General features: G+C 45.5%; 2 protein-coding genes across 3 annotated transcripts; one reads left to right on the forward strand and one right to left on the reverse strand.

The window, feature by feature from the left end:
* The first annotated feature begins 20,120 nt into the window (after positions 1–20,120).
* Positions 20,121–46,434, forward strand: OTULIN (OTU deubiquitinase with linear linkage specificity). 2 transcript variants are annotated; one of them, XM_032861886.1, is made up of 7 exons: positions 20,121–20,410; positions 27,295–27,371; positions 32,876–32,970; positions 35,851–35,994; positions 40,549–40,674; positions 43,243–43,512; positions 45,903–46,434. In XM_032861886.1, exons 1-7 carry the CDS (start codon positions 20,235–20,237, stop codon positions 46,095–46,097), a joined length of 1,083 nt encoding a protein of 360 aa, XP_032717777.1. In that variant the 5' UTR covers positions 20,121–20,234; the 3' UTR covers positions 46,098–46,434. The 2 variants fall into 2 exon arrangements, with proteins under 2 accessions (XP_032717777.1, XP_032717778.1); XM_032861887.1 differs by having other exon boundaries at positions 20,222–20,297.
* A 15,128-nt stretch (positions 46,435–61,562) lies between these two features.
* Positions 61,563–190,878, reverse strand: ANKH (ANKH inorganic pyrophosphate transport regulator). The gene is made up of 12 exons (XM_032861888.1): positions 190,404–190,878; positions 115,969–116,185; positions 108,658–108,776; positions 105,950–106,033; positions 99,184–99,354; positions 97,380–97,514; positions 95,192–95,284; positions 91,191–91,286; positions 68,708–68,837; positions 65,994–66,117; positions 65,306–65,405; positions 61,563–63,618 (listed from the first exon to the last, which is right to left on the reverse strand). The coding sequence occupies exons 1-12, from the start codon at positions 190,497–190,499 to the stop codon at positions 63,505–63,507; spliced, it is 1,479 nt and encodes a 492-aa protein (XP_032717779.1). The 5' UTR covers positions 190,500–190,878; the 3' UTR covers positions 61,563–63,504.
* Between the last annotated feature and the right edge of the window lie 97,480 nt (positions 190,879–288,358).

The following is a 288,358-nucleotide window of genomic DNA, read 5'->3' on the forward strand; positions in this document are numbered from 1 at the left end:
AATATCTGAAATTCCCATTTAATTTATATAGTTTTCATCTAGTATCCCAAAGTCATAACAGTTAAGGTCATTTATATTTTTTCCTAATAATTCTTGTGTAGATTTGCTTTTTAAAAGAAATACATAGTAGAAGTCTATTTCTGTTTTTAAGATTTTATTTTTTTTAAAGTAACCTGTACACCCAGTGTGGGGCTTGAACTTACAACCCTGAGATCAAGAGTTGTAGGCTTGAGGTGCCTGGGTGGCTCAGTGGGTTAAGGCCTCTGCCTTCAGCTCGGGTCATGATCTCAAGGTTCTGGGATTGAGCCCCGCGTCGGGCTCTCTGCTCAGCGGGGAGCCTCTTCCCCCTCTCTCTCTGCCTGCCTCTCTGCCCACTTGTGATCTCTGTCAAATAAGTAAATAAAATCTTAAAAAAAAAAAAAAAGAGTTGTAGGCTCCACCTTCCAAGCCAGTGAGTTCTATTTTTGATGTTACCATGATCTCTAGAAGACAGTGAACTCCTGCTTTAATTTTATATCTTTTACATATGCTGCATGAATGATTAACTAAAACTGGCTTTAAAATTTTCTCTAGTGCTATTACCAGTGTTACAATAAATAAAGAAGAGTTTTTTGTTTTGTTTTGTTTTGTTTTGGGTTTTTTGGTTTTGGTTTGTTTGCTTTTTAACCACTGTTCCCTACTGGGTTATGGGGAATTCGTAGTCAACAACAGAAGCCCTGACTTAAGAATTATCTCAGCTGGGGCGCTTGGGTGGTGCAGTGGGCTAAATCCTCTGCCTTCGGCTCAGGTCATGATCTCAGGGTCTTGGGATTGAGCCCTGCATCGGGCTCTCTGCTCAGCAGGGAGCCTGCTTCTTCCTCTCTCTCTGCCTGCTTCTCTGCCTACTTGTGATCTCCCTCTGTCAAATAAACAAAAATAAAAATTAAAAAATTAAAAGAAAAGAATTGCCTCAGCTAAGTCACAACTTGGGTCATTATTCTATGCTACATGACATTAGAGAGATGAGAACATTCTAGAGGTGTGGGCTTTGTCAACCTCCACCCTCTCACTTGTCAAAAATTTCATAGCAGGCACAGAGCTGATGAAGTTCACAAAACCAAATTTAGGGAAGGATTCACTGGAAATTGTTATAAGACCTGGGGAACAAATTTCCTACCACTTGGTGGTCTAGAGAATGTTACTCTGCTGGGATGTCTCCAAGAACAACAATCACAAAGCATTGGATAACCAAGTAACAGTTAGATACCCTGAAATGCTGCCAGGGCTAACTTCCATTAAAGGAACAAGGAGGAAATTAACTTTCAAGAAAAATATTTTTTTAATTTCAAATGAACCAAGCAAATATTTACTTCTTTCTTACTGTGTGCCAGGAACCAGGCCAGTCTTTATCCAAGGAGATCACATTATAATGGAGAGACTAATGGAAAACAAATACTGATAAAGCTGTTTTATGCCTATCTACACTCAGAACCAATGGAAATGGAGAAAATAATGCTCACAGGCAACTGGAGAATGGTAGAAGTTATAGTTTAAAAAGTAGGATGGACCAAATTGTGAAGAACATAGAACGTCACATCAATAATAAGCAATGGGGAACAGTCATTTGAATTTTAAAAGAATGATTTGGGGGGCGCCTGGCTGACTCAGTCAGTACAGCATGTGACTCTCGATCTTGGGGTTGTGGGTTCAAGCCCCACACTGGGTATAGAGATTACTTAAATATAAATATTTATTTGACAGAGAAAGACACAGGGAGAGAGAGAACACAAGCAAGGGAATGAGATAGGGAGAAACAGGCTTCCCACTGAGCAGGGAGCCCGATGCGGGGCTCTATCCCACGACCCTGGAATCATGACCTGAGCCAAAGGCCGGCGCTTCACGACTGAGCCACCCAGGCACCCCTTAAATATAAAATCTTAAAAAAGGGAGAGAGAGAGAGAGAGAGAGAGAGAGAGAGAATATGACTTGGATGGAAGCATGGCAAATGGGATGAGATGGAGGGGAGATGCAGAGAGACAGGGAGATTGGTGAGAGGATTAATTGGAGACAGGAGGCAAAGAAGAGAGTGATTTAATATAACAAGGCCTTTTTGGATAGCCTATGTAAAATGGCATATCCTATAACTTATGACCCTCTACTCTGCTTTCCCCCCACAGAAAAAACTTGCCACTAACACACACACACACACATACACACACATGCATGTAAGTATTAGCTACTGTTCATTTCACTAGTAGAATATAAAATTCATAAGGAAAGGGACATCACTGTATTAACTGTTTTATCCCCAGTGCCTACCATGAAACATGTGATATGGGATGAATGAAATGGCTAACTTAAGAAGTGGATTTTGAGGGGCGCCTGCATGGCCCAGTCGGTTGAGCGCCTGCCTTCAGCTCAGGTCATGATCCCAGGGTCCTGAAATGGAGCCCCACATCAGGCTCCCTGCTCGGTGGGGAGCCTGTTTCTGCCTCTACTTCTGCCTGCCACTCTGCCTACTTGTGCTCTCCCTCTGTCAAATAAATAAATAAACAAAATATTTAAAAAGGAAAAGGGCAATTTACTGTTCTTCAAATACAATTAGGAGTAGAGAACAAGAGAGTTTAAAAAAAAAAAAAGAGGTGGATTTCGGTATTGACTAAGATAGAAAATATAGAAGGAAAAGAAGTTTGGCAGTGGACTCAGTGTGAAGCGTGAGGAGGTGTCACAGTGAATGTGTGGTCCGGAACTTGGTAGAGAAGATGGGGCTGCAGACTGACATTTGGAAGTCATGGGCGCCGAGGAATCAGTAAAAGAACGAGTTTCTAATTAAGGAGACATTATATACTTCGTGTGCATCTCAGAGTTTTGTGTGACTTCTGGCCACCGGAACTATTGTCTTCATCATCTGCTTCACTACATGGGATTTGAAAACAAGACTTTACAGCTGTTAAGACTGCTGGGAAGCCTGTTCCTCTGGCCTGCCTGGCTATCCCTGTCTACTCTGGATTAACTCTAGTTTATTTTGGAGGTGACAATGTATATACGTCTTCAGTCCTTTGCAGAGTTTTAATATTGTCCATTGACCATGTCTGTTTTCCCATAAGCCACTTGAAATAACTACTCCCTAAACATAACACACACACACACACACACACACACACACACACACACGTACATCCCTGACCAATCATGTGATAAACCTTGAAACTAACAACAAATACATGAATACCACAGGAATAAGTAATTTGAAAACTCAAAAAAGATTCAGTGGAAATGAAGATGTTCCACGGTTTAGCAGATAGCCATGATAGTCCTTGCTCTCCGGTGTCAACGAGAGCTAACATATTTTTGTTCTTTAGAATAACAAGGGCATAAAGGTTTGGTAGTAAGTGTAACCCATGCCTGCTCCCTTCTCAAGGTATTTCCCAATGTCACTTTCAGTTAACAATTACCTGGGGGTGATAAGATAACTCAATTTGATTGCCATTATGAATGTATCTTGAGCTCTCACACTTCTCACAGTGATTTGATAGGCTTCCCACATTTCATTAGAAGGATACTGCAGTATAATTCACTCCACTGGCTTTTAAGCAAATCTGAATCATACAGTGTGTTAAATCTCATTAGGAGGTAGATAGGGTGAACGTCAAACATTTGTTATAGGCTAAGACTGTTCTAAGTTAAGACTCATCTATCGATGAACACGTTAGATGGATTATAGTGTTCATTTATTAAATATTGTCATTTCATTTCATTTATGATGGTATTTTCCTACGGCAGCCTAGCAGACTAATACGACTCCTAAATCAAATATAATGTTCTGCTTTCTTGAAGACCTGAATGAGGACTATGACCATAGGTATGCCTGGGTGGGTCAGTTGGTTAAATGCCTCACTCCTGGTTTTGGCTTAGGTTGTGATCTCAGGGTCATGAGACGGAGCCTCTCAACCGGCTCCAAGCTCAGCATGGAATCTGCCTGAGACTCTGCCTCTCCCTCTGCCCCTCCTCCCTGCTCTATTTCTCTCTCTCTCTCTCTCAAACAAATAAATACATAAATCTTAAAAAAAAAAAAAGACTATGATCATAAAAGGGCACACCTGATCACACCTGAGCCGAAATCAAGAGTGGGATGCTTAACTGTGCCACCCAGGCGCCCCGAGAGTCTGCCTTCAATGACACTGGTTTTCTCTGTGAGCCACAGGCAAGTTCATTGCTAAACATGGAGAGAGCAGGGGATGGGGAGGGCTTAGGGGCCACCGCAGGACGTGGGAGAGGACGTAGACCAAGAACAAAGAACAAGTGATGGGACTGAGGCCCAGCTGACTTTAGACCCTAAACAGTAATAGCATGAAACCCATGGTAACTTTCTGATAGGGCTTCTTATCTCCGATATTTAATAGACTAGGGCTTGGGTGAGAGTAGAGATCTGATGTTTACTGAAAGGCTGTGTAGTTGGATGGTGAGGGCACAGCCTTTGAGGTTAGCTGACCTGCGTTAGAATCCTGCCTCTATCACTGACTTTCCTGTTCTGCGAAATGGAGCCAATAATAGTCTTGTGGTAACGTCTTCATGTGGGTAGTAATGGTTTCGTGGAGCTGAGCTCAGGACTAAAGGACTTAATATACGCTATGGTTTTCCCTTCCAGGTCTCCGGTACCACCTAGCTTTCGTGGGTTTCTGTTTGTTTGCTTGTTTGTTTGTTTTTGTTTTGCTTGGGTGTGTGTTGGGCTCTTGAAAAGCAACAAACCCAGCTCCTCTCCTGTCCTCATCCATTTCCTCTGAGGGCTTACCCTGCTCAGGCTCCTCTTCACGGATGGTGGGTGAATAAGGGCAGGTACACCTGGCTCTTTCCTATCGTCTTCTCAAGCTATATTTTGCCATAATCTCTAAGTCCTACTTTCCTTGGGTCTTCAGGTTTGCATCTCAATTGTCTATTTTATTTTTTAACTTTTTAAAAGATTTTATTTATTTATTTGAGTGACAGGGAGAGAGCATGAGTGGGGGCATGGGGAGTGGGAGAGGGAGAGGGAGAAGCAGACTCCCTGCTGAGCAGGGAGTCTGACACGAGGCTCTGTCCCAGGACCCTGGGATCGTGGCCCAATCTGACAGCAGATGCTTGACTGACTGAGCCACCCAATTAGCTATTTTAGAAGTAAATTACATCCTGTCACCAAGCCCATCCGTTCATCCACGCGCCCTCTGGGTAGGTACCTCTGGATACAGGGAAACATCACAGATGCAGAAGATGCTAAAGGTAAAAGCATGAAAATATGTTTTTTAAAAAATCTCGTTTCAACTGGTACCTCTTTTAATTCTGTGAATAGATGTTCTCAACACTTTAATATATGTGAGTCTGGCATTTAGCCCTGTGTTGGCGGCTACAGAGCTCTTAATCAGTAGTAGTTCAGTTCTTTGTTTGTGCTCTCCCCTCTAGGCACTCTGCATCCTGGAAGGGCCATGCTGGTTCAGGTGGGGGGCCTGAGGGGTGGTAGCCCTGGAGGCGTGGGGAATGGGGGGCGGTTGTAGAGTAAGTAACTGCTCACCGTGAACACAAAGGCAAGAAGAGAAGGGGGCTCTGCTGGTAGAGAAGGGGGATCCCTTAAACAGGGAGAGAAGGAGGAATGAAGGAGCTGAAAGTCCCACGGAAACTGATGAGCGAGGGGGAGGGGGAAGGAGAGGTGGCTTCTGACAGGGAGCGGAGTGTGAAGTCGACGCGTTTAAGGGGGTTTACTTCCAGATGATGACAAGGTCTAGGGTGTAGCCATTGGAAAAGATTGCTAACGTTAAACACCATTGGGAGAGAGGCTACTCTGAACTCCGTTTCAGTCGCTTGTCCGAGGGAAAGCTGAAATGATGCTATCTGGTGTCAGAGTTCTTCATAAATGTTGGAGAGTGATCTTGGCATTGATAAAGAACCTGCAGGGACCACAGGAGCAGAGACCCAGAGCTGATGTGAGGCAGGAGCCTCCCCCGAAAGAACCTTGGTCTTTAATCGTAGCACGTGGCAGTCCTTCCACACGACTTCCTACAGTCCTCCTAGCAATCCTATGGGAGGCCCTCGGGCAGGAAACAGACCCTCTCCTGGAAAACCAGATGTTAAGTGTCAGCGCCGGGACTCAGATCCTGTCCTGACTTGATCCATGTTAGCTGTAGTTTTCAATGAGAACCTTGTTTCTCCACATACTAGTCACAGTAGGAGCTCAACCCCCTAGAAAAGAGAACATATAGACTCTGCCTAGAAAAGGAAGAACACCTCTCTCTGTTTTCTTCATCTAGCTCTTTGCTACAAGTGTTCAGGCTGTAAATAAATGGTGGTGGCCATTGGGTGGTCAGGAGCAGGTCCAGGAGAGGTTCTTATAGTGCCACCTAGTGTCCCTGAATGGACTTACTCACAAAGCTTTGTCAATAAACACATACATATATATTTTTAAGTAGGTAGGTCCTGCACCTTACGTGGGGCTTGAACTCACTACCCCGAGATCAAAAGTCACACGCATACTCTACTGACTGAACTAGCCAGGTGTCCCAAGGCTATAAATATTCTGAAAAATAATTTATTTAACGAAACTGCAAGTAACTGATTAATTTTGCAAGAAAATAGCTATTAAAGCAACTAATACTTCTCTCTCCCTACCTAATAGATTTCTTAACCTGGTTTCTTTTCTTTTTTTTTTTTTTAACCTGGCTTCTTGATTACCCTGAGGACTAGACCAGTTCAGTGAGCCACCTCATTCCATACAACAGAAATTATGACCTGGTGAAGTCCAGGGTTATTGTAAATGAACACTTCTCACAAGGGCTGGGATCAGCTGTAACAGTGAAAAGATCACTAGGCTTGGTGCCAGAGGTGTCCGAGACATTTGGGTCTTGACTTGGGGGAACGCAAAGGTGCTTCACAAACCGCAAAGTGCCAAGCGAAATTATTAGATAGAGCTGTTGTTTCCTGCACTATTCCAGGCCCTTCTCATGCCTCCCTTCTAATCCTTATAATGGACCTATAAGAATGACTATCTAGATCTTATGTCTAATGAAACAGAGGCTCAGTGAGGTTAAATGACTAGCTCAAGGTCATATAGCTAGTTTTCTCTCTGCTATCTACATTACCACTATGATATTGATATAAGGAATTAATGCTAAATTCATTCAACAAGAATTTGTTAGTGAGGCTGGTACCATCCACTGGGTCAGGAACAAGATACATAAAGCTTTAGGAGTGTTATGAACTGAATGCTGTGTCCGACTAAAATTCATATGGTGGAGCCCTAACCCCTGTAAAGTAACTGTATGTGGAGATGGGGCTTTTAGGGAAGTAATTAAGATTATAAATGAGGTCATAAGAAGAGGGAGAGACCAGAGCAAACCACCAGCCCCGTCGTCCAGGCCCTGTGAGCACACACAGCGAGGAAGCAGTTGTCTACAGGCCCAAAGAGCGCTCTCCCCAGAATTCAGCCAGGCTGACACTCCGATCTGAGACTTTCAGCTTCCAGACTGAGGGAAAATAAATTCCTGTTGCTCAGGCCTCTCAGTCTACGGTTGTGTTTTTTGTTTGTTTGTTTGTTTGTTTAGTTTAGTTTAGTTTTTTTAGAGAGAAAGAGAGAGCATGAGTATGTGAGGCAGGCAGAGGGGCAGCAGGAGAGAGAGAATCTTAGGCAGGCTCCACGTCCAGCGCAGAGCCCAACACGGGGCTCAGTCTCACAACCCCGAGATCAAGACCTGAGTGGAAATCACGAGTGTGGTGTTCAACCAGCTGCACCGCCCAGGCGTCCCTGCTGGTTTTGATGGCAGCCCAGCTCGAGCTAACGAAGACAACGGAAGCTACTTCCCTCCAGGTGCTGCCTGCTTGGTTAGGGAGAGCAGTAGTTGGATAAACTGTGATCCCAGTTGCCGGATAGGTGTAGGACTGCCTCGTACTCATAGATGGTTGCTTTAGAGGGAATCCTGACGACGGGTGGGAGCAGCATTGACAGATGACCATAGATCTGTTTCTGAGACCAATACATTTCAGAGACAGGATCTCCTGCTTCGAGGCCCCTCATCACTGAGAAATAGGACTTTCTCATGGAAGCCCATGGGCCTTCTCTGAGTAGGGACGGAGCCAGGGACTGAAGGTGGCCTTCGGTTCTGGTTCAAGAGCAGAACTTCTGGTGCTCAGCTGCCATGTATATTAAATGAGGGGGTTTTGACTCGTTGCCATCTAAGGCGGTCATATGAAAATCTTTGTCCACCCACCCTTGTAAAAGTTTTGAAACACTGAGAAGCCATTTCCACGTTTGAAAGTTGACATCTAAATTTTTCCATTAGAAATTTAGTTTTAAAGGCCATGATTTCCACTGTATTATAAGTGATTACTGACATTTTAAAATGAGATCATCAATGACTCACATTTCCAATGGAATCGAAATAATGTATCTATTAGAAATTCACTATCATTCATAAAAAAAGGACTGTGATTTTATGTCATTCCTTTTTCCCATTGGAATCTCATTTCCACTCCATTCTCCTTTTCCACAACTTTACTTAATGCGGCATACTTTTATGTTTGAAAGCCTTTTATTATTTAAAATGATTTCAAAGTCTTATCTATACTTGCAATTTTTAATAGTAAAAATGTGATTAAAATATGTTGTAAAGTTTGATAATTATTACACATAGTCAAATTTTATTGATATATCCCTTTCAAAATCTATTAGTGAATGTTATTTATTGTTAGAAAGAGATAGGATTGAATCTCAATTCTTTTCCTATTTTCAGATTTTACAGCTATAAGCACTGAGAAACACTGTTTTCATAAATAGATGAGAACGGACTTCTGCCATAACAAAATTATTCAAATCTTTCAGCTTCTGATTTGCATGCCAAAAGTATCATAGCAATTTCTCATTAGGTACTTTAATTATATTTATTTTTAATTTAAATTCAATTAATTACCATATAATATATTAGTTCCAGAGGTAGAATTCAGTGATTTATCAGTCTTATATAATTATCTAATGCTCATTACATCAAGTGCCCTCCTTAATGCCCAACACCCAGTTGCCCCATCCTCCCACCCACCTCACCTCTAGCAACCCTCAGTTTGTTTCCTATAGTTAAGAGTCTCTTTTATGGTTTGTCTCCCTCTCTGATTTCAACTTATTTTATTTTTCCCTCCCTTCCCCTATGATCCTCCGTTTTGTTTCTTAAATTCCACATATGAATGAAATCATATAATTGTCTTCCTTTGACTGACTTATTTCGCTTAGCGTAATACCCTTTAGTTCCATCCACCTCATTGCAAGTGCTAAAATTTCATTCTTTTTGATGGCTGCATAATATTTACACACACACACACACACACACACACACACACACACACCATATTTTCTTTATCCATTCATCTGTTGATAGACATCTAGGTTCTTTCCATAGTTTGGCTATTGTGGACATTGCTGCTCTAAACACTGCGGTGCAGGTGCCCCTTCCCACCACTACATTTGTATCTTTAGGGTAAATACCCAGTAGTGCGATTGCTGGGTTGTAGGGTAGCTCTATTTTTAACCCTTTTTTTTAAAAGATTATATTTATTTATTTGACACAGAGAAAGAGAGACACACAGTGAGAGAGGGAACACAAGCAGGGTGAGTGAGAGAGGAAGAAGCAGACTCCCTGCTGAGCAGGGAGCCCGATGTGGGGCTTGATCCCAGGACCCTGGGATCATGACCTGAGCTGAAGGCAGATGCTTAATGACTGAGCCACCCAGGTGCCCCTATTTTTAACTTTTGGAAGAACATCCATACTGTTTTCCAGAGTGGCTATACCGACTTGCATCCCAACCAAAGGAGTAAGAGGGTTCCTCTTTCTCTGAATCCTTGCCAACATCTGTCATTTCCTGACTTGTTAATTTTAGCTATTCTGACTGGTGTGAGGTGGTATCTCACTGTGATTTTGATTTGTATTTCACTGATGCTGAAATTTTTTTTTTCATGTGTCTATTGGCCATTTGTGTATCTTCTTTGGAAAAATATCTGTTCAAGTCTTCTGCCCATTTCTTGACTGGATTTTTTGTTGTTGTTTTTGTTCAGTTTGATAAGTTCTTTATAGATTCTGGAAACAAGCCCTTTACCTGATAATTCATTTGCAGATATCTTCACCCATTCAGTAGTTGTCTTTTGGTTTTGTTGACTGTTTCCTTTGCTGTGCAAAAGCTTTTTATCTTGATGATATTCTAATAGTTCATTTTTGCTTTTGTTTCCCTTGCTTTTGGAGATGTGTCTAGCAAGAAGTTGCTATGGCTGGGCTCAAAGAGGTTGCTGCCTGTGTTCTCCTGTAAGATTTTGTGGATTCCTGTCTCCCGTTTAGGTCTTTCATCCCTTTTGAGTTTATTTTTGTGTATGGTGTAGGAAAATGGTCCAGTTTCATTCTTCTGCATGTGGCTGTCCAATTTTCCCAACACCAGTTGTTGAAGAGGCTGTCTTTTTTCCATTGGACATTCTTTCCTGCTTTGTTGACGATTAGTTGACCATAGAGTTGAGGGTACATTTCCGGGTCTCTATTCTGTTCCACTGATCTATGTGTCTGTTTTTGTGCCAGCACCATACTGTCTTGATGATTACAGCTTTGTAATAGAGCTTAAAGTCCAGAATTGTGATGCCGCCAGCTTTGGTTTCTTTCAACATTCCTCTGGCTATTCAGGGTCTTTTCTGGTTCCATGCAAATTTTAGGATTATTTGTTGCAACTCTGTGAAAAAAGTTAATGGTATTTTGATAGGAATTGTATTGAATGTGTAGATTGCTCTGGGTAGAATAGACATTTTAACTATTTGTTCTTCCAATCCATGAGCATGGAATATTTTATTTATTTTTAAAGACTTTATTTATTTATTTGAGATAGAGAGAGAACACAAGCAGGGGGCAGAGGGAGAGGGAGAAGCAGGCTCCCCACTGAGCAGGAAGCCCAATGCTGGGCTTGATCCCAGGACCCCGGGATCATAACTTGAGCTTAAGGTAGATGCTTAACTGACTAAGCCACCCAGACTGACTAAGCCACCCAACAATTTTATTTTTAAGTAGTCTCCATATGAGACATGGGGCTCAGTCTCACAACCCAGAGATCAAGAGTTGCATGCTCTACTGTCCAGCCAGCCAGGTGCCCTAGTGAAGTACTGTAAATCATCAGCTAAAGCTTTAGGTTCTTCTTCAGACCTGTTCAAAACAAAGACTTAGAAACCACCTAGATTACAGAAGGATTCATTCTGCAGTCATCAGAGCCTGTCCCCTTCTGGTTTCTGGGAAGCACCACCTCACTTATAAACACTCATTCTAAGACAGCGTCCTTGCCAGGAGTTTGTCACCTGGGTGACGTAAGATGATGCCAACATTTCTTACTCATGCTCTCTCTTTGGTCTCTCAAGACACTTCCTCAGGAGCAAGGCCTTCTTTGAGTGAAGTTATCATCATCCTAATAACCCTGCTCTACACTCTGTCTGAATGAACATATCAGCCAAAACACTCCACTGAAATACCAAAATACCCACTCTTAGGAGAAGAAAAGGAAAGACACCAAGTCTGAATGCGAGTTTTTGGTGCTTTCTATGTGAGGCTTGTCTGAAAGCATTATTTAAATTGTGCTTTGTTTTGATGCTCTAAAATAGCACCGTCCAACAGAAACATAATGTGACCCACATATGTAATCTAAAATTTTCTAGGTGACATTAATAACGTATATAATGCAATTCATTTGGCTTTTGAACAATGTGGGTTTAAACTGCATGGGTACACTTAAATGTGGCATTTTTTCAATCAGTATAGTTCAGTATTTTCTTCTTCTATATTCTTCAGTATGGTTTCAGTATTTTCTCCTCCTTATGATTTTCTTAATATTTTCTTTTCTCAGGGTGCCCAGGTGGCTCAGTCGGTTAAGCGGCTGCCTTTGGCTTAGGTCATGATCCTGGGGTCCCAGGATGGAGTCCCACAGCAGGCTCCCTGCTCAGCAGAGAGCCTGCTTCTCTCTCTCCCTCTGGCTGCTGCTCTGCCTACTTGTACTCTCTGTGTGTCAAATAAATAAAACCTTTAAAAAATATCTTCTTTTCTCTGGTTTACCCTATTATAAGAATATAGTATATAACACACAACACATAACATACAAAATATGTGTTAATTGATTGTTTATGTTATCACTGAGGCTTCCGGTCAACAGTATGTTTTTAGTAATTAAGTTTTAGGGAGTGAAAAGGTATACTTGGATTTGTGATGGCGTGGCGGGGGGGGGTCTGTGCCTCTGACCTCCATGTTGTTCAAGGGTCAGGTGTATCATTTCAACAGTCAATATAAAAAACGGAAAATGAGATACTTTACATTCTTCTTGTTTTTTGGTCCTAAGTCCTTGAAATCCTGTAGCATTTGATACAAACAGCAAACCTGGATGTTGACCAGCTACATTTCAAGTACTGAATACCCACATGGGACTAGTGGCTACTGGACTGGATAGCCCAGTCCTTGAGGCACACACTGTAGTGAGGTTTGGGATGGATAAGACCTTTCTTCTGTTTTTGTAAAGACTATTTTGAACAGAAGTGTCTTGAAAGGAAAACAAGCCTCTCCATGCCCTCAGAGAGCTTTGAAAGCTATTTTTGACCCTGGGCTTTTGCAGTATAACTGTACAAAGGGGCCTTGGTATATTCCAGGAAATAGAGTACCTCAGTTTGAAGACCCTCTTTTAAGATAGATTCTAGCTGCCGAAGTTTTGGGGAATGATGCAAAGATGATGAAATTATACGTCCGTATCTTCTGAAGAAGGCCTAGTCAACTATCCTTCTAAAATGCTGGGCCGAGTAAAAAGAAAAAAATCACGAGACAAAATATTAGCCACAAGATCCAGAAAGTCCTTGTTATTTTGTCAGTAATAGGCTGGTATGATTTTAGTCAACCTGGTAAGGTTGACAAGCTACCTTATCACAAGCAGAGGGTTTTGGGTAATGGTAGGGTGATGTTTTCCTCTCTTAATGTGATGGAGATAAGATGAGATTATATGTGAATCATCAACCTAACATCAGACTACTTGAGGAGGGGAAGCTATCCAACATACGTTATGGCACAGAAGTGACAAAGAATCTCTTCTTTGCCTTAATTTTCTTGGGAAACCACTACAGTTTGCCCCTTTGGGTTTTTTTAAAAGTTCAAGTGTGCCACATGAATGATGGGCTTCCTTGCCAAAGGAACCCATATGCTTGTCCTAAAAGACAAGTACAAGGAAGTAGTTTATGATACCATCTCCGTTTGCTTAAGGCTAAGGCTTAGGATGCGTAGGCTGCCAGGAGAAAATCCCACAGACTGGGTGGCATAAAGAGCAGAAATTTATTTCTCACAGTTCTGGCGGCTGGAAGTCAGGGATCAGGGTGCCAGTATGGTCATGTTCTGCGGAGAGCTCTCTTCTGGTTTGCATACTGCTGACTTCTTGTATCCTCACCTGGCAGAGAGCAGAGAGGGGAAAGCAGACTCTCTCATGACTCTTTGAAAGGCCCTAATCTCATTCAGGAGGGCTCCAGCTTCCTGACCTCATTTGATTCATCTTATTACCTCCCAAAGTCCTGCCTCCTAATACCATCCTATTGTGAAGTAGGGTTTTGACATAGGAAGGGGGATGGTGGTGCGCAGCACAAATGTTTAGTCGGGAACACCAAATATAGTCACTTTGGGCCCCCATATGTAGAGTTTCAACATATGAATTTATGGGGGATATATTTCAGTCCAAAGCAGATATTAAGGTTTGGAAGAGTATGGAATTCCATTTCAGAAGCTCTCTAAATAAAGTGAGATTCTCATCTGCCTGGATGATTCCTTTAGGATGAAATTCTATTTAGCTAGAGGCCAATGACTAGTTTAACATTTTCCAGAATCCCAAGTCTTTGTATAACATCACTCTGTCATCTCCTTATATAAGTTTAATTTTCATGACAAAATAAATTTCATTATGACCCATACTTCTCCCAAGAAAAACTCTTGGGGACAGTTTTGGGGCTTTCTAGGTAAATTAATACTGTTGCAAGATATTTTTTCTAATGAACTATTTCCCCCATTTTTTTTCTATTTAAAGTTATTTCTTTGAGTTTCAGAACTGCCAAAACATGGTAGCCCCCCCACCCCAATTCTGTTTAAAGTAATGAGCATGCCACAATCCGGGGGTATGCTGGAAAAGTCAAGTAGAAGTTGGCTATTCCTAGAGTAGTTAATTTCTAAGTGAAACTAACAATACTTCCCTTCAAGCTTGAGAGGTACATAACCTATGAAACAAGAATAAACTAAAAAGTACTCTTCCTGTTAGTACTTTTGAAATTGATGTACATTATATACTTGAAATCTTTTTTTTTAAATTGCTATGACATTGGGAAATTCCATAGAGTAAAAATGGAAGGTGTTTTGACTTCGCTGTAAAATGTGAGTTTGTGGTACTGAAATTTTACTATGGATCCAAGTTGGCTACGCAACCAACTTGTACTAAATTCCTTACAGAGAATTCATCAAACAAGAAACACCCTGAATAGAGGTTTGGCCCTGTTCCTTGTGAAGATATTATAAATAAGGGCTGCTGTTTTCCAAGAAAAGGAACTTAGTCTTTCATGAATTAACTATTTTAGGCAAGGCAATTGAAGAGGTAGTTACCTTAATCCAGGGTGATTCAAAATGTAAGTTGCCAAGTGTAAGGACTTACAAATTACAATGTCATCATATAACTTTTAGTTATCAAATAAGGAATAAATCAAAGGAGAAGCCGGAAACTAACTGGGATTGTTCTGGTGATGTCATTACATTAGGCTTTTACCTATGTTTATGGACTTTTACAAAGTCCATACAAACTTTTTACAAAAGTTTATGGACTTTTATTTTTATTTATTCATCTTGACATAAGAATAGGCTAGTTATAATTATTTCACAGTTCTTAGGTTTACCTCTCACAAATTCCTCTAAGAAACTCTAATTTTTGAATTAGTTTAACACACTTGGTCTCTAATAATTTAGTCCTGTAATGTCAGTAAAAATTGACCACATCCCCAATGTGCATATATTAAAAATGTATGTGTACTTCTGTGTTTACTATGTATACTATAAAACATATACAAAATAGGAAGTTTAAAAAGGTTAAAGATGAAACATTGACATTAAAAATTTTCTATCTAAGTGCAAAATAAGAACAATGTAGCTAGATATTCATCATTATTTTGGAAAGTCTTGGTTTAACAGTTTGTGATGTGGTGATTTGATTTTTCCTATATAATAGACTTTATTTTTTGGAATAGTTTATGTTTACAGAAAAATGGAGAAGCTAGTACAAAGTTTCTATATACTCTACACCCAATCTCCCCTGCTGATAACATCTTACTTTAGTATGGTACATTTATTACAGTTAATGCATCAGTACAGATATGTTATTATCTTTTTAAAGATTTTATTTATTTGAGAGGGAGAGCACAAAAGGGGTAATGGGAAGAGAGAGAGGGAGAGAATCTCAAGCAGACTCTGTGCTGAGTACAGAGCCTGACCTGGGGCTCAATCCCACAACCCTGAGATCATGAACTAAGCAAAAACCAAGAATTGGACACTCAACTGAGCCACCCAGTACATTATTATTAACTAAGGTGATAGTTTACTTAACTTTTTTTTAAGGAAGAATTTTTTTGTTTCAGGATCCCTACCAGGACACCACATTGCATTTACTGTCAGTCCATCTCCTTGGGCTCCTCTTGACTGCGTTAGTTTCTCAGACTCTTGGTGATTTTGATGACCTTGACAGTTTTGAACAATACTGGTCAACTATTTTGTAGGATGCCCCTCTAATGGAATTTGTAATCTGTCCAGTTTTTCTCATGACTGGACTGGGGTTATGGGTTTTTGGAAGATCACAGAAGCGCAGAGCCATTTTCATCAGATCCCATCTATCACGGTTCCAATCCACTGACATGATTTATTGCTGAGCCCAGGTTACATGGTGAGTTGTGACTCACAGAGAAGCATTCTTCCTCTAATAAGGTCCAGTACAGGCCAAAAGCTGTTTCTCAAAGGGAGAGTAACTTCCACAGAAGGTAGCAGGGCTTTAGTCCCAAATCCCAAGACTTGCCTTGTGATTCACTTATAAATGCTTGCCAAGGACTCCAAAGAGTGTCTCCACCTGCCACTCCAAGCTCCACTGGGTCTACTGGGTCCTGTGACCCAAATGGCAGAGCCACTTGCACAATAGCCTGGACCCATGGCAGAGATTTCTCTTTTCTCACTAGGTGTTGGGCCTCTTCCTATAGTAGTTACTTCCTTTAGTAACAACTTGTCCTTCACCTTTAAAGTGGTATCTTGATGAATCCCATACTACTGGACCCCTAGTAATTTCTCTGAGGAATAAGGCCCTTGAGTCTTGGAGGATTTATTTTTCCATCCTCTGATATGCAAATATCTTACCAATATGTGTACAGTAATTGCTACATCCTACCTACCAGTGCCAATCAGTATATCATCTTCAATGGAAGGGACTAGTGTGATTTTCTGTGGAAGGGAAAGGAGGTCTTTGCAGACTAAATCATGACACAGGGCCGAAGAGTTGTTATATCTTGTGGTGGGACAGTGAAGGTGAATCGTTGGCCTTGTCAGTTGAAAGTTAATTCCTCTGGTAGACTTTTTCAACAGGTATAAAGGGAAAAAGCATTTGCCAGATCAACAGCTATATACCTAGTACTAGGAGAAGTGTTGATTTGTCCAGACAAGGAAACCACATGTGGAGTGGCAGTGTAACTAGAATCACCACATAATTAAATTTATGAAAATCCACTGTCATTCCCCGGGATCCATTTGTCTTGTGCACATGCCAAACAGGCAAGCTGAAAGGGATGTAGTAGCTACCACAACCTCTGCAACCTTCAAGTCTTTGGTGGTAGTGCTAATCTCTGCAGTCCCACCAAAAACGTGGCATTGCTTTTGGTTTACATTTTTACAGACAGAAAAAGTTCTAGTGTCTTCCATTTGGCCTCTTCTAAAATAACCACCTTCACTCTATAGCTCAGGGGACCAATGTGGGCCCAATGTGGGAATTCTGCTAGTTGCTGAGCACGTTTATTTTAATTACACATTCTGGAATTGGGAAGTAACCACAGGTTGTGTTCAGAAACCCACTGGGCCTAATGTGAGATGAACCTGAGCTAGAACTCTTTTAATCACTTGACCTCCACAAGCCCCTACTCTGGTTTGTACACATAATGATATTGTGGGTTTCCGTGAAGCAGTGTCAAGTTAGAGCCATTGTCTACTAACCTCCCAAAGTCTGCTTATTTCCTTTCCCCCAGTGGGCAGTCACCCTGGTAGATGGGCATAGGGCTCTTTGGGGAAGGCTGGGGACAAATTAATAATATACATTTTTAGCAAAAGAGCAATGTCCTTCCCCAAGAGGACTTGGCCTCCCCTTCATTCAAAGAGCTGTGAGTGTATAAACTGGTTCAAGTGTGGAAAATGACAGAGGGGCAGTGATGCTCTGTTCTGGTGGTGCAAGTTAGGACTTCTGTTTGCTAAACCTAGAACTTTTCTGCTAATACCAAGTATGAATTCAGCAGATTGTCCACTTCTTTTTTTCCCTAGGGACATTAAGATCAACTGGCAATGTCATAGGTCTCTGCAAGTCAGACAATTCTGATTACTGCTTCAGTTCAGGTGTCCATTACAGCAACCACACCCATCTAGTTTTTGACAATTAAGTGCCACCTCTTGGTCCCTGCCATCCTAGGATCCCATTATCCCCAGTGCATTTAGAAATCCCAGTTTGTGTAGTTTCCACTGTAAGATTTATCTGACTACAGAGAATGCAGATCTCTTCAAAGATGTTGGGGCTTCACTCATAGATTTACTTCCCAGAGTCACGGTGAAGGGTAATGTCCTTTGGACCCTCCTGGGGTGGGTGAGCAGGTCTTACATGATAAATCCACTCTAACATGTCAACTCCCTTTACCCCCAAGCCTTTGGATACCTTTCTCAATAGTATCCCAGGCAGTTCTGGCACTTCATTTAGTGTAGGCACCTTGGGGAGGATGGAAGTCAAGTGATCAGTAGAGTTTCGCTCAAGTCCTTCTCCTAGTGGGTCCAGGGGGTCCGTTAGCCCATCTTATGATTATGTTCCCAGATTTACGTGCATAATAGAAAAAGACATACTCAGCAACCATTCAAACAAACTGTTAAACTTTTTCTAACCGTTGGAGGTAACATGTTGTATCTAAAATATCTGCTTGGTGGGCCCTTATCAGTTAATTCAGCCTGATAGAATTTTGTAAGTCTTCATCTTGATCTGTTAGTTTCCTATGGCTGCTACAGCAAAGGACCACAAACTGAGAGCTTAAAGAAACAGAAATCTATTCTGTCACAGTTCTGGAGGACAGATGCCTGAAATCATGTTATTAGCAGGGCCACACTTCTTCTTTGGGATCATCTTTCCTTGCCCTTTTCTAGCTACTAATGGCCCCCAGCATTTCTCTGTGTATTGTTACAACACTCTAATCTCTGTCTCCATCTTCATATGTTCTTATTTCCTGTCACTATATATTTCTGCATCCTCTCCTATTATAAGGACACTAGTCATTTGATTTCTGGCCTACCCTAAGGCATTATGACCTCACCTTAACCTCATCTACAAAAACCCTATTTTCAAATAGGTCACATTGAGGTTCCAAGTGGACAAGAATTTTGGGAGACACTATTCAACCCACTATAATCCCACATCCTTAATAGCCACTGGGAATATAACTCCTGTATTCTTTTGCATGCTCTGAATATTTTTAGCATGTGTATTTTTCAAAATTAAAGGAAAAAACTCACTCCATTGTTCTTTGCCTCAAAATACAAATATTTTACCCCTATTTTTCCAGTTTTATTGAGAAATAACTGATACACATCACTGTATGAATTTAAGGTATGCAGCATGATGGTTTGATTTACATATATTGTGAAATGATTACCACAACTGGTTTAATTAACAACCATCATCTCATATAGATAAAACAAATTCTCTTGTTATTAGAATTCCTAGGATCTACTCTTAACAGCTTGGCTATGTATCATACAGCAGCGTTAGACACAGTCATCACACTGTACATTACATCCCTAGTATTATTTATCTTACGACCGGAAGTTTGTGTCTTTGGACCACTTTTCTCCAATATTCTTGGAGAAGAAATATTCTTTCCATCCAATTTCTTCCTTTGATGCCCACTATTATCTAGTCTCCTCAAACTGGACTCCCCGTCTTGCCCTTTCCCAATCTTTTCTCTAACAAGGTCACCTTGTCAAATAGTCGCCACCTTCCAACTTTTAGCGAAGATCAAGCAGAAGCTCCCTTCCCAGCCTAAGGAAGCTTTTCTCCATCTGGTCTCCAGCATCCTCCTTCCAGTAATACCCCTTGCACCCCCGACCGCTCCTCATCTTTCTCCCCAGAGATGAAACATTTCGGTTTCTCCTGATCTCTGAGGTCTCTAAGCACCTTCCCTTTGCTCGTATTCCCCTTACATCAAATTTTCCCTTCAAAGACTACGGCCCACACTCTTAAGTGCGGAGCTTGCTCAACTGCACAGAACCAGTTCACCCTCCCGCCCTCACAAAGCCTCGACAAGCCTGACCCCACACCCGAAACCAAAGCTCTCCGGGCTCCAGGGCGGGTCGTGACGGAGCTGTCACTCGGGGAAGGCCAGGCAAGCCGCACATCTCTCAGTCTGCCCACATCCTTCGTTCTGTGGTTGAGGAAATCCCGCCCGGCTCTGAAGCCCAGACTGACACTGCAAGGTGCTCAAAAGCGCTGGCGCTCTTCACACCCTGGGCGGGCCTTCCTCCTCCTCACCGGGGATGCGATCCTTCGCTCGTCCAGCGTTTTCCCTCCCTCTCACCTCCCGGGCGGGCCGCCACATCCAGGGAAACCCAGACGCGCGAGGAACTCCAGCGAGGACCCGCTGTGTGGAGCATGCGCAGTGTCCGCACCACGCAGGCCGCCGTATCGGCCCGCGGCTCAGCATGCGCAGCGGCTTGCGCAGGCGCCGCGACGAAGGGCTCCCCGCCCACCCCGTCCAAGCGGGCCACGCCCCCTCATCGCGGGTCAGAGGCCGCGGGGCGGGAGTGGGTGACGCGTGCGGAAGCGTCCTGCGCAGCCTCGGAAGCCGGCGGGCTGTAGAACGGCGGCGGCCACTGCCGGGCCCCCCAACGGGAGGGGCCCCGGATCGCTCCGAGCGGCGGAACCGCTGGGGCGCCCCTGCCGCCGGCGGTCCCATGAGTCGGGGCACCATGCCCCAGCCCGGAGCGTGGCCGGGCGCGAGCCGTGCTGAGAAGCTGGTGCGGGAGGCGGGGGCCGCGTCTCCGGGCCCCACTAGAGCGGCGGCGCGGGAGGGCGGGAAGGCGGCGGCCGGCGGGCAGCCGCGGACCGCGGTGCGGTGCCCAGCCGAGCAGTGAGTCGCGGGGCGCGGCGGGGGCGGGCGGGGGCGCCAGGCTCGTTCCCCTTGGGGAGGCTGGGTGTGGGCTGGGCTGGGGAGTAGCCGGCCGAGAGCCCTTCTTACCCTTGGTTCTGGGTAAGGTCGGCGACGGAGTGGAATTCAGACACTTGTGTCCAGTCTTCGTACAAAATGTTTTTCCGCAGGGCCCGGGGTCTTACAATTCTGGTCATCCAGTGCCCCTGTTTCTACATCTGCATAGCTCTAAAGTTAAAAGAAAGCTCCAGGAACTTGGGAAACAAACTGGAAAAGCGTACTGTTATAACTCAGTGAATCTTTCCTCCGACCTGGTTGGGGAAGTAAGGTTGCTTCTATCACAGCCAAAGGAAAACAGCCATGCGACAAGTTTGTTCTTGAAAGGCAGGTCGCCGCTTGATGAGCGCTCCACCTGTTGAACAGACTTTGGTCGGAGTCTGACCCAATTCTCTTTTGCCCATTAACGGCTTAACTAGCTGTCCCCATCCCCCTTTATTTTTAAATAGGAAAGGCAGCCTGGTTAGATCAGTTATTTAGTGAATTGTGAGGAAGGCAGCACAAACCGGAGGCGTTTATATTTTTAGCAAGGATCTGGGAGTGAGGTGCAGGCAGAATATAGACTTGAAGAGAACTTTTTCTACATTTTCAGGTTCTAGGCACATGCAAATGCCTTTGAATTCCAGAATCGATGAAAGCACTCAGATAACCATTCTGACAGCTTAATTGGCTGGCAAGTTGAATTGTAAGGTGTGTTCAAATGTGATCCCCACCCCCCCTTGGGCAAGGGGTCCTTGGTGGGCCTGCTGTGCAGCTCGTTTATTATAATGACGTTGATGTGCAGGGTTCTTGTCCATGGGCGTTGACCTTCTCATTTATTGAGCACCTAAGGCCTCTGGAATGGTATTATCCACACTTAGTGTGTTCATGGCTACTGGGAAAGATTTGGAGTAGGCAGTCTCAAACTCCTACCTATGCAGGTAACGTAGGTGAGTGCGGCTGGCCAGGTGTGGACCATGGGTTTCCGGAGAGCTGTGTCCCTCACTGTTGGGGTCAGAGTCCAGGAGGTTCTTCCCTCTGCTTGCTGAATTTTCTGTATTTCAAGAGTCCAAATATCCTGAATTTTTAATGAAATATCCTGATTTTTAAAGACTAGCATTTTGTTCTTTAACCGAAACCGCTGTGCAGGCCCATGTGGGAGCTGATGTTGGTTTGCTTTTTAGGTTAGAAAACGACCTCAGACTCCGCAGAGGGTAAAATAGAATGGGTGGGGAGGGCGAGAGGGGGTGTCTTCTGCTTCTGCCCCTCCGCAGCCCGTGATGGTTACTAACTGCTGCTGCCTTCCTCTTGCCCTGGTGGCCAGTGATGTAACTCCCTGGTTAGAGACCCTGCCCCTCAGAAGCTGCACCTTAGCCTTGAGTGGAGCATTCTAATGCCCCTTCTAGATGCAGAAACTTTGAATCCAGAACCATGTTTCTAAAAGTATGTATAGTTATTTGGCAAGTTTTTGGATGTGGTTTCCAGAGTCAGAACCTGGGGAAATAGGCCGTGGTGGGAAGGAGCACTCTTTCTCAATGAAAAGGTTTTGAGACACACCTCTTACCGCTGTCAGTAGATTTACAGACTTAGTCTGAAAGGAAACACAGGGGGGAAAAAAAAAACAGCCTAGGTTTGTCATCTTACGCAGGAGGAAACTGAGTGCTGGATTCCAGAGGTCCTTCTTAGCCAGGGAGACAGGGAGTAGGTTTCTGGGCCACGTTCCCTGATGCTTTGATGGAAACATACCCCCATCTTTTTCTGGCTTTCTCAGCAAAACCAGGCAGAGGAACATGATTTATGACTCTCCGCTTACCTCTTCTAGCTCATTTGAGAACCGGGGTTGGTTGGCATCCCCTGGACAAACCCTAAGGATGGCTCGCAAGATGGCTTACGGTCTGATTTGAAGAAGTCTTAGGTCACACCAGATTTGGTTGACTTTCTTGGAGCTTCCTCACTGTTTCTGTGAGCACATCTGCTGTCCGCTATCCCCTGCTCACCCCACCCCTGCATTTGAAACTGAGGCTGTGTCCATTTCTTGCCCTTAGCTAAATAAGTTACCGTTTCTGAGGACCAAAATGGTCCCGAGACCTGGTCGGTGGCCAGGCTAGGCGAGCTCAGGGAACTGAGAAGCATGACTACTTCAAGGCCGGTCTTTGCCTGCCTGATGGTGGGACATGGTTTGAAGCTAGGGTCCATAGGCTTGTTGTATGTGGTGGGGAGCATATGTCTGTGAACCCCTCTGAAATTGAAGGTGAAATTTGATGTGTATTTGTTTTTCTGGGCTGAGGTTCTGATGGGAGCTATGGATTTTCAAAAGGGTTGTGCACAATGAGTTTTTAAACCATTGTTCTTGGATGTTGCTAATACGCTGTCGTGGGAGTGTGTTTTCCCACTCGCCTCACTCCTTAGCTCCTGTGGGGTATGTTTGATGGGGTAACAGCCATTCCCTCATTCTCTCTTGCCCCTTCTCCAACCTGGAAGTAAAGACTGTTTCAAACCTCATTGTTGAGGATATCTGGGTTGTCCCCAGATACCTCTGGAAGTCACGTGGAGTAGCACGAGCCAGTCATGGAAAGTCCACTTGCAGAAGGGGGTGGAATTTTGGCTTGGGTGCCGGTACTTTCCTGCATTTGATGTGTTGTTCACCCATCTCTACAACCGCGAGGTGGTGGAGAAAGACTGGGTCGAGTGGTCTTTGCTTTTCCTCTACCTTTTTGGGAAGGTACATTAGTGTCACAGTGGTTGACACTGTCTTACCAGCACTGCCTGGGTGATGGGTCTTCTGTGATAGGCCAAGTTAAGCATGAAATGCAACGTTCAAGTTCAGAAAGCTGAACAAAGCCATACTTAGCTTTTTTAGACAACTAAGGGGAACTTAATGCAAATGTTCATAATGGTGAGAGAGTCCAATACTGTCTTGTTAGTTTTGCATGTATGTTAGAATTGACTTTTTTCATATTACATATTGTAAGAAGTTGAAAAATTGGCTCTACAGAAGTGTCTTGCTTCACTGAGCTCTGTGTTTTCAGTTGATAGCTTTTGTTCTTGGCAACAGTATAATTGTGTCTGTATGTAGTAAGCAAATTTAAATTAAATTTTCAAACATTTTATTGTTATGCAGTTCTTCAAACAGCAAGAGAGATTATAATGTGGTCTGCAGAATCATATAATTTATTCAATCACGTATATTGCCTCAATATTAAGATATTTCATCTTTAGCTTAAAAGAAAACCAGAGCTTGAAAATACACACTTTAAAATAGCAGTGTGCTAAACTAAGAATTTTCTAAGTAGAACGTATTGGATTTTGGTTTTAAAATTTAACTCAATTATGTAATTGAGCCTGACTCACATGCCATGGTCCACAAGAAATCAAGTCATATTTAAGACTTTGGCTTACTTTTCTAGCTATCTGTATGTTTTCTAGAAGGAAACCTTTTGCTGTGGTGATCATTTGAGTCTTTGGGTTTCAGTGGCCTGTTGAGTGCTAAACAGTAGACACTTCTCATCCCCTCCCAAGTTGACATATAAACACAAAAGTTTACTAAATTTCTGAAGCTGGTCAGTATCAAGATTTTATCTTACAATGCATATCCTTTTTCTTTTCATTATTTCACTATCTTCCCTTCTCAAAACAAAAAGTTCAAACCTCTAGTTTAAATATAATAAATATACAACAAACAAATAATATGTAAATATAAAATATAAATAAATATATATGTGTAATATATAAATATTTTATTTTGTCATTTTCAGCCTTAATATTTTGATACTTAAACAGGTTAAAGCAATAGATTATTGAGTCAACTATTTTCCTAAGTAAAATTATTATTTTTCTTGTTCTCACACACCTCTCTCTCTCTCTCTTTCTCTCTCTAGCTGGTTGTCCTTATGTGGGATGACTATTTGATTTTGGCTGTTAAATATCTTCTTTTCTGACCATAGTAATTGAATGTATTGCTTAAACTTAAAATTTGTTCTCTATGCAAGAAATTATAGCTTTAGTATCATTTTTTTGGTAGCCTTTAAAGGCCATATGACAGTTTCCTTAGTGGCCTTTTAAAGGTAGCAAATGTCCTTGGATATTGTCCTTGGTGGCCAGGGAAGTTAGCAAACATTCGTGCACAGGATCTGAATGAAATCTGGTTGTGGTTAAAGTAATTTGAATGCACTCGGGCCTCCCATTCACCCATTTCTGCTTTGCTGCTTTTGTATATCTTGAATCAGTGCTTTTTATTTCCAATAATCTTCCTTTCTACTTTGTCTTCCCTTCGCATTTAGTTCTCACGTTGATTTCTTTTCGTTCCATTTCTGCTGGCCTTCGTGGGAATTTATATGTGTACAAGAGAGGCTTGTTCAGAGAACTTCCTCTGGGCACTGGTGTTGCGCTCGCACTTGGGTTATTTTGCAGATTAAAAAGGAAGAGGACAGAGGTGGAGCCAAATGTGCCTGCAGCATAGCCACAGGATTCGCTTGAAGTATAGTTTTTAACAACACGTAGATTCATAGTCTCATAGAACTTAAGACCTGGAAGAGGAACCATGTAGATCGTATAGACCCTGTCTGCTCTTCTTACTTTGAAGATGAGAAAAACTAAGGCCAGGATTAGGGAAGTGGCTTGCCCAAAGTCATGCTTCTGATGAGGACATCAAGAAAGTGGTTCACTTCGATGCTTGTTTTGTAGGATCAGAATTTCTCTCCTATTTGATAAAAAGCTAAGGAGGAGGCCAAAAGGTACAATGAAGTTATTAAAAGAAGAACTAACATATTTAGTCACTTTTTATTTTAGGCATTTGATGTATAGTCCCTGTGAATCTGGTTTTGGTTTGCTTTTACCTCTGGCATGACAGCATACATTTTACGTGGAATCTCATGGGGGTCAGAGAACATGGAAAGTACCTTTTCCTAATACGTTCCCTCAGCCGCACAGTATTTTAAAAAAATGGGCACACCCACACCCATATCATTACCTTTATTTAAAGAGAAAAAAGGGAGTAAGAAATGACCATTGGGTGAATTATTTGTTAATACTGTGCACCAGTGGTGTAGTTTGAGAATGAGAACAGCTAACTTTTGGGAGAGCTAATATTTTACATGTGTTCTTTTTCACAGCAGTCTTTTGAGATGAGTTCTCTCACTGTCCTTTTTGTGGTGGTTAAATTTAAGTGGTTAAATTTAGGCTCCGAGAGGTATAGTTACTTCAGTTGCATGGCCACACACACAGGGCTAATGAGGGCTGGAGCGAGGAGTCGTTAACTGACCTTGTAACTTTGGGGTCCCAGCTGCGTCACCCAACCGCACATGTCCTGATGTCGTAGGTAGTGAGTCATTCCGGCAGAGGGAATGGGTTGAGCCAGTCACAGGTGTAAAAGCATAGGCTAGTGCTCAGTCAGGTGTTTGGACTGAAGGGGGGGCATGTGTAGAGGAATCCTGGAATCCAGGCTAGCGTGGTGGGTCAGGTCCACATGTAGCTGTCGCCGCTTATTTGAGAGCCAGTAAAGGGTTTCAGTGAGGCGGGGGAAGGTGGGGATAGCAGATGGCTCTCAGTATCCTTCATCTTTCTCTTACTCCTGCTGGCCTCTTCTTCCTCTTTCCCCCTGCTGTGCTGAGCCTTGTACCAGGAGCTGGGCTGTCGAGGGGATTGGGAATGGTAGTATCTGAGGTCGTTTGCTTAATTCCGTACTTGTTACTAATCTTACTAACTCCTTCCCGTGTCTCCTTGCGCCTGGAGCCTCTGTCTGGTGTGCAGGGTGGGCTGTGCAGCCATGGGGAGGAAGTATAGGGAATTGGGCATCTGATTACACTTTATATGTACTTTGGCCAGTTTTCTCCTTTTCAGCTCTGGGGGGGTCTCCTGTACCCTGAAAAATGCTTGGCACTGCCAGTTCCTGAGCCCCTCTAGGGTTTTCTGCAGGTTTACCGTCTTAACTGTCTAGCAGATGTTCCTCCGCTGGCGTGGAGGCCTTCCTGTCCTCGGTCATTTACTGTTTCTTTCTCCCTTTTGGACTGTTTGGGTCTTGTGGTTTTAGCAAAGATAGGGTTGGTATTTCTGTTTCTCCTCCTTGTCGGGTTGTGGCTTCTCTTGAGGGGCAAAGCAGATGCCTTTTTTCAGTCCTTGTCTGGCAGCTAGGGGGCTTTTCTGTCCTTTTCTAGCGCACAGTGTATTCTTGTTCACTCACTAGATGAAACTAGAGACTTCAGGAACCTACCGTATAAGTACCAAGTCGACCAGGGTGGCGGCACTTCACGTATGTGGGAGAGGAGGGACGTGCTCCGCGGGGCTGGCTGCTGCAATGGGGGCGGGGGGGTGTCAGGGAGCAGGAAGAGCCTCGGGAGGGTTTTTGGCTTTGGGGACTTAAAATGATTGATGGTCTCCTATCCTTGTTTTTAAAGTAGTGATTGTAAAATTTGCTTGTGACATAATAAAGCACTTGGCCTGCATTCCTGTGTAAATACTTTTATTAGTGTTGTCTCCATTCTTGGAACTTGATAGCATCGTGACGAGGCTTCACTGATAAGACGCATGCTAAGATGCTTACGAGTGTAGCTGAGCTCCCATTCATAGACGTTCCAGTTCAAGTGGCCTCAGAGCCATGCAGCCAGTGGAGTGATGTGAAAGTGTCACTTTTAAATTCAGAAGCTCTGAAGTAGAATGATAGACGCATGAGCATCCAAGATTTAAGATCCATATTTTATCAGATCATCATCATGTAATATGAAAAAAGCTACACTTTTAGTGTCTGATAAGTTTTTTAAGCAGGTGCATATTGTAATGGGAGGGAAATGTCAGTGCAACACATTTTTGAAATGTCTGATTTGGTGTGATTTCAGTGAGGAGGACATGTATCGTGACGCGGAAGAAATAGAAAAGGAGAAAGAATTACTTACACATGAAAGAGGGTTATCAGGTATGTTTGGAATCATTTTATTCATCGAGTTCTTACTGTTTATAGTAGGAAATGCAGTAAGTCGATATGGCCATTTTCGTAAAATGCTGGGATGTGCTTCCTAGGAAGCATTCTTATGCGTATGGTCTAAGCTGCGTCGGATTGTTCATTTTGCCGAGGTTTGTTTGGGGAGTACTGTTTCTCAGGTTTTCAAATCGTGATGCAGATATTCTTCCTGTGTCCTTTACATTCACATCGTTTTTGCCCCTGTGAGGATTTGTTCACTCTCTTGACCACCCTCTAGTTCCGTGATTTCCGTCATATTCTTAGAGGGAGAGTTTGGAGTTGAAATGCACTTTCCATTTCAAGTGGAAGGACTTCTTAGGAAGCTGGCTCTGTGTGTCTTTGCACACAAATGGCCTTGTAAGAAAGAATGATCCTGGGATCAGTAGTGGGAGTTCTCTCGTTTCATGACCTTTTTTCCGTTTTTCTGCTCAGTCACACCTGCGCTTCCCCCCCAACCCCTCAGATCCCCGCACCCGTGGGCCCGTTGCTGCTAGGAGGAGCAGGTCCCCTGGCCGCCTCCACTGCAGGCAGGGCCGGCTGGGCTGTCTGGGGAGAAGAGCCCCCTCGCTTCCCTGGCCGGCTCGGGCTGGAGCCGAGGGGGATGCTGTGCTTGGGGGATCTGCCATAAGTGACTCACAAGTGACATTTTCTCTCACTACCTGTGTAATGCACATGTTCTGGTTCTTCTGAGCACTAGCTTGGGTTTGGTTTACGGTTCACAAAAATATTATGTGTGTGTAGTTAGGAACATATGATATAAAGTAGGCTTTTGGGTCATTTTGAGGTTTTTCTTGAGTTGTCCTCACAGTGACTTGGCAGAACTCTTGGCTGGGGTAGCCCCGTGGACCAGCTTCTCTGTAGTTGTCCCATCAGGAGTTTTCCCGGGCCCCCTGTCCCGGTCCCCCATGGAACCGCAGAGGATGCTCCGTTTCTGCTGCCACCCTCGCACCCCTTTCGTGACGACCTTGGAGTCCTGGTTAGTCATAGCCCTAAGGAGACCGTGCTCCCTCCGTCGCCGTGTGTCCCACCGCCTTCGCAGGGACCTCTTGCTTTCTCTGTCACTCTGCAGGTGCTCTGCTGTGGTTCACCCTGTCCTCGGGGGAAGCCCTCCCTCCGCAGGTGTTTCAGCGGCTGGGAGAGCTGTGTAATTTCCAGCTTTCGCCCGAGGTTGCACCTCAGTCCTTCTGGGGTCATTGCCCTTCCTGAAATAAGGTCCTTTCTGAAATAAGTGCTTCTGCCAGGGGCTGTTCGTGGGAAGCTCTGTTTGCTTGCAAATTGAGTCTCCGCTTTCTTTTTTAAGAACTCCGGAGGAGCAGGTTAATCTTTCCGAAGATAAGGTAGTTGACAGTTCTGCAGTCAGACTGATCCTTCGTAGATAATGTGTCCGTTTTTTCTGTCTTCTCTGTCTTCGGTATTCTGCGGTTTCTTTCTGATGTCTGTTGAGTGTGGACTTTTAAAAGCCTGCTGCTTGAGGTCTTCTTTTGGAATCCCTCCATGCCTAGTTTTCATTAGTTTGGGAGAATTTGCACCATTATCTTCTTTTCTTATTCTCCCTACTTACTCGTTTCAGAACTCTGAGTAGATGTTTGCTCGCCTGCTTCAGTCATCTGAGGCTCTTCATGACATGCCCTTTCATAGATACATATTTTTAAATTATTTATTAGGGGAGCGTGCGTGGCTCTGTGGGTTGAGCCTCTGCCTTCGGCTCCGGTCGTGATCTCAGGGTCCTGGGATTGAGCCCCGCATCTGGCTTTCTGCTTGGTGGGGAGCCTGCTTCCCTTCCTCTCTCTGTGCCAGCCTCTCTGTCTGCTTGTGTTCTCTCTTTCTTTGTCAAATAAATAAATAAAATCTTTTAAAAAATTATTTATTTATTTGACAGAGAGAGAGAGACACAGTGAGGGAGGGAACACAGGCAGGGGGAGTGGGAGAGGGAGAAGCAGGCTCCCCGCCAAGCAGGGAACCCAGTGTAGGGCTTGACCCCCCAACCCTGGGATCATGACCTGAGCCGAAGGCAGATGCTTAACGACTGAGCCACCCAGGCGCCCCTATATATTTTTTTTATTGTGTAGCCTCTGTTCCATTCTGGGTAGTTTCTTCAAATCTATTCTCTCTCTTTTTTTTTTTTTTTTTTCATTTTTGGAGATGTTCTGGGGGCGCCTGGCTGGCTCAGTCAGTGGAGCTTGTGGCTCTTGATCTCAGGGTCATAGGTTCGAGCCCCACATTGGGTGTAGAGATTACGTAAAGTCTTAAAAAAAGAAAAAAAAAAAGAAAAGAGAAAGAGAAGTGCTGTTTTCTCCAGATTTGCCTGGCTCTCTTTTTGATAGTTTATTGCTCTTTGCTCATGTTTCTTACTCCTTTTATTTCTTTAAGTATTTAAGACCTACTCCTCTGGGTCTCATAATTTCATTTGCTGAAAATCTTGGCAGGTCTGATTATGCCGGTTGCTGTTTTTGCTTACTTTTCGTTTTTCAAAGTTTGAATTGAAAGCTCAGCTTTTGCGTATCTGCGGAGGGCTTGTGCAGTCTGGCCTGAGTGGGAGGGTTCAGCCTTATTCCTGTTAGGCACCCACCATGTCACCTACCCTGGGCCACATTATGTCAGTTTCTAAAATTGGGTTTCCAGGGTCTTGTGGCTAGTCTGAATTCCCGTCCTGACCCTGTATGAGAGCCAGCCTGTGGTTATGAATTCTCAGGGAGACTTCCTCTTTCCCAAGCCGGAGCCCAGGCCAAGGCAGAAAGTTTTCTTATGCTCTCTGTTAGTAAAAAAACAAAAACAAACAAACAAACAAAAACAACAAACACTCTTCGCTAACAAAGATGTCCCAGGGTCGGCGAAACTATGGCTGCCTGGCCAAATTTGATGAGCCACCTGGTTTTAAAATAAAGTTTTATTGGAACTTCTTTTTTACCTGTTGTCTGTGGTAGCTTTCACACGTGGTAAAGTTGACTAGTTGTGACAGAAACCTTAATGGCCCTCAGAGTCTGTGTTATTTACTCTCTGGCCCATTACAGGAAAAGTACAATTCTTGCCCTGGTCCACCCTCTGACCCCGAGTTCTGGCTTTCTGAAGTTCAGTTTTAAGTTCCCATCTTTCCAGGTTCTGAATCCTTGTCTTTGTCACCATACAGTGGTTAAGGACCAGACCTCCTGGTTATTTGAGCTCCTGATTACCCCTCTGGTTTTTAGCTTCTCCTTTGGGTTTGTTTTGGTTTGGTTTGGTTTTGGAGGGTTTTTTTTTTTTTTTTTACATTTTTAATGTTCTTTCTTAGAAATAGTAACAGTCTGAGTAGTTTGCATTTAAACGGACGGTCATATACTGTGACTGTCCTATAGTCTAAGCTGTTTGAGGTCAGGCGCTGTCTGTCCTTTGCCTCCATCTTTTATCCTGAAGGAGGGCTTGTAGGGGCCGTTGGAGCCCTTCTCCCCAAGAACAGCAGCAGGACGGGATTTGAAGTATCATTTTGGTGCCCGCAGCTGTGTGGACATGCCATTTCCCACCCCACTGCCTCCTGCAGGCCTCTCATCAGCAGGGCTTATGGCTTGTGGCTTGGCCTTCTAACCCGGTGAGGTCCCCTGCCTCCTCTCAGTTTTGAGCCGGTGGACCTGCCCACCGTGCCCACGGGCCAGGGCTTACCTTCGTGTGGGCAGGAATGAGGACTGCAGGCCAGGAGAGCCGGAAGGCTGGACTTTGCACTCGTGAGGTCCTTCTTGGGCTGGAAATGTGCTCTCTGTTCAGGCTCGTAATGCCTCCTGGTGGGAAAACATGGCCCAAGTGATGGCCTCAGTTCTGGATGTTTGCGCTTCCTCCTACTTTGTGGGGAAGTGAGTGAGAAGGCAGATGCAAGGAATTCTTCCTTCCACTGAGTAGACCCTAAAAAAATGTTTCTTGAATCTAAACACTGATGGGTCTGTATTTAGGATCGGCTGTGTGGCTCCGGTATTTGTGGTCTCTGCATAGTGTGCTTCAAGGGTGTGTGTCCTTTGTATGCCAGTCCTAACTTAAGCCGCAGAATTGTCTATAACCTGCGAGGAGGACTTCATGCTCCTCACGCATCCCTGCCTCCATCACACCCTGGCTTGTCGGTGCCCGTGGCCTTTCCTTCTTCAGCCGCCTCCCAGTCTGTCCAGGACAGGATCTGGGTCTTCACTTCCTTGGTAACCCTGGTTTCTAGCTCAGTGCCTGGCGCCTGGTAGACGTTCAGTAAATATGTGTCGTTAATTTGTGTCTTTCCTCAGGAGTAAGTACGTTATAAGGTACTTCTGTCTTTGTATCTTAATTTCCTTGCCAACATTTACTTCTTCTATAATTTAAAAAGGAAGTCAAGCTATGCCTGAGAATTACTTCACTTTTTTCCTAAAACACACATACCCGTGTGCGTGCGTGCATGTATACCACAAAGTCAGCCCCCAAACCTTGTATGTTAAACAAGGAGAATGTAAAGCCCATTTTTTTAATTACGTGATTTTTCTGATTGCAAGTTGGATTGTAAATGTCTTACAAAGAGTCAAGTGAAGTCTGTAGCTCAGCTAACATTTAGAGCTTCATTAGTTTCTGGCTTATTAATAGTTTGTAGCCTCTTGGGATGAGGGCAGAGTATAAATAAATAAATACACATTTTTTAGTAGGGTTTATCTCTTTGTATAATGGATATAAAAAACTAAGTAACAATCAGTAGGTGTATTTTTTCATAGCTCAGATTCCTGCACGGTGGGTGTGAGTGGAATGGTACTCACGTTGTGTCAGTGACGCTCTGAGCGCTAAGGACACAGCTGAGACACAGAATAAACCCTTGGCCTCAGAGGAACTCGTGCCGTGCTGTGTCTGTGGATGTGGGTGGGAGGGGAGTTTAGGGAGAAGTGGAGAAAAAGAAACATGTGAGGTGTTGATCAGTGCGTAGAAGAAAAACAAAACTGTGTAAGGGGACCAGAGTGAAAGTGTGTATGTGTGACATGATCTATGGGTTTTGGGTGACGTTAGAGCGGAGACCTGTAGGGAGTGCTGGAGCCCCGCAGTGTGTGGGAGAGGTCCAGGGGAGGCCACAGGTCGGGCCGGAGCACTCAGTGAGGAACGGCAGGAGCCGAGGCCAGAGAGGCAGTGGCGGGGGGCGCGCAGGACAGGGGCCCCTGTAGGAAGTGAGGACATCGATGCCAGTCCCGTGGGAGCTCTGGAGCTCTCAGAACCCAGGAGTGGTGGCGGTCTGCTTAGTTTGCATTTAAACGGAAGTTTCATGCCGTTGTCTGAAGTTTTAAACGCATCGCTCTGGCTGCTGTGTGGAGAAGGTGTGGTGACTCGGGAGACCCACTGGAAGAGCTCTGGGGAGTGAGGGGATGGTGGCAGTGGTGGGATTCTGGATCTTTCTGGAATGAAGGTAGAGGAAGAGTAAGCTGAGTAAAGCAGTGCTGCTATTCTGGTGGTGCTTTGTTCGTTACTCACCCAACCCCCTTTTGATTCCTCTGCAGAAGCCAGGGTAAGTGTAGCTCCTGAAATGGACATCATGGACTACTGCAAAAAAGAATGGCGGGGAAATACACAAAAGGCCACATGTATGAAGAAGGTATGATGTCTAGATACACGAAGTTTCAAGTCCTTAAAGTAGTCTGTCATAAGCGATCACAGAATATGTCCTTTTATATTTTTAGATGTGGTCACAACAGCTGTTCTCAGACTAGGTAAATATTGGTGTTCTAATTCTAGAGATGAGGAAACAGACTCCGAAGGTAAGGAGCTTGTTTCGAGTCCCAGCGTTAATATAGGGCCAGCTTTAGCTGTTCAGTAATTCCTTTTCTTTGAAAAATACGATGCTGTGCTCTTCAGAGTCGGGCCGGCATTGGTTGTCCTCTTGGGGCCATTTGGGAATCCCCTTCTGGCCTTTTGTGTTAAAAGCTTTAGGGATGGGACCAGCAGATGCTATCCCAACTGCTGTCCCTACCTGCGTCTGGTCTCCTGCCCTCCTGTCCGAGGGGCCTGGGCTCTCCCACACTCCCTGTGCCCAGGGATCTGAAACTACTTCCTTTGTTTAAGGTGTCCCTAGAGCTGCCCCTCCTGGTCCCATCACGTGATTGATGACTCTTAGGGAGGGACTCCTGTGACGTGGTCCCGCTGTGGCTGGGCTGGCCATTGTTCAGCCGGGCCCCCTCCCGCTACATGCTGGTGGAGCCCACAACCCTCTTGGTTCTGCCCTTGACGGACCCTGAAGCCAACATTCCTTAGTGAGTGGAACGATGTGAAATTGCTACTCTGACCATTTCTGAACTACAAAAATGGCAGTTTCGACCTAAAACGTCCACCACCTCTTAGAACCTCTGGGTTTATCCTTTGCTCATTTTTCTCTTGGGACTCTTTACATTATGAATTTGAATGTACTTCTTTTATATTAGAGATACTGACCTGTCATATTTGATAGGAATATCTGTTTTGTTGTTTACATCTATATTGTTCAGGATTTAAAATTTTTAAATATTTGTATATATCTGTGCTTTTCCTCAGAGCTGTTTTTATCGAAAACAGTGTGCCCCTTTCATGTGCACCGCAGCGCTCCCGCCTGCCCTGAAATGGGCCAGCCTTCCGAACATAGCGGCTACTGCAGTCTGAGAGCCCGTGCTAGCTTTGCTCCCTGCCGGGTCTGAGCTGTGGGCTAGCTGTGTCTTGGGCACTCAGTAGGGAGCTCAGTCATGAAGTGCCTGGGACGATGAATGTTTACACTTGTGAGGCCGCCTGCTGAATGCATAAATTCTGGCCACTTACAGGTTTTCCAGACTTGAGCCCTGTATCAAACTAGATAACCAGGAGGCTGGATACCTAACATATGTTTTCTCATCTTTTCCAGAAATGCTTTCCCTGACTTCCGGTTTTATTTTATGATCTCAGCCTCTTTAAGGATCTAACAGTTGGCACCTCAGGGTCCATAACTCAAAAGTATCTCTGAAGTTATCCACATCGTCCATATTTTGGAACTCACGCTAAAACCCTTTCTCTGTGATTTTAGTTTGAGGGAACGGTTTGACCATGTCGTCGGACTGTTCCAGTGACCAAATAGTCAAAGGCACATCAGTTGGACCAGGGTCACTTTGGGACCCGTGGCAGTAATTAGAGCATCTCAGGGGCCTCAGTTTGGATCTCAAGTTCTTTTTTTGTCCTTATTTGTCTTACAGTTAATTTTGTTTTGGATATTCTTTTGGAAATAAGTTTGTATAAACCCAAATTTAATTTTTGAAGTTTGATTGGCCTCTGAAATAGCACGAGTGATTTATGCATTTGGAAAATGCAGCTCCGGTTGGGTCAGCCGTCGTGAGTATTCCCAGGGTGACCAGGAGTCCGCCCAAGGGCAAAGGTGTGTCACCGGCCCTTAGTATGCTGTAGCGATTGGAGCGCTGAATGAAAACTCGACTCACACCCACTGAGGTCATCCTATGACTCGAACCTCGAGAACAGCTAATAACGAGGGCCCAGTGCTTGGGCAGAGTCTGCATGGCGCCCACCCCACGACGAGGGTGATGCTCCTTCCTTTGTAAGTGCAGGGTAGAAAGCAGAGTCTCAGGTGACGGTCACGCGGAGCAGGAGGAGCAGAAGGGCCCCCAGAACGAGGCTAGTGAAGTGCAGAAGGCAGCAGGTTGATCCTGATATGCGAGCGTAAGCCCGCCAGAGAAACCCGGTTGTCCCGTGCCCGTGGCCCATTGTGTGGTGGCTGTTTTCGGAGGATGCTTCACAGTGGTCCATTTGGATGGCTGTTCTGAGTGACAGCGTGTATGTCACTCAACATTTTCATGTCCTCGTTTTGCTTCCAGACCAAATGACTCTTAAATCCACTTTGTAAAGAGTCTGATAGAATTATCCAGACATCTCCTAGCATGTGGACTGTTTTTACTATACCATGGAAACTTGGGATTTTTAAAAAACTTTTTTAAAATACAGAGGTATAAACTTAGTACTTCTCTCTGTTCTTTCCCATCTCTTCATTAGAGTTAGGGTCACTTTTAATGCAGATTAACCCCCTCAGGATGTTGAGTATTATAACAGTTAAGTTAGTGAATATTATAACAGTTGTTTAGAGAGGGACATGTAACTCCTGACCTCGGGGTTGGCTAGTGTTTTCATAATATTTGATATATTTTATCAAATGATAATTTGTAATTATTGGTCTTGATTATTAATGTTTATTAATCTTGATTATTAATAATCATTAATAAGTGATATATTTATGTGTTCCTGTGTGTTGTATCTGTTACATATGCTGATGTTTTGTACAGTATTAACATTTGGTAATTTCTTTAGACTAGTAAAGAAAGGAGTTAGAATGGCTTATGTGAGGGACTCAGCCAGCCTTGTTTTCATCCTTCCGGTGATCAGAGGCACATTTTTTCCCATAGGAGTAAAGCTTTCTGTACAGTCTGAAGTCAGTAATGACCATTTTGAATTCTTTGATGATTTTACTCAGGGCTACGAGGAAGTGTCTCAGAAGTTCACCTCCATCAGGCGCGTCCGCGGGGATAATTACTGCGCGCTGAGGGCCACGCTGTTCCAGGCGATGAGCCAGCCGGCGGCACTGCCCCCCTGGCTGCTGGACCCGGAGCTCACGCTGGTACGCTGCTGCCGCAGGTTTGAGTCCACCGTGTTTCCGATCGTTTCTGTGAGAAAGCTCCCTTCTCAGCCCGGGCCGGGTGCCGGGGCTGTCCACAGTGACGTCAGCATGCGGCTTGATTTGGTGTTGGGTGGCAGAGATGATTTTGCGTAATAAAATGACCAAGAATGATTGCAGTATCCCAGAAGAGAAACGTGGTAAAATGTGTTTGAACGGTCCTGCCGAATTCGAGAGCTGGTGTTCGTGGTCTGTAAAAAGCACTTCGGGGTAGTTTGGCTTCAGTGCTGCTGTCTGCAGTAAGTGGGCCGTACGCTGTTCATCTGAGAGCCTGGCGGGGTTTTAGAATGCACGTTCTGTGGTTTCCGCTCCAGTTCAAGAAATGAGCACCTTCTGCATTGTGCTAAGAGGATCAGTGTAGGGGGTGGCGCGTGTCACCCCGGGAGGGGCTTCCTGGGAGGTGAGGGTCATGGGATGTGTCCTGTGCCTGGCCTTAGTTTTAAATCGGCAGTGTGGTAGTGGCGCCCTTGGGTGTCGTGTCAATGTGACTTGTGTCTATGACCTATGTCAGGTGAAGTTGGATAGGTTGGATAGGTTGGCTGATAGAAATCTCAGAGTGTCTGGTGGGCAGAACGGAGAGTAAGATGTTCATCAGCAGAAAATTGGAAGTGCCGTGCTTAAACGCATGCGTGCACGCACACACACACACCCCACAGATATTAACAAAACCCAGGAGTCCTCACAGTGGGAGATCTGCCTTTATGGCAGCTTACAGAGGTCAGCAGGATGAATTGATTGGCAGCTCACAGAGGTCAGCAGGGTGGATCGATGGCAAGCTCAGTCCGAGCCCACATGGCGTGTGGCTGGCAGTGAGAAAGAAAAGAAGCCTTGTCTTGAACACTTCTAAACCACAGGCAGTGACCGTCTCATCTTGAACCGGGCCGGTTAGATCCCATCTTGAGGGTTTGTGCCCATGTCCTCTGTACAGATGGAGTGTGACCCTTGTTCAGGAGCTGTTGAAGGAGCCGGGGTATTTGCCTGGAATCAAGATGCTTTTAGAGGAAGCTGGTTGTCCTCTAAGCTTGAGATTGGGTACGCGAGAGGTCACAGGGCCTGAAGGGCACAGGCCGTGGAGGCCTTTGCGCTCTTGTTCTCATTCTGGCCCTTCCGCCGGTCTCCCTCGGAAAGCCCAGCTCCGACGGGCCTGAGCGTGTGCGTGACGGCGCAGCGGGACTGGCAGAACCAGGCGTGCAGACGGAGGGAGGGTGTGGCTAATGGGGGCCGCAGTGTGCCCCTTGGTGGCAGGGCACCTGGACCATCTGGCCTCCGGAGTGGGGTCTCCCCATCTCCAGTACTCCTTGTGTGACTGTGATAAGTAACCTCTTTACTATGAAATATTTATTTGGTAACATACTTGCTTAAGACACGCAAATCAATACTTTATTGCTGCCAAACAAGACAGTCCTACAGGAATTAGGGGATGAAAGTAATTTCTTACTCATTTTCCTGATACATCAGAGTAAGATGTCTCCTGTCATAGTAAATAAAACCCTGCGTTCCCTTCAAGCTCGGGCTACGCTTTTGTGTTAAAGATGGCATAGGCTTGCCATGGTAAACACTTGGGGCAGAGCCAGTGACAGTGGGTCTGTCCCCATTTACCCTGATCCTTAATCCTTCCAAAATGGCCGGGGCCTCGTCTGACCACTACCCCATGCCCAGCGACAGTCTTTCTGTCCTGGTCGGTTGAGAGCACAAGCACCTTTGGTTATTGTGTGTCCATGGGGCTTCTGGAAGTGTGGGAATGCTGACCACTTCCGGAGACACAGAAAAGCAGCTCTCAGCAGGCAGCTTGAAGGGAATCTAGTTTTGCACTATTAGGGCCTTCTAAATGGCACTGGCTCTACATTAACCCATCTCTTCTGCTTTTGGGGTCAGAGAGGTCCTGGGGCACCTAAGTTTGTGGGTGAGTCTGTGGACTGAGAACCAGTGTCGGCCAGTGGCCTGTAGGCCGTGCACTGCTGGGTATCTCTTGACCCCATCGAGAATTTGGGCAAGCCCACAGAAGCCCTGCTTTGTCTCCAAGGCACAGGCGCCCTTTAGCTGGCTGATCTGCTTCTGTTTGCAGATTGAAATGTGTTCTCTGCAGCATTTTGCCATTTTTCCTCTCTTCCAGAATGTCCTTGGTTTCAGAACATTAAAGGGAAAGAGGAAAGCTAGACTGAGAGAACTTCCCCTTAATCTGAGCTCAGTGAAAGAGACCCTTTTCCTGCCCACACGCGTCTCCTCTGGCCTGGCTTCATCCGCATCCTGGGAGGTGGAGCTTTGCCCTCACTGCCCCTCTCGTCCTGCCCTGCTTGGGTTCCCTTGTCCAGGTCCCAGTCTCCACATTTAACTGCACTTGATCATCTGACCCTGACGCCGGCATTGGAGGTGGCATGGTCTGACTGTTCTTAAACTCGAGGGCAGCGCCTTGGTCCCTGAGAGGGAGTGTCGGTCAGGGCAGGGATCCTTTGGTTTCCAGGTTTACCAGGATTTAGAGTGCCTTGATGAGCAGGCGATACCTGGGACAGTGTTTGTTTACTGGAGCTCTTTTTTTATGAGTTATTTTTGGGGACACATCTCTGTTACCCCACAGTCCTTTTAATCATGGTGAGGATGTCAAGAGTTAAAGACAACTTCCTGGAGAAGCAGGTGGTTTTATAGTATAGGCACAAATGAAATTCCATCGAAGCTAATTACCAACCTTATTTTTGAAATATTTCCAATCATGGTTTCTTGTTTAAATCTTGTTACCTGCTTAAATCTCTCTTATTCTGACAAAAGCCCCGTCTCTTTGTGTGTCCTAGAAGAGTGGGTATGTATGTGTGTTCTGTGTACCGTGACTCTGGAAAGCGTTCAAGGTTAGATCTCCTTTTTTATTCCTGAATTAATCATTGCAAGTGCATTATTCTTCTCTCATTATTTCTTTCTCACACCTCGTTTTTTGGACTTTCTCCAGGATCTCCACATCTCCCAGAGGCCTACAACCCTGAGCTAGGTCATTACGCTGGCAACGGTTTGCCCAGTGTGTGGAAGGAACGAGGTTTCAGGGTTTCGCTGTACGTAGTTAGAACTTGGGGCTCTTCCAAGTAGTGCAGTTGTGTGTTGTGACTGCTGCTGGGGTACGTGCAATGTCACGTGAGGCTCCGATGGTCTTCCAGGCTTCTCTCTCTCTACCCCACTTCTCAGCTGACCGTCTGGTATTTCCCGCTCCGCACTCTTCTTTGTGCCCAGCTGTGATTTCAGCTTATCGCCACTTGGGGGCATTTTAGGTTATGGTGATAAATCTGAGAACCGGAATGGAAGGTTCCCTGCAGAACCACCCACGTGTTGCCAAAATGCTGGGCGCTGTGGGCACGGAGCTGGGCTGGTGGTGGTAAGGCGGGGAGAGCGCAGCCACTCCCGACTCAGTGAGTGTAATTTGCTGTCACCGTCACCGTGGTAACTTCCCCTGAAGAGCAGTGTACATCCCTGCATGGTGCCGGCTTTTGCAGAAACGAGACCACCTTTGTTTTCCAGGATGGCTGCGGGTTGAGAAGGTGGACCTGGAGTCAACCTTTGTGAAGGGGCCTCTGGAGGCTTAGGTTCCCCGGGAACTGAACACAGGTGGCCTCATTTAAAACTATTTTTGACTGTGTGACAAGCCCACGTTCCACGTAGGATGCTGTCGGAACGAATTCTTCTCTACTGATCGTTTGACTCAGTGAACTTTCTTTTCCCGTCTGGGTGTTTCAGCAGTGAAGGGACGTGCCTGTGCCCAGCCTTATGATGCATTTTCTCCTGACACACCCGGGACTTGGGGGGGGAGGGGTGTCGGAGTTCCCATACTGTCACCAGTCATGTTGTGTCCCAGCTTGCCTTGCAGACTCCAGATTCTGTGGATGATTAGGGGAAAACAAAATAAAACACGGTCCAGGAAAAAAAAAAAGGAACCGGGGAAGGAGTAGCTCAGCCGTCACTTCTTTAATGAGCTGAGCCTCTGCAGCTGTTAACACCCTCCCCCACCCCCTGCTGTGGTTTTGTCTCACTGTACTGATGAGGCAGTTAAATTAGAGACACATTGTTTTTGTGAATATTGAAGCTTTTGAGGATATGTGGTAATATCGGAAGTTAGGCGGTATTTTTCTAATCAGGAAAAAATCAGGTTTTTACTTGATCCTGGACCATCTTTCCTGCCCAAAGCGCCTTCCTAAGTTGGGCTTTAGGGAGTGGCAGGGAGGCTGTCCGTGACCCCAGTAGCTACCTGGGTGGTTTGTGAAGACGTGTCGGGGATGCTGCTTTAATGTTCCCCTCACAAAGTGCTGGTGGAATGTTCTGGGTGTGGTGGGAGCTGAGCAAGGTAGATTGTGCCTCTGTTATCTCAGCGGGAACCACCATTTCTCTCCAGCAGACAAACATGCGGGAATTAATTCTGGAAACAAAGGTAGGTTTTGTAGGTTTTGTGGTTTCTGTGGGATCCTGTGGTGGATTTCTTGGAATGCTAACACCTCTTTTTCTCTCTGTTTCCTGATAATCCAGTTACCGGAAAAGCTCATAAGCAAATACAACTGGATCAAGCAGTGGAAACTTGGACTGAAATTTGAGGGGAAGAGCGAGGACCTGGTTGATAGAATCAAGGAGTCCCTCACGTTGCTAAGGAAGAAGGTTTGGAATCTGTAGTTTTTTTTTTTCTGAGAAGTGCAAAACTCTCACTCCTGATCGTCCCAGCAGACTACTTCTTAGTCCTCACAGAGTGCATTGCCAAATGCCCATGGCTGACAGTTAGGCAACATAATTTAAATGAACATAAACCCTTCCTGTGAAGTCTTTGGCAAATCGAGAAATAACGACACCATTTATTATGTTTAGTGAAACGTTTAACTTTCTTAAAAGGAAACCTTAAATGTGGTCTTTGTTTTAAGTCATACTAACAAATTTCAGGGGTAGTCTGTATTTAGTCTCTATTTCTTAAGAGTATTATCAATGACGTGAATGTGTATTTATAAATTCTTTCCAACTATGTTCATGTTTTAAGTTTCTGTCCCTGTTTATTAGACTTGTTTTCATTTCTGAGTGATTGTCAGAAACTTGTCTTCATTTTTTTTTTTAAGATTTATTTATTTTAGACAGAGCATGAGTGGAAAGGGCAGAGGGAGAGGGAGAGAGACTCTCAGGCAGACTCCTGCACTGAGTATAGAGGCCGAGGCAGGGCGTCCTTGAGCTCATCCTGAGATCATGATCGGAGCTGAAACTAAGAATTGGATGCTTAACTGACTGTGCCACCTAGGCATGCCAGTAACTTGTCTTTTGAAAAGTGTCCTGAGGGTTTCTCTGAAACAATTATAGGGCACACCGATTCCCAGTGATTTGGGTTATTAAAATACTCCCTTTCTGGAGTATTCCATGGGTTTTGGAGGTCCTGCTTGGACACTGGCCCATGCGGACTGCTAGGTTGCTTGCCTTAGAAGAGCTTGAAGCTCTCCCACCAGGAACCCCAAGCTGAGAGCCTGCTCATTGCTTCAGGCTTTGTAGATGGCGGGGAGCCTGGTAAGGAGGCATCAGACAGCTTTCAGGAGTCCTTTAGCGCTTACCCCGGGTGTTGATCTGTTTCATCCAGTACGGTCTGCCCGCCGGTTAGACTTTCAGCTCCATGAGGATCTGTCCTGCTCCCTCCTTTTCACCCAGTGTTGAGCCCCAAGCCTGACCACAATAGGCATTTGGTAAATACATTGATTAGTGAATGAACTGAGGGCCTTGACCTCCTAGAACCTAGTTTTTATTTACAAACATAAGTGTTTCATGGAAAGTCTAGCAGTTAAAAATTTGTGACAGGAGAAGGAAACAGGGATTCTTTCTATTCTCTTTGCCTTTTGGAATGGAGCATGGGGTTTGCAGGGGCTGGGGACCCAGGATCTAGGGTAAGTGAGGGCTGAGAGCAGGGCTCTGGCCATGTGGGTGAACAGGAAGGCTCTTCAACTCAACCAGTGGTGACAGTTTCTTTTTCACCTCTTTTAAGGTCTTGTGAAATTGTAATTTTTGCTGTATTAGCTATGTGTGCTGTAAACAGATCCTTATTTTGGGGAATGGTTTAAGTGTTTCCAATTTACAGTAACATTAAAATTATTCATTAGTAATCTAAGCCAGCATTACTGGTACTTCCTGTGTGCCAGGCTGTGCGCTAAATATTTCATATGTTATTTAATTCTCCTAACTTACCAAGATGTTGCCATATTATCCCCATTTTAAGATGAGGAAATTAAGGTCCCGATGTCTGTTAATGCTCAGCAAAAGCCACCAGCTGCTTGGTAGCAAGGCCTTCATTCCATCTTGACCCTGTAACTCTAGAGCCATGCTCTTGACTGCTGACTGGGTTTACTTCTGGAAAATAAGAGATGCTCCAGCTTTCAACCACATATAGAAGAGAATCCTGTGGTACAGTCATTACCATTAAAATTCACTGTTGAACTTAGAATTTTAATGGCTTTCTGAAAGGAGCAATAGTTACTGGTTATTCATAAGGACTAGTTCGTGTTGGTATCTCTCGTCTTCATTCACTTTAATTTAAAAGCACATGTATTTATAGAGTTTTCTCGTTCACTTAACGTGTTCGCCTGTGTTAGCTGTATTCCTAGGACTCTGCTTTATTCTTAAGCAGGAGTCAATAAACGTTTCCTGCGTGCATGTATTCATTTGAAACTCCATGTATATTTGTAGGAAGTTAGAAGGGTGAGTTTAGTAAACCTAACGTTCAGCAGCCCTCACAGTCTTCCTTGCTCATCTTCATTTTTGCAGGTTGGCTTGGTGCTTTTAGGTGGTAAGTGCTCCCTCCCGTAAGCCCCTTAAGGGGGGGTATAATTTTAGCTACCCCCCCCCCCCCACCAGCTTCACACACAGCCCTCACACATATACCTTATTCACTCCTCCGGAAGTTATTTCCGATTGGTCCAGTTTCATCGTCTTGGAAGTTAGGGCAGTTGAAAGCTCCATCCCATGGCATCAGTGCTTCTCCTTAGTGCACTGTACTTTTGTTTCATACTAATGGGGGAGAAGCTGATTAAGGAATTTGTGTGGTCTAAAGAGTATCATTGTTTGAGCTAGAAACTTGAATGTTGTGAGCATGGGTACATGACCCGTGGTCGCCTACTTTTGAAAATAATTTTGTGCTCATAGTATGAAATATACCAGGGGTTTTTAGAGCAGGCGTTTAATTGTTACGTAACCTTCTTGTTGTAGTGGGCAGGCTTGGCGGAACTGAGAACGGCCGAAGCAAGGCAGATAGCTTGTGATGAACTGTTCACAAATGAGGAAGAGGAATATAGCCTCTATGAAGCTGTAAAATTTCTAATGCTAAACAGAGCCATTGAACTATATGATGATAAAGAGAAGGGAAAGGAAGTACCATTTTTCTCCGTGCTTCTGTTTGCTCGGGACACATCGAATGATCCTGGACAGCTGCTAAGGAACCATCTAAACCAGGTGGGACACACCGGTGGCCTTGAACAGGTGAGTTGTGCCTTTGAATGTGTATTAGTCCAAAATGGCAGCTTTAATCATTTAACATTATATCACAGCTTTTGTAGGTCAAGAATTTGGAGCAGCGTAGGTGTGTGGTTTTGGCTCAGGGTCTCAGGAGGAAGCAGTCCCGTGTTGTTCAGGACTGCAGTCGCCTGAGGGCTCGACTGGGCTGGAGGATCCACTTCCCACATGGCGCAGCACCCTCGGGGGTAGTTAGAAGGAGGGTTTCGTTTCTCGACACATGGGCCCTTCCATAGCGCTGCCTGAGTGTCTTTGGGACACGATGGCTGGTTTCTCCCAGACAGTGAAGTGATCCGAGAAAAGGGCAAGGAGGAAGCCACAGTGCGCTTTACGACCTCATCTTGGAAGTTACATACTGTTATGTACACCATTAAAAACAAAGTCACTAAATCCATCCCACATTCGAGGGGAGAGAGCATCCGGTCCCACCTACCTTATCAAGTGAGGAGGGCAGGGCACTGTGGGTCCGTTTTGTAACCACCACGTTGATTTCAGCCTGGGCTTGCTTCTGCAGGATGCTGGATGGGATCAGCGCCCTTGCACCTGGCAGGCTACAAGTAAATGCAGCAAAGGGTCTTACTATTTAATCATGGCAGCCGGAGCTGTATTAGACAGTGTCCTTAAAAATAGAATTGGAGTCACCTTAGCCAGTAGAGACCAGCCTGCTCTGGGATCTTTTACGCATATGCTAAGTTTGGAGTTCTGCACAGAGACCCTGTGCGCTACTATCCCCTGCCTCACCACACCCACCCTGCCCTGTCTTTGGTGTGTGCACGCTGTGTTATCTCAAAAAGCTTAAGTCTTTGTTAGTGGAATAGGCAGCTACGAAAGTAGCATTTAAGGCTGTCCGTCCAAAGCGCAGCCTCTGCGGTGTGTAGCAAAGCGCAAAGGCTCATGGTCACTGCCGGGTCAGGCAGGATTGAAGAGGACCGCTTCAGACAGTATCTGCGCTCAGAGAGCACAGGCTCCTTCTGTCTCCGGAACCGCAGCCCTTCCCTTCTGTACAGAGCCTGGGGCGCGGTGGTTTGCGTGTTGGACTGAAGTTCGTTCTTGAGGAGTCCTCACAAAATCTGTAATGGCGAGTCCCATTTTTAAAACATAACAGCTGTATCGGGATATACTTTACATACCAAAAAGATGATCCTTTTGAAGTGTGCAGCCCAGCGGTTTATAGTATGTTTATAGAGTTTTGCACCCATCGCTGTAATCTAATTTTAAACTCTTTTATCACCCTAAAAAAACCCCTATACCAGTTGGTACTAATTCCGCCTCCCCTAGCCCTAGGCAGCCACTAGTCTACTTTCTGTTTCTGTAGATTTGCCTATCCTGGAAATTTTGTAAAAGCAGAATCGTATAATATGTGGTCTTTTGTGGCTCGCTTCTTTCCCTTGGCCTCATGTTCTCAACACTCATCCATATTGCAGCACACGTCCCAAACAGTGTTCTAGCGAGTGGACAGACTGTAGTCCATCAGCTGACGGACGTTTGGGGTCTTTCTGCTTTCTAGCTACTATGAGTAATCTTGTTGTGTGGATGCATGTTTTCATTTCTCTTGGCTAGATACTGGGACATACTTCTTTTGTTCTATAGTTAAAGTTCATGTAACATAAAATTAACCATTTTATTGATTTTATTTTATTATTTTTTTTTAAAGATTTTATTTATTTACCTGACAGAGAGAGATCTCAAGCAGGCAGAGAGGCAGGCAGAGAGAGAGGGGGAAACAGGCTCCCTGTCGAGCAGAGAGCCCAATACGTGACTCGATCCCAGGACCCTGAGATTGTGACCTGAGCCAAAGGCAGAGGCTTAACGCACTGAGCCACGCAGGCGCCCCAAATTATTCATTTTAAAGTATATAACTCAGTGGTTCTCAGTACGTTTATCAAGTTCCAAAATATTTTTGTCACCCCAAAAGAGAACGTGGTACCTGTTAAGTAGTTATGCCTCATTATTACCTGTTTGATTATAACTGTTCTAGTGGGAGTGAAGGGGAGTCTGTCTCCCTGTGGTTTTGGTGGGCGACTGTCTGAGGACTCTTCATGTGCTCATTGTCTACTTGCGTATCCTCTTTGGATTAATGTCTTTTCTATTCGGATCCTTTCCCAGTTTTCAAACTGGTCATTTTTTTAAATTGTTGAGTTATAAAAGTTCTTCATAGATTCTGGATACAAGTCTCTTAACAGATGCTTAGCCCACTTTTGACGGTCTGCTTATTTGTGCCAAGTGTGTAGAGAAGGCTGGGGGCCGGGCCTACGCAGAGGAAGAGAGGTTGCGGGGTGGCCGGGCCGTGCGCTGCCCCGAGCTCGGGGCTGGAGTAGGCGGCTTCCCTCTGCACAGCTCTCTGCTCTCTTCCCCAGGTCGAAATGTTCCTCCTCGCCTATGCCGTGCGCCACACCATTCAGGTGTACCGGCTCTCCAAGTACAGCACGGAAGAGTTCGTCACCGTCTACCCCACCGATCCGCCTCTGGACTGGCCGGTGGTGACGCTGATCGCCGAAGACGACCGGCACTACAACATCCCCGTCAGAGTGTGCGAGGAGACGAGTCTGTGAGGGGCGCACCTGGGCAGCCTGGCCACGCGGCCGAGGTGCACAGGCCACGCTTGGCTCGGGCCTTGGGCCTCCGGGTCTCTTAGAATGGCCTGTGGGAACTCTTGGGCCCCGTGAGCCAGGCTGGACAGGGCTGTTCTGAGGACAATTTCTGATAAGAATTAACCGAGTGTTTTCCCTCATCTTGGATGCAATACGTTTCAGGGGCCTTCAGAGCACTTGTTGTGGGAGGTACAGACTGCATCTTCTCCGTCAAGCAAATCTCTGGTATCAGAGGAGACTCATTTTGGAAAGGAATGTGTTCTTTATGTCTCAGAATCAAACTCTTTTTAATTGTAAACTGGCTCTCCATTTTTTCTAAGATAGTAATTTTTTGTGTTGACGGTAATGGGTGTCTGTAGGCCCTTCCTGTGCACTTGAGCTTACGTGACCTAACTCTGGAGGGTGTCTGTCACCAGGGCAGTCATCACGGCCTCTGATAGTCTTGTTGATCAGTGGTTTGGATTTACATATTAATTAAACAGATTGTCTTATAGAAGAATAAAGACTGGGTCCAAAAAGGAGTTACTAAAAGGCTGGAGAAGGAGCCACACTCAGGAGGGTTGTGATGGCACCTGAAACCTCTGACTGAGAACGTGACAGGCGCCTGAGGTCACGGCTACAGCTGGTCTGGTGCCCGTGCAGGTGCTGTGCTGTCAGCTGGGGGCACTGCTTGTAGCTGAGCTCTGGCGTTGGGCTGTGGGTGATTCTTGGGCTCACAGGTGCGCCATTTGATAGTGAGAAGAGCGCAGCGATTCCCCTGGTCTTTGAGAGGAGGAAGCCAGGGCCCCATGACTTCAGGCCCTTTCATCTGAGCTCAAGGGTGGGGGGAAGCTGGATCTAGGGCTTCTTGTGCCCTTTCCACGGGATGTTTTTGATGGTGCTGCCACTGCCAAGTTCGTGTTCCTGCCGGGGGGTGAGTCAAAGCGAAGTGTCTTAGATTTTTCTTGAGTAAGGTGAAGTAGAAGCAAGTCGAAAACTAAGTACAGAAGTGGGGCCGAGCGCACCGGTGTGTGATTCGGTTTCGGGAGGCCTGAGGGAGGAGGGAGTGTACCTGTTGGTGAGTGATGCTGCCTGGAGGCCTGGTTGCACGCGGTTAGGGCCGGAGTCGTCCACGGGGGCGTGGGCCGTGTCCGTGGTTCCTGGGACCAGACACATCACTGCAGTGCTGTGTCAGCAGCACCTGCCTGGGCTCAGCGTCTGTGAAGGTAGCACCACCCTGCGGCCCCAACCTTTATTTTAGAACAGTTACAATCTTGATTTGGTTCAATGTAGTGTAGTTAATAAGCTATCACATGTTTTGGGGGAGTGGCGGGCCTTTTCTGAAGATGTAAGTTTTGCTTTATACTTAAAAATTAAAATTCTTTTGAGAAAACTCAGAGGACACACAAAACTATGCAGACTGTTACATGAGTATTGTCCTGTTACCTCATCCGTGATCCCACGCTTCGGGAGGTGTTCACTCTTCAGACGATTTGAACTGGGTTTTGCTCTGAATGTGCCTGCGTGCGTCGGAGAGGCTCTGTTTCTCACTGTGAAACGTCATGGTGCCTTGAATAAGGAGGTGCCTAGAAGCCAAATTAAAGAAATAATAATGACTTCTTATTGGCTTTGATGCTTCATTTTAGTATTTGTAATTGTACAACAGTAATGCTTACTGTTCATTCTTGAACAGTTTTAAAGCAGTTAGTGTGTGGGCACGAGGCAGTGGGGGTCTCTGTCCTCCGGGGGGTGCACCGAGTCTGACTGTTGGTCCACACCTGCTGTTCAGGTTAATAATACTCGTGACCATCTGTCTTTGCATTTTGAAAATGTTCTAATCTTTGTGAACTTGAACTGGACTTTTGGGCGGCTTCATTGTTTACGTGCATTTACATACATTCTTGTTCCTGTGTGTGGTGTTCTTAGAGCGTGTGGAAGTTGTGGTCCTCGGCACCGCAGTGATGCCTGTTTGAAAGCATGCGCCGAAGTAGCTTTCTGACCCAGGGCCTTGTGGGACTCTGCGCCCAGCCTGTCGGACAGGCTTAGTGTGATCGCAACATGGGAGAGGCAAAGGTTTCAAAGATGCAGTATTTCGGGAAATATAAGTGATTGGCTGACTTTAAAAAATAATGTTTCTTCATTATAACATGCAGCTTCAGTTGTCCACAATCTTAATGCCATGAGTCATTCCTGGTCATGGGCTGCTCGGGTGATAGCAGCAGAATAGAAATTACATTGAGACCAAACCAGATGCAGGGTAATCGATTTAGAGGGGCCTCTCAGATGGTACAGTGTCCTAGGAAAAGAGAAAGCTGTGGTGACTGCACTGAGCTTACTCATTCCCAGAGCTTACTGCAGGAGTTCAGAGATCTGGACCCTAGGGTCTCGGCAGAAAGAGGATCTCCGTCTTAAGCAGGCATGACTTACACCTTTGAGCTTATTTAAGGCGCATTTAAACCTGAAAGACTTTCCCTATAGCAAGTTCCCTGGAATTAACACTGCTTCTTCAGGACCTCTTCTGGCTCCTCCCCTCTTAGGAGGAGGAGCTTAGCTCGGGCACACGCGGCACACACAGCTGGCACTGATTTCACTCCCGCAGGTGGAACAGCGATGACCGCCGTGGAGGACAAGAGGCCAAGCTGTGGGTTTGCCCTTGTGCTCCAGACCTAGGCGGGGTTTGACCTGAAGTGTTTGAGTTTCCTCTTCTTAGAATACAGCATATCAGAAAATGTTTTAGACGCACCAAATGGGATCGACCGTGCTTCATTTGTATTTTGTGTTGGGCACTGAGTTAAGTGAGATCTGATGCAAGTTCTCAGGCATCGTCTTGGTATCCTTTCATTACTCAGTTCCTTCCAGTTGTAGGGCTTAGCAGGTAAAAGTCTCAGGCCACATGAGTCTTAACACCTCTGTCAGAAGAAACATCTTTTGTGGGTTTTTATGCCCTCCCCCCACCCTTTTTTGGAGGCTGTTTTCCCTCCCGCCCTGCCCCTCCCACCAAGGTGCTGTGTTACACCAACCCCCCCCCCCACCCCCCGTGTGCCAGCTCTCCTGCCTTTGCTACTCTTGGCCCTCCTGCTGTCACTGTGGATGCTTCAGCCTCCAAAAGACTGCCCGCTGCCTCCTCTTTCTGATGTTAAAATAACATTTCGAATATTTCATTTTCTGTCTTTATTAAGCAGTACTTTGCAGGTACTCCCCCTTGAAAACCCAGAAGTATTTTCAGAAGTCTAAACCTCCAGGGAATCCTCTTTCTAGGCTTACATAGAAATAAATGTCTTTTTTAAAAAAGCCTGTGCCTACTTAAAGCACAGCGAAAAGGAGGTTCTCAGTGTGTGTGAGGTGCATCTGGGAAGTGTGTGAAAAAGGCACAGAACCCCAGGCTGTTCAGGAAAAGGCAGGGTAGAGTCAAGTCCCTTGCAGAAATGGCGAAAGGAACTGTAAGAAGTGAATCGAAGGAGGAACTGATTTTAGAATAAAAATGTCACTTAAAACAACAGGGGCACCTGGGCGGCTCCGTTGACTAAATGCGAGACTCCAGGTCTAGGCTCAGGTCGTTGCCCACACTGGGCTCCATGCCCGCTGTGGAGCCTACTGGAAATGCAAAGGCGAAACAGCAGATGCCTGACAGACCTCCTGGCCCGTGTTACACGTGGATGAAAATCTGTGTGAGTAGAACGACTTCTGTGTATGGATTCTGCAAAGCACTTTTCCTAAAACATATGAAGTTCCCTGTTTCACAGATGTGCAATGTTTAATGCTTCACTCTCTGGAAAACCCCGGTGATCTCTTCTGAGGAGGTCGAGAGACCAGGGAGCCAGTGCCAGGCTGTGCAGAGAATAGACGAGGGCAGCTGACGATTAAAGCCTTTGTCATTCAGTTTATAACTTGACGCCTGGAAAAGCACAAGACCAAATTGGTCCGGTGGGCTGTTGGGGAGGGTGCGGGGTGGGGGGCGCTGGCAGGGGAGGGGTGCAGTAGGGTAAGGTGAGGGCCCTGCCCATATGGGGCCGGTGCATGTCAGCATGTCTGCACCAGGTCTTGCTGGGCCCAGCAGCTCTCTGGAGGCCTGAGGGGACTTACCCGCTTGTCTCTTTCCATGGTCAGTCGAAGTACTTACTAGGAATGGGGGAACGGGTTAATTCGGTCAGAACTATAGATGTGTTCATTGCATTGAAGTTCCATATCAGCAAACCATTTGATCATATCACGCCTCTGGTTCCCAGGCCTTCTGGCCTCCTATGTATTTAAGTACTTTGAACGCTCAGGACTAGCCAGGGCTATTCATGGAGGAGAACCCCCGCTGGAGTTTGTCAGTCACATTGATTTCTTGGGTCTAAGCCTGGGGTCAGGAGTGAAGTCCTTGAAATACAGGCCTTGAAATACCTGTGGTCTTAGCCGTCATTCTCCTAGTAACCAGGGATGCTTGAGCTTAATTTTGAACCTCAAAATCATTTTTTGGTACTTAGATTGTAAGAGCTTTTCTATAATAAGAAACGCCTTGATCATGTGCCCGTAAATGGTGCTAACACACGGTACCCTTTCCGGGAGCCACCGCAGCCTGCGGGACCTGCGCTTGCTTCTCAGTATCCCCACGTGGGCACAAAGCCAAAATGAATGTATCCAGTGAGCTCCCCCCTCATTTCCGTTGTTTTTAGAGAGTGTTTTGCTATTGTTACCTGCATCTTAGCAGCTTCTGACTTTCTGTGTTGTGAATTTGGAGAGGATAACGACCAACTTCTGCCTTTGGCAACGCGTCTTCCTCCCTCGGGGGGCCTGAGCTGGGAGGGTGGGGGCATGGCAGGGAGCTCACCCCGGTGAGCCTGGCCCTGCTCCTCTGGGCCCGTTTAGCAAAGTCTGTTTACACTGTAAAATGTCAGATTTGTCGAGTACCTGTGCTCGGAGAAACGCGCTCCTGAGGCTCCTGTCCGTGTGGGCCGAGCTCCCCACCCGTGGTTGTGGGGGTCCCTGCCTGGGGGCGGGGGTGGGGTTCCCTCTGTGACTTCGTGACTCAGGGCTTCACTGTGGATCCCTTTTAGTAAACTCGGCCACCGAGGGATGTACACATAATAACCAAAAATAAACGTAGAAAATAAAAGATCAGAAGCCTGGCTGTGTTGCTGTGTTGCTGTTGCCTTTGAGGACTCTGGGGGACTCGGGCCCAGTACTGTGACTTTCTGTCCCCAGCCCTGGACGGGCCTGTGGTGCCCCAGGACTTGACGGTGCCAGATCCATCAGTAAGTGCTGTGGGGCACCCCGGCACGTCGTTCCTGCCACGGGTCTGGGTGCAGTGCCAGTCCTCTCGGCCGTCGTTGGTGGAGGGAGGCGCGCGCACTGACCGAGCCCCGAGCAAGGGCCTGGGGGCCTGCAGAGCCAGGCCGCAGCCGCAGTCCTGACCCAGCCTCGGGTGCCTGCCCGGGAGAGGCCTGTGGGGCCTGTGACATTCTGGGTGTTCACTGATGGGCGTGCACCTAGGAGCAGCGGAGTGGGAATGACGCTGTCCACGCTGCGTGTGAGTTAGACTGCCCTGAAGGAGGGGAATGGTCGGAAGGTGGGGAGGACCGGGCTCCCAGAGGTAGTCCTTGGGGTCAGAGAATGGAGTTTGAGTCAGCAGAGACCCGCCTTCCTGTGAGTCTGAGAGCTGAGTCCGGGAGTCTGTCTGCGGGATGGTGCCGCGCCGCTGAACAACGCTTGTTGGGGTGCGCGCCCACCAGCAAGCAGCCCCAGGTGGGAAGTGGGAAGCTGGAGACCTTCCTGGGATCACAGCAGCAGCAGACCGCGTTCCTCCTCCACCACACCATTCGGCGGGCTAATCGACAAGACATCTGCTATAAATACACTTTGCCTCCACTTGCCTGAATCACGGTGTTCTCAGTTCTAAGGGCCGTGTTTCTGGCATTTCTCCATGGCCTCCCACTGCCCTGTAAGCGTAGAGAAAACCAGGGATGCAGGCTCTGGGTCCTAGGAAGCCCTCAGAATATGTTTACCCCGTCAAATGATAAAATACCGTCTGTGTCATCTGTAGTTAGGATGGGTGTGTATTTCAACAGTCCATTTTCACTTCTCTGTCTTGCTGGAGACCTTCTGGTCATTCTTTCTGTAGGGCCTCTAAATTATTGGTCTCCCCTTCCCACTTCCCCGACCCCTGCCTCTTGTCTGGGCACAGAGTGGGTGGCCTGGTAATCCCCTTCTGACTTTCTGGATCTGGAGGGTTCATTCTAGACTTCTGGCCCAGAAGAGGCAGAACAGATTTTGGCTTTTGGGTGGAAAAGCCCAGAGTGACCCAGGCTTCCCAGCTTCCCAGAGTGAGTGAGGATTTTTTTGCCTTTCCCCCACCTGGCAGCCCAGCCCTCTGCTGTGGCAGGGTGGCTGAGAAGTTTCGAGTTACAATGCAGCGTATTTATTGTAGCTTAGGACAGTGGCTTTCACACAGTTCCTGGGGTCTCCCCAGATCAAGTAGTACTAGAACGTAGTTTAGAGCAGGTGAGATGGGCTCAGGTTGTGACATGCTGTGCTGTTCACTGGGGAGATCTCAGCGAGAACACAGAACACAAAAGGCCAGCCCCACAGTAATTGTTGGCTTATGTACCTGAATATCACATACTGATCGTGTCAGGCCATGAGGAACATGCTATGCTATTAAGGTTTTAAAAATATCTTTTAAAAGCATAGACTTAACGCCCCTGAATAGGCCCAGTTTTCATAATCATAACTAGTGCTATAAATAAGCATTCTCATTCATGAACCTTTTTAGGCACTTCTAGATTCAACACGTATAAAGCTCGTGAAATGTATTTCCAAACTACCCTCCAAAAAAGTTGTAAGAATTTTCAGGCTCACCAGGAGGTGCTGGAGGGCTTGCTTCCTTGTTCCCCCAGTGATACTAGGTGGGATTTCATTTTTAACTTTGACCATTCAGCAAGGAAAAAAGTGGAAAGAGAGAGAGACAACTAGTTTTAATTGGCTTTTGATTCTGGTAATGGTAATGGTGTTTCCTAGATATTTATCGGTCGTTTGGATTTCTTTCCTGCTTTGCCTGTCCATGTTCACCCATGACCTTAATCGCCCTCGTTGAGGGTACGCTTGAAGCATCTTGCGGAAATATCCGCTGAAGAAGTGCCTTCGATGGACATGTCCACTGGGGACTAGGGGCACCGATTTCCTTAGGCCCCTGCCCACGCTGAGCTCTATCGTAGTTTTTGATCTTTGCGGAGTTGGTAGTTGGACATCCGGTTTGTGTTCCTGTACCGAGTGAGACTGAACGTGCTTTTGTTTGTAGAAGCCATCCATGGGTCATTTTCTGGGAGCTCATGTCCTTTGCCCATCTGCCATACTTTCTAACTAAACTCATCTGTGAGGGTACCTTTGGTTTTTGTCTCTGTGTTTCACAAAAAGATTTAAGGGAGGAAAGAAACATTGAGAAGGGAAGGCTAATGGGTGATCACACGTCCATGTTGAGCTCTTTTGATCCCAACTGACAGCTAGCTGGCTTAGGTCATCTTAGTTCGTAGAGGGCTTGACGTTCATCAACCAGAAGTGGGGTTGGAGGGGAGGCCCTCTCAGGAAGGGAACTGCTGTGCAAGTGTCCTGGGGTTAGCATATGCCAGGGAGGAAGGTGCAAATGCCTTCTTTTTCTGCAAAGAGTGCCCGCCCAGTTCCAAACTCCAGATGCAAGGATGAGCTGGCCCCGTCCTCCCTTCTTGTCTTTCCCCAGGCCCTCTCCCAACTGTCCCCAATTTTCACACAGCTCATGTGCATCTGAATGGCAGGACGGAATCATAAAGCAGTTTTGTCTTCCACTGTTTAAGAGTAATCAGTAGGAGAGCCTCCCCTGCCCCTGGATGAAAACTCAGCTGTGGGCATCCATGACTCTCCCGGGTACCCCTGGATAATAAAGCTTACAGGAGCACTGGGGGGCGCAGGTGCAGTCGGTTTAGCATCTGACTCTTGATTTCGGCTCAGGTCGGGATCTCGGGGTCCTGAGATCAAGCCCCGTGTCCGGCTCCGTGCCCAGCGCAGTCTGCTTGAGATTCTCTCCCTCTCCCTCTGCTCTCCGCCCCCCACCCCCAACTCCAGCTTGCTCTTGTGTTGTCTTTCTCTAAAATCTCAAAAAGCTTATGGTCATTTTACATTGCCCAATGTGATTCCTGTTCAGAAGTTGGGATACCCCATCTCGTCTAAGAGTCAAAGCCATGAGTAGTCACTGATTGCCCCAACCGGCTCTCCAGCGTTGGAGCAGGAGCAGACCCTCTGCCCCTCCTCTGGCTTCCAGCTCAGCCTTTCGTGAGAACTTCCCTTGATGTGGCTAATCCTCTCTCCTACCCACAGCTCATCCTCCGCAGCTCCTAGGAATCCAGCGATCCCTCCAGCTTCCTTCTTCTAAGCTCTGTTCTCTAGGCTTAAGGTGTCGAGCTCCCCACTGCCCCCGCCCCACCCCAACTCACATGTGTGCACATATCCCCAAGGAGGAGAAGGGCTCAGTATAACTCTGCAAAGAAACCATCTCTACAAATGATCTTTTCAAGTATGTACTCTTTGTTCTTTTATGCCCTCACAGTGGGTGTGGATGAAAGAGGGAACAGGGTTTGGAATGGGCCGGGCACGAAGACATCTGGACAGGAGGCTGGGCTCCTGCAGGAGTCCCACCTCCCCCTCCTCCCCTTGTGATGCTGCTTCTCACTGGGTGTTAGCATCCTCCTTTCTGGTTGGGCCCTGTTTACGACATGGAGCCCAAGCTCCGTCTAGTGTCTATCATGTGAAGTGTGAGGTCCTCGTTACAGCAACCCAATGCCTAGAGTGAGAGGAATGCCTGGCCAGCTTGGAAAAGCAAGGAGGTTAGTGGAGGGGAGGTGGTCAGCCTGCTGGGAATGGTTGGGTAGGTTGCGTACTGCAAAACTCCAGGAGGTCTCATTTGGTTCATAACCCAGGGGGACACATGGGCTTGAAAGCTCCACGGTGACCAGGAGCACCTGAGATAAGCCAGAAGGACTAAGGATGCAGAGGAGGGACGAAAGCGACAGCTACCAGGAGAGAGAACTTGCGACTTGATTGAGGGAGGGGTGGGGCATGGAGGAGGCTTCTGGGTGGGTGATGATGACTCATCTAGCCGGTTGGTCGGTCTGGGAGGAGGTAGGGACAAGGCGGTGAGAAGGTGTGCGGGGAGGCCCTGGAGAGCCTGGGCCTCTGCGACCCCTGGGGGAGGTTAGCAGGTCACGGGTCTGTAGTGCAGGAACAAGTGGGACTGGAAAAGCTGCCCTGGGGTCCCCGGTGCGCATTGGGAACTAGGGACAGGCCAGACTGGTTGCCCGGCAGAACACAGAACGGGATTCCCAGCTTAGGTGGCAGCAGGCCTGGGGTGTGGAGGCCATTTATCTTCTTTTCCAAAGAACGCAGAATCCTGCAGCTGTGGCCACCACAGCTGTAGGGGGAGGAGGGCTGAGAGCGGAGCAGGGCAGCATCCGGCAGAAAGGCAGAGCGGCTGGGATGGTCCGTGGCCCTGCCTGACCTGTGAAGAAACCACATCTGGGTTTTTGCTTCACGAACTTGTGAACACGTGTCCTCACCGTGTCCGGGGGCTGGGGGAGATGGACTGCTGCGGCCGGCCCACACGGCACCCGAGCTTTGCACGGAAATCAGATGAAGAGATGGCGGGTGGTATACAGTGGGGTATGAATAGTGTTTGTTCATTTCTGTCTTGGCCTTTGGACTCAAGGGTATCTGAGGTCTCTGAACCGAAGAGGAGATTGGCCGTCACTGCATGGTGGTGGTTCTTTGCCAAAAGCAGGCCAGCATGAGCGCATGTAGAGTCACTGGCATGTAGAGTCCCAGCACATGCACCCTTCCTCGGCCTGCACCTCTGGCCATCGGGCTCTGCAAATCCTACCGCCACGCTAGCTCAGAATGGACAAGGTCTCGTTTTGGAGCAGAGAAGGCCGACCCGGAGGCATCCTGCAACTTGCCTGACTCCAAGCTAGTCAGCAGCCGAGATGCAATGAGGATTCACAGCTCCTGTGTGTGTGTGTGTGTGTGTGTGTGTGTGTGTGCTTTTTGTGCAAAGACCTGTGTACTGAGCTGTGAAATTAGCACAGTATTTATTGGCTTGTGTAGTCCAGATAAGAGGCCTGGAGCTCATGGGGTGACTTAAGCAAAGCCAAACTTCCCCCCACTTGAATGTTGCCTTTATGAGTTGAAAATTTTAATTTGGAAGAGGGCATAGTTTTCTCCATGATATTAATGTAAAAGCCCAGTAGATCGTATCTGTGAATATATCTGAACTGCCCTATCACAAGGGTAAACCTTTTGGACTATTGCTACTGTTGTATAACATGTGGGTGTGGGCCGTTTGGGATAATTTACAGATAGGCAAAGAGATGAGAGGCAGGTGTTTCAAAACCATGAACCATCTTATGGTTTATTTTAACAGCCTCTGGATTAAATCTCTCAGCCATCATAAATGAAGAAGACAAGTATGAACAGTAAAAGTCCTCAGCAATGTGTGACGTAGAGTGAAGGTGAGGAGAGGTGGGCAAGCTGCTGGGAATGGTTGTGCAGGTTGTGCACTGCAAAAACTCTGGGAGGTGTCATTTACATCGTAGTCCAGGGGGACAGATGAGCTTGGAGAAGGCTCCTGTAGCATCTAGACCAGGAGCCCCTGAGCTAAGCCAGTAGCACTAAAGAGGATGCAGAGGAGGGACAGAAGTGAGAGAGTGACAGGAGGGAGAGCTGCTGGGGGTTAGTGGGACCCTGCTGGTGCAGGATAGGAGTGTCATGGAATAGGTTTCTGGGTGGATGATAATGTGATTCATTTCGAGCCAGGCAAGAAGACAGGCCACAGCCTAAGTGCCATGAATGGCAAGAAAGGTATTGACCTCTTTGACTAAAAAACATGGCAGTGTTAGAGGCGGTAACAGAGAAGCATGGTCGAGGCAAGAGACCTGGGATTTTAACCCAAAGACATGGAATAAAGCAGAAGCAGCCTCAGGCTGGGCAGCGGGAGTCTCCCAACCCTATTAATTACAGGTGTGTGATAAAACCCTTTCTGTAATCTCTCATGGGAGGTTCAAAGGATGAGCGCTCTTTGAGGTGAAGACACCACATTTTAAAGAAGAGTCATGCTTTTCACACAATGATCGATAAGAACAAGAATCTCTTAGATGTGGGCAGGAGGGGCTTTCGGGTTCTGGCCTTCTTACTTTCCTGATGCCCGTCTAAGCTGGGTATCCCCATTCAAGAAGCGGTGGGGAGAAGCTGAACCTCACAGAAGTGCTTTCAGTATTACCGCAATGCCGGGAAGTCAGAATTCATTTTCACATAGACTATAATTTGAAGCAATAGGTCACATTTAAATAAGGGAGTTTCGAGAAATAACCCAGCAGCTAGAGGGTTTAGCTACCAAGGCAAAGGCAAAACTTTAATGCCTCCTGTATGTTTGACAGAAAAGGAAAATGCAGTTAGAATTAGGAAACCATATAATTGGGATGTATAAATAGACTGACAGAGTTTAGAAAATCAAGAAACTAAGAGCAGTCTTAGCCGGATGCCAGATCTAAGCTTAGAGTAAAATTAGAGTGTGAAAACCGTTTGACAACTCATGAGTGTGAGCTCCACTCCTCCCAGTAACCAAAGAAGGAAAGCATCTAGAAATTGGTTTAACCACGCAGAAAGTTCCATCTATGAAATACACACGCAGCACTTGCTCAAGTTCTGTATGTATTTTATACTGACCTCTGCAGTCACTTCTGACCCAAGGCTGTGCAAATGTTTTAACGTGACTGGTTTCCACGAACCCCCAGTTTTGATGTGAAACCGCAGTCCTGGTCAGTGGACAGCCACGGCACGTGTCGAATGACTCCCCGCAGACTTTGTTTCGTTAAAAAAAAAATTCTGCCTCACTGCTAATGTTCAGATCTGAGATGAAGAAGGAGGTAATTTTATCTTTCATCCTGTCGTGTGCTCCAAATCCTAGAGCGTACACAGCGCAATGGCCCTGGAAGGAGCCTTAGGGCTAATGGCGTCAGCCTCTCGGTGTGCAGGTGACAGCGTGAGGCGGGCACAGTGTGAGAGCTCTGAGGGTCGGGCTCTAGAGCCATTTAAGCTCTCCTTAGATGGGTGAGCACCGGCTGGTCCGCGTTGCACAGAATCATTTCATGGGGGGGCTCTGTCCAGATTCGGGAAGGGCTGTAATGAGCTCCTTGGTCATCCCGGCTCTGAGTGTTTGTGCTCTCGGAACATCATCCAGCAAACTGACCACAGCCCGGCCCCAAGGAGCTGTGTGTTTGCTGCCCTGAGCCTGGTGGGGGCGGCTCGCGTTGGGGGTGTGTGGTGACAACTCACCTGCTTTGTGACGGCTGGTCCACGCTGCGGGCATTGGGGGACTCACGTGGGTGGACACCTCATACCTCCTTCGTTCCACCAGGCTGGTCTCAACTATCCCTTGGTAGCCGGTTCATCCAAACCACGGGTTCCCCGTGCTCAGGGAACCAGAGTCGGCCTGGCCGTGATGTTTCCCAAGCCAAAGGCAGCCCTTTCTCGCCCCCTGTGCACGGCTGGAGAACATCTGCCTCTGAAACCTCAGGGGCCAACCGGTCTCCCTGCACCGCGGGATTTCCACGAAGCCAGACGGGCTGGTCTGTCCCCAGTGTCCTTTAACCTAAGGACACCACTTCTACTTCGGGCTCTTGTGCGATTCTGCGGACACACAGGGCCTGTGGTGAGACTTGTTAGCGGAGGGGACTGAAGTTTTGTAACCCAGCTTCGAGGTCCCCCGTGAACACATGCCCCACGCTGTCTGTGCAGGTGCCTGACCTGACGCAGGCTTTGAGGGACCCTGGCTGGTCGTACATGAAGCAGAGGGAAAAACATTTGGGCATCACCGGGACGTGGCAAGAATGACTTAAAAATGACACGGTGACCGAGCGGCCCACCTCCCCGTGGTCTGCTTCACCCAGGCTGCTGACAGCTCCAGCCTCCCCTCGTGGGAGGAAAGTCAACTCAGAACGTCCCCTCTCCACTGTTTCCCCCTTTCGAGATAAGACAGTAAGACACACACACCCCTTTTCTGACCTCTGAGTGGAGTTGGGGTTATTTGGATTACATAATAAGATCTCACTTTGAACATTATTAGCCCAGTGAATTTGAGACCTTAAAAGGTCTTTTCAAGGGCAGGCGACAGGGCCTTTTGGTACATTTGTCTCTGGATTTCTTCTACATCCTGTTTTATGTGTGGTTTGATCAGCTGATGGATCATGTGATGTTTTGCTCCTTCAAATGACAGAAATAGAGACTCAGAATAACCACACGGACAAGCCTCTCAAATGTTTACCAAACACGTTGCTCAAAAACATGCTTTTCTACGGTTCACACGCTTTTTATGAAAGAGCCGCGGGAGGGTGGCCGCAGGGAGCCATGGGTATCCCAGAACTGGCCGCACGTGGACCGCAGAGGTCTCCGGGCTACAAGGGGCCGTGTCTGCCGAAGCCCCGTCCGCCGACAAGAGGGGCCAGACTTCGAACACAAAAAGCCCCCTTTGCTGGGCTGTGCCTCGCTTTGTTTGGAAACTTCAATTCCTATTTTTAGGGGTCAGCTCACCTGCAAAATGAGAGGCCAGAAGTCACGGCTCCTTAGAATGCAACAGCCCATGCTGTCCTGGGCATGGTTGTGCTTAGAGATTCATGGAAGTAGAAAGATTTTTAAATACAAGAACATATTTTTCAAGGTCATATCATTGAATAACAAGACTGTGAATACTTTTTCTCTTGCAACACAGCCTCTTGGGCTCTCCCACTTCAGTCTGAATTAAAGAAAGAGACTGGTCAAGAGAACTACTAAGTCTTCAAACCGTTTTGTTTCTAGACACTAAGAGTATTAAAAAAAAAAAAGTTACTTTCCTCTTCCCCCGTCTCCTCCCATAAGAAAAAAGCCCAAATGGGGAGCAATTATGGTAGGGAGCTGTTGAGTTTTTTTTCACTTGTTACTTGAAGCTATCTTTGAAGAACTTTGGTCACACTTGGGAAATGTGATGACTATCCCAGCCCGAGAGAGGTCCAGAAAAGGCTGCCCGTGAGGACTGTAGAGCTGGACCCTGGCTGGGAAGTGCCTTGGGGTTTGGAGAACTTTCAACTGGATGGAGCTTGACTCTGGTGGAGCCCCTCCCTGGCTTCCCTCCTCGTGGGCCCTGCCCTCTGCACCTCCCGAAGTTATTTATTGGTAGGACGCAAAGAATGAAAAAGTGTGTTTGCTACCATACCAAAGCTTTCCTTGGCCCCACCTGATATATCCTAAACACTGAAAGCTATTCTTTCTGAGGGTATCAGCCATTCATGGACATCTCCAAAGCCAAGCCACATGCTCAGGCCGAGCCCATGAAACAAACGCAGAACAAGAAGACCTTTGGGAGAAGGCGGACCCAACACAGGCAGCAAGGGGCCATGCCTGGCTTCCACCCCGTTTTGTAAACCAATGGCCTCCCATGCCCAGATGAAAGAATCCAGTCAGGCGAGAGGTTCTGGCCAGTAGGCAAACCTCTCAAGAGGCCCCTGAGCCTCAGGCCAATAGGTGCAGCCCTATCATGACTTTCCTGCAGCGAGTCTCGCCTGGTTCTTTCCGCTCACTTCTCGGGCATCTGATGCCCTGTGCCAGCAAGCTCTGAGTGGAAGAGAGCGCACGACACCTTCATGCGTAGAATGACCTGGCTTAGACCCTCAGTAAAAGCAAGGAGGCCTCTGTCCTGGGAAAACCTTCAGTATAGAAAGACTGCTTTGAACTGCCCCAACGCACTTCGCAGCGTTTGAAAATGGCTTTGTGCCCCTGTCGTTTCAGGTTATATTTGTCTACAAGGATCACCCAACATGGAGAAAGTCACGCTTGGTCTTTTCACGTCCTTGACCTGTGACTTTCCCAGGCACCACGCCCTTCTAATTATACCTGTCCGCTAAGCGACTGGCAAGAGAAAAGAAACCTGTGTTGGGGAAATCTTGTTTTTTTTGGCCAGCAAAGTCAAAGGTGTGGCCCTCCTTACTCTGAAAAGTGGGATGGAGCAGTGTCGTGTCCCCCTCCCCCTTCCGACCGCCCTTCCCATCTGAGGGTGCCAACACCGTGTCCTGCTTCAGAAGCTAAGGTGTGCTAACGTGTGTGTGGTAGGCCATGAATGAAGTTAGCCCACGTGGAGACTGTGTGAGGGACGGCGTACTTCAAGGCGGGAGGTATTGGACACGTCCCGCACGATGTCTGTCGTTATGGTCTGGGTGTGGGGTAGCTTCCCGTGTTCTCTGAGACAGTGGCCACATATTTATGGCCCGTCATCACCGACGGTGCCTCTGAGGTTCTAGCGACACCTTCTAGTTGTGTAATGAAGGCTCTCTAGCTGAGCTTTCCCTGACTTGGGAAGAGATGGCTTTTTCAGTTTGATCTTCACGCTCTAGCCCCACAAGCATGAGATAGTCACACATGTTAAAAAATACTGCTGTTTAATTTTCTAGTCATGTACTTTTAAAAAGCTGATACAATTAGACGTTTTCTTCCCCATCTTCTCAGATCTGCCCCTGAAACCAGCCGAGAGCTACCCATCTTAATTCCCAGCACTCATCTATATGGAGGAAAAGTCTCTCAGAGGAAGCACATGAAAATCTGTCCCCATGGTGGACACACCCAAGGTCACTTGATGTCCGGAAATGTGAATGCAGCCCTGTGATGTTCATGGCTGACTTTATGCCCTTACATTCTTTTTTTTTTTTTTAAACGAGGAACAATATGATTACACAGCACTGAAAACAATAAACACGAAAGGCTTGCCTGTTTCTTCCTTTTTTTCTTTTTTGCCCCTTCCAGTGTATATTTCCATTCCCACTGTTGTCTATGCCAGCTGACCTATTTATACCCCTGCCACCCATAATGAAAAATAGTTCTCTCATTTATTGAGCCTTACATTTATATACAAATGACAGACTCTGTAAAACTGCTGTAAATAAAATACAATGTTCATCGATACAATACGTTTCAACTGCAGGTCTGTGGAGCACACAAGCAATCACCGTATTGTATTAGAGACATTTTATTGAAAATGCGAAAATAGGAAATGTATTATAGCCTAAAATAAATTACATAACATATACAGTATATATTTATATCTTTAAAATATTTTTGTGTTTAGGTTCTTTCCGTCTAGGAATTTTGACTAAATCAAGAATTTAGTGAACTGTGTCCATAATTTTTTAAAGAAAAAACCCGCTTTCCAAAACTTAGAAAAATATACTGCACTAAATGGATCTCAAATGTGTCATTTCAGGGAATATCACATAGTGACTTTGCTATCGCTTAGAAAATGTCTTGCTTTATCGTGTGGCGTGAAATTACCTGTCCCGCGTGGTTATGACTAAGAGCAGCGGAACCAGGTAATGAATCTACTTCGAAAGTTACGATACAGCAACCTGGCATTAGAATGCTAGATTATGACTTAAAGCTTCCGTTCACTTTTTTAAAAACTAAGAATGTGAAGTTAGAACGCTCCGTTTCACTTGCTCTAGCGCCATCTTCAGGAAAGGTGAGTGAAAAACAAGCCTTCGGGGACAGTCATGCCTGAGGATGCGGACATTTGGAGATGCGCTGTCCTGACAACTTAAAAAAAAATAGCTCATGTATGTACACGGCGGGGCCTGAAAGGTGGGAGCTCGCTCAAACCTAGGAAAATGCCGGTGAGATGCTCTCGTTCAGTCCGCTACGCCCCTGGCGGCCCGAACCTTCCCACGGGAGGGCAGGCCTGGCCGTCTGTCCGGCCGTGCAGCGCGTTCACAAAGGCACCGGTCAGTGTGAACGGCCAGGCCGGCCGCCGCCCGTCGCGGACGCTCTGCCTGGGGGCGGGGGCCGTTGGTGGCCGCAGGCCGTGCGGGGTGGAAGGCCTCCGGGGCCGCGTCTCTCCGCGCAGCTGTGTTCCCGGGAAGCCAGCCAGAGGGAGCCGAGCTGTAGCGTGTGGATTGGGAAGAGAGATGCGGAGGGACAGGGTCCAGGCCGGCCCTGGGCGGGGGTGGCCGAGGGCCCGCTGGCACAGCCGCAGTCCTTTGGTTCCGAGTGGAGATTGTCCGAGGGAGGAGGAGGAGACAGGCTGTTCTAGAGGCAGCTGCGCCTTCGGGATTTCGGGGGAAGCGGGGCGTGAACTCATCGTTCTATTCGTGTGCAGGAGGTGACGGCAGAGACCGCAGTTCGGGTCCCCGCAGCCGAGTGGGCGCACCCAGTATGCCGCAGAGTCTCCGCGAGACCTTCACGGCGAGGCCTCTTCCCTGACCCAAACCCAAACCCAAACCCAAACCCCCAGCAGAAGAAAGCAAGCACGACGGGAGAGGAGATGTCGCTGCGCTGCCCCCTCGGCTGCCCTGCTGTCCCCGCGTCCGCTCGCTCCTTAGTCGTTCTCCTCTCGCATTTCCACCACGTCGGTCCCCTCCTCTGCCGGTGGTATGTCTGTCATGGCCGAGTCCTCCCCCTCGGCCGCTGTCTCGTTCTCCATCTTCTTTTTCTAAACCCAAGAAGACTCATGAGTGTGGGGCTGGGACAGGGACGCGTCACCGCAGAGCCACGAGCGGGCAGCGGCTGCCCCGCTGCAGACCTGGGTCCCGTTTCTGGTTGGGGTGATGACCCCGAGGCTGCATCTGATCGGCATATTCCTCTCTGTCTGGTTACTCGGGGGGCCCGGCGCTGTGCTGGACGCTTTGGGGGATCCTGGCTGCCTCCCCCACGCCCAGAGAGCGCAGGCAGCTGATGGGGACCTGCCTCTGCACCCCCGCCCATGGTGGCCGCACCTGCCCAGCCATCTCACCCAGCCACATGCAGACTGTGCCCCTGGGGATGAGCTTGGGCCTCTCCCCTCCAGGCCACCCCAGGTCCGCGTGTCTCTCCCACTCTGCTGGCTGGCTGTCCCAATTCCTGGTGACTGCACTGCCATTTTGCCTGCCTTGCAGTAAATACCTCTGTGCCCTGACCTCTTCTCCTTGGGGATCAGGTTCTCCAGCGCCGCCCCCCAACCCAACCTGCCATTCTTGGCTCACTGGAGACCCTGTCATTATCGACACCCTTGTATCACTGACAGGCCAGCTGCAAGGACACCGTTCTCCACCTCTTGCCACTGCCCATCCCCCCTTCCAGGCCCCTGTCCCTACAACCCATGGGCCTTCTTGTCTCCTCCCCTTCTCATCAGCTTAAATGAGATGCTCAACAGTTATAATCACTTCTGTGCCCTGTGCCTCTTTCGTTTCATCTCATTTGTAGGTAAAACCTGATATGGGTTGGGTCCAAATCTCTGCTAAGTTCAGCCCTCGCCACCCAGCTCCCGTGGCTGGGGTATCGCACTGGGGAGCCCCGGAGATCTGTCCTTGGCCCCTTCCCTTCCCTCCCCCAGCCACTCCCTGGCTAATCCTCTCCCTCCTGCTCCCTAAGCAGTCATAACCGTAGGACTATATCCCCAACAGCTAGGTAGCCCTGCAGGATAAACGAATTACGTGCCAGAGTATGTAGTGTGTGTGTGTGTGTGTGTGTGTGTGCGCGCGCGCGCGTGCTCGCGCTCGGGTGCGTGGTGAGGAGCTGAGAAGACTTCCTGAAGGGCCAGGAGATCTGGGGTTGAAGAGGGGACGGGATGTGCCGGGGCAGAATCGGGGAGGGCATCCCGACCAGCCAACATTTGCTAGACCAGTCGTCCCTCTGCAATCAAGTCCGAGTTTATAAGGACTTAGAGGACGGATAGTTTCAGCATTTTCTCACATGGTCAAAGCTTTACTTAGTTTCTACAATTTGTAGTTCTCCTGAGGAAACACTAGGATGCAGGACTGTATCCATTCTCCACCATCTCTCCTGAGCAGTTGGGCTGCCTTTTGAGACAAGGTGGGTGTCAGGAAAAAATCCACATAATGGTTGTAAGCAATAACCCACAAATAGCACACTAAGGTGTCCCCTTGCTATTGAACCTGACCTAGGACTGAGCAACTTCTGGCCACGAGGGTTCCTCACACGCAGGAGGGGCCCTGAGTTCTGGTGAGCAGCGTGGGTCCAGCTGAGGTGGGCTGTGTGTCTGTGACTGTGGGCTCCCCCCCTCGCCCCCCCGCTCCACTGCGGCTGCCTCCTGCCATGGGCCCTCAGGGAGCCACTCAGGGGTCCCTGCACCTGGGGAGGCTCCACGCCAGCACAGGTGTGCAGGTCTGGGACAGGCTCACCTGTTTCCGATAGACGTAGCACGCGGCTATGGCGACCATGGTGGATTCTCCCACGAACCCTGCCAGGAGGGAGCCCACACCCAGAGTGGCTCCGTGTACCCTGGGGATGAGAACACAAAGGCCATTGATCTGTTAAAGCCGTGCCAAGGCACAGGTAGAGCGGAAGCCCAGGAAAGGTGCAGACAAGAGAGGAACCAATTGCCCCCGAGCTCTGCGGGTAAGGGCTGCACCTGATACACGCTCCCCCCCACCCCCCGCATGGGGAGGGGACCTGGAGCTCCAAGGTGAGCTATCCCCCACTTCCCGTCCAGGTCTTGGCCCCACACTGCTGGCTGGGCCGTGGGCCATGTCCCCCTCACTCGTGAGCCCACAGCCCTTCCTGCCCTCATCTCTGTGCAGAGACGGGAGCTCTGAGGGTGGGGGTCATGATGTCCTTCCTCCTTTGTGTTTCCCCTTCCCGCGCCTGCCGCCCGTAGCAGGTGCTCAGTGAATAGGGTGTATGGGCTTGACCTCGAAAGGATGCTTCTAGAATGTTGCTGAGCTACCCTCCACCTACTGCCTGGGCAGAGAAAAGGTGTCACACTGCATTTCTAATTCTGGGTGTGCCTGGGGATGGGACATGAAGGTCAGAAGAGGCAGAAGGACCCTCAGCCCCGGGCCCCTCCTCCCACCCCGCCCCGAGACATACCCCAGGTAGGGCAGGACCACGAGGCTGGTGATGAGGACAATGATCCGAAGCACGGAGCTGGGGGCCAGCACGAAGGTCTTCTTCAGAGTCATCAGCCACCCGGTGAGATGCGCCCTCACAGTGACTGAGGGGACAGTAGAGGTCTGGTCAGCGACGCCCTGCTTCTCCTAGTCCTCAAGCTCTCCCCCATGCCTCGCCAGCCCACCCGAGCTCGTGGGGTGGCTGCGTGCAGACCCAGGCCTTGCTGCTGCAGCCCTGGGCTGGCCACCGCATCTTCCAGCTCCTGACCCTGCTCCCGGGCCTGTGACAGCCCTGTCCCTTCTGGGCTCCCACCTCACTGCAGCCCTTTGCCTCCAGACAGAGGGTTGCCGGCAGCTGCCTTTCTCCACTGTGACTGCCGTCCTTCTTCCGCGGGACCCGGCCTGGCCCTGGGACAGTCCTGCCCACCCTGCCCCTGCCGCAGCCCCCATCCTGCCCCAGCCTGGCTTCAAGCTCTGATCTCTCCTCCTCAGCAGAGAAAACACAGAGAAAAGCCACAATTTGCCATAGGTCCAGTTGGACTGTGGGTGAGGAGGGAAGCAGGACCAGAAGGCCTGTCTTCCTGGGGGTGGGGGGACATGGAGACTAGAGTGGGGAGAGGGAACGACGGGGCTTCCCTAGTTCCTTCCCAGCCACCCCGGACCGCTGGCACCCTGCTCATCTCCTCTCCTTCCCTAATGGCCACCCCGCCTCCATCACTACTCACAAGGGCCTCGCCCTGTATTCCCCTACAGGCTGCCTGTCCATCCCGGGAAGTGTGGGGGCAGAACGGGATGCCCGGTTGGGGCATGGACGAGGGCTCTGGGCGCAGACACGCCTGTCAGGAGGAAGTGCCTGATGTTCAGACCTGATGGGCAACCGCAAGGGGCTGTTGGAAGCTATGGCTTAGTCCTCCCAGGGTAGCAAAGCCAGGCAGAGTCCTGGGGTAAAAATGCATGCCCAGGGTACATTTGGAGGAAGACATTCTTGTCTTCCTCATCTCCGGGGGGCCCTGCCCGCCCAGGGTGGAAGCCTTGTGTTTATGAGGCACAGACACACACTTGGGCTTGGGCGAGGCAGAGGGTGGGGCACACACTGGAAGGCTCCGCCACTTGGCCTGAACCCTGCAGGCTGCAAAGACAGGTGGGGTGTGATGGCTGGCCTGGCGCCCTCCATGTGACAGAGACAGAAGGGAGTCCAGGGACTAAAAACCAGTCCAGTCCCAGCAGGATTTGTCTGGGACTCCCACCCCGCAACCAACTGAATCCGGGAAAGGAGCAGCACATGCCTTCATCGCCAGCAGGGGGCAGCCTTGCTCCAGGTGGGGTCACCCTCCACAGTGTGGCTTGCCAGCCCGGTGTCCCCTTGACAAAGACCAGACACCACCCCGTGGCCACGATCTTCCACACCTCCGTTTCTTCCACAGCTGGGAAGGTGACACCTGAGAGACCAGCCTCCAGAAAGGCTCAGTATCCAAGAGCAGGGGAGGGATGGGCTCTGATCCAATGCAGGGATGGCACCAGTGGCCCTGGCCTCCTCTAGCTCTGCAGCCCATTTCTTTCTTCCTTCCTTCCTTCCTTCCTTCCTTCCTTCCTTCCTTCCTTCCTTCCTTCCTTTCTTTAAGATTTTATCTGTGGCCCATTTCTTAACTGTGGCTTTGTCCCTTCTGCCTTCTCAGCTGAATGATTTAGTGGATTATTTGGGCATTAATTTTTTTTTTAAGATTTTATTTTTAAGTCATCTCTACATCCACTATGGGACTCGAACTCACAACCTTGAGATCAAGAGTGGCAAGTTCTGTCTGAGCCAGCCAGGCACCCCTGGGCAATACGTTTTTGGAATAAGTAATGACATGCACTTGGCATAGAACTGAAAAGGGAGGGAATGCAATACAGAGATCTTTCTCCCAGGCCTGACTCCCCAGCCCCTGGTCCTGCTTTCCAGAGGCAATCACGGGTACCAGTTTGGTGAACTGCTTCCAGGAACAGTAAGTGGACACCCAAGCACTTACCATGAACTTGACACACACGGACAAGCATGCGTGGTATGATTGTTACAGAAAAAGCAGCATGCTAATCAACGATTCTGCAGCCTGCTTTTCTCATTTAATAAAGAACAGCCTCACCCCCGTATTGTAAACCACCTCCTACAGAATCAGCTTGGGAATTTTCAGCCTGGCTTATTTTTGACTATGGACATTTTTCTCTCTGGCCATATGCCGTCTGGCCTCAGCCCTGCCCCCAGAGCCTTAAGTCCAGCAGTGTTTTTCTGTCTTTGCATATCTGCAGGTTTTAGCAGCCTTTCTGCCTTTTTGTTTATGTTATCTTTTAAATAGCATATTATAAAACTGACTTTGGAGCATACAGATCTAAGAATTTTAACACACGCACAGATCTGTGTAGCCATCGCCACGACCAGGGCACGGAACAGTTCCACGGCCCCCCTTAAACTCACGCTGTCCCTTTGGGTGTGCTTTCTTTTTACCACGTCTGCGACCTTGTCCTTGAAGGAACAAATCATGTCTGTGCGATGTGTTTCTTGACCTTGCAGCCCACTGGATGACATGTTTGCCCCTTTCCGATCCACTGTGACATTTTACCGTGTCGGTTTGGGACATCACCGCAAACATTTCTGAAGAAAGAAGACCGCATCGGGCACGCGGTGAGACAGGAATTTTCCTTTCATTCTGTCTTTACCTGGAACCGGGAAGAAGGAGAAGATGCGCAGGGGAATGACGCAGAGCTCTGCAAAGGCGAAGTCCACGCCGATGATGTCGATCAGAATTTTCTCAGAAACGTTGGGCGTCCAGAACATCACGAAACAGAGCTGGGGGCAGAAAGGACAGGCAGCGAGGTCATTAGTAGGAGCGTACACGAGTGAACCCACATCAAAGCCGGTGTCTCGTGACCCCGCGGAGTTGGAAGGAGGGCAGGGGGGCCAGCCCATCAGTCCTCCAACTGCCGCCCTCCGGCCATGTTCTCACCTTCGACACAGCCCCATTTGGCACAGGTGCCCCAAAGGGACCCCCGGAGGGACCCCTGCGGCGGGTGGGTGGCGGGCTAGTGAGGGAGACCAGCTGCTCTCACGGAAGGCGTAACTAGATTGCTAAGCGGCCCGGTGAGCCCAGGGTGAGTGTGCTGAGTCATGGGATTTTTACGCTTTCCCCCAAGACTGGGAAGTGACCCGAAAGCATCTGGCATCTACATCTGCACGCGCAGGGCGACCCCGAACCAGAGCACCTAATGGAAAAGGAAACAGTGAGACTAACACTGATGATGGGTTTGGGATCTTTTCAAGGTCTGGTTTAGAGAATGAGAGGCAACAGCCACAGAATGTGCACCTTTGGAGAGCAGGTGGACAAGGAGGGCACGGATTTCACAGAACCCCTCCCCAACAAAATGGCAGGGGGTAGGGGTGGGGACTGAGTTGTCTCCAGCCCTTCTTCGCCTCACCCTGTCAGGAAATGTGGCAACAGGCCCTTCTGGAAGTGGGGGTGAGGGCGGGGCCAATAGCAGGCCGGTGGAAAGTCTAGTTAGTGAGCAGCTTGGGCACAGTTGCGTCTGCACAGCTGGTGAGTGTGGCCCTGACCTTGGGAGGGCCCTGGAATGTCATCTCTGCGGTGGAGGACAGTTGCTGCCCAGAAACGGGGAATTAAGGGAAGGATGATGTCAAAGGTCCTGTCTTTTTCCTCTGATCAGCTCCCGGAACACAGGAAACCAGCTGCATCCCTCCCGGGGAGAAGACCCAGGATTCTGGAGGCTGGAAGATCCTGGTGAGGCGGTAGCCCCTCCTGTGCCGGACTGGCCACCACGAGGCCCACACGGGGGATCGGCGACCTCCACACGTGCATGGCTGCGGGTTGGCTTCTGATGCCCCCAACAGTGAGGAGACAAGCAGGGATCACCAGGCTTCACGGAAGGTCTCTAAGCTGAAGAGGCTCAAACGGGGGAAAAAAATTTGGGAGAAAACAGAGAGAAAGCAGAGAGACAGATTGACACACACACGCCCGCGTGCACACATACACACACACACACACACACACACACACACAGAGGGAGGGCGGGAGAGAGAGGAAACTCTCCCTCACTGATATTCTCAGAGTGATAGAAGATCCTGCACCCGTGAAATGAGGCCCAAATGGAAATGTTATTTTAAAAAGACATTTAAAGAGCAAGAAAGTACTTTTGAAAATTAGAAAGATTAAATCAGAAATAAAATTCACAAAATGACAGTAAGATAAATGTTGAAAAAATGTTGTGTGGGAAGGAAATTCTTTGAGGCCTTGAACATGTGAAGATGTCTTTCTTCCAACACACTTGATTGATTGGTTTCTTCAACTTTTTGAAGAAATCTACAACAAAGATGGAGCAGGACAAAGATACGGGAAGAACAGCAGAATGGGCTTGAAATATATAAATCAAAGAACCATCGCAGAGGCCCAACATTCAAATCATACGAGTTCCAGAAAGAACAGTGAAAATCCGAGAGCTGAACCGCACAACTCTGAAGACCTTCGTGGGGTCCATCAGTGGACACAGCATCATGGATGAAGGAAGACCCCCCAGTAGAGCACACGCAATGCTGGAGGCAGAGACAAGAAGATTCTAGGAGCTCCCAGGGGTAGACAGCTAGAAAGCTCACACCGAGTCAGAAGACGCGGAGCAGTAAGTTCGGAGGGAAAATGATTTCTAGCCTAGAACTCAGAATCAATCAAGGCCTCAAAGAATTTCCTTCCCACACAACATTTTTTCAAGAAGCCGCTGGGGGTATCCACTGCCAGAGCAAGGGAGGAGTCATGGATGAAGAAAAAGATACGGGATTGATCTCAAGAAAAAGGCCTGGGGAATCCCTGGGATGGGGTCAGGGAAGACCCCAGAAGGGTCGAGAACAGGCCCAGAGGTCAGCAGATTTGCACTGAAAATGGCTGGAAGAGGAAACCCAGTGAGGAAAATGATGAAGGTTCAGGAAAATTTTTTTTTTTTTAGAAAAGTGGGGAATCCGAGCTCGGCTGTCTAGAGTTTGCCACAGTTGGAACTCTTCCAAAGAGCTGGGGGGCGGTAAGGGGCTTTGGGTACAAAGTACAAGAAGGTGTGTGCAGGCTGGGGGAAAGGCTGTTGGTAACAATCCTCAGAGAAGTGACTTTTTAACCTTCATGTGTGTATAATCGACAATCCTGGAATTAAAACATGTAATAACAGAACTTTGGGAGAGAATGCTAACCACTTGCCAACTTCACCAAATATTTTCTCTCCCTTTTTTCAGGGGCAAGTGAGTCTTCTTTAAAATGAAAGTGAATAAGTTCAAACGAATCACAGTCATATAAAAACACAATGCTGAAATTTCAGAATAGCCTCTCCTTTAGTGTTTGGGTAAATTAACTTTCATGGAATTAGGCTGGTCTCATTACCTATGTTGTCCTGAAGTATTTTCTCAAATACCTTGGAAGATCTATTATAAATATGTTGTACCTTATAAATGTAATGGGCATTTTATTCTATTGGTGCATTCTTCAGCATCTGGAAAGAATATTCCATTGCTTTTCAAAAGTGACAGTTGTACAATCATTCAACCCTCCTGCCTAATGCCAATTCTCACACCCCGTTTTTGACACGAAGGGAAAAGTACTTCCTTACGTCCAGCAACCCAGAGCCCTGAGAATTTATTACCTAGTGTCCCAGACAGGTGGCCTTGTCATCTTTTCCCACCACAAAGCTTCCAGCCTGAAATGCTGAGATGCACGCCTACAGCTCGGGGAGGGGGCGGGTGGAGGGAGGGAGGTAATTTCATGCAATTATAACTTCAAAATGACACTGAGCACAGGACTGGGACACCATTCATTTCCCTGATGAAGAGACAGATCATCTGTCCTTCCAAATATTTTCCATTGCAGCAAAGATAAGTGAGCATCACCGCAAGTCTGGACTTGCTTTGTGCCTTAGTAGCTGTGGAGGGCAAGCCATCCTGGGTTTTCCTGGTTGGAGGGAGATACCTCGGGCATATTCTCCTAAAAAGGTAGGCTTCCAGGAGAATCGCTGGCATGCTGTATTTCTACTCTAGCCTGCAGTTTTCTGTGAAATAATGCTGCACGTTGCAATCTCTCTGTGTTTTGTAAGTCACCGTAAAGTCGCCACTAGGTTTCAACAAACCCAGGAAAAAGGCGGGTGTAACCACATGTCTGAGACGGTGGTACAAGGAAGCGTCTGCGGCCAAGGCAGGTAAACCCTCCCCCTCGCTTCTCCACGTGGATAATGTTTGTCTGGAAGATTTCACTGCCTTCGATGAGATTATCCGTAAACTGCTGAAGGAGGGAGTACAATCTGAGGACACAGCAACAGCGAGCGGGTCCCTGTCACCCAACACGTTTATACTCATCTCAGCCTGGACGGGGTCACCGTGCTGGTCCCTTGCAAACCAAACGGTGAGGTTTAGTGGGTCGCTAACAGATCCTCTGGGAGAGTGGCTTGATATTTCACTTCCAAAATTCCACGGTTTTGACTTGGACCCATGGAGCGACTCCATCTGGTCTCCATCCGTGCCAAGGACCCCTTAAAGGTCCCCATCAAGGCCACATGCCACCGAGGTGCCTCTCTGGAGCTTTCAGTCACATACACGAGAGCCTAGACTGGCTCTTCTAGAACAAGGAAGCTGGAAGCCATCAGTCTGGTCTGGGGCTTGAACAATCCCAGGTAACTATTCAAAGAGAAGGAAAACTGCCTATCTCAATGCTTCCTTTCTTTTCTCCCCCAAATTTCTTCTTCATTTTTTTTTTTTTAAGATCTTTTGTACATTCATTTGAGAGGGAGACAGAGGGAGCATAAGCAGGGGGAGAGGCAGAGGGAGACAGAGACTCTCCAGCGAGCCAGGAACCTGACATGGGGCTCGATCCCAGGACCTGGAGGTCATGACTTCAGCCAAAGGCAGATGCCCAACCATCTGAGCCACCCAAGGTGCCCTTCTCCCCCAAATTTCTAAATATGGTCCCTTTGCCTTTGCTGTGCTTCCAGCATGAAAACGCCCACTGCCTTCCAGCAAGCTCCTGAGAAAGTCACTATTCCCTGCATCACCCAGGGAGGAATACGTGCGACTTAGAAGTAGGCGTGGTATTGGTTAAAAGCGGCCATCAGTAATGATCTGCTTGTCATCTTCCCCTAAGAATAACAACCAGATCACCTCTGACCAGCCTGTTTCCGAAAACAAGAAGTTTCAGAAGTTAACCTAACAAAGAACATTTCAGGAAAAGTGTCATTCTAATGAGTTGCCCAGAGGTGGCTTCCCTGGGAACAAGCCCTCCCAGTTGACCATGACATGCCGTGTTCCTCAAATATTTGCAGAGCCTAATGACATTGACTTTTCCAAACCAGAACACAAACCTAATAAACTACGGACAATGAACAGAATTTGTTCTCCTTGGAGCAGGTGTGTGGTTGGCTTTTTTTCCCCCCTGCAGAGCTTGCTGTCAATATTATCCCATTAGGAAGTAGCCAGCAAAATGGAACAACCCACTCAGTGCCCAGGTCTGCGTTTTTCTATTTATTCTCCAATAAAAGGAACCAGAGCTTCTTAGAAAAGTGGCTTATTCGAAGATCGGGGCAGGAAATATACGAGATGATCTGCCTGGAGTAACGTGTCAAAGGACACAGGAGCTCCCGATAGCCGGAGCTGGAACAATTTGAACACTAAAATAATACAGTATTGAATTATGACCCACAGTATACAATAACCACCCATGGATCCAGCTGATTTAAACAAATAGGGACAAAGCTCCCACAGACTGCCACATGATTTATATTTTGGATGAGGCCTCAAGTGGGTGGCGCAGACCTCCCCTTCCCGAAACGTGGTCTGACCACAGCCACTGCCTCCGAGAGACAGCGCCGTCCAGTGGGGAAGCGGCGAACGCGGTCTCGGCCAGGCGATCAAGGCCGAGGTCAATAGCGATTAAGTCATGTTGACTGCACATATTCTCGGTAAGATGGGGGAACGGCTCTTCACCTGGTCGGCTTCCTCCCCCCAGACCCATAAGCCCGGTCTAACAGAGAAAGACCTCAGACACACCCAAATTGAAGACCTAACAAGTATTCCTCAGACTCTCAAGGCCACCAAAAACCGGTTTGAGAACTCTCACAGACCAGAGGAGGCTAACGGACGGGAAGGCTCACTGTAATGTGGTCACGCCGCAGGGACCTTAGAACACAAGAAGGACACGAGGAAAAAGCTGGTGAAATCGGAACGAGCCCTGGAGTTTACTTCATGGTGGGGTTGGCCTCTCGTGTGGGTGCCTCACACTGGCCCGCGTGGAGCAAGATGGAGTGAGGTAGCTCTCTGACCTGCCTCCGCCAAGTTTCTGTAAACCTAAAACAATGCTAAAAGGTTATTGAAATAGAAGATCCGTGACACATTCCTCTTTTATTTGACAGACTGTGACTCTTTTTCTGAGGACCAGGCCACTGACTCTGACATTTCTATTTTTGAACTTGGAAATACTTAGTTAAGTTTCGAGATATACTCTTCTCTAGCAGAGCATGGACCTCTCCAGACAGAGCTTCTACCTTCACGATCGCCCATCTCCTGCTTTTCCTTTCCTTTCACTGTATTAGCCTCTTTAGAAACTAACCACCTCCGAACCACAGCCCTCTCGTTCACCATCAGGACAGGAAGCTCCCAGCAGGTATAGAGGCCATGGTCATGGTTTGAATGACGGTGTGCCCCCAGAGGGGTGATCTGTTAGTCTGGCCTCACGTGGATGTAGTTGTTCTGTGATGGGGGCAGTATTTAACCTTTCGCTTCCAGATTTGTAGAACGATGATCGAAGCTATGACCAAGTTCCGCCGTGTATTAGAATCCTCAAACGGGATTACAGCATGCTCAGAGGGCGAAGGAAGCCCTAAGCCTTACAGAATTTCCCCTCCTGGGTCGAAGACCCTGTAGTCTGAGTCAATGTGACCAGAACCACAGAAAAGGCGTCCTCTCCAAGCCATGCTTCCTTACCCGCAGAGTCAGTCCCTGCCCTGCCCTGGAATGAGGATTTGGAAATGGGATTTGAAGAAGCCAGTTTCTTCTGTCAGGGTCTGAACGCAGAAAGCCTCTAAACCCAGCCACCGTGGCACAGCAGTGTCTGCACGTCCTGAGAGGGACCCATCCCACAAAGAAGCATGGGCAAGAGCCCTGGGTTTGACTTCATTTCCAGAAGCTGTTGACCATGCCTTTGAGGAACTCATAAAGCCGTCTTCATGACCCCCAATGCTCAGGAGGAGTAGCGAGTCGGAGATTCTGATCCCCGAAGTTAGGAAAAGGGAGACGCACGCAGCTGTTTTGAATTAACGTGGTCAGCCCTGGGCATCATTCTTATTTGGAGATTTTACTTAGAAAGAAATTTCAATATCCTTTTAATTGGACTTAAGTCTCCCCTGGTTAACCCCGGTGGTTAACCTGCAACCGCACCGTGTCCACAGAGGTGGTTAGGAGCTTGGCTCCCGACCACAGGCTTTGCGACTGTGGATTTCCATGCCGGTGCCGGCTGCTTCCCCCAGTGCAGGCGACCAGACCACCAGAACGTCCGTGGCCCCACACGGAAGAGCCTGCCCTGTGCCTTCGGGGACCTCTCAGCCCCTGGCAGAGTCCACGGGATCGATCAGTCTTTGCCGCCGTTATCATAAAAGCTTTCCTGGGACACAAGTAAATGTTAATGGTGGAGTCATCTGTAGGCGGTAAGATTAGGATTGATTTTATTTTCCTTGCACTTTCCCCTGTTTTCCACAAAGCACATGTAATCTTCTTCCTTTGTCAGAAAAACATTTTAGCACAAAAAGGATCCCTGAATGTGCTTCCCAGATAAGTCAATATGCGCTTATGGCATGGGTGTGAGAAATCCTGATTTGGACGAGGGGCAGCTTTTACAAGGTGGCTGACAGTTCAATTTTCTTTTTTCTTTCCTTCTTTCCTTTTTCTTTCTCTCTCTCTCTTTCTTTTTTGGGTAAGATTTTATTTATTTACCTGACAGAGAGAATGAGAGAGCACAAGCAGTGGGAGCAGCAGCAGAGGGGGGGAAGCAGGCTTCCCGCCAACCAGAGAGCCCGATGCAAGGTTCGATCCCAGGACCCTGGGATCATGACCTGAGCTGAAACCAGATGCCCAACCGACTGAGCCACCCAGGTGCCCCATGACAACTCGATTTCCATAACCAGTGTCCCGGGGAGCTGTGTCCCATGTCATGGCATTCGGAAGGCACGCTGATTTGATTTGCTTGCGGGTGGGGGGGCACCATCAGAAAAAGCAGGACCCTATTGGGTAGCCCATGACTATCTTGCCTGAGTCTTCAGGGAGAGCTGATGAAGACCTGAGGACCATCATTTGGCCTTTTGATTCTTAGCATCAAATTGCGTTGGCCATATGCATATGGCAGCGGTGGGGTGGGGTGGGGAGGGGAGTTCAGCGAGGGTTTTGTGGATCATGGTCATGGTTCTGGGCCAGGCGGGGGGTAAAGGGGGTGGAGAATGGGGGTGCCATGGGCAGAATATTGCGCTGACAGGCCCGCTGCTCTCTGGTGTTGTGTGAGGACTGACAGTGGGCGGGCACAGGCAGAAGCAGGGAGCCCCGTCATAGTGGGGGTTGGGTGTTACTGTAACTACAGTTACAGTACAGGGAGTTGGCGGGGAGAAGAGGAAGGGTCGGTTCGGAGGAATTTGTGGTTAGTATTAAAGGGAAGTGCTGGCTCGCGCGCGCGTCTCAGGCTCTGAGAACGGGGCGCAGGTCGGAAAGCACCAGGCTGGGCCTTCGCGCGCCTCTCTCAGGGCAGAGTCCGGGGCGCGCCTCTCAGGCTCCGAGACGATGGCGCGTGTCAAGAGCGCCGGCTGGGCCTTCGTACCTCTCTCGGGGGAGGGGCAGGGGCGCGCGCACCTCAGGCTCTGTAGCAGGGCTCGCGCCTTCTGCCGGCCGGCGTGGCTCGCATCCGCTCACAGGGGCCAGAACCCACGCGCTCTCGGGCGCGCTGGAGGCTCAGGGACCAAGACCTGGTGTCTCCGCCGCACTCTCTCCGGCTCCGCGCCAGGGGAGGCTGTCCTGGGACCGGGGACTTCAGCCCCTGTCCCTAGCCGCCCCGATTCCCACCATGTCCCCCCGCGATCTTTGTGCTCTTTCGGGGCGCTTTCAACCAGTCTCCAAGTTCATGCTGGTCCCCAGACGCGGGGCACTCTCGCTCGTATTGGGGCTGTTACTTTCCAACCGGTCCCCTCTGGTGGCTCCTCCCCCTTTCGTTTATCTTCCGATGTCAGTCCGACGTTCCCACCGCGCTTTACCGGCCCAGGGGCGTCTTCTGCCCCTGTAGAGATCCAGACGCGTGTAATTCTGATCTCAGGCGGATTTCCTGGGTGATCGGAGTTCTTTGGTAGGTAATCAGCTCACTTTAGGGTACAGGTTGAAAAGGCGCCTCTTCCTACTTCCCCGCCATCTTGTCCCCACATTGAGATACCACCTTACACCAGTTAGAATGGCCAAAATTAGCAAGACAGGAAACAACATGTGTTGGGGGGGATGTGGAGAAAGGGGAACCCTCTTCCACTGTTGGTGGAAATGCAAGTTGGTGCAGCCACTTTGGAGAACAGTGTGGAGCTTCCTCAAGAAATTAAAAATAGAGCTTCCCTATGACCCTGCAATTGCACTACTGGGTATTTACCCCAAAGATACAGATGTAGTGAAAACAAGGGCCATCTGTACCCCAATGCTTATAGCAGCCATGGCCACGGTCGCCAAACTGTGGAAAGAACCAAGATGCCCTTCAACGGACGAATGGATAAGGAAGATGTGGTCCATATACACTATGGAGTATTGTGCCTCCATCAGAAAGGATGAATACCCAACTTTTGTAGCAACATGGACGGGACTGGAAGAGATTATGCTGAGTGAAATAAGTCAAGCAGAGAGAGTCAATTATCGTATGGTTTCACTTATTTGTGGAGCATAACAAATAGCATGGAGGACATGGGGAGTTAGGAGAAGGGAGTTGAGGGAAATTGGAAGGGGAGGTGAACCATGAGAGACTATGGACTCTGAAAAACAATCTGAAGGGTTTGAAGAGGTGGGGGGTGGGAGGTTGGGGGAACCGGGTGGTGGGTATTAGAGAGGGCACGGATTGCATGGAGCACTGGGTGTGGTACAAAAACAATGAATATTATTATGCTGAAAATAAATTTTAAAAAAATGATTAAAAAAAAAAAAAAGGGAAGTGCTGGGGACAGAGGTGAGGCCGGAAGAGGGAGGGATATGGTGGGATGTGAATGAGCTGTACTCCATGTCAGCCTGGAGCCCGGGGCCACCGTGGGTGCCCTTCTGGCCTGTCTAGTCCAGTTTCTCCCTCCCTTTTGCTGGCTGCCACCTGAGCTAGACGTGGTCCTTTCGAAGAGCTTTCCCAGTGTGAACAGTGAGCTCATGACCCAGCATTCCTTCAGGATGCCTCTTGGAACCAGTGTGAGTCCCAGTTTTGAAGAAAAAAAAAATGCCATCTTACTAGAGCAGGAATGACTAAAGTAGATAAAATGGGTGAAAAAGGCCAATGAGCCCCATTTCAGGACATCAGCATTGAAGAGGGTGACAGGGGTGGGAAGAGGGGGGCAAGCCTGGGGCAACAGCCAGAGGGCATGGCTGCTGTCCTGTGGGCTGGCACTCTAGGGGACCGCTGATCCATCCTGACAGAGAAGGGACAGCAGGGGACAACGCAGAGGGATAGGACACTTCTGCAGAGGAAAAAGTCACAGACAAGGAAAACCTGGAGAAGAAGGGGCACTAGCCAGCGGAGAGGCGCAGGGCCCGGAGTCTGTAAGGTCAGGCCGGCGGACAGCAGTAGGGGAATGAGATGGGGTAGACCGCAGCTGTCACAGAGACGCAGAACGTGGAAAAGCACGTTACAGAGTGTCTGTGGCATCCCTGATAGTCTCAGTGTGGCTTGAGGACAGTCACACTTGTTACGCATCTTCCCCAGCACACATTCCTAAGGGAGTCCATGCACAACCCCAGCGCACAACTCCCATCCCCCTGCCCGTGTTAAAGCACAGCCGTGGTAAAAAGTTCACGTTCTCAGATGCCATTTTAAAGTCAGCTTTTTACAAGAATATGAAAACGGAATCATCCCTGCCATCATTTCGATGGAATGAAACTGCCCCATTAGGACACCCCATCAGGACACTTAGTACCTCTCCCAAAGCAGAGCCCCAGCTCTGAGCAAAGCGGAAATGATGCACTTCCTACAGCAGGGGGCGCCATGCACCAAGTCTGCAGAGGGCGTTCCTGTTAGCTGCAGAATTCTTCATTCTTTCCCATTCTTGCCTGATTTGAAGAGTGTTTAGAAAGTTCCAACCCGAGCTTCTGCTTAGCCTTAATTTTCCATTGGCTGTTCACAGTCAAACTGAAACGTGCTCAGGGCTGGGGACAGGGAGTCGGGGAGATGTTTGGTGGGTGGCAAGTTTCAGTTTTGCAAGATGCAGAGCTCTGCGGATGGACCTCGGTGGTGGCTGGGGCACAGCCGTGAGAATGTACTGACCTTCGTGTATGCAATGTATGTATGAATGTAATGTACTTTAACACTTAGAACTTGAAAACCTTTACAATGTTGCTTTTTTTCTTCTAACAATGTTGCTCTTTAACAATGGTTAGGATGCTAAGTGTTCCAGAGAAGAGAGTTGGGGGAAATGGGAGGGGGAGACAAACCATAAGAGACTGCGGACTTGGAAAAGTAAACTGAGGGTTTTGGAGGGGAGTGGGTTGGGGGGGTGTTGGGTGAGCCTGGTGGTGGGTATTATGGAGGACATGTATGCATGGAGCACTGGGTGTAGTGCATAAACAATGAATTATGGAACACTGAAAAAATTTTAAATTAAAAAAAAAAGATGCGAAGTGTTCCACTGGGCGCCTTTTACTGCAATGAAAAGACCTTTTTATACTGTCATTTTGCGATGAAGTTCTGGGTGGAATTCTGGGCACCAATCATCACTGTTTTCACCTCTTCGGAGTTCCTCCCAACAAACCAATATGCCCCACAAATCTGCAGGGCCATGATGATTTCCCTAAAAAGCAGATGCTGGCGAAAGTGGGAAGGGAGAGTGGAGCTTCGGTGGGAAGGAGCAGCTCTTACCCCTTCTGATCAGGCACCAAGAACCTTCCATCGCTACACACTCTGCGGGGCAGCGAGGGAGAAAGCTTCGAATTCAGTTTATTTACCTTGGGTCCTTTTTGTCCTCCCCATGCACAAGAGGGTCATTTTCTTCTCCTGGATAATGTGAACAACGGGCGGGCAGTGTCCAGGCGCGGGGGTGGGGCCACCAGGCAGAACAAAGCCTCATACAGGCCGTCCTTGTTGGAGACACAGGGTCAGCATGGTACTGTGGCCGGAATAAGGCCCGTAGTGTCCGCTGCCCCGATGGCCGAGGGACGGACAGCCCGCGGAGAAGTTCAGCAGCAGGAAGGTGAGACTGGGTCACTCTCATGAGCCACATGTTTAAGTCTTTGAAGACAGGGCTGGCCGGACAAGGTCTCACGGGACAGTGGCTTTCCCCGGTTTGCCTGCTCTGATTCGGCAGCGCTCTGGAACACAGCCGGACGGGCTTTCCTGCCAGGCAGCCCTGAACCGGGCGCGTTCTGAAGCAGGAATTCTTGATGCTTACGGGGTGATGCGCTATGCAACCCCACGAAGCAGCAAGAGGGGAGGAGGGACGTGCGGCCAGAGCATGTGAGGCCCTCCCCTCTACATGTGCAAAGCAGATGGACACGGGACATGGGAGCACTCATCTAGAGCCCAGGATGAAACACTGGCCCTTAAATAATGCAAAACGGCTCCTAACGGGGGACACTGAGGCAGCGGCCGGCAGCGCGGGTCATGGAGATGTCCCCAGCCTGCAGGCAGGGCACCTTCCTTCCCCAAGACGCTTTTTCTGCCAGCAGCACCTCGCACCTGGAGAGCAGCAGGTGGCCAGAGCCGGGTGCTGGCCGGGATTTGGGATGCTCTACGTATTGATGGGGACAGCGACTTAGCTTCCAAAGGGAACTGGGGGGACGAGGAGGCAGAGCCGAGTTCCTGTTCGTAGCTTTGGGATTTGTGCTTCCTGGGGACTTATCTAGTAAGAACAGCGTAAGAAGTATTTCAGGATCATCTGAACCTCACTGAAAGCGATTATCTCCGCATGTCCCAGAGAAAGCACCAGTCTGCTTCCTTCTCTGATGCTGCTCTCTGGCTCTCCGTCCCTCCTGGAGGGTCTCTCGAGGCCTGAAGCCCTGAAGCTTTAGGATTAACATGTTTTCAATACCAGATATCTTCGCTTTAAATTCTGCAGTGGCCTCCAGCCCTTGATGGCCCCTATGTCTCTCCAGGCTTGGGGCTCTGGAAGGCAAGGGTGGCAGAGGCAGCCCGGTGTGTTGCAACCCCATGCCTGATTTCTACAGACCACACACTCAGTCACTGTTTGTCCATCAGCCTCCACCCTAATCCTTCCTGCACAAGGCTTATCTGGGGAAGCTGGGGTCGGAGACGGAGGACAGCCTCCTGGATGGGACTCTGACCTGCCAGGAGGAGGAGGAGGCTCACATGGGAGTGAGGGACCGCCTCCTCCACCCCGCCCCCCCCAGTAACCGGGGACAGTAAAAACAAAAAAACAAAAAACAGTGACCTAAAGAAAACAGATTTCAAATTTTGTGGAAAGGAGGTAAGATTGAGTAGTGCTGGGGCTTCTGAAAGGGGCTGGAATGCTCCCCAAAGAGAGACGGCCTCACACACCCGGAAAAGAGGAGAGCACACAGGCATCTGCTTGCACACGGATGTGTTTGCTCAGCCCAGCTTTCCCCAGCTGCCCGTCCGAAACGGCCTCTCCCTCACGCTGCTGGCTTTCATTTTTCTCTAAAACACACTATGCGCTTTGCAGAGGGGCTGTGAAAAGATAGATTGCCTTCCAGATCCCAGGCCACACCAGTATCGATCACTTTATAGAGCAGCAGGTGTGATTAAATTAAGGATCTTGAGATAAGATTATCTGGGAATGTCTGGGTGGGCCCTAAACATCAGTGAGGGCCGGGGAAAGGGGGGGTCCGGGGAGGCACCGAGAGGGTGGGGTGATGCGCAGGGAGCCAGAGACCAGAGTGTCGTGGCCCACCCGCCAAGGCAGCCGCCTCAGGGAGCTGGAAAGCACAAGGACCAGGCCCTTCTCCGAAGCCAGAGAAGGGAGGGAGCCCCCAACCCTTCGGCGGCAGCCCTGTCCACTGAATTTCAGCTTCTGGCCTCCAGAACAATGAGAGAGCAAACTTCGGTTGTTTTTTAAGCCATCAGGTCTGTGGTGATTATTACACCAGCCAGAGAAACGACCCCGCTGCCCGACTCCATCGTATCCGTGTCCTGCCTGTCTTCTCCAGGAGATGAGAAATCCCACGAGCAAAACGACTTGGTGTGTTTACTTCCCCGTGGAAGCCTCAGAGCCAGGCAGGCGGCAGGGGTCCAGCCCGGTGGAAGGCTCGCCACCAGCAGAGCCTCGAGCTTCATTCCAAAGCTCAGGCTTTGGACAATGTTTGCGATGCATACGTGTGTGGCTTAAACTCTTCCCGTGCGGGCACGTCTCATATTTGGTCGGTGTCTACAGATATACTGGACTTCTGAGCCAGAAGACTGAAAAACATCGATTTCTCTTGCTGGGTGACAGCAGACTGTGGGGTGACTGACATTTCTGAGGTGGAGGGGGCACTGCCTGTACCCCGCTCTGGAGCCTACAGACAGAAAGTTGCGATGGGACATGTGAAGAGCTTTCCCGGGCCTCAGGGAGAAAAATGGTGCATACATTATACGTCTTGTGTATGCATCAGGTCCTTCTATAGAAGATATGTATAAATCGATCCAGATGCCGATTTTTGTCGAAATGCCCCAAAAATTCCCACAGAAATTTGGAAGGATATATTAGTAAAACTAGAAAAATTCACAGATGCACTCATTGGCATCCAAGGTACCCAGAGCTGTTTGTTTACATAGGCAGACATCTTATGCTCCCTTGGCATCCCGCGTGTTTGGGGACTCCCCGAGCACGGGAACCACACTCTTGGCTTACAGCCTGCCTGACGCGAGCTAAGCTGAAAGGTCTTACAAGGTGGGTATTTTTATCATGTCCTTCTGGCAGCCAGCGAAGCTGAGGCTGTTTCGGATGACCTTCCAAGCTGCCCAGCAGGTGCACGGAGGAGCCAGTATTTGACCCCAGGCGCTGGGACCTCAGGGACACATCAGTAAACACCACACTCTGTGGCACCACTCAAGCTGGAGGTCAATCCCTCTCTCTGGTCCCCTGGCCATTTGGTGCAACATGCAGCCCTGCCTCCGAGCCCCTCTCGGAGTTGTGAGGCTCTTGAGCTCTCCAAGCCCTATCGGGTAAGAGCCATCTCTCAGGGAGGGTGAAAGAGAGGCAAAGGCCATCTATCGTTACCTAAAAGCGACTGGACTTTCCAAGTCACCTTCCAAGTCCACCTCCAGCGGCAGGGGACGGGAAGAGTCAGAGCCATGACATACCTGTGTGACCTGAGTGTTTTTTGATTGCTCTCCTTTGTTCCCGGGTCCCGTGGTCTCTGGCGTCGACCATGTAACGTGCGAACTGGTGTTTAATGTCCTCGATGTGTTCATCTCACACACAGCTTGAGGGACACACGTCTGTGTGGCGTTCTTCGAGATCACGGGGGTATTTGCCACCGGCTCTGCTGATGCCCTACGTATCCTACCAGTGTCAATCAAGAGGACACCCAGAGTTTCGGGCCACCGCGAACACACACACGCCCAGGGCCCCACGCGCCTGGGGCTGTGTGAGCGCGACTGCGGTCAGAAACCCGAGAAGCCGCGGACATCAGCCTCGTGCTGTCCGTGCATCTTCTTGTGAACGGCTGTCTGGAGGGTCTGGACGGGCTCTGACTGTAAGCGGAGACTAATAAAAACCGCTTGAAAAAACCCCAGAGAGTCATGAGAGAGGAATCCTCAAAGTCTGTGAATGAATCCCCACCGGGTTACTTTGCCATTTTGCCGGAGCAACAGTTCACGACCGTCATCTTACTCTGATCAACCTGCTGTTGCGCCAGAAGAGCCTGGGGGAGGCTGGGAAGCACGCCAGGGATGCGGGGTCGGCCGGCGGCCCTCAGCCCGGGCAGGATTCTCCGGCCGATGGCGACTCTGCCGCGCCCCCGGGTGGGGACGACCGCATCTTACCGGGTTGTGTGCTCTCTGCACAACACAGGTATGTTCGGACCCGTAAACCGAAACTAAGTAATCTGTATCATTTCGTGCCAAATCAGATACCATTTATAAGATCCGAGGGGGAAGAAGTGGAAGTATCAACGTTCTGAGTAAATTTGGGGGAATAAATATGACTAAATTTGTTCCTGGGAAAGCGGGAACGTGTTTTGGCTTCCCAGTGTTCGTGACGGAGGGCCTGGTGCAGAGGCACTAGGTCATTCGATTAGTGGAAAGCAGAACAAAGCCGGAGAGCAAAGTTACCTAAATTGAACACGGCTGCTTCTCCTGGACGCTGGGATGCCAACACCGCCCCGCCCCCCAAGCCCCAAAAAACCCACACCAGCAGAGATACAGTTAATCACATCAATCTGGGGACCATCCCGTCCCCACGAAAAATACTTTTATCTTACATGGAGAATCGGGAAATAAAAGAATAGAGATGTCTTATGGAAACAGTAAGTGGGGAGATTAAAAAGAAAACAAGTTGTAGAATCGTTATGTTTGGCTGATCAATTCATGTGGCCTTCAGTGACTACAGGAAGATTCTTTCTTTTGGAGACAATGGGGTGTGAGTTCCCCAAACCGGAAGGCTTAAGGCAGCTCGAGGTTCTGGCCTCCCAGGCCTGGAGTTCCAGCAGCGAGGAGGCAGTGCCGCAATCAGTCTGCAGTGTCTGGGGACAGTCCCCTCCAGGCCTGTCCTGGCTTTTGGCCGCAACACAAAGTCTGGATGCCCCCACCCCCCCAGGTCAGACCAGCAGTCCTACTGAATTAGAGTCCCCACACCTTCCTTATTCACCTACTGGGAACGCATCTTAACCTATTTCCAAATAAGACCTACTTCCACATTCTGAGGGACTGAGAGGGGGGTAGGACTTCAATATAGCAATTTTTGGTGGACACAATTCAAGCCATGAGAGTTTGGAACAGACGATTCAGGTGAAGGCAGATTCACACTTTCCCTTTTTACTACCCATGATGTCAAAAAAGCAAAGCTTAGGAGGATCTGGAGTAAAAACCTATTTTAAGTTTTTAGAAAGAATCAGATTCTCCAGTAGTAACAGCTCCTGCCTGGGACCCTATTGTGTGAGGCAGTGCTGTCTGCTGGTACCTGGTGGCAACCTTCTCTCCCCACATTGACAGCAACACACACACACACACACCACCAAGCAGCCTCCATTTGTTGAAGATGAGGGAGGCCAGTGGGATATACTCTGGAGACCCTGGCACAATCCCAGGACCTCGGCAGGGTCTGAATCTGGGGTCTCAAAGCCACCTCTGGAGAAGCCTGGGAAGACTCTCACTCTATACCTGCCTTCCTGAAATAGGCCAGCTCACCAAAAATTGGAAGAGCTTAATTGGCTGACAGTCTGTCAAATCCACTGATTTCTTAAAAATTTGTCTTTTTAACTCTTCTAGAATTTATAGTGATTTGTACAGGGAGGATAGGCAGGGCCTGGAGGGCTGTGAGGGCCCCAGGGGTCTCTGGGGACTTCACATCCTCCTGACCTATCTGTGTCCCTCACCTCTGTCTCTACTCCATTTTGCCTTGACTTCCAACCTCTCTGTTCATTTTCTGACCCATAGTCTCTCTCCCTTCTCCTTCTGACCTGCACTCTTCCATCTTCCCCTCTTGTCTTTCTCTGGGTTAAAGGGATGCTGGGTATGATTGTATAGGTTTTTCACTGCACAAAAGTACCCGCCTAGCTCTGCCTGCCAAGATCCATTTGGACGGATGCCCATTTCCATTTTTTAGAAAGGGGGTTGGGGAGGCCTCATCAGCAGCCAAGCCTGTGCCTTGCACGGATTCTTCTCCAACTCTCTTGCAGCAGAGAGGCTGCCCTCTTGGCACTTGCTCCCCAAAACTAGAGCAGAAAAGAGCTTAAGAGAATACCAAATGTTCTTAAAATGCTATTGTGAAGTCAAAATAGAAATTGGTCAACTAAAATCACCCAAAGATGTTAAGACTTCTCCATTTAATTTGATTGGCTATGAACTTTAGAAATAGGTAAAGAAGGGCGCCTGGGTGGCTCAGTGGGTTAACCCTCTGCCTTTGGGTCAGGTCATGATCTCAGGGTCCTGGGATCAAGCCCCACATCATGCTCTCTGCTCAGCAGGGAGCCTGCTTCCCCCTCTCTCTCTGCCTGCCTCTGCCTACTTGTGATCTCTCTATGTCAAATAAATTAAAAAAAAAAAAAGAAATAGGTAAAGAAAATATCTGGAGTAGATTGGCAGTTTGATAAATTTAGCAAGTCAATCCACTGGCACCAAACTGGCCTAGCACCCAGGAATCCAAGTCCATTGTCTATATATCAAAAGGATTGTTGAGAAGACACATCCTACCCTGTTTAGCGGTTCCTATTTTACCCCTAAATCTAGAACCCGGGAAGGACTCAGGGTAAATCTAGAGGGGCTAGCTAATAAGAGGGTGAGTTTCTGCATGTTTGGTATTACCAGTGCCTTTCCCCAAGAGGAAAGAATGCTGTTCCCGCTTCCTGACTGCAAGCTCATCACCACCTCCTCCAGCTTGTGTTCCCCATGGTTTTCTGCTAGAGCAACAGCCTTTAGGACATAGTGATTATCACTGGGCTTCACGGTCAGTCACAGAAGTGATGGAGACCCAGGCTCTAGCAGAAGGTTCGGGGTACAACCAGCCACTGGTTCAGATCCCAGCACCGGCTCAGCCTTGCTGTGGGCATGGCTGATGGCTGCTCTGCCATGTGCCCTCTTCCGCGCAGCCACTGCGCCACAAGCTCTCGCAATGCAGCCCACTATCCAAAGTCTTTCTTCCAAATTGCCTTAAGCTGTGGACGTTTCCAGGCCGTGTGTTCCTTTACCCCAAACAGCAAAAAGCTAGTCACCTTACTAACACGGTTTGCATCATGTCTGCTCCTTTGCTGCCACGGAGGGGACACTGTTGACCTGACAGTTCTACCATTTTGAAGCTCATCTCTTGGAGGGTCTAAAGCTCCCCCTTCCCTCACCCTCCCTGCCATCAAACAGGACCATGAGCGCTTCCTCCTGAAGGCAGCTCCGAGGGGCCGAAAGGAAGATGCTTCCAGAATATTTGTCCTTTTCAACTCTACCCACCTCTTCAATCCCTCTTCACGGACGTTTGCTGCCTTCCGTGAAGGAACACTCCCAGATAAGAGCATGAGGCAGAACCCACTTTTGGAGTAGGATAGAAACTCTGAACTACACTGCGAATCCACACTAGGGTGTGAATAACGATGTGCATTGTAGCATACTGGAATATTAGTGTCTTATTAAGCGTCAAAGGTGACACAGCCGTATTTTTCACAGGCCAAGGTGGATGTTGACCCCCAAAATGTCAGGGCTCCAAGAGTGAGCCCACTCTGATGGCAAGATGGATTTTTTTTTATTCTAGACAGCATACATTTTCTCTTGAAAAACAGGCAGCGTCCCTGGGTCACTGAGTGTCTGCAGAACCTCTGGAGTCAGCTCTTCTCAAAGACCCGAGAAGAGCCAGCGAGCCCACAGAAGCAGAGCCCCAGAGAGGGCTCTGATCCCAGGTGATGTACAGAAGGTTCTGGAACCATCAGAAAGCTCAGAGACTGTATGTAACCTCATCCACTGGAATAAACACAATGTGCACTGCTCTTGAGTATTTCGGTGGCCTCTGTGATGTTAGTTCCCTAGCACTAAGAAGTTTTAAAGTTAGAAAAAAAAAACAAAAATGGGGGGCGCCTGGGTGGCTCAGTTGTTAAGCATCTGCCTTCAGCTCAGGTCATGATCCCAGGGTCCTGGGATCGAGCCCCGCATCGGGCCCTCTTCTTAGTGGGATGCCTGCTTCTCCTTCTCTCACTTCCCCTGCTTGTGTTCCTGCTCTTACTGTACCTCTCTCTGTCAAATAAATAAAATCTTTAAAACAAAACAAAAATGGACTTGAGAAGAAAGGACCTCTTAAAAGCTTTAAAAGTCGGATAAACTGAGGGCAAATCAGGAGACTGTCGTTCACCGGGGTGGGTGCCTTCAGTACCTTTGACTCAGAGGTGAGTCTCAAGTGGCGGTTTATTGAGCACCTCCTTTGTCAGACAGGACACTCGGCCCTGGGGGTGGAAGGTGGCTACGTCGCACACCCGACGTGGGCACTTCAGAGCCTACGAGGAGCGACAGATGTGAAGACTGAATACAGAAAGTGCTACAAAAAGGAATGTACACATTATAGTGACAGCTTAACATTTAATTTAGGAAAGAGAAACCAGAAACCAACCCTACACCTGAAACTAATGTAACACTGTGTGTCAGTTGTACTCCAATTTAAAAAAGTCGCTTACGGGGGCGTCTGGGTGGCTCCGTCGGTGAAGCGTCTGCCTTCGGCTCAGGTCATGATCCCAGAGTCCTGGGTTTGAGCCTCATGCAGGGCTCCCTGCTCAGCGGGGAGTCTGCTTCTCCCTCTTCCCCTGCCCCTCCCCCTGCTCAAGCTCTCTCTCATGCTCTCTCTCTCAAATAAATAAATGAAATCTTAAAAAAAAAGTTGCTTACTTTTCCTCTATGTCTTTTAAGGTCAATTCCTGTGGCTAAGATGTTGGACCAATAGACTGAACCACTGTAAGCATAACATATGTGAAACACTTCATGAGCAGCAAACTCAAATACTCCTGTTTTTTTGTGTTAAAGAAACCGCCATTTCAAGCATGACGCCCACGTCTGGAGGCGCAGGGCCAGAGAGCAGTTCCTACCTGCTGAAAACTTCACTGTAGGGACAAAAGGGCCCGGAGAGCGGGCCTGGAGGCTGGCTTCTGGCAGGATCCGTTCCAGGTGCTCGGGTGGGTCACTAAGGCTCTCTGAGTCCCTTCCCCTTCTAAAAAAGGAAGGGTTTTGGCTCGCTTGTCTCCAAGTTTCTTTCCAATGAAGGACTCTGAGTCTCCATTTCTATGGGGAAAATCTAACCTGACACACTCCAGTTACAGGAAGGAGGACGGGATTAGAATAATGAAATAAATAAAATCTTCACCTGGGAAATCTAGGCATTTTTCTAAATCATCACCATTTCAGAAATAAACCAGTTGCTTGTCTCAGAGTGACAGATTATTGCCCGCGCACCAGACCAGAGAAGAAACAGCCTCAAACCCAGGCTGGTGGAGTTCTCCATCCGACTCAGCTGTAGGCGGGCAAGATGTTTAAGCGGAGTGAGAGGAGACAGAGGAGGTCAGACCCGGATCGCCGAGCCAGTGACAACTAAAAGCTACTGGCACTCAGTGAGGGATGAGGGCCAAGTCACAGAACCTGGCATTTGGTTCAACTCAACTTTTGACTTCCAATCATTTCTCATCGTCTCCAAAAGCTGAGGTCTGTTCCTGGAATAGAAACCTTCTCGGCTTTTTCTAAAATACTCTTTTAAACAGTTTCAAGGCTGCTCACTGTTTTCCTAATATTTTAGAGAACTATGGAAAAACTTGCACACCATAGAGAAGTAACACAAATAGGGGAGCAGGGTTTCCTGGGGTAACCTGTCCCGACGACACAGGCGGGCTACTGGGAATTCCTCCTGGGCGAGGTGGCATGGGAAGGTGCTCCTGACGGCCCTTCCCCCGCCTCCTCCAGCAGAGTCAGGAGGAAGGGACTGGCAGGAGGGGCAGGTTGGGGAGAAGGGGCCGCTGAGGACACAAGGTCACGATGGGTGACGTGACCAGCTATTAGTCTCATGTTGCCTTTGTTACAATCTATTCAGGCGTAGGATCCGTGGATCAAAGATTAAGTCATGGGCTTTGGAAAAATATCCATCAAAGGTTTAAAACGTGCTTAGGGCTCGATGATAAATAAGGACCACCATCAGGGCTCATCAAGCCAATAGTTCTTGTGATGAAAGGAAGAGGGGCCAGAGTCACCATGTTCCTCTCATCAGCGTAACCAGCCCTTCTGCCCTGGTCATCGATGACGAGAGTTGTGCACCCCTGGCATTTCCGGAACATACTTGTACTTTATAAATGGAGAATTTCTACAAGACTTAGGAAGAACTGCAGAGCCCAACAACAAAGAGGAAGACTGGGCTGAGTTCAAAAGACCTGCATTTTGGGGCACCTGCGGTCGCTTAGTTGATTGGACCTCTGACTCTTGATTTTGGCTCAGGTCACGATCTCAGGGTCATGAGCTCGAGCCCCAAGTCATTGGATGCCATGCTCAGCTGGAGTCTGGGAGTTTTTTTCTCTCTCTGCAACCCTGCCCATGCCCCGCTCTAAATAAATAAAATCTTTAAAAAAAAAAAAAAAAAGACCTGCATTTCTTTTTACCTCCTTGTCATCTCCACCTTTAGAACTCAAAGGGCATGGTCTACAATGTAAGTTTGTTCATAAAAGTGCTTTTCTTTCTTTCTGTTTTGCTGCTATAAACAACCTTAAATTATATACCATGTGCTTTGGGCTATCGACCATGTACATATTTTGAACAGTATCTTTTACATTGAAATTACCCATGGGGATGGATAAAGGACATGTAGGCTGTGCACAGAGTGTGGGGCTGTCCGCGGGGGTCCACGGCTATGTCCACGAGAATGACCCAGGGCCTGGGATCTTGACAGGCAAGCAGACAGAAGCAGTGTAAGTGGGATGGGGAGAGGAACTTCTACTGCGCTAACTCAAGTAACACCAACTAAATTTGGAAGAGGGTAAGGGATGTTTATACACTTGACTCTGAATGCTGAAAACGGAATCAGAAGTTATTCAGTAAGACAAGATTATTATTAAAACAAGAGGCAAAGTCTGCCTTTTTTCAGCATGTTAGAAGTCCCCAGAACTGCCAGAAGTCTACCCTTTATTCCTAGATTCAATGACCTCCCTAAGGAACTACTGTTCATATTTTGGGTTGTTAATTAATTCCATATAGCATCATAGGTATGGAACACAACAGTCCTCCCTTTAAAATGTCCATTCCCCTTTCCCAAAAACAATGCCGGTGGGGGGTATGGTGTTGTCAGTGTCTCCCCTTACCGTGAGTGATAAGGCCATGCAGACAAATGTGAACTTCTTGATGTGGGCCGCGGTCACGGTGTTGCTAGTGCTCACCAGTTTATTGCTGGGGTTATTCTAGGGGGAAAGAAGAGGACAGGGTTACCTTCAGCTGACCACACATGCCACTTGAAGAACGTCTTGTTTCAGTTTTATTTGATGCGTCTGAGGTATAGATGTCCCCTGACAGCTGGGAATGGCTGTCACTTTGTCTCTCTCAGGCATCGGTCAGGTTGCTGGACGTGAACATGAACCGGAGGGAGTTACAGATGGACACCGGGCAGGTTCTCCTGAATGTGCGCTCCCCTTGTCACCGGGCCCCCACCCAGCCTAGCCTAGGGTCCCAACCCGTGTGGCCCCTCTTGGTCACCTGGCATCTCCTCAAAGCCACAGCTCCCCTCTGGGGCCCCGTCCTCCCCACCAGCGGACCAGAAGGACGGGTGGGCATTCTCAGTCCTGCTTGCCCTGACACTGACTATCCCCCTCGGATTCCAGACAGAAGCTCTTGCTCTGCCCCTAACACATGTGGTGTTTTCCTGTTTCGTGCTTTTGCTCCTCCTTGTCCCGTTGGATCTTCTAATTTTCAAAGCCCCCTTTTGAGGGCATGTCAGTGGCACAGCCCATCTGTTTCTGAAAGCCTCTCTGACCTTTTACTCCTAACTGCCCTGGGATCCCGCTTGCTGGAGTGCTGGTCAACCCGAGAACTCTCTGGGCGTGGGTATGTATTCGGGGGGCCGGCATGGAAGCCTGTGAGGTAGGCACTGGCTCTCTGGGAAAAAGGATTGTGCCCCTCACCCTACTCTTTCCCTCCTGCCACTTAGCACGATCTTTCTTGAGTAGAGAAGGTGCCCATCTCTGTTAATGCTTAATTTTAAGCAAAGAGCGCGGACAGCTCAAATGTCCTCTTGCGTATTCCCGAGGCTTCCTGAGACCATCCCAGTGCCACCGTGAAGCATGGCCACCACCTGATCAGACAAGTGTCTGGTCCCTCGCCATGAAAACCAGTGGAGGAAAGAGCCCCCCACCTCCATTCGGATCCAGTCAGTCCCAGAGGTGACCGGAAGAAGCCAGCCCCCAGCACGTGGCTTGCGTCTCGCTCAACAAAAGACACAGAGGCAGAGCGCAGACAGGTTCCACTCGAAAAAGAGCTTCTGACAGCTCCTTCCCTTTGGAGGCAGCCGGAGATCTCTCACATCCCTTCCCCATGATGCCTCCAGCACAAACGTCTGGTCGAGCCTATGTTTTCCTAAGTCCAGCCTCTAAAGTGGATCTGCTTTTCTGAGTAACAGATTCGGCTGCTACACTGAAGTGCAAGTCACAGTGGGTGCGGCCCTGGGGGACCCGCGAGAGAGGTGCCTGGGGGGGCTCACCCCAAAGAATCCAACAACCTCAAAGCACTCATGTCACCTGTGATGGAACAGCAGGGTACCACACGTGTCACCTGTGGTGGGACAGAGGCATGTGCCCCACGTGTCACCTGTGGTGGGACAGCGGCATGCCCCACGTGTCACCTGTGGTGGGACATCGGTGCATCACCTGTGTCACCCGTGGTGGGACAGCAGGGTGCCAGAGAGCCCCAGGTGTGCTTTCATTTCAAAAACAGTGCCTATTTCCGGCAGCAGGTTTGGAATGAACGAGTGCGTATCGTTAGATTGGCAAGTGTGTTTCACTTTGTTTGCCCGATGCGCTTAGACGCAGACTCTTCTGCAGATGATAACTGAACGTCAGAGAGATTGTGTACGAGTGCAAAATGCTCCCGGTGGATATTTAGCGAGAGCCGTCAGAAGTTATGCAAGAAATGTCAAATCCCTTATTCTGGAAAGCACAAAGAGGCTAGGATTTCCATTGTCAACGCAGCCAACTCTGCAAGTCCGCACAGAGGTTGTCTCAGATTTGAGTGAATAGACAACATTCACACGGACGCCTCGGAGGCGCTCCCTGGAATGCCCGGAAACAAAGAGGGAGGCTCCAGAAGGATTCTGAGTGACTGCAGTTGCTGGCGAGAGGTGCGGTCGCTACGGGGATTGCTTCACAGCACCTAACCCCTGTGATCACGGACAAAACCAAGTTTTTCTTGGATGCTCCCAGTGAAACCGTACAGTGCTGTATTGCTATTGTTAAGTGGTATTATTTCAAGGTAGCCAAAAACATTCCAGATGAGACTTTCCCAGCCAGGAGTTTCTAATATTTAGTACCTGCTGTTCTCCTCTAGGTTTATTATATAATCTGGTTCTCCAAGAGCTAGAAATTTAGCAAAAAGACGTATATCCATCTCGGTTTTCTAGGATTTACTTCTATATTCATGTTCCTTAAAAGGAAAACAGCGACGTTTGTTCATAGATTGGGTTAAACTCACGCAAACAGGGACCGCCAGGAGAAAAGTCTGCTGGGGAGTGCCCTGGCTCAGGGCGCAAGGTGCAGAGGAAACCTCTCTGGGGCTCCACGCCACAGGCTATGCCCTCTTCCAGAAGCCCACAGACAACCACACATTTGAGAAGCCGGATGCCATGTGAAGAGAGAGCGCAGCTTACGGCCCGTGGCTGGGCCTTGCTTTGTGGGCTTCCCGGGCTTCCCGATGCCCACTCGGGTCTGGCAGTGGGTGGGAGTGGGGCGCGGAGGGAGCCCAGCCTCAGCCAGCCAGAACCCACGCTGCCCGAGCAGCCAGAGCTCATCTGCTGGGGTCCCTAGCAAAGAGGCCTCCTCTCCTCACATCCCAGGGTTCTTGTTGGGATCAGATAAAATGTTACCAGCAATGGCTCTGAGCTGGTTCTACAGAAATTCAAGGCAAAAGGGTTGGTGTGAAAAATACAAGTGCAGGAGTGTGCTTCTTTCCTAGTTTTCATTTCACTGTATTTTTAAAACGATTTTATTTTTTTATTTGAGAGAGATAGCACAAGCAGTGGGGAGGGGCGGAGGGAGGGGGAGAAGCAGACTCCCTACTGAGCAGGGAGCCTGACGCGGGACTCGATCCCAGGACCCTGAGATCATGACCTGAGCCGAAGGCAGACGCTTAACTGACTGAGCCACCCAGGCGCCCCCTTATTTTTCATTTTAAAACATTGTATAGGAGCACCAGGTGGCACAGTCAGTTAAGTGTCTGACTCTTAGTTTTGGCTCAGGTCATGGTCTCAGGTCGTGAGTTCGAGCCCTGTGTTGACCTCTGTACTCACTACAGAGTCTGCTTGAGTTTCTCTCTCCTTCTCCCTCTGCCCCTGCCTCCTGCTCGCTCATGCTCTTTCTCTCTCTCTCAAATAAACAAATAAATCTTTAAAAAAATTGTACACTATCTTTGGGGCTTATGTTTTGCTATAAATGTCTAAAGGTTCAAGTCATTAAGCTTTAATGAAAAAGACATTAATTCAATGATTGGTAGGACAGTGCTGACCCAGCCACAGGCTACAAGCCTGAAGGGTTGTGTGCAAGCAGCTGTGGGGGGACAGAGCTGCGGTTAACAGAGGCTTTCAGCTGGAATAAGTCCGCTGCATCCAAAGCAACCTGGACCCGGGCCACTGCACGGACAGCTTCGGGGGTCATGGACACTGCGTATACCGAAAAACACCCAGACAGAAGCTTAGGACCTCAAGGGCTCAATCCTGTCTGTACCTTCACATTTGCTATGAGGTCAGCAAAGCATTCATTTAATTAAAAAAAAAAAACAAACCACAGAAACAAAATCCAATGTAATAAACTTTTTTGAGAGTATATTTTCCCTTTGTAAAAAAATTAATAATTTCTTAATCAGAATTACCTATAAGTGAATATCGTTTGGAGGGCATCAGAGGATTGGCATGAAAGTAAGCTTCACGACTTCTGTTATTTTCTGAGGGAAATATTCCTTAATGACGCCTGACACCCCCCACACCACGTTCACCTTACAGAGGGAGATGAGACTGGAAAATATCAAGGTGTTCTTCATCGGAGACACCTATCAAAGGCCAATTTTAAAGAGAGTATTTCAGACACCGCGCAGTACAGGTGCTCACCTTGTCAAAAGCCGGGTAGACAGCACGGATTTCCGTCAACCAGCCATATGGCATGTGACCCACAGGGTATGTGGCTGTCAAAATTGCCACTGCCTACAAGAGAAGGAGCCAGCCATTAGTGTCGGCGTCCCAGAGAGCATCTCCAGTAGCTGCTCTTGCCACAGGCCAGAGGGAGCAGTCTCGGTGCGGCCACCACAGACGGATCACTCCACACTGGGTGAGAAGCGCTGGCCAGCCACAGGCGGGACTGGGGGAATGGAGAGAGACAGATGCTCCACTGCAGCCACAGATGGGAGGGGGATCGAGAGCCTGGGCGTTGGCTGGACATGCTACGATTTGAACCCAGGCCCACCAGACCTTTCTCTTTCCATTGAGCCAAATGGAGCCCTCCAGTCTAGCCCAGTTCTGGAGTCCCAAAATGCAATTTTGAGCCCTTTCTGCTCTCCAGATAGTCTTTGCTTAGGGTCCACGTCTAGGCCTCCATCCTGTCCTTCTGGGTGGCCGGCAGTAGGCGCTAGTTGGTGGCTTTATGGTTTTCTCCTTCCAACTCAACTTACTTTTAATCTGTCTGGCCAGAATAGCCCAATTTTGATTTTTAATTTAAGAAAACTAAAGAAATCTTTCTTGTGGAAACCAAACATATCCTTCCGTGAAAATGAGAGTTTATCTTCTTATGCGAATGAAAAGGAAGGAGAGTGAAAACAAAGCATCAAACCCTACATTTTGGCAGAGTTCAACTCTAACTAGCTAGTAAAGGAGAAGTACAGGCTTCATCTATTTTCATTAACATTACAGTCATGCCTGGAACATGGGGTAAGTCCCCAGCTGGGCAAAGACACTACTGTGTGGACCCAAACCTTCCCTTGGTCACCTTCCAGCTGTGTGAAGCAGGGACCCTCTCAGACCTCCCTTTCTGTTCCTCCAGCAGAACCACGGGAATGATGAGATCCATCACAAAGGTTTGCTGGGAGTCCCTGAAATGTGCATAAATGGCGGACATGCAGCAGATGGTCAATACATGTCTGTTCTGTACCCTACACACTGCGTCTCTATGCCACTGACGTCATTTACCTTGGTTTTTCTTTTCTTTTTTCTTTTATTCAAAGGGGAAGATGGAATTCCAGCACACAAGTGATGAGGGTCACATACTTTTTTTTCTGAGCAACTTAAACTGTTGGTGTTAACTGAAAAAGCTGTTGGGTTGTAAGAGCCACCCAAGATGAACTTCGTGATCCAAAACACAAAGTCCAAGAACAAAGTGAGGCAGGAGAAAGCGTCCTGCTTGTGATTTATGTGCGTCCCTTTCCAAGCCCACATGAGCTGCTTCCCAGGACATGGAAACTGGCAGGAGATCCCAGGCTGGAGACACGCCGACGGCTCATTCAAGGGCGACGTGGAAAGAGAAGGCCCTAATGAGCAGCCACCAGCCTTCCTGAAGGATCAGCAGTTCCAGAGACAGAATCAAGTCTCCAGAGGGCAGCGGAGGAGGAGACAAATGAAGTAACTTGATTTGTTCATACCATACTTGAAAGATGGAAAAAATGATTCAACACTTTCTTTGGAGTAGCTGCCAGTTTCCAGATAAATTTCTTGAGCTGCGAGTGAGTAAATAATGGAGATCCTCATTTGGGGGAGGGCGGACTGCCAAAGAGCTCAGAGAGCCACGATGGGCCCGGGGTGTGGGGGGAGGGGCGTACTGCAGGAAGGCGGGGCAGGAACAGGTGAGAGCGGGCTGGGTCGGAATGGGGGACCTGGGCCTCACGGTCTGGGCCTGGTCATGTCTGCTGCTACACGGCAGAGTCCGTGGTCTCTGGCCACCACAATGTTGGCATCACGCTGACTCCACAGGAAAATGGAAAGGCCACTGGATGGGAGTCAGAAAAATCTGGATTCCTCGACCAGCCCGGCTTCTTGCTAGTTTTGCACCCTTAGCCTTGTGCCCATGCCTCAGATCTGGTCAACAAGAAGGATGAAGGAGATGTTTTCTTCCATATTCATAGAAGTAAACAGTCCCACGATTCTAAGAGCCTCTTGGCTTCTGAGTGTGAATGGGTCGTCCATTATGATACCACAGAATTACCTGAGCTCTCCAGATGAATTGGAAACAAGTCTGTGTCCACTTCCCTACCCCTACCCCCATTCTTTAAAAGGTGACCACAAGTGCCCCCATCCCTAGAAACCACCCTACCTCAGTAGCTGCGGAACTACCACCAAGGTCCCGGGAAACAAAGAGGTTGACGATCGGCCTACTGATCCTCTGTGTGGCCAAGATGAGCGCCAAAGGCCACCAGAAGCTCAGCATCTTTCTTATGGTTGCATCTCCCTGTGTCAAGAAATGGAGATACAAATTCACTACATTCTAGAAACAGAACAGAAAAAACAATTCGGAGCCAAGGCTTTTCCTTTTGATGTCAATAATGAGTCAATTCATTGTACTTAAAAATAATACAAGGAAAAGCCTCTGTAGCCAAGCCAATTCAAATTAAAATAAAACGTACAGTGTTATTAGAAATTAACTCAGACAGCGGGCAATTTACCGTGAAATCAAAGCACACGTTTAAGTTTGATGGATCCAAATCACTATTTTCCAAACAGGGCACTTCTAACCCAGAAAGAACACAATTCCATGGCTTGGAAAACAGGCTGGAAATTGGTTTTTGTTTTAATCACCAAACTGAACTTAACTCTCAGAAGTGAAAAAAAAAATTACTATAATTTATTTCTGTAACCAGTCAGGTCACAAATGTGCCTAATTATTGAGGTATAAATCCATTACTAAGGTTCTTATTCTGAAAGCTCTGATGGAAGTCACGTGAATGTTCAGAAGCATAAAAATGAAAGCATGGTCAAGAAAAGGTGATTTATTGAGAATTCTACAAAACCAAAAGGTGTGCAATCTTTAAAGGCTGGCTTTCATGATTTAACTTCGGTTTTGATTCTTTAGAGGGTAAGAGTCACATTGTGGAACCATGCCAGCCACTTTTATCTCCCTTGCTGGCGGCTCAGGGTTCAGAGATGGATTGTTACCATCGAGACCCTTTTGATGTGGGTGTCCTAGTGACGGAAACAACTAGATCAGACTTTATTGACAGCCCGCCTCGGATCGAGGTAAGTGGTCAATACAGTTATTGTTCTGACATGCCAAGAGTAAGCTGTGCTCAAAGGTGGGATCAGAGGGTGGAGTGTGGGGCCTTCTTCGGGGCTGCGTGGACTCGTGCATATCGGCCCCACAGCTAGACGGAAACCAAGCCCAGGGATGTCTGGTACCGATGGGAGGGATCAGCATATACATGTCAGATCCTGCTTGCACTGATGCTGGAACAGTGCTCGGGAGGCTTATACGCTGCTGGCATCTGACTCCACTTCTGTCACCTTCCAGGAGGTGGGGGAACTTCTGAGACCCCATCACTGTCTTCCCTCCCTGCGCTCCAAGGCTCTTGTATCCGTGTGCTGTCTGGGCTCCCATCTAACTGTTGCTTCTGTGTCGCTCTCATCTACGGGATGGGACATAATGCAGCTGCTTGAGGGCAGAGACCAGACTTTGGTGCTGCCCATGGTGGCTACACTCTCTGCTCACGCCACAGGAGACGCCCGAATGAGCGACCGGGTCTGGCCAGGGTGGAAAGTATAAAGTACAAACAAAGCCTGGGGTCCTGCTGTGAACTCAGAAATTACCCAAATGCAAGGTTAAATGGGAGCTGTGGGCCCCCAGCTCCTTGTTGATGAGTACACAGAATGACTTACTTTTGACAACCGAGGGTATGAAGAACCAAAACTGCCGTATCTACTCCTCAGCCTGACCTGACCACTGTGCCTCAGTTTCCCGATAGGCAAACAAGGAGGCTGCACCGTGACGTCTCGCAAGGCCATTCACCCCCCACTCCACGTCTGCCTCTGGATGTGCCCTGGTGCTGGACATCTCAGGGCACGGGCTTGCACATGGGTCTCCCATTTCCCAGAGGGCCATCCCCAGATGCACAGACAGGCCGTACCCCCAGCTCTGGTCCACTCCGGTCGGGGATGATGTCGTGGATGTTCTTGTAGTAGCCCAGGCACAGGGTGGTGCAGCGCACGAGGGCGCCCATGTACAAGGACAGGATGGGGATGAGCAGAGGCTCTCTGCATTCCAGGTGACTGTGCAGTAAGATGGCGACAAACACGACCTGGAGGGCGGGAAAACAAGGATATGTCAGAGGGGAGATGACAGAACCCATCGACGGGCGTGCAGGCCGGCTGCTGGCACCCTGACGATGTGGACCTCCGAGTGAAAACCTCAATGCTGAAGGGAGGACAGGAGCTGGGGCTGGGGCTCCGTGTGTCCTCAGGGAGAGAGCACACAATCGCTTTGCTATATTCCCCTCCAAGACTCTTCTATTTTTTTTTTTTTTTTTAAGATTTTGTTTATTTGACAGAGAGAGAAAGGGCACAAGCAGGGGGAGCAGCAGGCAGAGAGGGAGGGAGAAGCAGGATCCCCAATTAGCAGGGAGCTCAATGCGGGGCTCAGTCCCAGGACCCCGGGATCATCACCTGAGCCAAAGGCAGACACTTAACCCACTGAGCCACCCAAGCGGTCCTCTCTAATACTCCTTTAAGGCAATGATATATCTGGTTACGATCTCATTACAAAACATCCAGACACTTTGTTCCCCAGATCCCCAAAGATGTGGTAGAGGTTTGGCCTCTTGAGCCTGAATCCTGACACGCACATATAATCCACAACAAAGGCCCCAAGTCCACAAGGAAAAAGTAGTGGTGATCAGCAACATATACAGAAAAATAGACATTAACGTTTGTAAGATGAAGTTTGCTAAAAATGCTGCGAAAAGCACCAGTGTCAATTATTAAAAACAAAGTCAATTAAAGTTTAAAATACTAACTTAAAAAGTGGAAGAGTTCGAAAAAATAGAGTCAGGAGAGATTAAAAAAAATAAAGTATTAATCTCTACTGACTGTATGATCTCTAAAAATATTTAACAAGTATTTAGCTTTCCTGTCTATAAAAGTCCGAGGAGCAGCCCAGCCTCTGTCCAGAGCCATCCGGGGATTCACACATTCAGAAGACCACTGAAGATGGAAGACCACAAAAATTAACTAATGGGGAGGGGGACACTATTCTGGGGTTCCACTGACTTTTTATAAAAAGGATTTTATTTTTAAGCAATCTCCACACCTAATGTGGGGCTTGAACCTACAACCCTGAGATCAAGAGCTGCATCCCCCTCTGTCTGAGCTGGCCAGGTGGCTGTGAGGTACTGTGACGTTAATGGCCAAATATCCACGGAACAACAGGCATGCAAAACACACCACCACAGAGTGGTCCTGACCCATGGAGACTTATCCCCATCACTGCAGTACCAAGGAATTGGCGATGACAGAAAGTTAAAAAGGAAGCTGGAGACTGAGCATGACGAGCTGGATGAGTGCATTCGGTTGCCGGAGGGAACAGAGAACAGCAGGGTTATACAGACTTGTGAGCGCAGTGAAAGTATCAGATGCTGGAGGTGGTTTGTTTGCAGTGTGGGCTGCGTCTTATGCCAGCTGTCATTCTCGAACCCAGTACACAAGGCTGATTCGGACCGGGAGCCTCAGGCACGGCTTGGCCGCGTGGACACAACCAGGCTGCAGCTGCACCGACGACGTGAGCAGACACCAGTTAGGGTGGCGCTCACATTCCCGCTCCCGTTCTCCAAAAACACAGCAGAGCCCACGGATGAAGTCAAGATGCCCATAACTGGCCCCACGCCTGTTCCTTTCAAATGGGACAAGTAGAAAATGCCCACTGAAGATGTAGACACAACCTGGGGAAGCCTTGCTAGGGACACACAGTATTAGGAACGGAGGACCGGGAGTTCTGTGATGGGGCCCAGACGTGTGGGGACATCTCTAATGCCTCAGAAGGCCTGATGGAGCCCCCAGGCAAACTCCTGCTTGAGTGTCTCAGCAAGCTGACCGTTCGGCACACAGAAACCCACAGTGGGAACAATGACGACCGTGCATAGAGACTGAAAACTCGCTGTACAAGAAAGGAATACATGAGGACTGAGTCCTCCACTTCCACATCCAGGAAGGCTTCCAGAGCCGTCAGGATGGCCACACGAGATGGAGGCCTGCTGGGCAGGACCACGGAGGAGGATGTGGTTAAGAAGGGAAAGGGGGACACGAGCCAAAGAGAAGTAAGTGTGGTGATGACAAGAAGGGGGTGGGCTATGCAGGACCGAAGGAGGGGGATGCCCTGGGCCAGTGGCTCTCACCCAGCTCCCCATTTAACAGCTCGATGCCGTGAGGCCCAGCACCCATCACAGAGCTTCCACTGTCACTGTGGACTGTACTACTCATCAATTAAAAATAACATGGGGTCTTCTGCATTTCAGTCCAGAATTATGATGTTGAATCTGATATTACCACCAGAAACATCAGGTCATTTTCCGAGCAGGAACCTACTCTCCTTGGTAAGGATTTTCCCCAGGAGAGTGTTCTGCACAGGCCCCGTCTGCAGTGCCCGAGAGCCCAGAGATAAACAAGATCGTCGCAGACTCTCCTTCGGGAGCTGACAGTCCAGTGCAGGAGTGGGGATGTGAACCAGACAGGGATGCTGAGGAGTGTCCATTGAGGGGGTGGAGGCAGCGAGGCTTTGCTGGGATGGCCTGGCTGCTTCGAGGGAGGGCATCCCCTTGGGTGCCACCTGAATTGAGACCTACAGCCTCAGCAGGGTGTGGCAGGAGTGGCAGGAGTCCGTGGCAGGTACGAGGACATGAGGCAGAGCAAGTCCTCCTGGGCAGAGGGGCCGAAGCAAAGAGCCCCATGAAAGGGTCCTCTGCCACACCAGGGCCCTAAATGGTGTGTCCGTGGTGGGGGTGGCAGGAGCGAGGGGACGAGAGAAGAGTGCCAGGCCGGCGAGGAAGCACGGTCCAAGGGTCTTGAACGTTGTCGCCATGACCGGGATTTTGACTGTTTATCCCAGGAACCCCGGGAAGCAATGTTTAAAGCAGCTTCTGAGCAGCGTGGCCAGAATTTCCAAGAGGAGATCACTGTGGCCGCAGAGGGGGGGACGGAAGGAAAGAAGGAGGGGCGGGCCAGAGCAGAGGCCAGTCAGGAGACCTCTCTAGCGGTCCGGGCCGGATGGGGGCTCTTTCGGACCCGGGCGAGGGGGCAGAAATGGGGAGAAGAGGGCACATCAAAGATACACCTGGGATTAAAATCGAAAAGGCCTGGTGATGAAGAGGATGGTCCCCAGGCTTCTGACCCGATGACAGTGCCACGGGTTTGCTCAAAACCGAAACACTTGATAGAGAAGGTATGAAGGTATCCTCGGCGCCCCCGCTTGGGGGGACGCCGAGGATCCGACAGGCGTCTAGATATGTTGTCTGGCGCTCAGAGGACAGGGCGCGGCTGATTGGGGAACCGTTGGTCCTGTTAGAGATGGTACAGACCTAGGGCGCGAATTAGGTTCTTCTCCAACAGAACACAGCAAGGAGAGAGAAAGCCTCGAGGAACGTCCACATCTTCACATCTGGAGAGGAGGGGCCTCCAGGAGGAGGAGACAGAGCAGTGCTGAGCTCCAGAGCGAGGCCGCGTTTTGTGCAGGAGGGAGCAGTGAAGGGAATGAAGAGACGGCCAGAAAGTTGACGGAACCGTCCCGTGGATCAAGTGACACAGAGGTCATTGGCAAGACCTCCCCCCCACCCCCCCGGGGAGCCGACTTGGAGGTGGTAAAAGGACAGAAGTAGAAAATAAATGGAGACAGTGAGCAAAAACCCCCTTCCTGAAAGTCTGGCTGGGAAGTAACAGAACTGGAGCCCGAGCGGCACACGGGAGCACGAAAAAGCTGCCCTTGTGGTTGTGTTAACACGGCAGGTGGGTGAGCACGTTCACGTGTCAGGGGAAATGACCCAGGGGAGAGACAACAGGTCGAGAGAGCCGGCTGGACCCCCTTCTTGAGAAAGCGCAGGTGGAAGCCTTCTCTGGACCAGAGAAGGCGGGGGAGCCTCGTTTCCCAGAATGGGGGGAAAACGCAGATGACGCGGGGTTTGGAGGCAGGCTTGTAGGTCTGGTGGCCAGAAGGTGAAGAATTCGGTGGCTTCAACTTTCTCGTGGAAGTGGGAAGGGAGCTCGTCTACTGGGAAGAGGGAGGAGCGGAGGGACCCTCTGACGAAGCTACTGGGTCAGCTGCGGTGAGTGATGAGCGTGGATTCATGGTTCCATCAGCTGCTTGACTTTCTGGGCGCAGGTGGTGAAAGGTGTATTGCAGGGGGATTCAGGAGTGAGGCCTTGCCAGGAGGCTGAGATGAAAAGACAGCGAGCCAAGGGACTGACAGGACTGCAGCAACGCTGCTGAGCTGGAAGGGTGGCCTCCGGTTTGGGGCGCTGGGCTGAGTCAGGAGGCAAGGGCTAGGACAGGAGGTCACAGTAAGATCCAGCAACGCCCTGAGATCGCTCCTGCTGATGCTGAGCAAATATTGACCAGGTGATTGTGAAATACAACAGAAACAGCAATATTCTTCATAAATTCTTTGGCAATATATTGGAATGTAGCACTATTTTATTTTTAAAGGTTTTGTTTATTTGACAGAGTGAGAGAGGGAGCACGAGCAGGGGGAGCAGCAGAGGGAGAAGGAGATGGAGAAGCAGGCTCCCTGCCGAGCAAGGAGCCCCATGCAGGGCTCGATCCCAGGACTCTGGGATCATGACCTGAGTCGAAGGCAGATGCTTAACCGACTGAGCCACCCAGGTGCCCCCAGGGCACAGCGTTACTGACAGTAATGGTGGCACAGAAAAGCATTATTGCATGGATAAACCAAACCAAGAGAGCTTTCTTGTACTATGGTGAGAGATCAATTAGCTTAGTAAAATATTTTTTAAAGATTTGATGTATTTATTTATTTGAGAGAGAGAGGAGCAGGCAAGAGCTGGAGGAGAGGCAGAGGGACAAGCAGAGCCCAAGGCTGGGCTCGATCCCACGACCCTGAGATCAAGATCTGGGCTGAAACCAAGAGTCAGACACTCAACAGACTGAACCACTCAGGCATCCCAGCATAGTAAACTCTTAAAAAATGGGAGTTGCCACTGAAAGGCTAGGCATTATAAGCTACTTTCATTTTACCATTGGCGATAACTTGCTATCTCTCTATGCCAAGGTGGTATTTGCAGAGGACTTTGCCTGAGACCTATCTACTCACAAGTTCGGTATTTAACAAAATGCTTTCAAGAAACAGAGGACTAAAACTGGGGGTGGGGGAGCAGGGGTAATAAAAGACTTAGGAACGAACATTGCATTTATTCCTCCAAACTTTCAAACTACAAGGTTTAAAATAACTACTTCACCAGGAATAGCTCGGGGCCAGATGGCATCTGAATCTAGCTCCCGTCTCTCTTCCCAACCAGATCTGATCATTCTGCACTTACGAGCCCTCCCAGCAGGCACCGGCCAGGACGGGGTTTCAAACTGAGAAGGAAAATGGCCGTAGGCGTGCTGGCAAAGCATTTTTCAGGGATCTGGTTTTCCCTTCTACTCCTAGATGCTCACTATATTTATCTCCGGCAAAGTGAAGTTGTGTTTTGTTTGTTTGCCCTTAAGAAAACACACATCTATAAATATTCCCTGAGTTGCTGATACCAATGTTGGAAAAGAGAGGTGCGGCCTTAATTTCAAATTAACTGATTAGAGTGAATAAGGCAGTTTAGTTCATCTCTCAGAGGATGAATAAAAGTAAGATCAGGACAAAAATCTCTAATAACTCACAAAAAAAATTAACAAAACTATATCCAGAGAGGACGTGAGCGAGTGTCCAGGCATACGCATGTGTGAGCAAACACACACACACACACACACACACACACAGTATTAACAGGAATTAATTTAAATTACTTTCAATAGTGATTCTTGGAGTAAATGCAATTAATTTGGAAATGTAATTGTTGGTCTTTAGGGAGGTACTAATGGTTTGACAGTAGATTATTTCAAAAAGGTGGCCACCAGACTAGCTTGTATGATGGGGGGAAACCAGGCAGAAATGCATGGAAATGCTGATAGAATGGAACCGAGAACTAGAAAAGGAGCTTAAAAATAAGCCCATCCCCCCTCCTCTGTGAAGAAACGGTTCTCCCGAACCCCTGATTGTAGGAACTAGGGCTAATTTATAGATTACGGGAATTAAATCTAATATTCTGCTGAAATTTTTCATGCAGTATCCTGAGTGGCAGAAGAAAGGAAGTAACGTGGAGAGCTGGGGCTGGTGCCAGAGCCGGGCTCCACAGAAAGGGCAACATCGGCCTTCTTCTCAGAGCACGTCCAGCCTCCTGGCTCTTGTGAAATGTTGGCTAATGATGCATGAATGGCAGCCATGTGTGGCATCTACACTAGAAACAACATGGAAGAAGAATTCCCAAGAGCTCCCTCTAGAGCCAAGGGACAGACCATGGTATTGGGAGGCCACACGGAGGACCAACTGTGCCCCCAGCTGTGACCCACTGACCACCAGACACATGTGTGCTGGGACCCGATGGTCATTTCACAGGCGAGATCTGTAAGCCTAAGGGCCCACACATCTGACGCTGAATGTCAATTCCTACCACCCTCCTTCTCGCAGGATTAGACGTGCATCTCCTACAAGAGGTCTCATGCTCCCACTTGTTCAACACACCTTCCCTGACGTCCACGTTCAGCTGGAGTAAGGCAGGAAGGCCCCTCAGAGGGAATGCACGTCAGTGAGGCAGGAGGGGGCTCCGGGGAGCTCCGACAGACACACAGACTGTACTTACCTGAGCGATGACATCAGAGATCGAGGCACATCCCACCAGGAAACTGTATTTGTGTTTGAGGAGAATGCCAGCATGGGTCCACGCCTGCCGGGATGAATAGAATTTGGCATGAGAGACACCGTTGGGATCGGATGACTTCTGGCCGTTAGGATTTACTGGGCAATCCGGAAATAGACTTTTACAACCCCCCACCCCCACCCCAGAACCTTCGGAGCACAGGACAAACCTTCCGTTGGTCAAATGACCATAACTTGGCCTGGTGGCTAGGTCCGCGTTAGATTTCTAAGTGGAATCAGTGACTGCACAGGATTTACTTAGTACAGGTGATAAGGCAGACCAGGGCACTCACTAGCTTTCCTGGCAGGGAAGCTAGATGGATACCAAGAACAGAGGAAACACCCTCTCTCTCTGGGGCAGCCGGAATGACAAGGCAGAAACATTCACCCTCTGCGAGGCGTGTCATAACGAGGGCTCCAGTTCGGTTCTGAGTTATTATAGTCATTATAGGTTCTCATCAAACCATGAGGGCTCTACTCTTTCCTTCTCTTCAAGTTGGGGCAGGATCTGATCTGACACTTTGCCTCTGAGGGAGATGAAGAGGAAGGTTCTCGGGGGGAGCAGATGATGGAAAGCCTGGGGGGCCGGTGAGTTTGGAGGTCTGAAGTCCAAGGCAGAATCTGTGTGAGCATCACCCTTCTGACCCGGAAAGGCCAATGTGGACTGACACGGCAGTAACATTTCGTGCGAGCTTCTCGCCATCAGACAAATACGATTTATTCCCGAGGTCTGTGTCGGGACTCTGTACAGTAGCTGCCCCATCTACTTCCTCCCTCAGCTCACAGGTCTCGAGGTGCTAGATGTGGAAAGAGACGCCAATTGTCGATAACATTTGCAAACAGTGGCTTGTGGGCCCCCTTGGTTGACCGAAGCCATCGGGATGATAAGCTTTGTGGTTTTCAAACATTCTCTCTCTAACCAGGTGTAGGTGTGCAGGGGTGTGTGCCTGGGAAGATGACCTGGCTTTTTATCAATGTTCATTATTTTGTTTTTCACGAATGGTCTCTTACTGCTGGGTCTTTGGGGGCCGTTGATGATGAAACAGGAAAGTAAAGGGTGTTAATCCCCAATGTTCTGGTGTTATGCTGAGTTTTAGAAACTCTCTCACAGCAAAGAAATACAGCTGAAGGGAAATGGAACATAGGGCACACGGATTCACTTTTAGTCCTGAGTCCCTGAATTCACGTATCACCGTAATTCTTCTGTGTGTCCACAGAATCCCCATACAGATGGGGGCAGGCCTCAGAGCAGTATTGGGCCTCTGTCTAGGAAGTTGGGCTTCTACTGTTTCCTGATTCCAAGCACTATGGGGCCCCCTTAGGTCAGCATGGGGCACCGTTAGGGAATCCAGTTCTAGGAAATCCAACCTCTTTGTCTTTTTTTTTTTTGGAGTACGTGTCAACTGCCAGTGTAAATACAGAGTAAATTTCTTACTTGGTGATAAGTAAGAAAAAGAAAATCCAGGTACCAATGCTCCGATGGCCCAATTCTCCCACCGACGCTGCCGCCACACCAACTGACAATCAGAGCCTTGGTGTGAAAACTGTGAGTTCAAGGTCACCGTGCAGACTGGTGGGAAACGGTCAGAGATTCCATGAGGCCACGTCCATAAGCTAACTGCAGGCGGTATAGCACTCCTGATACCATCGGAGAAGGTGGACCACACGTAGCTGACCTTGGCTCATTCCTCCAAAGATGTGGGGCTTGGCCTCACCTCACTGTGGACGCCCATTTACCTCACGCATCTACAGTATGTGAAACTTGAGGGGCGGGGCACTGAAAAACTATACAGATGAACATATTTTTAAGTCTCCCCCCCAAAATAATTTAAAATGGAATCCAAAGAAGAGGTTTATTTCCCAGCATTGGACATTACTGAAGATGTGTGTGTGTGTGTGTATATACATATATATTTTATTTTGGCTAAATCTCTTTTATAATTCTCAATAGCACAGAGGAATAGAGAAAAAGCATTCTCTGAGAACTCTCCCGTATCATGACAAAGAATTTTGTCTATGAAGTGAGCCACCCTTAGTAATGTAGTAAAGCTGGTTATTAAAGTCATGAAAGCCTATCCATATTTTCCAGAGATTCTCATTCTAAAACGCTTTTGGGTGCTTAAGCCACACAAATGGTGAGTTTATCAGAAAGCTGTCCTGATCCCTTGATCCTGACTATATCAGGAAAGAACTTTATATTTAAATACAGCTTTCAAATAGGCTCTCTTGCCTCTCGCTAGAACTTTGTGGCAAGTACAATGATTCTCATCAAATAAACGGCCAAGATGGGCTGGTTACAAGTCTGTGGCCAGCTCGAACCCTTCTGTACTGCTGGTGGGCATAAAAAATGATAGAGCTGCCATGGAGATCAGGATGAGGGTCCCTCAAAAATTAAACATAGAATTATGATATAATCCAGCAATTTTACTTCTGGCTATCTACCCGAAAAGGGTTAAAACAGGGAGCTCAAGGAGGTATTGTATACCCATGTTCATAACCCATTATAGAAATAGCCAAAAGGTAGAAATCACCCAGGTGTCCCCTGTTGGAGGAATGGATGAACCAAATGGGGTCTACGGCTAAAATGGTAAATTTTATGTTAAGTGCACCGTCTTTTTTTTTTTTTTTTAAGAAGTGTCCACAGTTACTCACCATTGCATCCATAAAAGGGAAGGCAGCGAGATACAGGAAGGCCCGCCTCGTTTTGCTGCCCACAGACTCATCCACATGGTGCAGTTTATTGATAATGTAGTAGCCTAAGTCACTATAAGCTGCAAAGGGCCAAAAAACATACAGAGCAATATTTAGAAAAAGTTATCTTTTAAGCTTTTTATCTCAAAAGTGCAAAAACAATGTTAGATGTAATATTTGGGTTTCTTTCTTTCTTTTTTTTTTTGGTGTAGAAAAATGAGAAAATTAGATGAGCAAATGGAAAAAAGGTCATGTCCAATCTTATCCCTCTGCTCAGAGGGGGTCCTGGTGAATGCTCTGGGTTCTAAGAGCCCAGATCTTTTATGGGGATGTGTGTGGTGGATGCGTGCGTGGGGTACGCGTGTGTGTTTTAACATGAACATGGGATCATTCCGTATATATATTCTTTTGTAAACCATGACCATCTTTCCCTGATTTGTTCCCACCCTTTAATGGTTGCAATGAATTCCTTTTTGTAGGTTTACTCAGCATCAATTACTCAATCTCCTATTATGCATTTAGGATGCGTCCATTAACTTGACATCATGAAAGGGCGCTTGATGGATCATTTGGAAGCTAAATGTTTATATGGAGTAGTACTTATTGACTAAGAGGAAATTCCCAGATGTTGATACGCCCTTTCTTTTTCTTTTCTTTCCCCTTTTTTGTTTTCTTTTTTCAGGAGAGGAATGGGAAGAGGGAGAGGGAGAGGATGTCAAGCAGACTCCCCACCGAGTGCAGAACCTGACACAGGGCTCAGTCTCACGACCCTGGGATCATGCCCGGAGCCAAAACCAAGAGTCGGATGCTTAACCATCGGTGCCCCCCGGGTGCCCCTGTTGATGTGTCTTTTCAACAAAAAGATGGAAAGCCTTTTCACGGCTTGCGATTTGTTTTGTTTCACCTTTTGGGAGGAGTGTGCTGGTGCTGAAGTGACAGAGACTGAAAGAATCGGCCGCTGCACAAGGATATAAAGGAAGGAAGAGGAAGGTCTTTCTAGTGGATCAGCTGGGCACTCTGGCAGGTGCTGTTAGCAAAGATGACATAAACTGAGAGATTTTCACCTCATTGATAGATGATTAGACTATATCGAAAACCAATAATCTTTGTGTTTTCATACCGTTGTACATGGTGGTTTAACAGCACCGTTCCTGCTGTTTTCATTTTTCTATAAATACGAATATTAATGCAGTGGACAACTATAAAGCTGCTTTGAAATCAGAACGGAGACAGAACGCAGCGAGAGTCTCATTTTAGGTGAATATTAAGATCCTTCTCTCCACTTCAAAGTTTGGGGGATGACTTGGACCCCTATGAACTGATAAGAAGAAACCGATAGTAAAGAAAGAAGCTTCCACTCCTTTTTGGTGGATTAGTCCTGCCTCATGAGAACTTGAAGTCAAGTCTTCTGTATGATTTCATGGATATTTACATGCACAAGTGGGAATCCCAGATGGGGAAGTAAAGTGATTTCGAGGCGTGGGGGTATGGAACGGGTAGGACATTCAGAGAACGGGGGAATGGGGGAGGCAAATGCAGGAGGAGAGGTCGAGGCCCTCTAAGGAGGGGCAGGGGGAGAACCAAAAAGTGAGCCGCCAGGGGAGCAAACATGTCAGGTCTGGGGCGTGGTGGGGCCAGCTGAGCCACTGAGGCAGCAAGAAGGGAAATCCGGGAGGGAGCGTGTCCCAGGGCAGAAAGAGCAAAGACCTGGGAAGGTGGGACAAGCAGGGCAGGATACAGCTGTGAGGTCCACGTTGGGATCCGAGGGCACACGGATTAGATTAGATGAGCAGATTAGAGAAAGCCTGACCTGACCCTGGAAGGCTCAGGGCAGGGGCAGGGCGGGAGCCCCACAGCCTGCCTTCTCTGCCAGGTGCAAGGCGCGCAGACCCAGGGAAAGCAGACAGATGGAAACTCAAGGCCCTGGTGAAGATGTTCCTTAAGCGGGTGAACGGTGTACTTGGGACACTGAAACCTACAGGTTTTGTCTCAGAGTTTATTGTTGCTGCTGATCACGTGTACATTCATTTCATTCAGTTGGGGACCTGCCAGGGGACACTCAGCCCCGGCCCAAAGACTGTCCCACCCTCACAGACAGAAGCTGCTGGCAGGTCAAGGCAGCCGAGCTGGCTGAGACGCGCAATGCCATGCCAGGGGCGAGAGCCGGGCGGCCAGGAATAGCTCATGGGCTGAAATTCCAGTGTCAAGGTTAGAGCCCACAGACAAGGCCACGGAGTGAACTTGACGGACTCTGAAAGCAGGGAAGGCCGAGATCTAGAGGTGAGACAGGATGAGTGATCCCTGTCCTTGGGGACGGCAGAATGTGACCTTCTTCGGTGACAGGGTCATTGCAGCTCTAATTAGGAAAGATGAGGTCACACTGGAGCAGCGTGGGCCCCCAATCCGATATAACTGGGATCCTTTTAAGAAGGGGAAATCTGGACCAAGAGGTGGACACACACGAGGAGAACGCCTCGTGGATGTGAAGGCAGAGATGGGGGGGAATGCGTCCGCACACCCAGGAAAGGCTCAAGGTTGCCAGCAAGCCACAGAAGCTCCCAGAGAGTCCCGGGGTGGGCAGCAACCCACTGACAGCTTGATCGTCCAGCCTCCAACCCTGGGAGATGATACATTTCCGTTGTCTCAGCTCCCAGTCTGTGGTGCACCATTAGCACAAGCCCAGCAGAGTCACACAGGCGGTTTCTGAGAACGGGAGAACTGTTTTCCCGGGAGACTCTGGGACCCACGAGTCTGAGCAGCTGAGAGCCCGGCGTGCCATCTGCTTGTGAGGCCCCGGACGGCACAGAGATCGATACATATCTGCTTCTCTACCTTCTGCAGATAGACCTCGGTGTACCTATGATTAGAATATTTTAGTGAAAATGTCAAAAACACTGCCTCTAAGCGAGAGGATAAGGAAGACGGACTGAAGGAGGGCTGGGTGGTGAGCTCAGTGGGCCCAGCTTTCTGACTCTGCCTCTCCTCCCGCTTTGCTTTTTCTAGCCTGCAGCTGGTCCTCCGCGCCTGTGTCCTTGAGCTGTTTCTGGCTGGAGCTGTTGGCTGGGGGTAATTTGTTGAAAGTGCTTTGCACAGAGTCCATGATTACCAGGCTGGCTGCCCTAACATTCAGGGACCATCGACTTCTATCAACTGCCCCACCTCGACTGTTCTGAGACAGCTCCTATTCCTTCTGAAGGGCAGAACGCTCAAAAGAAAAATTAAACAAGGCTTCTGAACAAGACGTAAACAGGTTTCATGATGTGGCCGCAGCAGGGAGGACACAGGCCTGACCTTTTTATAGGTTGACAGCTTTTGACCCCACCCAAACGAGAAGAAACCAGAAGGGCCATTCAAATGCCCAGCTCTTCTGCCCTGGGCCCATCAGGGTGACCTACTCTTTCCAGAATGAGTGGTTCTCAGGCTTGCTCACCTAGTAGTTACCCGCGCCTGTTGCAAAATGCCTCGAAATATTAATATTAATCAAGGCAAGTCTATACACCTCTTTTCCTCTGGGAATTGAGGGGAAAGCCTTCTTCTGATTCCAGTAAGAGAATAATATGTGCATTTCCAAGAGGTGATTTGAGAACCTTTATTCTCATTCAAATTCCCAAGTTCCCATGCTTAAAAGCCTTAAACGTACTCCTGTGACCCTGGTGGTGGGCATTATGGAGGGCACATATTGCATGGAGCACTGGGTGTGGTGCATAAACAATGAATCTTGGAACACTGAAAATAAAAATTAAATTTAAAAAAATAATAAGGAGGGGCACCTGGGTGGCTCAGTGGGTTAAGCCTCTGCCTTCGGCTCAGGTCATGATCTCAGGGTGCTGGGATTGAGCCCCACATCGGGTGCTCTGCTCAGCAGGGAGCCTGTTTCACCCTCTCTCTGCCTGCCTCTCTGCCTACTTGTGATCTCTGTCTGTCAAATAAATAAATAAATAAATAAAATCTTTAAAAAAAACAATAAGAAAAAAAAAAGTACTACTGATTATGCCACGGACTTCTCTGTTTACTACTAGGCTTTTCACAGAGGCAGGTAACCTGACTCCCGTGTTTCTAATGAATCATTTCAAAAGTGTGTGTGCTTGTATGGCTGATATTTATATCACTTCCACACATAGGGTCAAACAACTTTTATGCTTAAGGCACTGCGCCAGCGAACCCGGCTGTGAAGAGGCTGGGTACTGGCACGGGGGCTGGGATACAGATATAGGACACCCCTCTAGAGTCCCCATTGTGCAACTGTTATCTGGAACATACAGGTGTGGGAAGAACAAGCGCCACCCAGGCCTTGGAAATATATTGTAAATCCATGCATAAAGTAAGTACAGTGTATGTGAGATTTTAACACAAGAACATAAATGCTATCTCACTGGTGTCGAGTCTCTATGGAGTGGGTATTTTGTAATAATTTACTGCATGATATCTTGCTTCTCTCTAGAGAATGTGCCTTATCTGTATCCGAATTCCCGGGATCTGCCCACTGTTTGCCACATAGTCGGTGTTCAATATACATTGATTAAACAAAGGCATGAATCCATCATCCCAAAAAAGTGATTGGGGTAGACCAATTGAAAAATATCCCTGATTCTTCTCTCCTTCTTATATCCCTTCTCTGCAATATTTCATAGTACCTCTGGTGCAAACTGGAGTGTGTTTCCCTACGGCCTTGAACCTGGGCTGGCCTGGGATTTGTCTTGGTCAGTCACGCACAGCAGCAGTGATGGCGGCCACTTCCAGTTCTTGGCCTCATAAGGCCTTGTGGGCCTCTATCTTTTCACTTGGGGTATTGCCATAGCTGTCCACACAAGCTCAGGCTGGTGGAAGAGAGCCCAGCTGTCCCAGCAGAGGCCACCTGGCCCAGCCCCTGCTGGCTGAAGGCCCCCCAGGGAGCCCCGCCTCCTGACTCTCAGCAAAGCACAGAGGCATGAGCATAGTGAGTCCAAAAGAACCGGCTAGCCAGCCCCCAGTCTGGTGAACAAGAATAAATGCTGTGTTTTGAGTCACTGAGTATTGGGGGGTTTGTTACAGAGCGATACATTTTGAGACCACGCTAAAACCGTCCTTGTCTAGCACCCTTGTTAGTTTCAGTGATACCAACTTGTACCCTTTCCAGGATGGGTCTATAACCCGTGAAACATGGAAAAAGTTGTTGGAGATGGGAAGACTGACAAAAGGACCCCTTCTAGAAGTTACTGGAAGAACCTCGGAACTTGCTCCCCTAAGCCACGCTGACTGCCCAGGCTGCTCTGGAACATGGAAGAGGCCTTACAGGTCACTTGAGAATCAGCTGTGTAGACCAAGGAAACAGCCACTGCCATGGTTTCTCCATGTGTGTGAATTAGGTGCGCAGCTAATACTACCTTCACGCAGGTGAAATTTACCTGGACCCAAATTAACCAAGTGTACGGTCAGCAAGGTTTCCTCTTTTACAGATTAATTAAGAGGGGGATGTGGGAGCACACCTACATCCTGACCACTGGCCTAAATTAAGGTTTGGTCTTGGCAAACCCCATGCCCTGCAATTTAAAAAAGTGGTGTCTCACAGATGAGCCCATAACGACAGTAGTGGCCACAATTTAGCTAAAATGAGACACTATTGGCAGCTACCCAACAAAGACCAAGAAACAAAAGCCGGAATTACTCCCAAGGCTCCTGCAGTTTGGATACTGAGAGCCAGGCTCTGGTGCACAGAGAACAGACACAAACTTTTGGGTCGGTAGATCTTCTAGAATTCCAAGAGTCTGCTTAGAACGATAGCTAAATCCATCCGGGATGTAGAACCGTATTGATACACATGTAAGATTTTATAATTGTTTTAAAATGGAAAATTTTAGACTGAACTTGAAAAATGATGCTGGTTTTCATCTTGATGACCACATGTTCCTCACTCCAGTTTCAATGACACAGGACGCTCAGCTTTGTCCTTCTGTGACGTCTGGCGCCCTGTAACCAGCTATTAGTCCCAAAGCCTTATTCAACTATGACTAAAACAGGGAATATAAGGCTTATTTAAGAAATCCAAATAAAGAGTGATAGCAAAAGGGAACTAATTTACCCATTTTGACACAAATTTATCTAGACCTACTCATTCCACGTCTGGAATTTTCTCCAAGGCATGTACCATCTTTGAAAGTGGCTCAGATCCAATCTAGCTGCAGGACGTTTCTTCAAAGCACATCCACAAGTTAGTATTCAGGGCGTGAGCTGAAGGAAGAAGAGCGTCTCCTCTCAACCCCAGGCCCTGAAGCTTTGAGCCCAAATTAAATGATCAATATCAACACTTTGGCTGAAAATCTGGCCCATGAGTAGCATCCTCTCAAGTTTTCACACTGTTCTCAGCACAAAAGCTTGTGCTACATTTGAGAGGAAAACCAAAAGGGTCTCACAGCATTTACCTTCAGATTCAAGACTGTGTGAGCAACCATTAGCTGCCATCTGAATACACCGTTAATGGTCTGGGTTCATTTCCCGGCTCCTTTATTCACCACTGACATTCACGGAGCTCATACAGCTGATGCCGTTTGGAAGGTACACAATGGATTTATGAGGTGTTATTTCACGGGTTTTATGCAACTGGGCCCAATAGATGTGACACTCAATTTTCATGCCCAGTAAGCTGAGCTGTTTTAAAGCCAAGGAGCTCTGAAGTCAGGCTCTTAGAGTTTTATTGCCCCCCCCAGGAGGTAGCAGAAGCAGGACTGAGGCTCCAGAGGAAGTCCTTTTCCAAGGTCTTGGTCCATCTCTCTGCGGGGCACTGTACGTATGATATAGCTTTCTTATTTTTTCATGGAAAGAAGGTTATGCCATAGTATTTAGTTTCATCTTTGGATAAAACAGACTAGTGAGCCCCTAAAATAAGTTAACTTTAATACATACAACAATCTCTTTTATTTATTTACTACATAAAATGATCATTTGTTCTGACTGCTGATAAGCATCAATCTTAATAAAAGCCACTCTGTTTTTATATTTGAGTCTGTGTCATAATGCGTGTCTCTAGGAAGCCTGGGCCATTTTGTTGACCTTACTGAAGTCACTTCTTCTCCAACACAGGGCTTGGGAGTCAATAGTAGAGCTTCCCAAAGAAAACACATTTTCTTTTCCTGCACTAGGAGCACAAACCCCATTCCTTTCATCCCTCGAAATTTTCATGTCAAATGTTTTAGTAATTACCAAGGAAATCACTTATCACAATAAATGCATTTCAATGGACAGAAAGGCACAAGAAACGAGAGAGCTAGCACCTCGCGTGGGCTGCAGCAGCCTTACCTATCAGGGTGTGAAAGATGGCAGCAATGGCACCGGCCACCACCATGCACAGGACGGCTTTGGTCCTGTCTCGCTTGCTGTTCACAAACACCAGCCCCACATTTTTGAAGTCACTCATGGGACCCGTGAAGAACTTCATGAGGGAGTATGCCAGCCCATAGCTGGCCAGCATTTCCACTGCATCCTCCTTGACAGCAGCGATGCCTCGGTTCAAGGCCTGTGGAGGGGGAAAGACAGGCCACAAACAGCATTAGAAATGTCGTCCGTCTCCAGGGACTCATGCCTCCAAGATAAAAGCTCAGCAGACAGGTTTCTATAGAAACACTAAGCAGCTTATAGGGTAAAGCTCACTATAATTTGATAAAAGTTATTAGTTTTCATTTTCATCCATATTAGCTTTGGTTCGAAGTAGCTTCTTGAAGGGGAGACACCTGCCCATTGGGGTGAAAGTATTAGAGGAAAAACCCAGCAAGTATTTTATGTTAATACCAGAAAATAATTCTAGGCAGTTGTTAAAAGCTTAGCATGTTAAATTTTATTTGTGGGCTGAATTTCTATAACAGCAACAGGCATTCTAGAAATGAGTCAGATGCTTCGTGTGGAGTGGGTGATGGTTTCTTTTTTTTTCTTTTTCTTCTTTAAGGAAGGGGCGTGTGTGCACATGCATGTGTGCATGTGTGTGTGTGCAAGTACATGGGAGCATACACCCATAACCTGAAATACCACGTATGTGCTATGTCGGTACCCTTCCCAGCACAGAGCGAAAGCTATGAAAAACGCAATGAAGGAATATATTGTATAATTGAAGGATGCTATTTGCCCAATTCTTACTGTATTTTAACTTTCAATGTTAGGACATCACCTGTTCTTTAGGAACAGGAAACTGATCAAGGAAATCACTTATCACAATAAATGCATTCGAATGGACTTTCTGTGTAGTCATAGACTTGTAGAAACAGGATGTAGTATAAGCACGGACAGTAAGCTTGGATTGCCCAGACAACTATTTCAAAGAGGCACCCACTTCCGAAGAAACTATCATGAATAAACCCATGGCCAGCCACGCGACTTGATAAAGAGCCAGGCTACCTGCTGCACCACTAAGGCTCCTTTGTTTTCGAGATCTTGGTTGATTTCATAATTGGCCATTTGTGCCACTTGTCTCTTCCCCCAAGAGCTTTAAATTCTTGCTCTTATGTCTTAAATTCACCAATAAAGAGTAAGCCTGTGAAACTCTGGGTCCGCACCCTTGACTCCAATAAAAGCAGGATCCCAGGCCTGTGCAGGTGTGTACATGCTCTCCCCCGCCGCCCCACGTCACTGATGTAGCCCAGGTGTCCTGTGCAGCTTCCGGGCCTTATAAGTCATACACCTTTCTTTTTCCAAAGTTTCCTGATGGCTGCTGTTGAAGGGTGTCCTGCAATCACACTAAGATCCACAAGGGTCATCCCAGTAGTAACACTGATTTTGAAAGGGGCACATGTCTGAGGGAGGCTCACCGGGGCCCATGTGAGGTCCTTAAGGCATTAGGAGCCATGGTATTATTATTGATAGGCTGAGATCAGAACAAAACAATAGACTTTATTTTTTAGAGCTGCAAAATGGAGCAGAATGTGCAAAGTTGCTATACTCCCTCTGCCCCAACACATACAACTTTCTCCACTATCAATATCCCATGCCAGAGTGGTACATTTCTACAGTCAATGAGTCGACAAGCACGCATCTTTATCACTCAAAGCCCATAGTCTGCATTCACTCTTGGGTTGTATATTCTAGAGGTTTTGACAAATATATTTTGACAAATATATTTGACAATGTATCCATCATTATATAGTTGAACATTCCACGCAAAGCACTGCTAGCAAAAAAAAAAAAAAAAAAAATGAATAGCAAAACACCAATGTGTAAAATGGTTTTAGAAAAACCTAGAAGAAAAATAACTAATAGCTGTAGGAATTTAGATCATTGTTCTGACAAAGTTGGTATATTATAAGCTAGTTTTTGATAGTTGTTTCCAGTTGTATGTCTAGTCCTCTTCTCCCTTTTTCTCCAATAATACCTTAAAAATTTCCCAAAGAACCTTCTTAGCCTTTGTGGTACATGCCTGCCACGGTCCCTTCCTTAGAAAAAATTTTCCTTCTAGCAAAGCTGATCTAATAGTTGAATCCCCTAAAGCAAAATAAAAACCAAGAAGCTCCTTGGTAATAAATCCTGTGTTCAACAGGCACCTCTAGTCAGAGGGTCCTGTCATGTGTCAAAACCCATCCCTGGATAATCTTCCAAACTAATTTTTTTGGACCTTATGCAGTGGATGCTGTTGGTGTCCCACGCAGACCCTCTACTGGGCACCATTCCCCAGGTGCCAGGCGGGAGTTGGCCACTAATGGCTCACAGCTGCCTCCTCCTCAGAGAAATTTGTCCCCAGCCACTTTGGGTTGGTTAAGCCACACCTGAGCCCCAGGACGCACACAGCCAGGGGCTGGCTGACACAGGGGTATAGAAGATCAGCTCCCTGCCTCAGGGTCAGGCTGCTCTGGTACAATCCACACTCCAGAGCTCCCTGGGGGACCAGGAGGAAGCAAGTTTCCAGGAGAGACCAGATCCTCACTTAACTTCTCCCCACCACCCAACTCTCCCCTCTCCCTGCAACACTTCACTTGCCCGAGAATTCCCCAACACCGGTTCCGCTCCCAGAGACCCCAGCTTAGGACAACGTCTAAGTACGTTTCTTGAAGACACTGAGATCAGCGTATGGTTCGGTCTTTTTCCTCCCTGTCTTTCCCAACATCTATGACCGCAAATGGTTTAGATTTTTATCGCCAAAACATTTGTTGACACTTAAAAGTGATAGCCATTATTTAGCATAGGGTGAAAAGGCATACAGGAGGGCACCTAAACAACTTAGGACTAGACTCTTTGCGTGTCTTGTTGGCAAAATACTACTCTTGGCTAAAAAGACGTCTGCCCTGCCTGGGACACCACTGCAATGCTTTCTTGTTCCACCAACAGGTCCCTGACGGAGTCCTAAAGACAGGGCTGAAGCAGGTGAGAGGCGGGGGAGGGGGTGGAGGGTTGCGGGGAATGACGGCTCGGTCAGCAAGACTGAGTGTGAACACTCCACTTAGCTCAACAATTACGGTAATTTGAAGAAAGTGCACAGGGTTTAAACGCACACAGACTTGAGGGGACGTGCTCCCATCACTTATACTGCGTGGTGTCGGCCCAGGTGCTCATTCTCACTGAAATAACCCGGCTGATCTCACATGGATGTAGTGTACAGGGAACCAGTGACCAGCCTGGAGGAGGCACTTCAAAGCAAGGATTTGTGTCTCTTTTGTTTACCACTCTATACCGGCCACCTCACCCCTCAGAAACACTCAAGTATTTGTTGAAGGAATGAAGTATTTTCTACTAGGAACTTTCATGTCCATATTAATTTTCATGAATGCTAAAAAGTTGCATTCTGATTCTAAGATGTTATTACTTGTCAGATATACCGCTGATTTAATGTTTTAACAGCCATATTAAATATATACAGTGGATGAAAAACATTCTAATTTCAAGTAATATTAAAAGGCAAGGAAAGAAGAACTTTACAATTGAGGGCATGTGCTATATTAATATTATTAGCTTTTTATTATTCTCATTTACCATAAGTATTTCCCTCAATTTATCCACTTCTTTATTTCCTGATTTTCTTTTGGTCCCCCAATAGATTTGGTCCCCGAATAATAATTTTGTCCGCTAATAATAAGTTACGTGTAGCCTGTCAATCATCTCGTGGAGTTTCTTTCCACACTTTTAGACTTGGCTGTTCTTCCCCCATCCACAAGTAAACCATCAATGTAGTTGATGGTTTCATTTGCACACTTAACTTTTAATCCTCCTGGAATTTATGCCATGAGATAGGGCTCAAAATTCATTTTCTAAAGAAATAGCTTATTTCTTCAAAACTGATCTGCATGAAACACCGATTGCCCATTATTTGGGATGCTTTCTTTCCAGTAATTCATCCTTCCAGAACCTTCCATTGCCCGCTGTTTGTTTCATCTGTCTCAACTTGCTTCCCCGTTCCTCATCACAGCATGCTCATTACCTGGCATTAAATTGACTCTTCACTTTTTGTCTTGCTGTCTCTCTTCTCCATTTGAACGTCATCTCCAGGGCACACAGAATTTTGGTTCACCATATGTCCCCAGACGTGCAACGTGAGGGGATCCCACACTGGTAAGTGTGTGAAAGAAGGAAGTACCACATCCACAAGCAGTATAAACACTCACAGCGACAGGTACCAAAGAAATGGAATACGCTCATGAACTGGGACTCCTTGGAGAAGCTCGTTCCAATGGACTAGACGAGGAAAGCCCTCCAAGGATGGGACAGTTGAGCTAATGGTGGAGCCAAGGCCCCAAGAACAAGAATGAACCGGTTGGATGAAGAGCTATCAGAAGGCCGAGGGCTACGGGAAGGCTTGCTAAGGCCAAGTAGGAGCCAGCAGGAATGTGTGTGTGTGGGGGGGGGGGGGCAGCGCATAAAGTGAGTTTGGAAAAGCAGGCAATGCTGAGATCGCTCCAGGTCATGGTCAAGAGTATGTGTTTTGTTCTAAGAGCAGTGGATCTTGGCTCTAAGAGCGAGGGTCTGAGCAGAGGTGGGCAGAGGCTCATGCTGGAGGTGGGAATGAGGGTGGGCTGGGGAGGGAAGGGCAGAAGCACAGTCAAGGGCCTGTGGTAAGCCAGGTAGGAAATGGCTTGCGCCAGGACGGGATAGAAGAGATGGGGAGAAGGTGACTGATTTGAGAGCTTTCTGGAGATAACGGACACGGTGATGGACCACCTGGTGGGCCTGCGGATAAGGGAGGAATTGAAGCTTACTGTTGAGTTTTCTGGGTTTGAGCCACTGCTCAAATGATCCAACTGTTTCCTGAGCTGAAGAGACTGGGAGAGGGAGGAAGACGTGGGGGAGAAAACGCGAGCGCACCATCTTGGTGTCCCCCGTTGGGTCTGAGATGCCCCTTAGGATTCCGAATGGAGAAATCAGGTTAGATGGCTGGCTAGGTGGGTCTGGAGTCCAGAAGAGACATCTGGGCAGGGGACATACATTTGGAGCCCATCAGCGTCTGGATAGTATTTAAAGGCAAGAGACTGAACGAGATAATCTAGACAGGATATAGATAGAACGGGGTCCAAGAGTCAGCCCTGTGTCTCTCTAGAAATAAATTTAAACCCATTCAGGAGGTGGCAAGCTCTCTGGGTGACACAGGCCTTGTAACTCTGCTGCGGCTCAGCATGAATGAGCTCGCTGGTACTGTTCTTGGCCGTGGCACTCCCGAGCACTGCTGCGTCTCCAGCCAAAGAACCGTGTGTTCCAGGCAGAACAGCTCGCTGCCACGGCAGGGAAAGAGGCACAGCTATGGGCTGGAAGTTTAGCTAAAGTAGTGAGCGAGAGTCTTTGGAATGAATTAGGCTTGGAGTCAGAATCCCGTCCTAACTATAGAGGTTCACCTGCTATTTAAAGGCAAGTTTCTAAACGTGCGTGAACTTTCCACAGTAAAGACACTTCAGATCAGAGCATTAAAGTATTCCAACCATCGTGAATACGAAGGCGCTCTTCAATCACAGCCCAGTCGTGGTCCCTGATGGCATGGCTCGGGCCCTTCCTCACACTTTAGATCCGTGCTCTCTACGCTGTGGACGCTCGGCACCATGGGATGTCTGACTTACAAACACATCCGCGACCAGAAGGCATTCAGTGGGTCCTACCTGTCTTAGTCTCCCCCCAGGGTCTGCCAGGTGCTCTGTTGCCTGATCTGTCTGCCAGGTTCATGGTGCTCTGTTGCCTGATTTTTTTTTTTCCTCCCAGAAAGTTATCAAAGCTACAGGATATTAAAAAGTAAAAAACAAAAACAGACCCAAACAAAACAACCCCCAGGGAAATGGCTAACAAATCCCACATGTGATCTCCTGGATATGAACCGTCTTAGATCCTTAAACCCTACAAGAGATGAAGTCGGGCTCTAGAGACCAGCAACATCTCTATATTGCAGACTGAGATTCTCAGGCCAAGGGTCACCAAGTCACTCTGATCCTCCAGTCATTTCCGGGCAGTGTGACGGCAAGCACTCCCTGCTAGCTGGGAGGACCGCCGTCTCCCCTGGGGAGCAGGTGCAGGACTGGTGCACAGCTGCCTCCCTTCGGGGAGATGCGAGGCCCTCTCTGTTTCTCCCACTCTGTCTCTTGAAGCTTCACTCGACTTGTCTCTCTCTTGACTTCTCCTCTGTTCCTCCTGTCTGTCCTTCCTTATGGTGCCCTGCATTTCAAGGTCACCACTTTAACCACACCCATGTCAATATCCACAGCTTACTAAGTGCAAACCCCTGACCCCAGATTCATCAAGTTATTTACCTCTTCTTCCCCTCTTTGTATTTACAGACTTCCACTTGGGCTCTGAGGGCGGCTGGAACCAGGCCCACGGCACGGACAGCTGGCTGCCATCCCACCCGCCTCCGCCCACCGACCAGCTCTTTGTTGCCTCGCCAACCTCCATCTTTCCCCTTCCCTTCTCTGCACCTCTGTCCTGCCTCATTCCCTCTGACTCAGCAGATAACTTCCCCTCTTGCTTCATCTGGAATATGGAACCCATCAGAATGGAAATCTGGGGGGTACCTGGGTAGCTCAGTCGGTTAAATGTCCGACTCTTGATTTTAGCCCAGGTCACGATCTCAGGGTCCTGGGACGGAGCCCTACGTTCGGCTCCACGCTCAGCACAGAAGTCTGCTTGTCCCTCTGCCTCTGCTCCTCCCCCTGCTAACGCACTCTCTCTAATAAATCCATAAATAAAAATCTAAAAGAAAAAAAAAAGAAAGAAAATTTCTTGTTGCTTCTCTCCCTAAAACAAACCTCGACAAAATACATCTGCCCAAACCCTTCCTTACCACCTCTGTCCTGTTGCAATGGAAAGGCCAGTCTGACCAGGGTGTCGACCTGGGCTCCACATTTATGTCCCTCTGACCTTGACAGGAGCCCCCGTCCTCCTCTCTGGCTGGTCCAATCCTTGCTACACGACTGGCTCTTTCCCATCAACACTTACAGATGCACCGGTGCTTTCTATCTTAAAAATAACCCTTCTCTTGACTCCTCGCTTCTTCTAGTTCCCACGTTCTTTCTCGCCTTCCTTTCATAGACAACTTCTCTGAAGCGTTACCTTCTTTCATTATTTTCGCGTTTGCTCTGCCCGTGGACGCCTCAGCCTGTGGGGACAGCAGCTGCCCGAGGGCAGGAGTCTCACCCGCATCCCACGTCATCCCATAATGGCAGGTTGGAGGCACCCCGAGCCCTGGCTTCTGCCTTCCTCCCCCTCCCCCTACGGGCTCTTCCTGCTTAAGCAAACGGGCCCTTTTCTGTTCTCACCTTCCCGACCCCTCGGCAGATCTGACCCCGTTGGCTACTCCCTCTTGGAAACGCTTTCCCCCCTCGGCTTCGGTGGCATCGAGGTTTCCAGGTTTTCTCCTCATCTCTCCCCTTCAGCTTTTCTCCTGATACTTTGTCTTCTGGGGGCTCCTAAATATTGGTGTTCCCAGGGCTCTGCCTGGGCACTCTCCTGTTCCCACTCTTGCTCAGCGATCCCACCCTCTGCCACAAACCTCTGGTGCTTTCTGTCTGCTCAGAATTCTCTGATCCAACTCTCCAGACTTCCTAGACTTCTCTTCAGCTCCAAACCCACACGTCTCCGCTGAGTGTCCCATGGATGCTTGGCACACTGCACTTCCAAAACTGAGTTCACCATCAACAGACTACGTGGGTCCCAGTGGCCCCCTCCCCTGAAGCTTGAATGCACGTGCCCAGGGTTCCTACCCAGGAGGTCGAGGAGTGAGCTCCCTGGATGCCTTTTACCCCGCACTCCCACAGATCTCTTGGTCCCATCACGTTTTCCCCAGTCACTCTAGCATCTGTCCAGTTCTCTCTGGCCTCACTGCCGTGCCTTGGGTCAGGTCACTGATGGCCTTCCTGTCTCCAGGCCATCCTCTGACCCTCCTCATTGTGGTCAGATCACAAAAATCCAAATGACTAAAAAAGCACCCAATGTGCTTCAGGGCTGCACTGTGTTCACAGACCATGGGCTCCAAAAACCATGCTCTAAGGGTCTGTAAGTGTGTCTGGCACATGGCTCGTCAGCATCCAATCGATATCTGGGCCATGAGTGAATAGGTACAAAAGCCATTCGTGATCTGACCTTGCCCGGCACTGCCTCTTGCACTGTGTGCTTTGTGAAGCCTAAACTGACCACAGTTTTCTAGATATACCACCCCTCTCTCATCCAAGAGCCCTTTGCTTACGCTTTTTTCTCTGCACAGAATCACCTCTACTCCGGTCCCACCCATGCACCTGGTCAACGCATCATCAGTTGAGGGGCTGTGTTCTCTGGGAGCTGTCCCTGGAGCCTACCCCCAGCTCCATGCCCCACGGCCACCTGCATGGACCGGGGAACCCCGGTGTCCTGGGCTTGCTTGTTCACTCGACCTCGCGTCTCACCAGACGACCTGAGGCAGGGTTGGGTTTACTTCTGGCCACTTCTCCCACATCCATTCAGCACGCCTCATGCATCACTGAAAATCAGTCTCTGAATAAACACACGTGTTACTTGTACATACAGCTTGCATGGGGTCGTTCACGAACAAAACCCTGCAGCTGCAGGTTTGGGTTTCTGGCTAAATAAAGCTATTTTTGGTAGAACTTATGTATTTAAAGTAAATATGCAAATTGATGGCAGGGGCACTGTACATAATCTTGTCGTTCTGGTATTTTCTCATGAGACAGGCAGGGACTTCTGTTGTCACCTCTATCATGGCTCACTGGGCACCCAGCAGGTATTGGACGAGGGTTCGCTGCTTAACTACTGACACACAGACATTAGGAGGAAGCGAGCGACACTGGGCCACATGACTAGCCTCTTAAGTGTAAAGCCTTAAGCAAAGACTGTTTTTCTGTTTCCCTTCCTTCCCATCCTGTGGATGTCAACTGGGATGGAGGAGAGATCTCTATAGGGTCAAATCCTGTAACAGAAGTCAGCTCCCACAAGAAGGAAATCAGAAGCCAAAGAGCAGCCAACCTTCTTTGCCTGCCCCCGGACAAGCTGAGGAGCATGCCGAGAGCTGGGTGTGCCCCCCACATGACCAGGGTAGTCATCTCCAGACTGTGAAAGATGGGAGCTTGTAGGGGCAACAAGGCTCCGAGAGAGGAGGCCAGAGAGGTCAAGAAGGGCCAGGGCTGATCTGGTAACTGACGTTCATGGGGAACGGGTAAAAACACAATCATACTGCTCCTAAAGAAACAGCTTTTCAAATTCTTCCAGAAAAAGGTGTTGAGTCGGAAGCTGGTATTATTTCCTGAAATAGCAAGAGATTAGTATATGAAACACCGAAATTCTTTTTTTTTTTTTTCTTTTAGGAAGATGAATACTTCCTTCAATGCCTCATCCTGGATTAGAAAAATGAATGGGACACTGGGCTCGGTAATAATTCTCTCTTGCTAATCTTTTTTTTTTTTTTTTAAAGATTTTATTTATTTATTTGACAGAGAGATCACAAGCAGGCAGAGAGGCAGGCAGAGAGAGAGGAGGAAGCAGGCTCCCTGCCGAGCAGAGAGCCCGATGCGGGGCTCGATCCCAGGACTCTGAGATCATGACCTGAGCCGAAGGCAGCGGCTTAACCCACTGAGCCACCCAGGCGCCCTAGACTAATCTTTTTGATAAAAGACTGTTCCTCTGTCTACAGCTTCAATGATCCTGTTACACCTTTCATAACATGAAGCAAATTCACTATTGTTACAAAAGATACAGTTTCAAAAATCTCTCTCAAACCCAGGGTTCTCTGAACATGGTAGTTTGTGAAAGCTGAGAATTCAGAAGGACACGTGTAGGCAAAGCTACCTGTGGGGAAGGGCTTCCTTCAGTGTCGTGGATAATCAGCACCCTTGGATTTCAATCCTCTCAAGGAGTCTAGGTTCTTGTAATTTTCCACTGTTATTGTTCTGTTTGTATTTTAAAAAGTGGTTTGGGTTAAATTAGATCATTTGTCTTCCCGGTAATTTTCCAGCCATGTTTTATTTTCTCAGGATCTATACCGCTCTAAATGAGACACCCGCGCTCTGTTTAGCTGGCACTCCAGCCAAGAACTCGACACCCACACACAAGGTTGTGGTTTAAAGGGACTAGCAGTAAAATGAAGCCTGGTCTGGCCTCGTCAGCAGTCAAAGTCATTGCCCTGTGCAGTGCCGTCCATATTTAGTGCTTCCTGAAAACACAGAGATAATACGGGACAAGTCCAAAATATGACACTGGCTTTTTCTGTCACTTCCCACACCTGCAGAAGAATTTCCATAAAGACTAGAGACAAACTACCCAACAGGTGCCAGGTATGGCTAACTCTGGGTTCTCCTGTTGCTTTTTTCAGGATCTCAGAGGAAATTAAAAAAAATTTTTTTTACTTTTTGGCCTCTTGAATGGAAGTAAGTTAGTTCATTAAAAGATAATACTATGGTGTTGCAAGACCCTCTTCAAACCATTTTGATCCTTCATTTTAAACACGAAGCTTCTTCACCTGGTTTAACTTAACTTGGATTCAAAATGGCGGGAGGCTCGACAGGGAAGGAATGTTACTATGGATTTCTCGTGCACTTTAAGAAAACAAAGCTTCATGTGCCATCTAACTACTTATTTCCCAGCTTGACCTCACATCTTTACTATTAGTGAAATTCCCAAATTTCCTACATATGTTTTTATACTTATAAAGTCTCCTGATCTCCAAATGATGTTATTTCTCGATTAATATCTTAAGATTGTATCCATTCCACTTCAGAGCGGAGTTAATACTTTTACATTAAAAAAAAAAACAAAACCCACAACAGCTCCATGAGCAACAGGCTGGAATAGAAGATGAACTCTGGGGTCTGGAAAGTCTCTTTGCTAACCGTCCATACCTTCTGTCCGCCTACACACACACACCTACCAACCCTGCTCACATGCCGAGATGCTTACTCTCTCCCTGCCAGCACACCCCCTCTTCCTGCTTGGTGACAGACTGTTCCCTCAATTGCTCCGGCACCTTACACTTGTCTGCGGACCTCTGGGCAGCTCAGAAGCCCCATTCTTTTTTCTGACTTAGGCTGAGACATTCGGAAGCCCCCTCCATTCGTTGCCTTCCATTCCAGTCCAGTAATGCACTTATACTAACAGAATGACATGTGAGTGGCTATTTGCATGTAGACCTTATAACGGAGGCCTTATAACTTACAAAATCCAACGAACACAACAATGACGACGAAACGACCCCAGCAGCTAGCACTGACTGAGTGCTGCTTTGTGGCTGATGCTATTCTAAGACCATATTCTTCCCCATCCCTCTGGGAGAGAGGCACTATTATTTCCCAGCCTGTCGGTGAGGAAACCGGTCTGTGGAGAGGCTCAGTCACTTGTCCGGGGTAACACAGAGCTGCAAAAAAAATCCAGACAGCTTTGCCTTGGGCTGTGATCCTAACCATCACTCCGTCATACCGACACCAACTCTCCTTTCCAAGTCTTTCACACAGAATCAGAGACTGCAGTTGGTACGAAACGCTTACTTGAAACAGGATTAGCTGGTCAGGTCAAAGAGAACTTCTGGATAAAGACTCTTCTTCTGAAAAATTCCAAAGACCCTGAGGTAAGGACTAATTTTTCAACAGTAATGTTGAAAGGCTACAAGTGTGTAGCAAAGGCTACAAGTGTGCACACGGAGGATAAACGGAGTGAAGCTGAAGTCACCATATTTATCTGGGTCACGCCAAGGAAATGCGGATACAGGAAATGGGGCCGTGTATGCCCCGCAAGAGGCACTCCATGGTGTGGCGGAAAGGACAGGACACCCGTGAGCACAGCCCCACGTGTGCTGGGTTACGAAGCTCAGGGGCCCCCTCTGTCCTCCCCAGCGCGGTAGGAATGCCAAGAGGCTCTCAACAGTGGCCTTCTAAGATGCGGACAAGGGTGCTCATGGCTTCTTCTAGACAAAAGATAAAGCATCATCCCCATATCTTTAACCCGTTCAAGGTTTCATTCACTTCTCAGCTGTGGGATTAATGTATTTCTGCCTCAGGTTCAGTGATGACTCACTGCTGGTGTTTACAGAGTGGCATATGCCAAGTTCTGTGAAAGATTTTGGAGGTTATGGGCTTTTGATCAGATTGCTTTTAGGAGGTGAGCAAGCTAGTAAAAACTGGTCATTAGCCCTGGGTGTTACACAGAATTGATGAATCACTAAACTCTACTCTTGAAACTAATAATACACTCTATGTCAACTGCCCTGGGTTTAAATTTTTTAAAAATGGCCATTAAACACGCTAGTGCAGCCACCCCATGCATGTTCTAAGCCAGTGCCTAGGCACACACGCGCACACACACGCACACTGTGAAACGGATCCCCATGAAGTGGGCAAGAGTTAATCGTGATAAAGCTATCCTCTGTGTTTGCTTTCCGTGTGCAAGCAGGTTTGCCATGACCTCCCCATGCTCCCACTGCTATTACTAGTTTAAATTATTGGCCTGATTTATGGTATTTTACATGAAGGAATACCATCTCACTGAGTGCACTGCTTAGAACACAATACAAGACAGGACAGACGGTATTACTGGAGCACAAGCAAATCGGGAAGGAGTCCAATGGCCTCGTCAATGGTAGCGGGGATCAAAGAATTACAAACCACCCCGAATTTATTTTGCCTTTGCAAGAATAACCATTATTTATGCCTAATACTTTTCACCTAATATAATAGAGTAACGAACTATAGAATAATGCAGATAAAATTAGTGTTTTGAAAATTTCTAAACTAAACAAAGAACAACAAATATCTTTTTATAACTTACTACTTCATGCCACTAATGCATGAGAGAGTGAATGCTCTCACTGAGCTTGGTTCTAAAAATCCAGAGTCACTATAATTCAGTTTTGTATCTTGGGAAATCCGAGTAGCCCAAGGAGCTGTCTTCTTCAGCGCTTTCCCCTACATGGACGAGGAGGACAAAGGGGACCCAGTGAAAGGAGACATCTGTCCCTTCTCCTCTTGGCCTTCAGAGCCTGGAAGGATTCTGAGGCCACAGACGGCGTAGTTGTGATTCATTTACGCACCATTTATGGGTCACATGAAGCCTCTTACATACGCGGTATGTCAGTCTTGAACGTGCCGTCATGCATTCTCTTATTGGTTTTATTTCACATTTTTTAAAAGATTTTATTTATTTATTTGAGAGAGAGAGAGAGCATGGGACGGGGGGAGGGGCAGAGGGAGAAGCAGACTCCCCAATGGCAGGAAACCCCCCAAATGCGGGGCTCCATCCCAGGACCCCAAGATCATGACCTGAGCCGAAGGCAGACACTGCACTGACTGAGCCACCCAGGCGCCCCGCACAACTGGTTTTGGCTAACAAGGCTGCAAAAAACAGGGTCCGTTCTGAAAATTCCCACCCTGCAGACAAGGAGACGGGGCTCAAAGAGACTCCGTGACTTGCTCAAGGTTCACGGCTGGTGCGCGGTGCAGCCCGAAGGAGAAGCTCGTGGCACGGTGAGCTGGCGCTGGCGTCCTTCAACGCCAGACTGAAGACGGTGGGGGAAGGGTACCCCTCCACTGTCAGCAAGGAGGGGAGGGAGTGTGGATGGCCTCGCACAGAACTGTGTCATTACCTGACCAGTTAGGGCTGAACGTATTACTGGAGAAAATCTTTAATTTTAGGTAATGACTATTTGGTTTGGGGAACTGGGGAGCACTCACATAAAAGGTATGTGAGGTTCAGTTAGAACCTCCTTGAGGCTTTTCCCTTGGAAAGCAGGGAACAGCAGGCTCCCGGCTGTCCAGCGAAGCTGCTATAGGCGCAGGCCTGGTCAGCCTCTACCTGGCAGTCTGGGCAAAGAGGCCAGCAGGTCAAGCAGCTCCAGAAGCTTCCAGGGAGATCCCTGCCAGGGCCCGGGAAAGGCATCTGTTAAGGCAGTGTGGCTCCCAGCCAAGGCCCTAATGATCCCAAAGGGGAAGATCTGTGAGTAACTGTGGCCACACCTGACCCCAGAGAGGTCTACGGGTCACACCTGCACTCTGTCCGTGGCTCGGGGGTGAGGAACCTTCCGAGTGTGGTGGGCAACTCACGAAGGAAAGCGAATGAAGCATAAGCTCAGGAAAAGACGTTCTAATACACTAGGAGTCAGGGAAATAAAAACAGAAACAACAAGACTACCATCACATTTAAACAATTTGTGATGATAAAATTCAGGGCTGATGAAGGTGTGGCCAGGGGAGGGAAATCTCATGAAGTCCCAGCCACGACGTCCACTGCTATAATCATGTGGCCAAGCAATATGTCAGGAGGGATTAAAATTAAAAATATGCCAACTCCTTGATCCAGCAATCCCTTTATAGAAAGCTATCCAGGGGCACCTGGGGGGCTCAGTTGGTTAAGCGTCTGCCTTCGGCTCAGGTCATGATCCCAGGGTCCTGGGATCGAGTACTGCATCCGGCTCCCTTCTCAGCGGGAATTCTGCTTCTCCTCTCTATGCCACGAGCATAGAACTAGAAAGAAGCCCATACGGTGGTAAGTAGAAGTAGACTGCACTTCACAATGTAGTATATTTTTACTCCATTGAAAAAATAAAAAAGACCCTCAAAAATGTGTAAAGATCTTTGCATGAGCAGAGAGAAAGCTGATGAGTGACATACACCAAACCGTCAAGACCGGTTGTTTTAGAAACGGTTAAGATGAAGTGGGGCAGGAAGGGGAAAACTGTTAACTTTACACACATATCTGGAATGTGTTCTACTTACAACAAAAAGCCTGTTACTCTTACCATTTGAAGTGGAAAAAAAAAAAGCAACCTCATCAATGCACACAAAATAAATAAAACGCCAACTTCTTAGGGAGAAAAGCTAACCGACACCCTACAAAGAAAATGTTGGTAAGTTTTTGTCGTTCTCTTTCGGATGGTAAGCTGTGATGATGATACCTCCTAGAAGAATTCCCCTTGTTAATTTTGCTTGAAAATGCCATGATTTATGATTTTTTTTTTAATGATAGTTTTGAACATATGACTGAATCCCAGAGGCTGTGTGCTGGCCAAAAGTCCCTCGCCAGTCTCCAAAACCTAGACTTTTGAGCATGAGAAAGAGGAATTTTCTGTTTAACTCACCCTCCTACTGTCGCTTAAGCCCTCCAAGACCTACTTTTTTTTTTTTTTTTTTTTTTTACTTTAGCACCTAAACCATGATTTGTTTCAGAACAGGTAAAACAACAATTATAACCCAGTGCTATTAGAGCAAAAGGCATTTAACCCAGGCTTCGGGTCAGAGGAGGGTTCCTGGAGTCCTATCAACTCCACAGGCTATCAGTGCTCCCTGGAGAGAGCCCAACCTGAATGTCTTTGCTGTGTGCTTTCTTAATCCCCATCAAAAAGCCCCCTCTGCCTCTTGCCTTCTGGCCATCCTCAGCGATCCAGGACTTTCTTCCTCCGGACCTCTGGAGCCAGTCTTAGCTATACAATGGTTCCTGGCACAGGCTTATCTTCATCTATTTATTCACAGAACTATTTCATTCATTCAAACACACTTAGTGAGCCAGGTGTACTTGCCAGCCACTACGCTCTTCACTGACCAATGTCCACAATCGGGCTGGCAAACGGACCACGAAGCATTCGTGGTCACAATGTCCTCCTGCACACTGACCAGGAAAGAGCTCGTCGTCAGGCAACCACACCACACTCACTAGAGGTATCTGAATCTGTCGGTATCCCTCAAAAACCCTAGAATTGGGGGCTTGGAGGAACAGCTTACTCACTGGTTAACTGTAGCAAGGATTAGGACACTTCTTTTTCTTAAAGATTTTATGTATTTATTTGAGAGAGAGAGAGCGAGAGAGAGCGCGCACAAGCCTGGGGAGCAGCAGGCAGAGGGAGAGGCGGGCTCCCCGCTGATCAGGGAACCCAATGCGGGACTCGATCTGGGACCCCGGGATCATAACCTGAGCTGAAGGCAGATGCTTAACTGACTGAGCCCCCCAGGCGTCCCCGAATTAGGGCACTTTTTATGGGAAGGAGGAGGACAGATTCCAAGAGCTAAAGACGAAAAAAGTGGCCGAAGGGGAAGACAGTAGAAAGGCCGAAAGGGACAAACGCTGAAGGACTATGTCTGGAACAAGTGGGAAGACACGGACACGGCAGCACGGCCATCTGAGTCCGGCAGAGGGAGAAAGGGTCCTAACGGATCCACACGAATCCAAAAGGGAACTTTAGAACAAAGTTCTTATGGAATGGCGCTAAACAGCTGTGTAAAAAGAAAAAAAGACAATAGCTTGGATTCTGGGTGTAACTCCATGAAGCTTGTGGCACATACTTAACGGCATTTCTGTAAGAATTTAAGAATTATTCCAGTGTCAGTGTTAGAATTGTCTTACGACTCTTGAACTGCCTTATGGCTTAAATGCATTCTTTAAACAGCAGATTTAATCTTCTCACAACGCACTAAACCTCCAGGTAAACCACACTCAACTGATGTGGTGTTTCCACAATGGCAGTGATGAAAAAGTTAAGCACCTTTTCTGGAAATTTTTTCAGGTGTTCAGTATTTTGGCTTGATCTCTCTACTTAACGCTACGGAATAAACCAAAATAAATATTTCTTCCTATTTTACTAAGAGCAGAAGGTTGTCTCTCAAGGTGATTTGTCAAGTTTCTAAATGGCAAAGTGCGGACTTTAAGAATTGTGATTCAAGGATAAAAACAATGGCTTTGAATAGTCATAGATGTTCTTATTGTGGAAAATTAATTACTATCTATATATTTTAATCTGTTTTAAAGTAAGCTTTATGATGCCTTTCGATTGCTCAATATAGAATATGATGTTTCCTCACAAGTTAAAATGCACTAAGATTTTCCCCTTGGTCTTTCCATAGAAGAAGAAAAATGTTTTTTTATAATTACTTTCTTTTATGTGAAGGTGAGCATACGTTACATAGATAAAATATGATATAAACTATGATATCAAGTAATTCCTAATCCTCTCAAAAAAATATGGGACTGAAGACTAATGCCATATGACTACTACATGTTTTCTCGGCTGGTGCAAAAATTGAAGAATTAAGAGAAAAACACTGATCAGGGAAAAACAGGAAGTCCCAACTTTGCAAAACACTCAAACCACCTTCTATGCAAACCACAAAGAGATTAGACAAACTAAGTATTTGTTGACCTTGGCTGCAAATTTGGAAAAGGAATAGAGCCTTAAAATATATCTGGAATGAGACTCAAATCCTTTTTCACTGGTTCTTTTCTTTTCCTTTCTTTTTGTAAAGTGTATTTTAAAGGAACTGCTAGGTAGAAGTTTAAAATTATTTTCATATTCATCCCTATATAGATCAGCAGAATCATATGAAACTCCAGTTGTGGGCACAGGAGTGTGGGCTGGCATTTCTCTTGAGTCACTACATTTCACTTAATCCCCCTGAAAATGCAGCAAGGTAGGGAGTCTTGACTCTTGTGAACGATGGGGAGACTGAGGCTCCCAGGGAAAAACAATTTGCTTGAGCTTGTGAAGCCATCAGTAGCAGAACTGAGACTCTGGTCTCTCAACCCAGCAGAATCCTCTGGAAAGCATGTGGACCATTGCTTCAGATCTGAGTTAAGGCGGCATTAACTTGGGCACACGACTTCACCTATCCCAGATTTAATATCTTTAGTAAAAGAGGAATGCTCACCCAGATCTGTCTCCTGCAGGCCCCGTTTTTGGGATTCACTGAGATCATGTTTGTGGAAGTGCCTGGTACCAAAGGAGGCAAATCACCAACCCTTTCCTCCCTGGAATAAGAGCACTGGCGAGACAATGGTTTGGATGTCTGCCCTGACCTAAGCCAGAGGACCTGGCCCGTCGGGGTGTCCAAGGCCCTCCATGGGATCTCAGGATGCAGTGCTGGTTCAGGGCAGATGAAAACTAGTCCTAAAGACATTTGGCCAGTCTAAGTATCTTCTGGAATTTACTTGCCTTTTAGAATAGCCACAGCCTGTGGATAGATTCAGGCCAACAATCACTTCCGGGGGATCCAGTGGGTCATACCCATAGGGCCCCTCCATGTGGAGGACCTTAACTCTGGGTGGGTAGGTGAGCTCAGTCTTCTAGAAGGCACCGTGCTGACCCAAACTGCCTGAGATCTCATGACTCTCCAGTTGATGGGGAGCAGAGGGGCAGGAGGAAGAGGAATCGTGGTAGTTGCTTTGCGACCTTCACGATAAGTGCAAAGATACGGACTCAGTGAAGTAGTTCCCTAAGTGCCTTCCAGGTAACGCTGTGTTACCTAGCCAGGCTCCCCCAGCTTTCACAACCCCTTTCTGCCTCTCGATTTCTTTTTTCTTTTCTTTTTTTTTTTAAGGTTTATTTATTTAGAGAGAAAATGGGGGGGGAGCAGGGGGAGGGGCAGAAGAAGAGGGAGAGAGAGAATCGTCCAGCAGACTCCTCACTGAGTGTGGAGCCCAATGTAGGGCTCGATCCCAGGACCCTGAGACCGTTGCCTGAGTCAAAACCAAGAAGAATCTGCTGCTGAGCCGACTGAGCCACCCACGTACCCCATCAATTTTTTATAAATATGGCTCCTTCGCTTAAAAAAATGAGTGGAAATTGGTTTTGACCAAATTCAGCCACATAGTCCAAAGCAGCAGTAGCTAAGCAAAATCAACATAACTTCTTACTCCTCAACCTCTATCTTCATTCATCGGACGGTTTCAGAAGGCATGTTCACGGCCTGTGCAAGGCAGCACTGGCTTCACATGTTCCCAAGCAGCTTGTAGTGACCCGTGCTTAGGTAGGACGCCTACCCGGGCCTCTGGCTAGGGCCCTCTGGACTCTCCCATTCTGGTAGAGCTCTGCCAGCGGGGGATGCACGGAACAGGCCCACCTGGGAGTCTCCTGATTAACAAGTATTTGCTCCTTAGCTGTTACATGCCCAGCACCCTGGAGCACCCCAGAGAGATTTCACATGAGGTCCCTGGGTTCACGGAGGTTACGGTGATAATACGGAGCAAGTAAAGAGGGGTTCAATGTGGTTCAGTACAGAGTAGCTAGGACATGAACTTGAAGAGTAGAGGAGACAAAGCTGTGTACTGGAAAAGACAGGGAAGGAGGGATCTGGGGCGGCAGAGAGGAGGGTGGGGGACTTTACGTGGCTGCGGGGATGGGGGTGGGGAGGACTGGAGGCAAACTAGGTTGGGGTGGGGGTCACCTGATCTGAGGCAGGTGGATTTAGGTTGGGTGGAACAGGCAACAGGAAGGAACAAGAGCTTGTGTCTGCAGTTTATGGAGCCGGATCTGGGAGGAATGTGTGTAATGGACTCAAATGGCAAGAGGACAGCACAGGAAAACCATCTCTTGTTACAGAGCCCCAGGGAAGCTGTGTTGAGTCCAGGAACCACGGCACTGGCGGTAGGAAAGGACGACGGGAGCCAACATTTATTCTAATGCAAGAAATAAGGTGTTTCTCATCTGCCTCGAGCACCCCATCCCGTGTCAGTCACCCTGGGGGTGGGGCCTGTGGCTAGGTTGTTGATCAACATGGGTTTCAGGGTTTCTAGCTGAGGAGGAGCAGGGGGCCATCAGCACCGGACACCGTGCACTGGAAAGCACAAGCTGGAAACTGTACGTGGGACCATCCATGATCTATGTCATGTGAAATAAAACAATGCTTGGTTACAATGGAGCCCCAAACCAAAGGGACACAGATGTTCTCACCTATATCTAAAGAGGGTTATGAACCACAGCCAAAGACGTGTGGTCAGAGCCAGGCTCCCTGGACTCTGCCAGCCGTGGACCGACAAATGTCTGGGCGGATACTGTGAGTCGCTGCAGACATGATGACTTAGCTGTCACTCCGTCAGCCACACACTGATTCCACACTGTGCTGTGGGGAGAGCTCGTAGGACCCCCTGTTCCCTGGACTGCGTTTGGCTGCAGCCCTAACCCCTGGGTGCCTCTCCCCTCTGGTGGCTTTACCCAAGAACTCAGCGGAATTTCTCCCAACCCCCAAGGGGCCGTGTCCGCGGAGGGCTGGCCGCCTGGGCAGGTCTGCAGGGGATCAGGGCCAGTGGCTCCCCAGAGGCAGTGCAGGCTAAGTGGTCTGAACTGCACAGGGCGTGAGGAGGCAGAATCCACAAGTGAAGCCAGGTGGACAGAAGAGATCTACAGGAGGGGGACACAGAATAAGACGCAGGACAGGCGTTGGGCAGGAAGAGATCCCATAGCTGCTCCCAACCTTCACTGCCTCCGCTCCTCGCTTGAGAAACCCAGTCCGGAGTGAGTTGCCCTTGGAAGTTTGCAGGTGACCCCTAGTGGCTCAGCTAGCTGGGTGGCCCTGGGGGAGGGCAGCAAGCAAGGTCCTGGCAGGGGTAGTTTCCTACCCGTTTGCCCTCTCATGGGGCAGTAGGTCCTCTCCTCTTCTTTTGCTATCACTGCCTGCCTTTGTTGCTGACTGTTGAACCGTGAGTGGGGTGACTGCCCACAGGGGGAAAAATGTGTCTCTGTAAGTGCGAGAAGTCTTGCTAACCAGCGATGCATTCGGCCCTGCAAAGCAAATGTGTTTGCTAAGCCAACACTTATCTGATGGCAAACTTCTGTAGGAATAAACAGAAATATCACTGGGATCTGTTTACACTGGTGAGAACCAGATCCGTGGGAGGTAGACCGAGCCAATGCGATGGCACAGCTCTATTCTCTCAAGCAGCGGGTAGCTCGGGGTGCGGACTCTGGGAAGTCCTAAATGGTTTCGGGAGGGAAAGCACTGTCAGGAAGGGTGCTGGGAAAACCGGCCTGCTCGGGGCCACGACACCCATTTTCAAAGGACATTTATTTTACCCCCGGGAGAGATCTGGGAAAAAGGTGGAACTGCTCAACCTGGAAGTGTAAGCTGCAGTCTCGACTGTGACCGCGGACCGTGCGGCGCGGGGCACGCTCCGAAGCAAGCAAGTGGGGCGAAGCCTGCCTAGGGACCTGCCCACAGCGGGTAGTGGGGCTTCGAGGATGTTCCACTTTTCTCTCCCTTCCTCTCCCTCTCGTTTCTCACTGGAACTACTGAACAGTTCTCTTTCCACAGAAAATCCTTTGGCTTACTGTTAGATCCGTTGAAAAATACATTTCCCCAGGTTTATGACCTGCTGCGTCTTGTAAATGTGCTGTGGTTAAAAGCTGACCCCGCCTTCCGGAGGCAGATCACTTCTTAGGGTACAGTTTGTTTTCCCCTGAAGATGATGAACATAACATGCAAATGGGAGAGCTTGCTGCAAGTCCTAGAATATTTTTTTTTTAAACAGATGTGGTCTTAAGACTTGGATATTAAGGTTTGGAACTGACCAGTCTCCTTTTCTCGGAATTGGGTTCAGCTTGCATTCAGCACTACCTTGTCCTAGGACTTCGAAGAAATACAAATTGCTTTGCTTCAGCATAAGGTGAGGCAATAGCAACAGACAGAATTCTTTTTGTGCTTTATGAGACGTGGTCTTGTGTTTTCTTCACCGTGCCGTATATTTTCTGAGGTAATGGAACGAGAGACAAAGTGTGCTCTATGCTACTTGGCTGAGTGACATTTTTGTGTGCCTGGACTCAGGTCTGGTCCAAAGCCTGTCCACTGGGCCTCCCTCACCACACACTGTTGCAAGCAGCTGCTCCTTTCTGAAGCTGGATTTTTCAAGCTTGTGTACAGAAACATTTTCCATTTTCCCCGTGGCATGCTCATGGCAACATAAAGTCTGGTCACTGATTTGGAGCTCCTCCTGCCAAGTCTCAAAATGCAGTAAGCAACCAGAGGGTACAAAAAAAAAAACGGTCTTCAATGACACTAAAATCCAGCATCAACATCGTTGTTCACTATTTGAACAGGCAGATTTTTTTGTATTTGAAAAAAAAAAAAAAACAAACCCTCAACAGATGCAGATTTTCTTCTACACTAGAATTCCCTTAACACTTAACCACTTTGTGGTTCTTAAACTCACTTTAAGTGAAAGTAAGTCAAGATCATCTGCAATTGATTAATGAGATATGAGAAAGCCAAGAAGGAATATGCTGGATTCTTTAAGCAAAACTTCCCCCTTTCAAATGAGGGCTGTAGAAGGGATATTGTAAAGCAGACTAGAGCACAAATACATAAAAGCAAATATCCTGAGAGGAGCTCGGGGATAGTGGGGCTTGTTAATTATTTCTTTTGCAACGTGACATCTTATTAGTACTCCATTCCTTGGAGCCTTTGAAAAAATTCTGTTGGACACATTTGCCTTTTGGATTGTCAAGGTGGGTTGCAGCTGAAGAAATTCTGTGTTCCTGATATGATATTTTTACAAAGAAATTAATACCTGGGCCTTTTTAGTATAATTTGCTATATATATCTTTGATGATTTCACAGAATCACTAGACTAAAAGTCTTTTTTTTTTTAAACCATGCAATTGAATTGACTTCCTACCTTTATATAGGACTCTATTAAACACATTATTTTCTTGAAGTCTTTAAATTCTCTATGACCTCCTTTGAAAGCCCTCTCTTCCTAATTCCCAACCTGGTGATTACCAACACTTACTCTGAAATACCCTAGTTTGGAAATTGAGGAACTCATGCCGTGTTTCTGACTATGCCCTTAGGAACATGGTTTCACCCAGATGTTAATAAATGTTACACTGGGCACCTTCAGGATTCAGAGTCAAAGTTCTTTTGTTTGAATGACACAGCTTCTCAAATACTTTAAATGCCACCGTGCGTTCTAAATCTCCAAGGGGAAAATGGTATTAGAGAGTTTCCTATATGTTTTCACCTACAGAATCTGTTCTTGAGGTGCATGTTACACTGCTGATTTTCCTAAATAAGATATACTCCTGCCAGGTGTGCACGCACAGGTAAGGAAATGAATCCTTAGCATAGTATTTCTTTTCTTTTCTTTTCTTTTCTTTTCTTTTCTTTTCTTTTCTTTTCTTTCTTTCTTTCTTTCTTTCTTTCTTTCTTTCTTTCTTTCTTTTTTCAGATTTTATTTATTTGACACACAGAGAGAGACATCACAAGTAGGCAGAGCAGCAGGCAGAGAGAGAGGGGGAAGCAGGCTCCCTGCTGAGCAGAGAACCCAATGCAGGGCTCCATCCCAGGACGCTGGGATCATGACCTGAGCCGAAGGCAGAGGCTTAACCCACTGAGCCACCCAGGCGCCCCAGCATAGTATTTCTTGAACAGGAGAATAAAATTCATGATCCATGCTCATTGGTGGTTCAAACAAGGTGATACTATTAGGACCAGTAGATGGGGAATCAGCAGGCTTTTAATTTATTTTTATTTTTTATTTTTTTAACGATTTATTTATTAGAGACAGAAAGAGAGTGAGAGAGCACGCGTGCATGCATGTGAACGCAAGAGCGCGGAGGGGCAGAGGAAGAGAGAGAATCTCAAGCAGACTTCCTGCTGAGCCTGGAGCTGGACAAGGGCTGATCCCAGGACCCTGAGATCATGACCTGAGCTGAACCCAAGAGCTGGACACTTACCCGACTGAGCCACCCAGGCGCCCCATCAGCAGGTTTTTTTGTGTTTGGAGCTAGTTCCTTCCTTGGCACAACTGGCTTTGGGATACAGGAGAGGTCACCAGGTCACCTTGTGTGATCTGGATGCTTCTGAGGTCCTCTGATTGGTTGATTCTCAATTCTATTTGTATGATAGCCTGAAGCAGCTGGAGATTATCAAGGTTCAACTCTTCTGAAAGTGAGTTTAGCATTTCTTGTTTTAGGTATTTATTCTGAAGTATCCAGTTTGCACGGAATCTGCTCAACCTTTCTTATCTTGTTGTCTACAGACTTAATCCACACATTTCTTTTCTGTGGTGGATAGTAGCTCACATTGATTAGTTTGGCATATGTTAGCAAACCGGGATGTATTACCAACTTTGTAGATGCAAAAATATCCCCCTCTTCTTCCTACATGAAGTTAAGACGATACCGTTACCAGATAGTACGTGTCTACCTAGGTAAACCCAGGCTCCCTGACTAACTAGGTATCATCAGGACAGTCCTCCTCCAGCTCCAGGAGTTTGTGCTTCTAAGTATTTCAATTAGCACTGAGCTAAGTGTTTCAGGAAGATGTCCAGAAATTAATAGGTAATTTCTGACTAGTTCAGTCTAGGTAGGGAGTTAGTATAATATAAAAGTATAAAAAATATATAATTAAACCACTTGGATGCTACTTTGTAACCATAATTTTCAACGATTCCACACATTTGTTTTGAAAATACTAAGTACAGGGCGCCTGGGTAGCTCAGTCGGTTAAGCGTCTGCCTTTAGCTCAGGTCATGATCCTGGGGTCCTGGGATCAGGCCCCACATTGCGACCCGCATTAGGCTCCCTGGTCAGTGGGAAGCTTGTTTTTCCCTCTCCTGCTCCCCCTGCTTGTGCTCTCTGTCAAATAAATAAGTAAAATCTTAAAAAAGAAAAAAAAGAAAATACTAAGTACAAGCTGCCTAATTGCTGCTGAATAAAATAAAAACATCAATCAGGTAAAGAGAATCATCCCCCATGTAGCACCTCTTCCCTTTACCACTCCCCCTTAAAAAAAAACCCAAAAAACACACCAAAACTCTAAGCATCCCATTTATAAAACGTATTTGGGCCGGGAAAAACCCATGATGTAAGTTGACTGCTTGAACAGGGTTAAAACAAGAAGCTTCAATGTTTTACATGGAACGCCCATCACGCTTTTATTTATTTTTTTAAAGATTTTTATTTATTTGACAGAGAGAGAGATCACAAACAGGCAGAGGGGCAGGCAGAGAGAGGGAGGAAGGGAGGCAGACTCCCTGCTGAGTAGAGAGCCGGATGTGGGGCTCGATCCCAGGATCCTGAGATCATGACTTGAGCCAAAGGCAGAGGCTTTAACCCACTGAGCCACTCAGGTGCCCTCCCATCACACTTTTAATAATCAGCACTTAACGATTATCTTGGAGTCCGACAGAGCTCTCCCCTCACAGCAGAGTCCAAAGGGTGTTGTTATTGTGTCGCCATTTCCTGCTACAAGCTCGTCTGTCGGGAGGTCAGGGCAGTGCTTGCCGGACCTGCTGGAGGAGGTCAGCCCCCCACGAGAGGAGGGCAGGGGGACTCTGCAGACCATTACGAACAGCAGGGCCAGTTCCTGCGTGTGTTGTTCTTGGAGAACCTTCTAATGGCAATGGGCTGTGGCAGTTCCTCTATCAGATGTGATCTATCCTGGGGATCGTCTGTTTCAACTGTCCTCTCATGACCTCTTAGAAGTATAAAAAGGAAATGTGGAAAGGCAGTGAATCCCTGAACTGATACTCGAGAAAGTAACAAAGGAGACAGAGACACAGTGCAAAGTACTGTTGCCCCACGGAATTCTTCACTTTAGGAAGCCCGTGTTATTTTAGATACACGGTTCTGAACAATCCTGGTTGTCAGGAATTCTGGAAACACAGCTCTCCTTAAAAAAAATAAAAATAAAAAAAAAAAGCTCATCTTTTGTTTTTTTTATTCCGTGTGATGAAATGTTTCTTGTGCCTCCTTCTCTCTAGCCCAGCATTAACATAACGACCCCAGACTTCTGGCTACACAGTTATCCTTCAGCGATTGCCATGATTCCTTCCTGAATGTTACTGAGTCAACACTGGGTTCGTGAGGGCTCGAGACTAGTATTTCTGGAGTAGGGTTTCCTTGGGTACCTATCCTTAACCTGAACCAGTGGTGAGAAAGGGAAGCTTGTGAAAGTATTTTCAATTTTTGCATGTGTGGCTTTTCACACATACAACTTGCCCTGTGATCATCTGTTTTCAACTATAAATCTCTAAAAGGCAGCATTGTGTCCCCCACATACTGGGGAGTCTTTAAACGCTTTGCTGCGAGATGGACACACATCACGATAGAACGCTCTGATTTTCTCTGCCCCCGGAGTTTTCTACTTCTCCTTGAAATAACCTGTTCGGGGGATGAAACGATGCTTTCCTCTAGTGATGGAGCGCAGAAGTGAGTACGTCCTGCCAACGTCCAAGTCTCATCGTTCCAAGTTTTCCAGACTCTTCGGGCTGAGGCCAGGGGCCACTTGGGTGAAAAGCCTCCCAAGAAAACTGTGGGCCCACAGGAAACAGCGCTCCTTCCTGAGTCAGCCTGGTCGCAGCGGGACCCCAGAGCGGGCACTGGGCTCCTGGAGCCAAAACAGAATCAAGATCTGAAACCAAGTTTTGCTCACAAAGGAGCCTAAACAGGAAGTTAGTTGTCGGATACCAGCTGAACTGCGGCCACAGACACGGACTCCGTTTTCAGTCTCTGGTGGCCTCGTTGCTGTCCTGACTTCTCAGCGACTGCGTCCCACCAGCAGCTTCTGAATCCCGTCCAAGGGAGGGAAGACGCGAGATGCGCTGCTGAATTTCATGGGGGAGGAGCACGGTGATTATGAAAGCAGGCAAGTTTTTAACTTATAAAATGTACAGTTGGGCCACGATGAGCGTCTCTGTGCCTGACTGTCCGGAGAAGTCAGTTCAGGATGAACTTGCACTCGTTTGAGTATAGAGAACCCAAGGGACACGACTAGTGAATGTTCACTGCGAATTCAGTGGCTGACCATCGATTCTAGCATTTTCAGGTTTCGGGAAGCTCCTGCGGCACTCAGAAACTAAAGGGACAAGTGCAGGTTGAACTTCTACTTTCTGTGCCCTTAGAAGCCTCTGCTCGTCCTTGGCTCCCTGACTTGCTATTCCACAGTGAACTTTTTATTTCTAAATTAAAAAGTCAGCCAAGGGTGGGGGAGGGGAAGATTTAGTATGAGATCAAAGCTTGTGAAACGCTGTCAAGGTCATTTATTACCTCCTGTACACCTAGACTACTGGATAGGAAAGTGCATTCATAAAATTCCAGATTCAATGCGATCATTTCCATGGAGACACAGTGTCATCCTACAGAGAATTATGAATTCAACAGGGCACTACGGGGTGAAGAAGGTAGGCGGGAAATAAATGGACTATTAAAAGCAAGAGATAAATCATGTTCCTGCAAGTACAGCTCACGATCCCTCCCGCACAGCCCACGCAGCCTCCAAAATAAGGGAACAGCCTTGCCCTAAGCCGACTGCACTCTGACACTTCACTCTGGAAACAAAACAGTTACTTGGCTTTCCAAAGTCTCTGTTCTGCCAATGCAATAAGCTCAGACACTCCATATCCTTACTCGTACAGAAGAAAAAGACAGAGCCAACCACTAATGACAGGCCGGAGACAGAGAAGGGACAAAGAGACAAACCTGGGGGCCTAGATGCTCTGACGGCTCTGCTTATCCCCCAGACCAGTCACATCCTTTCCAGCCCATGTGCACCCATGGGGTCCCTGGGGAGCTGCACTGCTGGTTTACCGGAGGTCCCTTCGAACGGTCCTGTGACCGTGTGCCTTTACAACGAACAGCTTAACAGCATTCTGATTCTGTTACACACTGTCCCCAAGCACCAGCCATGAACCTTGTGTGATAAAACGACAATAAAAAATATTGAAACTCTGATTTTCAACCCACTGAATTTTCAGTTTCTTAACATTTGAATATACTTCTGTGTCAGAGGAAACTCCTTTCCTTTGTAGTCTTAGGGTCTAATGCGAAGAGGAACTTTTACCATATTCTGTGAGTTCCTTCTTTCTGCAAAACAAATTTTTGCCTGTGATGATCCCATTTTCCAGTTAAATAACACAATCAGCAGTGGCAGCCAGGCCCTGGGGCTGGCACAGACCACTGCTTTTTCAGAGTCTGTACTTGATGTTATCCATCTTATTCCATTTTTTCTTCTACGCTGAGACCTTCAAGGTCTGAGGACCAACAGGAAAAGCACATGGCACTGCTGTGAAACCCTTTCCAAGTCTGAATGTAGAAAATCATTTTTTTTTTTTTAGTTCAATTCATGGTACATCATAGTCCTTTCTCTCTCTCCAGATATATATTCCCCTCCATAAAATTCTTGAGTAGGTACTTTCAATCATTTGATCCTGAAGGTAGTTTTTTTCTGTTCAGAATATTTGCCTTTTTAAAAATAAACCAAATACAGCCCCAAGAAGTTTGGACCTTTCCTTTGCCCACATCAGTGCCCTGGCCACCTCCTTCCCCAAGAGCCCCCTTGACTGTTACAAAAATTCTCCAGTGATCCTCTTGGTCGGAATCAAACTGCACCAAAGCGTTACAGATGCTCTTGCCACACATACAACACTGTGTGTTTCCCAGTTTTAAGACATCAGACAAGGCTCTCCTTGACTCAGCATTAGTCAGAGAACCGTCTTCTGGACTAGACCTCATGGACCATGCGTCTTGGTTCTGGCCCGCCTAGTGTATCAGCAGCATGGTGGTTTAGAGAGAACTGCTCACCCTTGATATCTGGTCTCCCTTAATACCCACTGGGTTCCTCATCCTCGACCTTGGATGTCTAGGCCCTTGGCCTGCCTTTGGCAAGAATCCTGGTACGCTGGTTTAGCAAGAATGTCCCTCCCCCTGCGGTTTCCCCTTAGCGATTCCTAGGCACTGACCCTCCCTCTGCTCACTGGCTATAAAGGGACACTTGTGCTTGTGGTATTCAGAGTTGGGCTTGATCTCTCTCCCCTGTTGTGATCGTCTTGTCACAGTCACAACAGTCCTGATCCTTGCCCTCAAGCTGCTGACAGTCTAGATGGAGAAATGCTTGTTTTGACACAGGCCATACAAACACATGAATGCGGCGTGGCAAGAATCGAGCACTTTGGAGACAGCACGTGCAAAGTGCTGGAGTTTATTCTGATCCAGCGTAATCCCCCTCGTTGTGTTCACATATGGTTATTAGCATAACCCACTTTTCAGTGCATGTTATGGTCTTAGCACGTTACAAGATGTTGATAAAAATAGCTCTATAGATATTCTGAGAATGCGAATTTTGGCAAAAATACTAAGAAGATTAGTAATGCCAATGAACACCTGAATTCTCGAAAGAAAATACTAAGTTCACGTGGTTATTAGAGAGTAATTTTGGCCCAAGTGTAAATATAGAGGAGTCACAAGAAAAAAGAACAATTAAATGAAATTAGAATGTGTAACCATGTCCTCAGCTTTGTAGGATTAAGGTGAACTCAGCGCTCCGAGCCATCCTGGAAACTCCCAGTGGGAAGCAATCTGCACTTACACAGGCCAGATGACCACGAGAGCCCGGATCCTCCCCATGAACCTTGGGTGGGGCATGGTCCAGAGACTGAGCTTTCCTGGCACATGCCCCATCAGTATCTCTGCTACAGCCCATCAATTCCACCTGTCCTCTCCAGCTCCCAGCTGCTTCTCCCCACTGCTTCACACCCATCTTCTCAAAAAATGGACAAGACCATGCCACTTCCATTTTCAACACCCGTTAAGGACTCCCACTACCTACAACTTAAGTCTAAACTCCCATCTGTGGACCATTTGTGCCCTATTCTTTCCCTGCTGTCTTTCTCTGCTCTCCATGTGTTAGCTCTCCATGATTACTCACCAGCCCCTGAGCTCACACTTCCCCTCTACTTTGCTTGGACTGATTCCCCAGGCCAGACTCTCCAACCTCCTACTTTCCCCAAATGTAAGTAAATGGATCCCAAGGTGGATGGATTAAGCCAGCTCCTTTAAGAGAAAAAGAAAAACCAAAAAACTCAACACCAAGGTGCATTTTATGCATTCCTTGATTAAGACTTAAGGCTATACGTTGGATTTATCCATCTAAGAATTTCTCTGAGCAGCTCATACATTCAACCCACAACACTTCTTGGGGTCATAAAGTTCACTAACAGTTGCCTACCCAGTTCTTTCTCTCCCTTGCTCCCTCTCTTCTCTGTGTAAAATATTACTTCCTTCAAATTTCACCGGCGGCGGGGGTGCGTGTGTCCTAATTCCAGAATGCCAATGTCTACGGAACAAAGCCAGTTTTACTCATCTACATGTGGAAACAGAACTGGGATATTTGACAGCGCACCGGCCTTTCTAGTTTGAAGAGTCCTGGCCTTTGAAGTACGCTCTCACACACCAGCATCTTATCTGTCCCTCTGAACATTTCACTTGGCCCTTCCTGGAAGTTCTGCAATTCTATGTAGACAAACTATACTCAATATTCTAGTTCTGTGGCTTTCTAGAAAAGTAAGGGAACATTTGCTGTTCCAATTTCAATATCCTCTACTTAATGATTCCTACTGGGCTGAGCATGCCCTCTGGGCTGGTGTGTTTAAGAGAGATTACAAGTCTCCTGGGTTGCACCACATGTGAGGATTTAAAAATTGATGCCCATCGTGCTGGGAACCGCCCCCATAAATTCACTGGTTCACAGATGCCCAGGCTGAGGCTTATCTATATGTATGCACGTGGCTATCTGTGTTCATGCATGTGTGTGTGTCCCATGAACACAGCCACAGCCTTGAACTTTCTCATCCATTGTCATTCTCATCATTTGCAGCCTTCACGGTTTTACCATGTACTTCCTCCCACAGATCATTACAGAACTATGAATTATCTCGGTTTTGCACATGACTCCACATACATATGATTTCCAGGGAGCCCTCAGGTTCTGCATTTCCCGAGAGATGTGCTAGTTCTTTGTTCCTTGTGTCTACGTCAGTTCTCATGGATGACAAAGTATTCACTCGCTGTTACCAGGCAGTATTCCTTATTTATAAGATAATAATCACAGCTTGGCCAATTCCAGACAAACAGTAAAAGGAACATCAAGTGGTCACACAGAGGCAGGGACTGCAGGGCAGACAGAGGTCATGATCAAAGAGCCCAGAGACACCAAGTGCAGAGACCAAATACTGCTAAAGACAAGTTGGCAAGGGCTCTGAATGTCTGCTTGGTTGAGCTGAAACACTAAAAACCATCATGCTCAGGTTCTTCTGGCAGAGACCAAGTGCTCTGGCCAGCAAGCCAGTTGCTGCTCAAGGTGGACACGTTATTGTTGCAAATGGCCAGTTCACAGTTCTGGTCCCTACATTTTCCTCTTCGCATGTCCCATTCACTAGGCTCCCTGGTCCTGGTTTCCAGCCACGACCCGAAGATCAAGAGTCCCATGCTCTACTGACTAAGCCAGCCAGATGCCCCAAGAGATGACTGTCTTAACGAAGAAAGGACATTCTACTTCTGGACCTGCCACATCTGAATGTGTTACCTTCGCCAAATAAGCTTCTATGAAAAATCAAATAGGGTTGGTTAAAAGCTCTAAGAGAAAGGAAATACTTTAATATTTTTTTAATATTTTTTTTTTTTTAAGTAATCTCTATCACCACCATGGGGCTGGAACTCACAACCCTGAGATCAAGAGTCACACGTTCTACCAGTAGAGCCAGCTGGGCGCCCCAGAGCAACTTTAAATGAGTCTAAGTTTAATTTCTTCTAAACCTCTAGTAGATGCCCACTGATTTTTTTCTCACAATGCCTTCACTCCCAACAATTTGATTTAGAACCAGAGAGGGACATGGAGCCTAAGAAAGGAACAGGGCCCAGCATGAGAGGAAGGAAATTGTTCAGATGGGAAAACTGTCAAATTCAGAAGTGAGACTAAATCATGAGCATCTTACAGGATGGAAAAGTCTCGTGGATGACTCCTTTCTCTGGATCTATTCTCTCGCAAAACGTTTTTATTGACGCTTCAATATTTTCACGGGGCCCACGTGTCTCTGCCATCTTTCTTGGAACAGGAGTGTCGAGCACACCTGACTGCTCCTCAGTGAAGCCTTTGTAACAGGCTGGTCCGGCACCAAGAAAAGCTTCTCAAAAATTCACCCAACCAAGAGGCAGGGCAGTCAACCCAACCAGCCACGAGCTTTGGCCAGCAGGCAATGTGATGGCAAAACAAACTCTCCCACAGGGAAAAGAAAAACACTCATGTGGATGTGAAGAAAGAAAGGACCATGGGACGGGAACATGTGCTTGGATCCGAGTCTCTGGAGCTTGGCTTTCTGACACCTATTGCCACGCGTTTCTGTGGGATACATATTTTTTTTTAAACTAAAAAAATAAAAAATCGGCTTGGTTGATTCTGTGGCATGGTATTTTCTAAATTCAAGTATGTCACTGGATAAAATGCTTCAATTCCTTTAGACACAGGCTCTCATTTTTCTGTTGTTTTTGCCAAGCAGACAGATGGAAAGGATGTATCGTGGAAGAATCTAGGATTGGACACTGTGGGGTAGAGAGGATGAATCAAAGCTCACGGCTTGTGTTTGGCATTTCTGCGGTACATTTTGGCAGCCTGTGCGACAAGTGTCAGAGGCTGTCTGACTCTGCGTGGTGCCGCCTGATGGGCGTCAAGTTCTGCGTGTGACGCAAAGACCCAGGCGAAGGAAGGACGGAAACTGTTCGACATGAGAGAGCGTGAGTGAAAAGCAAGGATGAAAATCAGAACAGCAAGAGGATGGCAATGAGAGGAAAAAACAGAGCCCACATGACGTAGGAAAGCACACGGATCCTCCTGAACTGCCATGAGCTGGGATGCGTTTGTAGTGATGGACAAAACCTCCTCCCAGTTATCCGCTCCACATTCCCCAGTGGGGGTCCAATCGGCCTTCCTCTTCCTCCTCTGCCTCACACTATTTATCCGACACAGAAGTCATCAAGAAGACACACGTGGCTTTGGAAAGCATGACATCGGCCCTTGCTTTAAGTGTTTGGACTCCCAAGTGCGGAGAATCAAGTGGTTGCTTTATTTCCTCAGGGTGTTCTGTCTAAAGCCTCAGTCCTAGGGAGACGCCATGTCTCCAACATGGCCACCCAGCCTGTCACATGCTGTCATAGCCCGCACTCGACACAGATCGGCTCTCCCTGGACAGATGTGTCACCCATGCTCCTATCGTCAAGAGGAAAGTTTGCTGGAGTAACAGTAGCCAACATCAAAATTTAGAAGTGGCTGTAAGGAGAGCAAGAGAGAAAGAAACCAGTAGCTAGGTACATTTTGTAACCTACTCAATCCGTTGGCCGTCATGGTTATGATTCATCATGCATTATGTGTCCTGATGACGCTTGTAGCTTTTGTTCCCCTCACTGACATTATTTCACATGGAAGCCCGGATTTTGCCTGTAAAGTCATCATGCTCTCCAGCAGAACCCGGAGCGGGAGAAAGCTGATCCCCGCCCGCCACCACGTAGCCCTCCTTGAGCTCCTCCCACCCACCTCTTTTTTTTTTTTTTATGAGGCAGAAACAGAAAAAGGACCACATTCATGTAAACAGTGACATCCAAGCAAACTGGCTTCTCTACAACCCCTAGTTTCACAGTTGTTCCTTCTCTAATGGGAATGGAGCAATTCTACCCTGGCTTCTTTCATGGAGAAATAAAAAGCCTCACTGAAATACTGTCATTCTGGTCAATGACTTGTTGAAATACGCACACAATGGACAGTGAGCAGAGGATCCATCAGCAAAGGCCTTAGCAAAGAACTCAGATTGAATCACTTCTGCAGAGATCCTTTCGAAAAAAGCTACTTTTTAAAAAAATCATGAAGTACCTTATTCTAAAAACAAACATGTTTACTGAGGGTTTTTTTTAATTGTGTTATGTTAGTCACCAAACAGTACATCATTGGTTTTTGATGTCATGTTTCATTGTTTGCGTATAATGCCCACTGCTCCATGCAATCCATGCCCTCATTAATACCCATCCCTGGACCAACCCAACACCCCAAACCCCTCCCTTCTAAAGCCCTCACTTTATTTTCCAGAGTCCATAGTCTCTCATCATTCGTCTCCCACTGCGATTTCTCCTCCTTCATTTTTCCCTTTTCCTAATGTCCTCCATGCTATTCCTTATGTTCCACAAATAAGTGAAACCATATGATAATTGACTTTCTCTGCTTGACTTATTTCACTCAGCATAATCTCCTCCAGTCTCATCCAAGTTGATGCAAAAGTTGGGTATTTGTCCTTTCTGATTGCTGAGTAATATTCCATGGTATATATGGACCACATCTTGTTTATCCATTCATCTGCTGAAGTGCATCTTGGTTCTTTCCACAGTTCGGCTATTGTGGCGATTGCTGCTATGAACATTGGGGTGCATATGGATCTTCTTTTCACTACATCTGTATCTTTGGGGTAAATACCCAGTAGTGTAATCACAGGGTCATAGGGTAGCTCTATTTTTAATTTTTTTGAGGAACCACGACATCGTTTTCCAAAGTGACTGCATCAACTTGCATTCCCACCAACAGGTAAGAGGGTTCCCCTTTCTCCACAACTTCTCTAACATTTGTTGTTTCTTGCCTTGTCAAATTTTGCCATTATAACTGGTGTAAGGTGGTATCTCAGTGTGGTTTTGATTTGAATTTCCCTGATGGCTAATGATGGTGAATACCTTTTCATGTGTCTGTTAGCCATTTGTATGTCTCCTTTGGAGAAGTGTCTGCTCATGAGGTTTTAACATAGCGACGGAACATAGTTTTACTACAAAGCTCAACCCTGAATAGGGAATTATTGATGCAGACCCTGGCAGGAGCTGCCACTTATCTGTCGCAAATGAGCACTGTGGGCCAGTGTCCTTGACAGAACTTCTCTAGTTCTGGAAAGTAATTCCCTTGGGAGGCAGTTTCCATAGTTGTCTTCAGAGAAATGAAACACCACAACTTCGTGTTACTCTGCTTTCTCTCCTTTGCATAACCTGTGACTAAACACTGAGGAGAGACATTCTGGCAGGAAACAGACTGATACCCAGGTCCACATGTCCACATCTTAGATGGTGCCCAAGCATGCCACCATGAAAGCCTAGAATGTGGGTCTGGGCTCTCTCATGGAATAAGCTCCCTGATGAGGCCCGGCAGTCACACAAGCAGGTCCTCTCCATGATATGAGCTATTCTAAAGTTACAGTGTCATTCTTGATCACCTTCATTCTGGTATGTTTATTTTTGCCATAAAGAGAGCCACTATCAGTGCAAACTCTTATTAACTTCCTGCAGCTGGGTTAAAAGAAACTAAACCTGATCTCTAAAATCCTTGCAGCTCAGTAGAGAACATCCCCGGGAGATACATGCCCACGTATTTTGGGCCAAGCAATGTGGTATAAATTGAGAACATCCTACTCCTATAGAAACCGTTAAGACTAGGGATAGCCAGTATTTTGGGAACAAGCTTTCTATAAAGTTTTAGGCCAGTTTTTACACTTTGGTTGTAAATATGATAAAATGTCTACATATGGTAATAATAATATGCAACCAACTTTCTAAATAAGAATGAACTTCAATTCTAACCACAGATTTTTACATTAGCCTGCCTGACGTAGTTGTTTCTTTAGTTGGGATAAAATAAGAATTTACTATGTATCATTATAAAAGAAAATTGTCCTAAAGTTTAACACATGGGCTTTCTATGCAACTTGGTGATTGTTCTGTTAATGAAGAAAGTCATTCTGACACTTGTTAAAACAGTAAGGAAGATTTTATTCCGGACTACTGCAATAGGGGGTCAACACCATTGCAATGGAGATAGAGAGAGCAAGTTCAACTCTGAACATGGGAAGGACAAGTGGAGCTTTACAGCCAATGAGCAGAGCTAGGGGGTCTGTGGATGGCATTGAGGGTGGGGAGATTCTTGTTAAAGGCAGGGCAGGCACCTACCCACATCAAGGGTGGGGAATGAGGAGTGTGATAGATTTTCGGGGTGATCAGATATCAAGGGTGTGGAATTTGCTCTAAGCTGACCTAGCAAGATTCTTGATAAAGGCAGGTGAAGCAAGGACAGACACGGAAGGTCAGGGTCGAGGCCTAAGTTGAGAAAAGAGCCAACTACAATTTGGTTAATGAGAGAACCTTTGTCAGTTTCCACCATAGAGAATATTTAAGTTATTAAACTTTGAAAGCATGTAAAGACATCAGGAGGGTCAACATCAAGAGGAAAATAGATTAATGGGTTTGTAGAGCCATTCCAAATTAATTCTGAGCATATGCCTCTACTACGGATCCCTTGAGGATACTAATCCAGCAAAACCTCCATCTCCAATCAACACTAATAAACTCAAAGGTCATAGCTTCTTTGGAATGAGGGCCATCTGGTTGGCAGCACCTCCTTTAATTGGCCACAAAGACAGAGCATGTTATCACCTCCCTTAGAATTACAGTAACAGCTCTCATACTCTGAAAATGGAATGGCATAAAATAGCCCGTAATGTAGAGGAAGCACTGAGGGTGGAAAATCACCACACATAACAACTCTGTGACTGGTTCCAGTTATGAGTTAACACTAATCGTTTCTGGTCATTAGGGCTTACAGTTGCTGTAAGTGAGGTCTTTCAAGCACTTGGAATGGCATTACTGTGTCATTTTCCCACTGACTATACCAAGTGAAAACATACACATTCATTAAGCAGAAATTCCACATTTTTCAGGGGGAAAGAAGCCCGATACAATAAAAATAACCGTTAGCTGAAAAGTAATGTGATGACTAAAGAAAGCACCAAGACTCTGAGTGGAGTCTAATTCTTCCATATGGCATTGTGTAGCTATGGCAACAGCAGACCGAGATACATGTGTGCAAAGAGGAATCCTTTAGTTTAAAGCTCTATGATGTTGAATTTTAATTTCCTTTAGGAAATGACTAACATTAGATCAGTTGGTTCTCCCCCCCCAATCACAACAAAGTTAACTCTGCTACGGAGCAGCGTTTGACCTGTATAAATAAACAATTCAGAAGTAAAGTTACATTTTCCAGAACTCCTTGTCAACACTTTCCTTTTCACGAACTGACGTTTCATTTTCTCCAAGTGAGCACACATTTCTCATGATGTCTTTCCGCCTCCTACCTGAAGTGGCTATCAAGCCATCAGTAGACATACTCCATGAAAACACCAGACCTGGGCTGTCCAGTGTAACAGCCGCTGGCCATATGTGGCCTCGGAGCATTTGGTATGTGGCTAGCCTGAGCTGAGATATAACATATGTGTAAAATGCACACTGGATTTCAAAGATTTAGTGCAAAAAAAAAAAAAAGAAGAAGAAAAAATCTCTCATTAATCATTTTATTTTGATTACATGTTGAAATGCTAGCATTTTAGATATAATAATACATACAAAAATTATCTTTTACCTATTTATATGTTTTGCCTTTTAAATGAGGCTATGAGGTAATTCAAAGTCTCATATGTGGCTCCTATTACATTTGTGTTGGACAGTGTGCATTAGACAGTTCTTTGGGGGAGGCTGTTTTTCTAGCCATCTGAACAGAATGAATATTTCACACGTCAGAAATAGCCCACCAGCAGAATCACATAATGACCCTACAATGGGCCCATCTGCTCTGTTACTGATTTAACTCTGTTATATAAGCTTTCCTACTGTATGTAAAAAGGTAGTGGCCTTCCATTTTTCTTTTCATGATATTCAGAAGCAAGGCTAACCACAACAGTCAAAAGTCTGCTAATAAACAACAGAAGTTTCATGACCACAAATGTGCAAATCCCAGAAACACATGAGAACCACTTTTGCCCTCTTCTTGTAAGTACCTGCCATTAAATACCGCTAATACTGTATTAATTTGAGGTTATCTGGGCTCAGTAATATTTAAGCACACTATTATGAAATTTTACAACACTAAATGAAACCAAACTTTCAACCGCTCTTGTGACATTGACTCTATTTGCTGCAAAGGGCAAAGTATGAACTTGAGAAACTAATGGGAACGTCTCCTGGGCGGTCGGAAAGCTGAATCTGTATTCCTGTTTTACACTTCCATTCTAAGAAAATAACTTCAGTTGGTTTATTTCATTGGTCCTAAATGCTTTGAACTCTGAATCATTCACAGCCATTCAAATAAATGTCAGTGAGTCTATCTCTCGGAATGTCAGGAATAACAACAGCAATGACTAAAAAAACGTAAAAAGCTTTCAAAAAAGAAGAGAGGTGCTGTTTATGAAGAATTTGCTGTGGAGGGGAACAGTTTCCAGCGTTCCACAGCAAGAAAGCAATCCCAGCCTGGAGCAGGAGGGAAGGATCCTCCAGCAAGTAAGGCAGGAACTGGAGAATAACTCAGGACCGAGAGAGAAAAAAATGAGTTATTTCAAGGCAGCGAGAGATCAAAACCAACAAATGACTTTCAAGTTCATAGCCTCGGACGCAGAAGAGGTCATTTCCACAATTAAACTTTCCTTTCTTCCTGTGCTGCCGTCGCCCAGATAAACAGGCAGCAGACAGAAGCCCACTGAACAAGTAGGTGGTAGCGAGAGTATCATATGGTGCCCGCAGAGCCTGCAAATCTCCAGGCAGCCTTGACTGAAGGAAAACACTTCTCAGTTACTAGGCTGAGACGATCTATTTGCAGCAGAACCATCCTTCCTCAAAAGAGGGGAGAAAATGGGTTCTGATGAAATATAGATAGGGAAAAATTAAAAAGTGACAGTAAGGGGCGCCTGAGTGGCTCAGTTGGTTGGACGACTGCCTTTGGCTCAGGTCATGATCCTGGAGTCCCTGGATCGAGTCCCGCATCAGGCTCCCAGCTCCACGGGGAGTCTGCTTCTCCCTCTAACCTTCTCACTCATGCTCTCTCTCACTGCCTCTCTCTCAATAAATAAATAAAAATCTTAAAAAAAACAAAAGTGACGGTAAATTGATTTTTTCCCCCAGATTTCTTACTGGGGTGGGGGAGAGAATTAGAGCTGCGTAGACTTTGGCAGATGGTTTGCCATTCAGCCATCCAAACCCAAAGTAGATCAGAAGCCCCGAGGGGCATTCCCAAATGGGTGATTTGTCCGAGAGTGCGGATATTAACAGGTGCTTTCTTATTAATGTTAAAATTGGGCTCCGTTTGAGTTAGGAAGGGAAGGATAGTGTGTGTCCACAGCCATGCAGTCTAAAACACAACAGCCCCGTGTCCCATAGAACCCAAAATACCCTTGATATTAGCTCATGGGATGAGAACAACCGTGGTATGTTGTTCATTAGAAAAATAAGCAGTCATTTCCAAACCACGCCAGCTAATAAATACAATGAAAAGTCCTGCAGTTCGTGAGGTCATGTAATCAATGGAGATGAGGGACTGCTGATACTCCTGGACCCTGATATGTTATAAAAGGGTCCCCCAGAACGAGGTCCCAAGTCCCAAGTCCCTACTAAATCACCAGGATTACACCCGGAGGGGGTGGCCTTGAATACTTTCATTTTCTGCCTAGCGCCTCATTTGAGCCTAGCCGGTGCCTTCGGCTCTGTGACCCATGGCTGTGGTTACACACCCCACAAGAGTGGCAATGTCATCCTCAACTTGACGATAATGACTTGGAAGAACAAATGTGAGCAGGAACGTTCTCATTTTGCAAAGTGGAAAATGCTTTGAGATCTAGAGATGAAAAGCATAGGAGTATCACCTGTTAGCAACAGACAGATTGACGGTAAGCCTAGTTTCTCATGTTTTTATAAAACTCCAAACAAGGCAGCAATGAAAAAAACAAAAACAAACAACACTAATGGCCAGCGAGCCAAATATTCAAGAAAATAGGTGCCTTCCTCCCTTGGCTGCCATACTGAGCCTTTTCAAAAGGCAGATGAGGCCACGAGTGACTGGGCAAACGCCCAACTGTCTTGTAACTTGGCCAAAAATGTTGAAGTAGATACGCTGGCGTACAGACATTCTAATTACTCACCTATTCCGTGGCCTATCAAAACCCTTTGTACTGTGACACATCTGCCGCTTCCATCTGACATCTGCTTAAATCTCAACTTCTCGGTGCTTTTACAAACATCTCTTAGTCCCACAGAGAAAACTGAAATTCATGGAATTGATAAAAATGGCAAGGAGCTGACTCATTTTAACCGGTCGTGCAGGATCTCTTAAGGAAACAAGCACCTCACCCAAAACTCACTCTGCCTGCTGTCCACCCACAAGGGCTCATGGAATGGTGATTTTATCTTTTTTTCTCTATGAGGCTATACCCGAAAGATTAAAGCACGCTCACCAGGGACATCAGCTTACCTAAGCTCTACGATTAAAATATTAACTGGAGAGCCAATAAATAAGGGGCCTAACTGATTTTTAAAAAAATATCTAAACGGATATCAGATGTTAACACACTAAAGCTACTTTTCTAGGCTAATGCAATGCATGCATGGTTCACCTGCTAGGAAACAGACATTTAGCTAAGCAAATAAAGTAAACCAGAGGATAGAGTACACGCCGATGTGTTTTTCCATGCTCACGCGCATTACTTTTTCTTGACAAATCACTCAGGTCATGACAAATTAATGGGTGCCGTATCAGGTAGAGTGGGTTAAGTCTGTTCTGCGGTGTGTCTGGATTTGGTCTCCTTAAGTGAAAAACGAGACTTGACGACTACAAATTCACTTTTTATCAGATTTCGTCCCATTAGGGATTAAAGGGCTATAGGAGAAGACAAATTAGCAATTTTGCCGATCTCTGTTAATCTTGTTTATCAGGATAAGTTTCTTGTTTTTCAGTCTAAGTGCAGCATATTATACACACATTTGGGATTATTTGCCTGCATGTTAGGTAGGGTCCATCCAGGCATAGTTGAGAAGCAGGCTGGGTGTCAATACAGGTTCTCTCCGCTCCCTTTTGAAGCTCACTCCACTTCCCAGGCCTCCCAACTTAAGAACCCTATCTGACATAGTCCATAAATTCTCTGATCTTTAATTCTCCTGATAGCAGAACTTCTCTGGTTCCAGAACTTACTTTCCTTGGGATCCTGCTCACTGAGAGTTGATCATTGGCAAGTTGATGCATTATATCACAGTTCTCCTCCCCCAACTTCTTTTTATTGTCATGGAGATCTGAACAGAGGCCTTCAAGAGACAATGCCATAATCTGGAATGGTCATTTGATTGCTGACAGTTTCCAAACCTGTCCAAGTGGGTGAAGGAGTCCTATTTGTTTGGATAAAGACTGGCACTTGGCAATCTTCAGATCACAGCACGTGGGCCCATTCTAGCATAGTATGATAAAGCACATTAACTACAGACAAACTATAAAACATGTCCCGCTGTTCCTAGGCATGTCTGCAACACCTTTTAAGAACTGCTATTTTACACTATTTAGAAAAAGCAATCGCGGTCATCTAACCACACAATTAGACATAAAGTCGTCTGCGACAGGTTGGCTTGGACACCACCCACGGATATCTTATCATGAAAAACAAGCTTGTCTTTTCTCTAATGTAGTTCACTGGGCCATGCCATACAACAAACCCCACTAGGAATGTGCCACCTTGTAAGGATCCCATTACAGGGAAAGTTACTTGTGAAATTACTTCACAGTCCAAACTTTAGCTGTGCTCTAGGAAAATACCAGTTTGTCAAAATCAGGTGCATCCCCTCATTGTACCCCAGTCGGAGGTAGAAGAACAAGTTAGCAAATGACCTCACCCAGCTCAAATGCACCCGCCTCTAAGCCCTGAATTACTCAAGGGAATTCCTTGTCGGACAATCATTCAGAAGAAACAATCTCAAAGCATAGCCTTTACTACAGTTTGAGTTAATTGATGACTCTTACTGTACATTATAAAGAAGAGAAATAACAGAATCTAGAAGAACTTATTTAGTAATAGCCTCTGCTCTGAGCACCAACACGTGTTTTCTCTAGTCAAACATTCACTGGGACCCTAGGAAAATGCTTTATTCTCAGCCCTTTACAGAGCAGAAGGCCGGTGGAACTGAGTAAGTGGCCAAGGTCAGATCCTTAGTAAGAGGCAAAAAGCCAGTACTTGAACTCAGGTTAATTCTTCCGTACTTTATTTTATTTTTACAGAGAGGGAGAGATGGTGAGGATGGGGGCAGGGCAGGGGGAGAGGGAGAGAGAATTTTAGGCAGGCTCTGCTGGCCTCCATCTCACAACCCTGACATCATGACCTGAGACCAAGAGTTGGATGCTTAACTGACTGAGCCACCCAGGTGCCCCAAGTCTTCAGTACTTTTAACCACTATGATACTCTGTACAACCAGAACTGCTTATTTTGATATTTAGCTACCTGAGGTCCTTCTGCTTTCCTTCCTCAATCTTGGCGGTCAGATTTCTAGAAATAACCCAGTCAAACAGTCAAAAGCGAAACATACTACAGAGTTAGAATTCAGCTTCTAGTAGAAAATGTCAAAGTTCTACAAATAATACTGCCTTCTTTCCGAGATACAGGAGAAAAGTGTCAAATCTCTACTTTATAAATAAACTACCAAATGCTGAGGAAGAATGTCTTTGGGCATGTTGCCTGTTCTTGTGCCGCAAATCAGCAGGAATGCCTGACACGTGATCTAGAATCTACTTCTGCAAGCCTAGTCCTGGGGAACCGTCATATATCATGTGTGTCTCACGAATCCGTCTTTGAAAAAAACTCCTCACCAAATCAAATCGCACAGAAAGAGCTGTTGCACGCCTCCTGTGTTTTAGGCAGAGATCTGAGACAAATGGAAGCTGTTCTCCTGTGCTCGGGATATATAAAAGAGGTGGTATACTGAGGTAAGTGCCGTGTCTTTATCGGTTTTCACGAATTCACTCCTAATTGAATAATAACTTCAGGAAAACATCAACCTCGCCTCCAAAATGAACATTCACAATCTCAGCCCTGTATTATATAAAGCAGGAAACTACTAATGCTTCACCGGTCCCGGTGTTGCAATACTTGGACAAGGCACCCGTCTCCTCTTCACCTGTAGGACATCTGCAGGGGTGAATCAACGTCACGACAGTACTGGGTTTTAGGTTGAAAAACACCTCATTGTATGTCACGTTGCATCACCCTGACAGGCTGAAGACGTCCTTAACAGAACTACTGAGCATGTTTTTAAAAATGGGTGTAGGGAGGTGCCTAGGTGGCTCAGTGGGTTAAAGCCTCTGCCTTTGGCACAGGTCATGGTCCCAGGGTCCCGGGATCGAGCCCCACATCGGGCTCTCTGCTCAGCAGGGAGCCTGCTTCCCTGCCCACCTGCCTCTCTGCCTACTTGTGATTTCTATCTGTCAAATAAATAGATAAAATCTTTAAAACAAACAAATAAATAAATAAATAAAAATAAAAACGGGTGTAGGAAGCCGAACTGTGCGGCAGGCGGGCTCTGGGTTTGAGGCCACCTTCCAAACCTCCAAAACCTTTTGTGCCCAGGGCTGGTTGGGCAACCGTGTTTTCCTCTCCTGGCGCCGCATCACACAGGGGACACAACCCTTGTGGCCAGCGCCCAGTGCTGGCACCGCCTCTCGCCGGCCCCACACCCCCACACAGGCCGGAATGCGGGAGGAGGGGACCGCACGGCGAGGAGGCCCAGGAGCGCGCAGCCCCGTCCCGAGGGAAGGGGCCAAGTCAAACAGGCGACCGGGCCAGCGGGGCAGGAAGTGGCCGGGAAGACATTCCCCGATGGCTCGGGATATTTAAATGTTGCGGTCTGGGGAGTGCGTGTGTGGATGGGGGTGGGCGAGAGGTGTACACAACCCGGGGGATAAGAGAGCCCTGTTGCTAAACCTAAAAATAATTTGGTCCTGACAGATCTCAGCACTAGCAAAGCAAACGAGGCAGCAAAGGGCTATTGAAGATCCCAGGGCGGCAGGTCTGTTTTCCCAGGCTGCCGGGCCTCTGCCTACGTTCACGGGCATTGCCCGGGAAGGACAGCCCTTCAGCTGGCCCGGCCTACAAAACCGTGCATTTGGTCCACCATTTTACCCCACATGGAGTCTGGCCCTTGGTGCTGGGAAGACACCGGCCGCCCCGGTGTGCCTGGGACCCGCCTGGCTTAGCACTCAGAGTCCCAGATCCCAGAAACCCCGTAGTCGCGGGCAAACTGGGTCAGTTGGTTACTCCACAGACAGCTCACGGTGGATCTTTTTTCTGCCTTAGTGGAGAAGTGGTTGCATTTTTCTTTTTTTTTCTTTTTCTTTCAAAGGACAAGACTTTTAGGTGAAGGAACGGTCTCTGGATCGGTAGAATACTGACACTGTGATCGTGAAGATTCCAAATGTTGCACCACACATAAAGCGACAAACCCGAACACCTGAAGTTGCTCTTGAGGTCACATAAGGTGATCTCCTGTGCCTTTTTTCACATTAAGATACACTCTTCAGTAGTAGTACTGACGGTGCATTTAAAAGCAGCGTTCTTTAAACTCAAATTTGCACAAAGCTTTAGAAGTCGTAGTTTGAGAGAACTCCTCCTGTGGACGGTTAGCCCTGGGAAGCCACTGAGACAGGCTGTGGCCACCCATGTGGCTCTGGGCCCCTGGAGGTGGTGGTGAGGCAGACACCAGCAGAACCATGGCTAACCCCCAACCCGCAGTCTCCCTTACCAATACCTGACCTCAGCCCTTCCCCATTCTCCTTCATGAAATGCCAACTTCTTGTTTTGCTTGCTCTCTGGAGGGACAGGCAAAGGCCCAAGGACCAATCAGACTCAAGCAGAGTAGTGCGCAAGGAAGGACCACGACTTCTTCCTCCTGGCACACTACAGCTTGGCGAATCTGTCAGTGAAACACCTGAGTGCTTCACCTGGGTTTGCCTCTCTAGGGTCCTCTGTGACCACAGGCTGCCTGCCTCATGATGTTTTCACTCAGTTTACTGCTTCGGGATTCTAGAAACACAGTGTGAGCCTGCCAGGGTTTTCCCGCTGATTATCTGCTGATTGTGAAGTCACAGAAGTGTGTTTCTTTCAGTGGTGTTTCTAGATGCCAACGACTTGGGGGTAGGGTCAGGTGGGGCAAGGACAGTTCCCGCTGGACGATTCCTGGCTGGGCCACAGGCATGGCTTTCATTAGCAGGGCTGTGATGCCCACTCAGAGGCTGCGGAGAGACGGGGACTCCAGAAGGAAGGATGTAGAAATTATCTATGTTCCCACTAGCTATTTTCATTATTACTATTTTGGCCTCTCTTAATTAAGTCACTAAAGGGCTCATTAAAAAAAAAAAATGACTCTTCTTGCTTGTCACATGTCCTCACTTTGCTATATAGTTCAGCTCATTTACTCAAGGCGTTAGGATGGTATATGCCAAGATGTGCCTCGAAGACAATTCCAGGATCCCCTTTTCCCATGCAGAATGCTGCCACAATATTTACAGCCTTGATTCCCATTTGCAAAGAGGTCCTTGTTCAAACGCCCTGGACACCAGCCTCCTCTGAGAAATCCTACACTACAGGAGACCATCCTTACTGTCATCAACCCAACATTGCTCAAATGTACTTGACCACAGGGTCTAATCCGCACTTAAGCCCTGCTGGGGCACCTAAGATTTGGGGAAACTTGCTTAACTAAGGTATTCTCAGATTTAAAAACAGTCTCTTTTCCTCACCTAGACTAGGAATCTTGCTAATTGAGTAAAAGTGGTTAGCAAACCATAGACCATTTCCCACAGATTAATCTTTTTCATCAACAAGTTAAATTCTGAAGAAAGATAAGGAGGAGGGGTAACACCTTTAAGGAACAAAGCTTAATCATTTATAAAAAATATTTTACTTTTAAAAACCTACCCCAAATTTTGAGGGGGAAAAAATTCCTTGCCCAGCAAAGCATCCAATTCTCTACCAGAATTTCCCAACAGCTCAAAATACCAACAGGGCACAGCTCTACTCTACATTACAGTGAAAATTCCTGGAACCCCCTTTTAAGAAAAGCCAAGCTGTAGATCAAGAACCACCAAATACTGATATTTTCTGGCTGGAAAATCGTACTAAGAAATCAGTCTTTAAGCAGTTATATTTCTAAAACAGAACATAATTAAAAATCTAAAAATGTAAACAAACTATTTAAAAGTTCTTAAAAGGTTGCTGCCACAGATATAAATTTATTGTCTCAGTGGAAAACTTTCCACGTGTAGGTATTATTTCCACTATTGTGCTTTGTTATGAGGTCCCCAAAATAGTTGCAGTGAAGGAAAAAAATGCTTCTAGGTTATAAATAAGCATATCCTTTCCAAAAAATTCAGTAACTAAAGTCAACTATCAAATTGCTAGTTAATGGTTCTAGGGGTAGTTACACATAGAGGGAAAAGTCAAAATAAACATTGTATTAAGTATATAAGCAGACTTGTGGAAACGTTCGAGTCATCTAGAAAACACAGCATGAGAATTAAAAACAAATTCTAACAGATTTACTTAAAACTGGTGCAAGAGGCGTCAGACTCTTGATCTCAGCTCAGGTCTTGATCTCAGGGTTGTGAGTTCAAGCTCTGCCAACTTAAAAAAATGAAACATGGGTTCAAGAGGAGCGGGAGGCCATAAATTCCAACAAAGGTTAAAGTGAATTTTAATTAGCATTCGCACTTTAGGTTCCTAGCTTTAAAATGGGGATAAGGATCTATGTTCCATCAGGAGAGCCATGAAAAATCGGGAAAGAATAGGACTATTGAGATACTGGAAAACACACCAATACTCACTAACCTTTCTGCAAGGAGAAATTTAACTAGTTCGGATTACTTCTAGCCTACCTTCCAACTGACAAAATATACCTAGCTACAGCCGAATAGTAGCCAGGGACAACTTCTGGGTGCTTAATGCTTCCAACCCTGATGAAATCCCACTGCTGCTTTGGTGGGCCCCCTAGCTTGGCCAACTTAATGCGGAGGCTCCAGCAACCTGTACCCTTAATCCTGGGTTCCCGGTGGATCAGTAAGGCAGCCTGAGGTCAGCGGCTTTACTCTCGCTCATGCTAAGGCTCCTGATAGAGTGTTCTAATGTCCTAGAGGAGATAATACTCATTCCATTTTTTTTAAAAGATTTTATTTATTTATTTATTTATTTGACAGAGAGAGAGAGAGAGAGAGATCACAAGTAGGCAGAGAGGCAGGCAGAGAGAGAAGCAGGCTCCGCACTGAGCAGAGAGATTGATGCGGGGCTCGATCCCAGGACCCTGAGATCATGACCTGAGCTGAAGGCAGCGGCTTAACCCACTGAGCCACCCAGGCGCCCCCTACTCATTCCATTCTTAAATCACAGCGAAGCCATATATGTTGGAAGTTCTACCAAAGAAGAATTGGTTTGATATGCCCATTAAAAATGAGGTCTCTTTCTCGAAACTCTGCAGCCTGAGCTTTCTAAATTAGCTCAAGTCTTGAAGCAGGTTCATTGGTAGACGAGGCGTTAGCTCTTCGTGCTAACTGGTAAGAGTCAAAAACCAAGCTCTTACCTACTAACCTTGGACAGCTTGTTGAGCTGCTAGAAATACCAATTTTTAAAAAATTTTTTGGCAAGAAAGAGAATCTTAAGCAGGGGCCCTCCCCAGCGTAGAGCCTCAGCCGGGACTCAATCTCACCGCCTGGAGACCATGACCTCAGCCGAAATCAAGAGTGGGACACTTAACCGACTGATCCAGCCAGGTGCCCCAGAAACCCAGTCTTCGTAACACCTGCAGCAACGGAAGCTGAAGCAAGATTCTCCCTTGCTCCTTCCCTGGTCTAATGTATTTACGGTCCCAGGACAGAGCCCTAGGGCTACCAGAGTAAGAAATGGTGGGAATTACATTTAGTGTCAGGACTGAAACTTCTCCTGCACAAGCTTAAAAGGAAATGGTGATCTTTGCCAGAGCCTTTCAAAACAGCCCAGATATTACCCTTTGTGGACTGGCCTATGTTGGGCCTGAGGATGACGAGCCCAACTGACCTAAGGCTCTGCCCCACTCATCAAATATTAGGCAAGAAGAAAATGACCTGCTGCCTATTTATATGTGCTGGTGGATCATTCCTTTGTCCATGTAATAGGAGTATTTTTGTGCGAAGGGACTATTTAGGGGCTCTGCAGTCCTCCAACAATGCTTCAGCTTCTCTTTCTTGTGTCAAAACTCTTTTCAGTAACACACCTAAGAGTCAGCAGCAGGAAGGAGTGAGGAGACCAGCGAGCAGCGGCCTGGGCCTTCCATGGGGCTCACGTGGACATGCGTTCCATCCAGACCCAGCCTGGCCTAAGTTCAGAATGGGGTTCCTCTTCCACAAAATTCATAAGCATCTCATAAGCAACTCTAAAGCGATTTTCCATAAAATTTTAAAGTATGAGGCAAAAAGGCCTGATGTCGTGGCAAAGACCACGAGCTCTCCCGTTGGCCTGTCGGCAATGCTGTCTGTCCCTGGACAAGCTATCTGCCTGCCACCTGCTGCAACTTTGGTTCCCCTGTGTGTAAAACAGAGATGACAGGAGCCGCCTCCTAGGGGACGGCACCTGTGTAAATTGCTGAGTTAATGCCCGGTCTAGAGGAAGCCCTCCATAGGCAGCAACGACAGTTACTGTTACTGTTGCTAATTACAGTAAAGGCAGGTGAGCTCAGTGGACTCTGTTGAGGGAAAACCCATTTTTACTGCTGATTTACTAGGGAATACCTTGAGATTCTTAAAAAAATGTAAAGGTCTATTCTGTGATCTTAGGCAAATCACTTACCCTCCCTGTGTCTTCATTTCCTCATTTGGAGAAAGAGAATCATAACAGGAACAGCTTCCTGGTGTGATTTAGCCGATTAATGAGTTAATACCCATACAGGATTTAGAGCAGTTACCTGGAACACAGTCAGGACTAGATAACTTGTTTCTTGTTTCACCCTCATTAAGATAAACAAAAACACTGTTCTCTAATAAGTCAGTCCAAGTAGGAAAGAAAAGCCTATTTACTTCACTAACATTAATGAATCAGAATAGTGTTAATCGTTACTTTTGCTGCTAGTACAGCTAATTTTAATTTCTATGATGACCTCTTTACAAGGTTTTTAAAAACATGTATATAATTCTGGATTTGTACAGAGTTGGTTAAATTTTAAGATGCTTCCAGATGTATTTTTAATTCTGTTGAGACTAAGAGACTAATGTTAAGAGACGAATGTGCACTCTGGTTAATCATTAGAAAAGCCTGGGCAAGTCTGTGCCATTGTAAAAGGGAGTCCTAGAAAAGTGTGACAGTCTGTGCTCACAGACCAGCTCAGCACGCGTTGAAACGCTTCTCAAGTCTAGGACCTGTGACTCTGAAAACCAGTTTTGCAATCAGGTTCTCGAGCCTTCCGATGGCTTGGTGTGTGGGTGATAAAAAGCAGCAGGAGTCTGCCCTCTTCCCTAGCAGGCGTCTCGTGCTGCTTACCATCATTTAATTTCAAGCCTTGGGAAGACCCAGAAACACTCTTACAGTGCTACTATGAATTTTTGGCTGGTGAGATTCTGGCAGATGTCCCTGCTGGCTGCGAATTACTTTTCCTGTTTGTCTTTCTGCTTATCCAGTCACCCTCTTTGTCTTCTGGTGGGATCACGCTTGGGGGCAATCCTGTCCATTTCCAGACAGCACCGAGCACCTTCCCTGATGCAAGCCCGAAAGCTGCAGTCACGGGAGGGCCCTCCCCTGCCTGAGGTGAGGGCAGAGGCTCCAGCACTAACAACTGGTCCCAGAAGGGCTGCCTGCTTAGTTCCAATGGGATTATGTTACTTGGCAACTGGTACTGTGCACACTTTCTGATAAAGGACAGTTGAGAAACAGTTTATTTTTTCAATAGATCACTTAACGAACATAACAAAACACTCCGTGGTGTGAATTTTTCTGCCAGTGTATACAAACTGCAGGTGTGCCCAGGCGAAAACTCAGCCAGACCCTTCCTGGCCCCTAAGGTGCACGCAGATGTTGGCCAAGGAACAGGCTCGCTCTTCGTGTCAAGACAAAGAACACTAAAGGCCCAAGCCCTGGGGCCTTGGCTGTTTGTAAACAACAGGGGAATGTCTTCGAGCAATAACTAATCATAAGCATCTGAGCAAAGATCCTTCTAGCGATTGTGACCTAGCTAGCTATCCAAATACATCTTCACTTCGCTTTTTTGAGCAAATTGAGCCTAGTGCCCTGCTAGTTTAACAGAGGAGGGAAAAGTCTCGAAAGTGAAAGCCTGCCAGGGTCCTGGGTTGCCATAGCAACCGCAGCCCGCACGTTCTCTGCTTGCTTAGATTTCAACCTAAGTGCTCAACCAGGAAAGAAACCGACTTACTACTTTTCATTTCTTACGCTCTTTCCTTCTAATCCTTAACAGAGAGTAGTGAGGGCAGGTAGAAAAGATGTTAACACAGATGACTTAAAACTTCTTAACTTGGGGTGCCTAGGTAGCTCAGTGGGGTAAGTGTCTGCTTTCTGTTCAGGTCATGATTCCAGGGTCCTGGGATCAGGTCCCACAGCTGGGAGCCTGCTTCTCCCTCTCCCTCTGCTGCTCCCTCTGCTACTCCCCCTGCTCATGCTCTCTCTCTTTTTCTCAAATAAATAAATAAAAATGTTTATAAAAAAACAAAAGCTTTACACAAAACTTCTTGAATGCACACGTGCACACACACACACGTCATTGCCACGGTTGTGGCTTGCTGTCTGACAGGGTTCTCCTAAAGCCCAGTATACCAGCATATTCTGTAGCATGAATTCTCAGAGTTGTATCCATTAAGAACAAAACCCAGAAAGATTCCTTTTATTTTTTTTAAATCTTTAGCATAAAATAGAGCTTTTGTTTGGTTCTGTTTTCAAGGCTGGGGAGATTTTGATCAGCCTCCAAACTCCTATTACCTTCAGGCTGAAATCCAGACTAGAAAATGCCACGCCCCAGATTTTCCTTTTCCTAGCAAAAGTGACAAGACACAGGACAACAGAATGAAAGCCCCAGCGGTGCTCACCAGGCAGCATCTCGTTCTCAATATTCTACTCTGCACCATAAGGAGGGCACTTTGTGCATCGGGGATGTCTGTGGGAGCTGGTGTTTATTCTGACTCCGGGAGGAATGAGAAGACGGAACATCTGCCATCAGAGGGAGGAACCCTGCCCTGCCTGCCAAGAACCAGTAACCAATCACAGACTGACCCTAAGAAAATGACCAATATCTGACCTTTTCTGTGACCTGACATAATAATGTCCAGGCTGGCCTTGTCCAAGTCAGCTGTCCACACCCCTCCACGAATGTCACCAAACCCTTCTGAGAATAGGCAAGAGGAGAGATGAGACATTGTTAAATGCTTTATTCCGGAGACTCCTGCCATATCAGCGATGGGCGGTAACATTTTGTTTTCATCCCAACCGCCCTCTCTGTAAACCGGTTTGCTCAAGAAGAGATTCCAAAGCTCTCCGATTCTCACCAAGTGGAGCAATCTGGCTAGATCAAGGAATTCCCCCAACACTTTATGATAGCTTATTTTTTCCTCTTTCTGTATCCAAGATACATGGTTTAGAGATTTTTGAGAAGGAATGTTACGCTGCTCCAGCAGGCTGTATGTACCCACCATTGTCTATTTTGTCCTAGGACAGAACCACACGGGAAGTTTGTTTCTGCCATAATGTCCCCGGAAGGAGGGGAGGGTGAGACAAATCACAAACATGGGTTATTCTTTTCCGGATTCAGACCGTAACCAAATTCTGATTTTTCTAACTGGGTTTTTGCCGTGCTAAATTTGGAATCTAATATTCTATTCATAGGGGAAATGGAGCCGTGCGTTTTCTTGATTTGTGAGTTATTTTTTTAATTACGTATCATTTCTTCTTTTATTTTCCTTGTTAAAATTTTAAATTAGAAGAATTTAAAAAACAGCTTTATTGAGGCATATTCAACATGCCTATTTAAAATACTGATTCAGCGTTCTGACATATGTATACACTCGTGAAGACACCGTCACAATCAGAACATCCAGCACCCCAAAAGCTTGGTCCTACTTCTTTTTTCTAAATGGAGAAATAACTGACATATAACATTGTACCAGTTTCAGGTGTACAACATAACAGTCTGATGGGTGTATATATTGCGAAATGATCACCACAATGAATCCAGCTCCCACCCAACAGGACACATAGTTGCAATTTCTTTTTCCTGTGATGAGAACTTTTAAGGTCTACTTTCTTAGCAGCTTTCAGGTATAGAACACAGTATTCCTGAGTCAAGTGTGACAGTTATTCTAATGATTGCTTTCACGGCCATGTTCAAGCAGAAGTAGATGCCAATGAATCTAGAAGTGACACATAATTTGATTTGTTTCTAGATGGTTTCTAGAAGTGACACATAATTTGATTTAGTAAATACTACATTTTCAAGTTTCCTTCAAAATTCTGATTTATTGGGTTAGAGGAGTTCCCACCAGCTTTCTAATGATGCCCAGGCAGCCTCATCAGAGACTGTCCTGCAGGAAAAGGTGTTCTGACACCTGAAGACAGCCAAGGTATGAGGTGCCTGGCTGGCTTGGTAGGCGGTGGGTGCAACTCTTAATCTCGGGATTGTGAGTTCAAGCCCCACACTGGGTGTAGAGATTACTTAAAAATAGTATCTTTAAGGAAAAAAAAAAAAGACGGCCAATGTACATCCTGAAAGGTGACTCTAAGGTCCTCTATGGCAATGGACATTGAAAGCAAGACAGGAGAGGACCCCATGGAGAGGAACCTCAGAAAAAGAACTCACAGGTGCTCCAAATTAGCATGCTTTTTTATTTTATATAACTTGACAGGCTAATACCTTAATTGTGAGTTTTTCTTCTTTACCCTCTCACGTGTATTGGGAGCTTTCCTGAAAGTTTTACAGGCAAATGTATATGACGAATGTGCTTAAGGAGACTAGCTGTCACTACTGGTTTTACATTCATTAGGTAGAACGGGGCAAACAAAATATTTAGAGGGACCAAGAGCTAACATACAAAGTTTTGTTAAAAAAACAAAACAAAGGAATATAGCAAGCCTCTTCTATCTGGACAAACAAGGGACCCATGTGAGAATAATTAAAGCATAAAATGATGTGGTATTTCTTAAAAAAAATTTTTTTTTAATTGGGGTAAAATACGCATAATACCAAATTTAGCGTTTTAACGATTTTCGAAGAGTGCAGTTCGGAGGCATTCAGCACGTCCACACTGTGGTGCAACCATCACCACAGACCATCTCCACAACTGCCTTCACCTGCAGAACGGAAACTCTGTCCCCATTAAACACCAACTCCTAATTCCATGCTCCCGTCAGCCCCCGGCCGCCACCCCTCTGTCTCTGGGAGTTTGACTCCTCTAGGGACCTCACGAGTGGAATCGTGTATCATTCTCCTCTTGTGACTGGCCGATTACACTTTGCGTAATGAGGGCTCAAGCCGTCCACGTTGTGGCCTATGTCTGTATGGGATAATTTGATAGTTTACCAAAACTCCTAGAATTCCAGAGTTAGGTGCCAATTTTGAAGCTCTCCGGAGTTTAAGGAAAACGTAATGGGTTAGTGCTTTACAGAGTGATGATAAACTTGGAGCAGTTTCTACCCCCAGAAGATGGGAAAGGCTGACTAGAGAGATGCTTCTACTGAAATTGGACGGATTCCTGTGTATGATACATAGGAAACTATCTACTGTGAGGAAATGGAACATTTCATTCCAGCCCGCTTTGTTTAAGGCCGAGAGCGTGCCACCGCTGACCGGTGTCCTCTGTGTCATACCAATCTCGCCCCAGAGCTCTGAGCCTGGGGGGCAGGATTTTGCTCTGCTGTTGGGCTCACGGATCATTCCCTTGCCTGCCAGTCCGGAAGATTGCTGGTGTGTTTCATGAGCAAACAGTATCAAAAGCTCAGCTCCCTGGCAGGCGTGCAGGCCGAGGAGAGAGGCCAGTTCTGACCAAGCAATGCACCGAACAGACCAGCCTGGTGGGTCCACCCCAGTCTGGCCACGTATCTTGTTCGGCCTGTAGGTCACAGAGATGGCTCAGCCCCTCCTGGGACTTTTCCTAGGAGCCAGCTAGGACTCACTCTGTGCAAGACGGGGTGGGGGGACTAAACTGAGCTGACCGTCCAGGCCTGCAGAGTAGCAACACTATTCTTCGCAGCATCCTAAGAACACGCCCAGCTGAGTTTCGCAGGCTGGACTCGAAAGACGGGACAGGCGCAGGGAGTGTGGGTTTCCTTCTGTCTAGGCCACGTCTGATGAGAAACACTTGTGTCTCCTCCGTTCACTCAGTGCTCACGGGCCACCACTGAGTAATCATGTTACCACTGCATGGTGATTTCCCTCCCTTTCCTCTCTCAGCAGTAATGCCCAGAGCAGAATGTTCTGGAGACGCAAGGTAGAACACATGGAGATCCCAGAGCAACACATCTGTTCTACACAACCGTCCCCTATATTCAGCACACTCTGTTCCACTGTGGTTCCCTGCAGCACAGAAAAGAGCATCAGGGTCTGCGGGCATCTACACTGTGAGCAATTAGAACCTTCGCCAAAACTGCTGCCTGTACCTGGTCACTGCCTCGGCCTCAGCAACAGAAACCCCGTCGCCTGGGCTCTTCAGCTCCCTGACAGATGAATCACTGCGGCTCTCAGTTTTCTGTAACACACTAGACCTCCATGAATGGGAGCCCCTCCAGCAACTCTGGGGAAGGGGCAACCAAAATGGAAAAAAGAGCCCATCTGATAGCAGCGGAAGAGGCCTCAGAGCGGGAGCAGAGCGACAGGCCCCGGGCAGAAGACTGAGCCCAAGGAAGAAGCAGGCAGGAGGAAGCTCGGGAGGAAGGCGGGCTCTTACCTTGCTGCTGGGCCCCGAGAGCCCTCCGTCCCTTCCCCGACCTGTCCTGGTTCCTGGTCTCTGCATTGGGTAGGGAGGGACATAGGCCAGCACTGAAGGAGGACTAAGTAAAGAGGGGCAGTGAGGATGACCCACTGAGTTAATGCCGTCCCCACTCCCAAGTCCGACAGCCCAGGCAGCTCCTGCAGACACCGTGGGCACACGTCTCACACGCTCAGGTAGGTACAAACGCCATGTGCTTTAGACGTCCACCTGTGACCTTTTCTTCTTTTTTCTTTTTACTTTTGTTTATTTATTTAACTTAAGGTAGGGGATGGGCAGAGGGACAGGGGAAGAGAAAATCTCTAGCAGGCTACACACTCCCCAAAGCCAACGTGGGGCTCGATCTCAGGACCCCGAGGTCATGACCTGAGCCGGGATCAAGAATCGGAGGCTCAGCCTACTGAGCCACCCACAGGCTCCTAACTGTGACCCTCTCTTACGGGACTGGATCCTTTTCTCTTCCTCCTGTGAGCCCACAAAGCGGGATGAAGGGGAAGGAGAGAGTGTCCTGGCATCGTTGGCGGCCTTCTGTCCTGGAGCCAAGTCCACATTCACATCCCTCACAAGAGGGAACGCGTCTCTTGGCTGCAGAGCAGAGCGACTTTATTAGCTAGGCTACAGGCTTTGTCTCTCTCTGCCTCGTGCCTTCGCTGCCCTGAATTTGGGTATTAACATAAAGGCCTTTTTTATTTGTTCATATTCCCACGGTTGGCCGTCTTGGGACAACTGGGATGTCATACGTTTCTCTCTGTAGCCCATTCTTCCTGCGTACCACAAGCAAACAGGCTCACTGGTTCCCTAAACACACGATTATGTTCCAGGTGCCAAGTCTTGCCTACCTTCCTCCTGGCCTCAGGTGGTTCTAGCCACATAGGCACCATCTCGGGCCTTTTGCCCAGCTTCTCAGCCACCGGCTCAACAGCAGACTCCAAGTTAGATCCTGTAGCCTGAAGACAGACAAGTTCGGGGCTTTCCAAATGACAGCCTTGCAAAATGAAGGGCTCTGCATCCAAGGCTGTGCACTGCTCTTGGGGAGGTGGGAGGGCAGGAAACCAAACCACTCGGGGCACCCCCTCCCACCTGGGGAGCCTGGAGGAGCAAAATCAGGGTAGTGATGACTTCCATCCATGAGGGGAGTGAAAAGGAGGCCCCTCAAAGAGAATGCTTCTGCAGCCAGTAAGGAAGACAAAGATCACAGGAGGGGAAAAGGGCAGTTGGCGATTTTGAAATCAGATCTCCTAGGCCACCACTATTGAGTAAGCGAGTGCTGCGCATGAGGCTGCCCTGGAGGGGGTGCGGAAGGAGCCCTGTGATCCCTCCGCAAAGACAAGCAGCAAGTTCACAGCGCTGCTTGGGGAACAAAAAGGCGGGAATCAAGGAGGGTCTATCAAGGGCTTCATCTATCCTCCCGGGAAGCCCCTCTGCCCAGGGCCGATCCTTTCATTCCTGCTGGCCTTTGGCTGTGCACCGCACACCACCTGTGCGGGGCCGGCAGGGGAAGAGTCTATTTGGTGCCCACAGATAGGGACCCAGTCTTCCTGGCTATCGTGACATAAAGAGAGGTTTTCCGACTCAACATGGGAGGACCCTATGCCTTCCAGCAACCTCTGCTCATGATGAGACCCCAAGGAAAACGACAGTGGAAAAATCAATAAGGATTTTTAATTTCCTTTTCTAAGTTTTATATTCTGTTCCATGAAGAAGAAAGACTTTGAGTGTTATTATTGTGCCATTCTATGATAAAGCAGGAGTAATTACTAGGAACAAAATGATATTATAAGAAGAGGTAAGTTATAAATTATTCTAATGATCCACTGGGGGAAAATAGTGGTTCATCTCCCTTGACTTTACACCTCATTCCCCGGCCTTCCCCCCAAAATTCAAAAAGTAAGCAAATAAATAAAAATTCCTCAAAGGGGAGATAAAAGAAGAAAAATGCTTTTACGCCCAGGAGCTGCCCGCCCCTGGAAAAGAGCAACAACACAGGCATAAAAAGGCTATTTCTTCATTTTGGAAAACCACTATGCAGACTCTATGAGCCTGGAGTGCCTACAAGATTAATTGTACCATCCTCCCATCCAGGCCGGTTGTGGGCTTTAATGTCAAAGTCCTCTACCAGCTTTCTGACAACTCCATGCTCTACCTTCTAAGATCTGCCCCCACCCTTTTTTAAACTGAATGCCATCCCATTAAAAATAAAAAAAAAAAAGAGAAAAACTGGCTTATTTCAAACAATCTATAAATATTTTATACTTTCCTAAGGGAAGCCTCAAACGACACAAAACTATCAAAATGTTGCCACGGTTATGAAATTAATGATTTAATAAGCTCAAAAAGGAACTAACTACAAACAAGCACCCATCACAGTTCCGAGTTAAGGAGGACCAGGTTTTGGTTTACAATACAGTGCTGTGTTTTAGAAACACGCAACTCTCATTTCCAGGCTTCCCCCTCTGTACACTTGGTGCGGCAGGTGCGTCCCAAGTGCATATTCTTTTCCACCTTCTCATTTGGAGTTTGGAGAGGGAAAGTACTCTAGTTCTATTTTTAACTATGTTCTTTCATTTTGTGACCCGGTAAGTCATGTAACCCATTCAGAATCCCTAAAGCAAGGGACTTTCCCCTCCTACGATGTTAACCACACATAGATAGTTCATAAAGCTATTTATTAAAATAAATACAACCATTTGCACAGAAAATTATTACAGATGATTAGGTGATATATTCAGTGGAGGGAAGGAAGAGGAACTTAATAGTAATATTATTTGCTGTTAGATTAATATTACTTCAGTGTTACTTTCTGTTCGGGTCCCATGCTGGGACATGTAATTTAACATTGTCCCTGCTATGACATGAATATGGTGCATTATAAGCCTGTCGGTTTGGGGGCAGCTCATTCTCATGATAAGAAGTCCAGAGGCTATGGCTAACATGGTAAGTGCTTCTGGCCACTGTCACTCTGCACATCGGGATCTATCCAGGCTCCCCCAACCACAGTTGTGCAGGGTGAGGCATCTGTCCCACATGGAGAAGCACACTTGCCAATCAGACAAGACTGGCATCCTTTAAGAGATGCTTTAATGGTCATTTGGGTGTGTACCCCCAAGGAAGCCGGTCTTTGGCGCTTCCAGGGCTGAAGGTGAAGGCCATTAACCATCCAGCATCCTTCCCCACCTATGGGGTTAAGACCTCCTCACTGGGCAGAAACACCCCCCCACCGCCCCGCCACCCCGCAGTACTCAAATCACCCTGACTTCCTCCCTCAGGTGAAAACACTGCCCACAAAAGGGCATGCTTGGGCGTGTTTTCTTTCACCAGAAAATGCTTCTTATCGCAAACACAAGAATTGTTTCTCAGCGTAGCTGGCCTCACTGGAATCTACGCGAAGACCAGTCAGTGAACCAGAGGTTCAAGTCCATGCTGGGAGCTCCCTGCTTGACGTGGGGCCAGCTTCGCCACCCGAGAGGAGCGACCTTCCCCTCCGGGCGGAGAAGGGAGGCCGCTCCGGTAGCACCCTAACGGCGCTGCCCTGGTCCCGAGCTGAGCAGTGTGCCAGGCAGCGTGCTCAGGAGGAAGTGGGGTCAGTTTGCTGTCCTGCCACTTAGAGGGACAGACGTGCTCCAGCTGATAATAGACCTTCAGCTGATAAAGGACCTTGAGCTCATTGCCTGGGTTCTGCCTTATGGTTTCAAGCAATGGGTCGTTCACATCATCCATTTACTTCGCCCAAGCCCGTCTGCAGCTCCCCCTGCACTGAGTGCCGTGGGAAAGGGGGAGCCCTGCCTCGGGGCTTCGCGGTAAGGTGGGGACACAGATGTGGCACTGCCAAGATGCCAGGAGGAATGGGACACGGGAGCCCCAGGGCCTCCAGGAAGGGCAGACTGCAGCCACGGGTGAAAAGCTAGGGACACATCACTGCGGCCATCCAGGCAACCTAATCTGAAATTAATGAATGCTGGGAAGGGAAAAATTATCTTAAAAAAAAAAAAAAGACACCTGATTTATGAAAAGGTGCTGAAAAGCAGAGGAGGCTCCAATGTCTGCCAGAAGGTACAGCCAGTGAAAGCCTGGAGCCCACACCGAGGGTTTTTTTAACGTGATGATTAGATTTTAAGAAATAATACTCGGAAGCATAGACAAGGAGGGAGGGCCGCAAGGTTGGGGGGCACTCAGAGGCGGGCGGGGAGGATGGGATGAAAGCAGGCCGGTCATTTTGGCAAAGCGGAGCCCTATGGTATGAACGTTGAGGGAAGAACAGAGCCATGATGCGAGCCAGAACCCAGGGGGACTTGGGGCGGACTCTGTGTGACATGCGGCCCTGCTAAGCTCATGCTGGGACTCTGGCTCATGCTGAAAGGCAGCACCCCATGTTCACTAGGACAGAGTGGGCCCTCAGAGAGGGATGGAGAGGAGGCCAACAACACAGAGACCCAAGGAGCAGGGGACTGCCACTTCTCTGCTCTCTGGGCCCATTCTCTGTAATTCCAACCTTGGACTCCATCCTCCTCGGGGCTCAACAGGACCCAGGGCTAAAAAGGAAGGTGGAGCTCAGCTCCAAGAGGGAAACGAGGGTGGCTGGGGCTAGTGGGCTCTACGGCCAAGCACGGCCTCTCCAGACATGCAGAGGCTGTTGGTAGTGGCCTCCTTTCTCCTTCCAGGAGGGGGACCCTACGTGCCTCTGGGTTGTGGACCAACTATCACATTTAATGAGAACATATTTTATAAGCTGTGAAGTCCTCTGCAAAACTGAAGTGTGTACCAGGCAAGAGGCAAGGCAATGTTCATTTTGTTGCCTCCTGAAATAAGGTTATTTACTTCTGTTGAACTAAAAAGATAAAAAAATGGGGTAAGTATCTGGCTCTCCACGTAGTCTAAGGCATTTGATTTGTCTTACATTGGAGATAACATGGGCTGATTCTCAAAATGAAAAAAAAAAAAAAGTCTGGATATAATATATAACTAGAGATATTCCTTTTACAATAGTGACACGGTCCAATTACAGAAAATATTTTCACTTCCCCAAATTCTCATCTATATGCTGAGCTTCCTAGTGACTTGAGGGTCTCTTCCTAGGAAATGCTGTTTTTGCACTATTTGTTGAGAAGATGTCCATGGAATGCAAGCACAGGGAAGCCTAAATCCATAGGCACGGGTAGGTGTTAGAAAATTTTACTCACTAGAAAACACAGCAAGTTATTGTAATCACAGTTGATGAGCCACAGGCACCCAGAAGATGCTTTTATTTTATTTTCTTATTTACTTTAATTACTGATATATAATTGATGTACATTTTATTAGTTTCATGGGAAATGCAGGGATTTGACGTTGGTATACACTGTGAACCGATCACCACAGGCTGGCTACCATCTGTCCCTGGACAGTTCATTATATGGTACTGACTCTATCTCCCATGTTTTGATTTTAAGTTAACCCGACATCCATGGCGGGTGGCGCCCACATCCCCCTCTCCCAGCTATGACCTTTCTTACATTGTTATCAAACCAACTGAACTTCAAGTTAATTAAGACAAATGCCGTTTTTCAACATTACCACTTACCCCCATTCTGACTATTCTAACAGCATGGTTTTCTACTAGTCCTCACCGCAGATGTATAATATTTTAATAACATTAAGAGTTAAATAACTTTGGGGAAATGGCCCAGAAACCTAGCCACAATTTAGAATAGTTCTATAGCAAAATGTATTCTATGCCTTTCGTGAATTATAAGCAGACTATAAGCTGTAGACAATACCAAAAAACAGACAAACAAACATAAAGCTGCAACCAGAACCCCTCTAAGGTTAGTCCACTCCCTACTGTTTACCCAGCAAACAATTAATATACAGAAAGAGCAAACTAGGGAGCCTCATCCCACTGCATTCCAGATGGCTTCTCTCCGCGGTCACCAGGCACCTGGTGCGAATGTGATCTTACCCTGAGCAAGCACCGTGGTGATGCAGATAAATTTCCTCCCCCCACAGCCCTCATGTATTCCAATGTCAAATATTCAGAAATGCTGTTGAATATTCACCCCCACTATTTCATTAAGACACATGGCTGGGAAGCGACCACATCATAATAAAGCATTTTTTACATGTTGAGAGAAAAACAAATATTCATAGCACTTGCATTTAGGTTAAAAATGCAAACAGCGCTCACTTATAAAGAATATAACTAAGTTGTCCCAAGAAGAGAAAGAGAAGGAGGGAAGAAAAAAGGGAGACAAAAGGAGAGGAAGGAAGGGAGAAAGAGAGCTACACACAGAGACAGAAAGCAGAAAGAAGGCTATACAGACACAAAATATTTTTGTAGCTCCCGCCGTGACCCATACTTTGTATTGTCTCTCAGGCAAGCGATTTCAAACATTTCACTCGACTTATTAACAAATGGACATGACTGAGAAATGAAACTTGTTCTCTTCACTCCAGACCAGCTCTTGCAGAGTTCTGTGGGTCCTCACGCGGCGGCCCTCTCCCACCCTCGCTCGTCGGTGGCCATGTCCATTGGATTCTAGAAGGGGTTTCCTTTAGGTTCTCCCTCCCTGCCCCAGGACTGCTGTAGGCCACCTACCTCTCTGGTGGTTTCCTTGCCACTGGTCCCGCCTCCCTCTAAATCACTAGCCCTGCTAAAAAGAAATTATCTTTCAAATATGCAAATCCAAGCACACCACACCCCTACTAGGAACTCTTCAGAGCTTCCCACCGCTCTTACCAGCGAGGCCCAACTGGCTTGTTGTTGGTCTGGATTCTGCTCATACTACCGTCCTGCCCCTGCAGCCTCCTGGTCTGGTTCCCTGTTCAAGTCACAGGGAGCATCTGTCTTTCCTCACCCAGAATTCCCTTGCTTTTCAGAATAGGGACACACTATCCTCTTTGGGTCTCGGGTCCATCAGAAAACTTCCTTGACCCTTAAAGGCCAAGGTTCCTCTTATAAGATCCTAGAGGAGATCATCCCGGAGGAGAGCAATTCTGTAGAGAGAGCCTGCCTGTCTGCTTGTCCTACAGGGTAAGTGCTGTGCAGCCAAAGATTGCATCCATCCTTTCTCTTTTTCTGTCCTTAGTGACTAGCACTGTGCCTGGGACGTAGTGGGTATCCCGAGAAACATTTATTGAATGAACACATTCATGAACACTCTTGACCTCTGCGTTCCATAGTCCTCAATATTTAATAAGGAAACAGTACCGTACAGTAAGCACCTGGAGAAACAGGTTACAAACTTTCGGCTCATGAACTACCCATCACACTTTAGCTTAGTAAACACCTTGGTGGGCCACTGCCATAACTGTCAACTGAACTGAGAAAGGCCTGGTCCCAGTTGCAGGTGTGAATTAGAGAAGGGGTTCAATGGGATATCCAGCCACCCTCCTCCAAGTCTGTGACAAACAGCAGCCTGTAATTCAAAGTATGTGTAACCTATCATTTCAAAAAGCACATTATCTAAATCCCAGTAATTCGACTTAAAAAAAAAAAAAACTGCTGAGAAAATCCAGCATTAAGTGTCTTTTCCACAAAGTGGGAAAACAACAACAACAATGATGACAACATTGCTGGCACACATGCTGTAAAATCCAAGTGTTTCTAGCATCTGCCTTCAGCATGCTTCTGCCTGCCTGAACCCAGCTGGCTCTGGGTTAAGAAATTCCCCTACTGCAAGTCACTGAATCGGTATCAGGAAAAGTCAGCTAGTCAAGGCTGTAAAAATAAACATCTGTAGCAGCAGCATACCGGGCTCAAAGTCTTAGTTAGCAATGCTCCCTCACACACCTGAAGCGCTACATACTTCTCAAAGCACTTTTGTGTCCAGTCTCTGTTTGGCCTACATCTCCGAAAGAAGGTATGCAAACCCTTTCTCCCTGTTTGACGACTGGGAAGGCTGACGCCCACAGAGGTCGAGGTTTTTGCTCTAGGTCATACAGCCGGTGGGTACAGGGATAGAGGTCAAATCCAGGGGTCCTGTCAGGAGTGGGGGTCCCTCCTCTCAGCCTTGCTGAGGTCGGCTTGTGGCACTGTTAGAAACGGCCGTGTGCAGACTGAGTACGGAGGAAATGAGGAGAAAGAGGAACTCAGTGGACCTCTGCACAAGTGGGAGCCATTTCCCACTTCTTTCTCTGCTCTCCAAGGTAGACTTGCAATAGCCTGGAGACTAGGTTAAATAGGGGAAGCCAAAGTCAGGGTGGTGGGAAAGAGAGAACACTTTCTCTTCTGGTTCATCTAAATATCACTTGCCCTGCATTTCCCTAGAACGCGGTGGACATAAATATTCTCCTCTGAGACTGTAAGCGGGAGCTGGCAGGCCCAGGGCTGCTCCCCTGGGGGCTGAATGACAAAGGGCACAGCTCTTCATTCAATCCATTCATGTCTGAAGTGGGAAGGTGACCCCCCATGGTGCATGCCTGGTGCCTGAAGGCAGGGCCTGGCACCTAGAAAGGTAACCTTTTTCTCCTCTCCCAGGTGTTCTCCTGGGAAGTTTCAGGAAGCACACTGCTTGAGCATCACTGGACGCACCCAAAAAGCACTTTTTGGGGTGCCTCGGTGGCTCAGTCGGTTAAGTGTCTGACTCTTGATGTTGGCTCAGGTCATGATCTCAGGGGTGTGGGATTAAGTCCCACTTTGGGGCTTCCTGCTTAGAACAGAGTGTCCTTGAGACTCTCTGTCTCCTTCTCCTTCTGCCCCTCCCCCCATGTATACTCTCTCTTTCTCTCTCTCTCAAATAAATAAATCTTAAAAAAAAAAAAAAAAAGCACTTCTCTCTACCTGGAAAGCTGCTGGAACAGGTATTTCCCCAAACGTACACAAGTAAAGCTGACACAATCCTTTTCCTCTCTGCACTTCTGTCTAACCCCCTGCAGAGCAGGGATTTGGTCCAAAACCTGCCCACTGTCAGGAATGAAAGTCCTGAACAGTTCAAAAGTGTTGCATCGTGAAAAACTGATCTGGCAGCATTAAACAAAATGCTTTTAATAAAAGAAATCATCTGAAGGAGCGGGCACCACATGGCTTCGTGAGAACTCGAGTGGAGGCTCCTGGTAGTGGGAGTCACTGGGCCCTGAGATAGCATCTAGGCAGGGGCTGCCCGCCACAGGCCAGGGCGCCAGACACATTCATGCGTGGCACCTGCCGGGGCAAACCAGAACCTTCTGCAGAAGTGTGGTATGCCACGCAGCAGAAGCGTGGTGTGCCACGCAGTAGAAGCCTGGAAAGGAGGGCACACACACGAGAGTATTTCTAGTATTAATGCGAGGAAATAATTCGACGTGTGCACAGATTCCTGTACCAGAAAAAGTTGCCAACCATGATTCATAATAGAACGAAAAGAACCAACTTGAACATTGGACCCCAAGGGAACACATTACGGCGGATCTCTGTGAGAGAACGCGAGGAAGCTATTAATCATCACGTGTTAGATGAATACTTAACGGGAAACTGCCTATGATATAAAAAGGAAAGAGGTGGCGCGCCTGGGTGGCTTAGTGGGTTAAAAGCCTCTGCCTTCGGCTCAGGTCATGATCTCAGGGTCCTGGGATCAAGTCCCACATCAGGCTCTCTGCTCAGCAGGGAGCCTGCTTCCCTTCCTCTCTCTCTGCCTGCCTCTCTGCCTGCTTGTGATCTGTCAAATAAATAAATAAAATTAAAAAAAAAAAAAGGAAAGAGGTTACAATTTTGTCTTAAAATACGTGCCCCCCCGCAAAAGGAGGCGGGAAGAACATGGGGTCTAATAAGCTACAGCCATTACCTCTGGCTGCTGGGTTTGCACAGGATTCTTAGTTTCTTCAAAAATTTATTGATTTTCCTCCCCTCTAGAGTGAAAATGAATATTATAACTAGAAGAAAATTAATACATTTTTTTTTGGAGAAGACAAATCCTCTTTGAAAGTCACAGGCTTTCCCAGCAGCTTTTGAGGTTAATTAAAACTTTTTTTTATTTTGATAAAATAGAACATAAAAAGTATCATTTTTACCATTTTTAGGTATACACTCTAGGGGCATTAAGTACATTCACATTACTGTGCAACCTTCGCCAGGGTCCATTCCCAGGGTCCATCGCCATCTGTCATCCCAAACTGAAACCATACCTATTAAACACTAACTCTCCCCCCGCCCCAAACCCTGGCCACCACTATACCACTTTCCATTCTAGGCACCTCACGTAAATGGAATCGGACCCTAGTTGTCCTTTTGTGTCTGGCTTCTTTCATGTCTTAGCGTGTCTTCAAGGCTCCCCTATGTGCTGGTATACATCACGATTCAATCCCTTCCTAAGGCTGAGGAATAATCCACTGTATGTGGCTACTACATTTTGTTCCATGATGTTAGCTTTTAAATCAGACTTTAATGTTTATCATGCCTGAACATCAGAAGGATCAGCGTTCCTATAATTGAAGGATGTTTACCATCAGAAGAATTAAGAACACCGGACGGTACAAGGAAACAAGTTATTTGATTCAGAGAGCCAAATTCTCCACCTAGGTAGAACCCACTAAAATCTAGGTATCAAGCCAAAGTTTGCAAGAAGGGCGGACACCAGGTGCCACACACTTGAGGAACGCTTAGTGGTCCCCAACTCAGTTGTCTGGGACCAAAGGCATGTGTGTCACTTTGTGTAAGTAATTAAAAAGGCCTGCTACAGCAGTCAGGATGGCGCTTGCCTCTGGGGGACCAGGGAATCTTCTGGGCCAAGGGAAATGCTCCCTATCTTGGTCAGGGTGTGGGCCACACTGATACGCATTTGTCACTTGTCAAAACTCATGGACCTGTACATTTCACGGAAATGAAGACCTGTACATTTCACTGTATATAATTTACTGTATATAAATTATACCTCGATTTTTTTTTAAAAAGGAATGAAAAACAGGCTTGCCAGGACCCCTGGCAAGAAGTCACATTAGCCCTAAAGAAATTGAGTAAATGAGAGTTCTAGAGACACAAATGTGGTTCTGCAGCTCACCCTGTTGCTTTTCTGCCTGTCTGCCTCGGGCGCTTTGCTGGGTCACCGCTGTCCCTGTGAGTGAGCGCGAGCTCCTTCCTCTTCGCCGCTGAAACACTGGTTTGCTTCAGGGAAGTCTGGTAAACACATGGGGGACTATCTGCCCAGGCCAGGGAAGCTGCCCTAATTTGGTACACAGCCCCATAGGTGTGCAGCTCGGGTGGCGTCATACCTGAAGGCATGTCCCTTTGCGTGGGAGGAGAAAGCAGACACATCCTGACGACCTGGCAGGCTCCAGGTGACACAAGGTTGCAGCTGAAGAGGGAGGGGATAAGCACCGTGACCCATTTTCAAGAGAAACAAGGGCTCCAAGAGTGCACCGGGGAACCACATTCAAATGTGAGCTCTGGGGCCGAGAAGATGCATTTTGACTCCCTCATTTCAGAGCCGGCTGACTGCCAGGGGCCTTTCTGGTTGCTTCTCCACTGTGCTCAGCTAGACTCACGAAGAGGTGAAAGTTGCCTCTTTCTCATTAAGTATGGTTATTTGTTACTCTCGGCCCTGTCTGTCTTTATAAAATGTCAAATTCAGGCCACACAGGGTGGGAGGCCGCCTTGTCCCAGCCACAGAGTATTTCCTGCCAGGCCATTTAAAAGCACTCGGATGTCAGACAACTTTTTCTTTTTTTCAATCTGCTGCTCTAGATTCTCCACACTGCTACTCCTTGCTATTAAAATGCACAGCCCAGTGGCCAGCAGATCTCCGGATTGTTTATGGCACAGCGGCATTCGGGAGCATACAAAGTTCTTATCGTCTTCAAGGCAGCTCTGAAAACAGAACGGGCCCATGGAAGCCAGATGGTAAATTGGAAAAGAGCAGTCAGAGGCTGAGCTACTTCCCCAGACTTAATGTTATATTTTTAAGAAACTGAGCAGGGATTCTGAAAAGCTTCTCGACGTGGACTCATTATCACTTATTTAGGACATAAACCTGAAGCAACCTGCTCTCAGGGCCGTAAATGCTGAACCTTGAAGCTTCTGGACCCAAACCAGTCCTCTTTGGGTCTCTCACAAAATAAGCTACCTTTACTTCTCATATCCTAGGAAATCACAGCCACGAGGCCAGCTGCGGGCCCTTCCCCTCCTTGGCTCCCCTGGCTCCCCAGGTAAAGTCTCATTAACCTGCCCACAGACATTCTGCCATTCAGAAACTTCATTCCCCCTTATGTGCCGGGGGCCTCAGCCTCTCCTTTCCAGTCACTTTGTAACTGCTTATCCAAGGATTCCCACTTGCTCTCAATTTCCTCCCAGCCTCGAGTCGGAGTCGGAGTCAGAGTCAGAGTCGGAGGGCCCCTGCCAGCCGTGGTCTCCAACCAGGCAGAGGAGCAGGAAGTGTGCTGGTGAGCCTGCGTTCCTAGGTGGGCACAGGGGCCTTGGGCCTCCCTGTGCTCCCGGATAAGGAGCCATACACAGCCCCTCCTCCACCCTGAGGCTGGGGACAGTGTCTCCGCACGTCAGGAAGCAGGCTGTGCGACTGCCCTGTCTGACAGAAAGGCAATCCTCTACCACTGCCAAAGGTGCTGAACTCTTTGACAGCCCGGCCCATCTAAAGATATCAAAATACCATAAAAAATGCAAAACCCAGCAAGGACCTGTGAGCTAACTTACACCAAAAGATACTCTCCCAACTAAAAACGAACCTTGTCCGTCTGTCCTGGGACCCCAGGACATTTCCTGAACCAGATGTGCAGGCGGTTTCTGATAACTCCTTGTCTGGGGAGAAATTACCCCCTGGGCCCTGACAAATAATCGAGTTGTCTCCCCTCCCAGGATGGACTTTGAAAACGATCGCATAGGAGCAGCAGAGAGCAGTGATGCAGAGGTCTGGTAGCTGACCAAGATAGCTGACCTCTTTGTCATTTTAAGCTCCTTGGTCCTAGGCACCCTGAGTGTTATCTGGTTGGAACAGCAGCTGAATGATCTCCAACTATGGAAATCACAAGACAAAACAAACAAGAATCCCCGAGTCTATATGGCTTGCTGTGAAGTCTGCCAATTTACCTCTACTGTGACTCTGTGTTCACCTTTGCAGATGGAGTGCTTCCCACGTCGGTGACAAGGGCATCTGGAGAAGGGGAGGAAGGGGGTGGCCCCAGCCAGAAGACAACTATCTCAGAACAGCTGGCACAGCCTTACCGATTTCTGGGGTGTGTGATCATAAATGGCCCTGTGCAATTACACACACTGACGCATCGGTGTCCCTCCATTTACAAAAGTGGTTCACGTGTGTTTTCTTTGCCAGGATCTAAGCAGCAAGTGCAGGGCCACATCAAAGACGGCAACGCTTCCCTTGTTCAAAGGTCACTGGCTTAACACTGACTCTAGAATGCCTCCAGAACCCACACAAAATCAGCACAGGGCGGGAAAGCAAGTGTCATAAAGGGTATGTGCTTTTTCCCAAAGGAGGCCTCCAAAATGATTTATTCTTCATGTTTCATGAAAATCTCGCTAAATGTCAGTTTCTTAGGCCCAGCGCAGATCCGAAGCAAGAAATTAAAAGGTACACATCATGTATTAGCTATTTTTATTATTTCATTATGTTGTTGTCTTGGTTAGAGCCAAAATCTTCAACTATTTTGACTATCACCTGTCAGCAGCTACCCCTGACGGCCCAGCACAACAGGTATCTATAAGACATCAAAAAATATTTCATGACATCCTGAGTACCGTATTTATCTAATAAGGTAGACAGATGTGTGATACGTATTTCCAGCAATGATAACTTTCATACTAAAGAAAGAAAAAGAAAACTAATGATTTACATTTTAAGGGATAAGCTTCAATTATCAAAAAAAAAAAAAAAATGCACTCATGTAGGCAGCTCACATCCAAATAATGCTGCAGAAAAACAGGGTTTTCCTTATTTTTATTGCATCGCCACAGCAACTCACAGACTTACAGGTGAGAAAAAAATACCAGATTGACTTTTCTAAAATGTAAGCATCAGCCAAGTCACTCTGGTATGAGTTTCACAAGGTTTCTTTACTCCAACTCACCTAGGACATTAAAGAAGAATGTGTGGCATCTCTCATCCTCCCATCCCAACATAACCTGCCCCACATCAGACCAGGGAGAGTAAGGAGACTCGGAGACCACATTACTGAGCCCTAACACACACTGGGCTCATCACAGCTGAGAAGGGAAATGGTACCATGAACTGTGTTACTCGGGACTCACTGCTTTCAAAGAATGTGATGGATCCCTAGAAAGAGATTTAGATACTGTCTTGATATTTGAAGATGTTGATTATGTTTTGAAGGATATGCTTGGGAAGAAGGATTCTGACAAAGTAGTAGTTAGGCTAGTCATCAAACCAGTCAAGAAATAAAGAAATGGAGAAACCTGCTGCAGGATTAAGCCTCTGTGGTCTAGAAGTAATCCACTTACCTAAGTGCATGGAAGGAAAGGGATTTTAAATGTAGATTCACTTCCAGAGAGAACTGGGAAACACCAAGGAGGACAGAGTATCAGTTGGCTAAGGCGGTCAACGGTGTCCTTGACTAAATATGGACTGCCAGGGAAGAGTGACCTCATTTTCTATGTATGATCCAGAAACTGAAATAGGTACCCAATTACGTCAGGCATAAAGCCCAAGGCAGTCAGAAAAACACGTTATCTACTTATTACACAAAGATGCTCACTGAAACTTTATACGGCAGGAAACAAGAAACCTCAGCATTTAAACAAATTGGGGAAGAAGCAGTTGAAGGGGATTAGGAAGTACAGACTTCCAGTTAGAGAATAAATAAGTCATGGAGATAGAAAGCACAGCCTAGGAAATATAGTCAATAACATTGTAATAACCTTCTACGGTAACGAATGGTGACTACATTCGTCACGGTGAGCACTGTGTAAGGTACAGAATTGTCAGATCACTACATTGTACATGTGAAACTAATATAAGATTGTATGTCAACAGTTCTTCAATAATAAAAAGTAATAAAAAATAAACAAACACCATTGCAAAAAAAGTAGGTACTCGATAAGTAATAAAAGAACAAACAAAAAAATAAACAATAGGGAAACATACACAGCAAAGGGAATTACAGCATGCTTGTATAATCAAATACTATGCTGCTATTTAAAAGCATACTTAAATACTTGTAAGTGATATGGGAAAAATGCCTCTGGGTTCTGCGAAACATACACATATCACAATTATGATGAAAAAAATTTGGCAGGAGATACTCAAAATGTTAAAGGAGTTCTTTTCTTTAGAGTGGAGTCAGAGGTATTTTTACTTTTTCCCTCCATTTTGAAATACTTAACCAAACTTTCGACAGTTAGCATTTAGTGTTTTTATAATAAGAAAACAATGAATGGCATTTTGAAATCTATTCTATTAACATAGAATAGACAGAAGGGAAAAAAATCCCTCCCTCCCCCACGGTTGCTTGGAAACTTGGCTTGAGATTGCCATTTCTGTCTCTAGGTACTTTGCAAAGTGGAACATACAATGGGCAGTTTTATTATTACTTAAGGCAAGCTCTGCCCGGGGGGTCTCTTCCTTCACTTACAGATCTCGGATAAAGAGTCCCTTCCCAGCAGTGGCCAATGTCAGACACACACCCTTTTTCATTCTTTTACCTCCTGGTCTGGAGAGGGTGGGGGGATGTATTTCCCTACTTAGTAGACAAAAAAGATATTTATTAAACTATTTTTCCTGGGCCTTTCTCTTTTTCCATTTTGTGGTATTAGTAATTTGAGACCCTTATATTGTGAAAGCCTAATGCTAGGTTCCCTAAGTTAGAAAGGACTTAACGTTCCCTTCATGCAACTTACTCTACAATTCTAACAATCCATATACAAAGCTCTTCATTCACACATAAAAACTTTGGGTCTTTGAATTATTATGAATTATCATACTGGACCCAACCAGATTCAGTGAATCATCTAGGGCAATCAGAAATACCCACAGTTATCATCTTGGTGTGGCAGAGAGAATTACCAGACACTGGGCAGAACACATTTCTTCTCAAGTTTAGAGAACAATTTCAAACTTCTTTACTCCTTTGAAGTCTTCATAATGAAGTTGTATTTAACATTTTAGGTGCCATTAAGTACCCTGAAATAAAGTTCACTGATTTATTCTACATAATTTGGTGAACTTGGCTTTTAAGGAATTCAGGGACTTTGTACCAAGTTTAGTTTTAAATAGAAATAAAAGTCCTTTGAACATGGTGACAACAGGGACATGTGCAAATACTTTTAAAAAATACATTGTTCAAAATCTATCTTAGCAATCTGCAGTGCTCTAGTGATAAAGACTAAATAATTTCTAAATAATTTTATTGTGAAGTATCCGCTGCTTCTTATCTTCCTCCCTTCTAACCAAAGGCAAAATAAGATACACTGTTGATTTATCAATATGAATTATCTGTATAGTTTGGTTCTTCTCCTGTGAACCTCTTGGTCACAATCCCTTCGTTCCTCAGAACTCTTTTTATGAATGTCTTACACCATGAAATTCAAAATTTGACTGCTAAGGTTAAGTTTAAGCCCAGGCTGGGAACCAGAAAAGCCAGAAACTTATTCCTAAATTTCTAACAACTCCTGGGCAGATTTCAGCAGCGGGGGGCCTGACTGGAGGAGGTGGGGAGCAGGAAGGCCAAGGGCCAGGCAGATGTGGGCTCGAGTCTTGGCTCCTCCCCATAATACCTGCGTGATCTTGGACAAGTGACTCTACTTGCCCCAAACCTCTCAGTCTTTCCACACTTTGTAACATGTGCTAGAAGCACATACCAACTAGTCAGTTAATGGAAACAACTAATAGTTTTGATTTTCAATCTGTAAAAATTAGAGATAAAATGATAATTCTAGATATTATAAAGTGTACTAAGCACCCACAGGGTTCTACAAACACGATTTTACTTTCTGCGATAATGGACTGATTCTCATTGTTTCCTAGGGTGTTTTCGTTTACTATTAAAAAGCAGGTTATTCTAGATCAAGCAGCTTTTCTCCCCCATGTAGGACGCACCCCTCCCTTGCAACCCCCCAAAATTACTGCCACCACCAAAATTTAAAATGTGATAACAGGTTTTGCTAACCTTGTTAGAACACTCCATAATATTTGGGTTTCCTCCCTGACTGAGCCATAAAATTATAGGGAAATCTATCTACAACTGAATGTTCATACATCAGGAGGCTTTGGATGAATCACTGCAGGCTTCTTCCTAGCCAGCCCCTCCCCCACACGCACTGACAGCTCTGAGATAATTTATGAATATGTAATACCTTTACACCATCGCATATGTGCTGTTTATTCAAATTTCAGTGGAATCCTGCATATAGCTGGATTTCCATTTTAAAAATTCTATCCACATTTTGTTTACAGAAACAGCAAACTGAGACTTTTATAACCATAAAAAAATCCCCTCATCTTATATTATCTTTTGTTCTTGACAAGTCAGAGACTTAACAGCTAATGAGATGTTTTATTTTTTTAATTTTGTATTTCTTGTTCATCTCTAGGACATGTGACCTTTGACCCCTGTACTCCTCTGTTACCCCTCTACTGGAAGATGAGTCAATTTTTGAAATATGAAGTCTTATTCACTCAAGGCAAGGTGTAACACACCTGCACACTCTAAGAGAATGGTAGAGATCTACATGCATCCATATGTCTAGAACATGATTAAAAACCCACATCAGGAGCAAAGTATTTTCTGAAGTCTAAAGCAGACCACTTTTGCAGATAGGTTCATTTTCCTCCTCTCTGTTGTGTTTTAAAGCGGCTGGGGTAAAATGCACTTCTATTCTTACCCACAGGTTACTGGGTCACTCTTCAATTCCTACAGTTAATTCTCCTTCAGCTTAAGAAAATGTAAGTTCTGTTCCTCTACCCTTGTACAATTTTGCAAAACAATTATCATCTGATACCAGACGGCAAAAGAAGGTTTTTGGAAACCTATCAGTCCCTTCCCCCCTAACTACTCTGACAGACTATCTCCACCACCAGGCAGCCTGTAACCTCATAAACACACCGGCACTTAAGGGATAAGGGCCTCAGACAACACTTGCTGATAAAACATTTGTGCAAAGAGACAACTCTTCCAGTACTTTATGTACGTCGGCTTTGATAATCAGGTTAGCAACATTTTAAGGATGCGTCTGCATTATTAGACCCACTAAGATAAACCGAATGTGTGACTGTTTTTTATGTCTAGTCTCCCTTTTGGGACCTCAGGAGATCTTTTCCCTTACACTAAAATCAAATGCTTAGTTATATCTGCCTGGTACTAAATCAAGGCAAATGCGAGGCAATAGTATGGTATGTTTCAGGTCATTTAATTACAACAAAGAATACTCTCACCTCCACCAGTTTTCCCATATAATTTTCTTTCTCTTATTCCCTCCCTCTCTCGCTCTCACGTACGCGCTCACTGTCTCTGTTTCTCTCTCTCTCTCTCTCTCTCTCTCTCTCACACACACACACTATAACAGCTCAGGGAGAAGGGATCAGGTGAGCAGCCCCGGCTTTCTGATCTTTGGGATGGCTCCAAGAAAATAAGCCTTAAATAGTAGAAGGTGCAGGTGAGCTTACAGCATTGGACTCATCTAAAATGTGCAGGGCAGTGTAGTAAATTCAGTCCTAGAACCTTTCCACAGATTATACAAAGGACCCGAAGTCCCCAGTGCTATGAGAGAAGAGAAGGTGGGCAGAAAGGAGGCGGAGCAGCAGAGATGCCCTGGGGACACCCTAGTGAGCAAAGCGGCAACAGAAAAAATATAATAGTTCAGCGGAGGAAATTAGTTTGCTTACCAGGCAAAGGTCTCTAGACACTATACCATTTTGTGAACACTTCTGGGCCAGAAAATTTGACGTACACGTAGCTTACAATGGGGGCTAAGCATTAGTGAGCTTACAGAGTTGAATCAAGCAAAAGTTCTGAGTACAGAGAGACAAATCCAAGCAGATACTCATCAGAGGGAGCAGTCAAACAGACCCCCTTCTGAAAGGGGGTATTTTAAAAAACAAAAAGTGCACCAACACAGGTGCATTTTTTTATACATATATTCCTTGAAGTCTCTCCACTTAAAGTCAAAGAAATAAGATAGTACAATACCGGGAGTGAGGCTCATCACTCGCTGGGGCCAGTCCCCACACCTGCCTCCTTGACAGGAGGCAAGCCACTGCCTCCCACCCCCATCCTCTCCCTGGCCTTCAAACGCAGCTGCATCCCGCTGGAGGCTCTGCGAAAAAGGTTCCCACAGGCAAAGTGCAGAGTACCAGTGCCCCACTGCTGGGAGAGTCTGCAGCGCTGGGGATTTGCAATGACGCCACATGGAGAGAAATGGGGGCGGGGGGGGGGGGGACATGAAAAAGAAACAAGGACAAGAAGGCAACAAACAAAAATGCACTCCCCTGCTTTAGTGGTCCAAAAGGAAAAAAAAGGTGGGGGGGGGAGAAACCCCAAATTAGAGATGGTCAACGGTTAGCTTATCAGGACACATTTGGGTACCCTTAATCCATACCTGGGCAAAAAAAAAAAAAAAAAAATTAGAAGTACCTGAGAAATGAACTTGCACACGTTCTAATACAAAATCTCCCCATCATCGCCATCACCATCACCACCAACACCGCGTAAATAAAAACCAAGCACTTGAGCTATTAGCAACTACATTCTACTTACAGACCTGACGTTTACATAACAACAAATTACATAATACTCCTGCTGTGCACTAAAAACCCTTCTATAGGTGAAGCTCTAAACCCTCTGGTCTTTTAACATTTTCCAGAGAGAGCTGGAAAAGTCTGCTGAATAACTGGGGGGGAGGGGGAGATGGAGTGCTGGAAAAGTCATCCTTGACAAGCTGCAAGCCCAACCAAATGTTCCCGGATAAAAAGGGACTCGGAGCAGGTGACTCCCCGCTGCTTTCATCCCCTGGCGCCCGGGTGTCTAAGGCCAAGGCAGAGCGAGCCCGGCGCGGGGCGCAGGGCTCGGGGTTCAGGGCGGAACTGCCCGGGCCGGGCGAGGGGCGCGGCCGGGGCTTACCTGCTCCCCGAAGTCGATGGCTATGTTGGTGATGCCCAGGGGCACCAGGAACCGGATCAGGGGCCAGTAGTGCGTGAGCGCCGGGAATTTCACCATAGTCCCCGTCGTGGGCTGACCCCACACACATCTGCCGCCGGGAGGGGACTCTGCCGGGAGGCGCGGGGCGAGTGGGCCGAGCGGGGGCGCGGGCGGACGGAGGCCGGGTCCGGCGGGGCCTCGGGGCGGCGGCGGCGGCTCCTCCTCGCGGCTGCGGCGCCCTCTCCAAGCGCGGCTGCTCTAGCAGGAGATCCGCAAGCTCAAGTCCATCCCTGCTGCCCTCCCACACAACAAAGATCTGCCGGGAAAAAAAAGAGGAGGGACAGCGGCGGCGGCGGCGGCAGCAGAAGGTTCTGCTGACAGCGGCTCCATTATAAGCGCTCTGGGGCCCGGAAATAAATAAATAACCGCGCGCACGAGGCGCCGCCGCCGCCGCCGCCGCCGTGCGGAGGAAATCAGGGGCGGGCGCGGAGGCGCGGACACCGCCGGCGGCCCCGGGGGCTGGCGGGCGGGCGGCGGGCTGGGGAGGGGCCGGGCCGGCCCGGCGGGCGGCGCCCTCCTTTCCTCCGCCGCCGCCTGCGCTCGGCGCGGCCGCGGGGGGCGCTGCGTACGCACAGGCCGCGGGGCCGCCGCCGCCTCCGCGGCTCCCGAGGCCGCGCGAGGTGGGACTCGCTGCGGTGCCCCGGCCGGCCAGGGGCGGCGGCGTGAGCCGGCGGAGCGGCGGGAGGGCGCGGCGGAAAGCTGAGGGGCGGGGGCGCCGAACCTCTGGAGGCCTCGGGGACGCCCGGGTTCAGGCAACCGGGCCCTGTCGCCCGCCCCGCGCGGCCCGGGTCTGGCGTCCCCTCGCCGTCCCGGGAGCGACCGGGGCGTGTGCGACCCTGGCAGCCGGGGGACGTGAGCGCGGACGCGCGGGGCGAGATCCAGGCGCGCGGGGCTGCGAAGGAGCGGGAGCCCCCGGCGGTCCCCGGCGAGCGCCGCGCGCACTCCGTCCCCCGGTGGCCGCCTCAGGCGGGCGGAGATGGGCCGAGGACGCCCCTCCCGGGCTGGGGCTGGGGGGCCTGCTTCGGGCCCACCTGGGAACTAGGGGCCGGGAGAGAGAGGGAGAGACGCTCCGGAAGGCGGGGGAGGGGGGGCCGCAGAGACAGAGCAACGGTCGCAGCGAAGGGGACATCGCTCTCGAGGTGTCCCAGGGGAAAAGGCGCGGAGGGCCGCTCCCTGCACCCGCCCAGGCCGGGCCCGCCGTCCTTGGGAGCGCTGGGACCTGCCTCCCGCCGTTTGCTAACATGAGCCCAGATCCTCCCCAGTGCACCGCTGTTTTAAACCCACCGCAAACTCGAAAAGTCTGTCTCTTTTAGATAAACAAGGGGAAAGAAGAAAGAAAACACTGTTTTTTATCATACGGTGCCCCAGTGATTTCAGGGCAAAGACTAGCCGTGCCGAGGGTTTTCCCTAAAACTTCAGGCGAGCTTGACAGCCAAGCCAGCATCCATCTGCACCAGGGCACTAGGACAGCGGGTTGAGGCCCCGGGAGGGAAAAGTGCCGCACGCAGGCAGGGGGTTCGTGGGGAAACCTCTGTCCCCTCGGCTAAATGTTGTCCTGAACCAAAAACTGCTCGCAGAAAATAGTCTATTAAAAGGAAGGGGGAAAAGAGCCTCCTGTGCAGGGTCGGCTTCGCGGGCTTATGACCCGTGTCGCCACCGAGAAAGTCCCAGCGTTTGGAAGACTTGTGTTTGTTTGGTTTATCCGACACTGTTGCCCTCTTGAAATTTCTAATTTTGGAAGGAGAGCCCATCCTGCTCATATGATTTTGCACTCCCCCCACATCACATGATTCTTTTAAAGTTTAATTAGCATAATGAATTAAAGTAATCTATTGTTAAAAGCCATAAAGTAATTTTGCAGCTAGGAATGAACCCATTACCTCACATGTAGCTTTGTAAAGCTGGTGCTCATAGCGAGCTAGAGACCTCAACTTTCTGGTTTCAGGCATTTCACAATGTATTTGTAAGAATCAAATGTTTTCCATATTTTATGCCGTTTAAGAGACCTTTTAAAATTCCACACAGTCCACACAAGGTCTTGAGAAAGAGGAAGATAATTCACCCTCTGAATGTAACCTGCTCTGATGTAACCTCAAATGACATCCCCTATAATTAAAATGAAAATTTGGTAATTATTTATTGTGTTACGTGGTGTCAAGTAATATTTTCTAAAAGACTTCCCAGAAAAACAGGAAGTACTTGTGACAGGACTCTTCTCTATGGCAAGTTCCCAAAAGGTGTGTTTTAATATAGTCAAATCTTATTTAATATATATGAAGAGAGCTTGTTATTTAAAGGAATTCTCTGGGAAGGAGTTCTTTTCTAAAGCAAATATCACCTTACGGTTACTCTAGGTTTCCGTGGGCTTGTTTTACTCAAAGCAATCTAATTACACTGACCTTTGTCTGGAATGTGGGGTTGATGAGGTCTTCGATCAATACTCATCAAGTCCAGTTTGCTTTGGCTGGTCTCTGGAGAAGGACCCGCCACATCGCTACTGGTGCAGCTGCTGGCCCATGTAGACACACAGCTTCCCTCTTCAGGAGGAATGGTGAAAAAGTTCCAGTGAATCAATGAAAGGCCACCATCCTCGTTTGAGTATTCTGAAAGTGTATTTCTCGAATGAGTGATTGAATGGTGTCATCTTTGATTACGGTAAAGAGCACTTTTTAGATTGGAGAGGCCTCCAAATTTCGACCACATAGTGGCAATATGGAAGTTAAGGGGACATTTGATTATTTTTTTCTGTCAAAGACTCAAAGTCAGAGAACTGATTTCAAAGGGGAGGGGGTTTGGCCTCTCTTTTGCTTCCTCTTTTTAACTTAGTCGTTGTTTGAAAAGATAACTCCAGAGAAACAAGTGATGATAATGAATGGGCAGTTTTCTAAATTACACAGAACCCAAGAAGAGATCACAAAGTCATTTTTTACACTGGATTCAGAGGGTTATCTTTCAAAGGGTACAGCTTTATCTTCAATTTATAGAATTTTTGATCAAAGGACATTGCAAGATTTATAGACTACACTCAAAAGTGTGAGGAAAAAATATATACATATAGGAAAATGCTGGAAGAAAATGCTGCACTGTTAACTGTGTTTAGATACAGCTGCATAGTATTATTAATATCTTTTTATACTTTTCTATATTTAACACAATGGGCATATAGCAGCTTATTAAAAAAAAGTTTTTAAAAATATTTACAAAATGTCATCAGAAGTGCAAGTGGTCATTAATACCAGAGCATGGGAAAAGTTACTCTTCATGGAAACAATCTTATAAACGACCAGCCATATGCCATTGTGTTGGTGTTTAAAATTATTAAAATTAGTAACTCCAATTTTTGAAGAAAAAGTTACATGTGTGTCTCATTTCCTTTTTTTCTGGAATTGGTCTCAAATGACTATGCACAAGTTACCCCTATATCTGTTGCAAAGGACAGAATAAAAGGTCATGTTTAAAATCATCCAGTTCTCTAACTCTGCAACTCAGATTTCCTTAATTGGATTGGAATTGTGGTCATGGATGGAATCTGGAAGAAGGTGTCATAAAGATTTGTGGAAGATTGACTTTATAGTGTTATGTACACACTATAATTATCCTCTCTTGTGTATTTAATGTACCAGTTTATTTAATAGATAGTTCTAGTGGAAGATTTAGTCCTGGATATTGGTGTCTTTTTTTGGATATTGGTGTTTTGAAATGAGTAGGAAGCCCCCTCCCCTCATAGACTAGCTATAAATTCAATCTGTATAGTTCTACATCTGAGCCTCATACAGTTTTACTCCATGGCCCATTGGGGGTGGCGTGGGGAAGCCTCAGATTTCTAGACTATTGAATCGTGTTCATATGAATATTGTTCTATTTGATGAAGTCATGATTTCTGCCCAGATCCAAGCTTCCAGAGAGCAGGAAGACAAGTTGTCTACTTCCCCCCCAAGCTGCATGTTTTTCTTTTATGGTCTCTGTGTCATTCCAGCCCAAGCCTCGTAACAATTTGACTGAGCCAATGATCAAAGCCAGTTTTTGTACTCTCAACACATCCCAACAATAGGAGGTAGGAGGTGAGTGACATGGGTAAGTGGTCCAGAAATGGAATATTTGCTATAGATAAAATGGAATATTTGCTATAGATAAACTAGAATTAGCTAGTTATATTCTGCGAGAAGAAATAGAGAGAATTTCTCTAACATGCTGGTATCGATATGGTCTGCAGACTATTTTGGTAAGTGAACAGAACTGTAAAATGGCATGCTGTTTTGGGGGGAAGGGAGGTGGAATGGGAGAGAAATAGGAATATGGTTGTGCATGTATCCGTGTATTTGCTTATATTTGTGAAGAAGACACACCGGAAATATAATCCAAAAATTATTCAAGTGCTTATCCATGGGGAAAGAAAGAGCCCAGGGTCAAATAGGGATGGAAGAAGGAACTCTCTGAATGTATTTTGTAATCTAATTTTGGCTTTGGAAACATTCATGTTTTAAATGATGAAAACAGAAAAATAAAGCAATGAAGACGATTATAGGCAGAAGACGTATACATGTCATGTATGGTTTTTTTTTTTAGTTTTTTCCCTCTTTTATTCTGAGGAAAGGATTTGAGACAGCTTTAATCAGAGCACAGATATATGCCTTATCCGGACATAATGCCCTTTTACATTTTATTTTTATAAAAAAAATTTTTTTTCCTATAATTGCTAGAGAATGAAACAAATGGGGAACCTCTTGTCAGGTCAGTTTTTTAACCTGATGGCATTGTGTATTGATAATTAACTTTGTGTCTGAAAAATGACTAAAAAAACAAGAGTAAGCTTTGAGATGGATTCTGCTTATGCCACTCAAAAATACCACCACCACTGGTCCCTAACTTTCAGGATTCTGGAAGCAGTGTACTTTATAGAGGTGAGCACGTGATGGTTTGCTGACTTGTATTTGGCTCATTATGGTGACACACAAAGGATACAGGCTCTGCAAACCTTAAGTCAGGTAATTCCTAATGAATTGAATGGAATGGAGATGTAACTGAGATTAAAATATAGCAACTTTTGGCAGGTCCTGTGTCAGGCTCCCAGCTCTGTGGGGAGTCTGCTTCTCCCTCTCACCTTCTCCACTCTCATGCTCTCTCTCTCTCAAATAAATAAATAAATCTTTAAAAAATAAAAAATAAAAAAATCTTTTAAAAGTAAAAAAAATCTTTAAAAAATAACAACTTCTTGTAACCTTGTTTCCTCTCTTTAACTTCTGCGCTCTTGTTTTTAATTAATCTCTACGCCCAGCGTGGGGCTCAAACTCACAACTCCAAGATCAAGAGTTGCAAGCTGTACTGACTGAGGCAGGTGTCCCTGCTTTTGCTTGTTTTTTTTTTTTTTAAATGACCAGAATAACATAAAATGCATATTATTAAAATAGTTAATAAAGCTTAAATTTCTATTCTTGCTACCTATCCAAGGTCAAAAGTCTATTTTTTTTAAAAAAGCCATTTTAACATATCACGTGTTTCACAAAGATTTCCTGTGTAATTCCAGCTCACTTTGATATTTTCTTTTCTATTTATTATAGAGAGCTGCATGTTTCACTTTCTAATATGTGTCTGATATCTACCACAAACTATTGAATTTCCTAAGATTAGGAACTATTTAAAATACTACCATCTTCTTTCACTTCCCATTTCTCTCCTCCACTCCTGGGACAATGACAGATACTAAGTAATGTGTTTTGAATTGAGTTTTCTAATCTCCAAGTTTAGTCTCCAGGGGTATAAATCCTTTCCGTTGTACAGTTAGTAGTGACTGGACATCCTTAGCATGTTGATAATATGGAGAAATCAGGTTTTGTCACTTCTCAGACTTTACTATCCCAGAGAGAAGAGGCAGACAAACAATAGTTCTATTGTTACTGCATTTTAATTGAGTCTATTAATTTAACTAATTAAGGTATTAATTAATCAGACAAATATGCAGCACAGTGTCACCTTCACATCAAGTAGATAGCTTATCCCTGAATTCCTACATTCCCCACAGATCATTTTTATATTTGAAAAGGTGCCTGATTTCAAAATGATATCCTGCAACACTACATAATTTCTCTTGTGACTCCATAGATTTAGTGGTTGGACAAGGTAGTAATGAAACCAGTGTTATTTGAATCTCTATGTAGATTGGCTCACTTTGTTTTAATCCATTCAGCAACCTCTTTGGAGTGCCTACTGTGTGCCAGACATGGTGCAAGGTACTGGCTATGTAGTATTGAACAAAAAAACACCATCTTCCTAAGACTGAAAACAGCGTGAGATGTCTTCTCTCACTGCTGCTCCAATTCAAAGCCATACTGAAGGCTCCAGCCAATACAATCAGGCAAGAAGAAGAGATAAAAGGTAGGCACACTGGAAAGAAAAAGTATTTTTTTATTTGCAGATCATGAGATAGTTCAGATAGAAAACCTCAGAGGTTTTTTTTTTTTAAGATTTTATTTATTTGAGAGAGAGAGGGAGAGTGAGAGAGAGAGAGAGAGAGCCAGCACACCAGTGGGAGGAGGGGCAGACTCAGTTGAGCAGGGAGCCTGAAGACATGGGGCTCAATCCCAGGACCCTGAGATCATGACCTGAGCCAAATTCAAGAGTTGGATGCTCAATTGATTGAGCCACCCGGGTGCCCCAAAAGTCTTTAGCTTTTAATTACAGTGATTGGTCTACGCGTTAGCTTCCTGGAAGTGCTATAACAAAGGACCACAAGGTATTCTCTCAAAGATCTGGGTGCTAGAAATCCAAAATCAAGGTTATGGGTTGTGAACGCTTCCTTAGAATCTTCTGGGAAAGAATCCTTTTTTGTGCCTTTTTAAAATTATTAATTATTTTTATTAACATATAATGTATTATTTGCCCCATGGGTACAGGTCTGTGAATCGTCACACCTACACACTTCACAGCACTCACCATAGCACATACCCTCCCCAATGTCCATAACCCAGCCACCCTCTCCACACCCCCACTCCCCCCAGCAACCCTCAGTTTGTTTTGTGAGGTTAAAAGTCTCTTATGGTTTGTCTCCCTCCTGATCCCATCTTGTTTCAGTTTTTCCTTCCCTGCTTCCCTAACCCCCCAGCCTGCCTCTCAAATTCTTCATGTCAGGGAGATCATATGATAATTGTCTTTCTCTGATTGACTTATTTCGCTAAGTGTAATATCCTTTAGTTCCATCCATGTCGTTGCAAATGGCAAGATTTCGGGGGTTTTTTGGATGGCTGCATCGTATTCCATTGTGTATATATACCACATCTTCTTTATCCATTCATCTGTTGATGGACATCTAGTTTGGCTATTGTGGACATTGCTGCTATAAACATTCAGGTGTGTGTGCCCCACCCCTTTTAAAAGATTTTATCTTTTTTTGAGAGAGAAAGTGAGCATGTGAGAGAGAGACCATGAGCAGGAGGGAGGATCGAGGGTGAGGGAGAGAGAAAATTCTCAAGCAGACTCCCTTCCCTGCTGAGCACGGAATCCCAGGCAGGCCTCCATCCCAGGACCCTGACTGAGATCATGACCTGAGCCAAAGGCAGACACTTAACTGACTGAGCCACTCAGGTGTCCAAACTCAGACATTCTGTAAGAAAGCTACTAGAACTATGACATGAGCTTAGCAAGGTCACAGGATACAAAGGCATTTACAATCCTCAATTGTGTTTATATATACTAGCAGTGAAAATGTAGCAGTTGAAATTTAAAAGCCATCACTGACAACAGTATTAAAATTCATGAAACATTTAGGGACAGATCTAATAAAAAATGTTGAAAACATAAAACATTAGGAGTTCAAAAGAGATCTAAGTAAATGGAGAGGTGTGATAGATTAATGGACCAGAAAGCATTGTTAAGATATTAATTCTCCCCAAACTGGTCTACAGATTACACAGAATTCCAGTCAGATCCTTTGGAAAAAGAAAAGGCACCAGACTGAGGCCAGCCAAAGCAACTTTGAAGGAGAACAGAACTGGAGGACCCAACCTACCTGATTTCAAGACTTACTGAAAAGCCACCATAATCACCCCAGCGTGCCTCAGGTGAAACATAAAAAGCAATGGAATAAAGTAAAGAATCAGAAATAGACCCTCATATACACAGTCAATTGATTTTTCACAGAAATGGCAAGGTAATTAAATGGAGATGGAATAATATTTTCAGCAAGCATTGCTGGGACAAAATAATGACCCGTGAGCCATACTTCATGGCATGAAGTCAATTTAATAAAAATAAGTAAAATTAAGTAAACATAGATCAAAGATTCAATGCAATAACCACAATACTTCTAAATAAACACTTAGGAGAAAATCTTTGTGACCATAGGTTAGGCAAAGATTTCTTAGACACAACATCGAAAGTGCAAACCACATAGAGAAACATTCATAAATTAAACTTCACAATTCAAAAACTTCTGCTCTTCCAAAGCTCTTGTTAAGAAAAGTAAGAAGAGGGGCGCCTGGGTGGCTCCGTCAGTTAAACGACTGCCTTTGGCTTGGGTTGTGGTCCCAGGCTCCTGGGATCGAGTCCCGCATTGGGCTCCCTGCTCAGTGGAGAGCCTGCTTCTCCCTCTCCCTCTGCTTGCCGCTCTGCCTACTGTATCTACTACTCTCTCTCTCTGTCAAATAAATAAATAAAATCTTAAAAAAAAAAAAAAAGTAAGAAGACTGGCAGTGGATTGGGAAGAAATATTTACAAAATACATATCTGATAAAGGGGTTGTATCAAGAATGTAAGTATCTTTTTAAAACATAATAATAGAAATACAAATAACTCAAAGTCATGTGTCTTCATAAACATATGAAAGGACTCTCACCTTTGTTACTTATTAGGGAAATGTGCCTTAACATGACCAAACACCTACTAGAATGGCTAAAATGTAAAAATAGGGCAAAAGCACCCAAGAGCTAGGGAGGTTATGGAGCAAAAGGAACTCACATACATCATGTTGGGAGTGCAAAATGGTACAGTCACTTTGGAAAATGGTTTGACAGTTTCTCATAAACTCAAATATACACTTACCAAACAGCCCAACAATTCCACTCCCGGTATTTACCCAAGAGAAATGAAAACATATGTTCACAAAAAGACCTGCATGCAAGTGTTTATAGCAACTTATTCGTGATGACCCAAACCTGGAAACAACCCAAAAAACCATGAACTGATGAATGGTTAAACAAGCTGTGATATATCCATACTGTGAAATCCTACTCCCAATAAACAAACCAGACTACTAATAAACAGTATGGTTGAATCTCAAGAGGAGTGACTCAGAATGATAGCCTCTCACATACCCTACCGAAAACACAAACTGTAGGGACAGAAGTCGAACCAGTTGCCAGTGCCTGGGGGTGTGGTGGGAGAGCTTAAAGGATCCATTACAAAGTAGTACAAGGAAACTTTCTGGGTGATAGAAATATTTTACATTTTGACGTTGGTTGTGGTTATACAACTCCTAGAACTGTCTACCTAAAAAGGGTGAAATCTTGATATATATATAAATTACGTCTTTACAAACCGACTTTTTAAAGTAGGCTCCACGCACAGCCTGGAGCCCAACGCAGGGCCTGAACTCATGACCTCGAGATCAAGACCTGAGCAGAGATGGAGAGTTGGAGGCCGGGTGGCTCGGTCGGTTGAGCATGGGGCTCTTGATTTCAGTTTAGGTCAGGATCTCAGGGTGCTGGGATCGAGCGCAGTGTTGTGCTCCGTACTCAGAGCAGAGCCTGCTTGAGGATTCTCTCTCCCTCTCCCTCTGCCCCTCCTACGCTCTTTCAAATAGATAAGTAGATCTTAAAACAAAACAACAGCAACAACAACCAAAAACAAGTCAGACACTTAATCAGCTGAGCTGCCCAGGTGCTGCAGTATAAACCTACTTTAAATAAAACATATGAGCAAATTTAAACAAAATAAAATAAAACAATCCCTTCCTTTGTGGAACAGCCGTTAATCAAATAAGCACACAAATAAATATACAATTGCATGTGGCATTCAACAATACAGCTGGCCATCTCCTATCATAAAGAAGGGTTGGATAAGGAAGTTTACAGTTTATGTTTAAATACTAAATCAACCCAGTTCATTTGCTTTAGAATTTGCACAAGGTCTTCTATCTGCTATACTACTAACAATAGCTAATATTTACGGCCATTTTTTCCAAATGCTGGTTGCTGCGCTAGATTCTTTATACATATCATCTCATTTAATCCTCAAAATAATTCTATGAATTTGCTACTATTACCACCACCCCCATCCCCCCCCTTTTTTTTGCAGTGGAAGCATAAACACAAAGGTTAAGTAAGCAAATTTCTAAGGTCTCACAACTAATAATCAAAGGGATTGGTGCTCAAAGCACATATACCTGACTGAAAGCCCTTGACCCCCATGCCAGGGCTTCACGATGGGGTGTGCTTAAGATGCAGAGTCTTTGGCCTTCTGCAGAGACTGGGACTCAGCCTGAAGAGTGGGATCATCCTGAGGGCTTCGTTCACAATCCCCCAGGATATGCTGATGTATTTACCCCTAACCTATGGTCTGAATGGCTAGTAGAGTTTCGAGGACCATGAAGATTTAGAATCACAAAACAGCGAGGCTGGACAGCATTTTAGAAATTATTTAGTTCAACTGTGTATCCAGCGCTTTTGTTTATAAGAGACTGGAAAAAGCAATGGGCTCCAGGAGGGAGAGCAGCGGTGCTGGGAGTGTCTCAGAAATGGGGAAATGAAGGATAGCCTAGGAGAGGAGACAGCGGAAGTGGAGTCAAGGTCACTAGCGAGAGTGTTGACTGGGAAGAGGGGGCTGCCTTGATAATAACTTCCCGCTAGCCTCTCTATGGTGCTGCATCATTAGCAAAGTACTTTGCACATGAATTACATTCATTTGTCACAATGAACTTATGATAAGGCATATTAGTTGTTTTCCTTTGTTTGGATGTAAGAGAGACTGACTTACACTAGTCTGAGGCTACCAGCAGGACTCTCTCCATCCCTAAATCACTATTTCTCTTCTCTCTCTCCCTTCTTCCCTCTCTCCTTCCCATCTTCCCTTCCTTCCTTCTCTCTCTGCTGTCCTCCTCTGCCTTGCTGGTCCAGATCGTGAGTAGAAAATGGGCATCCATAACTCGTGAATTTAGGTATCAGGTCTCTTTTGCTCCCACGTCTATAATTCCAAAGAATGGTCCCTACATGGGCCAGGTTGGTCAGCTGTCCATCCTGATTCAATGAGATGAGTCAGGGGATGGGATCCTCTTGTCCACTACGATCCCTGGGAGCTCCAGAGAGGAGAGCCGGCAGACGACAGGTATCTAGCACATGGCCCTCTGCCCCTTGGTTATATTACATACATACACATATCACCCATATCTACAAGTTTTTAAAGACGTCTCTGCCTTACAAGGCCTAATTATTCTTGTTAAAACTGCAAGTGTACATTCTTTTCAACAGATGGCAACTCAAGGTAATGCTCAGCCACTCTATAGAACAGAGGTTCACAGTTCATAGATCGTCTCACCTTTTGCCATATAAGGGGATATCGTCAGGTTCCAGGGATTAGGTGTCCTTAGATGCCATTTTTTAGCCTATCGCAAGTGACTTCATTCCAAAACAGCGAAGTTAATTTTAACGATACATTTTTGACCTAATGTATCCGAAATATTGCTGTCAGACATGTAATCAATATAAAAATATCAATGATTTATTTTACACTCTTTTTTCCTGCTAAGCTTTCCAAATCCAGTGCATATGCCCAAGCTCCCTGTTCTCTCTGCACCCGGTGGGGAAGAGCTCGTGGGCTGGGGTACAGCTGCACACGTCAGGGGTCATGCTCCAGCACAGGGACCCCATTGGGCTCTCGTTTTACAGGGGAAGAGTGACTTTGGGAACTAAACAACCCTGGAGCACTGAACCAAGGGCCCTCTGTCCCATACCCGGAGACCTTGTGTGTGTCTGGTCTCAGGGTAAGCTTAACCCGGGTTCAGCCCTGTTTTCTGCATGTGGGGTGGGAATGTCCTGGCAGGGCTGAGTCCTTGGCTCTACGACTTCATTGTCAGGAAATGGAAATGTCAGGAAAGCACCCTGGTTGTTCACTGGGGAGTCCTCCTTGTCTGCACAGCTGAAAATGGCGACCCAGGATTAGGTTTCCCTGATTCCAAAGCCAGTTCTCCCAGCCACTCTTCTCTTCCGCTCCTGCTGTCTTGACCATATTCATGCAGGGTTCGAGCCGGGGCCACCTCCCAAGGTGGGCTGAGCTAGGGGGTTGCTTAAGAAAGCAGCCCCAAATTGGACTGAGGTAGGACAGCAGGCAGGCAGGGCCGAGATCCCTGGTAGGGCAGGGATTGGGACACTCCAGGGTGTGGTCCCTGTGGCCGAGGTAAAGAATGGAGCTTCTAGAGACACCCACTTGGCCTGGCCCGAGGTGGAGGCGGTGGCTGGGGCAGCTCACAGAGAAACTTGTTTTGGAGAAGGTGAACTGCTAAGTTGTTTGTTTTTTGATGAACTGTCCCACCCAAGAATGTTCCAGTCCTGTCTTAAAAGGCTTAGCCCCTCCACAGGTCTGGTTTTCCTGAGTCAGTGATTTTGTCTCCTTCTGTCTAAGAATCCTGCCAGTTTGTCTCCCCAAGAGTGTTTTTTTGGCGGACTGGGGCTCAAGTGGCTCCGGATAGAGACTGAGTCTCCATAGCCTTTGGGTTAGTAATTTTCCAATTCCTTCCAGCGCTGGGGCCACAGGTGGGCATCTGACCTGAGCATGACAGTAACGAACCCCATCCGCTCCAGTAGCTGGGGTGTCTGCCCAGAACAGGTATCCGTGACCGGCCTTATCTTGGGATGGCTTGGTTGCCTACCGGCCCAGGGTTGCTGCCTGCTAGAGACTCCACCCAGCAGGAAAGGATGTCTTTTTCCCAGTGGTTTCCAAGGATTCTGCCCAGCATTCGTATGGCGTGTGTACAGCGATCCGCTGCATGTGTGCTCACCTTTCCTTGACGTGTCCATGCAGAACATGTGGCCCAGAACTCAGAGTGTGCAGATGAGTAACAAGTGAGATTTGATGTAGATCTGCTGTATGACAGCTTCCAATGCAAATTGTGGGACAAGTTCATTGGGTTTGTTTTCCCAGGGTTTCTTGGACTCTTTCCCACAAAATTCAGTATATTTAAATTTGTCAAGTTCCCCGACAGCCCTAATGACATTAAAGGTAAGATTGGTTGAGTTTTATGAACCCCAAATCCTGTTTGCGGCTACTTTTCAAAGTCAGTCTGATAGGTGTAATTTGGAGGCAGAAATACTGAAGTGTTAGCTGGTCTATAAAAACAACAGTACAGACATGATTGGGGTGTGAGCTGTCTGAAGTCACATTTGGGGCCCTTGATGGTTCTTCCTAAAGATAGTTAAGTCCAGTCCTCTGTGTCACATATGTATGTGACAGCAGCAAACTCTGAGATAGGCGAGCCAATGACATTCTTTCTGGCTGGCGTAATCCCCTTGTCTTCCTTTTGACGGTGGAGAGGCTTGGTCACAGCAGTGGGAGATCTACAAAGATGAAGGGCCAGGAGGAAAGACAGGGTGTGGAAAGGAGCTAGACAAATAATAATTAGCAATAAAACAACAGGCACAGCGGGAGGTAGTATTTTTCAATCACACACCTTGTGCCATGGAAGGCTTGCTGTTTTGTACTAGTATCTCATACATTCATTCATTCATTCATCCCTTTATTCAATTTCTCAACAGTTATTAACATATCAAGCAACATTCTGGGTGCCAAGGATCTAGCAAGGAACGCTCCAAATTCATTGCTCTCAAGGAGCTTACATTCTAGTGGGGGAGAGACAGCAAACAAATACATAATGCCAAGTAGACAAGTGCTGAAAAAAATAAACCTGAGCACAGGACAGAGGGGGACAGAGGCTGGTATGGAGACTTCCTTCCCATGAGTAGGTGTCTGTTGCCTTTGCAGGCAGAGGGAATAGCTGCCCTGAGCCCGGGAAGGGCTTGGCAGGTAGAGGGAAAGAGCAAGGAAGGAGAGCTTGGGGGTGAGGTCCAGGGGGTAGCTGGGGATCCGAGTGAAGTGGGGAAGCTATTGGAGATTTTTGAGCAGATGTGGACTTCAAAGCAGTCATACTACTTGCCTAGTGGAGAAAGGCTTGGTTGGGGGTAAGGGTGGGAGCAGAGAGGCCAGTTCTGGTGCTACTGCATATGGCGCCACCTTGCCTTGGAGGGAGATGGTAATGGCTTGGAGCCACGAGCTGAGATTGGAGGAGATAAGAAGTGGTGGGTTCCAGAGACACTCTGAAGTTATGGGGGCAGTATTTGCTGATGGATTTGGATGTGAGAGCAAGAGAGGAGGCATGTCTTGACTTGCTAGCCCAAATGAGCACTACCACTTACTGACACGGGATGCACAGGAGAAGGGGCACATCTGGGATGAAAAATCAAGAGTTTGGGGCAGACACGCCAACTTCGTGATGCTTGTTAGACATTAGGTGGAGATGTTACAGAGAGCTCTGCGTGACTACATTAGTCTGGAGCTCAGACGGGAGGCTGGGTTCGAGATTCAAGAGTCCTCAGCCAAGGGCTGCCATGCGGAGTCCCAGCTCTGGATGAGGCCATCCCGGGAGCGCGAAGATCCTCTGACCTGTGTGAGGAGGGAAGGGACACATGCTGGGGGAGTTCAGAGAGGTAGGAGGAGAACCCGGGGCAGGGGGTGGCGTGTGGTGGGGGACAATAAGTCAACAGAGTGTCCAACCATGCCAGCTGCACTAAGAAGCTGACTAAGATGAAGACAGAATTGACCACAGGGCTTAGCAACGTGTCTTTCATCTCAAAAGCTTATGGGGTGGGCGCTATGATTATCCACTTTATCCTCAAGGAAGCCACAACTCAGAGAGGCTCAGTAACTCCGCCAAGGCTGACAGAGTCACTGATGGACCCGGATCCCACCCCGGAGCCCTGAGGCTCCCTGCTCCGTGCCGGGACTCTTCCGGAAGCACACATTCCCCTTCTTACTGCCAGTGTGGGAGTCCTGGAGCTTTTTAGCTCACCTCCTAGCCAAACGGTGAAAGTGCTCCAAGAAAGAAGCCTATCTCAGCTCCATTTGGAAGATGACAGATTATTGGAGAATCTTCTGAATGATTCAAAAAGAGGACGGAGGGAGGATAATGCAGAGCGTTTTGGAGAAGCCTGCTTTGCCACTTATCTTCAGTTCAAGCTCATGATTGCTTTAAAAATGTCTTGTTAGTATGAGAGAGAGAGAGAAAAGAAAGAAGCTCAAAATAAAAAGTGTTTACACCAAAAAACGGAGTGGAGGATTTGCAGGCTTTGCTGACTGCAGGCTACAAAACAGATTTGTGGGTGAAATCTAAGCTCTTTGTGTGTGTTCTTTTCCATTTCCTCTCTTTTATGCTTAATGCCCATTAAAGAAAAGCTAATTAAGACACTATAGGAGTAACATAAGTAACCTTCATCCCTAAATAATATTATCTATTGACTGCAAAATATTTCGCACGAAAAGCATTTTCGGGCTTTTTTGAGACAAAAAAAATTAGCTTATGTGTTGCCTTACTTTTTAAGATTATTTTCTGCCTGTATATTCTTAAAATTAGTAATTCTCTGAATGTAGATTTTCAAATCTGGGTTTCCCAACCCAAAAATCAAATGGGTTTACAGTAAGTATATTTTATAGGCTCTAGATGCCAAGGCAGATTTTAGACGATAGTTATGAAATGAAAGACTCTTTTTAAAAAAGATTTTATTTATTTATTTATTTGAGAGAGAGAGCACGTGTTCACGAGAGCAAAGGGAGGGGCAGAGAGAGAGGGAGAGAGAGACTCCTCCTGCCGAATGCAGAGCCAAGGAGGGGCTGGATCTCATGACCCCGGGGATCATGACTTGAGCTGAAATCAAGAGCCTGTTGCTTATCCAACTGACTCACCCAGGCGCCCCTAAAATGAAAGATTCTTAATTTCAGTGTGAACTAGTTTTGTGGGGCTGCCAAAGTAAATCACTGCAAACTAGGTGACTTAGAACAACAGGAATTTATTCCCTCGTGGTTCTGGACGTCTGAAACCCGAAGGCTCTAGGAGAGACTCCTTCCTTGCCTCTGTCCCCTCCTGGCAGCTGGGGGCGTTCACTGGCTTGTGCCTCCATGAACGTCATCTCTGCCTGGTCAGCTTCCCTGAGTCTCTGGGTCTGGAAACCCTCTCCGCCTTTCTCTGATAAGCTGTCACTGGAATTAGGACCCACTCTAAATCCATACCTCCATTTGCGAAGACCCCTTTCTCCAAATAAAGTCAAAGTCACAGGTTTGGAATTTGGGATTTGGACATATATTTTGGGGGCTACTGCCTGTCCAGTGTTATACCCCAAAGTAGCGGGAAGGAATCAGAGACCTAGGTCTAGGTCCTCTTCCCTCTGATGTCTGCTTTTGTAAATTTGTGCCCAACACCATGCTCAAGAGAACACATCCAGGGTGTGTGAGTAGTTTAGAGAGACACGGAAGCCATAGAGGGGGAGAGTGCGCTTTGCAATCCCTGCTGGTAGCGTCTGGGTCCCACGGAAACAGAGGGCTCTGGACCAGACCATCTGGGCTGAAAGTGACTGCCAATTACTGGCTGTGTGATTCTGGCAATATACTTAGCTTGGCTCAGTCTTCATTTGTGAAATGTGAGTCATGCTACTGACCTTAGAGTGTCCCTAGGAAGATCAAAAGAAGTGCCAAACGTAAAGCCTGTAGCACAGCACTTAGACGATTCTGTGAATGCCGGCGTGGTCCTCTCCACACGGAACCGCGATGCTTGGGCTCAGCATTCGTTTTTAACCCGTGGAGCTTCCCAGCTCTGGGAGGAAGCTTGAGCCCTGGTCCGGGTCCTTGTATGGTACCGTTGCCAGCTAGTCCTTTCAGGCTCTCTGTTCCCCCAAGACACTTCGAATTGACTCACCAAGTCCTTTCTCTTTTACTGTCTTTCCCTCTTGCCCAGACACTGAGTAGCATTTCTCAGCTGTTTGTTAGGAAGCCTGGTTTCAGTCTCAGCCACTCAATTAAGCTTCTGCACAGCACCGCGCCAGCCTGTGGGAAACAGTCCTAGCTCACAGGCCTGGGCCTCTGACCACCACTTCCAGTGTTTCTGAGCGAGCTGACTTAGAGAACCCAAGCTGTCTATAGTTGAAGGCTGAGAATAACAGGTTTATCTGGCAAGTCGGAAACTGTGGGCTGAATGGGGTTGCCAGTGATGGGAATGGAAATTAGGGTCTGGAAAGAGGAGCAGCAGGCCCTTTGATGGGTCCAGGTGGGGCCGTCTTCTCAGCTGCATCGGACGGTGGGCTGCTCCGCCCAAGGAGGAGGCCCTGGGCTTGGAAACTCAGGCTCTGCATGAACCCAGCAATTGGTCTCATGTCTCTGAGCTCCAGTTTTCTCCTGTGTGAAACAAAAACAAAAACAAAAAACCCAGAAGTTTTTGGGGCACCTGTGTGGTTCAGTCAGTTAAATATCTGACTCTTAATTTCGGCTTGGATCATGATCTCGGGTTCGTGGGATTGAGCTCTGAGTCAGGTGTTGTGCTCTACTCAGAGTCTGCTAGGGATTCTCTCTTCCTCCCCCTCTCCTCCTCCCACTCATTCTTTCTCTCTAGCAAACAAATAATAAATACATCTTTAAAAAAACCCAAACAGACGTTTTCAGTTGTTTGGGGTAAAAATAGATCATGGACATAAATGCAAGTGGCTTAGGTGATTACGGTAACCCCTCTGGGGCAGACATCTTCTCTCTTTTAATAACTACTCTTCTTTTATGCATGTGGATCAGCAGTTGATGTCATGAATGCAGGTAAAGACTATCCTAGTCAACAGGAAGGGTTTTGATGTTCAATTCCAGTCCAGAGGTTGTCTTTTCTTCACCAAGAATTAGGCTAAGGTAGAGCATTTCTAACCTTCATGTCCTTCCCAATCCCCTGGAGATCTTGTTAAAAGGCAGTTGTCTTTCATTTAGCTAATCTTGTCTGGAACTGGAAATTTCTGCATTTTTAGCAAGTTCCTGATACTGATGGTGCAAGACCTTGCTTTGAGTAGCAAGGGGCCAAGTAACAGCCTGGAATTCAGCCGCTCAGATACCATTGACCCTTGAACAACGTGGAGCTTAGGGACGCAGAGACACCCCCATGCAAAATCTGCTTATAACTTTTAGCTTCCCCAAACCTTAATTACCAATAGCCTACTGTTGACTGAAAGCCTTACCAATAATGTAAGCAGTTGAGGAACACATATTTCCTATGTTTTTTGCATTATATCCTGTATTCTTATAAATATACCTAACTTTTTCTTACATTTTTTGGTATTTCTAAAATACTCTGTTCCGCTTTGGGTTTTTTCAAATTGTGTAAATCTCCAAAAAATTTTCCAATATATTTATTGAAAAAAATATATAAAATATATAAAAATATATTGAAAAAAAAAAACAGATAAGTTGACCTGCTCAGTTCTAGCCCTGTTATAAAGGTCAAGTGTACTCTGGTTTTCTTGGAAGATCTATGTTCAGGATTTCCCCAAAATTATGAGCTGTAACTTCTCTTTCTTTTTTCACTGAAAACTCATCATCTTCAGGTCAGAATTGGCAGAGAAGAATCTTCTTAGGGTAACCCCAAAAAGAACGGAGGCAGCAAGGCAAAGAAAAATTACTTCTTTGATGAAAGCCATTTTTTGGATCAATAAATGTGCTGACCCAGGATAACCGGAGGTATTTTTATCTGCCAGGCTGTAATCTGCACATTCTAGGTTCAGTGCTACAAGTTGGTCTAATGCTCACCAAGAAGCCTAATTGATCAATCTTTTCGGTGTTGTTTTGTTTTAATTTTGCATCCCTTAAGATTTTTCTCTGACTCACCTCCTCCTCTCACTTCTCTTCCCTGACTTGGAATTCTCTACAAGCTCTTGCAGCTTCTAGAATTTGCCTCTATCCGAACTGGTTTCGTTTTATCTCCCCATCCTTTAATGGATGTCCCACTTTACACTGTGAGTTCCTTGAGGAAAACATGGTGATTTTCATCTCTGTGTCTTAGAGGTCCTGGACAAGGTGAGGCATATCATTAGACACTCCAGTTCTTGTAACATTATAGCTACAGATGACTAAGTTGCTCATAGATACAGGAAACAAACTGTTGGTTACCAGAGGGGAGGGAGTGAAGGATGGCAAAGTAGGGGGAGAGGATTAAGAGGGACAATCTCTCAGTTATAAAATAAATAAACCGTGGGGATATGAAGTCCTGCACAGGGAGTATATAGTCAATGATACTGTAATAACTTTGTGTGGAGACAGACAGTAATGAGACTTATCGTGGGGATCACTTTGGGACCATCACTGGGATGCACACTGGAAACAAATAGGATATTGCATATCAATTGTATTTCAATAAACACAAAAGACTTGTTTGCTGAGACAAGGGCCTTTTGCTCATTCTCATTAAATCCTCATAAGGACTCAGCACATTTTTGCTGTCTTTCCATTTTATAGATGTGGCAACAAAAGCTTAGAAAGGTGGGGTGACTTACCGAAGGTCACTTAGGTGTCAGGTGGTAGAGCTGGGCCTTGGGTGAAGATATGTCTGCCCCTTTGGTCCAAGTTCATCCTCACCACTTTGGAATGACTAAATGGACAAATACACCCACAGCCAACTTTATGTTTACCATGACCTGTAAAGTGTAGGAGGCTAATCATTGCTTTGGCTGAACGTGCTGACATCTAGAGAAATGACTCCCAAGTCCTGGGCCATGGGCCCTGCCAGCTCAGAATGACAGAGTCACCAGTCTTCAATAAGGGGAAAAGAAGGACATAAAGTTAAGTTCATTCAATTAGAGAACGGCCTTCACGAACAGATCATGTCTCTTCTTTTCTGATGTTCAAGCGAGCTTCCTTTCAAAAACTAATGGCGTTAATAATGGGAAGGCGTAAGTCCTTTTTTCTCACCACAGGTATATCTGTGACCATACAATGTTGTTTCCATATTATTGTCTATATTCCTTCTGCTGTACCTTTCCTCTCCCTGTTTGAGAGCTGGAAGTTTGTACTTCCTAGTCCTTGCCCATCCCCCTGCATTCCTTTCCCCTCTGGCAACCACCAGTTTATTCTCTATATTTATGAGTTTGTTTTTTGTTTGTTTAGATTCTACATGGAAGTGAAATCATACAGTGTTTGTCTCGCTCTGTCTGAATTATTTCGTTTAGCCTAATGCCGTCTCGGTCCCTCCAGTTGTTGCAAATGGCAAAAGCTTGTTCTTTTCTATGGCTGAGTAATTTTCTGTTATATATATACCGCATGTTCTCTAGCTAGTCATCTGGCTGTGGACACTTGGGCAGCTTCCATATCTTGGCTATTATAAATAACGCTACAATAAACATAGGGGTGCATATATCTTTTTGAATTAGTGTTTTCCTTTTCTTTGGGTAAATATCCAGTAGTGGAATTGTTGTAGGGTGGTTTTATTTTTTTATTTTATTTTAAAAAGATTTTATTTATTTATTTGACAGAGAGAGCGCACAAGCAGGCAGAGAGGCAGGCAGAGGGAGAGGGAGAAGCAGGCTCCCCGCCGAGCAGGGACTCGATCCCAGGACCTTGGGACCATGACCCGAGCCAAAGGCAGTTGCTTAACCAACTGAGCCACCCAGGCACGCCTGGTGGGTGGTTTTATTTTTAAATTTTTGAGGAATCTCCATATTGTGTTCCACATTCCACATTGGCTGCACCAATTTACATTCCCAGCAATAGTAAACAGGATGTTTTCTCCACATCCCAGCCAACACTTGTAATTCTTGATGCTAGGTATTATGACAGATGTGAAGTGATATCTCTTTGAGGTTTTGACTTGCATTTCCCTGATGATGAGTGATGTTGGGGTAGTTATTATTCTTTTTTTTTTTTTTTTTTTTTTTACATTTTTACTTGGCAAAACAGTCTGACCATACTGAATTGGAATTTTCTTTCTTTTTTTTTTTTTTTTAGACTTCTGTCAAATCCCAGTACCTTGGAATAACTACTCTAAAGAAGATTAAGAACTAATCAGGAGCAGAGACCCTGTTGGAGAAAAAAAATAGCTGGCTATTTTTAGTGGATGATTTTGAAATTACCATAAAAATTCCCTCTTATAAATGTCCTCTTTCCTGTTATGTGCTGACTCTAAGCAGCCATTGATAGTAAGACCCCCAAGTCCGCAAAAGGAACACTCTTTTAATTTGAGCAAAATGGCAGCAGGATTTTTCTTTTGAATTTTCATCAGATGGGCACACTTTGGGGTGCTTGGTAAGCATGCATTTTCTAAAGACTGAGAGCAGGTAGCCAGCCTTTCTGGGTAGGGAGTGAAGGATGGGAGAGGAGAAGGAGGGGAACAGGGCATTGCCCAAGAAGGCCAGGGGTGCTTGGTTGAGGGAACAGGGCAGTAAGAGCACGTCTGAAATAATGCGCACACCCAGTGTAATGTTGAACACGCACACCGAGAGAAGAGAAAATAATGGGCAAGTCGGATTTTTACCTGTTAATCTGCTTCGAAACAAAAACCCAAATCAAAGTAAACGCAGCAAGCCAAGTTCCCATGATGCCATCAGAAATGGACCAGCTTCCACACGTCAGATGAGCTGATAGAGTTCTTACAGTTTGGCTAATTCAGGAAGAATACAGTCAGGCAGGATCTCTTTTTCACTGTGTTCATATCACTGTCTGGGATCAGCATGACTGACAGAATAAATATAGGTAGTGACAATCCTTTTTTTACCCACATTTCACAACACTCAACCCTATCCAGCAGAATTGATCTGGTACCCACAACTACAAAAAAAGTAGCCTTGTAAAAAGCGGTAGATCACACACTGTCGGATACAGTTAGGCATGTACCATGACCCCAGCAAGGGCTTGGTGTGTGGCAGACCTCATTTTTATTGTCCCCTTGGTGACTCATGAATCACCGCAGCCCATAAACTCCTGACACTCTTTCTAGATGAGCAGAATTCACCATCTTGATAGTAAAACTACCTCTCATTACTAAGTAGCTCAAAAGGCAAAAAGCCACCTTTATGAGGTAGCGAGTATTAGAGCAACATCAGAAAGATCGTATGTGATTAGAACAACTGGAATGATTTATGCCACGCAATGGATTTATTATGTCTGCGGTATAATTGCTTTTTTCTGAAACAGATCATAGTGAAATTAGTAATGGTCAAGAGTCAAATCAGGTAGTTCATATCTGTACATTTTTTTTTACTATTTATGAGGAGACAAGGATTCCTGGCTGTTTAAGGAGAGAAGAATCCAGGAATATTTCTTCGCCCTGAGAGACCTGACCCCCAAATTAAGCTTGAATTTATATTATGTCTTTCTTGATTTGTGGGTGACAATGGGATGGATGTGGTCTTACATTTTGCGTATGGGTGGATCTCTCTGTCAAAGACACGAAGCTAATGTCCTCAGCATCTGTCTCCCAGGAAAGCGCTTAAGATTTGGCAATGTGATGATAAGTGAGATGGATTCTCCGTTCTGAGAACGCTTATAATCTAGACAGGATATGATTTGTGTATGTGTATACCTCCGTTAGGGTAGAGAATGAGGACATCCTGGAGAGAGACATAGAGGAAGTCAGAAGTCACAGATTTCTCCTGGCTGGAGTGTGGAAGGCAGCTCACACAACATGCAAGGTTTGCTTTGAGCCTTCAGGATGGGGTTCAGGAAAGGGAACTAAAAACATCTGTTATCTTAGTAATTAAGATTAGGGCACATCAAGGGGTAAGGAAGTACGTTTCTAAAAGACAAAGCAGCACAAGTATAAAAGCGAAGGGCTTTTCCCATGGGGGCCCCAGGGGCAGGTGGAATGCAGGGGAGTGTTAGGTTGGAAGACAAGATGGGCCTAGGTCGTGGGAGCTTGGGAAACCAGACTGGAGACTTTGATTTTTATTCCGTACGTGGCCACTGCTGCCAGACCCTGTTGTCTGTCGACTCAGCAGGTATTACTTAGTCCTTTTTTTTCCTTTGCTAACAGAGCCATCATGATCATAAACTCTGTATTTTACAGGCCATCAGCATTTATAAAATAGTTCTGTAAGTGTTTGACCTGAGGAACAGGGCTTGAGCTGATGAGTCCTTGACGTGGACAACCCAGGAGGGAGGGTGGAGGTTGGGGAGGAGGGAGAAAGACTCCGGAGAGCTAAAAAGACAAAATGAAGGCCATGAATTACAGCAGCAATAGGACACACCTAGGAACCTTCTAGAATATTAACATGTACAAAAGTCGCTTCACATAATACTGGAAAGGTGATAACTTTCTAACCACTCTGAGTTGATAATAACATATTTAGTTTGATTTGAGTCATTCTAACAGACAGCTTAATCCCCTCACAGAACTGTGAGATCTGTGCTAACCGAGGACAGTGGCCAGCCAGAGGGCTCTCATCACGCGGTTTGACAGACCCTCCTGCCTCCCTTTGTGTGCCTCAGGAGTATCATGACCTGAGCTGAAGGGAGACTCTTAACTGACTGAGCCACCAAGGGGACTCCTTTTCTTGCCTCTTCTAACATCTAAGCGTGAGCAGCAACTCTTGGCATTTCTTGGCTTGTGGCAGCAGAAGGTCAACCTCTGTGTCCATTCGCCTCTGCCCCACATGGCCTCCTTCCCTGTGTGCCTCATCCATCCTGTGACTAAATCTCCTGTTCTTCAAAGGACATCGGTCAGTGGATTTAAGGTCCACCATAATCCAGCGTGATCTCCTCTTCACTTTTTACCCCAGCTTTATTGAGATAAAGTTTATTGTTGATAAAGTTCAGCTCTGTGCAGTGTAATGTGTACCCCACAGTTACCTCCGAGAATAGTGAGATGGTGAGCACGTAAGGGTAGGTAATATCGTCATCCTGTGTAGAAACAAAAACAAAAAAGAAGAAAGCAAGAAAGGGCAAGAAATTCTTTTCCTTGTGATGAGAACTCTTGGGATTGACTCTCTTGGACCTCATCTTAACTTGATGATAGCTGCAAAGACCCGACTTCCAAATAAGGTCAAATTCACAGATGTGGGGGTTAGGGCTTGAACATGTGTTTTAAGTGCGGGACACAATTCAGCCCAGTTCAGTCCATTGGTGTTTAACACATTAATGATACTCCTGGGGCACGGCTTTTAAATTTCAACTGCTAATTTTTCACTGCTAGTATATATAAACACAACTGAGGATTGTAAATGCCTTTGTATCCTGTGACCTTGCTAAGCTCATATCATAGTTCTAGTAGCTTTCTTGCAGAATCTCTGAGGTTGGGACAGCTGAGTGGCTCAGTCGGTTAAGTGTCTGCCTTTGGGTCAGCTCATCATCCAGGGTCCTGGGATCGAGTCCTGCCTGGGGTTCTGTGCTCAGCAGGGAAGGCAGTCTGCTTGAGGATTCTCTCTCCCTCACCCCCTGGCCCTCTCCCCTGCTTGTGGTCTCTCTCTCGTGCATGCTCTCTCTCTCAAAAATAAATAAATAAAAACCTAAGAGGGAAAAAAAAAAAAAGAAGACTCAAGAAAGGATTCTTTTCTAGAAGCTTCCAAGGAAGCATTCATAGCCCTGTTGACACCTTGATTTTGGATTTCTAGCATCCAGATCTTTGAGAGAATACATTATGGTCCCTTGTTAGAGCACTCCCAGGAAGCTAACATGTAGACCAAACACTATAATTAAAAGCCAAAGACTGTTGGGGTGCCTGGGTGGCTCAGTCATTTGAGCATCTGACTCTTGATTTTGGCTCAGGTCCTGGTATCGACCCCCGAGCTGGGCTCTGTGCTCACTGAGGAGTCTGCCTCTTCTCCCCTCTCTCGGCTCTTCCTCCTGCATTCTCTCTCTCTCTCTCTCTCTCTCTCTCTCCCTCTCAAATAAACAAATACATCTTAAAAAAAGTAAAAGCTAAAGATTTATATTGGATGAGAAGCAACTTATACACTGTGCTTAAGAGACATGCTTTAAATAAGAAGACAGACTGAATGTAAAAACGTATAGAATGATATGCTCTACCACACGAGCCAACAGAAGGCTGTTGTGGCTTATTACCACCAAAACCAATAGATCCAAGGTAAAGGCTACCGGAGGAGAAGACAGACATTTCTTATTGATAGAAGAAGCTATTCAACAGAAACACAGAACAATCCTAAGTTGTATAAACCTCACCTAGCAACACGGCTTTAAGCCACATGAAGCAGAAATGAGCAGAAGTAAAAGGAGGAACAGTAATCCACATGATAGTTATAGCTGTTAACAACACGTCTCCCTCAGCAACTGATCAAATAGGCAGGGAAAAAAAATCAGTAATGTAAAAAAATATTAGAGTTATAGGATTTACCAACTTCATCTGAGCAATGAGCTCAACAGTGCAGAAAATCCACCCCACTGACAGACACCTGTGACATGGGGTGTCTTCCCAAGTGTTGGCAGGGTTTTGATTGATTTATTATTAGGAAGGGTTCCCCTAGTGCTCGTTACACAGACTTTTTTTTTTTTTAAGATTTTATTTATTTATTAGAGAGAGAGCGACAGAGAGAAAGGGGGGAAGGGGGAGGGGCAGAGGGAGAAGCCGCCTCCCTACTGAGCTGGGAACCCAACAAGGGGCTCAATCCCAGGACCCCAAAATCATGACCTGAGCCGAAATCAAGAGTTGGATGCTTAACCAATTGAGCCACCCAGGTGTCTCCAGACTTTCTGTAGAGATAGAACAGGAGTAGCTTGTAACTTTACCACTTTATTCCCTACCCCAAGTGCTTTGGCGGCAGGACATCAGTGCCAGAGGAGGAAGAAAGGGACCAAGACACTAGGATTTGACTGACTTAAGAAATATATAAACAGTGATAAGACCAGAGTTATAACTACAAAGATTTGTTAAGGGGGATTTGTGGTTAAGAAGCCAAAGCGGTGTGAGCCCGAGAGCCAGTGTGGTTGATGATTAAGGAGAGAAGTCAGAGTCCAGACCAGGGGAGTAGGACTGTCTTGCTTCTCTGCCTTGAAGCCCGGGTGAGGTAAGGCTGTAAAAAGGGAAATGAGATAAAGAGTGGGCCAGTGGAAAATTATGGGAGGCCATGGAGTGCAGGGGTTTAGAGTATGGACTTTGGAGTCACACTGATTGAGTTTGAATCCAGCTCTACCACTGGCTACGTGACCTTGGGCAAGGTACTTAACCTCTCTGTGCCTCAGTCTCCCAACTGAATGGTGGGAATAACAATGGTATGAGGTTATAAGAGTTCTATGAAGAGACATGTCAGGCAAACTGCTCTAGTTGCAGATGTCTGAGCAGTTGAAGGTATTGGTGCAAAGGCAGAGGTCAGGTCAGAGGGTGCCTGTTCAGGTAAAATGGGCCTTTGGTCCAACCTCAAAGCATCAGAGAGAGCCCTGAGGCAGGTGAGCTCTGAAGGGCTCCAGGACGCCGAGCAAGAAACCTGCTCCTGGGAAGCAGAAGCCTCCCTTCCACTAGACTTTGGTATCATCCGCCATCTTTTCTGATTATGTAGGTTCTTTGCCACGGCATTATTCATCATAGCTAAAAATTGGAAACCACCAGAGTGTCTATCAATAAGGGAATGGATTAGTTACAGTACACAGGCAAACCATGAGACTCTTAGCTAGAGAGAACAAGCGGAGGGTGTTGGAGGAAGGTGGGTGGGGGATGGGCTAGGTGGGTGGTGGGCATTCAGGAGGTCACGTGTGATGAGCACTGGGTGTTGCATGTAAATGATGAATCACTACATTCTCCTCCTGAAACTAATATTACACTATACAAAAATTAGTTAAAGTACATTTGATGACTACTCTAGAGCAATTAAAATAAATGAATTGATTCAACACATAGCAACCTGAAAAGCTTTCACAAAGCTAATGCTAATGAAAAAAGGGAGTCGGAAACTTCACCAGCGTGGTAAAATGTAGGTCAGTTTTGAAGAACGCAAAGAATACCATTATATAATACTTCTGGCAAGCAAAATGTACAGAAAAGTATATACACATGGACTGGATAGGTGTATATCCAGGAAGAGAGAGCCAGGACTATAAACAAACTTCATCTAGAACATTCCCTTCCTTCATTAAGTATCTGAAGTAAAAACAACAGTTAATTCTGCATGGAGGCCCCATTACTTTCCTTCACCCTCGCTTATTTTTTAAACCTTTTCATGATATTGTAGATAATTTAGAAAACAAAGTATAGAAGAACCAAGGGACTATCCCTCAGATATAATCATCACTATAATTTTGTCCTATTATGATGTGTGTGCAAATGTGTATCTGAAATTGTATTGGATGGGCCATTTTGTAAAATGCTTCTTAAACTTAATGTTTTATATTTCCCTATGTCATTAAATGTTCTTTAAAGACGTGTTAGAAAGAAAATCACAGGTCCAAAACAGAGTCACTTACATTATAGGCCTGGTCACCAAAACTTAGGTAGGGCTTAACACCTGACCTAATTACAGTTTCAGCTTCCCCCAGAAATGGAGTCTTAACTGGTCCCTCAGGAATTTGGGGTAAGCACCAGCGAAGTAATCTGTCCCGCGGACCCTCTCCATCCCCCAAAGGCAGCGCAATAATGGACTCTTATTTTTCCCCAGGGGAAGTTGACCCTTCCTGAAACTATTTCTTCTTTTCTTTTGTTAGTTGCCCCACCCTGTTTCTGCCTCCAAAACCTTTCCATTTTGTGCAGCTCTTTGGAACTTCCCTCCACTTGACCCCATGGAGGCTGCCCCATTCACGCATCATTTTTAAAAAGTCAATTAGATCTTCAGATTTATTTGGTTGAATTTTTTTTTTTAACACACGATTTTGAGTGACTTCCAAATAGTTCATTTCTTCACCTACCAAAATTTATTCCATTATTTTCCTGTAACGGGACATAAAAATTTTCTGACTTTTTGTTGCTATAAATAATGGGCCTGCGAACATTATGTGTTTCTGGTTATTCCTTTAAGATACATCTCTAGGGGGAGAACTGTGGATTCAAAATATATGGGCACTTTTTTTAAAAAAGGTTTTATTTATTTATTTGACAGAGAGAAAGCACAAGTAGAGGAGCAGCAGCAGAGGGAGAGGGAGAAGCAGGCTCTCTGCTGAGCAGAGAACCCGATGCAGGGTTCGATCCCTGGACCCTGGGTCCGTGACCAGACCAGAAGGCAGCCGTAAACCTACTGAGCCACCCAGGCGTCCCCTGTATGGGCCTTTTTAAGGCTATTGACACATAGCCAAATTGGTTTTCCTAAAGTTTGGACTAATTAACATGTCTATTGGTATTATGTGGTATACTTGCTGATTTTAAGGTCTTTTAATTGGGTAGTAAGACTCGTAAACTTACCCTACCTCTATTACAAATTTGTTTTCCTGATCTCCAGGCCTGTTTTCTTTTGGGTTTCCTCTAGGGGTCATTCAGACCTTGGGAAGGGAGTGGCTTATGGCTTGAAGACTGCCCAGGTGGGCGATTTTCCTAATATTTGTTCCTGTGGGAACCTCAGCACCCGCCCCCACCCCCTTACCCCGCCCTCAGTTCGGATGAATTCAGTCACTTTCAGTCATTAAGCTGAGGGCCAGTCTTATTACTGCTCGCCGCCTCCTGCTCTGTGGCTAACACGTACACTACAGTCTTCCTTCCTAAAGGAAAGACAACCTGTTATTTTGTACTTGTTGATGTCTTGTATCAATAGGAAGCCTGTGGCAATCCTCTTAGAAAAAAACCCTGATTTAACCTAAGTGGCTGTTTCTTTCTAAATGTGATAATCCAGCCCTGGCATTCACTGGCAAAAATCCTTTTCAGAGGGACACACCTCTCCATGTGTGAAATTGATTCTCGTCAACAGGCTATTATTTATGGGTATTATATGGTTCAGTGGAACTAGTGGTGTAGACTTGGCCTGTTAGTTGACACGTAATGTGTGTTTGTTGTAGCCCACGTGTTTACATCTAGGATGTGTGTGGACATAAGCCCCAGCTATTTTCAAAGAGCCTCCCAGTTTGTGATACTGTATTGATTTTCAACTTACATTAATATAAAGGAGACATTATTTGCATATCCAACTGTCAACATAAGATTTTCATCCATCTAACATTTAAAAATTTTTTTCTTTTATTTTTAAAAGATTTTTATTTAAGAGAGAGAGTGAAAGAGAGTGTGAGTGGGCGGAGGGTGGCGGGGTGGGGTAGGGGGTGGGCAGAGGGAGAGGGAGAAGCAGGAAGCCTGACATGGGTCTTGATCCCAGGACCCATGAATCATGACCTGAGCCGAAGGCAGACACTTAACTGACCGAGCCACCCAGGTGGCCTTCATCCATTCAATATCTTAAAGTAAAAAATAGTTCCCTCCCAGTGATCTTAGGATAAATAGCCACATCTCCATGACCCCACATGACTTTCTGGTCTTATTACATGCAAACGACCTCCGCTCAAACCTATTAACCTTCTTCTTTCTAGACCTCAAAAACAGCATGTTCCCTCTGGCCTCAGGGCCTTTGTACATGCTATTTCCATGGCCTGGAAGAGTCTGCTTCTTCCTGGAAATAACTTCTGACCCAGCAAATTCCACCCCTGGACCTTCCTTTGCTCAATCTTAGTGAAATCTTTCACATGAGCTAAAAAAATCACATCTTAAGAAAAAGCTATCCCTGACGGCCTCTACCATTTCTAGATCCTCTGATGTATATCATAGCATCTTCTGTTTTGTGTATCATGTTTTGTAACTTGCAACTCAGTGTTGATCTGTCATCACTGTTTGACGTCTGTCTCTCTCCTTGGTCTTTGAGCTCCACATGGGAAGGGGTGGCTTTTCTTCATCACCGTGAGCATGGCTGGGAGCACAGGGCAGGGCGACAATGCTCATCAAGAGAATAGACAGAAAAACTGACATAAGAGAGCTGACAAGCTTGGGTTGGTCGGTGGGATGGCTGAGCAACTTTGCATGCAACTTCCTTGCAAGGGAATATCTGATTTCTTATGCCTTAGGAGAGTGTCATCCAGAGTGGAGAGTTGAAGACAGATGGGCAGGTTTTCTTACCTGATTTCTCACCTATTAAGGATTGGGCTTTGTTATTGTCTTTGCCTCAGTCTCATTTAAAAATGGAAACAATATATTTACATTTCCTTCATCCTAAGACATCTTTGACTTCACGATGACCATCTTAAGAATAAACCATACCAAAAAAAAAAAATCAGCATTGCTTGTACATTAAACATACATATAGATTATAAAACACACCTGGTTCCTGGACATGTTAACACGTGAAAAAATGAACATCTTAGAATTTAGACAGAATTTGGCAGACCCTATCACAAAGGATGGATGTAAGTAGTGAGAGATGAATCCATGTTGAGTGAATTGCTAAGTGCCTTTTTGTGTGTGTTTTCATGAAACAACATGGGAGCATATTTATTCTAAGAGATCACTGTTGGGTGTTTCTGGTCCCAGTGCCACGCCTGGCCCAGGCCTTCATTATTTCTTGCTTGTCCCCTGCAGATCCCTTCCCAGGACTCCATACTGGTGTCCCTCCCAGTACAGTCAAGCAAGGCGCTGTCACTGAAGTCATTCATCTAAGTTCCAGACATGCTCTTCTCACTGAAAAAGTCCACAGCCAGGCAAAGCATTGCTCTCCCTTAACATGGAGAGAACAAAGTCAACCCCTTTAGTTATTGTGCTGTCTGAAGCTTTCCCACATCAAGATCCCATTCTAACTTCCCAACCTTCCCTTTGTTCAGTGCTGGTTTGTTCCTGACTCCCTGCCAATCCCACTTACTCCGTTTCCTCTGCTTTCTGGAGTCATCTTCCTCACTTGACCTCCCTTATGCTGTGTGGGCTTATCCTAGAGCACTTGCTTCCATGTTTCCAGCTTGGGATGTAGTCAGACATGCATGTAACTGCTCCCTTCTAAACGATAAACTCCTTGAAAGTTGGCATTCCATCTTATTTACCTTTATATTGTGTTTTTTATATATAAGAAGCATAGAATGAGTGAATTGTTTTTTGGCTCCTGAAACACCAAAAGGAACAGCATTTCAGTATCTGTTATGTGTCACATAAATTAAATCTGTGAGGGGCACCTGGGTGGCTCAGTGGGTTAAAGCCTCTGCCTTTGGCTCAGGTCCTGATCCCACATCAGGCTCTCTGCTCAGCAGGGACCCCGCTTCCTCCTCTCTCTCTGCCTGCCTCTCTGCCTACCTATGATCTCTGTCTGTCAAATAAATAAGTAAAATGTTTTTAAAAAATTAAATCTGTGAAAGAAAAAAGGCTCCTAGTAAAGGGATCTTGCTTTGGTAACAGTCATGTCTTTTTCTGCGTGTTCTTCCTTTGAACAAAGTAATGGTGTAACCAGGCTTTTCTTTTCTTTGATCGGCAGAGGAAGGATGAATATGCTGGTGGGTTGTACTATTTTAGCTCCGTGTCCATTCATGTCTGTATCCAATGCTCAGAATGCAGCCAGTGTACAATGTTAAATTAACACTGGTGCTTTACCGTATGAAGGTGGGTTAAATCTGGATTAGAAGCCCAGGAGCTGATGATGGGATAGGTGAGCGGGGTTTAGGGCACAGTTGGGTGAGGTCATGCCTCCCATAGCCCCTTTTTTCACTGTGGTTCCGGGGGCACAGAGCACCCACTGAACATTCCCATCCCAAAGGGCTGGGCTGACTCAGCTTTCAAGAACATAGGTGTCACAGAGAATTATTCTAAGTCAATGACCTTGTTTTATCTCAAAGGGCAAGTGCATGGTGCTTGAGGGTGCCCTAATGATGCAGTTCTACAGGCAACATGGCTTATTCTATTTTATGGCTCCCTCGAGATGTAGGAGTGCTTTTGAAGTAATGATTTTTTGCATCTTTTAAAATTGTGTAAAGATATGATTTATGTAAAAATCCAAACCCTTTTCTTTTCCAGAGGCTGAATTGCATTTGTTTCTGTATCTAGTGGTAGAATTGTTTCCGAGTGTTAATAGCACAATAAGTCAACAACACAGTTTTGCTAATTGAGAGATGATTTTCAGATTTCTTTTAATTATTGAGAAGTCAAAATAGCAATTCTGAGTTAACAATAACGGCAACAACAAAGCCGAAAAGCCCCAGTACATGTTACGACAGACTCGGAGGTCAGGGAATGTGGGTTTCAGCCTCACCCCAGAGTTGTTTGAACTTGATCATCTTGAACAAACTCTATTCTCCTCTCACTCCTGCCTCTCCAGATGTAGAACAGAGGAGAAGGTGATAGTGCTGTCACACCCCAGAGATGCAAAGTCAATAAAATGTGTGGGAACATCTCCCCAGACTAAAAGGCTATATATGCATTTGAATTAGATGTTGAGCTCAAGATGTTTATAGGTACTGTTCCTTCTCTGTTGATTCCTTATGAAAAACAACAAAAAACTGCATCTCCGTGACAGGTGACAAATTGGTCATCTGTTAGAAACCAGACAGTAAATATCCTTTATCTTTCCCTCTTTCTCGGTATTATTCACCTTCATGTTCAGGCACTACAAAAATGGACTGGTTTTCTATTGCAGATGTCTTCTGAGTGTTCATTCTGTCTGTATGTATTCCCTGTCTTTGTCTTTGAGCCAGGAACTGGTCCCCAGTGGCGGGGCAGAGTTTCTTTCATCGTGCTAGCGTCCCAGGGAAAGGTCACCCAGAGAGCTGCTCCACAGAATGAGGTTTTGGAGCAGGGCGTTCCTGAGTCTAATTTTCCCTGCATTGTTTTAACCAGATGCTAATAGAAATAAACAGGCAAATAACCTCTCCTCCAGCTTTGGTAAGTTTCTTAGGTAGAAGCTGTTCAGCGAGAAATGTCATTCTCCAGCTCTTTCCAAGTCTTGTGATTTTTATCAGAATAGAGTTATTTGCCTTAAGAATTTTTCTAAACCTATAACTCCCCTATAAAAGACTTTTCAGTTGAAATAATACATTTTTCATTATGTAGTTACTTTCATTGCTGAAGATTCAAAATACTCGAAAAATACTTGAAGCTCTGATTCAAGGACCACTGTTGCTGGTGTAAAATTTGCATATGGTGATATACAGTGACCATTTCAATACCTTGCTGCCATATTAATAAAATCCAGAAGTAATGAGAAAGGACCCGGCATCTTAATAATATCACAGTGCTCTTTTCGAAATGCTGAATAATCACTCTGGCTGGAATTGGGGAGGCAAAGGCTTTCCATTATTTGAAGAGCATCATAGGACGCCTAATGACCTAGAGAAAGTATGACCATGCTTTCCGTCTTATCTGAAAGGTGCCCCTTCTGCAGATCGGCTTTGTGGGATAATGTTTCTGGAGGCCACGTTTTCTCATCTACTTTTTCTTTCACTTACATGAAAGATGCTGGCTCTAGGGTATATCACACATAATCACTGCTAGCTCTTGAATCTCAACGCCATTCCCCTAGATTGCAAAGCCCATCTTTGAAGGATTGCAACCATATCTACTCACAGGTCTGCTTAATCCATTGGAACCGCCAACCTTGGCAGTGATCTGAAGGCTTAGGTACTCTTGTGCCTTGCATACCGCTCTAGCTCAGCGGAAATGCTACCATCATTCAAACTACTTTGTAGAAGTTTAGCACCTTTTATTTAAAACATTTAAAATTGTTTTGTGGTGGGTACATTTTTAGTCTTACCTGTAAAGTGAGAAAACCACATTGTGTATGAGAGTAGCAGCTGGGTGGCCTCGAGAGGCATCTCCATAAGGGTTTGCGCTACAGTTTTTAATTTTAATGAAGATTAAAATGAAAAGCAAAAGAGGTCTTTCAGAACTGATATATTTTTACTTAAAAACAGTTGCTAAGATGTGTTTTTCTTTCCCCCTTCCACGGGAAAGGCTTCCTGGGTATTAATAACATTTAGGGAGATACAGTTATTTGATTCCTCAGACATAAGAGCCTAGAACAATCCATCTCAGTAGATGAGGGAAGTTTCCTCCGGCTATAGCAAAAAACAGTTATTTGCTCAAGATTGTAATAGTTAATGGCAATTGTGTCATGGAAATGCCCTGAGTGTTTTATGTGTTTATTGTGCCTTTTAGCAAAAGCTTTACATTCATCTTAATACTGTTGCTCAACTGGAACATGTTTTGCCCTGCTGACAAGATAATTGGTTGCTAGTGGGTCAGGAGAACATCTTAAAATTCCTTTGCAAGTTGTCTTTCAGCACGTGGAGTGATAGCAGTGCAGAACGTACTCACCATCTGATCACGCCAGCTACCTGGAACCCAAGTGGAATGTCTGTCAGCGTCCGTTGCCTCATAGCCAGTGGGGTCGCCACTCCCACAAATTAGTGCTCAAAAAGACGCTGTGTCATGTGTACCATGGAATATAGGCGTGTGGAATGGAATGGGGGAAAAAAAGGTCTTTCAACCATTCCTGAGATCATATTTCCCTTTGTTACAATTTCTTTTTTTTGGAGGTATGTGAATTAGCAGCTATTGAGTTAGGTAAAAATTGTCTCATGAATAAGCCCGTTACTGTGAAAGCTGGCTAAACCATGATGATAATTGCATGAGGTTTCGTCAAGATTTTCAGATCCCTTTCTTACTAATACTCTGCCTTGGTGAGACAGCAGATCTTCTAGAAGGCTGTGGTCTAAAGTGGCATTTCCCTACCTGGTAATTCTTCTTGGAACTCTAGTGTCTCACAAATCGTTAATAGTTGGTTCATAAAGAAAGGGTTTTCCTGATTGTATTTATCAGGATTCTCTAGAGAAACAACTGTTACGATGTGGCTATACATTGAGATTTATTATAAGGAATTGGCTTACATGACTATGGAGGCTTATGACTCCAAAACCTGCAGTGTGAGCCAGCAGGCGCAAGCCCCGGGAGACCCGATAGTGCAAATGAAGTCTGAAGACATTCTGCTGGAAAATTTCCTCTTGGTTGGCTTTTGTGTTCTATTCGGGGCTCCAACTGATTGGCTGTGGCCTACTCACATTGTGGAGGGAAACTGCTTCAATCACAATTTACTGATTTAAATATTACCTTCATCCAAAAACACCCTCTGAGTTGAAAAATAAAATTAAGCATCACAAGTCCACCCTTTGTCAACATGGCACCTATATGTGTCCCTTAACCACCAAATTAAGACAATAACAAAGTCATAATTCCACCTAACATGATGCAAATACCCCACATACAAATGAATACACACCAACTCTTTTTCCAGATGATGTGCAAAGTCTTTGGACAATGTCCACTCTTCTTGATACCCTATTGCCTAAATACTGTGATGTAAAGTTAACAAAACTTGTGTACTGTGATATAAAATCAATACAACTTGTGTTATAGGAAAAGGGAATAAGGGGGGGAGACGTAAATAGTTGCTTAATGCACACACACTCACACACACAACTCCACACACTCACACACACATAGTCAAAGCACACACGTATTCAAAACCAAATAAGGAGGAAATACTCATGAAAATTGCAGTTCTCATTTCGGCAACTAGTCCCATGGTAGTAGTTGGTATCCACAACTCCCTTCTTTCACCGTCTATTCTGTATTCCCTTTGCCTTCAGCCAGCATCAACATCTGAGCTGCTCATTGGTTTTTTTCTTTCCTTGTGGGGTAATACAAACCTTCATTCCTGAAGGCTCTGGGCCATGAGTAGTCCTGCCTGGATTGGGTTGTTGTGGTTTTCCAGTGACCTCAATCACGGGGCATGATAATTCTAGGAGGCATCCTGAGGGATCTCCTGTCTCTCAGGCATACCCTTCCTCAGCCTCCACTGTGGAGTAGAAGCCCAGTTTCCCCTTGGTGGTCAGGATCAATAACCCCAGCCAGTAACGTGACTCCCTATTTTGCCTGTTGCTTTGGAAGCATGAGGAATCCCAAATGGCCGAGTAGCAGTCTTAACTTCTAGTTCAGTGGAATCATGGTTGTGTCTCCTGGCAGAAGCATTCCTCCCTTTGGAACTAAGACACGTAGGCCAGCAGGCCTGGAGTATAAGGTCATGGGGACAGCAAGCAAAAGTTTTGCAAGTGAGTGACTAGAGGTCATAGTGAGTAATGCCACCCACAGCTGTGAGTCTTAGCTCTCAGAGACACAGCACCATGTTAGAAACTGATTCAGAGCATGTACAGTCCCCTGGGGAATCTTGTTCCAGCTTCTCAAAGTATTGCTACCTGCACTGTGACTGAGTCTTCAGAAGGTGCATTCTGTCTTTCCACTGAACCAGCTCTTTCAGGGTGATGGGGAACATGGGAAGAGCAGTGAATTCCTTGAGCCTGGGCCTACTCTTGTACTTCATTTGCCCTGAAGTACCTCTGGTACCAAATCTTCACTCGTTAGGGTTTTCCAGGGAAATACAAGTGATAGGTTTGTGTATACATATAGAGAGCACAAGATTTATTAGAAGAAATTATAATTATGGAGGCTGGCAAGTCCAAAATCTGTGGGCTGGCAGGGTTGAGATCCAGGAGAACAGATGATACAGTCCCAGTCTGAAGGGTGGAGCCTAAGGGAAGCCAGTGGTGCAGATGGAATGTGAAGACATTCTGCTGGAGAATTCCGTCTTGCTCAGGGAGCCCAGTTGTATTTTTCTAGTCGGGCCTTCAACTGATTGGGCAAGGCCCATCCACATTATGAAGGGCAATCTGCTTTTTTCAGCATTCACCAGTTTCAATGCTAATCTCATCCAAAAATACCTTCCAAGTTAACCATCAAACTGGCAAAAAGTAAAGAAAACCAAAAGGGGGGGGGGAGGAACACTGCATGTTATAGTCCTCTTACAGAGGGAGAATCACAATACACATGATCATAAGTGTTAATGAATGTTAATGTCAGGCCCTGAGAAGTTCTGCAGTAAAGATGCCTTTTCATGTTCATATAATCCTGTCGTTCCTAAAATTATTTGCTCATGGGAAACCATCCCCCCAATTATTTTTCTGTGAAAATTTGCTGCCATTTTGCTGTATAGTCGTGTTTAGAGAAACATAAAGAAAAGGCTGGTCTATGGAATGGTGTCTATTAAAGCAAGTGGCTCATTTGGGGATTAAATTGATGATAGCAACTTCATTAACAAGCTTCATTACCTGAATCGAGTAGCCTAAGTGGGTATTTATGCATTTGATTTATTAGACGCTTACTGGCAGCTCTGTTGGCTAAAGCATGGTGCCAGTGAATTGTAAGCAAGGTATAGAGAAGTCTGTGCTGCCAAACTCATGGAGATTGGGGTGGGGAGGCCCTACCTCACTTACTGGTGAAAAGCCTGGTTGAGCAAATGACAGTAGCAGAGAGAACATGATGGCTGCCACCAACTCAGGGTATAAAGAGGGTCCCCTGCCCGATTCCACACACGATGGATAAGATGTGAAACACGAGGTGCACTTCCAATTATCATTAGCTCTAACACAAAACCACCATCTGAGAAGGGCACAAAAAGAAAGGGAATCCTAAGTCAAAGAAAATAGCTGAGCCATTACTTTTTTCCACTTGCAGGTTCCTAGGCTTATGATACCTCTTTTAACTCAAGAAAATAAAGGAAGAGATCTTTCCTGAGATGCCATGGTTCCCTATGGCCCTTCTGGAGATGTCCACACGACCCAGAGGCAGGGGTGTCTTAGCGAAGCGGTGACCATCTTGGAAACAGCCTTAACTTTGTCCCCTCCTTTCCTGCTTCTTTTTCCTTCTCCCTTCACTCCTGCAACCCCTGTAAGTGGTAAGCTTTGCCTCAGGGCTCCGTTTTTTAGGGAAGCCAGAGAAGACAATGCCAGTCTAGTAAAATAGAAGTCATTGTGGTTCATTCGGGATTCTTTTTTTTTCCACAGAAGGAAACCAGAATAGATCATGGGAATGGAATTATAACCTTCATCAGACAGGGGAAAAGCCTTCAAGCCAGTTGCTGCCCAAACAGCAAGAGCCATTTGGCTGCACTTGGAGAGAATGAAAATGATTGCCTATGTCTTGGGCTCCCTCCCCGGAGAGACAGGCTGGCTGTCTGTGCGGCTCTGGGCTGGGTCAGGTGGTGCTGCCTCCTGGGGCCAGTCTTTAGGGCAGCCCCTCCAGCAGAGTGCTCCCCATACTATCTGCCCTGTCCAGCTCTGCCCTCACTAGGGTGTCTGGGCATTTGTAATCGTCCAGCGACAGCTCTAGCCAAGGTGAACTGCCCATCTCCTATCTCCTGCGTTCGAATTATCTCCCCAGGAGCCAAGGATTGCTGTTTGGGAAGCCTCCCAGGACAAAGCTTTTATGGGTTTGGCATAGTCTGCTCTACCCTCCTTTCCCCATAAGCTCTGTAATTTTGGTGCCTCAGTTTTGAAAATGTGAGGTGTGCTCTGTATGCATATGTCACAATCGAGCAGAAATATTGGTGTCTCTTTTCAAGTAGACATGAAATAAAGACTTGTTGAATTAGTAAAAGCCATTACAAATATTTCTAGGGGCACGGAGAGTGACTTCTCCACAGAAGAGTATGACTGCATTTTTGACTTTCTGTTTGTGTCAGGGAAGATTTAAAGCTCTCACATTGCAGCGAGATAGGAAAGACAGACTTTTTTTCCCCACGGCAATGAACTTATCACCGGATAATGCCATAAGCCTACCAAGCTGAGTATCTTTTCTTGCAACCTCCCGAATACGCTCTTCTTCTCCCTTCTCCCTCATGTTCTGTGCCCTGAGAGGCTGCACTTGCTGGGCTCTATCAGTTGTGACTCTCTTGCCATCTGGTCTCCAGTTGGGTCCAGCCAATGGGATGCGGTGGAGGGAATGAGGTGCTCACACCTTAGTACTTTCCATTTGTGAGCTCCATTTACTTCCTACTGCAACCTGTTGGCTAAACAACTTTCTCTGAAGGTTTGTGTATTTTTCAACCTGTGGTGGATAAATGAGTGACATAATTTATTAACTCTTGTTATATTCATCCTTGACTAATTAGAAATTCACAAGAAACAGAGGGGGCCATATTTCACTGTCTTCAAATCGAAGCCAAGGTTATCTCTTCCTTGGCAAATGTGTATCTAAATAAATAACACAATAAAATACCTTTGAAAAAGTGCTATTTAAAACATAATTCCATCTGTTTTTAATGACTCAGAAGATACTTTAGTAGCCCGCAGGGCAATCAAGAACCATGGGTTATGGGTAACAATTATAATTGTACTAATGATACGTGGATTCTGGTTAATAGAAACCAGAAAGCAGAGTTTTCTATGCTTTAGGTCTAATAATCCTATATGTGTTTACTATGAATATTCTTTATGCATAATGTGACATAACTAATAAAACAGAGACCCAGAAAAATGACCCCATGATAGGTTTTATATTTTTGAAATAAAGTCAGAAGTATTTGTTGATTGTCTCCTGTGTTCCAGACACTACTACGGTGCACTTATCTATTTTCTTTCATCCTCTTGGGAACTCACCAAATAGTTTTTTTTTTTTTTTTTAAATCTCTGAGAAGTTGAGTAACCAGCCCAAGATCACATCCTTGGTGAGGGGCGGAGTCTGGATTAAAGGCCAGGTCTGTTTGATTTCAAAGTTTCTCTTTCACTGGACCAACTTCCAGTCCAAGGATGGTCGAATGGGAATCCAAGAATTCACACACCAGTTTTTCAGAGTTGTCATGGTTTTGAGAGATCTGGAAGAGGTTAATCCCAGCAGGAACTGACAGCTGGTACTTCTCTTTTCATTTCTTACTTCCAGAGGGAACTGATTCTTATGATTCAGGCATCGCTGTGAGTCTTTAGCCACTGCAAGGGCATAATGTGCCCACATTAGCCTGCGGGACAATCCTTCACGGTAATGGCTGGTAGTCACTATGCTGGGGAGATCCTAGGATTGAACTTCTTACCTGAGGAAACGGTAGGAAGTCATTCTTTCACATAATCTCTTACAGTGCTGTGCATTGAATCATAGAGTTTTAGAGCCAGAGGAGAATGCTTATAATGAAAACAATAATTTTTACTTACTCTTGAAGACCTGTCTCAAAATAGCAGACTATACTTGGCAGGCAAAAAAGGCAATCTTTATTTTTCATGTCCCATAAGCAAGGCAACAGGCTCTGCGTGAGGAGGTAAAATAAAGGCTCCTTTGTCAATATTTTATGTTCTTCAGACTTGTACCCAAACATATGTTAAATCCTGAAGGGTGACCCAGAGCTGGAAAGTGAATTCAGGCTCATCTGGTGGACACAGCTAGCGTGGCGAAGGAGGAAGATGGCTCACAGACTGATGTACGTGGGAGGGTTTCCACGTATCCTTGACTTGGAGCTTGTCCTTGACTTGTCGGTTGACAAGCTAGTGAAGTAGTAAAAGGGCATTTTTAAGAGAGTTCTTAACAGAGAAAGCTCTGCAGGAGGCAACCCCAGGAGCTGCCTGGGACACGGGGAGTGTGTAAGCATCTCCCAACCCAGGACTTGCCAGGTGCCCTGCCAGGTGCCCTTGACGTTAGACCAGGGGAAACCAGGGACAAGTTTGTGTTGCTTAGAGCAAGAGTCAGCATTGCCAACCAGACCTTTGTGAGATCCCACTCAAGAGAATTCTGCAGACGTGTTGCATCGATGCAGGCTAATTTTGAAGTATTCCTCTTTTCCGATTCCATCATTCTTATGTTCTAAAATACTTAGGGATTTGCTCTGCTGAGCAACGTGTGGGACGTGAAGGATAAAGGCATTCACAGTCCCTCCGTATTTGACCAGTGTTCGATCTCCAGCTCCTAGAATAGTGCCTGGAGTGTTTGGTGCTTGCTGAAAGTTTATTAAATGAATGGATGGATAGAGGGAAGGAGGGAAGCAGGGAGGGGTGAAATAATGAATAAACTTTCTGCATGATGAAGGAGAGCAGGGAGGAGCTCTAAGGAACGCCACCCAGTGTCCTCCAGGCTGGGGCCAAATGCGAGTCCCAGGGCAGTTGGCAGAGAGACCAGAGCTGGATGTGTGAATGACTAGGTTCTGTTCAAGATCCTGCATACTTGTCCTTCTCCTTCTGCCCGCAGTGGACATTAGCACTTGGTCTCCATACCCCTGCCCCCCAACCACAGGACCCGAGGGGGCCTTCAGGACAAGAAGAGCAAATCTGGCATATCCACTTCTCACTGCTCTGGGTCAGAGTGGCTCCTGGAGCAGTCACAAAAATCACATGTGGCATCCATCTGGAGATGGGGGCGGAGGAGGGAGCTTGGCACCACAAGGCTGGGAGGCTGTTTTAGTCATGCAGGTGAGAGCTGATGAAGGCTTGCAAGCAAACACAGGTGGTGAGAATGGCCTGGAGGTGATGTATTCTGGAAACATTTGTAGGGAGGATCATCAGCACTTATTGGACTCATCATATTCTGCCCTGAGGCTTTAGATGTCCCCAAATACAGTGACTTTATAGTTTCCAGCTGAGAATGTTGGATAGACACCAGCTATTGCTAGGAACTGGATTTTTTAGAATGGCCACTATATTCATTGTTTTTGAATTTCTGAGTACCATCTGTTTGGTTCTACAATGCTTTTCTTTCCGTACTTAATAGAGACCTATTGAAATGGCATTTAATTCAGAATTTTTGCACCTACGAAGTCACCGTACCTTTTCTCTTTTCTTGTCATCCTAGCATTGTATTCCCCCCACCCACCCCACCCTCACTTTCGTCTTAGCCATGACTGGCTCCGTGTATTGCAGGAACACCATACTCTATAACTTTGACTCTGACCCCAGGAAGGAAAACCTTTAAAGCTCACAGGCACCCTTAAAATGCATTCATGATTCCTTTGCCCCGATGCATAGGGTTGTAGGAGATGGAGGCTCTGGAGGAGAAAGGGCGTATCTCATGTCAGGGCCCCAAGTCATTTTAATTAATTAATTCATTCATTGATTAGCTAATTAGTTAATTAATTAGAAAGATTTGCTTATCTACTTCAGACAGAGAGAGAGAGAGCTGGCACCGTGGGGAGGGGCAGAGGGACAGGGAGCGAGAGTCAAGCAGACTACCCGCTGAGCACAGAGCCTGACCTGGGACTCTAACTTAACAACCCTGAGATCATGACCTGAGGGGAAACCAAGAGTCCGTCGCCCATAGGACCGCGCCACCCAGGCACCCTCCGGGTCATTTTAAAGGCGGATTCTCACTATTCCTCTGCTCCTCCCATGAGGTCCCTAGTTCTTCTCTGGAACTCTGCAGCTTCCCCAGCGATTTGCTGTGACCGCTAGTTAGTAACACCTACCTACCAGCCTTTGTCTGCTGATACCAGGAAGGTTGCCTAGAACAGGGTGGAGGGCAGACTGTGGTCAGTCCCCCTGCAAGGATCCACTCTGTGCCATGTTCTGCAGACTCAGCTTCTTGCTCTTACCAGTCGTCTGTACTCGGTTCCTACCTTCTGTGATCTGAGCCGCTCTGCTTAGCCTGGAGTCCCGGGGACTGTGTTCCCATCCCCCGTGGCACCCAAGTGCAGACCTATCGTTCACTGCCCAGCCCTGGAATTCCATGCCAACTTGGAGCCTTCCCCGTGCTCTCTGGTTTGTTGTCAGGACCCAGGCTTTCCTCTCGCTGTTGTCCTTTCCCTGTGATCCTGTCCCGCTATGTTTCATGTCTCTGGGTGGCAGTGAGGCCATTCGCCTGACTGTTTCCACTTGAGACTTTTTGGCTAAAAGAAGTTGTGTCCTAGTTCCTGGTACTGTTATTTAGGTCCCCCCCTTCTGGGCACCTTTCAGCCCGTCCACATTGGGACCCTAGATTTCTAAGTTCTACCTCCGCCATTATTCTTCAAATTCAACTCCTCATCCAGAAATTTCGTTCAATAACCCTATCTGGTTTGATTATACATTTTAGATTTAACCTGTGCTCATTGGTCTGTGTTTCAGGAGGAAATCTGCTTACTGGGTACTTTCTGTTTTCTCTTTTGGAAGGCAGAAGTTACTTTTCTGCTTATGTCACTTTCTAATGTAACCAACACCACCAGATATATTGTAAGGCAACCAAGAATAAGTTCAGATAAAGTTGATTCTATTGATGGTTATGGAAAGGTTATTTCTTTGTGAAATGGAAGTAATACCAGGAAAAAAAATTAATGTGCTTTCTTTCCTTCACTTCTGAGTATGTTGTCTCATCCCTGACTATATCAAGGTTTCTGTCTGTCTCATGGGTATGGCACAGTGGTAAGGAGTGGGGCATTTGCTGACAATTGCAAAGCTAATGTCAAGGGAAATTAAAAAATTAATGTTCAGATTCTAGCTTTCAAAATAGGCTCTTGCTGCTAAATCATAGGCCTGAAAGCCCCATTTTGCTGAGAGAAGATGCCCAAATTAGCACATCAAGGTCTGAACCCCAGCCATTCTGTTCCTGAGGTTATCGGGAGAAAAGGGAGGACAAGGCCCAGAAAAGGGAAGGAATAAGACATGGGTCTCTCCCCACCCCTTAGCTTTATTGAGGAAGAATTGACAGTTAAAAATTGTATATATTGGGGTGCCTGGGTGGCTCAGTGGGTTAAGCCTCTGCTTTCGGCTCAGGTCATAATCTCAGGGTCCTGGGATGAGCCACATCCGGCTCTCTGCTCAGCAGGCAGCCTGCTTCCCCCTCTCTCTCTGCCTGCCTCTCTGCCTACTTGTGATCTCTCTCTCTCTCAAATAAATAAATTAAAAATCTTTTAAAAATTATATATATTTAAGGTATATTGTTGGTTATTTGATATATGTATATACTGTGAAATGATCACCACAATCAAGGTAATTAACACATCCATCCCCTCACATTATTTCTTTTTTCTTTATTTCTTGGTGAGAACACTTAGGAGTTACCCTCTCAGCAAATTTCAAGTTTACACTACAGGATTTCTAACTGGTCACATCGTTCTATAGTCTGTCTCCAAAACTTCTTTGTCCTGGCAACCACCATTTTACTCACTAACTAGTTTGGATTTCACATGTAAGTCAGATAATGCACTGTTTGTCTTTCTGTGCCCGGCTTATTTCACTTAGCACGTGAAATAAGGTTCAGCCATGTTGTTGTAAATGGCAGCATTTCCTGCCCCCCACTTTTTTTTTTTAAAGATTGAATAATATTCCATGTACATATATAGCACATTTTTCAATCCATTTAACTGCTGATGGACATTTGGGCTGTTTTCATGTCTTGACTATTTTGAAGAATGCTGCGGTACACATGGGGGTGCAGACAAGTCTTTGGGACAGCAATCTCGTGCTTTTCAAATATATGCTCAGAAGTGGGATTGCTGAATCATATGGCAGCTCTATTTTTAATTTTCCGGAGCCTCCATACTGTTGTTTACCATAATGAGTGCACCAGATTATATTCCCACTAACAGTACGCAAGGGTTCCCTTTTCCCCACATCGTCTTGATCACATCTTTCTGGGAGAGAATCCAGGGAAAGGAGGGGCGTCTTGTAAGTTGAGGTGTTGCTGAGAGTGTGTGGCTTGGGGTCCAGTTTTAGGCTGGGAGCTCTGGGAGGAGGCTGTCTTGCCGACTGCTCCCTCATGAACCTGGGGACAGACTCCTCAAAGCAAGCTAGGAAACACGGAGCGGGCCAGCTTCATTTGCCTGACCGGCCCTTGCTTCTGATTTTCAGAGGTTAGTAAAATAACATTTCCTGCTTATTGTCAAACTCTCTGGTCTCTAGCAACTACCTTACACCCCAAAGACTTGAGTTATTTACCACCAATATCTGAGATCACTCCATATTTTTGAAAGGTTATATACATCTAAATATTCACTTAATTTTTTTTCTTTTTTTTACTTTTTTTGGGTGTGAATCGTATTGTTTGACATCAATGAAGACTATACTTTTTATATTAGTGTGCCAAGAGCTTTAAATCATGCCAACTAAGTGAGATAAAATATTGCTTAGCTGAGTTAACTCTGATGACAGCTTATAAATCACTTCCTATCATTTTAACCACAGGAAGGAGAGGTTGTTAGCTAGTTATATGTGATTTAAATGTCTGACTGTGGCTTCTATTACAAACAAAAATTGTGAAACACACTCATCCACCATCATAAACTTTTGACTATTTAAAAAAAAACACATAATAAACTTTTTTCTTAAGCTTAAGTTTAAAACCAGGTGTAGAGGGCAAAGAGGTTTGCTAATGTTGAACACAGTTTTTCAGTACACATGGACAGTTTGTAGCGTATGTTGGATAAGATTCATTTTTTAAGCAAAAACGTTTACTTCCTCTTTGCAGAGAGTAGACACAGAATTACCTGAGAATCTGCCCAAGGCACTCTTTACTGGATTAGTCATTTGACTCTGGATGGAAGTCAGGGTACCCTTCACACTGTCAAGAGACTTAACTAAAGGGAAATTAAGGTTCAGGGAAAGCTAATGGCCTGGACAGAGTGGTCAGATTCCCTTTGTAATAACAGGGCTTAATTATTGCCTTTGCCTTTGGAATGTTTTTCTACCATTACGTCTCCTTTCTGAGGAAGGCAGAGAAGGTGGGATAAAGGCAGCTGTGGCGAGAGATTTGTGTGAGAGTGTGCTCTCCACCACCTACACGTCTTTAACCAGTGTGGGCTGACTTCCGGCTGGCCAGCCACTCTCAGCCTCCAGCCTGACTCACCCTGTGCTTGTAACCTCGTCATATCTCCTGTCTCTGCTTTCTGTGTCCCACAGGCAGCGCTGCCCCCACTCCTGCCCAGTTCATCAGTATTGGGCAGGAGCCACAGTCCTGTGGGTCTTCAGATGCTAGAAATTAGAAGAGAACAGCCATACCTTACTTCAGATGCTAGAAATTAGAAGAGAACTGCCATACCTTACCTCTTCCTTTTACTGATGATGGAATTGACCCAAGGAGATTGACTGTCATGCAGTTACATCCAGCATAGGGACACATGTCTTATCCTCCAGATCTGTGTCCTTTTGATCCCCTGGGATCACGCTGCTACTTAGCTATGATTCCCCCTACTGGAGGACCCCCCCACTTGGAATTACTGGAGTCCTATTCAAGTCATTTACTCTTGGGACAAGTACAACCTTGACCAACTCAAGTGCAAACTGTCAAATAGCTCTCTTGTTAGAGAAGATGGCTGTAAGTCAGGGTGCTGCAGGTATGGGACTCTTGTTGAACAAGAGATGAACTTGAGATGACAAGATTTTTTTCTGGGGCACAAGATGTTGGCCTAGGGCCCTGTTATAAGAGTAAAGGTCAAGCCCTTTGTCTATGTTACCATTTCTTCTGTGGAAGTCCTCCCTCCAAATCTGCCCTGACACCAGTGCCCACCTTCAGCTTTCGGCTCCTGAAATGCTGGTCTGTGCATCTTTAGAACACTGAGGGGGTACCAGTATCTCTGACTATATTCGGCTTTGTGCTTCTTGGCTAAGACCTGCTCCATAGAGACGAAATATGATTATTGGTACTTTTGGGCCATTAAGACTTCCAGCTGTATTAGCTGTTCAGCCCCTTTTAGCCTCTCTTGTCCTGCAATACCTTCATTACCTGAATGAAGGAAAATGGACTTTTAATTCTAGGTAATACCATATTTCTGACAACTCCACCAGGATTTGGGTGGAATTAAATTTCTTTATAAACAGTTTATATTCTGAATGGGCCTAAGTGACTTCCCCATATTTTTTCTGTACCTAGAAAAATCAGAAACTAAGCTATATTTTTACCTTTTTCTCCTGGAGCTTTCCAAAGAAAATTCTACATGTGTAGGCCACTAGGTACCAGTAGTGGACTGAAATAAGGAGCTTTGGGAAAATAGAGCCATTATTGTGAGAATTAATCTCCATGTTTTCACTGAAAGTTGTGAGGAGACCTTAGCTGGAGGAGACAGATTCTGAGCTCCCTATCAGCAAAGCCATTCACTGATGACTTCTCATGCGGAGAAGACTGTCAGGATTCTGGGGGAATCTTGATTCAAATTAATTTCCAAGTTGCCTATTGGATTCCAGAAGATGCCATAGGTTATTCTGTTAAAGGAAGTACTAACCATGCTTTTTCTTCCCCCATCTAAATTATATTTAAAAATTCGATGTAAGAAGACTTGTTCAAAACACATGACATTCCATCCATCAAAACACAGAGGCCGACTTTTGTTGGTTCACTGTCAAACTGACATGAATGTTCTCTTTGATGATCACTGATTTAGGTTATATATCCTACATCTCAATTTCAATATATATTAGTCATGCTTTTCCATGCATTTAGGGCACTAAACCATCATGTTATGCAAACTCACTTCCCAAGATGTATAGCAGATAGAAGAAGTTTAAACAGAAAAATGAGATGCTGTGGTACTCAAAGTATGTCTAGTATAAATGAACTAAAACAGGAATACTTTGAAGAGAATAATAATAATCACAGTCTTTGGTTTCTATAAAAGTTGTTCAAGATAAACTATACATTTTGAGGTACCCTAACTCATGGTCTCCCAGATATTATAATACATGGTCATCTCTCTCTCTTTTTGTTACAGTATACTTGTAAGAAATCAGGTTTTTCATATTCTAACACTTCAGGAAAAACGAAATATGAGCATGTGGAGTGTTTTAAAAAATTAAAAAAAAAGATTTTATTTATTTATTTGACACAGAGAGATCACAAGTAGGCAGAGAGGCAGGCAGAGAGAGAGGGGGAAGCAGGCTCCCCGCTGAGCAGAGAGCCCAAGGTGGGGCTTGATCCCAGGACCCTGAGATCATGACCTGAGCCGAAGGCAGAGGCTTAACCCACTGAGCCACCCAGGTGCCCCTGGGCATGTGGAATTTTGCAGAGTTGTTGGCATCCTGGGATTTAGTTTAATGAAATGAATTAAAATCCCTGGCTACTTACTTCCTCTTGGAGCAAGTGCTTTGACCTCACTAAGCTTTTGTTTCCTCCTTTATAGAATGAAATATCAGTAGCAGATTGTTCAAAGTGTTGTCCTGAAGATCAAGTGTAGTATGTTCAGTGCGGCGTCTGCTGTGTAGTAGTGGCCGGTGCACATAGATCCTTTTGCTACTCTCTATGCTGACCCTTGTATCAGGATTGGATTTAACGATATCATTCTTCCTTCTAGCAGCATATTACAAAATTAAAATTTTTTATTTCCTAATTTCTTTTTTGTTCCGTTAAAAAGTTGACGAATCTCAATTAAGTGTGGGATCATTTCTTACAGCAACTCAGGCTAGTATTTTACCTTAACTCCTGTTAGGATTTAGGAGTGTTTTTTGGACAAATGATCTTGGGAAGTGGTCAGAGAAGCTATCATTTATCTCTGTGAAGATTTAAAAATTACTAAATACAATAATAAGAGATTGAAAATGACTTTTCTATGCCCTTCTATACCATATTCAATTTAAATAGTCTTATATACTTGGACAATTAAACGGATTTTTTTCTTTTTGCTATTTTAAATAGGGGAAAATTTGTAGAAGACAGAATTTAAAAACTATATGGGTTGAAAATCCTTTCTAACTGACTAGAAAATAGACCCTTAGACTTAAAGACATAAAAAATATGACTCATACATTGCCAGTAAGAACATTAGACGGTTCAGCCACTGTGGAAAATAGTGTGGTGGCCCCTCAGTAAACATAGAATTACCATATGACCCAGCAAATCTACTCCTAGGCATACACTCCCCCAGATTGGAAACAGATGTGCAAACAGAAACTGGTACGCGAATGTTCATAGCAGCCCTATATGCGCAATAGCCAAAAGGTGGAAACAACCCCAGTGTTCATAAAGGGATCACAAATTGTGATGTATTCACACAATGGACTGTTATTCAGCCATAGAAGGGAAAGAAGTGCTGATACATGCTACAGCATAGATACACCTTGAAAACATGTTATCAGAAAGAAGCCCAACATGAAAGTTCATATAATGTGTGATTCCATTTATACGAAGTATCCCAGATAGGTCAATCTGTGGAGACAGAAAGCAGATCTGTGTTTGCCCAGGGGCTGAGGGGAGGCAGAGGGAGTATGATTACTTCGTGAGCTGGGGGGTTTCTTTTTGTGGTGATGACCAAATTTGACAATGGCAGTGTTGCATGACCTTGTGAATGTGCCAAAGGACACTGAACCTCCCACTTGGGAATGGTAAATTTTTATGTTACATATATTTATCACAATCAAAATCCAGAAAATCGCTCCATGGCACCCCAGGATACCAATGTGTGAAAAACCTTTAACTGGAGATGTGCTCCCAAATGATTGCCCTTTGATCCAATGGCCAACTCACCTAAATTGCTTTTTGGCCAAATCATTTCCTACTAAACTACAAAGGGCCCTTTTCCAGCGAAATGGTCTGGACATTTTTGCTCCAGCCTCCTGAACTGGACTTGACCGAAGGGCATTTGATCAAGATAAGAAATTTGTGTTTGAAAAGCTATCGGGGCACCCAGTTCCCAATACACACATCTTATTCTTATTCTTTCCATTCCTTCTCTTCCTGTTTTCTTTTCTCCTCTCCCTCTAGGCCTTTTCCCTTAGTTCTTGCTTTTATTTTAACTTTTCAGGAAGAGGGAAGAACATTCTCTTGTGGTACTAAGAGTTTGGTTTGGTTGGTGGTCTTGCTTCTTTGTTTTGTTGAGACAACCTAGTCCTTAAAAACACGCCTGATATCCTGAGCTCTGATAAAGAATCCCACAGGTTTGCATTCATGCCAGTATGTGTGGTAAACACAACTTTCTTCTTAAAACAACAGCAGGAAGTTGCCACAATTTGTTGTCTATTTTTGGTCAATTCTTTTGATAATTTGTCAAATAGCTTTAAAAGAGATGTGTTTATCCCAGTATCCCTGAAAGTAATTTTTTAAAGATCCAGCATGATTGATATTTAATGTGAGAGAGTATGAGTACTAGGAATGTTGGACTGTAATTTAAGAAATATATTATTATTTACCAACAAAGTATTGACTTTTAAAAATTGAAGGGCAGGTTATAAACCATATAATGAACCACTTTAAAATGCATAATTCAGTGGCATTTAATGCATTCACAGTGTCATGCAACCATTGTCACTGTCAAGTTCCCGAACATTTTCATCACCTCAAATGGAAACCTCTACTCACTAGGTAGTCATACCCCCTTCTGCTTCCCTTCAGGCCCTAGGCAACTAGCGACCTGCTTTCTGTCTCAATAGACTGACCTATCTGAGATATTTCATATAAATGGAATCACACAATATATGAACTTTTTAAAATTTTATTTATTTATTTATTTATTTATTTATTTATTTATTTTCAGCGTAACAGTATTCATTGTTTTTTGCACCACACCCAGTGCTCCATGCAATAGTGCCCTCCCTAATACCCACCACCTTGTTCCCCCAACCTCCCAGCCTCCGCCCCTTCAAAACCCTCAAGTTGTTTTTCAGAGTCCATAGTCTCTCATGGTTCACCTCCCCTCCCAATTTCCCTCAACTCCCTTCTCCTCTTCATCTCCCCATGTCCTCCATGTTATTTGTATCTGGCTTCTTTCCATAGCAAGTGTTTGTAAGATTCATCTGAATCATAGCATGTATCAGCACTTCCTTCCTTTCTATGGCCAAAGCATAGTCTGTTGAATGGATATACCACAATTTGTTTATCCATTCGTCCAGTTAAAGGACATCTGGATTGTTTCACGTTTTGGCTATAGTGAATAGTGCTGCTATGAATGAACATCCATGAAGGAGTTTTTTTGAGTATCTGTTTTCAGTTCTTTTGGATATGTACCTAGGAGTGGAATTTCTGGATCATATGGTAATTTTGTATTTAACTTATTGAAGAACCACCAAACTGTTTTTCACAGTGGCTGCCACGAGGCAGTCATGTATGAGAGTATCTATTTCTCCATATCCTTGCCAGCAGTGGTTGTTCTTCCTTTGTTTTATGATAGCCATCCTGGCAGGCATGAACCAGTGTCTCATTGTCGTTTTGATTTGTATTTCCTCTCCCTTTCTTTCTCTTTATCTCTTTCTTCCCTCCCTTCTTCCCTACCTTCCCTACCCTACCTACCTTCCTTCCTTCTTCCATTCTTCCTTCCTTCCTTCCTTCTTTCCTTCCTTCCTTCCTTTTTACCATCTTTCCTTCCTTCAAATCACACCCCACATCTCCAAGAACACTGAAAAAGACCTGCAGCTCTTTCTTGGTGGAGGAGGAACCTCTTTTTAATTTTCTTGTGGTTGAAGTTAAAGATGTCCCATTGAATTTCTTTTGGTAGTTAGTCGCTCCATTAGCTTTTCTTTATAGGACCTTTCATTATTGTGCTGTGGTTTCACCTGCTTTCTGTGCTTACAATATCAGGGGTCATCTCTGATTTGTATTTTTTAAATCACCAATGATGTTGAAAATATATTCATGTGCTGTTGGCTGTTTATACATCTCGTTTGGAGAAAGGTCTACTTGAATTCTTGACCCAGTTTTTAGTTGATTTGTTCCTTTTGTTGTAACAGCTGTATGTATTCTGGATTCTAAACCTTTATCAGATACATGATTTGTAAATATTTTCTACCATTCAGGTGGTCTTTTTTACTTTGTTGATAATTTCCTTCGATGCACAAAATGTTCTAATGTTTATGAAGTCCACTTTATCTATTTTTTCTTTTGTTACTCATTTTTTGGGTGCCAAATCTAAGAATCTATTGTGAAAATTAGAGGTCAGGAAGACTCACGCCTGTGTTTTCTTCCAATAGTCTTATTTTAAGCTCTTATGTTTAGGTCATTGATCCACTTTGAGTTTATTTTTGACTTGGAATGAGGTAGGGGTCCAACATTTTCTTTTTGTGTGTTTATACATTTTTTCCCAGAGCCATTTGTTAAAGAGACAATTCTTCCCCCATTGAATGATCTTGTCACCCTTGTAAAAAAGCAATTAGTTGTAAATGTTTGGGTTTATTTCTGGACTATCAATTCTATTCCATTGATCTGTATGTCTATCTTTATGCCGGTGATACAATGTTTTATTTACTTTTGCTTTGTAGTTAGTTTGGAAATCAGGAACTGTGAGTCTTCCAGTTCTTTTTTTTTCCTTTCTTAGTATTGTTTTGGTTGCTCAGAATCACTTGCAATTCCATGTAGATTTGGGAGTAGCTTTTCCATCTTTCCAAAGGTCCTTGGAGATTTACTAGGGGTTGCATTGATCTGTAGATTGCATTAGGATATATTCTCATCTTAACAATATTAAGTCTTCCTATTTTTTTCATTTATTTAGGTTTTCTTTAATTTCATTTTAGTAAAGTTTTATAGCTTTCAGTGCATAAATCTTTCACCTCTGTAGTTAACTTTATTCCTAGGTTTTTATTCTTTTGATTACTTTTTATTCTTTTGATTACTTTTTATTCTTTTGATTACTATTCTGATAGAATTGTTTTCTCGATTTCCTTTTTGGATTGTTCATGGCTGAATGTATAAAGACACGAATGGGGGCGCTTGGGTGGTTCAGTGGGTTAAGCCTCTGCCTTTGGCTCAGGTCATGATCTCAGGGTCCTGGATCAAAGCCCCCACATTGGGCTCTCTACATTGGGCTCTCTGTTCAGTGGGGAGCCTGCTTCCCGCTCTTTCTCTGCCTGACTCTCTGCCTACTTGTGATCTCTCACTCTCTCTCTGTCAAATAAATAAATACAATCTTAAAAAAAAAGACACAAATAATTTTGTCTTGGTTTTGCATGCTGCAACTTTGCTCAATTTGTTTATTAAGTCTTGTAGTTTTTGGTAGATTCTTCAGAATTTTCTGTATATAGAATCATGCCATCTGCAAATAAATATAGTCTTAACTCTTCCTTTCCAATTTGGATGTATTTTATTGTTATTTTTCTTGCCAAATTACTCTGGCTAAAATTCTGGTATAATATTGAATAACAGTGGTGAAAATGGGAACAAGAAAAGGATGTCTATTTTTGTCACTGCTATTCAAAATTCTACTGAAAGTAATGGATTTTGCAGCACGGTTTTCATTTATTTCAATCCACAAACTAAAGCCAGTGGTTTAATAATGCCCCACTTTCTGAGGTTGGGTGTTTTGGTAAAATTGTTACCTAGCTTATATTTAAGAACACAGAAATATTGGAATAGTCCTGTGAGGAAAAAGACCATAATAATCACAACGCTGTGTGTCTTACTTGACTAGGACTGCTTTCTGATAAGACTGCATTGACTAAGAATCACATCCAAAATTAAGCCTACTGATTTAGTAAGTTTAGTGTTTTCCTTAGAAAACTGTGGTTCTTTCTAAGCTATAACACAGGATGATTTGAGTATAGCTCTACCAGTAAATATTTAGACCAATGAACAATTAGTCATTTCCTAAGCAATTAAATCTTGGGGGGGCACATAATTTATTGTCCAACCAGGACGCTTTAGAGAAAGGAATTTGCTATTAATTATGCCAAGAGAAGAAGCATAAACCAGTACTGCCTTGGGCAGACTGAGATGGAGGGTTGTCCTAAGTAAACCACTGAGTTTTTATTCTCATTGTCATCACTGATTTGTCATGGAAAAAAATTAGTAATGAGAAATTTTTATTTCCAAGGTTTTACACCAGATTTTCAAAGGAGAGGAAAACGAGACGAGAGTCCACTGTTACGCTGGTTGCTCTTTCCCATTTTCGTGTGTCCTTTTCTAGATGAGCTTGTTCTGGTCAGGTGAGGCTAGATTGCAGCCAACTCAAATCAGTTTGATACTAATGTGGTTAAGACTGAGCTTCCTGAGGGGTTTATGTCCATCCGAAGACCAGAGTGAAGGAATACTGGCTTCCACCAAGATCTTTGGGGCCATTCTTATGCCCCGCTTGGTCTTTATACCAACACAAGGACCACCTGAGCTTTACCAGGGCCTGCACTATGTAGAAAAGCCTGGAATTTAGCTGTAATCCCTGGACTTGTTTCTGGGGATTAGTTACAACTGAGCAAGATAACTTTCCTCATTAGGAATAGTTTTACTCCCTGGCATTTTGTGATAAGTAAATTCTACGGCAAGGCAATTGCCACACTAATAAATGCTATTATATAAATATACTTAATCATGTGAGTGTCATTTATGGCCCCAAAGGCTAAAGGTAAGATGGTTTAAAATCAGAAACATTTCAGTTTAACTAAACATGGTAAAAGGTACTTGTCTTACTTCAACAGGACATTACATTTAATAATCGCTCTCCAATATTTGATTGTGAGTTTGTGTATCTTTACAATGAATATATTGAGGATAAGGATGGCTACTGGAACAATAAAAGTGATGTGAGTCAACTGTGAGCATCTATTATGGACCAGGCAAACTGCAAAATGTTAGTAACAGTTAGGAGCTGAGTGGGAATTTATAGTTCATACTCTTTCCACTCTGCTGTATTGACCCCCAATCCACAGATTCTGTGGACAATGGAAGAAACATTGAGATTCAAGTCAGGGGACCTGTGTCCTAGGCCTAGATGTGTCTTTGATAAGAACAGTCACGTGATCTCTCTGAATCATGGTTCCTGCATTTGTTCAAGGAAGTTAATGCAGGTCCTACCTTAGTCCCAGGGTGGTGGTGAGTATCAGATGTGATGCATATGCAAGTACTTTGAAAATGCTTTCCATGCTGTAAGCACTGTCGAAAGAGCTATTACGGAGTTTCTGTCTTAATCACACCTGTATCATGACCTTTAGGAGAAATTCTTCTAGATTTCTTTTATTCTCTCCTCTGTACTTAGATGTGCAAAAGACAGGGAGAGAAAGGACCTTTTTTTCCTTCCTCATTCATCTCAGGTGTTCCTCATAAACGCTTCTCCAAATGGTTTTTATGAAAGTGCCTTTGTCTGGTTTACGAGTTGTTTGCCGGTACTAATTTCTACATAGACAGGCACAATTCTGAATGCATCTTGTGATAATGTAAGAATTCCTGAGATTTTAAATGTTAAATGAAACTGTTAAGACATCTTAGATTTTAAGTAACACTCTCTCCAACTCAAATTGATTTAAATATGAGGAAATACAAGGTACTTTCTCATCTCACTTGAGAGTTTCATAGGTTGGGCTGTTCCTCCTGTGTCATCTCAGAGCTATAGCTTTGCTTTCTGGCCATTTTGTTTACTTTTACCTTCACCATGTATTGACCTCTTGGCTGTAATTCCAGGTAGTAAAGCCTACAGGGCATCATCCCTGGAAGGAAGAAAGGAAAACTTTTTTTTCCCTTTTTTTCACCTTTGGATGGATGCCTTTTGCCTTTGGTCAGATGCCACTTCTGAGCCAATTACAGCAAAAGGAATGGGATTATCATGGCTAACCATTTAGGGTGGGATGGACTCTGGGGAGTCAACCACCAAGACAATTATGATAAGACGGTTTGGAAGGATGGAGCCATTTGACACTATGTAACTTCCAGGTAAACTCTTCCAAGTAGACTCTAATGGAAATGGCAGAGCATCCGCCATTTTGCACATGTCATCCAGGCAGATCAGGACCAGTGGGAAGAAACTGATAGTATGGTCCCAGTTCTGTAGACACACTCAATGATTTATTGCAAAATTTGTATGTAGCTTTTCTGGAGAGGTAGGTGAATGGAGTGTAGTCTTTCCTTTTTCCAAATGGAGAACCCAATGCAAATATATTCATTACAATAATTTTTCATACAAATTTTAAGGTAGGCCTCTTGGGAAATTATTTCTTCACTTCTCAAAATGTATGTGGAATTCTAAAATGTTTGCAGGTGTTGGTATTAGCAGTATTTTGTTAATGTTGGCATCCCGGAAACTCAAAGAACATTGCTTATAATAAGGGAGAGCTCAGGAATGGCATTTTGTAGGTTCCTCTTTCTCTTTATTTATTAATTTGCTCAAAGTAGTACATCAAAACTGTCCAAGTGGGATGCTCTGGAGTTAGTCTACTTGGATTCCAATTTTAGTGTTCCATCACTTACCAGCTGTGTGAGCTCAAATAAGGTAATTAGCTTCCCATTTCTCAATTTCCTCTCTGGAGAAATAAGCATAATAGTAATACTGACCTCATAGGATGGTGAGGATTCAATTAGATAATGTACTGGAGGAACTTAGCCTGTCCTGCAGGAAGCAGACATTAATTGATAGTTCTAATTAATCTTTCCAATTAATGTTTAATACTGCTACTATGACTACTGCTATTACCATTACCACTATCACAACTAACACTATACACCAGTGGGTACACTGTCCTGAACAAAAAAAAAGAAGAACAGTGTGAGATCAATGTATTCTTATACTGTTGTTTAGTGGGCCAGAGGTTGGAGAGAGAAATGGGCTCACTGTTTCCATATCACTATTGAACCTATCACTTTTAGGAATAAGAGTAGGAAAGTGAAGTGAACGCAGGGAACGTAAGCCTGATTTTCATCTACGGATAGACAAAGTACTGTAGTAGTATATTTTAAACCATGTATTCAACTGTTTTTCAATTAGACTGAGTCTATAATTCCAAATGAAGACATTGAGATGGAAGAAAATTTCTACTTTTTCTAGATTAACAGGCAAAAGCCATAGCTGAAATATTCCAGGAGATTGGTTATACCTTATAATGAGTTTTGTAGGGAAAAAAAAAAAACAAGCCTCAAGGTCTTGGAGAGAGAGAAATGGCACCTCTGAAACCTGACATCTCTTTCCTGGGCAATTCGTTGACTCATTTTAGCTTCTATTCTTGGACTAACCTGTAGTTAATCCAGACTAGTATACTGTTGCTCAGTGTCAAAAGGACAAGTAACTAGTTAGAGAACATTCCTCACTGTTCCTTCATAAGGCAACAATTCTCATCTGATGGAAAAAGAATTAGCCAGACATTCTGTATGCTTTGATGTAATGGAAAGTGCTCTTCCTGATGAAAGCATGCTGGAATAAGACATTAAATTCTCATTTATTTTGGGTCTTCATCTGCAAATTCACAATGACAGCTGTTTACAGTGTCTATAATTAAAGCCGTGCCAGTATGTGGAACCGTGTCTACTATTCAGTCCCCTGAAGGAAATATTTGAGAACCCAAAGCTTCCAATATCAATTGAGATAATCTTCTGGAAAATTCCTGGTCTGGACAACCTACCTAAATTGTTCTGTGACTTGCTTCCCTGGATGACTGGAATACATTTAAAATGTATTCGCTTCTGCTTTCTCCTTTACTGACTTCTGTCCCCTTTCTTACATTCGAATGAACATTTGATGTGGCAAGGACAACTCATTATGCTCCTGACAAAGCACAAAAACCATCTAGAAAAATACTGATCATTTAGCCATGAATCATGACTAATTGTTATCTAAGTGGAATTGAGGGTAATGACTCTAAGACGTTCATAGGGAAAGAGTGTTCAGCATTTCTCAGCAAGGCCTATTGAACAGTTTTTCTTCTTTTATAAAACCTTTTACCATTTAACCTCAAAATGTTTAACAAGAGCACTTTTATATACCCTGGGATAATTCCTCAGAAACATTATGTTATGGAAAAAGAAAAAGAATGAACTCCAGGTTGACCAACTTTGTCAAAAGAGTGGTTTTTTAAATGCTCTTAACTTGTGTCAGTGTCGTCATTAACTTCCCGGTCTGTTGGGAACCGCGCCTACATTATATGCTTTTGTGACCATGTTTTCTGAAAGTTCAATTTCAGGACATGTTTCTTGCCTTATTTTTTGGTTTTTAATATACTTCGAGAAGGCAGAGATCTCCGATAGAGTCTGTTCTCCTACCACGCTTTGGAATTAAAAAAAGATAAAAGTGGTAGATATCTCTTTCATTGGCTGCAGTCATCTCTTGAGCTTTATACTTAGTGCCCAGGGAAAATTAATTCCTCACAGAGCACACCTCGGCAGGAAGGCATGAGGAAGTGAAATTCCTGGTGTAATATCCTGAAACAGGTGCCCGAGCGTTCTGTCCGAGTTTTCCAGCACCTCTGTGGACAGGTAAAGACTTCATCTAGCTGACAAACCTAGCCCCATGCTTACAGACCCAGAGGATCCAAGCCCAGGGTGTGAGTTTTCTTCATTTTTCTATAAGAAACAAACCTATCAAACCACACCACACCACACCACACCACACCCAACCCGACCCAACCCAAACAAACCAAACCAAACCAAACCAAACCAAACCAAACCAAACCAAATGAACATTTAATTGTAGGCATTGTTTCTTGCTTATCTTTTCACCTCTTAGCATATATGCCGGCTCAAGCAGGTTAGAAACTGACGTCAGCTTCCTTCAAAAATAGTCTTCCGAATTCATTACCCTTTTCATATTTAACAAGCGGGATTTGAGGAAAAGGGTGATTTGGTATATTTTTATTCTATGTTTTCATTCCATTAGGTGCCAAACAAAAATACACGTACACTGCACTTAAGACAAACAAAAACCTGAATTCTATTTGATAGTACAAATGAAAATCCCCATATTCATGAAACTTTCTTCCCAATTTCATGGTCTCAGGAGAACTACATGATCTCTAGGTATTCATAGAAGCAGGAGCTAAAAGATTACCTGACTTCACATCCCAAACCTGACAGCTTCTTTTATCTGTCACTTTAAATATAGTTCAGTGTCTTTACCTTACTCACTGATGTGACATTTATCAAATCGTCACACAGAAGAGTAGGTTACGGAGAATGACAAGATCATATTATTTAATAGACTCCTAAAAATTGACTAAAAATAATGAAGTTTAACTTTAGAGGTCTTTTTTTTTTTTTTTTCATTTAGGGCTCAAATGAGTGTTTACCAATGTACATAGATACCGCTTCTTCATTGCAGGAAAGGGATTATTATCTGAAGTGATTGGTACTTTAAAATACTGGTACAAGAGTGAATTGTGTTGATCCTCAATTTTTCACAGAAATGACAAGGAAACCTATGTAACCAACTATACATGATTTGCCTGCAGAGAAACATTATAGCATTAAAAATACATGGATTAATTAAACCCTATAACCAATCATACAAAGTTGCATTTAGAATTCTGTAATTTAAGGCATTGTTCAAAATTCTCATCTTCACCAATCCTTATTTTGCTATAGCAATGCTTCAGATGAAGAAATGGATATGTCAGTGTCATGGGGGCAAGAAAGAACATTCTTGAGTAATGTTTGTCGGGTATCTCGGATCATCAAGTTGCCACCACTGTTAGTTTTCACCCCATGTTATTCGAAGCATATCTGTTATTTATACAGAATTGTTTATTGTTGGACCTTGCATTGTTTCTTCCAAAGGTCAAAACCCCCATTCTACTTAAAGGATGGCTGACTTTAAGGTATACAGCTTTGAAAATGGTCCTACCTCTCCAGAGCAAGGCTTTCAGTCCAACTCAAAGTACAGCATTTTATCTTTATAAAAGAACAACTTCATTGGAGTGTTTTTTTTCCTTTTGTTGTTTATGGTTAGAGAAATATATGACTTGAGTCATTGGATTGGTTTTCAACAATCGTAACAATAAATGCATCCATCCTCAAAGTGGGCATTGTATTTGTTCAAATAATAGGACATATTTGGAATTCCCTTGAGAGGGTTTATGGCCCACACAAGAGAATGAGTCATCACTCCGCACTGACAGTTCAGTCCCTGATTGTCTCACACTCTGTCCCTGTTTCCCTCACCGGGCCTCTCCATTCAGCCTTACATTGCTTTTTTCAGCCAGTGTTGTTGACTAATCGTGAGTCTGTGAGCAAGCTGGCCCCTCTTTCTGGACCCCTCTAGAATCTGTAAACAAAAATTTCTGGGAATTAATTAAAATTAAATCAATTTTTTCCCTACAAACTCAACCCAAGTCAAAGATCCAAGAGAAAGTTTCTTCTCCTCTATCAATCAAACTACCTTCTGAACTCAGTTTTTCTAAATGCCTTAGACTTCCTAAATGTCACAGATTCCTTACTGGCAGCCCCATCTCCCAGGGTTTGCCCACTGACCGAGAAGATGCAGACCTGGGCTTTCATTTACATCTCTTCTTGTCTTCTCCAGGAAAATATTACAATTTCTAAATCTCAGTGATCATTAGTTGTTTAACAGCCAAACTGAGAGGGCTTATCCTTTACATAGGATTGCTTTCCAGTTGTGTGTTGAGCTTTTTCATCGGCATCCTTCAAATTATTTTATAGCCATCACCATTCACATAGAGAACCAACCTTAAATAGTAATTTAGAGCCTTGGAATGATCAAGCTCTGTCTCTTTGTATACAGAATTAATGAGACCTTTTTTAAGCTGAAAGCTTTTGAAAGACTTTCACATAGTTAAATTTCATAGAGAACTTTTGGTTACCACACATGTTTTAAGACAGTCCTAGAGTGCTATTTCCATAATAGTTGTGTCCATGTGGGGGCATCATTTATTTCCTGTGCTTAGAACAGTATTTGGCCCATAGTAAATTCTCGATAGCTATGCATTCTGCCCTAGGGCTATTTCAAGAAGTTCAAGGATGTGGTAGATTGTAGAAAGTGCTGGTTTGTGAACCTGACCATGGGAGAGTAGGCATTCCATACTTGATCCTGAGTGACTGGGAACTGATAATCACGTTGGCCATACCATGCTCAGAACAATTAAAGTTGGAAGTTGTCTAATGAGTCCGTAGAGTGAGAAGTAAATAGGGAGATTTTAATTTCTAGAACATGTTCATTGGATTCAGGCTTTAAGTTTTGCTCAGAACAATTTCAAATGCTTCTGATTAAAAATCACATTCTGTCCAAACATTGAGGAAAATAGAAGAAAACATTTCCTTCTTGTTTGTGGCCATCTGACCAGTTGCATTAAAGGAATTGTGCTGGTGTTTGGCTCCATTTAAGAATTCTGTTTGTTCCTGTGCACGATTATGTTCATAGATATGTGAGAAAAAAGCCATGGGCTTAAACAGCACAGTTGCCTGGTTGAGGTTCTCAAAACACAAGTTCCCTGGCAGGGAATGAATGAAGAATGGCCGCTGGACAACTCACCCAGTTAATATTCCAGGATGTGTGACACAGCATTGCTATGTGCCATCCACCGGAGGGCACCAGGACATAGTTCTGCTTTAGAGCCTGTGGTATAGCTCAAGGTACCCAAGATAGGGTCTTTTTTCTTTTTTCCCCACTTGAATTTCTTTAAAGGATTTGCCAGAGTATCAAAGAATGTTCTCACTGTGAAGGGGATTAATGACCACCCAGTCATCTATTTATTTGGCCAAGACATTATCTGCTTATCGGTCCTGTGAGCAGGCTAGCACTAAATAACTGGTTAGAAACAGAGCCAGAATTTAAATTCAGTAGTGTTTCCCCTGCTTTACCGCTAACAATTTCCTTCTTTACTCGCTCCTCTGAACATTATTCATCCAGAGGAAGGGCTCATTTCTGCAGCGCAATCTACATGAGTTATGTTGGAACAGCCAGGGCGAGGCTGAAATCCTTCCTGTTGAGGGATTCTGCCCTGGAAGCCTTGCCCTTTTCAATACCACAACGAGTCTTTGTGGGGTTCCTCAGAGAAACGGTCAAGATGCTTGTTTCCATTTCTGGGCTACTGTGGTGCTTTGGTGGCACTGACAGAGTGAGGAGAGGGTTTGGGTTTAAGGTTTTAACTCTTTTTTGCTCAAGCCTTAACATGATGTCAATGGGCCAGGAACAAACAGCACAAGATTTTTATTGTACTATGTAGATTTCCTTAGGGCATTTAGAGAATTGAGTGGAAAGAACGGAATGAGACATAAAGAACCCAAAGGTCATTTTCAATGTGCAAAGAAATTGTATAATGTGTTTGGAAGTTGTTTGAGCTTTTGTCTCAAACTCCAGTGTTCTAGGGCTTCCAATTTAAATCTCAGGCAAACTCAACCACATAAAGAGTCTTACACACACGCACGCACACGCACACACACATACACATACTTGGGAGGGGGGTAGGGAGGGGCAGAGGGCAAGGGAGAGAGAGAATTCCAAGCAGGCTCCATGTCCAGCCCAGAGCCCAATACAGGGCTAGATCTCATGACCCTGATATCATGACCTGAGCTGAAATCAAGAGTTGGACACTTGACCAACTGAGCCACCCAGGTGTACCCTTATATATTTTTGAAGAAATAACTGTCCTTCTTTCACACCCCCCCCATTTACTGTTGTTTTTCTGCAATAGTAAATGTACATTTTGGTACATTAAAAAGTAAGCTTTTTATTAAAAGGTAACAAAAATTGGATACCTGAGTGGCTCAATTGTTAAGTGTCCAACTCTTGATCTCAACTTGGGTCTTGATCTCATGGTCGTGAGTTCAATAAATTAAGAAAAAATAAAGTATAACAAAAATAGAGAAATGTATGTGTTAATTTCCACAAGATATGAACAGAAATTGTAAATGCCATCCAGGGGTGCCTGGGTGGCTCAGTGGGTTAATGCCTCTGCCTTCAGCTCAGGTCAAGATCTCAGGGTCCTGAGATCAAGCCCTGCATTGGGCTCTCTGCTCAGCAGGGAGCCTGCTTCCCCCCGTCCCCGCCTGCCTCTCTGCCTCCTTGTGATTTGTCTGTCAAATAAATAAATAAAATCTTTAAAAAAATAAATAAATGCCAACCAGACCAAGGTAGAGAACATTACTGGCAACTCAGAAATGCTACTCACGGGGCGCCTGGGTGGCTCAGTGTGTTAAGCCTCTGCCTTTGGCTCAGGTTGTGATCAGGGGTCCTGGGATCAAGCCCTGCATCAGGTTCTCTGCTCAGTAGGGAGCCTGCTTCCCACTCTCTCTCTGCCTATTTGTGATCTCTGTCAAATAAATAAATAAATAAAATCTTAAAGAAAAAAAAAAAAAGAAATGCTACTCAGGACCCTTTCTAGTAAATTCCCTCCTCCTGGGAAAAGTAGTCAATATCCTGACTTCAATCATGGATTGTTGGTTTTGCAAGGTTTTGAACTCAATGTAAATGAAATTATACAGTAGGTAGCTCTTTAGTGTCTGGTTTCCTTCATTCTATGAGATTCATTCATGTTCTTACATGTAGCAGGTTTGTTTATTTTCATTGCCACATAGCATTCCATTATAAGAATAAACCACTATCCATTTTTTGTTGATGGATGTTAGAGCTGTTTCCAGTTTCTGGTTACTATATGGAGTGCTTCTGTGAGCATTCTTGTACACTTCTTTCGTTATACATATGTATTCATTTCCTTTGGGGATGTACTTAGGAGTAGAATCATTGGTCATAGGTGAAGCATATACTCAGCTTTAGTGGATATGCCAAACGATTTTCAATTGATTGTACCAATTTATATTACTAACAGTCTGTAGGGGGATCTAATTGCTTAATATTCTCGTTGGTTCATATTCTAGTGAGTACATAATGACATATCATTGTGGTTTTAATTTGCATTTTCCTGATTACTAATGATGAGCACCTTTATATGTGTTTCATGTATATTTGGATGTTCATTTTGTGAAGTGCCTGTTTGTTCAAGTCTATTGCCTATTTTTCTATTGGATGGTCTTTTTATTTTTTTCATTGACTTGTAAGAGTTTTTATATATTTTGAATAATAGTCTTTCATTGCATATTTGCATTGCAAATCCCCTAGTCTGTTGTTTGCCTTTTTTAAAAAAAAATATTATTTTTTTATTTCTTTTCAGCATAACAGTATTCATTGTTTTTGCACCACACCCAGTGCTCCATGCAATATGTGCCCTCCCCAATACCCACCACCTGGTTCCCCCAACCTCCCACCCCCCGCCCCTTCAAAACCCTCAGGTTGTTTTTCAGTGTCCATAGTCTCTCATGGTTCACCTCCCCTTCCAATTTCCCTCAGCTCCGTTCTCCTCTCCATCTCCCCGTGTCCTCCATGTTATTTGTTATGCTCCACAAATAAGTGAAACCATATGATAATTGACTCTCTCTGCTTGACTTATTTCACTCAGCATAATCTCTTCCAGTCCCGTCCATGTTGCTACAAAAGTTGGGTATTCATCCTTTCTGATGGAGGCATAATACTCCATAGTGTATATGGACCACATCTTCCTTATCCATTCGTCCGTTGAAGGGCATCTTGATTCTTTCCACAGTTTGGCGACCGTGGCCATTGCTGCTATAAACATTGGGGCACAGATGGCCCTTCTTTTCACTACATCTGTATCTTTGGGGTAAATATCCAGTAGTGCAATTGCAGGGTCATAGGGAAGCTCTATTTTTAATTTCTTGAGGAAGCTCCACACTGTTCTCCAAAGTGGCTGCACCAATTTGCATTCCCACCAACAGTGTAAGAAGGTTCCCCTTTCTCCACATCCTCCCCAACACATGTTGTTTCCTGTCTTGCTAATTTTGGCCATTCTAACTGGTGTAAGATGGTATCTCAATGTGGTTTTAATTTGAATCTCCCTGATGGCTAGTGATGATGAACTTTTTTTCATGTGTCTGATAGCCATTTGTATGTCTTCATTGGAGAAGTGCCCACTCCCACCACTCTTGTTCAACATAGTATTAGAAGTCTTAGCAACAGCAATCAGACAACAAAGAGAAATAAAAGGTATCCAAATTGACAATGAAGAAGTCAAACTCTCTCTCTTCTCAGATGACATGATTCTTTATATGGAAAACCCAAAAGGCTCCACCCACAAACTACTAGAAATCATACATCAATTCAGTAACGTGGCAGGATACAAAGGCAATGTACAGAAATCAGTGGCTTTCTTATACACTAACAATGAAAATACAGAAAGAGAAATTAGAGAATGCATTCCATTTACTATAGCACCAAGAACTATAAGATACCTGGGAATAAACCTAACTAAAGAGGTAAAGGAACTGTACTCGAGGAACTACAGAACACTCATGAAAGAAATTGAAGAAGACATGAAAAGATGGAAGACCATTCCATGCTCTTGGATCAGAAGAATAAACATTGTTAAAATGTCTATACTGCCTAGAGCAATCTATACTTTTAATGCCATTCTGATCAAAATTCCACCAGTATTTTTCAAAGAGCTGGAGCAAATAATCCAAAAATTTGTATGGAATCAGAAGAGACCCCGAATTGTTAAGGAAATGTTGAAAAACAAAAATAAAACTGGGGGCATCACGTTACCTGATTTCAAGCTTTACTACAAAGTTGTGATCACCAAGACAGCATGGTATTGGCATAAAAACAGACACATAGATCAGTGGAACAGACTAGAGAGCCCAGATTTGGACCCTCAACTCTATGGTCAAATAATCTTCGACAAAACAGGAAAAAATATACAGTGGAAAAAAGACAGTCTCTTCAATAAATGGTGCTGGCAAAACTGGACAGCTGTATGTAGAAGAATGAAACTTGACCATTCTCTTACACCGTACACAAAGATAAACTCAAAATGGATAAAAGACCTCAATGTGAGACAGGAATCCATCAGAATCCTAGAGGAGAACATAGGCAGTAACCTCTTTGATATCAGCCGCAGCAACTTCTTTAAAGATATGTCTCCAAAGGCAAAGGAAACAAAAGTGAAAATGAACTTTTGGGACTTCATCAAGATCAAAAGCTTCTGCACAGCAAAGGAAACAGTCAATAAAACAAAGAGGCAACCCACGGAATGGGAGAAGATATTTGCAAATGACAGTACAGAGAAAAGGCTGATATCCAGGATCTATAAAAAACTCCTCAAACTCAACACACACAAAACAGATAATCATATCAAAAAATGGGCAGAAGATATGAACAGACACTTCTCCAATGAAGACATACAAATGGCTATCAGACACATGAAAAAATGTTCATCATCACTAGCCATCAGGGAGATTCAAATTGAAACCACATTGAGATAGCACCTTACACCAGTTAGAATGTTGTTTGCCTTTTTACTTTGTTAAGGTGCATTTTGATGAACTGAAATTCTTTTAAATTTTGTCAAATTTATTCATCATTTTATTTATGGTTATTGCTGTGTGTCTTCTAATATTTTTTTCTTTGCCTACCCCAAGATCATGAAGATATTCTTTTCCCACTCCATTTTCTACTACCTACTTTTATGGCTGTAATCCATGTGGAGTTAATTGTTATGTATGATGTGAGGTAGGGATTTAAGATGGTTTTTTTTCTTTACATACAGATTTCCAATTGTTCCAGTGCAATTTATTAAGAAGTTCATTCTTTCTTTGCTAGACTGAAGTGTCACTCTTGTAATGATCAATGACACTTACTTCACCAAATTCACACTTTCTCAATTGTTATAACTTTATCATGTATGTTGATATTTGCTCATGTAAGACATCATGTTTGTTTTTCTAACTTATCTTGGCTCTTCTTGGGCCTTTGCATTCCCACATAAATTATAAATTTTCACAATACTCTCTGCTGGGATATAGATTTATTTTGGAATAATTGACATCTTTAAAATATTGAGTCTTCCCATCCATGAGCATGGCATAGTTCTAAAGATTTCTCTCAATGTTTGTAATTTTCAGTGTAGATGTCTTAAAAATCTTCATCAGATTTATTCCTAGCTTTTTGGATATGGTTTGGTTTGGTTTTGCTTTATCATACTGGCTAAAACCTCCAGTTGTTTGAACAGAAGTGTCAGAGTGACATAGATATAAAGATCTCAAGGTCCTGCCCTGAGATCTTGACCTCTTAAGACCACATTTATAGCCTAAAATCCCATTTTGTCTTCTTAGCTTCATAAAATTGCTTAAAGCTCTGTTGGCTTCTCTGCCTCCCTGACCCCAGCCCATCACTGATTCCAGAAATCTCTTCAATAAGGAACAGATCCCATGGTTAGAGCAAATATAAACTTGTCAGAACTCTGAGAGCCCAAGGTAACACACTAACTCTAGGGAATGGCAGCTGTCAGGTTCTTCCTTAAGAGCAGGATTGGGCACAGTATGGTATGGCGGAGGGAAAGAGGTGGAAAAGAGAAAACAGTCTGCAGACATTTTGGTTATGTCTCTGACAGTGTTTAGAGGGCAGAGGCAAGTGATCTTTCCATGGCTACAATAACCAGAGGGGCCTGGTGGCTTGAGAGTCTTTGTATCCTACATGGACCGGAAGTCCTGCAGTAGATGGCGAACTGAGAGGGTGTGAACCAGTCCATTTTCTGATTATTTCACCCCGATGCTACTGTTTCCCAGGCTGCATTTGCAGCCCAGAGGAAGTCAGGTAGTAGGAAACATGGCCCAATTTATGCTCCTTTGATCTTTGGGGTTTCACTAATAATGTGTTGGGGGCACAGCCCTTCTAGAAAAATTGGCTATTGGGGTGACTGGCTGGCTCAGTCAGTTAAGTATTTGCCTTGATCTTGGGGTCTTGGGATTGAGCCCCACATGGAGCTCCTCACTCATCCAGGAGTCTGCTTCTCCCTTTCCCTCTGCCTCTTCCCCTCACTAATGCTCTCACTCTCCCTCTCAAATAAATAAATAAATAAATAAACAAACAAATAAATAAATAAAATCTTTAAAAATTTTGATTATGCTAAGCTTGGTGTGCTTTCCATGTATAAAGTTTCTCTCCTCATTTGTTGTCTGTTTGCGTATGGTGTTCCTTAAATACATTAATTGGTGCCACTTTTAATTTAACTGTCACTGCTGTCTCTTTTTTGGACAAGCTTATATTAAACCCACTTATGATGGAACAAAATAAAACCACCCAGCCATAGGGGCCTATTTTGGCAGAAGAGGAATGTAACAGGAATAAAATTTGTAGTCTTGTGGTGGGGAAAGAACTGGTAGGACTCATCAGTGACAGTTTGTGTGAAAAATTTGGAACACAGATTCCTAGGTGTGGATAAAAAAAATAAAATCCTCCAAAAAGCTATAGAAATAAGACAGGTAAGGTGGAATTATTGGAACAGCTGCAACTTAGGAAATGGGCTGATACCAATTCCAGCTTTGTTTTAGCATTTATCACGGCATACTTATTTTGTTTCATTTTTGGGAAAGATTTTATTTATTCACTTGAGAGAAAGTGCCATGCACAAGTGGTGGGGAGGGGCAGAGGGAGAGGGAGAAACAGGCTCCCTGGGGTCCAAGACGGGCTCCCAGGACCCTGCGATCATGACCTGAGCCAAAGGTAGATGTGGAATGGACTGAGCCAGCCAGGCGCCCCGACAGCGTACTTATTTTAGTAGACTTTGCTTGGGGTAGCGTTTCAGAAAGCATCTTCCACATGTGCTCCTTTCCACCTGAAAAGCCACAGCCATTGAACAGCAGTGGATCCCCAACTGGTGCAAGTGCCAATTTCAAGTGTTTTTTCAACTTGATAGAAATTGGCATTAACTAGTTGTATGATAGAGAATATTCTTACTAAATCCCATCTGTGTGACATTTAAAGACAGAGTAGCAAATCACTTTAAAGCTCTGCTATTCTGTCCTCTAAAGTTTATAAAACCAGTGTTTTGGGATTTGGCAGCTGACTAACATTTAGGAAATAATGATGTCCTTTATTTCTCTATGAGCTTAGACTGATACCGTCCTAGACCAGTCAGTTGGTCTCTCAGTCACGGTTCTCCCAGAGAAACAAAGACAGTGAGTGTGGGGGTTGGCACGTCTGACAGCCTTGGGACAGGCCGTCAGGAAGAGTCACCCTGCAGCACTTGACCGGGAGCTGGTGTTGTGTCTGCAGGTGAAATTTCTTCTTCCCCTGAGCAACCTCAGTTTTGAGCTTCAGACCTTCCACAGATTGGATGAGGGCCATTCCCATTATCAAGCGTAATCTGCTTTCTTTAAAGCTAAAGACTGAATGTTAGATCTACAGAATACTTTCATCCAGACCAGCATTTGATCGAATAACTAGGTACTCTAGCCATGTCACATTGACACACAAGACTAACCATTTCCCTTGGTTGTGAGAAACTCTCTTCTGTTTTAAAAGGAATTTTCTGCGAGTCCCACTGAGTGTATCCAGTATCAGCTTTGTTATCCCCCGAGAGAGGCCTGGCCTGCATGGTCTGCTCTCCAGCCCCTAAACGGAGCCCTTCCTGGGGTGTAAGAGAAAGCCTAGACTATGCTATTATGTTTTCACTATCCTGATGCTTTGATGGGAGGAGTGTGCTTAGGACGTCAGACTTTAAGGCAGAACTTTCTTATTTTTCATGAAAGCTGCACAAAATGAATGTCCATCACCCTGCCTCTTTACCTTTCTTCTGGAGAATGGATTGCAGGAGAAGGCTTTTGAGGATTTGCAACCTGTGTTTAGTTCAACAGATACCGAAAAGATAATATTTCTGTAGGTATGGGTTCCTTATCCACAGGTAATGCTTCCTTTTAGAAATACAGAATAAAATGTGCACTTGGCCTGTCATAGAAATGTTCATGTTTGCTTCATGTTTCTGAGAGCTAGAGTAATGTTAAGTGTGACACGTATAGCTTCTCTGATTTGTTCACCAATTTTACACTTCTTAAGTATGTATTATGCTGGAATGTACAAAATGAATGCAACAAGAACAAAGGTGACATGCATCTGGTAGGGAAGAAACTTAGCTTGGATTTAGGTCTAGATTCTATTCATTGGCCACTAAATTTTAACCCAGCAAAAGTGACATGCAAAGAGAAACAATGACCTAATTTATTTAAGTGGAGTTTGTCGAATGAGATTATAGAAATTCTTCTTCCACCCAAAGCTTTCTGATCCTCTCAGGTCTGGGTAGCCTGCATGTCATGTCATGTAAATTAAAACGGCAAGTTCTATTGCTGTGAATTTATGAAACACATGCTAAGATGCTTTGATGTTTCCTGAGCATGAAAGATACTCCCTGTAAAACCCTTGGCTTTTTCTATTCTATTAAGAGGTAAGGGAAAAGTTTTAATATTTTGACTTTTATTTTCACAATAAACTTATCATGAGAGAATTTTAAGGAAAAAACCAAGCAACTTTGCAATATTATTTATTGCGTGGATAAAAAGCAATGCTGTCCACATTCTATGTAAGTGGCAAGTGGCCAGCTGTCCCCAGTGCACATTCAGCTAGTGGACAGGAGCAGGACCCGCTCTGAGAAACTTCCAGGGCCCGAGGGCTGTGTCGCTGGTAGACTGGGGCATCCTTTTAACTTGGGGTGGTAAAACCCCGTGGTTGGAACCTGCTGTATGGAAAGGAAACTTTTTATCCCAGCCCTTTTCATCTTGATTGAGGATGAAATATGAACGAGAGTGTTTGTGTTTGAGCCTCTCGCAACCATTTTCTTGGAAAGTGTTTTCTTAAAACATCATTTGAAATTGGAAATGCAAACTGTGGGTCTCAGTTCGCTTGTCCCTGGGTGGTCTTCAGAGGCTGGAATAAGGCCGAGTGTTTGGGTGTTTGCCTGTGTGGGGTGAGTGAGATGTGGGCAAGCCTGGAGGCATCATTTCTGAGAAACTTGGGTTTTTCTGCTTTTACCTCCTGCCCGGTTTCCTGGGTTGGTTATTGCAGGTGGACACGTTGTGACAGCTTGTGAGACCAAATTCTATCTTTTTAAAAACATGTTTTATTTAGTTATTTATTTATTTTTACATGTATATTTTTTATATTATTTATTATAGTATTTTGTATTTTAAAGATTTTATTTAATCATTTTAGAGAGAGGGAGAGAGAGAGAGAGAGTGGGGAGGGGCAGAAGGGGAAGGAGAGGGAAGAAGGACCTGAAGCAGATTGTCCTGAGCTCCACCCCGACGTGGGGCCCGGTCCCACAACCACGAGATCACGACCTGTCAGATGCTTAACTGACTGAGCCCCCCAGGAGCCCCCCAAGTTCTATCTTTGCATGTGGCCTGGCTAGCGTCGGTGTGTGTATTCAGTCTCTCGTATTTTATCATATGTATAGATAAATATATATGTGTTGCCAGATATATTTTGTATAATTTATGTTTTATACAAAATGGCTAATTTACATTTTATATAAAAATAAAGTTGTTTAACTATGAAAGGGCAACCAAAAAATGAAAAATATGAAAAAAAGAAAATAGACCAGTGAAGGGAAAAAATGTTCCCTTCTCTTAAGCCTTATCTTAATACAGTAGTGGTTCCCAAACCTATCCGTGCATACCATTGCCCTGTTAAAAGTAGACGTTTATTAGGCTGAAATGGGAAGGCTGTTCCCATTTCTATAGGAACATATTTTTTTTAACAAGAAGAGCTTCTCCATCACTGTTCCACTTCCCCTGCGTACCTCCTGCTGATGGATCGTGACCTACCGTGCCCGCAGGTGTTTGCTGCTGGTGTTTGATGAGGGCCATTTGGTAGCACGGATGAACCTGGCTTGGTTAGCAATGGAACTGGGCACACGCAGCAACATGGCCAGCTGGCCTGGAGCACCAGGATCGATCCTCACCGTCCCCTGCCCCAAGGGCTCTCCTTGGGGAAGTTAAAGGTAAAAAATACCAGAAGATGTGGGGAGGTTGGGGCAAAGGAGTCAACACACAACAGAGCTTCTGCGGACTCCTTGTATGTGCTCAGGGCCACTGCCCTGTGTCTTTTCTTTGCAACCTCAAAGAGTCAAACTAACACGTGACCCCTTAAGAAATAAATTTATATTTAAATTTCTGAAAAAGATTTTATAAGATAAACAGAATAAGTCAAGATAAGAGGTCTACTCTTGGTTTGTGTCACTAGTTATAAAGATATATTTTTTAATATATATTTATATATATTATATATATTTAATATATATATTAAAGATATATTTATTGGCAATTTTCAGCTTTCTGAAAAAGGTACTGGAAACATATATTAAAATTAACGTCGGAAAGGCCTATTTCTCCCTTCTCGATAATTCGGAGGTGGCTTTGTATGTGTTAGGCTCCTCAGGTTTCATATGCTCTCAGGTGTGCTCAGACTGGACCTGGTCACTGGTCCTGTAATAACCTCTAAATTTCCTTCTTAAATGGAAGTTTAAGGTGACTGTCCTTTGTTATAAAGCTTTCCAGCTGCTGCTTCCCCCGAACTCTGTTACCCTCTCGTCTCCTGAAATAATCAGAAAAGAAAACAAAATCAAGGTCATGGATTGAATGCCTGTTGGAGAGTCAGTTTGTGTTGTTTCTGTACTTTATTCAATTTATTCAAAATAAAAACCAAACCATTCCACCCATTTCTCTCACCTTCTACCCCTGGCCCCCCACAACCCACCAATCTGTCCTCTGTATCTATAAGCCTGTTTGTTTGCTTTTTGTTTTTAAGTTTAATCTATAAGAGAGATTACACAGTATTAATCTTTCTTCGTCTGACTTATTTCATTTGGCGTAATGTCCTTGAAGGCCCTCTTTGTGTCACAAATGGCAAGATTTCTTTCTTTTCTTATGGCTGAATAACATTCCTTTGTATAGATAGATGGATAGACAAATAGATAGATATAGATATAGACATATAGACTAGATATAGAACTAGATATATTACAATTTTTTTAATCCATTCACCCATTGATGGGCACTTGGGTTGCTTCTGCATCTTGGCTAATTGTAAATAATACTGCAATGAACATGGGGGTTCATATATCCTTTTGAGTTAATGTTTTTGTTTTCTTTGGATAAATACCCAGAAGTGGATAAATATTCCATAAGTGGAATTACTGGGTCATATGAGAGTTCTATTTTTAATTTTTTTTAAGGAACTTCCATACATATTTTCCACCCTGGCTACACCCTTTTGCATTTCCACCAGCAGCACAAAAGTGTTCCCTTTTCTCCAGATTCTCACCAACATTTGTTGTTTCTTGTATTTTTGATTTTAGCCATTCTGACAGGTGTAAGGTGATATCTCGTTGTGGTTTTGATTTGCATTTCCCTGGTGATGAGTGATGTTGAGCATCTTTTCATGTACCTGTTGGTCATCTGTATTCTTTGGGAAAATGTCTATTCAGACCTTCTGCCCATTTTTTAATTGGATACATATATATACATATATATATATGTATATATGTTGCAATTGAATATATGACTTTTTAATGTATTTTGAATATTAGCTCTATATCAGATATATGATTTACAAGTATTTTCTCCAATTCAGAACGTTGTCTTTTCATTTTTTTGAGGGTTCCTTTTTGCCTTATAGAAGCTTTTTAGTTTGATGTAGTCCTACTTGTTTATTTTTGCTTCTGTTGCTTGTGCGTGTAGTGTCTGATTCAAACAATGATTCACCGAGACCTATGTCAAGGAGACACTGGCTATGTTTTCTTCTAGGAGTTTAATGGCTTCAGATTTCACATTCAAATCTCTAATCTATGTTGAGTTCATTTTTGTGTATGGCATAAGATAGTGGTCCAGTCTTTTGCACGTGATTTATGGAAGAGACTAACCTTTCCCCATTGTATATTCTTGACTCCCTCTGTCTTTCCCTTCCTACTTGATTTTAGTGACCACCATTTTAGGAGATCTTAGTTGGTTTATTAAAGGTGCGTGTGATTAAAATTCCACTTGAGGGTCTTGTTATTTTGATGCAAATCTGTAATTTCACTAGCTGAGAGATGTTGCTCCCAGGCAAAAAGGAGGAAGGTGGAGAGGTGTTGCCCAGCTCCAAGCAGAACTATGAGCGGCAGCTGGGGAGGACTTGGGAAAGCAGGAAACAGGCACCTTGGCCAGGGCAGATATTACCAGCAGAGAGCCAGCTGACCCAAGAAAACGAAAACAGACGACGTAGAGCCACAGGTATCCCGTGTCTATACCTCACCAAAGTTGTCTTTGTAAATGAAAAATTCTTTGGTATTGGATCCAAAAGAAGTTCTGGATTTACACATAAATTACATCTTGTCCATACCAGGGGGCACACTCCTATGACTCTGGTGAGATGCTTATTTTCTGGGGCATCATTTGTTTATTGAGCAGCCTGAAACATACATATTTATCTCTTGGCACTTTAAAATTCATTCTTGAAGTCTCTTTTGGTCTACTCAAATATAGGCGATGGGACTCTGGTTTTCTCTCCTTGGTCCTAAATCTGAAGGGGGTGACTCGTACCTGCCTCTAGTGTAATTGACAATGAAAACATCCTCATTCGTGTGACATTTCCATCTCCTGGGCAGTGGGGCCACGTGTGTTTGCCTGTGTGACAACTCACCTCTTTCCACAGATTTGAGGGCTTCCGGACTCCTGTGAATGGGTGGCTGGACTTTTGTTTTAGGTGGTTGGCACTCTTTCTCTCTAAAATGAGCCACTTGCCACCTCCTGTGCTCTCCATAGGGGGGAGGGGGCTTTGCACTCTTTTCTTCTATCTTGTCAACATGTTCAATCGAAGAATCTTTTTGAACCTAGAAAAGAAAAGTGTATTGGCCTCAAAAAAATGAAGACCTAGGGTTGCAAGTCTCCTGTGGGCCTTCTTCAGCCTGAAATACCTTCTAAGCCCCAGTCACTCATGCCGCAGGTCAGTCTTGCTTCTTGGTGCTCCGCAGACATTTGATTTACATGGGAGCCGTGATGATGGCACTGAAGTCAGAAGAGCTCTAACTCAGAAAAATTTAAGAGCAAAAAGGAATGAGAGCGACCTGTTTGGAAAGACTATGTGGTGTCCTTCAGCCGTATGGCAGTCTCATAACATCACGTGGGCAGAACACCCTCTCCGGGAGAGACCTGAACACTTTCCATTATATTTCTGGCACTCCTCTAGAGAGTCCCTGCATACCCAAATGTGAGAAATGCCATTCAGGCCAGGTGCCCAAAGACCATTTAGCCCAGTGATTAACTCGTTTTACTTTGGCTCAAAAGATCCCATTTCTTTAGGGGAGAGCCCAGTTATGTCTACTCTGTTCAATTCTCATTTTGAAGTGTGATGTCACTGGATTGTATCTCCTTGGACAGACCAAGAGTTTTATGCCTCCCTTCTATCCTGGGCTATAGTTTCTAAAAAAGCAACTAAAGTGTGCAAAAGAACTCTGTAGCTTTCTCCATTACTCTGCCTTTGACTGCATTCGAAGTGTTAACCCCTCCCCGCTGCATTCGAAGTGTTAACTCCTGCTGCCATGTTTGTGGCAGGAACACTGGCTGCTTTCTGGAAGCAGTTTTGCTTCACTGATAAGACCCAGTGTCTTGAGCTCTGGCTCTGCTTCTCCACTAGCCTATGGACACGTTTACTGGCATCTCAGTGAATCTTCATAATCTTTTGAGAACCCAAGGCAGATAAAAGGCAATCTTCTTCGATCCATAGTCTTGGTTCTGACCCTAGAAAACTGTCTCTTCTTGAAGAATTGCACTGGCTTATTCTCGGGGGTTAGCTACCAGGTTTATGTTTTATAACTCTTTGTTGCTTCTTGGCTACAGCAGTCAGGATGGATCCTTCTGAGTATCTGTCTGTCTTTGTTTTTTACCCTGCAGTTCCCCAATGTGACTTTCCTTTTCCTGACGTGGAGTGAGAAAGAAGAAAATGGCCTTCAGTTGGAAGTGGACAGTGCCTGGCTTGGTGCTGGGAGTCGGGGCCCTCTCTTCACCTTTCCCACCTCATCCACACTGGTAGTCAACAGGAATTCCTACCAGACTGGACTTTGAGCAGACTAATTGGTCATCTAGATGAATGTCTTGATGCGGCATTCATTTGCTCTCCGTGGTCAATTCTGGCACACATTCTAAAAGCCCCTAGAAAGGAAATTAATTGCCTACTTTTCCTGTGATGTTAATGGTGTTCCCTTGGGCTTTCAGCAGCAACTTTCAAAGGAGAATGTGATTTGGTCCGTAGTTCTGTTTATTTTTGGTTTCCCAGTGTCTGGACTTCCTTATTAAAGGCTGTCAACCAGGGGTTAGAGCCACAAAGATTTAGCACCATGTTTTTGAAAAAAAGAAAGTAAGACTTGGGGTTAATGAAAGTTACAAATCTTTGAATCTCCCTGTAGGTCTTCCGTACAGACACTTGTTTTGCCTTCGTCTCTTGCCTGGGTGCGCCAGGCCTTTGCAGACCAGCTCGACCAGAGGAAAAATAAAGTCAACATTACCAAGAGTGACTGTCATAACCAGCAACCTCCCCCACCTTTTTTTCTTACCAGACAAACCTCTTTTTCCCCCATTTAAATTTTGTCTGTATTTGACATTTTGAATCACCCCAGAAGGTAGAATATCGTTTTTGTTGAAGCCACTGGGTGAGTGTCTTCTACTTAACTTTGTCTGGAAAAAGCCCCAGACATCCCCTTCTCATTTGCCTCTGGCCTAGGAAAATGCTGCTCCTCTTGGCCTTCTTGGGTCTTGACTCTAAAGCAAATGTAGCTCATGTGGCCCCAAACATGGAGAACATCCAGTATGGAACCTAACAGCTTAGCCAGGATACCCGAATATGGTGGAGGTAAGCTTGCATGTCCCCAATAGTCCAGAGACCTGGTCTAGGTCGCCTGTTCATCTGCGTTGGGCCTCCCCAAACTTTACGTTTCACATGAAATGAAAAGACTCTAAATCCTGAAGCTATTAGTCACACAATAAATGAAAGAGACTCTTGGAGGAGGAGACAGTTGAAGTGTCAGAGGCAGACCTGTCATAACAGAAGTATCTTGTCCTCATTGCTTTACTTAATGGACGGGGCGGGTTCCAGCACTTGGATAGAATTCTTAGGTTGCTTCTCTGTCTTTATATCTCAGAATAGTCACCATCCACTTTTTTCCAAGACTTGGTTCCAACACTTCTCTTTTCCTATATGCCCAATTTCTTCTTTTTAAAAATATTCTTTCCCTCATAGCATAGAAGCAGGTTTAAAATCTCTAATTTTGAAAAACAAATTCCTCCCTTTGACCATACCCCTCTTCCCCTCATTGACAATTCCTTCTCTTGCTCCCGATCTGTGCGTCCCAAACTTTGGTGGCCCCAGAATCATCTAGAGAGTTTGTCAAAGCATAGATTCTGGGGCTTCCTCCCTAGAGTTTCTGATTCAGTAGTTTTGGAATAGGTCCGAGAATGTGCATTTCTGACAAGTGTCCAGGTGACCCCAATGGCTGGGGACCACCCCGACCCTGCCACTACCAATGACATCCATGCGTCAAATCCATGGGTCACCCAACCATGTCCCTCTTTTTCCTCACTTGGCTTCCAAGACTTCCCTCTCTCCCTACTTTCTCCTTTCTCTCTGCTTGCTCCTTTTGAGTTGCCTTTCCAGTAAGCTCTCCTGCCAGCCATGTGTTTCAGCCTTCCTCAGGATGCTGTCTTTGCCTTCTTCTCTTCTCATTCTCTATCCTTCTTGGGAGGCCACACCCATGTTTACAGCTTATAGTTAGCGTACCACTAGCCCCAAATTCAGTCCTCTGCCACAGGCCTCTCTTCTAGCTTCACATCTGCATATCCACAGACTCTTGAAGTTAAGTATGTCTCCAGATGGACTTATTGTATTTACTCCCATCTCTCCCTCTTGTTTTTCATATCTCCTTGAGTGACACCAATGTCCCCCAAGCCAGGACTCTGTGTGGCATTCTTATTTTTTTCCTTTATCTTGATGTCTAATTCATCATCAGCATATCTCTTAAATCCTCCTTTCATTTTCCATCGCTAATGTTTTAGGTCACTACTGTTGGCCAACGTTCCTGAAACAGCCTCCTAACTGTTGACTCTCTTTCCAGGCTGGGGAGAGGGGTCGCTCATGGAATCCAAGAAGCAAAGGCAAAGAGAGTATCTTTCTGGTGCCTTTAGGAGTCTTTGTATGCTGGGACTACACGTTTCACTCACACATGTGGCATTTTGCTATACTGTAAGCTCTGGTATTATCACTCAATGCTCCATCATTTTAAACAACGAGCATCACGCATCTGGAGCATGTATAACATTGCTGTTCATTTGCGACACAGCTATAATTTTTCTTTAGCCCAATGTACGCAAAATTCTGCACTGTTTTTCTTGGCTTGGTGGTTGCTATACTGTATTTTTTCCCCCCATAAAATACCACAGCTGAAGGAGAATTGGATAACAGGACTCACTCCATTTTGGATTCAGTATTAAGAAAGGACTTTTATTAATTTTTTAAAAGATTTTATTCATTTATTCATTTGAGAGAAGTGGGGGGAGGTGCAGAGGAAGAGGGACAAGCAGACTCCACACTGAGCGGGGCTCAATTCCACGACCCTGAGATCATCATGCAAGCTGAAATCAGGAATTGGATGCCCAACCAACTGAACCATCCAGGCACTCTGGAAAGGACTTTAAATACAACCATGCGGTGCCATGGATTCTTAGCCCCATTTCACAGATGAGACTGATACTCTTCAGAAGGTAATGGAATTAGGAAACAGTAGAGCTAGAGATACAAACAGGGGCTGTAACCAAGTAACCAAGCATGTTGTGGAAAATGAGAAATATCTAGCTCCTTCTGGATAGAATTTGCAGAGTGTAGTTTATTGTTCTGTTGAAGTGCTGTAAATTTTAATAAACTCAGACGTCCCTATGGTGAAGCACCTATGAAAGAAGTACTAAAACCAAATATCATGTGGTGACCCATTTCTGTAATCGATTTTGTTTGGTGTGTGTGTCTCTTTAAAAATGGAAAATTTTTACTTAGAAATAAATATATTTAAACATATTTATGTAAATATAAATAAATTATAGTTTCTCAGAAACTTGCAAAGGTAGTAAAGAGATTCTGGGTACTCTTCACCCAGTTTCCCCCAACAGTTACTTCTTACATAACTATCGGGCATGTCAGAGGCAGCAAACTGACACTGGTACAAGACGTGTGTGTATAGATCTTTGTCATTTTGTCACCAGGGTAGATTCATATAACCACCAGTGTAATGAAGATACAGAACTCTTCCATCATCACAAACATGGCTTTCATGCCACCCTTTTGTAATCACTTCTCATCCTCACACCATTCTTTTTTTTTTTTTTTTAAGATTTTTATTTATTTATTTGACAGAGACACAGCGAGAGAGGGAACAGAAGCAGGGGGAGTGGGAGAGGGAGAAGCAGGCTTCCTGCTGAGCAGGGAGCCTGATGCAGGGCTTGATCCCAGGACCCTAGGATCATGACCTGAGCAGAAGGCAAATGTTTAATGACTGAGCCACCCAGGTGCCACCCCCCCACAAACAAAAAAACAAAAAACAATACACACACCATTCTTAACCCCTGGCAACCACAAATCTGTTCTCTCTCTTTGTAAGTTTTTCATCTTGGGAATGGGTGATAATGGAAGTCTGAGCTCTTGCTTGGCCTTTGCTGATGGAAGAGAGTGGGGACCATCTTTTTTTTGTGTGGTGTTTGGCTGGGGTAGAGTGGTTCTTGTCTCAACTTTTTCTGTCTTGCTAGGTTGTCTTTTCCCCAGTCCTTCCAAAAGAGGGAACAAACTTTTCTCGGGGATTTATGGTCTATACTTTTTTTTTTTTTTTTTTTCGTTTTTGAGTTGCTGGCCTCTCCAGTACCCTGTCTGGGATATGTGAGGCAAAAAGAAAACCCAAGGACCTCAACATCATGTTGTCCTCAAGTCCCAAGGCCTCTAGTCAGTTTCCTCTTCTCTTCTCCATCTTTCAGAGTCTTCTTAGATTTGCTTTATACACAAAGTTCAGGGTTTTTAGCAGTACTTCAACTTCATTTCCTTAGATAAGATGTGGTTGTGCTTTCTTGGGTATGTTCCCCCAAAGTGTACTAATTATGAGCAAGTGTGAAAACACAGGACCACTTCTCCAGGCTTCAGAACCTTCTTAACATCTATTTCTGAGTGCCCTACATGCATTTAAACTCAACAAGTTGCCTTCCAGTTCCTTCTTGAGTTTTCACTGTGGAAACTGGTGATCTTACCATTGACTCAGTCATCTGAGCCTAAAATCTTGAAGTTGGTTTAGACACTTCCTCATACACAGGATCATTCATCATGTCTGACTGACTTGACTTCTTAAGTATCTTCTGACCTTAACATCTCCTGTCCGTTTCCTTGTTCTTTATTTGAAACTTCATCATCTCTTGCCTGGGCTGTGCCATAACTTCCTCCATGTCTCTGTGTTTCCACTTTGCTCCTTCTGAGAGTTGATATAATACTTGGTATAAATGAGTCTCAGCTTTGGTGGTTCCCTTAAAATATTCTTTCCATATATCAAGGGAATTATTAAGGAATAGTTTTGTTTTCTCTAAGGTAACTAAGCCCAAACTCATTTCATCCATCTGTAGAGCTTCAGTTTCAGGGCCACGTAATGGCCTGCAACTCTCTTATCAAGTCTACCATTTGAGCTTGGACTTGGATTTCTCCTTGTCCATATATGGATTTCTCCCTGTCTCCTTGTCCATTAAAAATCAGCTCCATACCATGATCAAGCCCTTTTCAACTATATGACCATTGTAGGTGCATCTGTCTTTGTCCATCAATCATACGGAGAGAAGTTCTGCCTGTTTCCCTAGAGCAAAGACCCTGCGCTGAGAGCATGCCTGATGTCTGCAGAATAAGAGGGGTGGCAGTTGTGGCTAGGGGTGAGTTGTAGGAGGAGAGGTAATGTGCCTTGGACAGACATGGAAGGCCTAGGTAAAGGCAGGAATGGTAGTTAGCATAAAGGTTTAACTCGTCAAAATCTAAAACGTGGAGTATATTTAATATCATTTGCTTGTGGATCATGTTTTTTCTTCTTACAAATTCTTAATTACAGGTTAGTTCATCTACTGAAAAATTCAAAATATTTTTTCACTTTTGATTTTGGCAATGGCCTACTCAGCCTACAACTCTCCTCTTGACTGTGGAATTCATTATGCAATATTTACTGCCTTACTTAAAAACAAACATGGGAAATGATTTCTGGTGAGTTCCTCTTCAGATTATATGCTAATGTTTTTAATAATTTCCTACTTTGGGGGCGCCTGGGTGGCTCAGTGGGTTAAAGCCTCTGCCTTCGGCTCAGGTCATGATCCCAGGGTCCTGGGATTGAGCCCCACATCGGGCTCTCTGCTCAGCAGGGAGCCTGCTTCTCCCACTCTCTCTCTGCCTGCCTCTCTGCCTACTTGTGATCTCTCTCTCTGTCAAATAAATAAATAAAATCTTAAAAAAAAAAAAAGAATTTCCTACTTTGGTATGAAGAGAAGTAAGTAAAAATCTGTTTATTTAAATGACCTGAGTGAAGTGCTCATTATTTCTTTAAAACCTTTTGACACTCAAAGCAGATTTCATGGCTCTCTGACAGAGTGATTTTGCTTGCTACAGGGACGTCCTCCTTTGCAGCAAGGCAGAGTCACATGATTGAGTTTTAGCCAATAGAGTGGGAGTGAGGTGAGCGCCCACAGGCCTGAGCCATAAAGTCTCCAGCTCTTTCAAGAGCAACTTTGGAGGGAGAAGACAATGAAACCACAAGAGAGAAGGGATGTAAGTCCCTGACTTATTGCTTAAAGAACAGTCCTGTGGATCAGAAACATCCACTTCAGAATTTTCATGAGGAAAAAAAATAAAACTTAACTGTATTAATCTGCAGAAAGTTGGGGGTTTAGCTGCTTCTCAGCTGGCAATTCCTTAACTTAAGTGATAGCATGAGGTTTTGACTCAAATTTAGTTTTCATTTTCAGTTCCTAGATAAGACAGTTGTTAAGATCATAAGTTTGGAATCATGTAGACCTAGGATGGGGTCCTCTCACAGCTATGTAGATATTTCAACTTTTCAGAAACCTTGTTTTCTTACCCATAAAATGGGGATATAATATCTACTACTTAGCATCACTGTGAGAATTAAATAAAAAGTACTTTGAACCATGCCTGGAATATCATAAGGAGTCATTGATGGAATGGGAGTTGCACCTTATTTTTGTCCTTTTCACTTTAATGGAAAAATCATTTTAATTTAGTATGTTTTAACTATTTTCTTTATGATTATTATGTTATCTGCGATTTCTATATCAGCATTTCCATCCACATGCTTATTTTCTTTGTCTTCTCTCTGTCTAAACATTCCTTTCTTCATCTGGAAAAAATTCTCATCCTTCAAGGCCTACCTCAAAAATTACCTGCTGTGGACGGGCAGTCCAAGGTCGTGGTGTGGGAAGAACTCACCTCCTCCCATGGAAACACCAAATCTACAGCTACCTGTGGATTAATTCCTGCAGAAAAAGAACTAAAAACTAGTTGAATAACTCCATCTACAACAAGGGATAGAAAGATAACATGGGTCAAGTAAAAGAGGCAATGATGTAGTGTCTCCAAAAACCCTACCCCTAGTGTGTGGCATAAACTATAGGAAGGGATGTCATGGGTCTGAGTTTCTCCCTAAGGAGTGAGGGGTTGTGTGCACATCTGGCACCTCAACCCTTGGGACCTGCCCATGAAATGCAGAGCCCTTAAAACATCTGGCTTTGGAAATCAAGAGACTTATGCTTAAGGGGCTGTGTGGATCTGATATACTCTTTCTGAGGGGGGATCGTGCATAGATTCATTTGTTCTGGGGCTTATTACAAAGGCAACAGTATGAGAGGTGACTTGATCTGTCTGAGGGAGATTCTTTGCTAGTCTTAAAGCATCTGCCAGAGGGGCAGGCACCAGCTGGAACTTTCTTTGGATATGGAGGTACTGGTGAGAACACTCTCCCTCTCCCTTGCTAGAGGAGGCAGGTGCTTATATATATGGCCTCCATCCCCTGACCCTACAACTCTTTCCTGGCCCGAATAATGCCATGGAGTTACCCCTCTCTCAGCACTTTTCCACCACCTTGCTAAAGCTGGTAGGTGAGCACAGTACACACAATGGATGCCTCTTGATCACCTGGCTCTGGTGGCCAGAGGGGCTTGTGTTCCTGGACCCCACAGGACTTGTAGCAATATAAAAGCCAGTTCTGGGCAGGCCACCATACCATTGGCGCTGCATAGATTGCAGACTGAAACACTTTCCCAGTCTGCCCTGAGAAAGGTTGATTTACTTGTCTTGAAGCTTCAACCTGAGGGATAGTCTTCAGGCGTCTGCGCATGTAGAGGTTGCAGAGGTGTTCTCAGGGAACCTATGCCAGGAGACATCATCTTTGTGCCTTTGTGCCTTGGCCTCACCACAGCTCATTGGTACCTTGCAGAAAGGAACTTACTCATCTGAAGCCACAGTTGTCACTCAGGGGATACCTCTAGATCTCCTGGTGTGGAGGTCAGCAGGGTCAACAATTGTGGTCCCACAGGACCTATGCATTTACATACATTAAAAGCTGCTGCTTAAGGATTTGGTTTCCAGTCATCCTGAAAGTAGGTGCTAACTGAGGTCACTCTCTTTGGAACACCAACAGTTGTAGCCACACAGTCAACAATTAGGACTTTCAAGAATATATCAGGCTACTTAGACAATCACAAAGGTTTGAGAAACCACCTAAAGCTAAGGCAAGGGGTTCAATGATAAATTTCATCTACTACATGAGGCCACTCCCTCAAATCTGGGAGAGGTAGCTGTTTTGCATAATGCATAAAAACAAACACTTAGTCAAGCAAAATGAGAAGACAGGGGCATATGCTACAAATGAAAGAACAAGACAAAACCTCAGCAAAAGACCTTAATGAAATGGAGATAAGTAATTTACCTGATAAAGAGTTCAAAGTAATGGTCATAAAGAAGCTCACCAAACTTGGGAGAAGAATGGAAACTCAAAGTGGTTAGAACTTCTTGAGCCATAGTGATGCCTGGGTGGCTCATTCGGTTAAGCATCCAACTCTTGATTTTGGCTCAGGTCATGATCTCAGGGTCATGAAATCAAGCTCCACATTGGGTTCTACACTCAGCATGGATTCTGCCCAAGATTATATCTCTTCCTCTCCCCCTTCCCACCCTACACACGCTCGCTCTCAATTTCTAAAATAAATAAATAAACCTTAAAAAAAAACAAACACCTTCCTGACCCATAAACAAAATTGAGGGTGTACGGACCATTAGAATTTTGAAATTACGACTACCTTCTCAGCAGCTGCATAAAACTAGCCTGTTCATCAGCTGTTATTTTTGTGGGTTGGAATAATGCATTTAAACTACTAAGAAGTGGTTATGGAGTGGCACTGTTCTAGAGGGGAAATCACAAGAGTGCAACTGGAGGAAAGTGTTTGATCTGCCTTATCAGATTCCTCTGTGTACTTTCACTATGATATAAGATTAAAGAAGTTTCTATGACCCCTTTGAAGCTACATTCATTTTAAGTTTGTCTTTAAGAGATCGAGAAAGGGTTAAAAAAATCACCCTAGGGTTGCATTTTGAGAAGATAAAAAGACTCAGCATTATGATATAGATAACAAGTGGCAAGCAGGATTACAGTCCCCCCCTCAGAATGTTCTCTGAAGGTATTCTAGAGTAAAACAGAAAAGTTCTTTATTTACAACATCTTTTCAGTTTTTCTATCATTGTCATCATCTTTTTTTTTTCTCACCTGATCTAGGAGAGTTTTCTTTTTGTCATTTTTAATGCTTTCCCTACTATGAAGGTTTTTTCCACCTCTTGCTTTTGTACTTAGTAATAATAGGAAATGAACTGACAATTTGAATGGACAAGCCACGTAACAAGAGCATCTTCACAGGATACTTGACAATTAAATCCATGGTGGTCGCATGGCATGTATTTGATGCCTTTGCGACCTTAGACCACTTCAGGTTTCATCTTACGCTCTCAAAATCAGGTTGTCTCTGTTCCATTTCTGTTTTCTCATTACTCCTGTGCTCATACATGTTTATGGGATGTTGTGTTTATTTTAGCAGCAACAAAGTTTAAAATAGTTCAGGCTCCAAGAACAAAATGGAAATGATGTTTTTCCAGGGCACAGAATGCCCACCTCATGTTATGATAGGGCATCCTAAGTCAGCACAGCGAGCTCTTTTGTGCAGGGAGTCAGGGCCAGACTCATTCTGCTACTTCTCCCTTTTTTATGATCTTGTTAAGGTTGACCTCTATGTATCTTGAAGTATTATTTCCACAAAAATAAAATTCTTAACTGGACTCCTCGTCATGAGTGAGTATAAAATTTTTCCTTTCAGCCCCACCTGTTAGCAGAAGGAAACAGCCTTTCCTTCTCCTCTATACTTGGAACAAGTGGAGTAAAAGGTAACAAACAAAAATAGCTTCTAGAAATATTGGACTAACCAAAAAATAAGTCTAATCTTAAATTGTGTAAGATTCTCAAGTAGTCCTCAAATGTTATTCTTAATTTAATTTTTATAATATTGCTAAAACAACTCTCCCTCTTCCTTCCCCCCTCTACCACTACTGCGGGGACTTCTTTACAGTAGAGAACTTTCCATGTTAGCATTGCCACAGGACTCACTTAGACATGGGTTACTTCGAGGACAATGACAGATTAATTGCTGGGAGGCTAGGGCAATCTTTATTATTTAGTAGTACTATCTCTAAAGAGTAGATAATTTTCTTTTTTTAAAAGATTTTACTTATTTATTTGAGAGAGAGAGAGAGAGAGCACTCTCTCAAATAAATAATCTCTCAAGGGGGAGAGGCAGACAGAGGGAAAAGGAGAAGCAGGTTTTCTGCGGAGCAGGGAGCCTGATGCAGGGCTCAATCCCAGGACCCTGGGATCATGACCTGAGCCAAAGGCAGAGGTTTAATAGACTGAGCCACCCAGGGGAGCCAAAAGCAGATAATTTTCTTGAGTAAATTTGTCTGTTAAACACAGTAGCTTTGATAACCACTGCAAGAAGACACAGTACTGTTTTGGTACTAATACTAATTAGTACAGTACTATAAGCACTGTAATATTTTATTTGAGTAGGTTTTTTAATCAATAAAGATCAGTTTGGTCCTCAGATATGCATGAGTAATTCCCACTGATTTGCATGGAACTCATGTATTGTAAAGAGTTATGGGGAGTTTAGTGTGGTTGTCTAGGAAAGAAAATCACATTCTTTGACGGGATCTCATGCTGCACAGAGATGGCGTATAATGGAAGAAGTTGGTCATAGAAGTCCATGATGCCTCCTGGATGACCAAACATCCCTTATTGTTTGGCTTCTGTTTCCAGGTTGAATAATCTTTCCTAGTGATCCTCTCTCACATGTCCTCTGCTATCCCTGTATCTGGACAGTGATAAGGTTTACTGCGGTGAAACTTTTAATGAGTTGTTATATGTAGGTGTTCAGGTAATGTCTGGCATAGAACAAGCACTAAGTAAGTGTTTTCTAACACTTAACTAATTATTTCTATAATTATTACTAATTATTCCAAGATCACCTCAAATAACTCACCAACTAGGTAAGATGGAAATGGAAAGCATGAATTAAGTTGTGTCATTAGGAAGGAAGGTGTATCACTTAGCATTTGCTGTGTAATACAGAAACCCAGAATTTAGTACTCTAAAAATAACAATCATTTATTTAGTTTATGATTGCGTGGGCCATCAAGTCGGACTGTGTTCAGCCTGGCAGCTTTTCTACTTTTGGCTCTGAAGCATGTGGGGTCAGCTGCGAGGCCGGCTCGTGCCTGGCTAGTGTAGGCTGGCCTTCCCTGGGGTGGTTGTCTTTGTTGCAGAGTCGTGCTTGAACATGGCCTCACAGTGAAGACAGGGGACCAAGGCACAAGCAAAGTCACAAAGACCAGCCACATTGACCAAAGGAAGCTACAAGTTCAACCCAAATTCACTGAGTGGGGAAACAAACTCCATCTGTTGATGGGAGAGGTGCAGAATCACTTTGGACAGTGTGTGGATCGAGAAGAGTGAAAGATTTGTCCGTTTTTACAGTCCACCACATAGAGCGAGATGGCTGATGTGCAGCACGATGCAGAGAAGGAATCAGAGGATTTGGATGTGCATATTTGCGTGTTTGTGTGTGTTTGTATATGTACGTACTTGTGTTTGGGGGGAGAAAGTCAGATGTAGCAGAGGGAAGAATGATAAATAACTCCGAAGTCATGGTCACAGGTGCCTTAGAGTATGGGGGCACAGATAAATAGGAAATCTAGTAGGAGAAACATTCACCTCTGAATGTATAGAGTTTGCAGTAGAAGTAAGATGTTTAAGAGAAAATATCTAGGAAAGTGTCCGGAAATACAAAGAAAAAGCAGACCTACATACATACTTAGGATGTGAATAGACACAAAGAACAACAAAAAAATCATCCCCCCCCACCCCAGCCTGTTTCGACTCCCCTTCTCTGGTAACCATGATTATGTGATTTCCTTCTGAGTTTCTTTTTCAGGACCCCATTTCCAGCTCTTAGTTCATGTGACTTGGAGAGACTAACCCCAGCCACTTGCCACCTGGGTCCTGACCAGTCCTCATATTCCATCTCTCTGGATGGAATCCCAGCACTTGTGCTGGAACCATTGGAACATTTCCTTCCAACGAAGCAGATGAACTTGGAGGCTGTAGAGCTGCTGGAGGTCATCTTACCAGTGGAGTCTGCCTAGGAATGAAGCCAAAAGAAAGAGAAGCAGAACTGATTTTGTGTATGCATGTGTGTGTGTGTGTGTGTGCGTGTGTGTGTTCACATACACATGCACACACACACACACACACACAGAGAGAGAGAAAAAAGAGAGAGAGGAAAGAGGAGAGAGAGAGACAGAGTGAGATAGTTTAGAACCATGGATCCAGTTGTACCTGAAGCCACATATACCTTCAAGCTTTTACATTTCAGGAACCAATAAATCCCCTTTTTTACTTGAACTAATTTGAAGGAGGGTCTGTCCTATGTTACTACTATAAAAAGAGAAAAGAATATAAACTTAGAAAATAATTCTATTTAGTGGGCTGAAGAAAAATTGACAAGTTAGTCATAAAAGCCCATGGAGACAAGAAATCCAAGAACAGAGAGACTAGCAAAAAGGAGGGGCGCACAACAGTGTCGATGTCATCCCAGGTTGTGGAGCAAGAGCTCTTCTCCATCCAGAAGCCTTGACTTGGGGGCCAGGAAAAACTCTGAAGGAGAACTCTGGGCAGCAGAGGGGTGGAGAGGAAGGTGCACTGCCAGGAACTAAGGAAAGAGTGAGCGATTTCCTTTTTCCATAAATGGGACTCCTAGTCACTTGGGCTTGAAACCTTGGAATCAACTCTTCCACCTCCCCCTGCCACAGCCCACACAGCCAAACAGTCATCTTGTCCTGTAAACCCTTCCTCCACAATTACTCTTGGATGTGTACCTTCCTTCACATTCTCATTGCCAACAGACTGGTCCAGGTGCCCAGTATTCCTTTCCTGGAACCTGCGAAGGCCTCCTCGCAGCTCCCGTGCCCACAGTGGTTCACTTCTGTCATCTGTTTTTTATTCTGCTGCCAGATGATTTGTCCTGAGGCTCAGTCCTGATGGTGAAATCGCCACACAGTGAGGGGCCTTAGAGCCGGCTCTGACTTGCTGTGGGATCTTGGAGACACTCATACCGTCTATCTAGGTGTGGGGCTCTACTTTTTGAAGTGAGGGGTTAAAACAGGTGCTCCGGCACTCATTGTCTCCCCACTGCCTGTAAAAAAACCCAAAAAACAGTTCAAGCCTTAATTTAACTCTTTTAGCTTTAACTCCTTTAAGATACATATGTTACAGCCAAAATGAAATATTTCCTGCCTCTGAATGCCTTCCTCACAACCTTCCACATTCCCACTTCTGTTCATTTTACCTGGAATTCCTTGTCTTTCCACATGGAAATCCTATCAGTCCTCCAAGGCCAAGCTCAAATGCCGTCTGTGAAACTTCCCTGAGCTCCCAGCTGAGAGCTGTCTTACCCTATCTGTCAGGATGCTGTGCTCTGTTCTCTGGCAGGTTGAGCACACACCTCGCTTCTTGCCAAATTAGCAACAACCTGGGGTTCAAACCTCAGTGGTACTCATCACTCAGGGGATCTAGCACAGTAGTTAGCTCTCTGTAAATGGTTGAATGAATGAAACACACATTTTATTACTGTGTGGCTAACTCAGCCATCTTGCTAAGTTCCCTAGAGCAGTCTGATGTGGTAGGCCTGTTGAACAGAATTATGTAATAATAAAAAAAAATGGGCATATTGGTAAGAATCACTGGAGCAAGTGCTGACATCATTCCAACCGGGGCCGGTCATGTTTCAGTAATGTAAATGTTGGATACAAGTTCCATTGAGGTCCCTTCTGTGACTCCATACTGAAGCCAACTGAGCTAATCTTCTCACTGTTTTCTAGATAAGGATGAACATATTCTGGGCAGAACAGAGTGGTCTCAGGGCGCCTGGGTGGCTCAGTGGGTTGAGCCTCTGCCTTCGGCTCAGGTCACGGTCTCAAGGTCCTGGGATCGAGCCCCACATCGGGCTCTCTGCTCAGCAGGGAGCCTGCTTCCCCCTCTCGCTCCACCTGCCTCTCTGCCTACTTGTGATCTCTGTCTGTCAAATAAATACATAAAATCTTAAAAAAAGAACAGAGTGGTCTCCTTCTGGTGCAGCTCTTGGCACTGGAGAAGAGTGTGGACAAGCTAGTTCAGAAAAATACAAAGCAGAAATGGGGAGAAGGAAGACGAGTCTAGAAGAAAGTGGTAGATAAAGAACAATGTGAGTATGGAGATCCCAGTTACCCCCAAATCCTTTTTATAGCAAGATTATCAACTTCAGATCTAGAAACTCATTGACATGTTGTGGCGAGACTGAGTAGTGACAGAGCCAGTGCCCATAGCCAGTAGCTAGAATTATGTGGCTGTTTCCTACCTTCATCAGTGAACCTTGAGACCTTCCTCCGGAATGCTGGTTTTTTCTACAGGGCTGAGGGGAAACAGGCAACTGTACTTAGTTGAACCTCTGCTCCCTTCTTATTGGCTTCCCCTCTTCACCCACAGCAACTTAAATCATTAAAATCCTGTATAATTAAAATTTCATCCAAGTTACACCAGTTATGTTTGCTGGCCACAGAGGAGTGTATAAATATCTTAGGAAAGCATAAAGACAGAGGCTGCTTCCTGCCCGTGGTTTGCCCCTTACACAGGATGCTGTCTGGTGCTGTGTGTTATCGACAGCCTGGGGAAGCTTGAACTTGTGGCTCTGACTGAGCCTTTGTTCTGTAGCGTTATTTCCGTGGTGGGGGTCGAAGGGTTACACGTTGTTGGTGGGGGTGGATGTCTCCTCGGCTCCTTGTGGGACTCGGGCTCTCCCTCTTTCTCTTTTATCTCTCCTTTCTTGCTCTCCATTTTGAATTTGATCTCTTGCTTTTAAATATACTTAGATTAAAATAGCTTTCTCTCTATATATGCCTCATTCTCTCATTTAACTGGAACACATGAGTTTATCTCCCTTCCTCCCCATCCTCTATGCTAATGTAAGATTAATTTCTCTGCAACACAATTTGTATTGCTATTTCATTGCTCAAAACCACACAGGTTTTGCATTACTTATAAGATGATATTAAAAGTCTACTGTATGGGGGCACCTGGGTGGCACAGTGGGTTAAAGCCTCTGCCTTCGGCTCAGGTCTGATCCCAGGATCATGGGATCGAGCCCCACATCAGGCTCTCTGCTCAGCGGGAAGCCTGCTTCTCCCTCTCTCTCTCTGCCTGCCTCTCCACCTACTTGTGATCTCTGTCTGTCAAATAAATAAATAAAATCTTTAAAAAAAATGTCTACTGTATGCTCATTCACTGAACAACCAATTTTGAGCACATGTCGTGTGCCAGGTGCTGCCCGGAGCTCTCTTGCCATAGATTCTCCAGAAGCTCCAGAGGGTCACAAAGGGATTGGCTTGCTGAACAGCCCTAGAATGGGGTTTTTTGAACCCTGTGATAATGGCCCCTTTGTGCCGTGGGCATTATGTATGTTTCTTAGTCATATAAATACCTTACTTCGTGTGGGGTATCATTGTAGTGGTAGTGACTTTGCTGTTATGTCACTTCCATTGAGATGCTTTTGACAGCTTTGGGATCATGGTGTGTCTTGGTTTGGGTTCCTATGTGGCAGACCTTGAGACGAAGTACAAGTAGTTTATCTGGGAGATGGTTGCAGTAAGTAAGAAGGAAGCTGCTGAAACCACTAAACACTGCACTATCAATTCAGTTATCTACAGACAGCTGGAGCCTGGTTCCTCTTCAGAACTCTGAGAGGCAGCACAGAGCATGCCTCAGGGTGACCCCAACAGACGGTTGCCTGTCAGAGGTCCCCAGACATCACTGGTTGAGAGCAGTTTCTGGGCCTGAATGTACTGGTACTTCTTGCTCATCTGCATGTCTGCAGTCCCACAGCAGACCTCAGGGTTACCAGCACTGCCTGGGCAACCCTTCCCATAAAGAAGTGAGGGCTGTGGGGATGTGACACGGGACTGACGGTTCCTAGTAGCAGGGGAGATCCCTGTTTGGTGCTTGTGGAACACCTTATGCTGTTGCTTCTCATCATTTGTGATTCATTACATTCTATAAAGTCACCAAACATCAAGTTAACGACTATTGAACCATTGTTCCTAGAGGAAATACAGGGTTAGGTTCCTGTGAGCCTCTGGTCACAACATTTGGTCAACAACACATAACACTGTTTTCTGTTTCAAGACAGCTTATTTAATATATTTTGTTGATTCATTAGTATTGGACTCGTAGCACTTTAGCTCATACCTGAAGGAAGCTAGTCTAACACACATATTTTCTCCATAAGGCACATCACAACCTTCTCGAGCTGAGAAACACCAGATGCCACTTCAGCACTGTGCTTGGGCCATTTTAAACAATGAAATCACCAACAATAAGAACAAAAATGTGAAAAATGTGGCACTAAATAAATCTCGGAAAGGACACTCTTATACAGAGAGTGCTTGTTTGCAATGTGAGAGCTGAAATGAGAAGGCGGAGTGTCACCTCATTAGACCTTAACCGGGAACATGTGCATTATGTCACTGATATTTTTGGCTGCTTTGCACATGTCTGTGAATGACTGTAAAAGGAACTTGCCATTTATTGATTTTGGGTTTACAAGCAAATTTTATCTAGTAGGTGAATTTGCAACCATGGAATTTATGAATAATGAGGACTATTTCATCTTAAGACAAACATCATGAAACCCTACTAATGCTTAGTGGGTCTAGAGAACTCAATCAAATAAAGTAGGGCTTTGTGTTAATGTGAGCGCAAAGAAGGGATTAGGGTGACCAGGAACCCAGTCAGAAGTCTCTTAAATAATTAGCAGTCTACAGTCATTCAAAACACCAATAGGTTATGCTCGTAACAGAGAAATGTTTTTGAGTTAGAATAATTTGTCTATGGCAAGTTTGGATTTTCTCACAGACACCACTATCTTTATTTGCATTAACACAAAGAGGTCAGTGCCTGAATTAGTGAATACCCATAGGATGATTTAACCGAGTATATTTTGGGTCATCTTTTAAATATGTTGCATGTGGAGGAAGGGGTTCGGAAATGAGAACTGGTGTGGGAATAAGAAAGGGTAACAAGAAATATTAATTTGTAAATTAAAAGAGAAAATAAGATAAAATTTGTGTCTCTGTATATAAAAATAAAAATGCTTAAATATAAAGATATTAAACACATATATTTTAAATGTAAGCTAAGCCAATTAAGGCTGATGCTATATTTGCTGGAAGTAATGAAGTGTTGAGCAACAGGAAATAGATTTTGTGGCCAACTTTGGCCATCTCCAAATGGCATATGGTTGGATGCAGCTGGATAGAAAAGTAGAGAAATGAAAATGCTAAAAGTGTTTCTCTTGAAAGGTTTTCTTTTTGGTTTTTTTTTTTTTTTTTTTTTTTTTGACAGAGAGTGAGTGAGTGAGAGGAGCAGAGGTAGAGAATCCTAAGCAAACTCCATGCCCAGCACAGGGTTGACATGCTTCTGGGGACTGGGGACATAGCAGCAAACTAAATCTGTAATAATTCCTGACCTTACAGAGCTTACACAGTAGCAAAGAGAGATGGTTAAATACAGATGTAAAACAGCATTTTGATTCTAGAAGAGCAGTGGAGAAACAGAGTAGGGAAGGGTGATGGCGCTCTTTTCCTGCACTTCTTCAAGTGTTCACAGCTGTCCTCAGGACTCTGGCTGCTGCCTTTGAGACCAGTCCTGGAAGTCTCTGGTTAGCTTTTTCAGAAAGTGGCACAGAGCTCTGGGGTTTCTCTGATGCTGAGCCTGAAGCACTCTGTGGGCACAAGGGGGGCATCTATAAATGCTTCTTGTTTTTGTTCCTTACAGATAGAGTTCAGACACACGTTTCCTAAGTTTCCTTTGAATGGGGCTAGAAGGATCAATCATTTCATGGAGACAGTCAGCTAGATTGCAGACTTTTGGGGCACCTGGGTAGCTCAGTCAATTAAATGTCTGACTCTTAATGCTGGCTCAGGTCTTGATCTCAGAGTTATGAGTTAAAGCCCCATGTTGGGCTCCACACCCAGTGGAGTATAAATTCAAATAAATGAATGAAAGAAGGAAGGAAGGAAGGAAGGAAGGAAGGAAGGAAGGAAGAGAAATAATAATTAAAAAAATATTGCATATCCTTGATGGCTCTACCCCTTGTCTCTCTCACTCACCTGGTCCTCTCTTTTTGCTTTCTGGTATCACATGTTCAAATATATCCCTGTATGTAAGCCTTTTTCAGGCTCTGCTTTGTGGGATACCAGGCCAAGCTGGAGAATGCAGTGATTAGGATGGTATTGCAAATATATATGGGGTTTCCAGAGAAGATATCACTGAGAAGGTGCATTTGAGCAAAGACTTGAAGAAAAGAGGTAATTGTTATGCAGATAACTGGGGGGACAGCATTCCAGGTAGAGGAGACCACATCAAGGCTAAAGACCCTTTTATTGGCGTGGCTGGAGTGGAGAGAGTGAGGAGGAGGTGTGGACAGAGACATGAAGGAGACCCAATCCCATCTCTTGGGACCATTGTAAAGACCTGGGTTTTGTCCCAAGTGAGATAACCAATTTATTATCAGAAATGTGTATGCTTTGCCTATTTTATATTTTACTTTATTATTTTATATTTACAGAATACATTTGGATCCCCATTTTATAGATAGGTAAGTTGATATTTGAAAAAATATTATTGACTTGATAAGAGCTGCCTATCCTTATTCTTAGCTTCCTTGGTTTGCTATAAAATGATATGTTCTTTGAGGAATGGACTATAGATATTGATGTACTATATTGATGGATGTTGATCTAGAGTATCATTCCTAATTTCATCTTTTGAAGAAATGTTTACTAAGTGCTACTATGTGCATGGCATTGGGAAGAACAAAGAATGTGGTAATGCATGATAGTTTCTAAATCAAAGCACACACTTCCTGGAAATTTTCTAATTAAATATTCCATACTCATATTATCTGTTGTACATTATTTCCTTTCATTTTGCTTGTATGGGTAGAATTTCTGTACATTAAACCTTGTTTCTGCTTACTTCAAATCCCATAAATACCACTGCTATTTTCAGCTGCTTTACATCTCTTCTCTAATTTACCACTACTGACTAACTACAAATTTAATTCTCCTTGGGAGTACACTCTGTGCATGCGCAGGTGCGAGACAGAGACTCCAGAGTGAGAATTCTATTGTGGAAATAAATGAATAACCTGCCATGGCTTGAAGAATATGGAAATTAAAGGAATAATGTAGAGTAACATTCAGCTCTTCCATCTAAGTGCTCATTCACTGTGACAGGGGTACTAAGGGGTGGACATGTCCAAGAACATCTTCCATCTTGCTCCAAAGCAAGTCTCCTTGGAGTTTTATACTTTTTTGCAGCCTCACCTTGCCTTGGTTTTGGTATCCCTGGCTCTCTTTTTACAGGTCTTATTAGCATTATGACCTTTGTTTGTAACTATGTTGCATGATTTTCATGTCTATGGGTTTTTCTCAGTCTGAGGGGATCCCATCTCTCTTTTGTTGGAAACTTTTGGGATGGGTAGCAGGACACATATCTGAACATGTGTTGGATCTCATATCTCCTAGAAGTTTCTTATTTTTGAAGAATCTCATCCAGAGTCTCAGTTGTTTCACCACTTGCTTTACTTTTTGAGAAGTGAACTTGTAAGCCAGGCAAGTTAAATCCAGACATTTATCAGATGACCTGATTTTCAGATGAAAGTTTCCAAGATTTCTAGGTAATTGAAGTCTCTCCTCACTTCCATAACTTATCAATGTACCAATTTTATGATTTTGTGCCAGGATTGACCTATTTCTTCAGCATATCCCCATTACAGTACCTTCTTTGTTCCTCTCTTTACATATTATACTTATGTACCTATATGTATGTATTTTACCATTACCCAGATTTCTCCTCTAAAATTTTATTCTTGTATTAACAGATTTTCCCAAAGGTTAGAGTGACCATTTGTTCGAGTTTGCCTGTGACAGTCCTAGTTTATCTGTTCTTCCTGGAGGATTAATAATTAATACCTTCCCCTTTTTAATTTCAAAAGTGTGCTAGCTTGGGTTCTAAGTTATATGAACACCCAATCAATGTTTCCTTCTCATATTCTCTATCCTCACTCAAAGTTTGTATCTTAAACAGGAAATAAAGAAAAAAAATACTTGTACCTTACTTGCCTTTTAATTTCCTGATCAGTTCTTCCAGCTCTTAGGGATTTTTAGAGTCACATGGTCCAGCTTATGTCAAATCCACATATGGCTGGGCTGAGCCATCCATCATGATGGGGTTTTTTTCCTTTTTGGTCTTTGACTCACTAGACTGTGTGTGCTATTTCCTCTGATTCTTCCCTGCAGGGATGTGTTGTTGTGGCTAATCCTCAGCAGGTTCTAGTTCATGGTCTGTGAGATGATGGGTTATACCTGAGGGACACGTGCACTGGTTCTGAATATCTTCTGTTCCTCTTCTTTTTACCCAGTCTGTCTCCTGAGAGTCTTGATATCCTGGATCATTATTTTCTTCATTTCTCCTCCCCCACCCAGGAACACTTTGCTGTGTTTAACCAGCAGGCATACAGACAGGAGTTGGCCCTACCCTTTTACCTACTCTTTAAGCAAGGAGACCATTTTGGCCAATTGGTGGCCTCTAACAGAAAAACGAAGCCAAATAACCTTTACAAGCCTTAGAAACAGTGCTCTCTGCTTCTCTGCTTCTGGCGTCAAGCCCGTTGCTTCTCCCCTAACACCTCTTAGGGCAAGCTCCTTTTTGACCTGTTGGAGGAAGACTGCCCACCTAAGTGGTCAAGCTCATGACCTTGGAGTCAGACAGCTTTGGGTTGTATTCCTCACTCTTTGGGTTCAGGCAAGATACTTTATTTCTGAGTCTTAATTTCTCCATTTATAAAATGAGAATGCCAATTCTTACCTTATTAGATTCAGGGGAGAGTTAAATAAGGTCATGTATAGAATATACTGAACATTATGCCTAGCAATTAGTATATGCTTAATAAATAGTTGTTATTCTTGTAATAATCATAACTATTATGATTAAGTGTAGTGTCAGAATTATGGTAAACTATTGGTTCTTCAGGCTCTATTTTATGAAGGTGACAGAAATCCCTAAGGCAATGACACCAATCTTTGAGCCAACATTGAAGTTCTGAAGGCAACCCTGTTCTGTTTCCTTGGGTGGCTCTTGGTGACCGAGAATGTCAGAGTCAATAAGCGAGCCAATAGGCCATGTGCAGGAATAAAGTTGATTCTCTATGTGTAAGTGATCGGGTGGCTTTGATTTTTTTTTTTCAGAATTCTCCTTTTCCCCCTTTTAACTCAACAAGTTATAACATCTACTATTATCTTTTCTACTTGAAGTAGGATAACATGGAGAAAATGAAGGGTGGAGAGAAACTAGATCTAAAGTAGATCTTGGATTTGTAGCCTGATCAGATGGGAGCTCCCAGAAGGTTTATTGGTATGCCTAAGAGTATGAGTCCTAAGTGAAATCAAGTGCTTCTGCTCAGTTACTTTTTCCTTCTGGAGACAAGGAACTAGACCTTGTGATTCCTGACACTACTCTCCCTTAGCTTCTTGGTTCTTTGATTTTATTCCCATCATAAATTGTTTTCCAGACTATCTCTGGCGGTAACCCACAACCAGATAAACTTACACTTACTAGAGGAATCTTTGGTACCTCCTTTCAGTTGATAAAATCAATTACAGAATTCTCTTTTTCTTCTGTCCTTATTTCTTCTGGCCATTATTACCAATTTCATGAAGTTTTGTATTTAGATGGTATTATTTATTTTTAGAGCCAAAAAATTTCTTATTTAACAGTTAGATGATCTGATTTTTTTCTGAGCAACAACTCTACGATGTTGGAAAAAAGTGGATAAACTGAGGCTCATAATGCTTCAGTGACTTTCCTAAGAGCTTTTGATGAGTCAAGGAACAAGACCGGAATAGAAACCACTACTCTGTTTTTCTGACCACTAGACCACACTTCCTCTCCAGACTATGAAACACTGGAAAATGGGAGTCAGGCAGAGAGTAAATATGGAGGCGAGCCCACAGAAACACAATTTTACTTGTACCCAAATCATGTCATTTAGCAAAGGAAAACAGAAGAACACCCCAGTCCCTTTGTTGTCATCAAAATTATAACCTAAACCCACAATGGATATAGGATAGGAAATGAGTCTGTCTTGAATTGTCATATTTTTCCCATTTAAAATGAATTTGAAAAAATTGTCTGTTTCTCAATCCTGATGTGTTTTTCCCTTCTACAAAAGGATCATCTAAACATACAATTTTATTTAGATTTAAGGGTATATAAGTAAAATACCTTTATTACTCTCATTCTTCACACAAGAAAGACCTAACCAATCATTATTTATTTCATGTTTAAGGCTTTGTGGGAACATCAGGTTTGTTAGACATAGTCATTATCTTTAAACTTAAAATTTAGTTGGACAGAGACTCCATCTACCCTTGAAGAGCTGAAGGCAGTCGATAAATATCAACTGAGCAGGAGATATTAGAGGTTGCATGGGATGTGCGATAATGAAAACCAAAGCAATATGGAAGGCCTGGGTTTGAGTCCCAGCTGCACCACTAGCCAGCTTTCAATCCTGGGCAAGTCCAATCTTATGCATTGAGAGGGGCCATAGTAATTGCCTGTCTTGTCTTCCCACTGTACTGGTGTGGGGACCGATAGGAAAGAACACATGCAAAATAGTCTGTGGGCTGACAGATAAAATACGAGAGGTGTTCCAGTCATGGGACGTACCCGTTCATGCCAGGGCTGCACAGCCCAGCCTTTCTCCTTTGTCTCTGGAATCCCCAATGATAGAGCTCTCAGGGGCTGTTTATTTGTCCACATGGAAATTAAAACAGGAAATTAAAGGAAGGCTCCTTTGAAATTAATTTTGGCCTTGAGAACAGAAAATAACCCGATATTTTCCTTTTGGCAAAGAGCTCCTTGCCTCCTCGTTTGGAATAAGTGTGAGCGAGAGATAGGTGAACACTTTGGAAGCTGCTGATAATGGTTGTGAAGAGAGAGTTTTTCACTTGGGCAAACAGGGCGTGCAACTCAGGGAAGCTGAGTCCTTCCTT

This window comes from Lontra canadensis, unplaced genomic scaffold (genome assembly GCF_010015895.1).
Source record: "Lontra canadensis isolate GAN:19392208 unplaced genomic scaffold, GSC_riverotter_1.0 scaffold22, whole genome shotgun sequence".
Taxonomy (NCBI): domain Eukaryota; kingdom Metazoa; phylum Chordata; class Mammalia; order Carnivora; family Mustelidae; genus Lontra; species Lontra canadensis.

Excerpts from the sequence above, each read along its gene's own strand:
- ANKH (XM_032861888.1), bottom strand. The coding sequence starts at position 190,499 with ATGGTGAAATTCCCGGCGCTCACGCACTACTGGCCCCTGATCCGGTTC. Across the intron at positions 108,777-115,968 it reads CATCTTTCACACCCTGATAG|CTTATAGTGACTTAGGCTAC; the intron begins GTAAGGCTGCTG and ends GGCCCTTTGCAG. Across the intron at positions 66,118-68,707 it reads CTCCTTCTTCCCGGTTCCAG|TCACTGTGAGGGCGCATCTC; the intron begins GTAAAGACAGAA and ends CTGTCCCCTCAG.
- OTULIN (XM_032861886.1), top strand. The coding sequence starts at position 20,235 with ATGAGTCGGGGCACCATGCCCCAGCCCGGAGCGTGGCCGGGCGCGAGC. Across the intron at positions 27,372-32,875 it reads ACATGAAAGAGGGTTATCAG|AAGCCAGGGTAAGTGTAGCT; the intron begins GTATGTTTGGAA and ends ATTCCTCTGCAG. Across the intron at positions 43,513-45,902 it reads ACACCGGTGGCCTTGAACAG|GTCGAAATGTTCCTCCTCGC; the intron begins GTGAGTTGTGCC and ends TCTCTTCCCCAG.